The following is a 288,358-nucleotide window of genomic DNA, read 5'->3' as shown; positions in this document are numbered from 1 at the left end:
ATAGATATGGACGCATATCATTAAATTATTAAAAGTTGCAAGTATCTTGGATTCTCAAGCTATAATACTTAAACAAAGAAATAATACGAATGAACATTATCGTAGATTGTAAAGTCGTGCCTGATTTTTACTGAAATATGTGTGTTCAATTGGATGTTACATAAAAACTAGAACATCATTGAAATGTGCCTGATATTGCAGACGTCAGAATTCACGTTCACAAACATGGCGATCTTGGCGTCCTCTTACTACTGGAAAATCATGGAAATGTTGTGATTGCCATGTTCAGTTCAGTGACGTCTCCTAGCTGTGGAATGGATCGATTTTGGTGCAACAATTTGATAAAATATTACACTAATTTTAGCGTATCGGTATCGGTATACTATTTTGAAAAGACTTGCATGAAAAATAAAATCATAAAAGTTATGCTTGGCATCATATCTATGAATTGTCGTCATTAACCCCACGTAAAGGTTCATCATGACTAGCGACATTAACCCCAAGCACGGGTTACCGTCATTAACACCCATCAAAGGGTTTTCCTCACGGTTAGAGTATAGCTTCATCTATTCCTAGAGTAAATATGCTAAGAAAATATTGGTGGGAGAACACTGTTTGTCCTGTAACATACATCAAATTACAATACATATTTCTCCTTTCTCTTTATACAATAATTTGAATAAAAATAATGTGGTTAATGTTCTCCAAATAAATTTTGTTCATGCTGCATGCACTCTCCTCACTGTTTTCAGGGGAGCTATTCAGTCACTCTCCTACCTCTCGCGCAGCTGATTCCAGGACAGCGATTTCAGCTCTCCAGTCATATTAAAAGTACATGCCTAGTACTTTGGGGAGTCTTGTGAATATCTCTTTGGAAATGTTTCCTTTGAAGGCTAGTTGGTTTCCTATCAGATATCGCTCGCTGCGATCCGCGGCCGTGTATTTAAACAACGGCTTGCGTGAAAAAAAATGGTCGTTGACACTCGATCTAAAAATGTAATCACTTTGCTTAACGTTTGAGTGATTAGGGTCAAAGTCGAAATTTGTAGAAATTTTTAAACTCTTCTTCCAACAATAATTGGAAATGAATATTTCAGTGTAGAACCACTGAAGGAAACTACATCCTAAACTGGCAACATACACGAGTGAGATTACCATAGGCGCTGAAGTTCTTGACCTGGATTGAGAATCAAATGAGGATGATCATGATGACATGGAACTTGATGAGATATGAAATTTTGCTAGGTTTGTATCTCCCTGAAAGCATTGAGTGAAAATAAACGTGTAACTTATCTTGAACGATTGATGAACTGGGTGGTCGACTTGCTATACCTAATGTGGAACAGTTTATTGGGCTGGAAAGGGGCGTTCGTCACAGCAAAACAACCTCGCGCTTGGCAGTCAGTATGACCTGGCCCCTATACATTTAATATGGTCCCCTGTTTTAAAATTTAGTGAAATCCCAGTACTAGCTAGTATGTTGTAGTATGATATAATTCCGTTGCTGCGTTAAGGTAAACTCGATCAACTAAGGGACCAGGCTCAATCTATTGTCCATTTATTATCCGAATCACTTTGGGCCGGTTGATCATGTGTCATAGTTGTGACAAATGGCTGAGCTGATGAACATTGTTATGAGAATGGATTGGTGAGAAGCGAAGATAAATTACCATACTCTGACCAAATCTGACAGAACCAAATAATACATATAGCTGCAGGCAGCAATAACGGGGCCAGAGCAAGCTAAGAGTGTTAAGAAAGTCGGATGAGTCCAAGTGGTCAAAGGCAATCCTAGCATGTGACAGAATTAGATATGTATACAATTAATGGGGTACAGGATGTGTCACCATAAAGTCTCCTATCCAACCAAATATGAAGGGTACAGCAATTGTGGATACTGATTTATGGGCTAATTTGTGAAATCGAGGTCAAAGGTCTCCCTGACCACGTGACATTTTGTAAAAAAACTTTGCTCCTGTACTTATCCCTGTCCACCAAAAATTAGACCTCTAGCTCTATTGGCCCGTCTAAAATTAGAGTTTGTGCATAATTAGTGACGTACGGGATGATGAAGGAGCATCACCCAAATATGCGTGATGTCAATTTTAAGGTTTAAATCCAAGATGGCTGACAGGTCATGTGATCCATTGTTATTCCCATGTCATCAAACAATTACTGGTCATGCATTTTACCTATATGCCAAATTGTAAGCCATTTAATGAACATTTTCCAAAAGCTGAAAACGTAAAAGTAGGTCAAAGATCGTTCAAGGTCATCCAAAAGTTTTGGAAACGATATTGGTTCCATACTTACCACTGTCTAACAGGAATGAGACCTGGGACCCTATAGTTGCCTAGACATATTGATTTTGCATAGTTAAAGCCCCACTAGCTGTAACTCTGAAATTGGACGATCTCAAAATATCTTCCTATTCTCTCCTGGTTTTCTCTGAATTCTACCCTCTACAGGGATATGGGCTTTCGTTGCATTAGCAAACCATTCCTTTGGAAACATTTGACAAGTAAATTCAAATTTTAACGGTCATTTTGATATCCCTCCATTTTAAAAATTGGTAATATTAGAACATACAATGTCACAGTTGAAAACAGTCGTCCTTGTGCATTACATTTGGACTACTCTGTGCTGTTTTGGCGAAGATTTCAGTGCAGATATGCAGAGTATCAACAGTTTTTTTCTCCACATGAGGCTGCGATTTAATGAGAGGGCACACATTTAATCACAGTGTAATCTTAATCTTGTTCAAAATTGAACATACAGTCCCAGCGGATAGTAAATAATAACTGTATACACTCACCTAAATTAGAGCATTCTCACAAACTTATTTTAGTTTGAAAGTAAAATCATAAAACTTGCGAAAAGATACAGCTAGTGGGGCTTTAATGAGATATGAAAAATCATCAGTTTATTTGCTTGAAAATCTTCTTCTCAGAAACGACAGGATCAATGACCTTTAAATTTGGAATTTAGCATCTAGGGAGTATGGTCTAAAAGTGTCAACAGATTTTTTATTGGTTAACTTTAATTCAAATTAGGTGAAATATAAAATTTAAGACAAGGTGGTGGCCAGGTCACATTACCAATCGAAATGTAAAGGGTGCCACCAGTATTCAGTATGTTTAATAAGCCCTGCAAGTTTGAAAAGGCTGAGCATAACGGTTTAGGAGACATGCTTTGCAAGAAATTTACGGAAGAAGAAAATGAGGTTGAAGAAGAAGAAGTTGATCCAGAGTAAATGCAATAGGGACCAGCCCACATAGAGTTTGGGCCGCTAATTATTTAGCTCAGGATATGGTACCATAAATCCCCGATCCCACAAAATATGAAGGGTGCAGACTGGGTTATCAATGTACAAGCCCAATGTAAAATCAAGGGCAAAGTTCATCTTGGTCATGTAACCTTTTGTCAAAAAACTTTGCTCTCATACTTATCCCTGTCTACTAAAAATCAGATTCTAGCTCAGTTGGCTGGCTTACTGTTGGATTTGTGCATAATTTATGCAGTTTGAGGTGTAAGGGTCAAAGGTCAGAGGCAACTCCAAAATTTGGGTGTGAAATTTGGTCCCATACCTGTCATTCGTCACTAGATACTTGCTCTCTCAGACTCTAATATAGGCTAGGATGAGGTGTGGCCTTAGCTTAGCTGCAGAGCTATAGGGCAGATCAAAGGTCATACAAATTCTAGAAAAATGCTTTGAAACTCTTCTTAAAATCGACTTGGCCAATAACCTTGAAATTTGTAGCAACTTTGCCATATTGTCTACAAGAATCTGCACAGAACTTTGATTGATTAAGTTTTATCCAATGAGCTCAATTTCCAAAAGTTGCTGAAAAGGGCTATTAGATCAAAGGTTATTCAACGTCATCGAAAAGTTTTGGGAAAAAAGTTTGGTCCCATACTAACCACTTTCCGACAGGAAAGAGACCTGTAGCCCCTTATAGTTGCTGAGCTATATTGATTGCATAATTAATGAGATATGCAATGAGATATCAATTTAATCACTTAAAAATCTTCTCCTCAGAAATTATTGGGTCAGTGATCTTGAAATTTGGTAGGTAACGTCTAGGTACTATACTTTGGCCTAAAAAGCCTTTCAACAGAAGTTTAATGCAAATTAGGTGGAATACAAAATTTGAAGACAAGATGGCGGCCAAGTCACATGCAAAATCGAAATATAAAGGTTCGGATGCACCAGTACATAGTAGGCTCAATAAGCCCTACAAGTTTGAAAATGTTGCGCCACAGCGGTTTTGGAGATCTAGCTTTGGTAAGAATTTACGGAAGAATGGGAAGAAGTTGCAGAAAAAAAGATATAGAGTAGAAGCAAAAGGGCCCAAGCCCGTATTGGGCTGGGGCCCCCTATGATATGTACTTTCGTTCCCCTACAAGCTTGGACAGGCTTGTCAGTCGGTCAAATACCAAATTCAAAAACTAGTAAAAAACATTTCGAACGATCATGAAATGTTATGTTTGCAGTCACTACTTTTCATGTATTATGAAACCAGATTCATTAATGCACCGTGACCTCTCGGTATAAAGTCGGGTTCACGTGCAGAACAAGGAGAACAACAGGGCTGATTTTTTCGCTGCTAAAATTTAATTCGAAAATACGACTTTTTTCGTCGCTGGCTCGAAATATGGACAATTGAAAACCTGGCATAAGAGTATTAAATTAAATCGCAATATTTTCGTGTAAATGAAATAGTGCTGAGCAAGCAAGCAAGCAGACCAAACTCAAAAAGGCGTAAGGGCACATGAAAGCAAAGTTGTGTAGGAATGTTTACGGTGGGCACGCACGCTTATTCCAAGAACGACTTTCTCACGAATGACGTGATGTTGTAATTCCCGACGGAAACGTGATTTTGCAAATATGACAATATCACTAAGGACAGAGATCCGAGTGCCCAATCTTGAACAAGATCACACCATCGAATATCCCATTTTCGATTGTCCTCATTCAAGTTTTTACCGATAATTAGTTAAAAGTATTACGCCATTCACAGACTCCCGGCACATTCCTTGGATCGTATTTCGATGACTTTCTTATTCAATAAAGAATCACCGCACATTTTATTATTGTACATGTCGGCTAGCATAACCAAGTGGCTATTGCTGCCGATCTTAAGCCCGGCGAACAAGCTGCAGCTGTCAGCGTAGTCCACTGGTGCATGCTGCACAGAAGAAAACTTAAGGTATGGACATAGGACCCTCGATCTCAGGTGATGATGATGATGATGATGATGATGATGATGATGATGATTAAATATTTAAAAAATAAAAAAAAATAAAAATATATGTCGATTCAGTAAATTTGTTGTTATCGTTATTATTATTGTTGTTGTTGTTGATAGTATTTGCAGAAAAGAACGTAACAAAGTATGCGCTGCAAAATTCAATACAGCCTAACTATACACAAGGGATGTCTCTTCATTTTCACACACTTTTTTCCATTGGCAAAAATGCACCTAGCAAGCATCGAAATTGGTAAATTTCGACGTAGGGTCAAAGAGCATTAGTCCTTCTCAATCATACTCAAACATTTTACCTCTTACCAATGGTTTTACAGCGCATCTTGTCATCTCTTACATTCCAGATTTAAAAGACCCGCGTTAGATGAAGTCACGCGGGCGCATTTCAAGTCGAACCAATAGCAGAGCCTGTACTGAACGAATGGGCCCTGTGTGAAAACCCGGAAGTAACGTAAGTTAGTTTCTCACATCTTTTGAAAGACCTTTCTCTCGCTATGGGTGAACTTGAATTGTTAAACTTGCCAGAGTTTCGTATGCAGACGCACGCAGACAGTGTTTTCTTCATTTTTTAAATATTTAATCATCATCATCATCATCATCGGGGGGCCCTATGGTGTGAAAGCTTTTCACCACTCGATTTCATAAGTCAGCGAAATTCATAAATTCTACATAAACAATCAGTCGACTGGCCTCCTTTGCCTAAAACCATACATTTCCTTATGCTACTGGCGAGAAATAGACCTGAAATAGACTGGGTACACCATCCCAGCGCTGGCCATTTTGAATAAGCTTTATAAAATGTACGCGCGTGCGCATACAACCCTTTACAAACTAAATCGTACTTTCTTTCAGTTGCCCTTCTCTCACTGGGCGCGTACATTTCATGAAACTTATCGATTTCTGAGTTCTGCTCATACTCATTCCGTAAATTGCACTTACTTCGAATTCTCCAGTGTAATGCTATTAGAAATATTCGCTGGTCGTAGTACAGTGTGAATTTACTAAAGTGCACGCACTGCAATTAACTGACATGAAAATACGTAAATTTCATTCATTAGTGTGGTTCTTTGTATCATAGGCATCTGTGACAAGGTTTATCAACTTTGGTCGAGTTCTTCCACATGATATCCCTACTTAATGTCGAATCTCGATTTCTATGCAAATGGACAATATGATTGAAAGGAAACTGCTGAGTGATCTCGAAAATGACCATTGTTTGAGAGTCAATCCTGTAGCAAAATGCAATTACTTCAAGAAATAACGCGGGCCAACATTAAACAAGCAAGCAACATCCATAATCTAAGTAGCAGTTGCCATTATCATATACGATGCATGTACAACATTTGATTCTGAAAAGTGGTTCTTGAAGGTCTCGGCACGCTCTGACAGACACACGCACACAATACTATAGCTACCGTGTGTGAACAAAGAAACCGAAGAGGCGGTACAATAACCTAGTTCCGTTGTTGCAATTTTGACATTGATCCTTTCACACAGTTGAAGTTCGATGACACGTCTTACAGTGAATACACCTGATCATTTATATACCTTGTTTCTGAACTTCACGTCTCATAAATGTATTACCGTATTTTGTGCCTGGCAGCCAACAATGATGAAAAGAAAATCAACCGACCCACCTACACCGATTTTCTGATATTTTACCGCAAACACCTACTTCTTATTTTACCTTATCATCTTATTCTATATCCATGCAAGGCTGGCTAGAAGCACCAAATCAAAAATAATGAGAAGGCTACATTTTAATATCTCGGACCTGCCTCATCGTGCTGTATCTGTCAATATCATCATTGACGGTACAAGATCTAGATTTTCTACTTACCAGCGAAAGATCAGAAGCGTAAGACGAGCAAGGTCTGCGTCGGTCGGCCGTCAGCTGCACAATGAGGGATTAGCCTTCTTCAGCCGTTTTACCGCTAGTCTTCCACTCGTGTTATGCGGCCGACAACTTTATGAGTGACAAGACGTGACGATCCAACCTATTGGCAATGTGATGTCACAGTGATCTTTTTATATACAACAGCAGATTTGAAGAGAAACTTCAACAAAAGCAAAAGAAAACTTAACTCTGCCAATATTTGGTGGGACTATGTTTTGATATTCCTTCAATGATCTTGGTATATTCACACTAATACCGTTTCAACAACTAAGGCTGTGTTCAAAACACCTCGGAGGGGGGATTTGAGAAAATTTTCTTCGACTTCAGAAGGGCCCCCCATCGACCTTCAAATAGCATTATGCCTCTTACTCATAACTATTTTGAAGTCCCTTAAAAACATAAACTGTATCTTCAATCCTAGAGGTGGTGGCGGGCTGCATGTTTTCAGGTTTTTCCTAAAACGTGGATAAGTGTCACCTTTTATTGTCAACTCCAAACCGATGACTTAGTAACTAGTAAAAATGGAAAACTTTACACATTAAGAGCACGCAAAAACTCTATCCAAGCACAGTGACTGAGAGTTCAGAGTTCTCTAAAAATGGTGTCTGTGCAGCAAAGAGACACAAATAGGGGAGGGTGACAGGGAGACAGATACACGTTTCCTGAGTGGTGCAATTTTTAAAAATATGACATGCTTCTGAGCAATTTCATGCATTCGTTTACCTTTAAAACTAGGAAAGACAGCCTTTAAATTGTGATAATAATCATGGCCATACACAGAATAAAAAGCCCCTGTGACAGGCCCTGTACAGATTCTGACACAACCCTGTGGTACAGGTCTGTGTCAGCAAAGACGTCCATTGCTGTGACAGGGGACTGATGTGCAAATCTGTATCCAGGGCTGTGGGGACAGGACCGTGTAAAGTATTGTGGACACTGACCTGTGACACGGTCTGAAATTTCTGCCTGTCTCAGCACTGTATTTAAAGGTGTACACAGTAATGTGAATAAGACCTGTAACAGGGTCAATAATTTGTGCACACAATTATGCTTGTATTCATTTCTGTCAACAAAATTAGCCCATTTCCCTGAAAATATACACCCCGAAATCTGACAAATATTCATACCCGGTAACAGACCCTGTATATTCAACACTGACACACCACTATTTGTACACCAGCATTTCAGTCATGTGGTCACAGCACTGATACACTTAGAAATTACAACACTGTATACATTCCTATGATACCAGGCCTAATACTGACCTGTTCATACACACCTGATATCTGACTAATTTTAGTGTAATTTTTTAGGTACTGTAACAGAGGGTATTTCGTAGGGACTGTTACAGGTACTGATCAGACCCTGTTGGAGGCATGTACTGAATCTGCCTGTAGTTTTCTTGCTGTGTACACGATGGAAATGCAGATCATGATCATTAGGATATACTCAGTGAAAACAAGATTTTCAAAAAAAAAACGATTGACGGGATACATTTTTTTACCAGACCCCCCCCCCCCTCAAATCTATATCTCCCATCTCTGCAGGATTATTTGTGAATGCTGCCTAATGCTTGATGCGGGAACAAACAATAGCGGATGTGTATCTCCACGATAGGTTGGGAACCTTTTTCTAGGTCGCGTTCTGAGGACACACAACACGACAGCTCAAGGCCACCTCGAAGGCTTAAAAACACGGTCATTCTTTTGTGGAGTGACCGTATTCAAATTCAACACTGTTCATTTCACATCTCTTTTATCGGGTGTGTACCTTTCGAGGTCGCCCCTAAGCTTGCTTGCATAAAAGGCTACTTTCGCGGTGTAAACGATGACTTTACTAGCTGTCAGTTTCTTCGGGAAGTTCCGCTGGGGTTGAATGTGGCTGTGTGTGTATCTGTGTGTGTGCGTGGGGGGTGTTAACCCTGTTTTAGAGTTTAGTAAGTGTGGTCACCGTATTTTTCAATGCTAAACAGTAATCAGCATGTTTTTAAATTGATGTGGCTTTGTGTGTGTGCATGTGTGTGTGTGCGTGTGTGTTGGGGGGTTATTTGGTTTTAAATTTTGGCGAGTGTAATCACCGTATTTTTAATGCTAAACAGGGTTCAGAGCATTTTTGAATTAGAACACAGGTTCATAATTGCATAAAGCATTCATTTTCATTTTTCGGGCGCGTATCTTTAATATCTGAGATATAGATTTATCAAAGATATCTGGATGTTTGTAAATTCAAAAATCTTTGCAAATAGTACTTACCGTTATTTAGTCTGCAGTTTAAATCCAAAGCATGACAAAAACCTGATCTTTTACTGTTTTCTTTATGAGAAATCAGTGTAAAAAAGACCATACAAGCAATAATATTTCAAAATAAATTGATACAGTGACATACGTAATGATTAGTAACATTATAAGATATTTTTGTTCTCATTGATGCACCTGAAAGGCAAACGCCTCCCCCCCACCACACTCTGTCAGGTTTTATAATAAAGGGCGTGTTTTCATGAGTATAAAAATGATAGTTAACCAGCGGTGTTTGTCATAGTTGTATTTTTGTACTTTGTCATAGTTGTATTTTTGTACTTAGTGTCCCTCCCGAATTTGTTTGTGGCTCGATCTTAATCTCATTTTAATGAACCTTAAACGCCTACGAAGCGAGGAGAGCTAAACAAGCTTACTTTACTTTGCAAAAAAGGTAAAAGCCGATTAGTGGCATTTTCAATCATGGCTTTGAGTTAAGTAAAAGGAAATGTTCGTGGTTCCAGGCTTAAATGTTCATTTGCACCACGGTCCCTACACTATCAGACACAAAATCTTACCACTTTATTCTTTGATATTACCGGCACATTAGTACATTTGACAAACTTTGTCCGTCCTGGGCTAAGAAATTCTCATAGTTGTATTTTCTTCCTTATCGCTACAATTCATTAGCTTTATGGTGGATTCGCCCTAAGTAGTATAAGATAACTGTTGATGTATACTTTTTCTTAGTAACTTTTACGAGAAGCGCACAAAAGACTGAACTGACTGTACGATGAAGACGGAAGAGTTCAAATGAACTTCAAATGACCAAGGGAACCAATCCTAGGACTGCTTAATGAGTCACTGATCAGCCGTTGACCACAGACTTGAAGCATTAGCTGGAAAACTCGGCGCAGATTCAGTTGACTGAATATCATCAGCTCATGCTACATTCAAGATGTCACAACACGGGTCACAATCATAGCATTCAAAGACAATGATGGTATGCAGTGATAGCTCCAGGTACAACCACTTCATTGTTCGCCTATACCTATTTATTGCCTCTGTGGTGCGGTAAACAAGTTCATATATCTTCCGTGCAATGATTCCATACCTCAACTCGATACTGGTTCGTACCCATGCTCAAATACACCTGCTTCTGGAAATATATGTATCTCAGAGTTCATAACCTTAACACTTACCCGTAACGCAAGATGCATTGCACATTCAACAGGCAAAATTTAAGCCAGTACTTGAATAACGTGTATGAGCCGTAAATCGCCCTTAAAAGTAAGTGTACTAAAGTGAAACTGTATTTGCATTGTCACGATATATATGGTATATTTTGCTTCACATCGTCCGCTTTTAAGAGCTTTGTGTTCAGATATTTTTATTCTTATTGTCCACTATTTGTATACATACCGTAATTTTAAATCCTTTCTGTCGATTTTTATTTTTGTTGTGTTGCTATTATACTGTTTCTTTGCTTGTTAGTAATCTATTTATTTTCTCCGAGCTTGTTTGGGCCTTTGAGCCTATTGACCCGTCAAACAAATAATAAATAAATAAATAAATAAATAAATAAATAAATAAATAAATAAAAAATAAATAAAATAAATAAATAAATGAATTTACAAAAATCTGATAAAACGAAAGAGTTCATCAAAACTCGCTTGCAAACTAAGTTACTGACTCACTTCTTTGAGAGAGTTTATCTGTAACGTTTTTTGTCAAGCGCCGTTGAACACCCGCTGATGATACAAGGCTGTATGTTATCATATCCTTTATCCTGTGTTTTGTTATGGCAAATGCACAGAACCTGGATCTTCATCTTCAGAATTTGATTATGAATGTAACTCTGCATGTACTACAAGTGCCGTACCTGTGGTCAGCAAAGTTATGTGATTAACTCAATTGATCGTTCTATAAGAAAAGTTAACACGGAAATTTCTTTGTTGAATTCATTGAAACTATAATTTATCTTATTTTTGACTTCACAGGTGAAATTAGTCCGGCTACTTTGCTTTAACGTCCAGTATGACTGAGGACACAGTTGTTGCAAAAAGTTTAGCGAGAATGCTGTCTGCTCTCACAATCACAGACATATTGCCAACATTAAGAATTTGAATTAAGAATACTGATATTATGGGTTCATAAGTGTGATTTCAGGTTATACGCAAAACCATTTATGACTTTACGAAGGAATCGACAATAGTAATCGGAATCGCTGTTACTTGTTTTTTTCCTGCAATCGTATCAGAATCAGTGAATCATGGAAATTTTGCTGTGCAGTGAAGAATCTAGGGCATGACAGTAGTGAATAGCTAAGAGGCATTTTCAGCAAGCAAGCAAGCTGGTGTTTGTTTCTGTACTTTATTGTATCTGCAGTCAGTGTTTTTTTATCTTTCAAATCTTGCTTCTTATCGGTTACAGTTACTGAATTATCTACTTCAGTTGTGTTCTATATGACGTAGGGATTTGATCACTTTGAATGTACTTTTTGTCTCTGTATTTTTCACTTGAACCATCACTCCAGTTAGGCTCTTTGTCTAGCTTGAAACTTGATATTTCGGCCAGAAAGTAGGTCGATTTGTTATGCCAGAATAACTCCCACATTGTTGCCTTCTCTGTAAAAAACTAAATAGAGTCTTGTTTCCTCTAATTTCTTTTGGAAGAGCCAGTGATGGTCACATGCACAAATTTCAATCAGCGCAATTCACATCAATAAAATAGCGCCCTCGGCGCCATTACTCCTGTTGCTCATTCCTTTTGGCTGACCATGCTACATCGTTGCAAATTAAGACAAACTCAAAATATAACGTGCTTCCGATTACACGCTTTTCAAAATATAAGGTGTGATTGTTTTTAAATTTTGCCATATTTTCATTGTTTGTCACAGCATTAAATTTAGTTTTCATTCTTTTCAAATATCAGTGTTATGAATAATGGTATTAATCAATACTGTGGCTTGTCAGTCAAACTGATAGCAAATATTGCAAAATACATAAGGTCGTCTCAGGGCTTTAAATACGTTTCAGGACTTGAAATGCGTCTCAGTGGATTCCTTCACGTTTTGAAACTTAATAAGCAATTCTTGAACTTTTCGTAATCGTTCACAACCATTAAGAGCGAACATATTTTATTTTGAAATTCTTCAATCTTCAACAAACGTACCAAGCAACAATGATATTACTTTTCTGCACTTCAAACCATGGCCGAGCAATATTGCTAGCACATTCAACACGAAATGAAATGAAACAGTGGGTTTAACAGCAAGAAAAATCTGGCTGGTGTTCCACTAAACTTTGTTTGAAAGTCGTCTTATTATTAAGACAGCCAGCAGAGTCTTTCGTCTCAATTATGCAGACTGAAATCGAGTATTCATCGTGCACATTGCTTTCTGCCATGGTATGGTCATGGATGTTGCTTGAATGCAGCGTTAAACAATTAATAACGATTAAGATCTCGTTGGTGTTTTCGCAGATCTGTTTTCACTTCCGTGATTTTGCAAGGCCTCAAAAAGTTTTGGATCAGTGGGTAAAATTAGGGTAGGTGGGGTGGCAGGAACCATGCAATTTTTCCTTTGGAGCCACGCATTTCAATAGCCTAATTTTTTGTCCACTGGATGGTCTTCAAAGCTTGACCTTGTGCTTTGTAGCATTCACAAAACCTCCGGGGTCCAGCAAGTCGAGCGCCTACGGCAGGTCGTTTTGATTGCCAATCAATAAAAGCGTTAATGACTTACAGAAAGTAAAATGGTAACCTTTAATAAGGGACTGGTCAGTTTCTTCAGCCTGGGGGGGCGGTGGATTCATGGGGGGGGGGGTCACCCTGTTTTTGACTTTGGTGATGGGGGGTCACCATGTTTTTGAAATGCCCAATAGGGGGTTCAGTGTGTTTTTGAATTTTGACACAGGCTCATCATTGCCTAAAATGCTAGTGTCAGCCGCAAATTTCATCATTCAGTTGTTTTTTTCGGCGCGCCCTTTGGGCGCGTAACTTTAATAATCAGTCATATTCTTCAGCACGCCCAACTTTAACATATCAAGCATACATACATCAGAGATATCTATATGTTAATATTTTTCAGCGTGCTCTTCAAGCTCATTACTTTAATATATCAGACATTTTTCAGCATGCCCTTCTGGTGCATGGCTTTAATATACAAGGCATATATATCAGAGATATCAGGATATTTCATATTTTTCGGCACGCCCTTCGGGCTCCATACTTTAATAAATCAGGGATATCTTGATGTTTGCTAAGTGAAAGTGTACCATTATGAAATCTGCATTTCATATGAAAAGGATGACAAATTCCTGATACTTTTCTGTTCTCTCTATGAGAATTCAGTATGAGAAAGCAACATGCACAAATATTTCACTATATATATTTGATATGGTGACTTATTTTAGAGATAGAAAAATGACATGATATCTTTCCTTCTCACTGATGCAATTATTTTCCTTTGTTTCACAGGTTTTCTGTAGAAAGATGCTTTTTTATGAACAAAATAACAGTTAAAAAGGCAGTTTTGTCATTATTAGCTGTGCTTTTATGGTTTCAATGTTACAAGAAAAGGTCCTCTCAGACACTGTACACATCAGATTTGGCTAAAAAAGCTCTCTATGGCTCCTCAGGAGATTTAATTGGATGGTTGGCAAGTCTTAACACCCATCAAAGTTTTTGATTCACTGCTTTTTCCTCTTTGATATTAATGTTTGACATCCATTTCTTTACAACAGTTCAGGACATCTGGTTAAGCATAGAAAGTGTGAAATATATTCACAGCTCATTCAAAATACAGCTCATTCAAAATGTACTGTATTCAAACTTTAAGATTGACACTTTGAAATTCATATCTTACAACTGACATGTCAACAATTTCATTAAAACATAGAATGACTATTTAAAATATAAATATATATAAAATATAAAATATAATATATATATATATATATATATATATATATATATATATATATATATATATATATATATATATATATATATATATATATATATATATATATATATAAATTTATGTCCACCTTTTGTTTTACCTATGTCGCGCCCGGGGGGTCACCCTGTTTTCGAAATTTGGAATAGGGGGGGTCACCCTGTTTTCAAAATTTGGAATAGGGGGGTCAGCTACTTTTTGACGTCGGCAAAAAATAATCCACCCCCAGGCCGAAGAAACTGACCAGTCCCTAAGGTTACTACTGTGACTGTCATTTTTATGACCTTGACAGCGATTTCAAGGTTGTCACAATTTAGCGTTGACTATTGTATTAGTATAAAGAGAGCAAAAACTGAGCTGTATTTCTGCATATGTATTTTTTTCAAGGGTAACTTTATTCATCATGATTATTCAATTGATTGTTTTCACAATGCAAGTTTATTAAACCACGTCATATGCACGACTCTGATGTCTCTGCAAACTCGTGAAATACTGTACATGTATAGGTTTTTGTCAACATTCCTCATTCAATCAGACAAAGAAATAACAAAAGTAAAAAAAACATTCGTCTGCAAGAGCCATTGATACACTGTTCATAATATTCCGTTTATCGTACAATGAAAGATCTAAACTATACATTCTGTCCCCTATACTACATCTATTTATGTTTGTTCAGGTTGTCTGCCTGTGATATTCAATCACGCATGTCAACTGAAGCTTTGATAAATAGCACGTCGTCTTTCATGTACTTGTCTCGGCTGAACTCAAATACATCACGCAACTTGGCGAAGAGTGGTGACCCAAATGGAACATTCATGTCGTCTACGGGCTTACGGAATGCTGACGAGAGTTGGTGATCACTTGGACGAATGACGTCGTCAATGTGATGGCCATGGCCACTCTGGTCGAACAAGGTTAGCTTAACCTTTAGAGTAGCGAAAATATTAAAGATAAGGTTTAGTGTTGCATATCGTGTGATTATACATGGTTTACTCCAGACAATTCTTACAGTTGGCTCATTTTGCATTCATAATTTTTCTCATTTTTGACATTTTTTGTAAGCCCATTGGAGTGGAACTTATATACTTATTAATGCTTGAAAATCTTTCACATGATAACCTTGAAATTTAAATAAGGCGTTATGTCGTGTGAATCCCCTAGGTTAACTTTCTTCGGTCAATTAATAATTTCAAAGTCTGAACAATATACAGAACCTGCAGGCTTACCGTGTGATGAAATGGCCATCGCTGGAGGTTGTCGTATTCTCCCTTCATTACAACAAGGAAGAGAGATAGATGCGTTCCATGTCCAATGTTGAATCCATTCAAATATAACTTCAGGCACATCTTTGGACCATGTCTACCAGCGTAGAAAGGAGGAGAATACTTCTCAGCATCTCCACCACTGATGGCGTCCATCCTCAAGATTTCAAAGTTGTCAATTCGCCATATAAAGGTACCGTCGTAGGTCGTCTCCTTCATAGCTGTGAGGTTTGTCTCTGCGCGCTCGATTGATCTCTGTTGATCTTTCACCATTTTCAATATGGCTGTCTTCTGTTCTTCAAATTTTTCTTCCTGTTTTCTGGAATTTTCTTTCAGCTGTTCCATTTCATTGCTCATTTCATTGCATGTCACCTTGAAGGCTTGAAGCTGTTCATTTTGCTGACGTAACTTTTCATCTGTGGCTGCTGTCTTGTTGATGACGTCGTTAAGTTTTCTCTCCAAACCGGAATCAGTTGCACGTTTACCATGACGAGCTATTTCTTCCTCGAGGTTTAAGACTCTTGCTTCGAGATCTGCCATCTTGTCACTCAAGCCTTTGTTATCCTCCCAAGCTGGGAAGGACATCATCAATGTCTTCATTTCGCTGATTATTTCTTTTTCCTCCACAGCGATATGTTTTTCTACCTGCAGTGTTTGATAGAATCTAGATTTATGATACTATGCCGCAAAGAAAGCATCTCCGCGCCTTTATCCAAAACAAAACGTTAAGTTTGAGGCTCATGACGCTCTAAATATCTTTTTGTACACGTCACCATTTGATGATAGAAATTCTCAGGGGTAGGCATGAAATAAATGCTCTGTGTTTGTTAAGACAAATCGTAAGATGTACAGATCAGGAGCAATGAACCTTACAACTTGTAAGTCACAAACATTTCCATTAATGAGGCTGTTCGAGTTCACTCTAAAGCCATGATACAAAATAAGTGTAGTCGGCTTATATCTCTTTGACTGCTCTGAAGAAGACTGGGCCCACAATTGAACATTTTACACAATCCACATAATACTAGGGGGTCTATTTTCTTCATAATGCTCCGTAGAAACCCAAACGATTTTCACAAAAATTATTGGGCCTATTTGTTCTTCAGATAAGCCCGCCTCTTTCATGAACTGTAAGATATAGCTTTGTTGTGCAGGTCAAACTGTACATGTTAGTGAGGGCCTAGAGAGACAATGCGAATCAAACCAACCTTCAGCGTTCGCTTGGTCCCTTCGTTTAGATTGCGGACTTCCTTCACCAGATAACAAATATGGTTCTGGGAACGAAACAAATCAACTTTTAGTAAAAGTGCTGTCATGTGAAAACAAACAAAACAATGGGTGGGCAGGTCAGTGAACATTTTCATTTGCCGAATGGGAAAGCTGTATCATATCAGCTGCGTATCGATCTTCAGGTAAAGACTGTAAGGGGTAAACGTATAGAACAAGGAGAAACAGGAACGAATAGCTTCCACTTTATATTTATCAGGAAATATTTATAATGATTGGCCCCACATTGTGGCGGTTAATAACTTATTTCTCGAACATGTTTCAACACACAGCAAATGTCGACAGAAAGTTCGGTTGGTTGATGTCGTAGTAACGCAAGACATCGTGACAAAAAAGATCACATGATTCAATGTTACGTTTGAAGGGCTTGCAAATGTGACATTTCGCAAATTTTAGATTATTGACGGTGTTGCTTGTGTCAACTACAGTGTACTTGGAGATTCAGTTCTAAAGGATATTGACTTCACCGTAGAGGGCGCTCCACATCAGCCTGTACACAGCAAATAGGCCTGTGATTACATCATAATTATTCCAATTACCTCGTAATCCCTTCTTGTCAACTGCTTGTTGCATTCTTCACACTCGTACAAAGCCTCCATGCATTCTTGGTGTAGATGGTACACTAAATTGCAACGTTTAATCTTCTTTCTGCAGCCAGACATAAAACATTGGATTTCTTCGTTATCCTCAGCGGCTTGGCGTGGATCGTCGGTGACCTGTATATGAAATTTATGTTGATGATGATGATGATGATGATGATGACTGTTATGACGATGATCATCATCACTACCACCAACGCCATCATCCTCACCTTTCTGAACAAGTAGTGACGATAAGACTTCGACTGCTAAGAAGATAAAATGTCTTGATAACGTGTCAATCTACTTCGGAATAAGCTCATTTACCTGTGCATGGCTGCTGATTTCAGGTCTGGATTCATCTCGTTGATCTAAACTAGAGTCACAACACAAGGCACATGGTTCTGCTTTGCTCTGGAAACTGTTGGGACGATAACAACAATATACATCTGATAAGTTTTCCATGACCACATAACACCAAGATCAAAAACCAGAGGTTTCGTTCCAAACGCCTAACAAGTTGCTGAAACGCTTCTAGCAAATTCCCTGCTGCAGAGCCAAAGTTGATTTTGTTAAAACTCTTTGTTAAAACTTTTTCTTTCTTTTATATTACGTCAGAATTTTAAATCAATTACTATGTCACCATACCTTTCATATTCCATTTTACAATATGTTCTATATTTCACTCTTTTCCACATCACATGATCGGTTTCTTCACCTCCCATAATTATTGTTTCCTGTCAGTGTTTTCAGTAACGGGTTAGAATAGCATAGAGCAAAGACTAGAGAATTTCCCTAAGACCACTTATTTCATATCATTTAGCCCGACAACTATGACATATAAGTAAGTAAATAAACAAATACATAAACAAACAAACAAACAATTTAATAAACAGATAAATAATAATAATAATTATTGTTGTTGTTGTTATTATTGTTGTTGTTGTTGTTGTCAGTAGTGATTTCAATGTGAATTGTCGTTGTTTAATTATATAATTGTATATTATTTTTTGGGCAGTTCACCTTTCAAAGCAAGATTTGCACAGATAATGTATATCACACTCTGCTTTTCTCTTTGGGGTGTCGTCCGTGAACACAGTGGCGCAACGTCGACAACGCCATGTTGTCCTTGAAGGATTTACTTGTCCGCCTTCTCCTGACATATTTCTGCAGTTCCAAGGTCACCTAAAGCGGGAATAAAACATTAAAACAGTAAAACCTACGCACAATTTTTTAATGTTATACGACTTTATGTTTTCTTGTCTCACAATTTGTTAACTTCAAAAATGTCTTTTAAGACTGTTGTAACTTTTCCTTTAAGGTAGGCACAAATCGTCGGTCAGTGGCCTATTCTATGTGCAAATGTTAGCTTTGTTCTCTATGAGCATTGTCCGAATGTTGTACGACTTTATATTTTCTTATTCCAGTAGATGGACTTATTTTTCATCGGTCCAAAACGATTTCTTAGCTCCTTCCGTGACGATGAGACCGTCTGTGTTACAAAGTGTTGCAAGTTCAGAATTCTTCAGGTTGAGGTACAAGATGGTCAATACTTAAGGAATCACGACAGAGTAATACTACACGGTAACTCTGAAAAGCTGCTCACAATAATCATAAATGTCCCATGCATGTATTTGTAGCCCTGCAGGGACTTTGAAACACAGGTTAGATCTTCCTGTAGCATGATGCTTTATGACTTTGGGACTGAGTGTGATCTGATATGAATGTACCAGTAATGTTGTTAAATTGAGAGGATCAACATTTTCTATGTCTTGAAATATTATTCATTTACAAACTAAATAGACTTTTTGATGGCCAAAATGTTGTTTCTTTCATTAGTATTTCAGTGAGGAGACATAAATTTTATATACTGCTGACTGATACCACAGAGGGCAAGTCCGCCCTACAGACAACGTGCTTTTATAAATTAGGAATTAGTTTTATAGCATTTGCCATGCCAACCGACGTCTTGTTATATTTGTTTAATTATAGGATGAAGGAACTCACCAATTTTCCACTGGAAACAAAATAACTGAAACAGCAAACACAAAATGACTCCGTATTTGTCTCTTCAATATCCGACAATACATATTCGAACAATTTCGTAATTACAAGATTAGCGACAAAAATAGGACTCAGACAGAAACGACTGCGACATAACAGTCACCAACAAAGCGAACACCGGAAATACCGAGTAAAAAAAGTAAACGTACGTGTTTCAAGCGTTTTCGCACCTTCCCTCCAAAAGAATTAAATTGAGGGCGCTTTTTATTAAAGCCAGACTTTGCCCAGGTACCGGTGTCATTATTTACAGCCTTGGTGTGCGCATGTGCGGAATTGCAAATACTTGGAAATGCAGTTTCGTAGAATTAGATGATTTCAGCGAAGAACATGGTTAATTTACACGTCACTATTGTTTGGTTTTTGTGGCACCAATGAGATAACTTGGTTTTGTGAATATATTTAACCACGTGACCGACAGCGTAAGAAAACCTAAACGTCAGAGATGTTTAGAGTCACGCAGAGAGCTGAAGACCGGGGCTGCAGAAAAATTAGAAAGTAGGAAACATCTACTTTGACGAAAAAAAAGAGAAGAACATAACCAGTTAGATGTTAAATATTCTCTATCGGAGAAAAGTACAGAATGGACATCTTAAAACAAACGACAGGACATAGCTAAAGCCGCATATGCGCCTTCGAATGCCTGAAATGAATGGAATATTCCAAAACATTACAAACCATCTTCGCTTTCACTTTGATTTCCACGAAGCTTTGCGTTGTTTTGGCGTCCACTTAAGCTTTAGCCTGAACTATAGCATGTCGTCGTCGTTCTTCAGGAAGAATACTTGTTTTTAAAATGAACCGACTTCTCGTCATAAGGTTTTACCTATAATGATTATCTGGGCGTTCTACCGGCAGCATGTCTTAAGTATTGATTAGGACCACAGTATGGACATACGCTGTAGCAACATGTTTAAAACTCTTACGTACAAAATTGCAAGTCTTTTGCGAACGCTGTGTAGAGCGGGTTCGCTTACAGGTTTTCACTCAAGCTTCAGTGAATTCGCATATTGTAATAAGGTAAGTGAGATATTCAGAAATAATACACAATCTAGAGTCTCCATTTGAAGTAGATCAGTCTGGTATCAAGTGACGGATTAAAAATCCAGCGACTGGTTAGCTATTTCATCTCGCCTGTTCTTTGACGTGAAACACATACTATCACGTAAATAACCTTGACAGAACTGCATCAGATATATTTTCCTTGTCGATATCAATAAAATATCTTATTTCAGTGGAAATACTGGTGACGTTTTAGTCGTATTTTTACTTTCATTTTGACCTAGCAACCTAATGTACTTCATGCTACTACTATGTCTTCCACAATAAGCCAGGCCTCTTATGACAGAATTAGGAAAACTGTTGTTTGCCAGGTCGTCAATAGTCTTTATATTTCTCAAGGTTAAATCATACTAGTCTTTATCGTGTTAATACGTATACATTGTTTCAAAACAAATACTTGGGACAAAGAAGCTTGTTAAAAATATATAATCACATAAGAATGACCACGATCTATTATGGCGGGAGTGCATCGCCAACAATCCAGCAAAAACGGTGTTCTTTCGTTTATCTTGGAATGCTGCAAGGTATTCGATTCGGCCATCTACTTATTGTAGCAACTCCGATAGTATTTTGGCAAAGCTGAACGTGAAGTACACTATATGTATGTGTCACAGTCCCTCAATCAAAAAGGCAGGGACTCTCTGTGTGTATATCGGCAAAACTGTCTACCGATGTGTCGTCTTGTATGAACATTTGGCAGCTGGCTTTGCGAAACTGAAGCAAGACGATCGAAAGAATGAGATGTCTTTTTACACACAGTTTTGGAAAAGGTTTATTAAATAAGTGGTACTTTTAAATTTGTCTGGAAAAACACACCGCCCAGGAAATACACAGAGCCCGGCTTGTAAAATAACAATAACGCTGACTAAACGTCAATGTCAGGGTAGTGTACTGTAGCTCACTCGATCCAAATGGTTTGTCAATGAAGCCAATGGCAGCGAGTCTGGGACATAGCCAGTAAGATGGCGTGAGCTTAATGATCAGACTGGAAGGTGATATTGCATTAAAATCAATGAAATGTTTTTCTTTCACTTCTCAAAAGCCTTTATCAAAGCATGAATGTAAAAAATAGCCATCCGTGATCAAAGCACGACGGGTCAGGATTACGAAATCACAACAAAACACTCGACGACGTCGACTCGGACTTATGCTTCTCAAGCCTGCAAAACGAGCTTACACGATAGCATTCTACCTTCTCGCCTCAGTGGAGGGGGCCGTGACGATTCCTCCCCACGGCAATATTTCAAATTTAACTACCTTAGAGAGAGATATTCAGGCTATTACGCTACCATAACTTCCTCGAAGCATACGCGGGGAATCATTCATGGCACACTGTCGGCACATGCAATTCTACTTTCCGCCATTTCCTCTCGCGCCGAAAACCGGATCGTTCGCTTGGCCTTTCGGCATGACATGTTGTAGCCCAGTGATCACCAGACCATCGATGAAGACGGTGTCTTTATCATCTTAAGCAAGTCTAGTTTGAATTTGTAAAGTCGACATTCCCTTGAGAGTTCGTTTGTACGATTGCGAGCAAAGTGACATTCATGCTCATACATTTCCCTGTGCTCCGATTCGGACAGCATATGTTAATGGTGTCGGTACACCATTTTGGTTGTGTTTGTTGGCATTGCCGCAGAGAAAGCCTTCCTAGCTGTGTAGGGCAAGTGGCGAAAAAAACCACCGTCTTGCCTGTGGACGCCACTGTCTTGTCGATGATCGATAACATATTACGAAATAAATGTTATTATAGCCGTTTAAATGGTAAAATGGTATCGAAACGTCTTCAGTAAATTTTTAGTCGTGTTTTACGAAGGTGCAGACCAGCGGTGAACTAGTAAAACACTCGTTCCGTCAGACATGGTGGCGCTGGCCATTCCTTAATTCGTGACTTCACCGTCACCGTGCTTTGAGTATGTCGCCCATCGCACACAGACCCTTTCATCCACAGTCCCTCCACACACATCCTGTCAAGCATTAAATCTGTTAGCTCATGTTATCTATACTTACCAAGTGCTGCCGACGAAATACCTAATTCGACAACAAACCGTATACTTCTCTTGGAGAATGGAGACTCCAGCAACAATCGGCCTATCTAGCACTTGTAATTTTGTTCAGATTACAGTCCCTTCACCTTCACGGTGGTTAGATTTAGACTTTGTTGTTTTCGGATTCCAGGACACTGACAAGTTGTATTGTCAGTTGCATCATATCCATATTAATTGGCTGTTTTGAAAAAAAGTCGCCCTTGCTTTACATCAATTTGAATTTAATTTCCATCGTTTAGATTTTCCTAATGTGTAGTTAAGACTAACATTAAGCTTACTTTTGTTTTGAAATATAGGTTTCTTGATTCTTTCTAATCATAGAACAAATTTTTCTAATTGAAGAAAATTTGCAGACTTAAGAAAATTCACATCCGCTGATAAATTATTAGCAAACACGAATGTGAGCCACTATTCCTGAAATCAATATTGACAACACAGTTCTCTAGATATGCCAATGTCATTTGTGTCACCGCTGACTGATATTTTGAACGAACACTCGTTTCAGTTATTAACAGAGGTAGTACAGTCTTACAGAAACGCTGCGAAAACGTCGTTTTTATACTTTAAGTGTTGTTTGTCTTAAAGTAAATTTCCAGCTCTTACAATAATTTATGTCTTGAGCAAAATTTAGTCCATGAGTATTACATCATTTTCACGTGATAAGTGCAAACAGAATGAACTCACTGATAGAAACATGTTTGAAATCGATAAGACAATTTAGGAATTCTTTGTGTTTTGAATGCGTTTGTTGCTTTTTTACAAAGATACTGGCACGGTGCACTTCAAAATTCCATTTCTATTATGACATAGTAAAATTCTACTGATGAGGGTATTACTCTTAGAAAGGAAATCGACATTGAAAGAACATTGAATTCCCTTTCATTTTCAGTTATTATATAAAGGAATCTAGCAACTTTTTCATCATCATTATGTAATGTACATCCTTTCAGTTTGTAATCAATATCGAAATTCACTCACCAAACAATGGTTGCAATTCAATGACTTGATGTTTGCGTAATCTATGAAGGCGTGTACAAGATGGATAGTTCACACGCGGTTTTAAATTTGCAAATTCTGAAACACATGTTCAAGCCAATTGTAACTAATGAGTCGATACTCATTCTGTCAACAACATGAATTCCTCGTTGATCTGGTTCTAGGTACCTTTCCTTGAAGAATTTCTTTCGACGCTTGTTTGACGCTCCATCTCGTCCACACAGTTTGCCTATATTAGGGAGGGCGGGTATCATGCACCAAGGTGCAATCAAATACGCTCAAACAGGCAGAATGTTTTGTCCACAAATAGACTTGGAATTTAGTTATCTTGTCGTCAGTTAAAAATTACAGTCAATGGACAGTTATGAGATTGTTCACAAGCTATTGAAATGAAATTGCTCTAAGATCTATCAATGGTGAATTTTAAGCCACATTTTGCGACCTCTTGGGTCGACAAGATGACATTCAATGCCGAAAGTTGAATGAAAATGTTGATCTTACAAACAAGTAAATATAATTTGATATAATTGAATCGATGGCCTGCGATTAACCTGTTCAGATAGTTTGCCGATATGAACAGCGTGAACATTATAATTAGTTTTGGCCCCTTTTGCATTTCAATCGCTCGGTGTAAGGAGCATGTGTGCTCGTGCTACTATTTTATTGTTTATTGATTTATACCGTTTTAACTTTACTTACAAAGCGACTAATCGGATCCCCTCAGGTTTCACGTGTGACCCAAGCTTTTATTATATACTGATGGTTTTCTTTGTTACTTTGTCTGCTTTGAGATTTATGTGACTAGTTTGTGTCGCTTCAAGAAACCTCACGGATACAAATATTTACAACTCAGTGATGAAATCCAAGTCTCCATGCATACGCGCAATTGACAATCAAATACATATCTAAGTACTGCATAAATAGTTTAGGTTGCGATATTTATAGTTTTATGAAAAATCGTTCTGCCTAGGGGTGCAGAATGCAACCCACTCCTTGTTTATCACTGGGACGACTGTACGAACAGTGGTATTTTACCAGAAAAGAGGAACAATGTCAGTGAAAAGGCACGTCACAGGTGTGCATTTCAAAAATAAAATGGTCCTGTAAGTGAAAAAGGCTTGTGTTTTGAACTGACCTATGGAATCTCAATGTACAGGTGCATGAAAATGAGTACATAGAAACGCGTGCGATACGCGTTACCTGACAGCTCATCGATATCAAATTAACGATAAATCAGTTATGACGGAAGCTTGCTTTGTCCATAAGTACTTTCAAATAGTTCTAAAAGTGATGGGCTCCTTCTCATGACTGTCTGCGACTGGATATAATCGCTACTAGATTTTTGTCTATGTCTGAAGGAATATGAAATTAACATTTTTGCTCGCGCCAAAAGTTTACCAAACATGTTAGATGTGTGTACTGAATTGCATTATAAATCACTTACACGCAAGTTTAAAAGTTCAGTGAATAAGATCCTCAATCTAGACCCTCTAGCTCAATAAAAGCCAAAAAAAAAATGAACCAGCCATTTCTGCAAGATTGCAATTTGACGAACGACCACTAGGACGGAAAATGGCGGAAAACGTTCAATTTGATATACTCTTTATTGCAGAATGCTAGCATAACTTACAAAATCAAAATATTGACATATTTTATTATGTCATAATATCCGGGAGATCAAAACGCTGTCACGTCAACAATTCGTGCAACACATGTGTCTGAAACGATGTAGATAACGCGAACAATGACGCTAATCGATCTGAATGATCTGAACACAAGCATACGGTTTTCATTCCCAAATCTAGATGCTTTCTAGATACCCTGAAGGTAAACCAGCCATAAGGGGAATTTTTTAGCAAAACATGTTGATTCATCCGACCTTTCATTATAGTTAAGCTTATTGTGCAAAATTTACTTGCTGTAGTCTGCCATGGGACTTCAAATGCTCGACGTGGGTATTTTGTTAAATTGTTTGATTGTGTCTGAACTTATGCAGGCCCTGGGCGCGCGTCTGGAAGTATGGTCAAATTTAAGACCTCCAGACTCACCGCCATGAAGAGACATTTTCATGGAGATATGGTATAACTACAATGACTTTAAACCACCACTTTGTTCAAAAGTCTAAAACCCTCTCCTGCGCACTTGTAAAGCGTGGTAACTAAACATAGTGACTATGGTTTTCATCAGAGACTCTGGAGCGAGATTAATCTGATAATGTGAAGCTATTGTCGCAGTTATTTGTTGGTACATATAGATTATAAACTAGGATATCGGGTATTACTTTACAAGGTTATCATGGGCGATGCCTCTTCTAGCATATATCATTTTATGATTTTATGAGCACATTTGTTTATTCAGCTTCATTCGTCATAATGTCTTCAAATGACAATAGGGTTTTAGTAAAATGCCACCCAACCGCCCAATGCAAGGAGTACAAGCAATCTTGTGCAGTCATCTCAAACACTTTGGGAAAGCTCCGTGATCTCGATAGTCCAGGCCCGTTGACATGAAGTACGCGTTTATGTAAACATTAACTTTACATAACTTTGTTACATTGATAAGCAATCCTTCAGAGATGAACAAATCATTTCGCTGGACGAAGTTTCTCCGAACGATTATTTGCATACGATACTAGTAGTGTATCACGCGTTTACAGAAACCATGACTGAGAATGCCAGGCGGTCGTCGGCCCATTTTGCAGGCAGGCAGCAAGAGGCTACGTCTAAAAGAGTACAGAACGTGGGATATTTCAGACACTTTAGAGTGTACTGGTCATGACCTTGCTAAGGTACGGTCACCGAATAATCATTTCATATGTTTGGTATGGAGAAGAAGGATAGAAAACATATCGATGGAATTGGCAGGAATTTCCTGCACACAACAGCATGAAATCTAACTAAAATGCAATTGCAACATGCAAAGACTTAGTGCACAGCCAAGTATTCCAGGCAAAAATTGACTGGCAAGATTTCTATCGCTTGGCACGTTGATAGAATCATGGTGACTTTTCTTGTGCTGCCGTCATTGATGCAAATTGTAGCAATTGTACAATCTCACTTTACAGGTTTGACAAAAACATTGTGTAAGGTACAGTATTAGCTTTTGCGATAGGGAAGTAAAACACGCGTCTACCGTGTCCCTTTGACGTTGATATGCTTCCGTTTGTTACTTGACAATGATTAAGTGGCTAAGAACGCATGCGTATCTACAGTTACAGTGAGGTGATAAATGGAGTTGCTTCTACCCTGTAGTCTAAACCACAAATATCGCGTTGCTTTGTGGTCACCATTCCGTTTATTTTGAAACCAATAATGCGGCTGTTTTTTGCCCGCTTTGTGCTCAAAGAAAACCACCAATGAATAGTTCCCCGGCCCTTTCATTGTTTGCCTTCTTTGTGCTCCAAAACACCGCAAGTTAAGAAATACAATGTTTTGCCCATTAACAGATCCTACAATTTTACCGCCTACATACTCTGCTAGACCTCACCAAACTTTCTACCGATCAAAGGCTACTATTTCGTGGCCACTGGAATAACACTACCGGCTGTTCGATTAAGACAAAATACTTCAGAACACCTAGAACGTTTTGCTACCTGTCCCTACAAAATCAGCGAACGTAGCTCTGAAGAGCAAATGAGTGAAAAAAGAGGTTTCGTAAAAATATTTTTTCGGCAGCACTGTACGAGCATACAAAAACTGCTAACTTTGTTATTAGCGCTACATTACTGAACTCTACATCAGTTACATATCTGAACAAGATACTTCTGACAGTGAAAATCTCGCTGTTTGTCTCAATCAAGATATCGTCAGACAACCTTTGAGTTTGACATGAACAGCACATGCGGCATTGAGTAACGTTTCCGTCCGTAACACTAAGATATCCGTAAAACGTATTTGAGAAAATGCCTTCTTATGCGTCTTGTATGGAAAACTCACAGAAAACTTTGCCCAAGTAAACAGTTTTCGTTACTTTTTTATCGGACTTTTATGACTTTCACAGTGCCTTTGTCAAAAAGCAACGACAGACTACTTACTCAGTCACGCTTGTTTGTCAGTTTTCCATACAAGATGCATAGGAAGGCAATTTCGCAAATATCTTAGTGTTACGGATACCTTAGTGTTACCTACCGACTTTCTGACGTTAATACTTTTCCTTTCTTTGCAAATATCGACATTGATTTGTTGCTTTTTCGACTAAAACCAAATTCAAGTATTTTCCCAAATGAAAATTATTGTAGCGTTAAAAACGTTTGCGCGATACAGTGAAGTCTAAAGAGTACTCATATGAGGCAGACACAGTCACGCTTATTACCTACTTGAAACTTGAGAGTATGTATATGTTTCATTTCATCAATGAACTGGCTCTTTATCATGCCATAATGTATAGTTTGACAAAATACAGTGCACTTAAATGCCAAGATTGAAGTTTGTATGGCGTTGTCTCTTCAACACCTGACTTATTGAGGATATAAGGTCAAGCACTCTTTTAAACAGAGGAACAATATCAGCGACTGTGTGATTCGTAATCTAGCTTTTTCAGAAACCAGAATTGTGACTGGTTGACTGTGATGTATTCGCTAGGTGACTGGGTCGTTTACATTGTGAGTTCGAATCCGATTGAAAGTTTGTATATGTTTCATTTCATCAATGAACTGGCTCTTTATCATGCCATAATGTATAGTTTGACAAAATACAGTGCACTTAAATGCCAAGATTGAAGTTTGTATGGCGTTGTCTCTTCAACACCTGACTTATTGAGGATATAAGGTCAAGCACTCTTTTAAACAGAGGAACAATATCAGCGACTGTGTGATTCGTAATCTAGCTTTTTCAGAAACCAGAATTGTGACTGGTTGACTGTGATGTATTCGCTAGGTGACTGGGTCGTTTACATTGTGAGTTCGAATCCGATCGAAAGTTTATTTAATTATGACCGCAGAAGAATAGTACAAAAGCATTGACTTAACGGGCCTTTTCGTAATTTTGTAGGCAGGCAGCCTGAAGTCACGCGTCTTTAGGCAGTAAATAGTCTTCCAAACCCACATTGTTTGGTCTCTCTAAGAGTAACATGGATCTTTCAGACACTATATTGTTTGAGAGTTTACTTGCCGTTTGTATGACAGAAAGGTCGTCTATTAAGTATTAACTCTAGACATCAATATCGAAGAAAACAAGTTAGATCGTATTGACATTTCAACTGTAAGACGGGCCATTCAATTAACAGCACGTGGCCACTCTTTAATAAGGCCTGCCAATATTTTCAAATATCAAAAAACAAATAACAATGCGTGTCACTCTGAATGAAACCCAAACATTCCAAACGACGGAAATCCGTTCCGGACCAATGCACTTAATCTTACAGACCAAATGCTCACTGGTGGGCCAGCATGAGTCAAAATTACTTTCAGTGAACTAGTATCCACATCATCAGTTGAATCAGTAAGACTTGAACCTCAGTCGACTGCTCCTCAGCTATAAAGTCTGACACACGCACTGGTATTAATTGACGTGTCATGTCATCTGTAAGCGTTCCGGAAATGCTTTTCTATAAACAGTGTGATCAAAAAATACCGTTATTTCACGAATGATGTTTCCTACAGCTCGGCTTACTGGTGGTGATAAATTCACCTGTACGTCAATCGTGGCATGTGTTGAATCGATCGTACAACCAAAAGTCGTACAGATGAACAGTTATCAGACTAATATATGTATGAGAAACCGTGCACCTATCATTTTCAGTTTACTTTAATCTATATTTCAGGCTGTCCCCTGAGAAACGGGTGTGCATTTGGAATGCACATATTCCAAGTTATTAGGATGATGGGACCACTGTTTGCCATTTTAAAAAAAGTTGCCACATTGCATGTCGCCACTAGTGGAAACCATTGCCCCATTTATTCCATTTGACCTCCACGAAAGGCTTTTTTTCAGACCACTGATATTAAGGTTAATCACGGTTACGTATTGGTTTTGACGGTGAAAGTCCTTCTTTGGAGAGCGCACACTTTGAATTTAATTCATCGTGAAGGCTTTTGGTGGAGAATCCGCTGGTATATACCGTAGCATCTTAATTTTGACAAACTTATTTCTTATGAAATTTCTTATTTCTTATTTCTGTTCAGCCGAAGTGATGCTTGTTCTGAAATCCTACAGATACTGGACAACTAGTGCCACGCTCACCTCTTCCTGTCTAATGTCGATAAAAATCATACTCAGAAATTGAGCTTTGATCTATAGTCATTTATACATGTTAAATCTATTCGTCTTCATTGTAAATACTTTAATGTCCGGTTGGAGTGAAAATGCCGGTATATCACACGAGACAAGAGTTCATTGAACTTTGAATATTGTCTAATGCAGTAGGTGAATGAAAATCCACACACACCGAACCTCTGGCCTATACAGACGGGCGCAACGCAGATCAGCTCACTAATCTGTATTCCAAAATATTTCCACTACGGTAGATGCGGCGCCCGTTTCTGTAATTCTGTTATCATTGCACCCGTCCTCAACCAATGCCTGTTTATCATTCACGGTATCATGCACACTGTAGTATGTTGTTGATCTAAATATATATATTTGTCACTTCGTAGTATAGACAGGCTCGATTATGCATGAAATGACGTCACATTATATTTTATTACTCGGAATAGGTAGTAAGTCTTGTTTAAAAGAAATCAATAAAGTGTGCATCAGAAAATATAATAAATTACAGAGAGAAGTCCATTTATCTATAAATATGAATATCTCATCAGAAATTTAATGGGAATTCTAGGGTGAAGCAGAACGAGTGTCGAAGTTGTGCCGATCTCCCGGTTTCTTGTGTAATGGTATGCCCCACTTTTCAACGTCAATTTGTTGAGATTATTTAAGAAATAGTGACCATGCAAATTATTCCTATCAACATAAGCAAAACATATCACCCGAACTTTTTTCTTCAGTCTAGTGTTTATGATGATAACGAATCCTCGAAAATGAAACATGGGAAAGAATTGACAACTTGATGGCAAATTCTCCCCACCTCGTGGGGAGACAATCACGTGAATATCTCTATCCATCATGATGACGTCATCTGGTGAACGCAAGCCCTTAAATTCGCAAACAGGAAGTGCTGTAAACCCACAACTTGCCGCGCCGACGTGAAAATTCTGATACTGCAGCCAACAAAATCTCCTACCCTAATGTTCAAAGCGCTTAAGTTCGAAAACTAGTGGCATATTATAGAAATGACGAATATTATAAGGGTATAAGGGACTCAATCGCAAACGTCACAAATATATTGGTTTTTACGAATGTCTAGTTTTCTTGACTTATTTTTTTACAAAACGGAAGAAATGACAGGGAGGAATAGAATTTTGGATAATAAGTTCTTTTGGCGCTCTTTGTGCTTATTCCAATCATAAAATGTTCTCTTTGATGTCCTGTTAATTGGCAGCCATTCAAAATACTTAATATAACAAGACTTATTTAACAAAATCACTACTCAAATTTTCACAATTTTAGCAAGTCTCTTATCCTTGTCAAAAACATTTTTAATCCAAAACATAAATCTTTCACATGAATATAATTTTCTAAAAGGTCTGGTAGTGGAAATGTTGTAATACCCGACCAAATATTTAACGCATAAGATTTTATATACTATATAAAATCAAACAGAAGTCTCATTAGAGACCAAGAAAAAATGGTCTTAATTTTGATTGTGTGCCTGAAGTGGTTACTTTATGAAAAGGTAACAGAAATTATGACATTCGACACCATGAACCGCTCGACAATCATGATACATGCATTTAATTGCCGAAATAATTATGATGCAGATGTAATATCAGTTAAAATAGACTGTTTACTTGGTTTCCGGTCTAAACTCTTTTTTTACAAACGGTTATTGAAAGTATTATATGCTCAACATTTAAACAGATTTCGTTCCATATGGTAACTGATCACCTTTGATCGATGGCTGTGCTGTAGGCTATAACATGTACAATGTCAGGAGAATACCACAATGTGATATCTAATGGCAGATGACCACTCTGTTGGGATGACCGTTATGACAAGTTTGACAGAATTTCCATTCTCGCTGCATCGTTACCGTAAAAAAATATCTCCAGATTCAGCAGTATGCACAGGCAGACAATGCCCGGAAATTTCAAAGGTATAGGCTACCACAAACCACCTATATCCGGGAGATTTCATTGCTGCAATTTTTTTGGGCGGCCACAACACACTGGTGCAGTGACGCAGGATAAATGCTCATATTACACTCACAAGGAAAGCAATTTATGTATATGTAACCCTAACAGTTAAGAATTCGAAGATCTATTACACTGCTAAATACCCGTCAACATTATTTAGACATCATGCTGCTTATAGTTATCCCATAGATTGTGATTTAAGGTAAGATATCTATGAATATAATTAGATTATATCTCCGTGTTGACTAGCGCAATAAAATAAGTTTAATAGTGTCTCTTACAACTAGCGTTTACAAGTTTAAATAGAAACAGATTCGCGCGCACAGATTAAAGCTTTCGTAAACTCATAATTTGCTGTTGAGAAGTGTTGCATAAGAAACCACGCTACATGTGTGTATTTTTCCCGACGAAAGAATCTTTCGGAATCCGTCTACTTTTTGCTGTCTGTTTTCGTCCGACAGTCCACCCTAGAATGTGCATATCAGACAATAGCCCACCACTCGACTACGTGACAGTATTAATAATTTGTAACGGTTCAGACCGACTAGCAGGTCTGTACACAACTCCCTTGTTTCTGAGGTTTCAGAGTTTTCAGAGACGATCAGCGTATAGACAAGAAGAAGAAATTGGCATCCACGGGTAAAATATTTTCCTGAAATACTTTAAAGAAAGTCAACATAGGCGCAATACTTTATTTCATATTTTTCGTTGACGAGGGAATCTTGAACAATTTCGCTCAATCATTCGGCTTGATATTTGCTTTACTGGTAATACTTTTTTACTGTGTCGTCAACTAGATATTGATGTCTCTGGCTTCCCGTCACATGAGCGGTGGCCACGTAACGAAACATTATCATGACGTGAACAGGATATTGTCATTACAACGGCATTTGGAAATGACGTTATGTGCACGATTGAAGACATCCGAATATGATGCTGTATAATAATTGCGGCTTTGTCATGATCTTCGTAGAGGGAATAAAAAACTAATACTTTAAAGTACATTTTATCAAACAAGATTGGTAATGACAGGCGTTTTACAATTCAGGCACGTGGTCTGAAGGTAAATAAAACAAATATGAAAACATACCATACATTGAACTGCTTTAAGGTTCAAAGACAAGAAATTGACCCTTTTAAGCCAACAATTTTCTAGCAATTAATAAGCTCAGAATCCCCGTAGATTATATTTTCGGAAAGCTAAGATATAGGGGAACATTTTGTTACCATAGTGTCACCATTGTTTACATAACTATCATGTGACAGGTAATTTGCATAACCTTTCAAAAATCAGTTTTCCCTATGTTCTGTTTCAATGCTATGAGATATTTGGCTGAAATTTGTGTGAGTGCAAGCTGTTCTAAAGATCTTCCAAAGTGTCTCAGATTTTTTTAAACCTTCTTAAACAATTTTTATGCCAGAAAAACTTCCAGAGCGGTGAATTTAACCCTAGTTGATTTCTTTAAAATTGTGCTCAAATAAAAACTAAGCAAGATATAAAAAATCTGAGACATACTTTTAAAGAGCATTGTGACAGCTTGCATTCCAGCAAGTTTGAATAAGATATTTTGAAGTATTGAGACAAAACATAGGGAAAACCGATTTTTGAAAGGTTATGCAAATTACCTATCACGTGATAGTTATGTAAACGATGGTGACACTGTGATTACCAAAATCTTCCCCTATATCTAGGCTTTAAGAAAATGTATAATGTACGGGGGTTCTGAGCTCATTAACCACCAGCGAATTGTTAGAATACAGAAGTCCATTTCTTGTTTCGGAACCTTAACGTCGGTTCGCAGGTTCAGAGTTTCTGGTTTATTCTTTTTACGAGCACGAGTCACAAGTCATTAATGCTTTTGTTTATTTACGTCTACACATCTGCTGTGTTAAATACCATCGTTATGAGTTGACAGTGCAAAAATTTGATTTCGCCCCATTTTGGCCACCTGACTTGTTCGTGCACCATTCTCGCGAGCCAGAGCAATAATTTCCGCTCCGCTGACCTACGCAAAATTCAATTGAAAAATCTCTTGAGGGTAGCGCTGAGCTGTTGCCGTAAAGAGGAGCGTGGTTTACGACGATGTCGTGCACGTGTGTCCTACACTTTCTGTTAACTTTACTCTGATATCGCTTATGGGCCAGACTTTGCTCCAAATACATGCCGCTCTTATAGTAAATGCCACAACAGCTCATGTAAGCAGCGTTAGGTAGTCCAACCAGCGGTTCACTCATACTAAGTTTATTACCGGCAAATTTCTCATTTTCTTTGCGGCATCGTAGATATCTGATGATATGGAACTATGAGACTTGAAGCGTCAACAATTCAAATGTCAAAGAAATACATACTTTTGCTCCCTCATTTTCGTAACGTATCACTGTTCGTTTTTATCCATAAGTCCAATTAATGTTTAGCGGAATAAGCTCTGTCAGCCATCACGTCATTCATGAAATGTAATACTACTGAATGCAGCTTTCTGACATGACATAATGCATACACACCTCTTTAATGGAAGATTTATGGTTTGAAATTACGTATGGACTGATGACGAATGTGTAGACAACGGGGCTGCAGAGATTTTACAGGAAATACGGTATAGCGAGCACTTTCTAACTTCGTTGGTATGTTAGAGTACATAATCATATATGTTTTAAAAAAGGAAGGGTCGGTGAGGCAGTTATTGTTCGATGTAACCATACTTTAGTTTTAAAATGTGAAAACGTGCGGATATTAAGTGTAAGATCCGGTAGCTGGAGGCACGGTTTTCTACCGGAAAAAAAAGAAATCTCTCTGAAGTTTTCCCATTTTGTACAATATCAATCACACACAGAACTGAGGCCGGTAGTTTGAAATGGTAATTTTTAAGAAGCACGGTACAGGATTTTTTCTTTGCGATCCTTGGATTGCAATCACACCACTGGCAGTCGCTCTACTATACAGATATGCAAAACTTTGCCAAAACAGTGAAAATAACTGAAGGCGTTGCGACACGACCTCAGTACTGCCTCAAGCGAAGATTTTAGAACTTTGGCAAAAATCTCTCCTTCTCATTTCCATTTTGTCATCGGGAAAACTTATGCTGAGCTATTTTGACAAGTTGTAGTTCGGATGATCAGATGATGCTCCTGATGATTAAACAAATCTCACAGAGTGGCCGTATTTTATGCACCGGTAAATATTGAGTATGGCAAGACCGCGTGTGATATGAATGCTAACTTTATCACAGTTTTCTAGATTATACTTCGATCACGATAATTACAGATTTTTATCGTAAATCTTTCAACAGCTGAACAAATTCTATCAAAAAGGTGTAACGTCATGCTCCTATGAGTGAAGACATGAATGCTATATAATATTTACTGAACAGTGTTGTGGCTGATTCATGGTGTGCTTCATGGGAAAGGATGCATTCGCAGGACAAGCCATGCTCCAAAACGTGTCCCTGCATCGAATCAACAACCAAATGACTGCAACTCTTCATTAATGGCAAATTAAAAAACGTGTGCTAAGTGCAGTGGTAAATTAAAATCTGCCAATTGCCATGCAGAAGAATAAATCGTTATCCATACCTATATCGAAGACAAGCTTCATCAACAGATCACGTAATACGGCTATGTAGACCGACAGAGACTTGTCTGCAAGCTTTTCAAACTACAGACTGCTTTATTGTGATATTTCCGTTTCCAGGCATCCTCCACCCCTTGTGCAGTTATGTATGCGCATGCTCTGTTGAACAGATTCAAGGACACCATTACGATTATCGAGCTCTCCGTGGGTGTAGCTCAAAAGCTTCCCTGAAGAGCATCAAAAATAGCGTTCCTCACTTCCGCCATATAAATCGGTCGAAAAACTGCTGACTACTAGCACGAAAACTTTCACTACTAGCCCCACTTGACGATCCAGTGACAAGATGCGAGGTTAATACGTGCTAGAATAGGGCTAGAAAAGCTGCTTCATTTATTAAAAAGCATTTCTCCGTTGCAAAGACACTTTTTACAACCACAGCATATTTTAATGTTTCTTCTGCTGGTTGGGTGATGCATGTCGTACGCGTTATTCTGTCTCTGTGATATTTTCATGATGACGCACAAGTCCATTTGGCTAGAGATGTTTTGTCCCTCTCTTTCACTTCAGTTTTACATTGTAGTTTACCTGGTGAAGTAGACACATTTTACAATTAAGTAAAAACGTCTTTGCACCTGTACTTCTCTATTAACATGATAATGAGGAAAATATAATTTCAAGGGAGCTAGGCACCCAGTATTTGTAGCTGATCGTCAACCACCATTTTCTGGGACTGCTTTGCCCCTTGAGTCTCTTATCACTTTCATACGTCGGCCGTAAAATTCTCGATTTTTCTACGTAAAATTTTGTATTCTGGCACAATTTTTTTACCTTAGAGGAAAGTAATCGCTCTGTTCAAAGAGTCTTCAAATTCTGTAATCGCTGGTTCCGAAAATACCAAATAAATGTGTGAATGACGTACGGGGTAAGTGTCATTTTCAACTATGATGGATTTGCGTGCCCTCACCCTTCAATCTTGCATTGTTATCCTAATGTTAATTTTTCATTATTTAAATTGCCAAAATTTACTCTCTCTCTCTCTCTCTCTCTCTCTCTCTCTCTCTCTCTCTCTCTCTCTCTCTCTCTCTCTCTCTGGGTTGTATGTCGCCTTCAACTGTAGTTTGAGTCCTCTCTTGGCATAGTGTGGCTTCCAAAGCCGTTCAGTAGATATAGTTCATACAGGAAGTGTTTGGACGAGCTACAGCACGGCTGCATTGGCAATGTGTCGCTAAAGATATGATCAGGCAGCAATATCTTCACCAGGCTTTGTTTAAAACAGCTTTGCTTCCTTTCCCATTGTTTTAAGCGTTGAGAAAAGAAAAATTAAACGCTAAACTCAAGGATTCAAAGCAAGTGAAAGCAAGTAAGCTGCATTTCACTACAGCTGAGTGACAAACGCACATATGCAGCGGGTTTATACTTAGTAAACATATATCATTCACAGCTCTCCCTGTCCCCGTCTCTGTCTCTCTGTCTCTCTGTCTCTCTGTCTCTCTCGAGACAGAAAGAGAGAGAGACAGACTCAGAAACAGAGAGGATATATAATTTATACAGTACCTAGTATCCATCAAACAATGTTTATCGATTTATCAAAATTGGAACATCCCATTAGAAAAACAAGTAGCGCAAAAATGCCGGTAATAGACACGCCCTAAAAATGACGGGTTCTTATGGTAATCTTTATTGACCATTCGAACTTGTGTTTGAACGGGAGGACGTCAACTTGGCAACGAGTAAACCCGTGGTCCCTCAACCATCTCCTTACTACCGCTACTACATTAAGGGACGGGGTCGGCGAACATGCATGAGAACCAGTTTACGGGGGAGGGGGGGGGGATTGAAAACAATGTCTATCGCGGCCATTCTTTACCTAACGCAGTTACCAATCATATTATTGCAGGTCACGAGAAGATGAGACATGACTGCATAACCTATTTAATTGAGTGATTGCAAGCATAATTTTCCGGTGAAAGTACAGATTTGCTACCTCGATAAAGTTCTCAATACTAGTAAATCTCCAGATCGTTAAGTTGTGATCCATAATTATGGCAAAGAGTATTTTAGCGACACTGATCGGCCATGTTGAAGATGTAGTGCCTATTGAAGCTCAAGATAGATAGAGGCGATGTGGAAGCCGAATTCACTCAATTGATACTGACATTGAATTCCCGTAGACGCATGAATTCACTGAATAGTGTCGTATTCTGCTAGGCATATACACGGATTTATTTCCTGTGTTCCGATTGTTGGCCTGCATAGCACTAAAATGATTCTGCTTTCTTCAGGGCTACCAGTGTCTGCATCCGTCTCATATTTTTTCGCTAAAATGTGGGGGTTTTTTGTGAGTATGGTACATGAAAATGTCATTATATGATTAAAACACCATTTGCCCTCTTATTTCGCCTTCAGAATATGGCGATACGCATATTTTTACCATGCCAATGCGGATGTAAAATTAAACGCACTGTCAAAACTAAATATACTGACAGACGTTCCTTGATGCCGACAGTCATGATCCAATATTTTTGTGGTTAGTCCACTTATCATGCCGCAACGGATATTTAATTGTGCTTGCCGCTGGCCCATTTAGTAGGCGGACAGCGTGAAGCCTCGTCTTTCAAAGCGTATAGAACGAGGGATGTTTCAGACACTGACGTTGTCAGTACTAGTGTGAGCATGCGTAAGGTACAGGTCACGTGGTAGATGTCATGGCATCATCATATCGTATGTGTGGTATATCGAAGAAGGATGGTCGATGGACTTCAATTGTCGGGAAATTCTTACACATACATAAGTTTGAAATCACAAAGAGCTAGAAGAAAATGACAGTACTCAAAGCTTCAGAGCTCAGAAAAAATATTGCTTTCGCTAATTTTCGCTGGCAAGGTTTCCTTCGCTTGGCATATTGATGGTATCATAATGAATTTTCCGGTGGTACGTAGACACGTTTTGATATTATAGCGACTATACACCCTAACTTGACAGGTTCTATCCACTATGTGCGGTATATCGTATTATCATATGCCTATCATCAAGAACAACAAAGTTCTGCATGCGTGTGCTAAAAAGCCGTATGGAACGCCAGTTCTGTAACATGTACTGTCTCCAGCCATTCCCCTTTGACGTACAGTGCATCGAGTTTGCGACCTCCTCTCCGCCTTCACTTACGCTATAATCTGTTTCCCGCAAATGCCACTCTCCTTTGTGGGTATTGCTTCTTTCTATTGAAACCAACAATGCGACGGGTCTTTTCTGTCCTCTGTTTGCATTGACAGATCCTATATTTTACTGCCTGCGTAGCATGCTTCTTCGAAACTTTCCACTCAGCAAAAGGCTAAGATTTTTCTGGTTACTATAGTTGCTAACTGAATATTAAGTTATTTGCGTACTGAACATCTTATCCGTAACAAAGGTAAAAAAGATTACGATGTCTGGCGTCACGGTAAGGACCTCGCAGCTTGTCTCAACCTATCCATCGATAAATAACCGATGGGTTTTCAGTCAGATCTTTCTTTTCCATTTAACTCTACGTATGGCTCTGACTAATGTTCCCGTCCATGACAAAATCCAATTTCTTGTACACACAAGCACGTTTTACTTCCCACTTGAAGCAAAGTACATTTACATATATTATCAAACATATCTAAATATACAGATGTAGCTTGTTTTGCAGGGGAAAATTGTCAATAATTAGCCTGATAGATTCCGATATATTATGATTTGATAATGATTCGATAACATCAAGTTGCCTTAACAGTCAACAGTGTACCTGCTGTTTTTCACTGTATCACCTCTTTAAGGCAGTTTAAACAAATGCTTAAGAAACATCCTCCTATGTGAATTTTGTGTAGTTTATTGATAGTGCTGTTTTTATTATACATGTATCGTTTTTTGTTTGCCACCTGATTTTAATTGTTCCATCGTATTATGTATTTTGCCTTTTATTCCCTTTCACTTTTTGAGTGTTATGTATTATAATATATTATATTATTATATCATACAAGTATATTGATGGTGCAAATTCAGCGATCTGATTGGTCGAGACGCGAAAAGAACCGTGGTATATTAGCGATATACCACGGCTGGCATGCGCACTAGCTCTCAGCTTGAGGAAAAGTCCTTTTATGACGTTCCCCGCCAGAATTTCAATATACTGTTATGATATAATAGCAATAAATCACACCCAGCGACGGTATACCACTCGATTTTGACCAGTTCACTTCATATATGCACTCTCTATCGCTCGTGCATATATGTCGTGAACTGGTCAAAATCTCGTGGTATACCATCGCTGGGTGTGCTTTATTGCTTAATTTTACACTGGTCCTTCCTGGAAATCAGTACATTTTTGACTGAGGAAGCTAACCAGTATGAATCAATAAATAAATAAATAAATAAATACATAAATAATTAAATAAATAAATAAATAAATAAATAAATAAATAAATAAATAATTAAATAAATAAATAAATAAATAAATAAAAATATGGACTTTTTGAAAGGAAAACTGACTGGGATCCTGTACTAAATACAACACAATTGGAACTAATTTGGGATAAGTGGATGATGAAGTAATGTCGATTTAATCTTCAAATGTAACCTCATCTACTTTTCTTTTTCAGATACACACTTGTTTTGATAGGTATTTTGTAATATCGCAACGACATTGAGCTATACGGTACCCAACACTTTTGAGAAATTTGAAAAATATAAAAATCCAATTATCCAAAATTAGTTCCAATCGTGTTATACGTAATGTACTTTGTCATTACTCTTGCACGAAGACACTCTGTGAAAATCAACATCCTTTCTAATGTTACACGTTAATTGCAAATATCGATTTTTTTCTTCAAAATTGTCCGATTTAAAAACCCAATCAAAATGTAGCACATTGTAAAACGAAAACAGTTTGGCGCTAAAAAAGTTAAGATATCAGCATTTGTGCGATACGTTGACGTCTTAGGTGTATGCATTTGCGAAAGACACAGTTACGCTTATAGACCTAACTTCGGCGATCAGAGAATAAATACGTTTCGTATTGTCAGTAAACAGTGTCTGCATAATTTAATTATGTATAATTTGACAACACAATGAGCACTTAAATGCCAAGATAGAAATGTGTCTACCGCTCTCTCTTGAAACATGGTCACGCGCTCTTTCACATAGAGGAGATATTTCAGCTTTAACAACCATTTATAATCAGGCGCTTTCTGAAACCAGAATTATAAAGATTGTTGCGAAGAAGCACAGCACAAAAGTAAATGAGATAGCCTTTGGTCACATCTCTAAAAGACTGTGAAGGTTCTACGCCCCGTTTCCTCAAAAGCGTAACAGAGCTCTTTCAGACAATCTATTGTTTGGGAATGATGTACATATCGTTTATGTCAGAGAAAGGTCGTCTGCGAGGTATATCTCCCGATACGTAACAAATGATACGATCTAGATTGTATTTCTTTTTTGTGTGTCAACTATATAATAGGCTATTTAATTTAAAGCACGCGATCACTTTCTAATTCGGCCATTCAAACCTTAACGCCAAACAAAATTGACACTGTGGGTCACGCTGAATGGAACGCTAACATTTCAGCAGACGGAGAATCGTTCCGGACCGATACACTTACAGACCAAATAGTCACAGGTACAGGACCGATACACTTACAGACCAAATAGTCACTGGTACAGGACCGATACACTTACAGACCAAATAGTCACTGGTACAGGACGGCATGAGTCAGAATTGTATTCAGTGACCCAGTTTCATATCATCGGTTGAGTTAGAACGACCACTCGATAAGACCCTAAATTGAATGCCCCTCAGCTTTCAAGTCTTAACAGAGACGTAATGGTGTGAATTGATATATCATGTCACCAGGAAGCGTCTTGAAAACTGCTTCTCTACACAAATTATGATCAAATCAGACACGTGGTTTGTCGACGATTGAATCCGATGCAAAGACAGACTGATCGAATTAACAAGGGATTTCCTATATGCAAGGAAATGCTTTCATGAAATCACACGGAACCACGAGGTAAAGGACTATTTTGAAAGTCCCAGAGTTAAATATCATGTAAAACCGTTGAGAAAAACATACCCGTTGTTTCATGGCGGGGTTTCCAGCAGTTCTGCATACTGGTGATGAATTTAATTTGTCTCAACGACAACGATCTTGGTGTGCATTGAAGCGATTGTACAGATTAAATTTAAAGCTTTACAGGTGAATTAAAAAGTGCATGTAAATCGGAGATGTGAGCTGAAATAGTAAAATTTTGCATGCACCTACCATAAGCTGATCACTTTGATGTACTTCACACAGTTCCTATAGAAACGGTTGTGCATTGGGAGAGTACTTGTTTCTACGGATGTGGTTCGGCGGCAATTTTCAATTATACAGAAGAGCCTCGTGATTTCCCGCGTGCTGCTACTACTAATTATTTAGAAAACAAATAAGCCCCGGGCTGTGTTTGCTGCGCCCGCTTTGTTCTCCACCGCCAGTTCTTGTTTGACCCATTGTTAGACCATTTGATGCTATAAGCAAAAGGCTCAATTTTTTAGCGCGCTTGTAACTTCACCCAAACACAATAAAGAAACTTTTCAGAATTGATCTAAGAAATAAAAGACTATCAGTCAGATTTATCTGTTCTTCGGATCCCTTTGTAAAAGCTTGCAGATTCTTTGGTTGGTATCTGAGTACAGATTGTGTATATTCAGAAAATTGGCGTCTCTGTAGGTAAATAGGTGAACTCCTTCGGTATCATTGTTTCGCCGAAAGACTGTTTTAAGGGGTAAAGGTGAACGGCCCATTTTCGTAGTCAAAGTTTCATTAGCACACAGACATGCTGATTCTATTAACACTTTGGTCAGCGTCTCCTCCAACCATCTGTCCCGCCTCCCAAGATAATCCCTACTCATAAAATACCTCGCATTGTGATTTAATTACTTTTACCTCCAGCATAGATCGCTCAAATTCTACGGCCAGTGTTTCTAAAGACAGTGATATGACTTTTTAGGTTCGCATATTTTTTTGTAGAATTTATCTCAAAAGGAATTGATTTTCGTTATAAGAATTCCTGAGAAAAGGAAATACACCAAACGAACCATCAGAAGCAGTGCAAGAGGGACAAGGCATTGAGGATGACTCTCAATATAACTCATTAGCATGTTGGAAAATGCTAACCTTATGATCCGTTATGGAAAAAAAAACTTTCCTTCCAAACAAATCTGAAGCGAAGAATCACGCTGAGAAGCAATTCAATTGCCTCATATATTAAATAGACTTAGAAAACCAGAATTTCTATGTTCATCAAACCGTTATCCCATGATACATGGTAGACTTGGTTGAAGTCTGTGATTTGTGAATGTTTGAGTGGAGTGGACGCAATTTGTATTCTGCTTTCATGTGAAACACGCGCGTGAGTGGAGTGGACGCTCTGAGTGGGGTGAACGCTATACTGGGGAGTTTCACCCGGAATCCAGCAGAAACTAACTGACTACACTGCGCAGACTCAAAGGTAATGCATTCAATAGCTGGGAAAACCTCGCATGGGCTTCCAAATTCCGAATAGGTTTGTACGAAATAGGAGAGACACAAGAGAAACTATTGTAAATGATTTTTTTTTAATTCACCGACTTGAACCAAGTCTATATACATGGCTGTCTTGCCCTGTTTGTATAACACGTGACTATTCTCTGATAAACTGTCTCCGCTGGAAGCACTATAACACAATAGTGCCACAATAGTTGACAACCAATGGCAATGAACAGTGGGAAGTTTTGCGATATTTATACTCGCAAGTATAACTACTATATTAACTTTTTAACTTCCGCAACAAAACCAAAACAACCACGAAAAAAACATTAATTTTGCTGTCTATAGGAAGTATACTGACAGGAAAACCTCTGCTGGGGCCTTTTATAAGAAAAGCACGTTAAGCGCTTACCTGAGATTCAGGTCAAGTAATTTTCCATAATATAATGATTCTTCTATAGCATATTACATATTAATGTTTTACGTCTTTCAGTAAACTAAAGCGAATATGCTTACGCTATGACAATTGTCTTAACTTGTTTTGAATTTAATCTGACTAGCAAAAAACTGATATGCTGAAAAAGTTGACGTCTATGTACTTTGTTTTGCATTCAGTTGTTTGGGATCATTGACCGCTTAGTATATGTGTTTCACAATATCAGAGCTGACCACGATATTCTGAGGTGATTGCAAATGACAAAAAAGATCCGTTTCCGAAATTTCAGCCCCCACCTCCTACAGTCCATTATTGATTGATAAAGCTGTAGATCTCAAGTCCTTATCCGCCATCATGATCGTATATAAAAATGAAGTTAAAGAAACTACATGTAGTTCAAGTTCTTTTGTATTTGACCTATTGGGCCATAAAAAGCCTTGCATAGTTATAATTGTGAGCATATGGCAAAGACTGTATGTAAGAACAAACTTTTCCCCACATTTGGTGATAACATTGCCTCATTCAACTTAAAGGTCACACGGAGGCGATTAAATTGGTTTTTTTTTTATTTGAAAGAATACTGTTCAAAAATTATTCTATAGAAATATCATTTCGTAGACCAATGAAAATGTTGACTGATTATCTACTGCCTGCAATGTAGAGATTTTTTAGTTTTCAAATGTTTCCTGATCGCCTTGTTGATGCTCAATAAAACCGAGGGCTGCAACTTATAAAGTACTCACATTTTGTTTTATAAGTTAACTATGTCTCAAACCCAAAAAATTAGGTTCAATTACAAGGTCGTCAAATACACAGTGATCATGGAATGAAACCGTCAGCCTGTACCCAGTGGTCCTCATTGGCAAACCAATACGTCATGAAATTGTCAGGAGTACGACGAACTCTTTTTAACTCATTAGCACTGACTTAAAAAGCCGTTATACAACTCTATAAGCGATAACAGGGAGTGAATTGAATGTGTATCTTGATGTGACACGAATCTCATAGTACTACAGGGAATCAAGCTCCTTGCTACTCGGGAGAACCCGCTGTCCAATGCAAAATTATTGCAATATCACAAGCTATCTTCTAAACGTCATTCGGGAAGAATTCACCGTTTAGCAGTCCCTTTAAGTATGCCACTTTGCTAGACAAGACAAACGCAGTGTCGAGTCACACTCAGGACGTGTCATTAGCCAGTAGTATGAACACAGGATCAGAAGTGCCGATGGCCCGGGGCGTTGGCAGTCTGTGTTCGAAATATATGCCACTCGTAACATATCGCCATCTGTCAATGAAAACATTTACTTCGCTAACGTATCTGATGCAGTACACACCTGCGTCTTTTGTGGACTTTAGCCCTGTGGCATTGCAACGTAATGTAGACCGTGGGAAACGTCCTCCGTGTAAAGCGACAGACTTTTTTACTCTGATGCTTTACCTATTTTTCGCTTTTCCCTCCTGGTATTTGTTATTTTGTTTTGTTTGTTACCGTGGGGAAATGATCATCAGGTGTTCTCATCAGCTCTTTGAAAGGTCTATCTGAGTTGGATATCTCAGGCAGCTGGCAATTTAAACTAACCGTCAACTATACATCAACATTATTTGAGAACTCAGAATTGCATTCAATTTCTAACTGTTTCCAACGGCAGCCAAATCCCAAGCCTAAGGGACTGGTCAGTTTCTTCGGCCGGGGGGGGGGGGCGGTGGATTATTTTTTGCCGACGTCAAAAAGTGGCTGACCCCCCCCCTATTCCAAATTTTGAAAACAGGGTGACCCCCCTATTCCAAATTTCTAAAACAGGGTGACCCCCCGGGCGCGACAAAGGTAAAACAAAAGATGGACATAAATTATATATATATATATATATATATATAATATATATATATATATATATATATATATATATATATATATATATATATATATTATATTTTACATTTTACATATATTTATATTTTAAATAGTCATTCTATGTTTTAGTGAAATTGTTGACATGTCAGTTGTGTCAATCTTAAAGTTTAAATACAGTACATTTTGAATGAGCTGTATTTTGAATGAGCTGTGAATGTATTTCACACTTTCTCTGCTTAACCAGATGTCCTGAACTGTTGTACAGAAATGGATGTCAATCATTAATATCAAAGAGGAAAAAGCAGTGAATGAAAAACTTTGATGGGTGTTAAGACTTGCCAACCATCCAATTAAATCTACTGAGGAGCCATAGAGAGCTTTTTTAGCCAAATCTGATGTGTACAGTGTCTGAGAGGACCTTTTCTTGTGTAACATTGAAACCATAAAAGCACAGCTAATAATGACAAAAACTGCCTTTTTTAACTGTTATTTTGTTCATAAAAAAGCACCTTTCTACAGAAAACCTATGAAACAAAGGAAAATAATTGCATCAATGAGAAGGAAAGATATCTTGTCATTTTTCTATCTCTAAAATAAGTCACTGTATCAAATATATATTGTGAAATATTTGTGCATGTTGCTTTCTCATACTGAATTCTCACAGAGAGAACAAAAAGTATCAGGAATTTGTCATCCTTTTCATATGAAATGCAGATTTCATAATGGTACACTTTCACTTAGCAAACATCAAGATATCTCTGAAAGTATGGCGCCCGAAGGGCGCGCCAAAAAATATGAAACATCCTGATATCTCTGATATATATGCCTTGTATATTAAAGTCATGCACCTGAAGGGCATGCTGAAAGATGTATGATATATTAAAGTAATGAGCTTGAAGAGCACGCTGAAAAATATTGAACATACAGATATCTCTGATGTATGTATGCTTGATATGTTAAAGTTGGGCGTGCTGAAAAATATGACTGATTATTAAAGTTACGCGCCCGAAGGGCGCGCCGAAAAATACAACTGAATGATGAATTTTGTGGCTGACACTAGCATTTTAGGCAATGATGAGCCTGTGTCAAAATTCAAAAACACACTGACCCCCCCTATTGGGCATTTCAAAAACATGGTGACCCCCCCCCCCTATCACCAAAGTCAAAAACAGGGTGACCCCCATGAATCCACCGCTCCCCCCCAGGCTGAAGAAACTGACCAGTCCCTAAATCGTTATCATGATCCCGCCCTTTCTTCCGACAACACGACAAAGTCCTATTAAAAGACCAAGTACAAACCCATTCATTTGCTCCCACCATATCTACATGAAACGTCACTGTAGGATGTGTTCATACAGGATGATCATACTGTAGCTTTCGCGTTCGGAATGCATCGGATTTAATGCGTGTCCACAAACTTTTCCCCATATCCATGTAGAAAAAAACTGCGCAGTGCAAACTTAACACGGATTAACATTGCATCATATTGTGATGACCAAAGTTGGTCTTATATCTCTGAAAGGACCATTGTACAGTGTGCCTTACAAATTCAAATGCACATTGACAAATGCAGCAGTTACTGCTGTGATATACCTTCATCTCCATTGAGACGAATGTTGGATCTCAGAGGTTTTAGTAAACATGCTACACTGACATGTCACTTCTTGTCCCAGTAGCCAGTGGCCACACCTCCCTCCAAGCTTACAATAGAAAGTTGACTTTTATATACTATTAGCAATTAATTAAGCGGGTAGATAACCGAAGGCCTCTATTTGTATACTCCATTCCTGTACTTCAGAAAAGGTGGAACAAATAGACTGAGTGGGCGCGACATCCCCTGGAGCTCTTTTTGTTCACATCGTTATGTTGCAAGCGGCGAGAGCTGTGGTGGATTCGCGCATAATCGAGTCGTCCACGCTTGAAATGGCGTGCTGCTTCTTCGCGAAGCCGAAAGTCTCAACCGGCAAAAAAGGCTGTCAACACTCTATAACAAATCAGTCTGAATTACTTTACTCTTGTTTTACTCGATACACCGGTACCGTGATCTGTTCGTTGTCGTTTGGCCACACAACGCCTCTTTCTTTACACGATTTCGTGACAACAACTCTCTTTATTATAAAAAGTGTCCGAAACACAATTGGTATTGTGAGTCAGTTCAACAACCCACGGATGTTCTATAAGAAAGCCAATCTTATGAATAAATAGACAACTGACCGGACGTTCCTTAATAATGAAAGTCATGAATCGATATTTTGCATTATTATCACACTGAAACCGGAATACATGAGTTCTTGAAATAAATGTTTTCACATTTGTTGTTTCATCGAACTTATAATATTGATGCACAAATCACGTCACTATTTATATTCCTATTGTTCTCGATCTAACAATCGACCCCAGTCATTGTAAGAATTATTCATCGCTGAAGTTTCGTATGAGCACATTTAGATATCAACTACTTCGGGAGATCCCACCAGTAAATAAAAATATGATTTTACTTCCAAAGTATTGTATTATCTCTGTTCAGGACAGGTTCCAAAAAGAGAGAAACATGTTTCTTAAGAAACAGTATGTCATGACTTTTTTTGTAATTTTTCATAATAAACTTACTATAAATAGCAGAAATAATAATTATGATGTAATTTTGACTCTCTGGAATATTCTTGCAGTTTACTATATCCAGGTGCACACATTTTTCTCTGTTTGAAGTCCATATGTTGTCAGAAGAGATGCCAACGGTAGAAAGCTGAAGAAAGATAACTGTGGCCGGAAAAGTATGGGGTTTTGACAGTAAAAATGATGTAAGACGTATGGAAACGTGACATGAGATACACTTGGGTAGAATTTGACCCGTCCATGCTTTGAGGTAAAAGAAATTACATCATGACTGCAGGTACATGTACTTGTTGAGTAGAGACATAGATACTCGAGAAGTACGGTAGAGATTTTCTCAGGAAGTAAGGCTCGCTGGTTTGAGAAGCCCCTAATCAGGGTGTTAATAAGTCTGCATAATAGTATGCTAATGAACACTGACGACAAACATTGATCATGCCGACCAGAACACTTTGCACAAAAAATAAAATTTTTCAGATTGCTGCAAATAGGTTTTTGAAAGATTGAACTATTATCACGGCATTCATTTTTGTTGATACTAAAAAAAGTTGATAACTTATCTGTTATCAACAAAAAAGTATGGATATGAGAGAGAGAGAGAGAGAGAGAGAGAGAGAGAGAGAGAGAGAGAGAGAGAGAGAGAGAGAGAGAGAGAGAGAGAGAGAGAGAGAGAGAGATATTATATATAGACCGTTGCAAAAATTTAATGCTTGTAACTTAGGAGAATACTGGCGTCCAGGTGAGCTCGTGATAATCTTCTTCTCCATCGATAACACCGTTTTCGGAAAATGGACCTCAGAACGCGGAGTTGCTTGTTGGTCTGTACGGTACTCAACGTTCGTCTATAGTGTCATGCAGCTATAGGGAAAGTTGGAAGAAATTATAAAGGCGATGGATTTAAAAAATGACGAGGCAATATATAACTACGGGCCTAGCAATATCCAATAAATCATTGTCCTGTTGATATTTGCAAACTGAACAAAATGGAGAACATATTGAAGAGAACACATTTCCGACTACTTTGTAGTCTACATACGTCAAAAAAACGCCAATGTCTGACAATGTGTACGCATACATGTAATAAAGACGTTATTGCTAAGGCTACATTCACAAACACTTCTCGGGGAATCCAAAAAAAAAAAAAATTCTCCGATTTTTTAGTGCCCGAAACAAACTCAAAACGCGTTCAAATGCCCTTTCTGATTTGCTATATTTGGAAATCCCTCAAAATAAAACTGACCTGATTTGAAATGAACATATTTTTATGTGTGAGATAGTGTGAGTGTGTGTATAAGTGTGTGTGTGTGTGTGAGAGAGAGAGAGAGAGAGAGAGAGAGAGAGAGAGAGAGAGAGAGAGTGTGTGTGTGGTGTGTGTGTGTGTGTGTGTGTGTGTGTGTTGTGAGAGAGAGAGATAGAGAGGAGGGGGTGGGAGAGAGATTCTTTTCTACTAAAGAAGGAGGGCGCTGTTTTGACTATTTTCTCACTCAGAAAAATTAATCTTGTAAAATAGAAGAACAACAATCACAAAGAAAAGGTTCGAAAATAGGCATGACTTCCCTTACCTGTCAGGACAACTGAAAATTCTCTCGTCAGTTCTCATCTTGATTATGCAAATCTGATATTGTATGGAATGCCGCAGTACTTGTTCGATCGATTGCAGCGAGTACAGAATAATGCCGCACGACTAGTAAAAGGTTTGAGAGAAACTGACAGATATAAACGCAGTCTCTCATTGAGCTTCACTGGCTGCCTGTAAAGGCGAGAGTAATTTTGCTAGTTTTTAAGGCCTTGAATGGCAAAGCAACAGTATGTATATTCGGGATTTGTTCACACCTACCAGCAATGCACGTTACAATTTACGTAACAATGGTATTCACAATCTTCTTGTACCTCGTTCATTTAATACACTCAACGACAGAGCGCTCACTATCTGTGGGCCAAAACTATGAAACTCAATTCCCAGACAACTAAAGTTAACCACTGACATCGATCTTTTTAAGCGTGAACTAAAACACATTTGCTTAAACAGTACTATAAACTGTAGAGACCAAATGCAATGTGTTTTTTTTAACAAACAGCTCTAGCCCACCTTTTAACATTGTTTCCAGTTTTATTATTCGTTTTCAGCAGTGATTTTTAACTTGCAGACTTTTTATGGTTTATTATTAATGTGTGTAGCGCTTTTGAATATTTAGGAATAGAAAAGGCGCTCTAGAAAATAAATAAACTTAAACTTTAAAATAATTGACAGAGTTATTTAAAGGGACATTGGGTGTACCTTTTTCATAGCTTCGAGTCCCCGGTAAGTCCTAAAATCCCTTCAAATGCCTGCCAAAACTACCCTTCATATTTTCTAATCCCCCGTCAGTTCTTCCGCCCTCCTCTAAAGTCGTCTGTGAATCAGCCTAAATACATGGTTCGCGTCCCATCGTGTCCTGACGTAATTGTTCTCACGCGTCGATTAAATGGCCACCTCCTCAGTCTTTGTACCCCCGGGCAGTAATATGTGCATGTAATACATTTACTTCATTTTCGTAGTTGTCAAGTTTGCTGAAGTGGGCAGCTTTTCGGAAACGTTAGCTCAGAAATGAAAATCAAGTTGCGCAGCAATATCCCATCATACTATGCACATACATTGTACCCTGCATGGCAAGTGAATCCGCAAAATGTGGTCGAATTTGTATCCGACAAGGTTTATCTTCACAGTGTAGGCACTCTGGTGGTGTCTTCGCTTCTTATTAAAAACAATAACAATCGGCTTTAAATGTGCAAAATACCGAGCAACTCACTTGTAAATATAAAATTGAAATCTTTCTTCTGAAAAATTTCATTCTATACTACCTTTCTCTGACCTACCCTAATATGTTATATAAATATAACATTTTGGCCATGCATATACCTGATTCTAAAGCATGCAGAGGGTCATGAATCAATGGAACAACAATAGAATTATGTTAATCAGAAACATCGCCTTTTCAATTGAATATTGCCAACTTAAGCCTATTATACTGGATCTTGACGGTACTACCGCAAAAAAGACCGATTTGTTGCCTACGTACAAACGAAATGGAACATGATACATTGTGACTGTTCTGAAGCTGGTACCCTTGCACTTTCTCATGCTAAGGATATGTTACGGCGTTTAACCTAACAAAATTTGTAAATAGAACTGGATTAAATTTTTTTGGAACTCAACTGATTATCTAAGTACTGTAAATCCCCAAGGAACAACGACAGAAATAGATGATGTCGTAGCTTATCTCATTAGGAGATCCATAATGCGTCGAAGGTGGCCTACCTTGACCGACTGAGGGCGCCTTTCTTTTGCTTGGTCATGCATACCCCTTTGTGTCACAGGTTTTTTCTTCGTAATCCATCCCATGCGTCTTTAACATTTCTTCGTTTCTCTATCAGTTTAACCAATAACTAATCATCCCTCAATGTGTACACATTATTCTAGCAGGTTTTAAGTAATGCTTAAAATGGCACTGTTTGTCCGTTGGGGTATACTGAGTACGTTTTACTTTTCAGTCTACATATTTCATTTTTTTCCCTTTCAGTATGATTTCCATTGTGTAAATTTACTGCGGCTGGTTTGACTCTTGTACTTAGTATTATATTAAGTTTACATCGCACTGCCCACCATTTTTTATCATTAAAGAATATTGTTTTTAACTTTTCGCATTTTAGGCCATGGAGAAGACCTCAAGTGTGTCACGGTGCACCGATAAGTGTGTAAAACGAAGACTGCATCAGCCGTTGGGACTTGTTGTTTCTTCGAAATCGACGACTTTCTAGCATACATGCAAGAGGACATTGAGTGACACTGAAATCGTTCATGATTCATTTATCACATGTTCATCTAGATAAATTTGTATGTAGTTATAAGCTTGACGAATGTGTGTCCTGTGGACAGTAAATTTCGCTCTTTATTGTTGACTTTCTGTATCCCAAGCTGCAATCTCTACACAAGTCAGGTTGAAAATCCTTTGCGAAACACGCACAAATATACTTTTGATCTGTTAAGTTTGGTTGATTCAATAATATTAATGAATTCCTACATCGTATTTACCTGTCATATCTAAACCATCTTCTCTACATTGGTACAAATGGCTGCTCACCTATATCAGACAGGAGGGGCGATTTCAATTTTGAAATTCAAAACTATCTTTGCTTAATGAGTAATATTTCATAGGCGCCCAATTCATGCAGCTTATAATGTGTATATTTCTGACTTGGCGCTCTTATGCATATGACAGTTTTTAAGTATTTGATGCCGACCCAGCATCCATGGCCAGAAGTCGGGATTTTTTCATTTTAGACATTTTTACATTTTAGTAGTGCATGTTTGACATGTTAGGTCGGAACTAACGTGCCTAAAATGCCAAACGTGCAAACCTATCGTGTATCGTGCAGACCTAACGTTAAAGAACCTATGTCTAAGATGGTTAGCATTTTAGGGCGTACAAATAAGTCCTATTCTATCATGCCAATCGTGCAAACCTATCGTGTATCGTGCACGCCCAACATGTATGCACCTATCGTGTCTAAAGTGTCTAACGTGTATATCATGACTGTACGATGACATATGGTACCATTCGACTTATCTGGACATACACGTTAGACATTTTAGACACGTTAGGTCCGTAAACGTTGGGTCAGCACGTCACACGATAAGTTTGCACGATTGGCATGATAGATTTTGACTCGTGGACAACCTAAAATGACATACACGTTAGACATTTTAGACACGTTAGCTCCGTAACCTCAGGTCGGCACCTTATACGATATGTCTCAAGATTCACGTGATGGCCTAAAAACACGGTAAGGTCTAACTCTATCATGCCAATCGTGCAAACCTATCTTGTATCGTGCAGACCTAACGTGTACGGACCTAAAGTGTCTAAAATGTCTAACGTGCATGTCATTTTAGGTTCTCCACATGACTCCAATTTCTATCATGCCAATCATGCAAACCTATCTTGTATCGTGCAGACCTAACGTGTACGGACCTAAAGTGTCTAAAATGTCAAACGTGCATGTCATTTTAGGTTCTCAACATGGGTCAAAATCTATCATGCCAATCGTGCAAACTTATTGTGTAACGTGCCGACCTAACGTGTACGGACCTAACGTGTCTAAAATGTCTAACGTGTATATCATGACTGTACCATTCAACTTATCTGGAGCCCCTAAAATGACATACACGTTAGACATTTTAGACACGTTAGATCCGTACACGTTAGGTATGCACGATACACGATAGGTTTGCATGATTGCCATGATAGCTCTTGACTCATTTTGAGACCCTCATTGGACATACACGTTTGATATTGGCATTTTAGACACGTTAGCTCTGTCAACGTTAGGTCGGCACGTTATACGATATGTCTCATGATTGCCATGATACAATTCTACTTATCTTGAACCCTAAAATGACTTAAACTTTTGACGTCTATAGACACAATGTCCTTAAACGTGTATGTCATTTTAGGTTGTCAACATGAGTCAAAATCTAACATGCCAATCGTGCAAACCTATCGTGTATCGTGGAAACTTTTGACGTCTATAGACACAATGTCCTTAAACGTGTATGTCATTTTAGGTTGTCAACATGAGTCAAAATCTAACATGCCAATCGTGCAAACCTATCGTGTATCGTGGAAACCTAACGTGTACGGACCTAACGTGTCTAAAATGTCTAAAGTGTATATCATTTGCGGTTCTCCACACTAGTCTAACTCTCTTATGCCAATCGTGCAAACCTATCGTGTATCGTGCATACCTAACGTGTACGGACCTAACGTGTCTAAAATGTCTAACGTGTATGGACGGTCCAACTTAACTTTGTAAATTATGAATGTCTCAGGGACCTGATAATATTTTACCAGAGATGGAAATGATTATTTGACCAGTTTGATGTCAAATTGGGTCTAAAAGATAACATCAGAGAAAACCGTAGCTCGGTATTTAGGACCTAATCAAATCAAACAGAGATTTTTCAAGTAGCAAGGGTCACATATCCTGGCAAGACAGACGTATACTGAAAAAATCTTAAGGATCAAGATTATCTCATAACCCCGCTGCTCAGCTAATCTATATGGGGACCCAGTAAGAAGAAATGTTTTGGATAGGAAGATTAAATTCAGTATAATTCAGATGCAGCCGTTTGTTTAATTTGGTTACATTTTCAGCAGTCTTGTATTTACACTTCGATAATTCAAAATAAATGCAGATGAAAAAGAAAGCGTTTGTTTCGATTCATTCGTTTCAGTTTGGCACATGGCATGATTAGAAATACTCAAAGCGAGGCCCCTGTTGCCAATTGAAGGAAACTTGAAAAGTCACCACATGAGGGCGAACGATAAGGGCGACATCATAAGTTAGCGTCGGATAATTCAAAATCTTAGTTCTGTAAGTACGATGATTCAAAATCTTAGTTCTGTAAGTACACCCTCACAGAAACTTCACCAGTCCATATTAAATCTATTGCTAAGCTCTCCTATGTCACATGATATGAAGCAAATGACGGTATATTCCGGGGTTGAATCATTAGGCAAAAGGTTACACGCAGCAGCATTCAACATAAAGGCAACTCGGAAAAAAGTTCAGAGCAGGATTTGACTGGTTGGAGTAGTGTGAATGGAAAGAGCAAGATCAAGTGAAACAGGACTATGGGGAGTTTTGAGTGTTTGTGATGGAAGCGGGCCAGCGAAGTGCTTTTTGTTTGTTTGTGTTTTGAAGTGATGAGTGAAGCGAGTGAAACTATGGGTCGCGTAGGGACAATTTTCATATTGTAGCAAGGTGACCAATGCGGCAAGCTTAACTCTCCCCGAAGTAGTTTAACATCCTACAAAATACTTTAGAATGGTATGTTTATTAAAAAAACGCCTCCGGTTAAAATTGCTAAAATTCGGCCAACTATAGCTTCCCATGCACACATACACAAAGCATTCCCCTATCCTAATCAACTTGCCTTCACAATATCAACATACCGCTACCTCTTCTACGACTTAGCCATGTACGAGCGTCTAATGCCATCGACACGTTAGATATTGAAATTCAAGAATTCGTAGCACAGTCGATGTGGTATAGAGTTACTTTTAGCCTAAACTATCTTTCTAGGACTTCGAACAATGATTATCAACCACATTCCGAGGTAACATTAATTTCGTATATAATCTGTGATCATCAGCAAACAAATTTACTAATTGAATGAAAACATCATGAATGGTTGAGATTTTACATGCAACACGTTTGGAACTGATTTTGAAGAATAGGATGTTTTAATTGTTCAAATTATCAAAGACTCAAAGAGAGGCTTCCTGGCAGTACTTTACGAAATGACAGTCTCTTCACGATGACACTACAGTCAGACAGTAGAAGCGGTCACACTTCTACTCTCTATGGTAAAATACACAAAATTTTGCAGACAGCTTTTGTTTCGCCAAATCAGCAATGGTTGCTCCAGCCCAACCATTCCAAACATTGGGATTCCAAATATTTCTTAAACCCAATTATCCGAAGACAATTAAATATGTCAACGATTCTGTGGTTTCAATTGCAAACTAGAATCGAAACGAATAATAGAAAATCTCTTTCGGGTAAATCTAGGCAAAGGTACGATCTACATACCACAGGATGAAGTTGAGGAGTCGAGTCAGAATGCGAAGAGCTCCACCCAGAATCGGCGTCGGACCAAATGCACTATGTTCAAATATTAGCAGCACTGTAATGCTTACTTTTACTGTTTCAGGTTCTGATGCACATCGCACTCCAACTCGAAAATACAGTGAACATATACGTAAGTGTAGCATTTAACAAGAAATAGCTTGCCATCACTTTTGATGAAACGAGACAATTCTGATAAATCTCCAGTTCAATAATATGCAGTTCTTGTACGGTGCCAGAGATGATATCTTCATGATTGTTAGAATATTTATTGCACGAATTTGTCGGAGAGTATATTATTGAAATCTATGTACGAATATCTATCAAAATTACATTGACCTAGAAATTTTGAAAGGTCAAAGATACAACCACAGACGAAGACCTGACATTTGCCTACATTTGTTACAGTCCTCTCATCCAAACAAAAAGTTCATCAAAATTACCTGAGATAGACTTTGTCATGCAACAACAAACTTCAAAGAAAAAGTGTCTCGTTTTTACATTCAAAAACTACAATACTCACCTAAAAACGACCATACTTTGTCAACAAACACACATTGGAAATTGATCAAACTGAACAGCTGATCTATTACATTTCGTCTCGGTCTGATCCATTTCAGAACAAAGAGATCGAACAAACTCTAAGAAAACTAGCTTCAGCGATAAGATTCTTATTTCAATTATTTAAATCAAGCAGTAATAACGTAAATGAAACATAATAAATTACGGGATATCCTTGAGCAAACAAAATGAAATGAGGAGTACACGAATGGTCAATCCAAGAAAACACAGCATTAAAAAGGTTAATGATAATATAATAATTCTAGCCTCGTCCCAGAGAAACAACTATGTCATAGCAAACGGAACAACGGGAACACGCCCATTAAAGTCAAGAGACAGTTGAAGAAACCAATTTAAAATTACAAAATCAAATTCTAAAGATCTTTTGGTGTCTTAAAGGCCTATAACGATTCACGATTCAGTATCAAATCATCACAATTCCCGGCCGTGGTATCACCGATGAAAACAGACTTTCAATGCTATGACATCCTCGCCAACTTTATTATCTACTGAAGTAATTCGTTTGAAAATGACAATCAAAACTACCGATTCTTCAACATGACAAAGTAATTTAATATTTTCATTACAATGCTATTGCTTGTCTCTTACTTCAAGCTGACGAGGCCGCCTGGCCCTTCAAAGAACTGTTGTAGGCTTGACCAAACGTCGACGCTATTGTGAAATAGAAAGTTTTACATTACCAACCGTTAGAGGGCGACACTCGGTATGAAAACTTGGATTGGCGGCTAAATTGTGTTGTCTCATGAGCAACGCGTTCTGCGCTCGGCCGCTTTTCGATTGTCTTATGGGTCGGTAGTTTATAATTGTTTGGTAAGAGCCAGATAATATTGTCGCTTTGATGACGTACGAAAATACCCTGAAAGTAAAGTCTGAATAGGTCAGCATTTAAATAATAGTTCTTGCTGGCTCTACGGGAATTTAATCGATCTGTGTTCTTTGTTTTTTTTGCGCCAGAAATATCGACGTTTAGTGTGGAGGTGACCAAAAAGCATGACCTTTGTGTAAGTTTGGACTGTAATCCAAACATGGCTGTGCACGGGAAAGCAATGCATTTACTGTGTTCTTGTTCTTGCTTGTGTTTGTTGGTACACACTGGTACATGAAAACAATAGTTTTAAAACTCTTTTAATTGAATTTGAAATGTCGTTTTAGCAAAATTGCTAGAAAAAATAAACACATATGCAACAACAAAAAATTAAGATCTCTGAAGGCAATACGTACCAGAAACAGAAAAATTCAAAGTTTTTTCCAACCTTCTTGAGGAAAATTTAGACAATTTTCTTTCATAACAGCCATAATCAGGGATCGGGCAACCGTGCTAATTTGAAGGTTAGAGAGACACATTACGTCAAATCACAGATATTTGATATTTAAAATGGCCGCTATACCAACGTTTTCGATTTTCACAAATGTAAGACGATGGAAACTGCATTGACGTCATAGGCTTCGAAGAGAGTCAACACAACCAGCAGACCACTGAAGCAAAGTGTATTAAAATTTGAATCTAAATATATTTGCCTGTGGGATGTACTTAACCTTAGGTTTGTAAAAACAACAAAAAGCGTTGCCTCTGCGACAGCAAGTCTAGTTGATCGTTGATGAGCTCGTTTTTGTTTCAGATGCACTTCCACAACCCACTCCTTTTCATCTCTTCAACACACGCCAGAAAATTTACGACAACTCAGTTTAATTCATTTTAGTAACCTTTATTACTAATTAAACAAATAAAAACAAAATCCAAAACAGTTATGTCTATTATTAGAAAATATTGACACCAAAACGCATGTAAAAAAACTCTAAACCTTTGTTTATTCATTCACATACTAACAATTCCATATTGAACACGATTGGAACTAATTTGGGATAATTGGATGGTGAAGTGATGTCGGTTTAATATGCAAATGTAAGCTCATCTGCTTTTCTTTTTAAGTTATTTGTTTTTATGAGTAATTTGTAATATTGCAATATTCAGCTTTGGGCACCTAACACTCTTGAGAAATTTGAAAAATATGAAGATCCAATGATCCCAAATTAGTTCCAATCGTGTTATTATGTGAGTCTCTGAATAAAGCTGAATAAAAAAATTACGCTTGAAGCTATGATCTGCAAAAATCTCGGATTAAAAGCAGATTAAAACAAAGTCTGGAGACAAATTTGACTTTGGAGACGAATTTGTAAGAAGTGTTTTGAGTGAAGGGCGTCCAAGGTTCACCACTTGATGAACGGAATTCAAACGTTAAATCATACTTGTGTACCATCCTGATAAATCTGAATTTTTTTAATGTTCGGTTAAAGCTTTAAAGATCGTTTTCGCTTGACGCCAACAATCTTTGTTTCGGAATTGGTGACCTGTGCTCGCTTTGATTTGTTTTTCAAGGAAAGATTTGAATGTCATCATACAATGTATAACATTACAACATTTGCGATAGATGGATAATGCATCGATGCTAAAATAACAACACTAACATCAAAAGTCGTGAATTTTCGATCCAAATCTACAAAACTACTGACAAACTAAATTTCTTTTTGCACTAGATGGATTATATATCGATGCCAAAATACACTAACATCAAAAGTCGTTAATTTGTGATCCTAAAATACGAGTAAAACCACTGTCAAACTAATCTATCACAACCTACTTCAAATATATACCGGTTAAGAACTAAGAAGTAAGATAACAAATGTATTAATATCTGAAGTAAAATATAATAAATGACTGAATATAGTGGAATAATATGGATATGAATTATGTCACGTGGTACCATAGTGGCATCACATTATCCATTCCAAATGGTAATGACGGTTGAATAAGAAAATATGTGACAATACCACTATAGATACTTAGAGATTGTTACCCATTAGTGTCTGTTCCTGTGTCGTATCAGCATGAGTGTCATTTATGCTGCGTCAGACACGAGACGAAGTCGAGTATCTGACGCGGTACAAATGACACTAATGCTGATACTGAGCAAGGAACTGGCAATACCGAGTATTATATTATAGCTCTGTCAATACCAGTGAATTTTGTGACGTCATATCCATACATTATTACTGATAATGTATTCCATTATTCAGCATTGCGGCCCCACAGCGAGCAATTTTTTTTTTGAAAACGAAAAAAGGACTGCGCATTTAAAAGGAGGGAAAATATCGGATAAACCATGTAATACACAAAACTATAAATCTTGATAATCGTGCACAATATTGATAATAATGTCTTACTGTACGATTTATCACATTTTTTGAGTCCTCGCGCATGCACTTGTCGTCTGTCTGGCTGGCGCTCAGCATACGCTGGTTGTCCTAGACGACACTGGGTTTGACACATGGCATGTTATGTATGTCAGTGGCCATGTAAACGATGCAAGCGTGAAAGGCTACTCGAACCAGCCGTAAACGAGCCAACAACGGCAGCTTGCTGTCATCATGGATGTAAAAAACCGGAAGTGTCTACGGACATACTACGGAGCCATTCAAAGTCTCGGTCCAAGGTCAGCTACTACCAACAATCATGACGACCGTGGACTCTCCGTTGATCTAACATCTCGGCCACCTAATTCTGATGCATTGACTGTAATCGGAGACAACTTTCATTCATCGTTTTTTCTCCATGTCTGTGATTTTACCTGCCTTGTTCTCGATATCGCGACGGTACCGAAACCCTCCAGTATGTTTGTCAACTGTACCTTTCAAGCACCCGTTTACGTCAAGTTCTGTCGTTCGCCGAAATAAATAGCTCTTCTCAAGAAGCCATCGAAAATTAAATTTATAGACACAATTATTATTGGAATATAAACATTTGAATAACAATGTTGAACTCTGTTGATATCGTTAGCAATGAATGCTGTACTACTAGCGACATAATAATGATCGTATTGATCAGCTGATACCATGCAGCTCGCTGATGTCGATGCATGAACATTCCGTTTTCCTCCATCTCTGGCACCGTGTCGACTTTTTGAATGGCATGATATTTAAAGGTGATGTTTCAAGTTTGATATAGACGGTAGGGATGCAGTTACTTTTCATTCCTTCGAAAATACATCGTTTTTCAATTCAAAATGAACCGTGAAAGTGCTGGTCATTTTTTGTGCTGAACGTGCGTGTTCAGTGCAGTGCACTGTGCAGTGTGGAGTCAGAGGGCCGATCATGCTGGACGACGCTCACTGGCTTCAAACTCAGTTAAATTTCCTTTTTTATTCGTTTTCTACAACTACAAATTCACTGGCATTGCCAAAACTATAAAATAATAGCAATAATGCACCCCTCCCGGCCCATAATGGACTCAAGCAAACTTTGCACTTCATAATGTACTCGGCTTCGCCTCGTACATTATGTCGTGCAAAGTTTGCTTTCGTCCATTATGGGCCGGGAGGGGTGCATTATTGCTTAAATAACCGATTTATCATCTGCCCATGCCCAGAATTTTACAAATGATAGGAAAAAACCTACATTTTGGGGCTTTGCTTTCATTCAGCCATGCGCATATATATGAAAACATTCGTGTAAACATGCTCCATTCTTAAACTACGTTTTCGCAGAAGTCAATACCATACACAATAAAATTCTCCATATCATAATGAACACCATAAGAACAGATAACAGAATTTAAAAATAGTTGCACAGGAAGAACTTCTAAGGTGAGAGCTCTAATTAAAATCGTTACCATTCAAAACCCTTCATCTTATTTACATCTCTCCCGATTTCGATCGCGCCTGATCAGACGGTATAGAGCGGAGAGAGGCGGTCATTTGATTTGCTTACACTGAGAGTGGCCATGTCAACAGGTGTAGCGCGCGACATCGCTGTCACGTCACACGCCCACTACCTGTTTGGAAGTAGACCGTACCGTGCGAACAGTATACTATTTACTAGAGCTTGTCTACGAAATAACCTTGTTCTTCAAACGCCCTTCAAATTTTTATATCGGCCACATCGCATCATAGGCGGAGAGAGGCACCCATTTTGTTTGTTTACTTTGTTTACTGTCGAATTGCAAATGTAGTTTGGGAACACTTATCGTGCATATCTCGACTTTTACTGTCAAATATCACGGCTGATATTTTACGGTAAACGTAACCAGGATGGAGGGATATGGGCATGGGTATATGATAATACGTGACAGCAGTAACCGTATCAAAACTGTTTTTCTAAATGTTAAACTCTGATGAAAAAACTAAAGGGGCAATCGCTGTAACTTTTGATAAAATGTTCACAATATTTGTATTGTGAAACAAATATATTTTCTGACTATTTTGGCCAAAGCATTTCGAAATACAAAATATATGCCGATGCACACGCTTTGTTTACAGTCTACGATATCATCGTTTCAATAACTAAAAATCTAGTCACAACAACGAAGTTGAACATAACACCCTTTCAGGCTGTGTTCACAAGTTTAACACTGTCTAGGAATTCAGTTTGATTTTGTCAGTAGAAGAAAAAATTGTTCTTTATGAACAGAGCAAAAATAACTGCAAAAATATCAATAGTTACAGCCATTGCCCATTAAAAGAGTACAAGAAAAATTGAAAATTTCGTATTGCTACTATTAGAATATACTGATACAAAAATCACTCAATTCAAAGGAAAAACTACAGCTGTATTTCCGTTAAACAACTAATAATATATTTTATAAAAAACTTCATGCTCAATATATAAGAAAGAGTAGTTTTTAAAAGTTTCTTTGTAAATAAAATACATGGTACGTCATCATCAACTGTTTCTGTAAAATAAAATGGCTATCTCTACCTGTAGGACAACGACGAAGATGTACATGAGACACATGCAAAACGGGACAGAGAAATACTGACAAATTCGATACCGAGTATTCTTTTCTTCATATTCATTTACGTCTTTCACTAGGTCAAAACGCTTTATCCCCTTTAAAAGTATTTTCAGGGGACTTAAATTCGATTCTGAGAAGACGTCTTTTTCTTCTAATATTTCGAAAAGGTCTGTACCTGTTTTGATGCGTTCCTTCTCCCGTTTTGAAATCACTTTGAGTCCTACAGTAATAAAAATGATGACGTTCATTGTTAGAATCGACGGGTTGTAGAAGAGATTAAATTTATATTATACAAATCTTGTGTAAAGACAAAAATAATTCATTCTCGTAATTCTAGTCAAAAGCCTATCATTCCTCTCTTAGTCTGCTCCACAAAATAAGAGAACATGAACTGATAAGGTAAAATGTGGTCAACATTAAACGCCTCCCCACGGCGACTTTACACAGTAGAAACTTTTTTTTGTTACTCACTGTTTTATTTTGAGAATGAAATATGCATTTTGGCCATGTTGAGTTCAACATACTAACTTTTTGTTCATAGTTTTAGAATTAATGATAAAAGTCATGTTCTTCCTTATAAAAGTCGAAATGTATAGAGATCTCTCTCTTGGAAACTTCACTGATTTGCTAGGGTGAGAGAACCTTATACTCCAGGGATATTTGAAATGGAACATTACATGAAGAGGTCGATCTTGCACAGCGTAGATTATCATTCGAGTTTATCAAGCCTAATCCCGTGGTTCAAACCAGTATCATTAATTCTAATCTGGCTATGGGCGTTAGTGTTGACCATGTATTACCTTAGAAACTATAAAAAAACCTTTCATACCTTACAGGCATGCCTGGTGAGAATCATTTTACATGATGTGAAACACCGATTTACACAAAACATGACTTGAATTGTTTTTCAACTTTGTGGTCACTGCCAAGGCTTGAAAAATAGGTTTCGAACGTTGGAGTAAACTATTTGATAAACTGTTCCATAGAAGCTTTTTGATTTTGAAATAGGTTGTCTCTATAGTAGGTCAGAGAAATGTTGTCACGGGTGGACCATTTGATATTATTGGTCGGGGCCTGGAAGAGTGACTCTAAAGTATTATTTTTTCTCCCTGTTTCACCCGGAACTATTTTTTTCAACTATGTGAGTTCGGGCATGTTTTTATTTCCCCGCTCAGGGGAATATTTCTTCGCGCGCGCATACGCGCACTGAAATGCCAATATTATCGGTTTTTTTTGTTTCTATACTTTTCTTCACGTAACATTACAAAATTGAATATGGGACGAAAAGAAAATGTTGAACTTTACTTATTAAAATGGTGTTATTTGGTGGACATTTTAGTGCTTTAAACTCAGCTTTCACGAAGACTCAAAATATGTTCGACACAAATGATTTCCCAATGAATTGTCAATAGAGACAAGTCAATATCCCAATAGGAAAATTTTCTATTTTTCACTACTTAATACACAAAAATGCAGATCGATGCAAAGAAATCAAAATGCAGTTTCTGCATGTGTATGCTACAGACGTGCTTGGGATTTCTAAAGTTTCAAATGTTTATTTGATATATTGGTTCGAAGTCTGGGTATGCTAATACATTGTAGTTTTCATTTTGGAACGCAGCTACTATTTGGATACGAACAGGTATATCCTGAAACATGTTTTTAATAACGTAATAATCACAAAGTAAGAATATTAAGGCATTTAAGTAGGTCTATTTTACGGGAAAAACTCTGCACCCTAGTTGGACACTTTATGTACGACAAATACTTTTTGACAAGTCATGAAAAGCCTGGCACATCATTGTAAATAACAACAATATGGACACACGGGATATCTTGTGAAGTCTATGTGGAAAAGCTGCATTGATATGTTCAGAAGAAAGGATGAGAAACTGTATCAAAAGCATAATAGATGAATAATGCTACGTAGTTTCAAATTGAGACACTGGCCACATGTAAAACAACAGCAGAATGTGAATTAAAATATTAACCAAATTAAAAAATTGAATTAATTTCCAAGAAAGAGCGCACCGACATTAAAATACATTAGAAAATTGTACTCCCTAAGGGCTCATTGAAAATTAAAGAGGTTACGAATGGGGCGCCGGGGTTGCTCAAAATGAAAAGTAAAGACTTCAACTGTCCATGCATTAATTTTACTTCATATGTGTTGGCAATTTTTTTCATGTTTTTACCATTGTTGGCCTAATTTTTTTCCCAAAGGAATCTTATTTTCTGAATAATTTTAAAATCTCCAACCCCCTCCAAGGATATCAAATGGTCAACCTGTTATAGAGCAACCATCAGCAAAAAGTTGCCTCAATGTATTGAAATGAACTTATTATGCTATACTAAGGCCTGTATGGCCTTTTGGAGGTGCTGAAGCATCTTTAATTCTTTTAAATCTTGCAGTCACCGTGTGAGCTTTAAAATGCGCTTCCACAAAACAGTAGATTATAAAAAGAATTGTAAAAGTTTGAGAGTCCAAATATCTGTCCCCCCAGCGAAATATTCCCACAGACGCATGCTAGCTTAAATAAATGAGCACGAAAAATATCTAACAACGAAATGATGAGTTCACGAAATAACTCAGTCTTAAGCGAATCTCTTAATCATCATATGTTGAAGATCAACGGTAAAATAATTCAATAATTTATCAGAAAATTTAAATAGCGAAAGTTTAAACTTGAAAAAAAAAATTGATATAAACTAAAACGAGAAAAATGATTCGAACGTAGAATTATGAAACAACACTTGACGGTAGTTATTAATGAAAGAAAGCAATAAATAATTTCAGGATAAACACTAAATTGAAGTTGATATTTGCATAAGTATTTAGTAACTATCAATGGGGTTGCATTTACAAACACTCAGCAGAGGGGAATAGGGCGGCCTGGGAGAATCCAAAAGACTTCTCTGATTTTTTCAAATGTCCCCGTAAAAACTGACAATACATTCAAATGCCCCTTCTAAGTTGCTATAATTTTGAAATCCCCAGAATAAAATTGGCCTGATTTTGAAATTTACTGATTTTTTTAAGTGTGTGTGTGTGTGTGTGTGTGTGTGTGTGTGTGTGTGTGTGTGTGTGTGTGTCTGTCTGCCTGTTTACACGATAACTCAAAAACGCCTGAACAGATTGAAGTCAGATTTGGTACACGGGTACCATATGCTACTTGCAAGAACTGATTAGATTTTGGTTAGTGTGGCTTGCATATTAATGAACTTATGCAATATCATTTTTTCCATACAATGGTTTCCCTATGGAGACGGTAATGACAGTGTATCAAGAAATACTGCACAAAATTTCATGAAACTTTTCACAGATGACAATCTCAGAACATTATGATGATACTGTGAGTGTCATGTCAATTATCTGCTCATTTGCATATTTAATGAACTTTTGTTATTAGTGACATAACTCTGAAATTCTGAGAATACTGAGAAGCATTGGGTGTGTCAAGTTAATAATTAGCTCATTTACATATTAAATAAAATTTTGTAATTAGTGATTTAACTCTGAGAGTATTGTGCGAAAGTTGATGAAACCTGCTACATATAATGTTATAACAGATATCCGATTGTTCTTATTACACGGCTCACACGGATGTCGATTATATTGGTGTGAATTAGGTTTATTGTCAAGAATATTGAAAAACATAATACAATAAATCTTTGTCATAGCTAGTTACTCTGGCAGTAGACCGTACACACGGCTAGTCTTATCAGAAGTTTGTCTTCCACTCCGCGTCGTGTGCTCAATTGAACTGCTGTCAGAATATGCACTGTCTGTCTTTGTTCTTTGTTTTGGTTAGTGATTAATCTGAGGTCTGCAAATGTTGCGTAACATCTCCTTGTCACTTTATATGAGACAGGTCAAAGGTACAATTGTTTTACACAACTTCATAAGTCAAAAAGTATGCAGTAATTCATGTCATATTATATTATTTCATGCGTCCAGTAGTGTCTGATAAATATCAATACATGTCGAGTCATCAGCAGTCAATTTCAATGTTTGATTTTTAACACTGGGCAAACTGCTTGATATACAACAATATATACACATATACTGATTCTGTACATGTGTCATATACGTTCAGTATACAGTACGTATGCTAATAAAATGCAAAACTACAGTGTACACTTAGTGTGCAAAGATCTGCATTACGTATACTCATGATCTGCATAGAAATACGCTACGCACATCAACGTATTGGAATGTTCCATATACAAAGATATACGCTGCATATGCAATTAATATTGTGTTCCATATACATCAATATACGTAAATATGCTAAGCGCATATCAAGCATTTTGTCCAGTGTAAGTTTGTAATTTTGTCAAACTCAAAGTCATTCCTTCCATTCAGGGGTAACATTAGTAGGTCAAGTTGTTCTGTTGAGTAAATGCTAAAATTTTCTAGTCTGTGTACTGGATATCCAACATTCTGTGAAGCGTACTACTATTAATGAATCTGTTGTAAAACACGTGAGCACATTCAGTTCATATCTGGTAATCAGAGTGGGTAAGTCGCTAATATATATTTAATAATTCTCTGGCCAGAGCGAGATAATAATATCGGGTGTTGGACGACCGGAAAAAATTGATGAAAACACCCTGAAAGTAAAGTCTGAAAGGTCAGCATTTTGATGATGGTTTTGATACTGAAATATAATCAATCTATATTCGGCCTTTTCGTGCCTCATATCGATGTGGGGGTGGCCAAGAAGCGTTACCTTTGCGTATGTTGTGACAGTTTACACGAGTTCACTAACATTTGCCAGTCTTTCTCTAGCGAGTAAAAAGTGCCGGTCTTACACCGCTACACCCTGCTCTACAATTTTCACAAAATTAACTTCTAGATTCGGCTATTATTCGGCTGTTATCTACACTACAAGATTCCTGTCTCTTTGGCGAGTCAAAATGTGCCCGTCTACACCTCGCTACAGTTCGCTACACTTCCCTACGGCCGCTACAAAATTTTCACAAAAACTTAACTTCTGGATTCGGCTTCACTTCTCTACACGTTGTTAACTAAAACTCTTTCTCTGAGTGCCTGTCTTACACCTCGCTAAAAGCGCTACATTAGCTTTTCAAATTTTGCAGAGAAATTCAATTGTTTAATTTCCCTACTCTCCATCTAACATTCTACAACATTCTTGTCTTTCATAAACAAGTAATACGGTGGTTTCAATCGGGTTCAAACTCACAACGTACTGCATCCAGTCACCTGGCGAAGAAGGCGCAGACAGAACCGCTCCGCCAAATCCCAATCTCAAAAAGACTGGTTCAATAACCGAACTATGTTGTTACACATTTGTTTCCTGACTGCGACCCCTCCACACGCTGTAACACTATTCATACCATAGACAGTAGAGTTTCTCTACTGTCTATGTTCATACTTACACCGAGCTGCGCGTAAGTATACACATCGCTCCTTTCGCTACACTTTCTACTACAATTTTTCAGAGAATTTCAACCTTTTAGTTTCCCTAATCTCTGTTACACATTTAAATTACGCTACTTATGCTGAAGTCTTTCCCTTGAGAAAGCATATTCATTTAACTTGTCACTAGAATCCGTCAAACGGACGGATTCTAATAAGAGGATGAATAATATATTTTTCGCACAGGTTGCACATTGATATAAGTAAAACTTCCTTGCCAAGATTCGCTACACTCGCTCCAGTTCGATATGTAACGAGAAGACTGTCTATAAAAAGTTCGCATCTCAGGTTTTGTAGTGTATACCTCCCAGTATTTTTGAATCCAGCCTAATCATCTGTATTCTGTCATCGTGGAGTCTCATAATGACATCCATGCACTTTTAAAGATCGTATAACCATGATAATGAGAATTATGAAATGTTATCTAAAACCGTAGGATGAAAAGCATAACGAGAATGACATGTTGAATAAGCGTTCTGTATATGTTATTTATTATATCGAATAATGCCGAAAACCTACACCAAGATAGAGGTTTATATACCTAAGGAACAACAGTTGTTTTTTTCATTCAAAATCTTGAGCAATATAAATTTATGACGGACAATGCTATTGAATATACGGTGATTGTTCTTCAAGGAAGCGATGTCTATATACAAACCAATAAGTAGTTGAAGTTCTTGAATCATTTAAGGCTAATAACGCGACCTACCTTTGAAAAACCCGTCGACCCTAGACATTTTTTGCATTTTCAAAACAAATAGAGTAAATTCTTTAAATTTCACCGTATTTTATGGGTCTTGATCAACAAAAATAAAAATAATAAAATTCCTCTGGCCAACCTTCCCTAAATTTTGGAACAACGTTAGCCAGTACATATTTTGGCCTTATTAAAATCATTCGTACTTCGTGATTTTTATCGTATCATTAGAAGTGTAAACAAAGTAATAGTACAAGATAACATCTAATGTTACTTATATAAGCTCGTATACATCAGTACAAAAATAATAATGATAATCTGTACTTGAAGGAAAATGAACAAAGCGTAAGTACGGCCAGGACGATTCTCACATGTGGACTTGCTTTATCTCCGCTCTTTTTCGTAAACTTTGCTCACGTGACGTGTTAACACACATGAGCATATGTCGCAGCGATGTCTGTCTGTCTGTCTGCCTGTGCACTCGATATCTCAATAACGGCTTATCAGATCAGAATCAAATTTGGTACATAGATTCAGTTTGCAAATGGCAAGAACTGATTAGTTTTTGGTGGGTGTGGCTTGCTTACTTTTTGCTCATTTGCATAATTAATGATTTCAGAAAAAACGGCTATACATTGAGAACGACTGCACACAATTTGATGAGACTTGCTACAAATGTTGATCACACCAAGATATATCAGCAGTGGGAACCATTAAGGGGTGACATAAAGGTAGTTGCTAAGTTGCATATTTAATGAATTTCCCTAATTAGGGATATATATCTGAGTGGTGATACAATGACAGCAGTCAAAGAAATTTAATATTTTTATTTCAGCTAATTACATATTTGTATACTTCATTGCCTTTTAGAATTAATATGGTGAATATTGTTCATTATGTTCCTCATAAAAATTTCAATGAAGTTGCAACCATGAGGCAAAGGTTCAAATTCACACATAACTGCAATATATAATGAAACACGTTCAGTTCATATCTTGTATTAGTAACGCCTCTCCCTCTCTCTCTCTCTCTCTCTCTCTCTCTCTCTCTCTCTCTCTCTCTCTCTCTCTCTCTGTATATAGAGCGTACTAGTTATGAAATCATTCAACATTGACTGACATCTATCACACACGATCATTCAAAAGACCATGGTAAATACATTCACATGCGTAAACAGATGAACAAGTCCGACAGCATGCAATTACGTATAAGCGTATTTACAGTCATGTCCCTATTTTCTGTACATAGATTTGTTCCCGTTGTATGACTGGCCGGCTAACAAATGTATGACCCACTTCAATCTTAGATTCAGACACAAGACTGGCAAATGCACACAGACTGATTTTAGATTCATAGTCACAACTTACAAAATATATATGGACTTATATATATCGACTTATGCAGGCTGGGAAATGTCACTGGTAAAAATAGTCTGATGATTGCTTTAAGTAACACATATTATCATTTGTACTTGAGGTAATGTGTATATATATATATATATATAATATATATATATATATATATATATATATATATATATATATATCGAAGCATACAGATGCCCTCGTTTGAAATTACAGTGCTCGATGCTAAGCGGAGCGTTATAGACAATAACACAAATTACTTCTGTCTGAAGATTGCATGATTCATGAAACTAAAGTAACAGATTTCATTACTTTGTATTTGAAGTAATGTGTGTTATATATATAGATATATATATATATATATATATTAATATATATATATATATATATATATAATATATATATATATATGGAATAGGGCTGTTTTTATTGGAGCAGGTGGGTATGCATATTCAAATGAGTGTTTGCGACCAATGTCAGGTCAGTTATTAATGAAGAATTTGCTGCTGTGTCTGCATTTTGAGAGGAATTCTGTGCGCTTGTTGAGGTTGGCTTGCTGTCTGAATAGTACTTTGCCTGCATTGACAAGCAAATCGCTTTTCGTATATATATATATATATATATTATATATATATATATATATATATATATATATATATATATATATATATATATATATAATATATACACTCTTATATAAGCAGAACGTGTGAATTACTTATTTTACATTTGGCCCCTCTTAGGCATGACCCCATATATATATATATATATATATATATATATATATATATATATATATATATATATATATATATATATATATATATAATATATATACACTCTTATATAAGCATGAACGTGTGAATTACTTATTTTACATTTGGCCCCTCTTAGGCATGACCCCCTTCTATTCAGGAGAAAGTAGACTGTTACCTAGTAAAAACTTTAAATTTTTGATCTCATCCTCTGAAAGGTTGACATGAACGTCGTACAGCATCCAACGGCAGTGTGGTATAGTACTAGTTGTGGGTCTGTATATCAAGAAGGAAAAGAAAACATTAGTACGGTTATTATGTACCACACCAGCAATTAATGGCGCAGTTCCTAAATATGACGGTAAGCCAAACCAAATATTATACAACAACACCATTTTAAAGTGTGGTAACGTGATAATTTTAGTGTTGCATCATTTAAACAATCATAGAGGGCCAATCAGTTATGTCACGAATGTTAAATGGGATAGCCTTGTGTAGGCATTTCACGGAGATAGGATGACGCATATAACGTTGGTGATCGGGTTATTGCGCTGAAGATGATCACTAGAGCCTTTCAACTCGAATTGCGCCCCTCTGACAACTTTTAGATGCCAACACTTTTCTACCACCTGACATTTAAAATTGGCCAATGCTTGTCATCTCGGTATCAAATCCTGGTCAGTTACTCAAAATCTTGGAACATACCTATTTTTTCTGACTTTGACAACTTTAGATATTAACACCGTTGCTGAAAACATTTTAACTGTAGCTATGTGCGAGATTATCGTGTATTTTTTACTTCACTTTTCATCCTTTGCCCCAATTCATTGTCACGAAAGTGATTATCTGCTGGTTTTATCACTTTTGAATGTAAAGTCTGTATTCGGTGATAAAATGTTCGCCATCTGCTAGAGACGATATAACGATAACGTCAATTCAAAACATCGACAAAATATGGCAAATGTTTCATGATCATTGTAATTCACCTATACGACGCCGTAACATATGCAGAAATAGTTACATTTCTTTTCTTCACGATAGATATCTGTACCTTTTGTATTTCTCACTGAATTTGCCTTCAGTTTATAACCATTATTCATATTTGAAGTTTTTTGCAAAATTATTCGCAGGACGCGAAAAACTTCTCATGATCTCCATTTCATCGAAACCAGAATTGAGTAAAATTACATCTTCTGCTTTGTTTGCCTGTTTGCTCATGGTTTTTGGTCGTTCCAACTGGTACATTTATACTGAAGCGAAAGCGAAAGCCAAGGCTATATATGAATTCAACGATGTACAAATAAAACATAGCAAAACTTTCTGATAAATCTGAGAGTGAAAAATTGAACTTTGTCATTTGTGGAGGTTGTGTATTTTTCGATCATAGTATTTAGAACTCCGGCAATGCACCGTTTCAGAGTGATTTCAAAGCAGCTAGTGAACTAATAAGTGATTTTGAAGTTACATTTTTGTCAGTTGTACAAGTGTTAAAATAGATGCTATACATGAAGAATGTCTTTTCCCAGGTAAAATAGCTGACGTCGACGTCAGTTTCGTTTGTTTTGTTAATAAGATCTGTAGCTTGTGTTATTTTAGGTACAAAACTGAATTTCTATTTGCGTATCAAAATTGACGAAATAAATATCTATTGAGCTATGATTATTGTAGACTATAACATTTGCCAAAACTTCACATGAAGAGAAAATGGTTAGTCAATATTGCTCAAGATACGATACAAATTTATATTTTTGCTGAGCAGATTCCATGATATGTGGGAATACGAGAGAAAATATTAATACTTGGTAAAGGAAATAATACTCACTTTACATCATACCATTCGGTTGAAATTTTCTTACAAGAGTACGGTCACGAAATCGTGACCGTCTCAGGTCACTCACTTGATCGTCAACACTAGCAAACGTATCTGAAAAAAAGCGATACAAGTTTAGGCACAGTGAACTCAGGCTTCTGTGGGTTGTTGTCTTTTGTTGTATTGTTAGTGTATATACGAGTAAACACACTGCCATCTTTTTTATTTTGTCGTCTGTAAATATCCATCGGAAAACTTCACGCGTATGCTTATACCGTTTATGTTTCTACCTGATCGTATTGATGGAGATAGTTGTCGTCTTTCTTGACATGGAAAGGAATAAGAACATAAGCGTAAAGAAGTCCCCCCCCCCCTCTCTCTCTCTCTCTCTCTCTCTCTCTCTCTCTCTCTCTCTCTGTATTGCATTACAAGTGCGGCTCCTGTTATCTTCATATAATATACTCACTAGTAAGTCGATCGGTATGATAGTACGTAGCAATCGCGATGTTGGTCCAATGTTAAAGGAGGCTTCGAGTCTAAGCTTCGCACAAGAGTTTGCGTGCCAACCTTTATCGAAGATAGTGACAACCACGCTTTGCTGAACCTTTGGCGTACTGACCTTTGTGAAATCTAACGTTTCAAAGCTTCGGAAATGATTGTTTAGGCAAATATTGTTCCAAGCTTCGATAACTACAATTTTGCGACAGGATTGGTTAGCGACCTTGGACTATGTTATGGCGCTAGTAGATTCAAACAAGGTTTGTATTTCCATGGAGCTTCAGGTCGCCTGCACTTCGAGTCAATTGCGAATTTTGTTCAGTTTAATTGACTCAAGTCAATTTTGCTTCCGAGCCTAGTGAAATCAATGGTTTGAAAGTTATCACCAAATGCTTATAATAAATTAATAAATCAATAAAATATATACAAGTAATCAGGCTTGGAAGCAAACGAACGCGGTTGAACATGTGTATTCATATATTACGTCGACATCGCGACCCTTTCATCGATCATGGTCCTGTGCTTTCATATCGCTGCTGAAGAGTACGGTCCTGGTCGATGCATCATGACAGAACCACTACACGACAAGTTTCTTGTTTACGACGTTTACTATCGATGTAGTGAATTATATCGAGTGTAGCCAAAACAAGCGACAAAAATCCGAGAACACCATTGAAGTGAAAAATATACTACAGAGAAGGTGCGCACATTTTACGATTCGCCTTGTTCCGTGTAAGTTTCTGACACAAGCATATTAAAGACACCTTCAAGAAAGTCAACCTTTCGTGTAGGTCGTTGAAACAAGTATTATATATTTAGGCATGCCGGTGACGAAATACATGGACAGACGATGTAAATATCTTTGAAATGTTTTATTGTTCTGCAATAAACTGTGGATGTACACAGATATAACAATGAACGAGTACTTCAAGCTGTACTCACTTCAAGTTTTCCCTAATCCGCTCACAAATTCCTTTCTAGCAGATGATAAATTCGGCATATGGGACGTGTAAGGAATGACATGGATAATTCTTGAAGATGAACTGACCGGTACAACTAATGCTGTATCCACCTTGCATTGCATTCATGGTGTAGAGATGCCGTATGCAACTTCAGTGTGCGCGCTGAGCGAGGTCGATCTTGACCCGATATTCTGGTGGGCCTTATAGCACAAGACCACTAATTAATTTCCATAGGCCACCCCAGTAGCATGAGCTCAAATTTCCTTTCTTTAAAACATTCGACGGCACGAATCCTCTTAATAGGTTTATCAATGTCAGCTTGATCACTGGTGAATTTTTCATGTAGGCAAGTCCACGGAAATTTTGAGATAGCCATGAAAATAGCGCCCTCAGTGGTGACTCTGAAAAATTCAGGCTCATTGTAATTATTTCCTCGGACCTTATAACTCCCCATATAACTACAAAATGGTACAGTCATCATTTACAACATTAGCATTTTGATTCAAGCAGAAGAATATCTTTTACTCCGAATTAAAGTTCAAACCAAACAATCATGGATCCATGCAGGTATCAAAACTTCAAGGTCCGCACTATTTTTCTGCCTAGGGGAACAAACCCGGAAGTGAATTAGTGGTCTTGTGCCTTATAACTTTCGTGAAGGACCAAGTTTATTTTCACAGCACGAAAAATTATTCACATTACCCAGTCCAGCCTATATTTTACACCTAAAGTTGTATTTGACTCAAAAATAAACATCTTTCAAATTGTAAAAATTGGCTATAGGCTGCGTTTAGGCATGAGAGAATGCACACAAGAGCATTGGTGTGAATAGCGCCGGCGGTTTTATTTTAGGCGGAGTTCGAGTGCCTCTGTGCAAAGGTCATTTTCTGGTCGATAGACATTGTAGTTTTCCATCATCCCTTAACCAACCTTTCTGTAATTAGAGCGCTAAACAGTTTGAAAAATAATATTCTGCATTATATTCTGCATTTTCTCGCATTATTCTTAAGTAGTCATGAACTTTGCCCAATTAATAATCGTGAATTATCAATAAATTTACAGTTCAAAGTTTCAGAGAGCGAATCGTACGATTGTTTTTCAGGAGAAGAAAGTTGTGTTAAAGTTAGGATTGTTCTAGCATTCCTATCGTATCGACAACTATCATGATTATTACTAATAAGACATGTCTTACCTGTTAAGGGTGACCAGGTGCAACAAATGCGCGCCGGACGTATGCCGACGTTGCTATGACCAAGTAAACAAGAGCTATGACGTTTTCTACGTTTCTCTGATCCAATCAGATTGCCTCGGACGACACTATTATTGGGTAGGTGTTTCAGCAAGCGTGCTTGAATACGGTTACGATCATCCTTAAAACATAAATCCAAAAATTTCACTCCTGTGTCATAATCCTCAAAAAGTAATATTTCATGTCGTTGCAAGGGAAAAGCAAATGAGAGGAATATGTAGAATGTTCAGCCTAATTCAAAATGAACTTGATAGGACATCTAAAAAATAGGCATCGATAGCACAATGTTGAATGTGTATTTTAATGGAGTAAATTACGACAGAAATACGCCTGGCTATAAGAGATTGAACAGCCTCAAACTCTCGCCCTAGTGAGCTTTTTGAAAATTTAGCAACAGAGATTTATCAGTTTCTGCCGACGTTTCTATATTCGTGAAATTTGTCGGAAGAAATTAGAAGATCCATTGATTAGTTCCTTCCGGATTAATCTCGCCAAAAAAACGTTTTTCCCAAAGTGCCCATATTAATTTTTCTGTGAGAGCCTGGTGTCAGACAAGTTTTATGCGGCAATTTACACGCACTGTTGATGTTGTCTGTCTGTTTCCCCCTAGCTAATTCGGCATTTGATAACTACAGGAACTTTTCATGTGATAATTGGATTTCTTTATGGCAATATCAATAGACGAGTGTTTGTTAATCATTGAGGGAATAAAAATCGCTTGTTTATGTGTTATCGCTGAATACGACTGCTTGTCTTGCTCGCCAATGAAGATTAACATGGGAAAAACCGTCATTCGGGATGACCCTTTACTTTCATCTTAATATGTTTGTATGGTGTTCTATATGCAAGAGTAAATTAAGTCTGAACGGGTTTTCTTTTAAATGTATTTCACAATACATAAGTGTTACACCATATGGAGGCCATTGTATGTGCTTATTTTGAGAAAACTTCCAATACTTCCCTGATGACAAAAACAATGTGACATATGAATATTTATACATGGCACATTTGTCATCGTATAATTACAATTATAGAAAACATATCCTTGGCAGACTTCCCATTATTTAGTCAATAGCCAGGCAATTTTCAATACCAATTATAAATGTCTGACCGTGTGTGCAAGAGTAAAGTACAAACAAAAATCACAATATTATGTATATAGTAATTTAAGATATTGATTATTAAATAACTGACTAAATTAAATAACTTCAGTCCTTACTACTATTATATTTTTACATCTTTTCATGACCAAATTAAGCAGGAGTTAGGAATGATGAATTCACAGTTTCAGGAGAGTAGTAAAGTAAACGTGGTCAACTGGGATGAAGTAAGAATTTTACACCCATTTTATTCATTTATCTACATGAAGCGAAGGAAAAATTAACCATCCATGTAACTAAAGTATGACCCTGACCTATATACGATCACGCATGCGCAGCAGTGCATTGTCCTGAACTAAGCAGGGAAATTCCCTGCTGAGCATGTTTATACACGTTCCGAAGGTGTACGGGAAATTCCGTGTGAGTCATCACCATCAAACTAGCCTATATAAAGGACCCCGTTGTCGGTCCGGCCGGTCGCGGAGTCTAGCTGATGTTGAACACGAAGTTCCTATCGATGCGAACTAACTTTCATATCCATTCAATCCATAATATCGTAGATATCGCTCCAGCGGCGGACTAAATCCTTCTTGTTTTTGAATTTCTAGCGCCTGATGAAATATGTCCTGAATAAGTTCTGACCCCGGAGCCTCCTCGTTCCGAAGGGTTGCGCCTTTTTCTTGTATTTGTGTAAGCAGCTGTTTATATTGAACATAATAATGTTTATATTTCTCTCGTCTCTTTGCTACACCCGTTTTCCCTTGTATTACATCAATAACAACACCTGGTATAGGAGTTAAGGCTAACAGTACCGGAACTGTTGGAATTGCTGCTATTACAGCAGAGCTTACAAGAATTCCTTTAGTAATATTAAGAGCCATATCAATTCGACCCATTAATTTATAACTTCGTCGATATGCAGCACTTGTTCTTTCTATGTAATCAGCCAATTGTTCAACGCTTTCAACAACTGAGATGTGCATTTTTTACTGTATATGTAAGGGATTATAAAAATAATTGTAGTAATATAGAAAGACAATATGGCAGAAGGAGGAGAAAGATATACCACTCCAGGATTTCGATGATGCAAATGTAAATGACGATGATGATGCTACTGCTGAAACAACTTTTTCCTATGATGATGATACCTTTGCAGAAGCCGGTCCTTCCCAGGCTGGCTCACGCGATAGCCCGCAGGTGGATCCTTCGACTAGACATAGAGTAGAACTTACAAAGCAAGAGGCTGAACGACTCTTAAACAAATATAGGATTACTAATCCGGATGCACGAAACGAATTTATTTTAAATACTAATATTGAAGGTGGTGAACTGTATTATAAAGAAATCAGAGTTACAACAGATAAAAGAAGTAGATTTTTAGAGAAATCTACGTTAAAAAAGAGGGCAGGAGGACCTGAATTTATAAATAAAGTATACACATGGAGCGGAGTCGAATATCACTCTAGCGCAGAGCCCGAAAATGTGAGTCATACATCGCATTCTAAAGATGTGATAGCTGATAAAATCGGCTGAGAAGATGACGCCAGAAGACATGGGTATATACAAAGATAAACTGACAGAGTTACGGCAAGATGCTTCGGTAATGCAGATAAAATACAAGCTTTTGAAAAAAAATCGAACAATGGAACAATCTAAACCCAGAATATATAGCTATTAATGATGAATTAAGGATTGCGAATATGCGTCTTGGCGAGCTTAACAACGAAAAAGTTAAAATAAGGCTAGAGAAAAGAGAAGCTGAAAAACAGTTAAAGGATCCTGAAACGAGCACCCAAGGAAAAGAAAAAGCCAAGAAACTACTAGCTGAACTCATAACAAGAGAAGCTAAAGTTGACAATCGAATTGAATACGAACATGGTAAGATCAGTGAGGCACGTGAAAGTCTGGCTACGACTAGGTCTCTTCGTGATGTAATTTCTGATCCAGAATTATCACTGAGACTGAAGCTGACTGAGTTATTTAAACGAAATGGTATAACAATCGCTGCAATACTGACTGCCCTTGGAATGACAATATCAACAATTGCCCTGGCTGTAACTAAAGGAGGAGGAGGAGGAGGGGGAGCAGGAACTGGCGGGTCTGGTTCAGGTCCGCCCAAAGTATATACAAAGCGAAAGAAATTGTAAAGCAATTTGGCGAATGGTTAAAAACCTTGGCCGCAAAAAGTGCTGCTGCAATACCAGGTTTAATCGGTTCCCTCGTCAGTTTTCTATTAAAAACAGCAGATCGGTTGTGGATTTGTTGGAGAACAGCTATGGATATTTTTAACTGGTTTAACATTAGTCATTATAAATAAAATTATGTATTAATATATGACACTCCTCCTACAGCATCAACATGTTTGGTGAAAAGAATATTGCAAAGTTTCTTTCTAAAAATAAAGACCTGTTTGGTTTCTCTGTCGAATTGGAATGTGCAAACTTCGGCGGGTAATCGCCATATCCTTCGAGCAAATCCAGGTGTCCGACTCAAAGATGATAATCTTTATCATAACATATTAGCTTTCGTGAAGGAATGTCAAAAGACTAACTTCTTTAAGCGACTAGAATTCATAGCTGTATTCCAGGATACTGAGGATGACCAAGAGGCTCATCATCTCCAAGAATATTGGGTCCTTCGATTGATTCGCGACACAGGCAATCGATTTATCTTTCAGGCAGACGGAAATATTTACGTAAAGATGTGATTTGAATTTTTTTCGTCTAAGTCATTATATACACGAAGTGAAACTTAAGATGTGATTAATTTTCTTTTTAACTGTAATTTTCTTTTTTTCTTCTACTATATACATTACACGAAAATGGGGTACGATAGAACATTATCACCGACTTTCACCAACCGAATACCGAATGGAACGAAGTCAGAAAGAACTCATCATGTGATTGCTCATAATCCAAGTGAGGCAGATCCAGGCCAGACACTTATCATACGATGTCCGAAGTTAGAAAGCGGAATACTCTTAGTTCCAGATACTTTCGACCTGGTTTTTGATCTCGAAGTAATGGGAGGTGGAACTACCCGTGTAGTACAAAATGTTGCAAAAAATTTGGTGGAGAGTATGAAACTCACATTTGAGGGCCAGGCACTTTCCGATTTGAGTAAATATAACCTCATTGAATGCTATCGTGATCTCTTCAAACATAAAAAGGAGAGATCGAACATGACACTGTACGGAATTCAGAACGAAAATCTAAGAAAATTGAGAAGTGGCGCGGCCGATGCAGATGCCGCCGCGTCGTGGGCGATAATTTACTTTTTGACACATATAAAACAAAATATGCTATTCGTCTCACTCATCCCCTCATAACAGGCCATGGAGTTGCATATCCAAAAGCGTTAGGGAGTCATATTGAATGGGAAATTACGTTGGCACCCGCCCCCCAATTACTTGTCAGTAATAAACTGATTACAACCAATTATAAATTAAAAAACATTCAAATGGAATACGAGACAATTTCTGACCTCAATCTCGCGAGGTCAACTGCTGGTTATTACAACGGTGGAAAAGTTACCTTTACGAGCATATACATTATTTAGAAAAATCCCATTCAAAGAATCGGACACGGTTATCAATGAAAATATAATGTACCACGACGTAGCATTAGAGGTATCGCTATACTCTTCACTAAAAATCAGAATCAGTCAGAACTGAACAGTGAACTTTTCTTTAACCCATCCATTGAATCTGTGTCTGTAATGATTGAAGGCATTGCAAATAAAGTGTACGCTCAGAAGATGATACCAAGACAATTTTGGCGAGAGGTGCGACGGTATTTTGCTGAAGATAAAGATTGGTGTGAAATTGATATAGATGAGGTCGATTATTTGAAGAATAAATTTTGTCTGTTTATCGATCTGCGTAGCTTTAAAGATATTGAGTTTCATGGAAATGGTTTAAAAGTAATGAACACAAAGGACGGAATTCAACTTGAGATCCTGAAGAAAGATACCGCGTGTGGGTGGCGATGACACTCACAATGATAATATATTTGCCCACATTTATGTTATCAGTGATGCCCTGGTCTCTATTGAAAATAGTAGATTAAAGTCTTTACAATTTTAACCATGACCCGTCGTCCGTCCTATCGGCCATGTTTCTGCCACCATTCGCCCGTGTCTGGATTATATAACTGCACACGTTTGATATCATTTGGCGCCATCATGATTTTACTACGCTTTTCACTACGGATTTCTCCAGCCTTTTTCCGTACAAACTGTACAAACTGTGCCGGCTCCGGCTTCTTCCAGTTTCAAATAGATCTTTATAATCTTCAAAGTTCAAATGTTTTCTAACACAAACATCTTTCACCCCTTTATTTTTTTTCGTCTCCGAAGTTGGAGTTCGAAAAGCATACACTTTCGAGCGTATGCCGACAAAATCAAGAATAGGTTCACCATTCAACTCATCTTTAAATTTACCTATCACTTTTTTATTAATCTTCGGAAAGTTGGGGACGGAGCTCATCCCACTAGTATCATATATAGACTTCTCACCATTCTTTTCAACATCTTCCCGAACTATATCATTGAAAGTTACGTCCGGATCCGGGGAGGGTATTGGCACACTGTAAACAAAACTGTCAGTATCCATGTAGGCTAATCGTATTCCAGGGAACTGGGCCCGAAAGTAATTGTAATGCGTCTCATACATAAGCAGCTTAGAAAGTTCCAGTACTGCGGCGCCGATGAAAACTGGTTTTACATATCTATGCTCATCCGTTTTCAGTTCCAGTAGGGCACTGTCGCAGGAATCGCCATCCTCTTCGGAAGTTATGAAAGTTATATGTTTCATCTTTGGATTATACTTCTGAATCTTTTTACGTCCACTATCCGTGCCGTTCCAGTCCGAAACAAATTTAAAGTCTCTGTACTTTCGAACATCTTCTATTGTCTTACCGAACATTGCATTATTCATCAGCTTATAGAAATTCTTTTCGAAATCTGTCCCCCCCTTTGCCCTCATTTTAGTGTTAAAGTCAATATATTTCGCGAGACATGGAGCTTCATCGAAAGCAAGCACCCGATAAATCTTTTTCAGTCGCATTCCCATCCGAAGATAGAATTCAAGCAACTTGTAGTGTAAGACATAGGACTCTCTATCCATCACACTTGTAATCAGTCGACTGCCCTGCCTCGGAAATTCATAGTGATGTGGCGCTAATGGCAAATCGCTGTGTTCTTCATGTAATTCGGCTGGGTATTCTAAGTCTACTTCTAGAAAACTTGGTGGAAAGGTGGCGCCGGGTCCCCACCCTCCGGAACACGCTCCCCCCTCGGCTCCGCCTCGGCCCCCTTCTTCCCATTCCTCCCACTCTTCCATCGTCATCCAATGAAGTCCGCCCGTAGGCATTGCCTGACTCATTGCCCAGCCGTAGAGATTGTTTGCATCGAGATATTTTATTTCGGTCACCGGCTTCTCCGGATCGTAATTCCGCTGGCGGAGCCAGCGTAAGCCGGATGATTTGTCTGTAAATAATGAATATTACACTGGCTGATACCTCCTCGTATTCCCCGTTGTACGAAAGTCATCTGCTCAGCATCTTGAATGAGCCCAAACTTATTACCCGTGTAAAGTAACATAGCATCCCATGTCAAGCCAGGCGCTGACATGTAATGGGCCGGATCTAACTTATATGCTTCTAAACATGTGTCACGAAAATTTTCAAATATATTTGCAAGAAGTAGAACGTCAGTCTCGCAATAGAATTCCATATAATCACGAATCGTCTTACATCCAACTTCGTCCCATACTCTTAATGCATGTTCGTAATCAGACTCCGAAATCCCCTCTTCCGTCAATTCGCTATAAATTCCCCCTCTCCGGGAGCTGGTTCTCTCCCAGTCTGTCAACCGAGTCTAAATATTCGTAGGGGAAGAAACCTTTCGCCCTTTGAATGTTCGGATACGAAAGTGGCGCCGCCGTCCACCCGTGGGTCTCCGGCACAGTTTTGCCAACTTCGCCAATGACCCCATCATCAACTGAGCACTGTCCATAAACTTTATAGAAAAGAAACGTCTCTTTATCTCCCTCTTCCCATCGACAACAATTGAGCCACTAAAAATAAATGTTTTCGAGAGACCCATAATTCCACCATTACCCGTCTTAGCTATTAAATTTGGCTCTTGTCCGGAACCCCCTCCATCTATTTCATGTAACTTTTTCAAAATAAAAGAACCATCGTATCCCTTGAGGTTGTGAAAGTAGATAGGAATGGTTCTCGACGGGCGACATCCCTCGCAATAAAAAGTCGCCTCCTCCTTCACTACTCGGTATCCTGCCGGCTCTCCACATGCAATACAGACTGGATCACATCCGTCACGCTGGTAATTAGATCTATCTTTCATCGGTATTATTTTCCAATAATACGATTTCGAATAATACTCGGCCCGTTCTTTCATATCCTTCAGAAAGTCTGTAACACAGGAGAGACCTGTGAATGTTCTTTTACCATAAACAGTGGGTGGTCGCCCTTCGCCCCACCGTTCCACCATAACATACGAAAGACAAATTGGAATGTGTCGGCCGGTCCCCTTCTCAATAATTGCCTCAGTATCTGCATAGACGACGTAGGGGGCGGGGACCTTCTTCCGATGTCCTTCGAATTGACACACTTCCTTAGGAAAAACTGGCTGGGCGTCGTCTGTTCCACAGTACACCTGATGTATTTCTAATTCTTCTGTTGACTTAAAACCTCTTTTACAAACCATACAAATACACTTCTGTCTGCGCTCATTCTTTCGATTAGTACGAGAATTACGAAGGCGATTTAACGCAGTAATTGGTACATAGTGGCACCTTCGGGCTTCACCGATTATCAGTAAGATATTTGCTATTTGATCGCCTTCGGCTCCGCTACTATATAACACAGTTATGTCAGACGGGGGAGTGGGATCATTTTCGTAGATCTGAAATACTTGAAGTTTGACCCCTGGATTTTGCTGCTCGAAGCGCCTGAATACAGTCATATCGGCGGGCGTGGGCGTGGGTATTCCCTCCCAACAGTAGTCAGCCATAAATGGGGCGTACGTATTCCATTTTCTCCTTACCTGACCACATTTCTTTTCACGAAACTCGGGGTCGGCCAACTTTAAACTTGCTACGATGGCGTATTGAAAACAGTTCTCGCTGCCCGAAGGTAGCACCAGATCGCTCACACAATGCTTATTTTTTAACCATCTGGGAAGTTGGACTGCGCCAGCCCCAGCCCCGAGTAAAACTTCTACTAGAATTACTTCAAAATTAAGTATCTCCTCGAGAACGAGACCAGAACCCTCAACATTTTCAATTGTATCAAGCATACGATCGTAGCGATCTATTAATTGTTGCCCCACATCCGATCCCGATCCTCTTACATCTTTTGTGTATGTATCATTTAATTTAACATACAATGAACGCGATTGTGTATTACCAGTTTTCGGATCCGATAATTTGACTTCCATTTCGGTATAAACAGAGTACATCTTTCGTTCCGTTTCTTTGACCATACCTTCAATATCCACCAGCTCCCCGATATCCTCGACTCGCTTGACTTCAGGAAATTCTTTTCGTAAAACTGCTCCCTTGAATGCTTCATGTAATCGATGGGCCATAATAATCTTTATGATATATACTATCCTAAAATTTTTTAAAATGAAAAAATAATTATTTTATGATAGGTCATCAAAATCCACTATATATTTTTGTCAGCATTTATTTGTTATATATCTCACCTAATCTTTCTAAGTCGACTATTTCTTCCGCATCTTGAATTTCTGGTTTATTAGGTGCAGCACAAAATATTAATCTCTCAACAGTGAAAGAAAGGGCACCTTTATTTAAGCGCGGTTTAAATGCTAAGAATTCTATCTTACTACCTTTCCGGATATTACGAGGTACAATAGCAGGATTTTCTCGGACTGGCAATGGGCTCACTGCTTTAAAAGCACAGTCAATTTCTTGAACCATATCAATACATGTAGCGAAATCGTGAGCCCCTCCCCCTCTTTTAATCGAAATTTAAAATACGCCACGCCCTGTGTCTCGCTCCCTCGCTTCTGATACACTTTAGATGGATAGTAAAATCTGGTAGTATTCTTGGAGTGAGCAGCCAGGCTTGCAGCATAACTTTTAGCAGTGTTTGCATCGAAACTTTCACCTAAGGTACGGAATACTATCAGATCGGTAAACTTTTGAAGACTTTGTTGCCAACGGACACACATTTCATCACATGTAGCTGGATCTTTTGAACCGTACTTAGGTCCGATATTGAAAACCACTTCTAGCTCACTGTCTACGTATATGAAAGGATCTACATATTCACCAAATACTAATTTGCCTCCATCATCAATTTTGATGTTTTCTCCGGTTTCAAGTATTTTATTGCATCTGAAATAGAAAGGATTGTCATGTCTTATCGTATATATCTTAATAAAAAAAAATTTAAAAAAAAATTTCTATGATATAGTATCCCCAAAATGTCATACATATTCATAAATGGACCAACTGGAAGTGGTAAGAGTTACGATGCAGTAAATTTGTCATGCGTCTCACGTACCAGAATTTGACACTAGTTTTTCTAGCAACATTGCCGACTTTATAATGAGCGCCACGTTTCGATTGCCGATTTTCAGAATCAGTTTATAGAACATACTCTTAGTTTACAATGTCGGGCTGGGAAAGATCCTTCGGAACGCTACATTATTTGTGACTCTTCCATAATTCAACATCTAACTTTTTCTAGAATCCGGGGCGTGGCAGCGGAAGAAAAAAAGATTGTTTCTAGAGCATTTGACCATTTACATAGTTTCATTATCATATTCAAAGATATGCCTTGGGATTATTGCAGGCGGAATGTGTTGACTCGAGCCAGGTCGTACGAAATCACCGGCCGCCTTAGAAGAACTAGAAGAGATTCACAACAAGTTCAAACAGACTTTCTTAGAAATTTGCCACGACTACAGACTTCCATGTTTGGTAATTCGGAACGCTCTTACCCCCCTCGTTCTCAAGAATACTTAATCCAACAATTGATACCGAGACAGTCGGACCAGTAGAATATCCACGAGCTTTTGACTTTGGAATTGCATGGAGCGGCGGCAGCCAGGGATTTTTAATAGACGGTTTCAAGGAGGAGGAACTTGAAAAAGCGTACTTCCCACCTGGTCAAGAACAACTAGAACAACTCGAGTCTCACTAAAGAACCTACACAAACTTCTTAACGCTTGTGAATCTGTGTGTGCTTATAATGCTTCGTTTGACCTACGAGCACTTGACATTATGAAACCCTACGGTTCTGAAAGGGACTTTGAAGTTACTTGTCTATGGCTCATGTCAGTTGTGTACATTATACTTCAACCAGAACTTATTATAAAGCTGAAAAGGGGACTCGAAAGAACGGACTGTGGTAACATGAGAAGTCGTTTTGAAGATCTTGCAAACTTAATATGTTCAGGAACCGAGTTACCACCTCATCCACATACGGCCGAAAAAGATGCAGTAAGTGAACATTACTTACGACAGTACATGATAAATACTTGGCCAGGTGGGGGGTGGAAGTGGGGTGGTAAACTGACACTTTCGGCTTTCAAGAAATTAAGACTTTTTCCATGGTACTTATTGAATAACTTTCGTAAATACTTACGTTAGTACTTACGTAGTACTTGACAAGTACCATGGACAGGAACTTACGAAGTACTTACGTAGTACCAGCACAGGAACTTACGAAGTTCTAATAACATTTTCCTCCGGCTCCCAACTATTGAAACTTTCTGGATAACCTTTCCATTTTATCAGATAATATTTCTTTCCTCTAATTTTTTCGTCTTCAAATTCGTTCTACTCTGTACAGCTCGTCCGAAAGGGCGCTCTGAAGTTCATCAGAATAGAAAGTGCCGAGTATTTCCTCTCCATTCAGATCTTTTATTTTGTAAACTGGTGGCGTTCCTAGTCCAGCCGCATACACAACTTTTGAAACTACGAAAATCTCCTCTGTCCAATTTGGTAAATATCCTTTCTTAAAAGTGGTCTTGTATTTTGTAATTCGGACACGTTCTCCCGGCTTGAATTCAGGGTTGGCTCCCCCGGCTGCCAACTCAGGACCGAATAGTGTATAAAATGCCTGCCAATCGTTCTCCTCTGTTACGTCCCTGGGTTTCATTTTGATACTTCCGTGTACGGTGTTATTGTAATTCTCAAGAAGGTGGGGTAGAATAGAAAGCCATTCACGTGTCTGTCTGTATGTAAAGTATTTCCACATCATCGTCTTGAGGGTCCGATTAAAACGTTCAACGACGCTAGCTTTTTTGTCACTGTAGGTGTGAAACCAATGAATGCCTGACTCCTGGAGCCACCCCTGCATTTTTCGATTAGTAAATTCCGCCCCCCTCATCTGTCTGAAGTTTGTCGGGTCTTCTCCCAGATTTCTTAATCACATCTTGTAGTGCCTTCAGAGTGTCATCGGCCGTTTTTGACTGTATTGGCCTAGCCCAGGCATATTTACTGAGTACATCGATTACTGTTAGCATGTATCGAATGTTATGATTCTCTTTTGCGAATGGGGGAGGGAATTCCACGAGATCCGCTTGCCATTGAGAGTCTATCGATGTTACAAAAACGCGTCGGCCGCCCGTAGCATGAGAACGAGGTACCGGTTTATGTAGATTATAAGTTAGCTGAGTTTTTAACCAGTCCTTCACCTCTTTCTTAGTGACGTGGAGTCCGCTGGCCCGTGCTGCGTCATACAATTTTTGTACACCTCCAAAACCAGTTTTCGGGTTGTAATATAATTCTCTAAGAGTTCCTTCGGCTTCAGCTTCCATAATTGCTATATTATACGAAAAATTTTATGTCGTACGGTTGCCGTAAACGAAATACTAGTTTACTGAATGGCCTACTTTTCAATTGCTTGATTAGGCCCACGGCTTCCCGTTCTGACACCTCCATTCCATATTCTTTTATAATAGTTTTGTTGTCTATCTTGTTCGGTGTGTAAAATAGTACTAACATCTGTATGTTTTCCCTGAATGGTTTACTAATACTAGTATATTGTTGAGTTAGAACCCAGACAGATAATCCGTCGTGCCTTGCGCTGAAACCAAGTTGGACTAAAACGTTACTGCGCTTCTTCATATCTTTGGACGAGGCGCAGTCATCGAGGATTATTAAAGTGTTCGTTCCAGCCCATTCTTTATGCACGTAGGCTAGTGTATCATTCACAGCATCGAGTCCGACCGGAAATATAAACACGTTGTCATCGGTGAAAATGAATCTTCTATTATACGCTTTATTATTCATGAATGTTGGGCAAATGAATATCACATATTCGAATTTCCTTAAGTACGGACCGTGAGGAGGTCCAACATAAATTCTGTTTTGCCAGAATATGTCGGTCCAGTTATAATCATGTTGAATGGTGGGGTTACGTATATTGACATTTCCTCTGGATCTATATACTGTAAATTAATGAATCTCTTCTAGTTCTTTTAAGTTACTGGTTCGAGTTAGATGAAACCCAGTCACATCGACAGCATCTGAATGAACTATATAGTTAGTGACTTTATTCCAGTACCTACAATAGTAATGAATATTGCTAAAGATAACAAACCAATTTTACCATATTCGTGAATAGGGTCTGCGTCGAGTGTTGCAGATGCTGCCGTGTCTGGGGAGTGGGATCCCAGAGTCGTGTCATTGTGAGGTGGTGATCCTCCGGGCTCGTCCTGCCACTTCACAGGATCTCCCTCCTTCCATCTCGTGTACAGCACTTTCTCGAACTTCCGTGTTTATATCACCATTCACCCCGAAGGACATAGATTCTGTAGCGTATTGCAATTCATTATTATAACCCGAGATTGCCGGGCCCGAAAGAATGACCATTTCAGACGGTAAGAGAAGTAAATTTGGTGAGACTGCCATATCAAGTTTGACACCAGTATTCATTATTGTGTCTTGATATCGCCTATAACTAATTACTTTGTCGGTATTGCGAATTTCATCTTCGAGGAGAACACCGAATTCTTTTCGGACTTGCTGTGCACTGCCAGTATCACCCACTATGGTACTACGAATATTTGCTTGTGCGCCAAGTATGCAATATACGTAGGCTTCAAGGCTTTCATTGAGGCGGGCGAGACCGGCCTTTGTTAGTCCCGAGTCTCCCTTCAGAGGAATGAAACTATTGTATTGTCCCTCCGATCCATCATTTCGGAAGAAATAATAGTGTGGTCTGTCTTTGTCGGGCAGTACATGTTTTTTCTTTCCAAAAATGGTATGTGTATAGAAAACGCCTCCGTCGGCGGAGAGGAAAAAGTCATGACCGTTGTATATCGCTTTTGGCTGTCGAACGGGACCACGATTAGTGTAATATTCATAACCATAACCAAGACCTTTATTTTGACCTTTTCGATAACGAAAGTCGGACTTCGTTGGACTTATATTTCCAAATTCTGTACATAGAAGTTCATATTGGACGAGATTGTATGGATTGTCGCCCGCTTTGAAGGTGGGGGTATCGTCTGGAAGTGCAACGCCCATTTCATGAAGGATCCGACGTATTGTAAAGTATACATGAAACGACAGAATGATCGTATTTGCGGCGGAAATTTCTTATCGAAGAGATGGCGAATGATATACCACAACCAGTAGTGCTGCACCATACGGCGAAATTTAATTGCTGGTCCCAGTATTTCATGTTTGGACCGCTCAGCCAGACATTACTTTCTTTTGCTGTTCTATGAGTGATTACGTTATCTTTAAATATATCCCGTGGATGAAAAGTAAATTTATCTGTCGGCGTTACATATATTTCTAAGTCCATGAGAATAGGTTTTATTCCCCCGTCCGGTTTGGAAGGAATATCAGAATGCTGTACTGTCGGTACGCTCGTCTTATTCAATTGAAAAGCAACTGGGAATAGGTCTGTACTCATTATTCGTGTTTCTATATACAGATAGATTTAAATGGAGGAGAATTTTCTCGGAATCCCTGTCGGAACGATTTCTTTAGGGGTACTAACATTCCAGACTATGTTAATACTTTATTCGGATTCAGGTTTAAACGAATTTTTTATTTTTTACTAAGAATAGATAACATACTGCAAACAATGGAGAATTTAATAAAGTCATCGGCAGCGGCAAATATGGCAGCGCATTCCGAAGGGGCTTCGGCGCCTTCGGACAATAATCAATCCATAATAGAGACAAAACGTGAAAAAATACTCTGTGTCATCGCAAGTGGTCAAAGTAAGTTATTTTTTGGTAAGGAGTTACAGTTGCTGACGTAGAAAAATGGAAAGATGAAACGGTGGTTAAAGCCTTCAAAATGTACGAAGCGAATACAGTTCTCTTATAAGTGATACCATCACTCAAAGTTTCATAGATCTAGGAGCCCGTGCAATCAGTCAGGTAGTTCCAATCGATGATCGAGATAACTATGCCACTGATCTTAAAAGGATTTTATACTAAACAGTGAAATAAAACGATTATCAGGACGGATAGGGTACACGTGGGGGCCCCTGATTGCTCTAATTTCCACCGGTTTAATTACGGGTAAACATTTAAATTTTAAAAAAATCGGGTTTAATATAGTACCTGAAATAATGGATTCAACTTCGCCGACTCAGCAAACGACTCCGTCAGAAGCCCCGCCGACGACCCCCACACTGCAAACGGCTCCGCCGACTCCGACACAGCGCAACATAGAGAAAGTGACGTTACCGCCGAAGCATCCAGGGAGAGTTGCTGCGGGCAAGAAATTAGCGGAATGGAACAGGCAAAACAGGGAGAAGAAACTAAAAGCAATGGAGGGGGGGGGGGAGAGGGGGGAGCGATGCGGTAGCGACTGAGCAGACCTACCGCCTACAATGAAAGAACAGTGTGATAATAATTCACGCTGGTATAATAAATGTTATCTTGTTTAGGAATTGTGGAGTTTCATTGACTGCATTAGGGCTATATTGGGGGCGTGCTCGGCATTATTGTTCCGTCCGGCCTCCACAGAAAGCGAAAAAAACAGAGCACGTAGCAGCTCCATCCGGAACAGTTCCGACAGGGGAGGGGAGGGGGAGGGAGAGGTTCCCAGCTCCTCTACATTGTATGAGATGGATTAACTCCCCATATTTTTTATTTTTATTTTTTATTTTATATACTAGTCAGCAATCATGGATATTAAAACAGTTGTAAACACAATGTACGATGGTATTGTAATCGCAGGACTTGCGATGGGATATCTAATGATCTCCAGCAAATTTCTGAAAATAGAGGTTGGCGATCCAAGTCGTCCAAATTTGACTCGATTGGTAAAATTAGGGGTGCTACTGCTGCTGCGGTTGCGACCAAAGATCTCCTTGAACAGAAAAATATTATTCCTGCAGAACCTTATACTTCGTAATAATAATATTCATCGAACATTTATACTTAGTAATATATACATACAACGTACAACGATGATCATTTGGATTGAAAGCAAAACAGGTGAACCTGTTACTGTTAATTTTTACCCTTGTATTGACACGACACAGTTTACGAAGATAAGACTGCTAGAGTGCGGACTATATAATTCATGGCATAACATAACATCGACGAATAATGTAATAAAATATCAAGAAGGTGACCAACCGAAGAAGACTAAATCAATACGTCCAGGTAACTACAATATCGATACGTTAAACAAAGCAATCGGGTTGAAGCAAAAAATTAATTTTGAAAAACATCTGCCGACAAACCATGTTTATCTAACTTTGGCTAAAGATGTTAAAGTCTATTTCAATGCCACAGGTAGCTTCGCCAACGTAGTCGGTTTTTCAGATAAACCTGAGGACAACCCAGTTATAAAAAGTACTATTAGTCCGAAGAAAGTGGATTTCTTAACAGTCACTAAATACATAGTTCATTCAGATGTCGTTGATGTTACTGGAAATTATGTTTCATTTGGTTCGGGTGCCTCCGGAGGATACATACAGGGGAAAGTATCGAACTGTTTACAAATACTTCCCATCCGGGATACGAGAGAAATAAGTGAAAAGGTTACTTACGATTTTAAAAACGGAGCAATTTCTATGCCATTGAGAAAAGGGGGAGATTACATGAATTCAATGCGTATCTGGATAACAGATCAGGATGGGAACATGATCGATTTCAATAACTGGCCAATTAGCTTTTGTATTGAATTATTGTAGTCCCGAAGCGGGGCCGGTGTAACCCTATCGGAAGATAAACCATCCCACGACCAATCCTCCAGCAATATAGATCATCTCATATTTCTTTTGCTCAGGACTGGGTTGATAATAATCTGAGAATTGAACTTCTTTGCTGACGTAGAGTTGCTTTGCACCGCTTCTGCTTCTTTCAGGATTTCTGCATCTGTATCTCTTAATTCTGCCGCAGCATGCGCGTCCTTTGCTTGATTTTCTCTTTCCCAGTCAGCCTGTAGTAATCTTTTTTCTGACCAGACATTGCGATCATGTTCAAATTTTCTAATGCTTTATCATGTCGGACCTTCTCTTCAATAAGAGCATCACCATTACCGGAAAGCTTTTGTCCGATAATATTTCCTCCTGTGAATGCCGTTGCATTTAATACAGCACCGAGAACTGTCATTCCTATAGCTGAAGCCATGACTGTGTATTGTATATTACAAGGTATTATTTTAATTTTCACTGTATATAGGTCCCTACGGAGTATGTCTGATCCAAGTGGCTTCGGTCTAGGTACAATTCGTATGCAAAATCTTGAGCTTGAAGATCTGAGTGATGTTAAAGTTAACAATAATACTAAGATGGCTGCTAATCATAATAAGGATTACGTCCTTCGTTATAAAGACCGCGAAAAATATTTCGTTTTAGCCAATGCCGCGGCGCCACCCCACGAACATGCTGTAGAATTTTCCGAACTTAAAGACATGATGAAACTGTAATTGACGCCACAAAGGCTTCGAATGATTCTACTCCTTTTGCTCTGACATGGGATTCGGCTAGTCAGAAATTCATGCCTTATAATGTGCCGCGTAACATCTTAGATATATTGGGTAGTGAAATTGCAGGAGGTGTTGCTGAACCACCAGGAACTCCGAATGTGATTTATTTTGATAGCAATGTAAACAAATATAAATTGTTAGATTTTCGTAGTTGGCTTACTCCTACGAATCCATACATTGCACTTCTTGGTATACCGATTCACCTTAAAATTAGTTCTCTTAATACAATAATGAAGGCAGATAATACACTAAGAAGGTGGATAAACGAGGGGGAGAATTATTGCTCGTATACAGCTAGCGGAGTTCCAGTTAGATTATTTTGGGACACAACTTTAAAGAAACTGGGTCTTAAAAGTGTCGGTGATGAGGCAGCTGTTCTCACTTTACAGACTGTAAATCAACAGATGACTGATAATATGAAAATACTTCAACATGGTACAGTTCTCATTAGATGTGTAAAGTTAGCTACTGGAGATGAATTTGACGATTTGGTTGGATATTATGCTATGAAAACAGATAACAGAACAACTTGTGATATTATCATAAGTATTGATAAAGATCGGGAGGGGAAATGAGTATTGAATGTTTTGTTGGTGGGAATAGAATAGAGAACGACTTAGGAACTACATTTGTACGTAGAGATAAAGAGTGAACACTTTAGATATCAGTACCATTCATCTGAAACGTCTCATATTATTTGAAGTAATGGTCTTCCGTCACATTTTAAGTTCAGAGGAAATTACTAAAATTTTATCTATCGGTGAACAAGTTCGACCGATAGGAACTTCGTGTTCAACATCAGCTAGACTCCGCGACCGGCCGGACCGACAACGGGGTCCTTTATATAGGCTAGTTTGATGGTGATGACTCACACGGAATTTCCCGTACACCTTCGGAACGTGTATAAACATGCTCAGCAGGGAATTTCCCTGCTTAGTTCAGGACAATGCACTGCTGCGCATGCGTGAGTTCGTATATAGGTCAGGGTCATACTTTAGTTACATGGATGGTTAATTTTTCCTTCGCTTCATGTAGATAAATGAATAAAATGGGGTGTAAAATTCTTACTTCATCCCAGTTGACCACGTTTACTTTACTACTCAGGAGATGCCTTTCGGAATTCAGTTACACCTTATCTTATATCTTGCAAGTCAGCAAGACCGAAGTGCCAATATTAAAATAAAAGGACATTAATGTGTGTGTATATGAGAATTTGTCTTATGTGTCATTTTACTGAATCCGTATAAATGCAATCAAAGCTGGTATGAATCTCGATCATTGGCTGCAAATTGAATATTATAGATTTTGTATTACAAGATCCTTGACTCTAGAATGAATTCTATAATAGAAGCATCGCCCTCCAGGCTACTCATACTTTCCTTCAAACTATGTATTTCTATGAACCTAGTCTATATACTTTCAATACTATGATTTCATACTAATTTACAATGCATTTCATTTTACCTTCAAAACTCACTGTGTGAAACACACCTATTACATCTAAAACACGATTAGCTCGGGTATCACATTTTACATTTCAAAAACACATCTCGGAGTTTTACAGTGAACGAGCATGCAGCTAGTCTATCGAGCCTGATTACTTATCGGTTGATTGCCATATTGTGATGAAATGATCAATCGATCAATCAATTGACTAGTCATATTGATCAATCAATAGTTTAAAATCTTGTTGAAATGTATATGAAGTTGCTGTCTATGTTGATACATGTCATAGGCAAAGTTTGGCACGACATGAAAATAATCTCCGAGTAATCAAAGAATTAGTGAGACATCTTGCAGGGGAGACTCATAGAAATACACAATTTGATAAAACTTACATTGTCACATCTTTACAGCCTTTATGTACCTAAAAACTTAATTTTAACAGCGAATTATAGTAATATTAGTTGCTTCAGTTTGAAATGGATACGATTTCTTGAAAATATGGAGAAAATATATAGTGTGTGATTGTGTATGATTGAAATTGATTATTACTATTGAAGTAGTGTAGAATTTTCTGGTTTTACTTTCAGGAAGGGACGTATAGGGAAATGATCACCGAATACACAAATCTGCAAACAAGACCCAAAATCCCATGGGAGTGAAAGCTTCAACAGTAAATGGTCTGTAAATAATGATGTGTACGTATACCAGTGCTGTTAATCAAGGGACCAAGTGACAGGTCCAGGAAAGTCATGCAAGCTAAAGATGATGTCTTACAGAGCTGATTTAGGGCACTGACAAATAAATAGGATGTCAGGACAGCTGGTGTTTGGATTTCCCCATATATAATTTTAAAGACGAATAAAACGAGAGATTTGTGAAAAATGTCTATTAAGAGAAAATCCAAAATGTTTAATGTTTCTGATATCCTACATGAGAAATTTCAAATGATTGTTCCTGCGAGTAAAGTGATTATTTATGCATGGAACTAGGATACCAGTCTCCCTTGAGTGCCAATGTATTATCACATAATAGTTTAAACCTCCTTTGAAAAAGTCTGCAAACGTTTGTTATGCTATATATCTATAGCAACAATAGCTTGTTTGTCTGATACCGCAGAGAGATTGGCTGGCTTAAAGCTTGGTCGTCAACGAAGAAAATGTAGAGCTTCCAAATAGCCGCCATGGGAATCGACCCATTTTACCGTTTTGAAAGGCATTTTATACGCCGTTGGAAATCAAGTTTGCCAATATTATTGTCTACGTGTATTTTAACAACACATGAGTGTTGTATTATAGTAAAGCCATTTGTATGTGCTCTTTTGAATAATTTTCATTTCTTCTCCTTAGCCAAAGATAATGTGAAATTTCAATAGGTTCCCTCATATGCACAGGGAATATTTGTCATCTTAAACGATGTCAATTGAAGAGACTTCTATATGTGTATTCATAGAAGTTTGATAATTGGTGGTTACAAGTACATAAAATAATAAAATATGGTTGGGGCAAAAGTAGTAAAGTCCTCCAAGTAAATTTCATATACGCAATAACGCTATCATGTATAGTGAATCAACATTTTCGATAAATTTCTTGTGCACATATGTAATTATAACCAACCTATTATAATCATGTACATTTATATCACTTATCAAATGTCTATAAACGCACAGATATTGTTAGTTTTATATTGAAAAAAGTATTCATAATTTTCTCATAGACTACAGTGAACATTTTTAGTGAAATTCCAGAATCAAATTTCCTGTACACATATTTTGACACTATTTTCTAAAATGTAATATTTCATTTGAAAGAAGAGTATATGTAGAAAAAAATGACTATTTTTTTTTGTATTATCTATCCTCATTCTAAAATGGCACGGGTTGAAAGATTGACACTCAAAAAAGTGATTAAAATCATAATAAGCAAAATTAAAATATGACACAACCCCATGGCGAGAGAGTGCAAGCACGCCGTACCAGCGGTATTTGCACGAGTGTTTGCGGGGGATCCGGCGGTCGAAGGGACAGCCGGATTCAACGCAAACACGAGTGCAAATACCCCAGGTGCGGCAAGCTTGCTCGCTCGCCATGGGGTTCTGTTATTATTACATATGTTTCCCCCTGTTTATTTTATCGAGAAAACAAAGGAACTAAAAACACAAGCGAACACATTTTACATACAGTAGTTTACGCGACACACATTGAAAGACACGGATCACGCGCTGTTCTATTTATTTGCATGCAGGTATGGAATAATGTTTTTGGTATTTGCACTGCAGTGCAAATACCGGTAGTACGCGCGCGCTTCGATGCAAGTAACTGTGGTACATATGTAATAATGCCTCTTATTCAAAAAGGAAGAACTTTATTGCCAAACGAAATAGTCATTTTGTTATATAGCATTTAAAGAATATAATGTTAAATTTCAGAAAATTTGACCCAGCAGAGTGGAGTTAAATTCTTTGGAAATTTTGAAATTGAGAGAAAAAAAAGTAAGGAAATCGGATGTGAACCCAACAAAGAATTTAATGTTGGGTTAACAAATTTACTGAAATTGAATGCAAAATACTCTATGTAGGGTGCAGCTCCCCCATAAGCGATAAGTACACATTTCGGTATTTAAGGGAGTACTGAGAAATGGGAACCACAAACCAAGTCGGTACAGGACAACTCAGAAAATTGCAACTTTGACTTAGATTGACTCGGCCCGGCCTAAAATCAACTTGGCCCAAATTGCTTGATTTTGTTCGGGATGAAGTGTAGCACGGCGAGTTCGAGGGAGTGGGCATTCTGAAGGTCCAAACTCCTTGCTCTGGTCACCATTCCATTCCATTTACGTCCGTGAGCTTAAACCCCAACTCTCGCATCTGCACTGTGAAATACGACCGTTCAAAGATCGTAGAAACAAATAAACTGTGGTCACATTTTTAATTAACTTATTCAGGGGTTTCATTAAGTTTTGAAGTAGGGGGCAAGAACGGAAAAGTAGGCGGCTTGCAGCTGCCATGACCAAAAAGTGGTCGTCGTTGGGGGAGGGTCTGGGAGGGGTGTTCCCCTCCCGGCCGAAGGCCGGAAATCCTGAAAAATGAGCTAAAATTCACGTTTTACAGCTCGCAGTCACTTGAATTTCTAGTATTTTCAGGAGAATTGTCAGCAGTATTCCAGGGCAATTTGTGTTCATATCATAAAAGCCATTTTCCTGGGAGATTAGGCCTAAATATGACAATTCATAATTACAAATGATAAAATGTGGTAATGTTGACGATATTTTGAACAAAAAAAACTGAAGTCTTTAGAGGCGCTATGCTTTTAGGAGGTAAACTATAATAATTCACTATTATAAATGAAAAAAAATTGATATGTAGATGATATTATACTGTGTTACATCTAGACATGGCGATAGGGGATTCCCCATGTTGGCACCCCCAATTTATTTGTCAAGGGGGACCACTCCCCCCCCCCCCGATGAAATGGTGCCAGTCACACCTTAGAGGTATAACCAGGGGTTTCATTAAGAGTCGGCAGCCGGCGAAATTGACCGGTTACTCTCACGATTTCGCCGGCTACTTTTTCGGAAATTTGAACTCTTTCATAGCTAAAATATTGTTTACCTTCTGAAATGATACGCGCAGGTGTCACAAGCTGTGTAATCAAACTTTTCAACGTTAACGGCTTTTATGTGAAACAAAATTTAGAAGACGAGCGACTACTATGATCGCCTTGTACTATGATGGAGCACGGTCTTGCGTATACTGCCGCAATAAAAATCGGAATTGCAACGGACGATTCTATTGGCTACCTGAATTTGCTGATTCCTATGTGGTGACTTTTATATACGCCGATGAAAACGGGCATACTACACCTGGCGGCCGTCGTTAGCTCGACTCAAAATGGTCGATGAACAAATGAAGACGGAAGCGATCGCAAGGCCAGACTTCGCGGTACGATCCTTGGTTTTGAAGTGGACCAAGAAACAAGAGAAGGATAATTACGTGGATTTAAACTGTTTTCGAAGGCAATGACCTGATTTTTTCTCACGAAAAAACTTCCCGATCACAGTTCGAATTTTAATAAGCCGACGTGCGTTGCACTGCGGTGGTAACCGGAGAAGTCGGCCAGTTGCGAACTCGGCCAGCGCCGGTGCCGACCAACTCGGCCAGTGGGAGAAGCCGGCCAGGAGGAGTCGGCCACTCGCAACAAAGCAATATGATTGCATACGCATTCTCTTCACAGTTGAATATGCCAAACAATTTTAACTTTTTACTACCATAGTTTTTGTTATTTTGTCGGTTTAATACTACTACGAACATTCAGAAAACAACTCGAAGTCGAAGAGCTCCCACGTCCACCCTGCAAAACATGTACGGTCTGCCTCAGTGTTTCTGCAGATCGCGCGCGTACCGTATTAAAGTTCAGGCAAACATTATGCCATTTCTTCAGTAAAATTCATGGCTTGATGACTCTTAACTAATTTGCTTCACCATCTCCTATGACTTTTTAACGAACTTCAAGTGTAACTATGACGAAGGCTGCAAAACTCGCTACCACGATCGCGATACACCGCCATCTTTTACCCAATGGCAATGTGTGTTCATACGTGCGTTGAACTGTGATCTGTGAAGTTTGCAAACATTACGCTCATCTTAATATGAATGACATTTAGATCGCTTTCGCATATAACTTTTGTGAGACTTCAAAAAAAAGAAACACTATTATGGAGCATATATTCTAATTGGGTGCATACTGTACTGGCCGAGTTCGCCCACTGGCCGACTTCTCCAACTGGCCGAGTTCGTAACTGGCCGAGTTCTCCAACTGGCCGAGCTCGCAACTGGCCGACTTCTCTTGAATTCGCCTCACATTTTGATTTAAGCTGACGACCGTTTTTGAAGTGAATTTAGAGGTTTGATCGTATTTTAACCACTCTGGGCGACATTCTTATTGGCTTCGATAGACCGAAAAGCAGTACATATCATACGTCCAGCTGGTTATATACCTTCACATTTAAGCCTACCGCAGTGCTTCAAAAACGGTCGTCAGCTTAAATCAAAATGTGAGTTTCTGAACGTACAAATTTTCATATCCTATATCAAGGTTCTTTGCATACCCATTTAGTCAAATAACCTTTAGGGTCTTTGATTCTATTTGCAAAATATGGCAATGATTGTCAGTTTTTATCATTATTGTTATATAAATTATCCTTTTTACCTCCCCAGTGGTATAAAAGTTCTTCATCTGCAGATTTTCATACCAAACATCATGGTTCTTAATTTTAAGCATAACATTATACATTAATGAAAAGTTTCTCATTTACTGTGCTTAAAATGTGAGTGTTTCATCCGGATGGCATCAACAAGAGGGATTCCCCCTTTACCAGAAAATTTCGGGGGCATTTCACTAGTTCATGTGTTCTAGTTGTACCTCTAAGGTGTGACTGGCACCATTTCATCGGGGGGGGGGGGGAGTGGTCCCCCTTGACAAATAAATTGGGGGTGCCAACATGGGGAATCCCCTATCGCCATGTCTAGATGTAACACAGTATAATATCATCTACATAACAATTTATATCATTTATAATAGTGAATATTATAGTTTACCTCCTAAAAGCATAGCGCCTCTAAAGACTTCAGTTTTCTTTGTTCAAAATATCGTCAACATTACCACATTTTATCATTTGTAATTATGAATTGTCATATTTAGGCCTAATCTCCCAGGAAATGGCTTTTATGATATGAACACAAATTGCCCTGGAATACTGCTGACAATTCTCCTGAAAATACTAGAAATTCAAGTGACTGCGAGCTGTAAAACGTGAATTTTAGCTCATTTTTCAGGATTTCCGGCCTTCGGCCGGGAGGGGGAACACCCCCTCCCAGACCCTCCCCCAACGACGACCACTTTTTGGTCATGGCAGCTGCAAGCCGCCTACTTTTCCGTTCTTGCCCCTACTTCAAACTTAATGAAACCCCTGATAACTAGAACACATGAACTAGTGAAATGCCCCCGAAATTTTCTGGTAAAGGGGAAATCCCTCTTGTTGATGCCATCCTGGATGAAACACTCACATTTTAAGCACAGTAAATGAGAAACTTTTCATTAATGTATAATGTTATGCTTAAAATTAAGAACCATGATGTTTGGTATGAAAATCTGCAGATGAAGAACTTTTATACCACTGGGGAGGTAAAAAGGATAATTTATATAACAATAATGATAAAAACTGACAATCATTGCCATATTTTGCAAATAGAATCAAAGACCCTAAAGGTTATTTGACTAAATGGGTATGCAAAGAACCTTGATATAGGATATGAAAATTTGTACGTTCAGAAACTCACATTTTGATTTAAGCTGACGACCGTTTTTGAAGCACTGCGGTAGGCTTAAATGTGAAGGTATATAACCAGCTGGACGTATGATATGTACTGCTTTTCGGTCTATCGAAGCCAATAAGAATGTCGCCCAGAGTGGTTAAAATACGATCAAACCTCTAAATTCACTTCAAAAACGGTCGTCAGCTTAAATCAAAATGTGAGGCGAATTCAAGAGAAGTCGGCCAGTTGCGAGCTCGGCCAGTTTGAGAACTCGGCCAGCTACGAACTCGGCCAGTTGGAGAAGTCGGCCAGTTACGAACTCGGCCAGTACAGTATGCACCCTGAGAATATATGCTCCATAATAGTGTTTCTTTTTTTTTTGAAGTCTCACAAAAGTTATATGCGAAAGCGATCTAAATGTCATTCATATTAAGATGAGCGTAATGTTTGCAAACTTCACAGATCACAGTTCAACGCACGTATGAACACACATTGCCATTGGGTAAAAGATGGCGGTGTATCGCGATCGTGGTAGCGAGTTTTGCAGCCTTCGTCATAGTTACACTTGAAGTTCGTTAAAAAGTCATAGGAGATGGTGAAGCAAATTAGTTAAGAGTCATCAAGCCATGAATTTTACTGAAGAAATGGCATAATGTTTGCCTGAACTTTAATACGGTACGCGCGCGATCTGCAGAAACACTGAGGCAGACCGTACATGTTTTGCAGGGTGGACGTGGGAGCTCTTCGACTTCGAGTTGTTTTCTGAATGTTCGTAGTAGTATTAAACCGACAAAATAACAAAAACTATGGTAGTAAAAAGTTAAAATTGTTTGGCATATTCAACTGTGAAGAGAATGCGTATGCAATCATATTGCTTTGTTGCGAGTGGCCGACTTCTCCTGGCCGGCTTCTCCCACTGGCCGAGTTGGTCGGCACCGGCGCTGGCCGAGTTCGCAACTGGCCGACTTCTCCGGTTACCACCGCAGTGCAACGCACGTCGGCTTATTAAAATTCGAACTGTGATCGGGAAGTTTTTTCGTGAGAAAAAAATCAGGTCATTGCCTTCGAAAACAGTTTAAATCCACGTAATTATCCTTCTCTTGTTTCTTGGTCCACTTCAAACCAAGGATCGTACCGCGAAGTCTGGCCTTGCGATCGCTTCCGTCTTCATTTGTTCATCGACCATTTTGAGTCGAGCTAACGACGGCCGGCAGGTGTAGTATGCCCGTTTTCATCGGCGTATATAAAAGTCACCACATAGGAATCAGCAAATTCAGGTAGCCAATAGAATCGTCCGTTGCAATTCCGATTTTTATTGCGGCAGTATACGCAAGACCGTGCTCCATCATAGTACAAGGCGATCATAGTAGTCGCTCGTCTTCTAAATTTGTTTCACATAAAGCCGTTAACGTTGAAAAGTTTGATTACACAGCTTGTGACACCTGCGCGTATCATTTCAGAAGGTAAACAATATTTTAGCTATGAAAGAGTTCAAATTTCCGAAAAAGTAGCCGGCGAAATCGTGAGAGTAACGGTCAATTTCGCCGGCTGCCGACTCTTAATGAAACCCCTGAATTATATATTGGCCGCTTTATTGTTTTTCTGCCGTGTTCATTTGATCAAATTTGGGGCCGGGGCTAACAAAACTGATCTCGACAGATTACACTCACTTCATCATAGAGCAGCCCGTTTAATTATGACTGATTTTACTAGAAATGGTCATGATTTTGTTAAAGCTGGGCAGCAGCTATTGCTTCTTTGGGCTGGAATATGATTGGGTCGAGACGCCGAGGCTATGTGCATGACATGATGTTCAAGTGTCTAAAATCTAATCAAGGGGATATTGTTCCACCATATTTAGGAAACATATTCTATTGTTATAATTCAGTACATCATTATCAGACTATAAATTATCATAGATTTACGCTACCCTGTTTCAGAACAACTACAGCATGTATATTCCTTTATTTATCGTGCTATAAATGTTTCAACAGTCTACCTAATGTTTTTCACGGTATCACCTTTTTACGGCAATTTAAACAAATGCTTAAAGTACATGTATCGTTTTTTGTTTGCCATGTGATTTTAAATGTTGTATCTTACGCTTTTTTTTATATTCCCTTTAACCTTTTTAGCTTTATGTATTATGATATTTTATTTTATTTTTTACCTGCTCCTTGCTGGAAATCAGTACATTTTTGACTGAGGGGCTAACCAGTATAAATATGAATAAATACATACATAAATAAATAAATAATACAAATAAAGTATGTTCTCTGATGAAGTTAGCGAGCCTGCAATTTTTACATGGAGGGCAGGGGAGGCTAGTGGCATTTAAGCTACGTAAATGTAAAATCTGACTCTTTTTCTGGTACAATGCAGGATTCAACGACTGGATTTCATGTTTTCCTACGAGTGTTATTAGCTATACTTTTTAGCAGGACAGTTGCATGTTTCACATTGTCGTGACAGACAACATTGTATATCTTTCATGGAATACGAAGATTCAAAGTATATATCACTCTACTTCGTTGAGTTTAGTTCTTTCCAACAATATGTTATTTATGGTTAATTATTTTGCCCATTGACAATTTTGATGAGATGACTAAAAAGAAACAGTTTAGCGAGCATACGTAGACATGTAGATATGGTGACGTTCCTACCTATGCTTCTTCTTTGCTCTGTAATTGTTATCTGATAGTCGCCGCCTCACGTCAATATGAGCAATATTTGTTAGTCAAGAATAAGCCACCGTAGAGCAATAATTGGGTGGTACAACGCACCCGTTTTGTAAGAAAATCAAACTCTTAGGAGATAAAAAGCTCAGTATCTATCAAGTTTGACGAATGTGTGGATCAACATACAGTATACATCCAGTGAAGTGGTCTGTCAATGATGTGAGGAGTTACAAATGTACCTTAATAGGCAAAGCGAGATTTTAAGACCAAGTATGAACATGATTGGAACTAATTTGAGAGCATTGGATCTAATAATTGTTCACATATTGTTCACAATTTATTATTTTCTACACTCTTGATATGATTGATAGCGCCTTACGGCCCTTTGCAGATACAGTATTGAAAGTATATCGACTAGCTCGGTTCATGAAAAAAATGATTTGAAGGCCAGTATAAGTAGTCAGGGGGAGGTTCTTCTATTATGGAAATTATAAAGCCAAACGACTTGTTATAAAAAAACACTATTATTCAAATTTGCAGCCATGAGATTCATACAAGCTTTTATTGCATTTATATCGATTTACTAACATAAAGACGTAATTAAAATATTGGAGACAAAATTCTCATATACACATAATTGATGCCCTCTTATTTTCATATTGGTACTGCGGTCTTGTTGACACACAATATATTATTCATTGTCATACACATTACTTTTTCTAATCTTTCCTCATTTGTATATGTGTGTAATTGCATTCCAAAAGAATGTCTCCTAAAACTCTGTAATTCGTCGATCCTAACTCCTGCTGAATTTAGTCATGAAAAGATAATAATATTAATAGTAAGAACGGAAGTTATTAATGCTTGACAGAGGGGTTGTTAATCAATATCTCAAATTAATGTGTACATATTATGGCCCTGTGTGTGTATGTGTTTGCTTTACTCATGCAAACACTTCAGACATTTATTGCTGGTATTAAAGATTGCAACCCAAACATATTTAGATTAAACTAAAGGGTCAACCCCAATGACGGTTTTCCTATGCTATTCTTCATCGGCGACCGAGCCAGTCGTATTGCTAAGCGAAACAGACAAACAAGCGATTTTTACTTCCTTAATGATTAACAAAGACTCTTAACATTACACAAAGAACAAGCAAATATCACGTGAAAGGTTCCTGAAGTTACCAAACGAAATTGGCACGGGGACAATAAACAGACAACAGCAGCAGTGAATATAAATTACTACACAAAACTTGTCTGACATCTTAGTCACGCAGAAAAAGAAAATGTCCTACATGGAAAACTACAAATTGATATCCATTATTTTATACCTGCTGCAGACGTTTTTTCAGTTTTGCGAACTTTTGATTGTTGTTTTCTTACATAGCTGATATAAAATCTATCTATATATTAGGCTCTGGGATTTTGTTGCTTACTTTGACAAAAAAATAGCAGAGGAAAAGTATTTTAGTAGAAAAACTATACATGTCTGTACTAAGTCAATATTTTGGTTATTACTGTGAATGAAAATGGACAATGATGAACACAGAAGTGTACAGCAAGAAAACGTGTTTGCAGCAAACGTTGTTAGGTTTTTAATCTCATAGATCAGAGAAGAATGCCATTTTATCAGACCTTCACTGAAATGAACTTTATACACATTGAACCTCCGGGCACCTCACAGTTCACAATACCGTCTATTGTGTATTTTTTCAGTCCTAGTGTCCTAATGTCTCGCCATACTGAATCCATACATGGTAGTGCTATTCATACCAACTATCTCAAAAATGTTAATTGTCCTACACACCTGTCACACAAAGGGGCATTCAGTTAGGGGGCATTATTCCTGTGTCTCAGTTAGTGTCACCCTGCCTTTAAATATCATGCATCTTGCAATCATTGGAGAGAAGCCAGCGTAACTATATGTATGTGTGTAACCCCTGTTAAGGCTGCATTCACAAACAGCTGTCGTGGGGAATCCAAAAAGGTTCTCACATTTTTCAAATGCCCCTAAAAAACCTACAATCCCTTCAAATCTTCCCTTCTGACTTGCTATAATTTTGAAATCCCCCAAAAGGAATTGGACAGAAATTACGAGTAGGTCACAATTTCTTGCCCAAAGATTTTTTTTTTTTGGGGGGGGGGAGTCATGAAATTTCATGCATGCCTATTGGGAGGGCCACAATATTTTGTGCAATTATTAGAAGGAATATGTGGCCGATATAATCCAAAAGTATCAAGAACCCCACTAAAATACCCTTGATATTTTCAAGTCCTGGCCCCAAACAATCCCCGGCCCCCAATATGTTGTGATTGCAGTCTAAAGTGTTTTGGCTCTACATCATATCTGAAAATTGAGTAATAAGATATGTGATTGGTCTTTTGCAGGTTTCTGTTGTGAACTCCTAGGTAAGGTACATGTGTGTGCTTGTTGAGATGCTGGATTTGTGACTTCTTCATGGTGGAGTTTGGAATTGCGGAGGCACACCAAATATGATGTGAATTAATAAGAGCATTCCTTTCCGATTTGGACTGACAACTAACTTCAATCTCAATTTTAAAAGTATTTAATTTTAATTTTAAAAGTATTTCATTATGAAGTTCTTGATTTATACTTGTCACTTGATCAAAATTCTCCAATAGTTGCATTAGAAATTGGTATTTAAATACCTTAAAGGGAGGGTTGTCTCATCTGTGGCTTTGCGAATGGGACCCATACAGTGGGTTTGTTGCTATGTAAACATATCCCAAAATCCTTTGCACACATCAAAACTCTTAAAATAGCAGCTAGAACTGCTGACCATGTGAAATGAAGGAACAAAACTACCTTTATTTGGCAAAGTCTTTCAGTGATTGGAATTTTAACTTGCTCCACATTTGCACAGCTTTCATCGCCAATTTCAGTGAGAGGCAAAGTCGCACAGCTGCAGATGGCATAATTTCTTCTGAAAACGGAAGCGGTGAATAGGCCAAACCCGGAATTCGAATCGACCACGGTACAAACAAAGCCATGTGCGCAAACGCGCACACTGAGACGTACGTGTATTTCCATACGCGTTCAGTACACATGTGGGTTTGTTTGTACCGGCATCACGTGATTATTTGGGCGTTCTGAGTATGTAGAACGGCGTACGCATCGCGTCCTTTTTATTCCGGAGTAGAACCATTGAGGTAATTTTTAAAAGCTACATTAAGGATGTACGATCGGAAAAATATAAGCGTACTGCGCCGATTTTCCGCGCAGAAATGTATCCATAGTTACCACGCGCGCATAGTAACATTTCGAACGTTTTGGCGTTGTACAAAATGTCGTCTGCAGGTAAAGGAAAATCGCGCCGAGAAAATGTTCAGCGTGCCATCAAAACACGCTGGAAGGTACGAGAATTCAGCAAGGAGATAAAAAATGCAACATGACCGTAGCCTGTACAGCGTAAGTCAGAAGTGTGACGTCTGATTCGCTATACACGAGGAGGTCGTGGTATAAGTTATAATCCCATTGGATGACGTTAGTAGACCTACCGGAGAATGAAAGAATGGCCGTCGCATTGTCGATTTGAGTGTACTAGCCGAAAATTTTGACACTTGTGTCAGTTGCGGGCTTGCCTTTACGATTGTCATCGTGTATTGGGGAAACGCCAAGTTCACGGCTCGGCTCCTGGCTCCACGTAGTGTGTGACAACTTAGCCTGCAGCGAAGTCAACCTAATCCCAGGGAATCCCCACCGATAAGCGTCACGGCAATAAATATTACGTGATGTTTTTGTATGCTGTATTAATATATAGACTCTAAAAGTAGAAGAACCTAAAAGTCTTTGTTTTGTTTCTATCATTTCCCTCTCATTAAAGTTTACAGGTAGGCTTGAATCATGACCATGCCTGGACAAGGCCACTGCAGGTAGCCACTGCAGGTCAGCAGCATTGAAGAGCGCCCACGTGCGACGAACTCGGGAGAGCATGGTTTATCGCCAGAACCTGTAAATCCTAGTTAGATTTTGCAAAATTGTGAAAAATCCAGCTCGGTGACCTACTAAACAAAATGTGGTTTTGATAAATTCACAAAAAGAGCTATTATTTAGCAAAGTTTGAGAAATTGACATTAGTAGAAACTATAATAATTAATAAATTACCCTCTCCCACTCCTAAAATTTGGGGCTTATTTTGTTGCAATTTTGGTTAAAAATAAATATCATGACTTTTTAACTCAATTTCATGTCAGTAAAATCTTCAAAGTAGCTTAGGTTTATAATTTCTTTATTCTTTTACAGTGTAAACGTGGAAAATGCAATCATGATATAAATATGAAAATGATGACCTGTTTTATTGATTTTTAGTGATTTTGTAAAAAACAGTGAATTTTTAATGTCATTTTGTAAAAAAACAAGCACGGTGACCCCATCTTTTTTTCCCAGTTTTGGACTATTCACATATGTAGGTATTCAAAAATCCCCATTTGAAAAAATTGACATTACTTTTACTTTTTCCGATCGTACATCCTTAAGGTAAAGGGCGACGAATTCGGACGCGCACACGCTTAAGAACGTTTCTGCGCATCTGCGCACATTCAAGTCCAGCCTGCCGCAAAGGGGTTATTTTGTAGCGCATGTATTTACATCACCTGTCATTGTTGAAATTGCGCTTTTACCTAATTTTTTGACCCAGTGTCTTAGAAATACATGTGACCTATAGCCTTGTCATATTTTGACCTTCTAGGAAGCTGGTTTTTATTCAATTTGAGCGAAAAATAACATTTCTCTCCCATTTACATGGCGCATATTACCCATTCACCTGGAGATATTGTAAAAAGTAGCATGGTGACACCCTTTTATCAAAGTGTAAACTAAATGGTATTATGTCAGGATTTTTTTCGCCAAGTTTGGTCAAAATGACACCATTAAAAGCGACAGGAAGAAAGTTCGAAACTTATGTAGTGATATAATTTCGATATCGTCATTTTGTAATCTATACTTATGTTAAAATTTCTTTACAAACATCATGAAAACTATAAATTCGATAGATATGGATCTTAAGTCTTGGTATTTATTAAAATTAACTCATTTACTAAGCGTTTAATAATTGCTTTCTTTAGTTTAAGTGAATTATATCATTTTTATTTATTTCTAACGACGCTATTTGAACGTCCCGGCGTTTCCATGGAAACGAGCTTGGTGACCCCCATTTTTTATTTCATTTTTGCACTTGCAAAACTTCCAAGAATATCTGTGCAAAGTTTCAAGAAAATGACACCACAACCTAATTTTGACGTAATTCGTAGTACTTCACCTTAATGGGATAATATTTTGTAGCACTCATATTGATGAAATATGACGAATGTTTTGCATGTAGTTTCTACTGCACAGATCAATAGTAAAATGGTAGAGAATATAATTTTTACAAAGTGAAATACGTCCTTTCAGTGGTTGCTTGGGCGTACTTGTACAACAGTACAAAAACAACAAGACAACAACAGAAACAATTATGGTATGTAATTACACATTCTTTAATATTAAGACTTGGCCAAGTTCATTTTCTGTACATTTCATTAAAAACTAAACATTGCTTAAAAAGATTTGAGTATTTACAAGTGTTATGACATGATAAATGGTTCAGCTACCATCTATTACCACAGAGCTTAACAATTAAAACATTTAAAATGTATATATCATTAAAAATACACGTACTAAAACAGTTTATACCTAACATGGAAGTAAACAGCATTTTATTTTTGGAAAAGGGGAAGCCACACACAGACAGTGTGAATGTTGCAAATAACAGCATTTACAGAAACACCTGAAATTTGCCAGAATAATATCAAAGTTTATATTTTGCTGTAACAGGTTTTAATATTATGAAAACCTTTTATTTATTTATTTGTATTCTGACAGATTTGTTTAGCCATTCAAGATTCAATTTTCAATCTTTTTTTTTTTTTTTTGACAAACTTAGATCCTGAACAAATAGTTTTTATGGCCTTGATTGTTCCGTGAACTGTCAACCCATGGGACATGTTCACAGCCATTGTTTAATTACATAAACTACCATTGCTGTGTTGTCTATGACGTTTTGCTGAGCAGAGCACCTTTCCCATTTCATTGTACGAAGTTCAGGACAGACCACTGCATAGAATTTGTGAAATTTCTTAGTTGCTTTCAAGAATAAACTAGTACAGTAGTATCCCAAATAACTGATTAATTCTTTGATAACACATCACAAGTAATTTATGCAGGACAAGTTCATCATAAATCACAGTCTTCCCTTCATATTCCTAGCAACAGGAATCCTAAAATCTTTGCTGACACCTTTTATAAGAGATGCAACAACTGAAGACTAAAACTACTCTATCCTATCGGACATCTACTTTTCCATGATAAACATCATTAAATTAAAAGTTTCACTTAATGAATTAATGTTTTTAGCATTTTCTATTACAATCTTGCAAGCTGCATTGAATAAAGTTATTAAAAGATATCACAATATAAAAATAGGTACTACAATACTCTCTTGGTAAAGCTTAGTGATTTCCCATTTCTGTATTCCCACATTCAAAAATCCAGAAAAATACAGCACTGGATTTTCATTTTTTTTTAACTTCATTAAAAGTAAGGTCTTGAAACAAATAAAAGACAATGGATTAACTGTCTATTTTGAAAAAAAAAACAGAACAAAGAACAAAAAAACTGGCCATTTCCTTGTAAATACACTTCCTCATGGTGTCTCTCTAAGCCGTCATCATTAACATTCGTTTTGGTCACCATGTTGACTGACACATTTGTTATATGGAGAAATACCCCTTAACATCTAACCTAGTGTTGCATTTTCCTTTTATGCCAAAAATACATTCTAATGAAATATTCTGAGGAATAACATTCGGTGCTAATTTTGGAAAGAGTAAACATTCTACCTGCCATTCTAAAGTGCATCATAGAAATAGCAAATCCAATTCCCTCACTATTTACTTTTGGCACTGCGTGCTTATATTGAATGAATTTCAAAAATAGTTTCAGAAACAAGAAAAAACACAACTGAAAATAAATCTACCCTTTCCTTCTATGCTTGAAGTAGGCATTTCCACCAGAGAGAAAACTGAAATCAAAAGTATCAAATGGCAGTGTTATCAACAAATTAAATGATCAGAGAGTTTATACTGAAACACAGCCCCCACTTTCAAAAATGCAGCACAACCTAGAGTTCATGCTATTATCTACTTTTGTTTTTTTTAGTAACATGGCTGACTTCCCATCTGGTAATTTGCATCATTAGTTATCGTGTTGGGTTACTTACACAAACCTTTCAAGAATTAATTGACAAAACCTGACTGTATAACACTTGATTAACTGAATATTTGATGAAATGTTTCAATAGAGTACACAGGACTTCAATACCATAAACTGACAATTTAATGAAAGATATGCTCAAAATAACTGATGGTGAGACTTTCTTCCAAGCGCCCTCATACCTGAAATTTCTTTAATAGGGGTGTATATTGTTGGGACACATATAATGCACCCTTGAAGGGGCTTAAAATTAGGGTTAGGGGAAGTTTTAAGTTGGAACTTAGTTATGAATGTTGTACAGTCTAATTAAAAGGAGAAAGTTGAGGAGCTTTTCTTAGGAAATGATATCTTACCATTTGCTTGAATTTAAATGTCAATTCAACTTAAAAACATAACAGTTCACCTTCTCGCACATAGGAGTAATCAGAAATATAAACACAGGACTAACTCTCATATTAACTCTTTATGAAAGAAAGCTGAATTGCTGATACAGTGTATAAACCATATCTAGATGGGGGAATGAAATTAAGTTACTGGGTACAGAATTAGAGACAGCATCAACCAAGCTTTCCTGTCAGCAGAACAGGAACAGCACTTTTTGACTATGTTTTCTTAAAATGAATTCTTCATGATTTACGTTTGCTGCTCAACAATCATTTTCATGCCACATGTAGCTGTCAAATAATGTTTACTTCTTGGCTCATATCAGCTGGAAATTCAATGATAGAGAAATTACAAATTTTGGCCTTATTAAAAGTACAATGTCAACATTAAAAACTATGCTATCACGATTACTCCTATGGAGTCAAATTAAAAGATTTTGTGAAAATAAAAATGAGTTGTATCTGTTTTTCTCCAGAATCCATCATTTCCATTCATAACATTATCAGTACATGCTTCATAATTAATAAACATTAAGAGGTTTTCATAATGATCTTAAAGAATATTACACATACGTCTCACTAACATTTCACAGATGAACAAATCTCCTTTTCTGTTATGGACATTTGCCAGTAAGTAAACCAAAGTGAGTGATTTTGTCTTCTAAAAAGCTTCCCTTCACGTTGACACTTTTTTAGTAGGAATGTGCAAAAACATGTATTAATTTGATATCTAGCATTTGTCACAAACTAAGAATTATTTTTATCATATCTCATGATTACAAGATTGAGTCACTTGGGCATATTAGTGACCATACCAAATTGTTGATCACTGTTTGAAAATTATGCTTTCGCATTCTTAAAATAAGCTTCAAATATTAGAGACTTTCTCCGCACTTCATCTTAAAAATAACAATTTGATGAAAACAAATAAAGGCAAACACTAATGGCACTGCATGGAAGTTTTGAAATATGCTATCAGCAATAATGGCAATACATCAAAGGTTAAAATGGCACATCGAGGTCAGAGGTTATCTTCTATTCATGAAAGAGTCACTTTCCATGAATGGCAAGAGACAAACTAGACAGTTCAGATTTTTCAAATTAAGCAGAATAAGCCTTCCTTCCTGAACAGATACTTCAAACTAAGTGTAAGCAGATTTTCAGACCTGGAACTTCAAAAAAATTTTCTGGAAATGTAAAACTGCTTTCTCCAACTTGTGAAATACGGTCTAAAGGAAGTGTTTCTCACTCTCACTCTCATTCTTCAAATCGCATATAGAAAAAAAATACAGACATCTAAAACACCAGTTCGTTTACTAAAATATACTTGACTTCTTCAAATTGATAGACCCAGCCATGATTTCATCTGTTCACTCCATTTTTATGCACACCAGTTCAGCTTGCAGTCATACAGCGCAGAGCTGTTTGACCAATCCCATTCTTTCTGCAAGCTGGAGGTTAGCTTAAGGTGCTGTGTGGTTTACCCAGAACTGAGGTTATCAAAATCCTCAAAATTTGATGTATCTACAATCTGTGCTTGCCTAGGTATCCCAGAATCCTCAGAGTTTTCAGTGTTCTCATCGTCTGAGAAGCTTATATGAAGTCTGGTGTCCACTAACTTTGTCTTGGTGGGACTTTGCGATAGTGATAACGGCGTGCTCAAATTTGAACTGGCACCATTCAGGTCAATCAGATCAGCGCCCTCTACGCCTTCATCGGTTCTGCTTGTGATGGTGATTTCTTTGCTGCTTTTAATATTAAAATCATTTTCATCAAATGTGTACACAGTCTTTTCGGTCAGATTACGATTGATTTCTTCGCTGGGTGTACTGTCACTCATTGGTCCGTTACTATCTGACGAGGTCATCGTCATGGTAGCACCACTGTCTATAGTACTATCAGGGGAGCTCTCAACACTTGTTAAGTCTGTTCTTGTTTTAGTCAGACTGTCCCTCTTTTGAGGACTTCCAGTGCTATACAGGCTTAGATCAAGTTTATTTGATGTTGCATCCTGCATTCCGACAGGTAGTATTACTTGTAGATTGGGATTTCTGTCTGCTTCTGTCAGAATCTTACTTTGATTTGTTTCAATCTCACTGTCTCGACTCGACTGCTCAAAATTATAGATATTTAGCTGCTTCAAGTTTTCTGACAGCTCATCCTCTTCATCCGCTGTTACTTGCTCAAATTGTTTGTGTTTTCGCTGGTTGTACTGGGCGTCCCCTCAACATTGTAGTTCACCATAGTATTCTCTTGTGAAGTGCCAATGACTGTGTTCTCAAACATAGATACGCTTCTCAAAGGATCCCCGGGAACGTCTGCTCTATAGATGAGAAATCCGGCATGTAAGGTGGTTCCGGCATAGGTGTGGTTGGGTCCACCAGGACTGGGATATGCTGCTGCATGTGATATGGAGTGGAGCTCTCACCATTACCTTGTATTGACTGAAGTCGTGTCTCTACTTCCTGTAGCTGGTATATTAGCTGCTGCTGCGATTGGATGAGTTTGCGGTTTTGTAGATGCAGGTGATGAATTCGCGCCTGGAAATAGAAAAACATGACAGTTAGAGATCACCTCTGATGCCTTGCAAATGTTATGAGCTTCAATGTCTCCAAAGGTCATGTCTGTTTTCAGTTTGTCCAAACGCAATAGCATCTTGCTCTTGCTGACCTTATCGTGAAAAATAAAGCACAATGTGACGCCATGGTTCTACTCCAGAATAAAAGCGACATGTGGTCTTCTCCAGACTTACTACACTCAAAATCAAACCAATGTGTACAAACGCGCACAGAAAACCACACATGCACGCTTGTGCATTGTTTTCTTTGTACCGTGCCTGTTTTAACCGAAGAGCTAGCCAGTGAATCTAGATGACTGCATGCATTTGAATTCGGCTATTGATAATGATGGATAATAAAATATTTCTGTGTAAAAAATTCATGCATCAACACACAAACTTTTCAATTCATTGAGGATTTATGTTTTGTTTGTCTAGATATGAGCGAATATGGATTAGATGCATGTGTGAATTTATATCTCAGTCCATAGTGAGATTTTATGTTTAGAACATGTGGTTGTGTTTGATGTATGTCTTTAAGGGTATAACCTTGCCTTACAGAATGATACACAGGTTGCAATCACTGAGTTGGCAGATACCATATTTGCAGTATTTTAGTAAAGGTTGAGGAGGGTAAGTATATGAGAAGCCCAGTACCATTTCTGTTCTATTAGTGCAAGATGCGAGGTATAATGATATTCAAATATGCAGATTACATTAATGAGCACTGTTTCGGTATTAAAATTCTATGCTAATGACCCTTAATGAATGTGGAATATTCATGTGCCTCCATCTTGCATTGTATATTTCTGTTATCCCTTGATACCAGTGCAACCAATTAAAAGGATAAACGGTTATTTTAAAACGACTGGTGAACCCTGGTGAAATTTACACGTTTCCACTTTTAACAAAAACACAGATATGTATTTAACAATGTGTTGTTTTTCTGGCAGTGGAAAAAACCCAATCCATTTCATACCTGTGCTTCAATCCTAGCAGCTGTCTCTGCGGCAAGTTGATCTTTCAGCAAGTGGACCTGAGCCACTGCAACCTGCGTCTGTTGCTGCTGCTGCTGGAGCTGTTGTTGCAGCAATTGTTTCTGATGGTACATACTCAGAGAGCTGCCCTGCATTTCACCCTCAGCAGTCAGCAGTGGGGGTGAGGTCAAAGGTGAAGACAGCATTATACCTTCCAACTGACAATATAAAAAAAATTAGTTACTTGTAAGTGGATATCATGATACCTTCCCACTAAAAAGACAAACAAGTTTATAGTTACTTGTATGTGTATATTACGATCGGACATACCAGTAATACCACTCAGTTGCTCAAGTGAAATATCATTCACAATGGCTGCCAAAGCCAGCTTTTATACTCTACAAAACCCATCCCCATTTCATGGCAGTTTCAACCCTTTCACTGCTACGCTTTTGGTTTGGTCCAATTGTTTTCAATGATGAGGTTATGGTTGAAATACAGAACGGAAGGAAGAGTAATTCATATTTTATTGACATACTCGATGCATCACTTTTATTTGCTCTGGAGCATCGCAGAGATCGACAGTGTCTGATCAATGGAAATCAAATATCTATCTGTCACCTGGTAATCTCCATTAACACAATTGATAGATTCATTCCATCAACTTAAGAGCTGTTCATGGAAAGTGCGTTTTCCTAAATTTTGCCAGAGCAATTCATGATAGGAGTTAGAATATTGACACATTTAAATTTTAGAAACAAGTACAGCATATTATAACTTCATGGCACATATACACATCTTTTACATAATCTCTGAAAGGTGGAAATTATGTCAACTACACATGTAACAAACAAAAAGTCTTGAGATATTGTATTTCTAACCTGAGATGGTCTTGGTGTCTGTTTCAGAGCATCCAAGTCCGTTGCTCTTCCTGAAGAGAATCCACTCACACCTGGAGACATCATGGAGTGAGTTGCCATGTCATCCTCCGCATCGATGTCAGTCTCTTCTGGATGATCATCTGGAAGACCACCGTCTGCTGATCTTGATGCCGCTGAAAGGACAAGAAAGGGTAGACTGTTGAAAGTTTGCTCTGTATATAGAAGACTGCATTCTTTCACTTAAGTACATACAGCACAACATGGCTACAATCCAATACACGGAACACTTTGACCGCCGGTTAGACAATGAATGATATGCTGGTACTGAGGGCTACAACCAGTATGCTCTCTTATATCCAGGATTTCTAATCTCTCACAATTTAAAATTTTCTGAAACTTCCTTGAGTCAGCCCTGAACTTATACATGAATGTGTTATGATACTTTCTTTTTTTCTTTCTTTCTTTCTTTCCTGAGTCACAGAGAACATCCTAGAGTAAGAGAAACTTTACATTGGTCTGGACAACATACTTGCTACAACTAATATACTCATGATATCGATAGGGAAATGCATCTCAACAGAAGAGCAAAGTCTGCTTATATTTGTTTCTTAAGGAGTTAATGTCACTTTGTCCTTTAAGTCACAGCAAACTGGACAATCTTACTCTCTTAAATTGCAATGGATTTACACATCTACAGGAAGCAACACAACACCTTGTAACCATAATACCAGTACACTGTGGGGGTGCTATCATGTTATAACTACTTGGGAAACATCAAACACAAAAGTGGAAAAACTTAAGCGTGCCATGATTTAAGACATGAAATATAATGGTATCATCTATGAGTAGGAGTACTGAAACCATTGTAGGAGATGATGTAGAATAGGTAGTATACAGTGCAGCAAAGCAGAGACATGCGGTTTAGTGATGTGTTACAGAATGACATGTGACTACAAGTACATGTACTACTGTGGCTAGAATACTTACCCAGACATGAACAGATCACACGGGTACCAATAGGCTCTAGGTTAGTGAGTTAGTGAGATGGTTATGAGAAGTAGAAAATATTGGGAAAAAAGAAACCAAACCATTGAGTGAACAGAAGAGACACAATAATGTGAGTTGAAAGAATTAAACTTGAAAGAGACATTAATATGAAAATGAAAATTAAAGTTGGGATGTATGATTTTATGGAAAGCACTCATATTTTTGACATCATTTTGGTCACTGTGTGAAATCATCTGCAATTTGAACGTAATGTTTGTTTTTGCAGCAAAACTTACTCCTTTTGGTTGTACACCTCTGACACACATTACAGAATGGTGGGCAGCAGCGATGGAACTATGAAGGCATGCATGTAAATATTAACCCTTTGAGTGCTGTAATGTTTCCCAACAAAATTTTAATGCAACAGTTTACCAATTTTTATGAATTTTTCTGTAATTATTTTGATAATTTTGGACTGAACAGACATCACATTTCATTGGCTACAGGTTTTTATCAAAATTTTGGCAAAAATTTGAAAGATATAGTTTATAAAGGCGTTTATACAAGTTTATAAAGACTTTGGTTCTCAAATGGTTAAATTGCAAAAAATTACTTTTTCCAACAATACACATGCAGTACTAGCCACCAGTTATTTTCATGGTAACAACTTTTGAGTTAAGTTGAAACTGAAATTTTAATTTTACGACACCATTGAAGATATACGATGGTGAAATTTTGGCCATTTTGTGTTTAAAACATCAGAAAGCATATACAATGTGTTGACTTGCAGAAACAGTACAAAATCATTGAATGCCTATTGATGGAGAAGTTTCATTTAAATTTGGACATGCAACATTCCCCCGACATTAACATTTATCTGTAATTACATTTCAGAGAACAAAAACAAATTAAGGAGTGCTATATCTTCACAAAATATACAAATTGGCCACCAAAGACAAAAGGTGCCAGTGTGACAATGACAATGGAATTCGAGATTACAGTGGATTGATGATGCATAGTATTAAAATTACCTTTTGCTTTCACCTGATCTTGTTTCTCATCGCTTGCTTTGTCACTTTCACCGTCAGCTTCTCCATCAGCTGCAGCTGCCGCATGTTGCAGACTTAGTTTATGACACACCTCAAATGCCTGACCAATGGTACGTACAATACGCATGGCCTGACTCTGAAAAATTAAAAATAATGATAGAGAATAATTAAAGTCTTCATAGTTGATACCAGGTCATGGAATCAATATAAATGACTTAAATTAACCTTTGAGCATCTCCAATTGGAGAGGAAAGACACAGCAATGGCTGTCTGACAAATTCATAGAGCACTGAAGCTATGTACTGTACTTGACAACTTTATAGGTCAACTGTGCAGCTGGCTCCAAACAGACTTGGACTAGGCTATTACTGTGAAGAGGGGAGCATTGGTATTTATAAAAGTGCTGCAGTAAGCCATGTGTTAATACACATTCTGTAAAGATATTTCTAAAATATAACTCAAGAGGGAGATATTTGCAGCTGACAATTACAGTATTAAAATTTGTTTATAATATGCCTAATATTCTGTGAACTTGCAAATCAATTTTATCTTCCAGAAGTTCTAATTGATTTGCTGCATCTGCACTGACAATAAGCAGAACCACACTGAGATGGACTGGAGGCAAAATAATTGTTTGAGAGCTGAATAATCAAAACATATGCACTTGACAAACCATATCATTTGCATTGAAACACATCTGAATAAAGCCTATGAGAAAATATAAAATACCGTGAACAACTTACTTTTTTGTTGGACTTGAATACATTACATTTGAAAACATTGGTGGTGCCATCCCGGGCGATGAAGCTGAAAATTTTCAGATCTTGAGAATCATGTGACACATAGAAGACCCTGAAAGTTTAAATATAAAAAAATCTCTTATAAGATTTCACTGTTATTTTATTGCCCAAAATTTAAAAATCAACACAAAATAATACTAAAGGAATTTTCAACACATGTGAATAGCAATGTAGGGTTTCACAGTTTCTGAAACTAAGAGCCCATGCAACAAGTTGGTGATCGCCCTCTAGTGGCAGTGTATGAAATTCTAGACGTTATTAACTATATCTACCAGCATAAAAGTACAATTGTTTGTAATTTTGTGGTTCACGAACAGAATATGTGTATGGTTAAAAATGTAATTATTATTATATTTTTTCATAGAGGCACTTTAAAAGCATTACAAGTGGGCTTTCTAAGAAATATGTAACATACACAGGGCTCGAAATAATACCTGTCTGCCTGTCCCGAACAAGTGAAATTTGGCCTGGGACAAGTAGTTTTGAAAAGTACTAGTCCAAGTGGACAGGCAGATTTTTTCAGCCTGCTACCAGTATTTCAACCTATTGACTACAGCAAATATTCATAAGTTTAAATTTATGTACCTTTTAGAATTTTGAAAATCATTATTTGGATAATTACCTGTCCGACAAAAGTAAAACAAAGTTCGATAATATCTAATCACTGTTTACATGAGGCAGCCATGTTGATTTATCTAAGGTCACGTCTCAAATCTCTTAGATTGGGAGATTCTCAGCGCTATCTCGACACTGAGGGCACTGTTACGCCAGTTTGCATACGATACAGTCATGAGTTTGTTGAATTGAATTGAAATTAGTATAGTTTCTTAGAATAAATTATGCCATTTTGGACAGGTACTTTTCTCACTGGGACAGGTACTTTTTATTTTGACTTGTCCAGTGAACAGGTGGTTGAAAAAAAGTATTTCGAGCCCTGATACAGTACATATGTACCATGTAAGCATCGTGAAAACCAAAATATACCTGTAGATAGGGTGATGCATAATGAGCAGTTTGCTTTCATCCCATGTCCATTGTTTTTTCTGAAAAAAAAAAGATATAGATGAACAACAAAATTATTATCAAAGTAGTAATATTGGAAATGACGGCAGGCGGTATAATAACCATTTAAAGTGGGAAAACACTTCTTTATCCATCACTGTATTGCTGTAACATCATTGCATTGAATGGAGGTCCAGAGTATATTTCTGGTGACAATTTTGTCATATTTGTCTATGTATTTCAGACACCTTTCTGAAACAGCCTAGATGAAAGTGGTGGACGATGATATGAGATGTGACTAAAAGTCATAATGCAGCCACTTGACTGAGATCAAACTTTCTAAGATGTGACTGATGCAATCTTATCACACCAACTCATATCAGGCACAAACGAACATACCTTTTTCTTTTTCCGAACATTGACTTTGACACCATCAACTGAAACTGTTATGTTGACCTTCTTCTTCTTGATTGCTTTGGCTTTAAATTCATACTGCAAGAAATAAATAAATGGTATAAAAAACATGAATATCAAATATCTTATAAATTGCCATGTAATTCAAGATTTATGTCTAGTAATCCTAAACTTGCATCCATTCATCCCTAAATGTAACTTAAATAGCGCTGTTCACGGTTACAGGTTTGTTACTAAATATAGCTGTACGCGCGCGACATCGGACACGCAGCTTGAAATGCGGACAAATTTTATCAATGTTGCATGCGTGGCTGTTTTTGCACCTTGTACTCTGAGTCGTGAATATGTTTTTAGTATTCACTGTTACACTAGCAGTCGCCCACTGCGATGTATTTTTCGTCGTTCTTGCATGCGTAATTTTCAAAAGCGTAATCTAAAAATGCGGACAAATATTTATTTTTGCATATTAATGAGAGAACAGTGACGTAAACTGTGAACTGCCCTATAGTAGTGGTATTTCTGAAAATAACGTACCATATTACATTTGAATGTTATTTTTGTTTGTCCCACGTTGCCATATTTCAAACACCAGGTTACTGTAATGATGCAAAATTTTTAAAAGACATTTGCTGCAATTTTGCAAGAACTTTGACAGATATCAATATATATCTTGGAGGACTGCAAAGCTTCCAAAACTAGCGCTGTTCAAATAAAATAAAGGTATGGCCCCAATCGAAAGAAATTCAACAGTGAAATTACACTATTGAAAATATGTGATATCAGCATTTTTTCCTGGCGACATACACCACTATTGTAACTGGAATAGCAAACAGAATGGACAACCGTATTGATCAGCTTTCTATTTCTTTTTATTTTACAGTAAACATATTGAGTTAATGCTTTTGAAAATATGTGGTTTTACTTCAAACAAGAACAAACCACTTCTATTTTAAAATCAGATATTTATACAGTAAAGGTCATTGACCTCATCCATATTGAATGCTGTTCAAGCAAAATCCTTGTTTCAAGTAAACAGCCGCTTTTTTGTGAATATCATCAGCTGTGACAGACACAGCACATCAGATTTACATGTACCTAACATTATAGTTATTCAGATAAAAAAGAATGACAGGCAGCTATGCTGATGAAAGTTTTCCTGTATGGTTTCTGGGACATAAGCATAGAAAGTACTGGAAGTACCAATGTACGGTACAGTGGTAGAGTGCAAAATGTGAACTTCAATCATGTACATGTATATCCTACCTAGCATGTAAGCTGAGCAAACAATCAATATCAGACACTCTGATGTGTGTACGCAATAGCAGCAAACAATATAAGAGTCCTGAATTTTCAACCATAATCCCAGAGTGACAGTGAAATTGGCATTGTACTCTGAAACATGTACTGATACTGTATTTACTAAGTAATGTAGCACTGGTGAACCAAACCCCAAAAGATGCAAAGATGATGAGTATTGTTCCCCAGATACTCAAGTACAATGCTATGACAAATTCCAGCAAGCTCAAGTGGTATAGACAAACCAACATCGATGGTAATACCCCCTACTAATAGCTATGACGCAGCAAACATCACATTTTTTATCTTTACATGTGAGCAATACCAAACCATGGCAGTGCGGATGTAACTTAGATGATAGGCTGAACATCTTTTTTCTCTCCAAATAACCCTAAACTTGCACTTTTACTCTTGATCAGCCAAATTTAGTGTTCATCACTATGGGCTGAAAATGACTGAAGTCTAAAACATATCTCTTGTATTTTTTCCATTGTGTCTTGAACCAAATTATGATGATTTTTAAAACTTTGCATAAACTGACATAATCCTGATACCTGAATTTATTTTTCCTTTCTGGTTCAAATTTTCCTTCTTTCAAATTGAGGGCAACATTCAAAATTGTAAATAGGCTAATATGCAGACATCTGTGACAACAGCTGGCTATTTGAAAATGCATGTGAATATCTCCATCACTGTTGCCAAAGAACAACACATAACTGGTTTCTGCAAATTGATTGAGAGATTTGAATTGCAAAATTGCTCTATCAGAGCTACCAGTGTTTGAAACAGTTTGGCATTATATAAATTGCTGACATTACAAGGTATGTTATTTATTATGACATGAAATAAAATAAATTACCAAATATGGTAAAGCGTAAATTGAGGTCAGACAGAATTATGAACAAAAACCAAGTCTGGTATGTTTTTATGTGGACACAGCTGCAAATAGACTTATTGAGTAGACCACTGATTACAGCATAGATGATACGTGTTGTCTGGATTGCCATTCACACGTCAGAGAGAGCAAAAAGAATGCCTTCAACAGACAGAGCAGACAGCCTCCTATTCAAAGAATGAGAAAAGTTAAATATAGCTGACTCTGTATCGCAAGCTACATGTCCTTCCAAGTAAATGTCTGAAGTCTGTCCACATAAATGTACCTCGGATTTATGTCACTTAAAGGAGGGAGCTTGGTGACATTCGGTACATGTAATATAAGAATTAAAGTTTATGATTAGGGCCGGCATGAATAACGAGGGAATACAGTTTTTACCTATGAATATAAGAAAACTTTTTTAAAATAGCTATATTTTACCACACTTGGATTACTGTTGTCATTTATGGGGAGCATCACCGTTTATCAAACGGTTGCATAAGATTCAGAAACGTGCTATCAGAGTGATGTGTGATGCAAGGTATAATGCTTCGACCAAGCATTTTTTTAAAACAATGCATATAATGCCATTACCAGATAGAATAGTTTATAAGAATGTTTGTATGGTTTTTAAATGTTTAAATAATCTTGCACCGCAATATATGACAAGTCTTTTTACCGAAATTGATCATAAAAGAGTTACAAGATCCAAGATGCAAAAATTGTTAGTGGTTCCAACAAATAAGGATTTTTATCGAAAAGGTTTACTGTAAATAGTGCCAATCAGTGGAATAATGTCGATTTAAATATATGATCTAGTAACTCATTAAGCAGTTTTAAACTGCCTACCTTAAAGCCTATTGGGTATAATTTTTTGTGTTTGTAAGTTTTAGTTTTCTTGTTAAATTTGTTTTTGTTATCTAGTGTGATTGTGCATTTTTTTTCCTCCTGTGTGCAGGTGGTGACTCCTGGCCACTTTTTTCTGTGCATTGTATTGTTCTAGCTTTGTTAGTCATGTTTCATGTTGTTCTGCTTTGTATCAGTTTGTATGTTCATCTGAGGGCCCTGGGGAAGATAAGCATCTTTACTGAAGCTTACCAGGCTACCCTCGTTAAACAAGGTTTAATAAAATAAAATAAAATAAAATACACAGCAGGAATGGACATTTGTGGAGCACTGACAGGCTACATTTAATAGCCAATACAGACAGCCACACTGACCTTTGACCTTGAGACTGAAGAGGGTGGCATCATGGGAAAACTTTAACAGCTTCTGTTTTCAGTTTAAAAAGTAGTTTTACCGACTGCTTGATTCAATCAACCACAACCTTAAAGTACACTGCAATGAAAAGTACTCTTAGTGTAACCTCCAGTTTTTATGATTTAAATTTAGACAGCCGTACATGTTGAGAGTAGGTCATACAAATAAAATCTCTTAGACATCGTTTTCTTTGATTGGATAAATCCATCAAAAGTGACCCAAGCTGACCTCAATTCCACAAGCAATTTTGGCGCTCCTTAGAAAATGATTAAATGTCCCCTAGTAAAGCTTGAAGTAACTTGTATGCATTTTAAAGGACTTGCTAAAGATATTACCGCATGGAACAATCTGTCTTCTTGCAATGCCTGCATTTGTTCCTTGATAGACATTTGGATTAGATAATGCATGGTTTCACTGGATATTGATTGCCTATCACTGTCAGTGATCCACTGTGGAATTGTCTTTGAAGAGATGTTCAGTTGCGTGTCTTTCCTTAATATCGCAGCCTTTAAAACCTTCACCATACACCTTTCTTTTTTTCTACTTCACTTTCAGCGAGTCATATCACACATGTACATGTAGGTTTATTGCCTACAAACTTTTCTGGCGTTCATGTTTATCAGATGGACAAATCAAAGTGTTACGCAATATTAACTGTAAAATCTCAAATTCACTTCTGGTAGGGGATCATGTTTGAATGGGTTAAGGTCAGAGGTCAACAAAGATGTACTCTATGTGTTTTGTCATGGTTGAATATCATTACTTGTTAGGTATGGAGTGATCTTGATAAACATAAAAATTTTCATAAACATATCAAAATTCGGTGAAATTTACTGTCATTTCCATTCTTTGAATCATCTTTGAATTCCGTTCCAATCAACTGTGAGTACATGGACAGTTATTCAGTGACCGGTTCAAATCTACTGGTACATGTATTCAATTCAGAAAATTCACTTTCCTTCCTGTGGCTGATTTTCCAATGTTCAGCATAGGTTAGACTTTTCAAGAAGATTGACAACCTAATCTTTAATCCTGACAAAAATCCTGGCACGATAAAAATCTTAAGTCTTGCAAAGAGAAAAACTGCACTTACTGTACATGTTTATGAAAAAATACCCTGATTTACAATCTTGCATAATCTCATGACAAAAATGCTTATCTCTAAATTTTGAGCAGAGTATATGCTAATCAAAATTAAACCTTCTCATAAAAACAAAGGTAAACATACAATCAGCTGGCATTAGCAATGATTACAAAGCACTTTGGCCTTCATATTGCAAGTAGATTGATGTAAAAGCTCTTACATGTATCTTTATCTAGAACTCCTGTCTAGAGTAATGAATGACAGAACTGATCTGGATGACAAAAACAACAATTTTATGACTTTTTCCTAATGGATAGCATGATCATGTCCCAGATACACGCTGATGGCATTTTTAGATTCTGAGGGTTTAAATGTCGATTCATGATAGATTGTAATTACAATCTTCTGTGCAAGAGTCAAACAAATGAAGATTGACAAAAGTTTGCTTTGAGGAAATAAAATAACTACAACATACAGTATACATTCTGTACAAGTACATGATGCATACAGGAATTATGTACTGGTACACTGTATGCAGCCAACAACAGCCCTGTGACAAAGTTGGATTTGAGATGACACAGGAGTACCAGTAACCATATTCTAATAAGGAACACAGTTGCACATGTACCTGTAGCAATCAAATTACAAATACTTCGTTTTTGAAATTTTCCCTGACATCATTCAAGGATGATACATGTAGGATCTTGTCACTTTGATGCTCATCAACTTTTATGAAATGCATCATGCTTTGGAACGAAGTTCTAGATGTGCCTGTGTGGCCTTAACATTTCAAAAAGCGATTGTATCGATTCAGAAACAGGCTGCACAGTCAGTAAAACATCGCAACTATTAAAACTGTCTGTGCAGCTATAGGCTATGAAGTTTTACAGCATGGTCACGACATGCTGTCGCAAAAAAGAGGAAGGGGCTTGAGAAATGTGTGCTGGGTCATGTCAGGGTTTACAGAAAGTCACATGACCTTTGACATCCTTTTTCTCCTTACAATTCTAGCCGGCTATGAATCCCCATTAAACTTGGTAATATACCATACTGACCTACTTTCAAAGTTCCCTCCCTTGACCTTAAAACCACAAAATTCTATACACACTATAGAAGAGTACATTTCTTGTGAAGGCTTTGCCATAAAGAAGCAGGCAAGGCTAATGCTCTTGTAATCCATACAATAAAAATAATCTTCTTCTGACCAAAGTACATGGTAAAACCTAGTCCTTCATAATACCTCTTTTAATTACTACATTGTTTTTCAATTAAGATCCACTTTTTTCGAAAGTTACAAGTTAGTGAGTATTTTCACAATCTACCAGAATCATTTCTCTGTTCAGTATACCAGTACCTGTATTTTGCCGTTCCTACAAGAGTTTTTCGAAAGATTCCATATGAGTAGAAACTTTACATTATTTTTGTGCAAAATTTTTGATTTCTCCCTTGACTTGGAAGCCATGTTGCTGAGGTTGAAAAACAAACACTTGGTGGATTTGAAGATTGGCCAAGAACATCCACAAAGAAGAATTTGGGTCTCTTTCTAGAAAAGTACAGAACCACACAGCCTCTGATACAATTCACTCTCAGTCAGTCAAAACACCACAATACAAGACCCAATCATCATCCAAAATTCAGCCTACAGATTGAAGCACATTCTTCTTTGGCATCATCAAAATTTATAAAACATTTCTGACTCTACATTTTACATAAGCTATACGATATGAATGTGAAATTCCTCTTCCAATGGCATGGCATGTGTTTTGGGATAGGATACAGATAATAACACAATATTACCTTGTAAATTAGTTGCTCTGAGTCTGATTGGATTTGAATGAGGACATCGTCAAGTTAATAGAAAACTCATTTTGTCGTCAGATTACGACTGCTGTATTTGATTTGGACTTTGCAGACTGCATTACTAGGGTTTCTGCGATCAGGAGATGATAGACAGCTCATCACAATGCTATTTTTGAACACACAGCTCACTGCATAGATGTTCATGACCTCAATGGGTGTATGTCTCCAAACTATTTTTTTTTTTGCATCGTGAAATTAACAACACAAAATTAAAGGCCACTGAACTGCATTCACTGAAGTGTACGGCATAAATATTGGTATATGTACATGTAAGTCTAACAATGAATACGTACATGTTATAACTACTTTCGCAATATACAAACTTTGGACGTGACAGAAAAATTCCTTCAAGAAGTGATTTTTACGCTTATTCTGCACTTTTACATCAAGGTTTCACTCCCATGAGACGACACTTTGACAGTTCGGTATCCACAGTATATATTTTATAAAAGTAACATCTGTGCTGCAGTGAAAGATTGATGAATAATTTTATTTTCTTATAGTCAAGACATTTTCTGTATTATAAGAATCCTAAGTGCATGTCAGTGTTTCTCAAACATCAAAGACCATGAGAGTGCAGACTACATGGTAGGATAATCTCAGTGTTAAGATAGTAACTGTAGCAAAAGCATTCACTGTCCTGAAATTGGGTTTCTTTCAAAGTTCGGAAGCCATACAACGCACAAAGCAATCCAACTTGTCCTTTGGGATGATTTCCTTGCAACATGATCTCATCACAGGGACGCACGGATACTAGCATTATAAGCAATTTCAGTGACAGGTGCAGGTTAGAGGAGGGCCAATAAATCATACGGGGACACAAATGTCAAGTGTAACTGGTGAACTGAAGCCATCAATACACAGTTGTTGGTTAACATCAGTATCACCTTACCAGATACCATTGGATGAGTACTGGTGTACCAACCACTGCAAGAATTGTCCATGCAACGGTGGAAATTAAAAGTTCTGCTTTCTAAATTAATTGCCATAGTTTTTGTAGACAAGGGTATCAAAGAGGTACATACATGTAGGGTAAAACATGTGTCAGTCCTCTAGTTGGATGCGCACTTCAACATGAATATATCGGTACATGTTGTCTCAACAGACTAAAAGTTTGACAACATGTACATGTACTGTAGGATAAAACTCTGATGGTTTCATTTACCTGTAGGCCAGGTCTTTGAACTGATTTCCTCTCATATGGAAATGTTTTCCTTTCACTGAGTGCTTGTTGTGGTGTCTCTGAGTACAAGCATTCTTTGACATTTGACGGTTGAAAGCCAAGATCAACACATCCCTCCATGGTTGAATTCAAATTCTGTCTGCACCATCTGTACCACTGAATTCATGATTACAGAGCTCCCAACATGAACAACAGAGAACCAAGCCTTGTCAAAACAATTCTGAAGTGTGCCACCCACTATCACAAAATTAAGAACAGTAAACTGAACTACATCCTTGAAATAATATATAAATTTTCTTTTTCTTTGTCTATCAACAGTGCCATAGGGAAGCCATTTACATACTGGTGAAAACAAGGTTACTATTAAAGCGACATTTTACAAAAGGATTGGTGCATGCATCATAAGAAATATACTTTTGATTACTGTGCCATTTGGCTTTATATTCAAAAATCATTTCTCTGTAAAGCAATTTTTGGGCTGAGACTATATCTGCATGCCTGAACTGCGAATGATCACACGATTCACAATGTCATTTCTGCCTGTTGGCAGAGCCACGGTCCCTCCACAAACTTTGTGGAGGGACCGTGGCAGCTAGAGCTCAGTTGTGGTGAGAGAACTTTTTGATTTGGACTTCTAAAGACTCATTCACAGTTATAATCTGTTACCTACATTTATGTGCCCTCAACGGTCGGGCAGTGTCAGCCCTGACATGTTGTGAAAATCCTTGCTGTCTACATGTACGTCACAAGCTCTCTGAGCTGCTACACCAGCTCATACTGGTATACCGGTATATTGTCCAGGGCAGAGGGACACCGTGCTAGCAAGCAAGGGGTTATGAGAGAGTCTAATTTTGACTACTATTTTTTTTTTCACTAGTGATGATAATGGGAATATATGGAGAACACTACCGGTACTGCCTGGTTAATTTATGGCGAAATTACAGTATCTCTAAAAGAGACTCTAGTTTATATATTGATGCTCTGCTAGAGCAAAGCCTGTACTGCTACAATACACCATTTTGTTGCCTGTTGATAATATTTCAGTTGCAGCTATAATATGAACTTATGAACCTGTTTCAGCATCAATGATCCACTTACTGAGAAACAGGGGTTCAATTATTCTCACTTTGATCAGGAGCATCTATGAAATACCATCATGACAAGTAGTCTTGCCAAACAGCAAATTGCAAACAGCCTGCTGAGGTATTAAAAAAATTATCAGCTGAGAAAATGTCTCAGAGTCAGAGCAGAGAAAAAGACACATTATTATTGAGTCACTCACTAGCTTAGAAGCTATTGAATTTGACATAAAGAACCATGGTACACTTTCAAGTAATTACTCTTCACAGAGTAATGTATCTAACAATATTGAGTTTTCAGCTTTTGGATGAAATTGCTTACAAAGCACTTTACTATGATGTGTTCTGCAAGCAATCTGTCATGATATGTATGTTTAGTCTGGAGGTTTGGACATATGAAAACCTAGGGCTATTTTGAACAGAGACATATACATGTATATTACAGAAGTGTCATGCTTGAGCGTCTTTGTCTGTACACTGTACAGGTACAGTAGTAAGTAAACTGAACAGAATTCCATGTTTGACACTGTTTCAGGTGATGTATTGTGAATGTTATGAAACTAGCCTTTTTTTTCAATTTTCACTTTCATTTTGTTATTTTCGTTACATCAGATAAAGAGGGCAACTTCCTCAACAGTTAACAATACAACAGTCCAAAGCTAAACTAGAAGCACTGAAGTGGTCTTAAAATTCAGACCAGCGGAACTAAAGAATTGAGACAAAATCGTGAAGGTTAAAAATCTTTCTTGTTGAATGTTAATGCATAGAGGTGGACAGCATGTTCATTACATTGAGTTCTCCACACATACAGAGGATTCAATGCATGCTTTTGTGAGAAAGCTGATGAAACACAAACACCACTGGATGACCAAAAAGTGAGAGAGCTGTGTCACCTTGGATACCTTTCACAATAATGTGAAGAAGGTTGACTCAGTGTGAAACAGCACCACACATTTGTCACGTCAGGACAAACTAGACACCAACCACTGCCTAGATGCATTAACCTAAATGGTCAATTACTTCTGAAAGAAAGATAGAACAACATAAGTCTTGCTAGTCTTCTATGCAGTACACAGAATCTGTTTTATGGGGTTTATATAGATAGCTATGGGTCACAAGCATAGAAATGGAAGGCTGCTTTGCCTTTATACACTAATTAACCCCTCTAAAAGCATACCACCATTGGAAGGCATCAATGCAGAACATCCTTTCACACCACTTCAATTTACAATATCTGCGTTCAGAGTGCCAAAGGGGTCAGTAACCGCAATGCACTTTGTATGTTCAAGAACAGTAAGTCTGCCACGTTTCTTTCTATCACTTGTTTTACTCATGAAGACAAAGTTAAGGTAACTATAAGATAGCATGGCAAACTGGTTTGAAAAATCAATTTGAAGAATACAGTACATTTTGCAGTATTCCTTGCATACTTCTTGTTTCACAAGCTCTTCTAAAATATAGTTGTATTTCAGTGCACTTTAAAATTTGAACTTCTTCTGTAATAACATGACTTCAAAAGTTACACATACACTATACATGTATGTAATGTATTGTACATGTACCCGTATGGCAAGCAAGTTCACATTTGCACTGATGACTGTTAACCCATAGGGTGATACCAGTACATGGAAACATTGTTCAAATATGTGAAGGCTATGAATGAACACAGATGTATTCGTCTCAAGAGGAAAATTCAGCATTCCAGGAGATGACAGCTGTTGGCTCTTATATTTTGTACCGGTATGCACACAGCAATTGTTCATTTGTGACAATATGGAAGGGCGTCATATATAACCTGTATATCGTTTTAATGAATAACACAGCCTTTCAAACTACAATGGCTTTTGCAGTAAGCTAAAATCAACCAAATCCTTAGCAAAGAAATACTGTACCCATTATCCATTTCACAAGAACATTTTCTTTCTTCTTCGATGTAATGTAAAAATTAGTTTTTAGCTGCCTGAAGGAAATTCCATCACATAAACTAAACTCAACTTTTGGGCTAGACATGTTGCCAACACTGCAAGGAAGCTCAATACATATAAAGTGATATGATAGTAAAACTAAAGCACATGTATGGTAGACTGTATACCGTAGTACAGTGGTTGGAAAATTTTATCTTCTCATGAACTTGAAGATACATGTACAAGACACTGGTTAAAGGTAGCACACAGGTTTTTGTGCAAAGTCTGATACAGTAACATAACCCTCCGTCGGATAATGCAGTAACGTCTCATCAATTACAGAATGACAATGAAATGTAGGTCTGGAGAGAGTCTTAAAGCAAAATGTAAATCACAAAGTAATTCAACTCTAGCTAGAGTCAATGCAATTTAAACGACTCTGCTTCGATTACAGAGTCCAATCCTTGCTATAAGTGTCTAATATCTCCCAGTAGGCCATGATTATGCGGATAATGTGCGGTCTATTACATGGATCGGTGTTGAGATGGCAACCATAGAGAGAACAGTAGCGGTTTTACATGCTAACAAGCAAGGACTTTAAGTTGTGACATTGTGTACTGCTGCCTTTTTCAGTTTTGCAATCCAATTTGATGTGTATTATCAGGGCATTCCAAAGCTCTTGAATGTCTCAATCCCTCATTTGAAAATCCTCCCCACTTCATTTGCATGCTTTGGAAAGCATCTCAGAGATCCCCTGGGGATTGTACAAAAATTACACAGAGGGAAAAGCATTATGGTAATATTGCAATGCTATGCCCTGCAGGGACTCAAGTACCATGCACTTCACCTGAATCACATAGTGACTTGTCGTCAGAAATACAGGAAGAGATAAATGAAAACCATCAGTCAAACCCTCGTCATCTCCTCATCAGTGACTTATTACCTGACCAATTTCTCTTCACCCACATTCTCATTTTTCAACCAAACCGTTGGACGTTATCAGGTTTGTTTTGCATCAGCGAAGAATTTAATCATATAAATCCTGAGATTTCCATCAATAATATGCATACATGTATAATTTATATATTACATCAGTTTTGGAGTGTTCCTAAACTACATGTAATTTGCAGCTTGAACATAAACAAATAATATGGCTACCTCTCTGCCCGTGATGTGATGTTGCTGACATACTAGTAAGGAACAAGGATATTTTGGGTAGCCAAATAAGGGAATAATAAATTGAATCTTGCGATGCTATCATATGGTACATATAGTTCCTTTGAAGTTCTTGTAATCTTTGTACAAGCCCAAGCAAACATTTTATGGTTCACACAGCACTACCTACCAGTACAGTACATGTACTTGCAAATAGGGAGTGAGAGCAGGATGACAGTGTGACATGCATTTACGTGGCAACTCTCAGAGTAAACAGTGAAAATTGCTGCTAATCTCTGCTCTGTACAACAATCCGGTGATTGAAACAGGGAGGCTTTTGAAGCAGGGGAGAGTTTTTGAGGGAAAATGTTTATTAGGCTTTTAAATCCTTACCTTTTGTTATGGCTTTCATGGAGGAATTGTCACGTGATGTGGTTTCTTCAGTAGAAACGTCATATATTCTATTAATTCATAACACAAGTTTACAGAATTTTTTCCATATTTATGCATGGGGCAGACTATTTGTAGAATCTGACAAAGTTTAGGATTTTTCTCATACTGTAATTTGTAAAAGTTTGGACATGAGCATATGATAACTTGGTTAATTAAGCAATAAAGCACCCCAAGCGACAGTATACTACGGGATTTGACCAGTTCATAAGTGAAAGCAAGTGTATATGTATAAAGTGAACTGGTCACATTAATCGAGTGGTATACCATCACTGGGTGTGCTTTATTGCTCTTATGTCATAACAGTATATTGAAATTCTGGAATGGGACGTCAAAAAAAGTTTTTTTGCTCTCTTGCCAAGAGTTTGCACATGTGCCAACCGTTGTATATCGCGAATAAACCATAGTTCTTTTCATTTCTCGACCAATCAGATCACTGCATTTGTGCAATCAATATACTGTATGATATAATACCCAATATCGTAATTTCCTTTTGTCATATCAATGTTCTTGTCATTTCTGCCATGTCACACACGCAACTTCAGCTTGTATCTGATGCAGCATAAGTTACACTTATGCTGATATGACGACACACGAACGGGCAATATTGGGTAATAACCTCTACATGTAAAGTGTTATGGTTGATACACCATACGCTGTATATCACACAGTCACATGACAATAATAAAGATTGGTAGAACTATCTGCATTCACTTATATGATGACAAAATGAATATAAAGCATTTTACACTTGGCTGGACGGAACACAAAATTATCTGTGAAATATACTGTGGCATGTTAACATCTGCAAATAAGAACTCTAACGAGCTAAAGGATCCCGATCCTTTCACGTAGAACATGGTTTCACATACTTACGGTATACAGGTACCCTATACACTGTACAGTACTTTGTTATGTGTAATACCATCAATATAAAGTATTTCAATGAAACTGTCTGCAGCAACTGATTTCAATGTGGGAGAATGTTAAGCTCACAAGAAACCATCTCCAGACAACCATTACAGATTTCCCTGACAGGTATGTAATTCAATTGTGTTTTATCAGCAGCAGTTCTTAGGTAAGTCCATCTACTTTGCAGTAGACGCATGGCCGCATAATTGCCCTCCTCATTACGGTCACTGCCCAGAAGCTGAAATCTACACTTCCTTTACCACAAGATTACCCGGTATTACTTTTGCCAAACTAGACTATTGGAACTCAACTATTAGGCCAATCTCCAGAAGACAAAAAAGGCAAAAATGGGAAATGAGAAATTTCATGCTTTATTGGATATCCCTCAAGCGAGATAAAAAGAGTCCCGACATGCCTTCACTTGCAATTAGTTAAAATGGAAATTCTGAAGATCTCATATGACATATGACTAGCACAGAGAAGAGAGCTACAAGCAAGAAAGTGGTTTAAACTCTTCTCCGTTAAGAAATGGACTATTGTACCAATTTTCTGATCTGTAATACTGTATAGTATTTAATTTCCACTTGATAGATATTTTCTCTATTGAATTCTTGAACATGAAATACTTTGCTTTTAGTTTCAGCTTATAGGAACATTCCCCTGAACACTGAAACAGTTATGGGATTATGGCAATGCAAGTTAATTATGATCATTTTATCCTAGCATTGCTGCAGCTTTGATGTTTGGCACACAGTGTGCTTCATAAGTGCTTACGCCATCACCAGGGCTTCTCTCCGTGAGTAGGTATATACCAGGTACCAGTATGTCTGTCTGTCTGTCTGTCTGTCTGTCTGTAAGTCTATATGTACGTACGTACGTACCAGCACTTTGCCCTCTATAAAAAATGACTTCTGGAACTTTGTGTCAATTCAGGGAATTATAGAAATTTCTTCACATCAGCCGTATATCTTAACATGTACACCAAAAAATCTGCTTGCATCACAACCATTTTGCGTGCGTTGTGGCACATCATCATCTACGAACAACCTCAAAGTTTAAAATTTAAAGTTAAAACACTTTTAAGAATTCATACAAAAGCAAAAACTGTTTGTGATAGGCATAGGATTACCGGTACTGTATACTGGTGTACTGGTATGAATTGCAAAGACAGATTCCCAACTTAGCAGGTATATCATCACTGCTTCATCTAAGTTTACCCTGCATGGCTACAACCACAATGTGAAAATACAATTAATTGGAAGCCAGAAACACAGCAGAGAGAGATGTCACTCACAGTTCACTAATTATTTGTGGTATTTTGAAAGACAGATGACAATTATGCAGACTCCAACTGAGAATTTCACGTCAGTGGCATGCTGTGATTCCATCATTACATGTAAAAGTCTTTAATCATTATCTGCCATATTTCAGCATACAGGGTAAGGAGGCAAAGTAAGGGTGGATATCACAGGAAGCTGCAACCAATGTGTGAATATTCACCTGCTGAATATTAATACCATCCCAAATGTTTGTTTCTAAAAAATATCATCTCTTGTATCTTCCAATATCTACCGGTACATTGCAGGGTAATTTCTCTGGGGAACTTCATCAACATTCAAAGAAAGCGAAAAGCATGGATCTTGCGGAAGCCTCAAAATTTTCATAAATCAATGCCATGGTACCAGTGGTCAATTCCATTTTTAGCAAGTTTCATACAACCAGCACAAAGGTCACATGGGCTAAGGTCAAAGTCAAATTAGGTCACTGTCTGGTTTGAGGTAACATATATTTTCAATGATGTAGTTTCCTAAGCACAAGAATGAGAGTGCTACAGATCTCCTATCGGACACCCAAGAAGATGTACCCTACTTCTCCAGTAAATAAACCACCTCTGCAGTGACATGGTCATAATTTTTGTCTCACTGATGAGATCACAGAAGTTATTGTACTCTATAAAGTAAATGTATACATATGAACACAACACACTTTTAATCACAGTACAAGCTATTACTGTAAATTGCCTCTGTTGAGGGGATTGATTTTTGGAAGAATTAAATATTTTCCAACCTTATTTTAATCTACAATGAGAAAGCTAAAGTACAATCATTTGAATGTGAAATAACAATTTTATGTAGATCAACATCACAAACTTCCTCCATTAAACTTTCCTGTATGAAATTCTAACAGGAAAGAGCAGTCATTTTGAATTGTAAACCACTATATTGGGTAGTTTGGTTCCCTAAGAGATATCTTATTCAACAGTTTACACAGAGTCAGAGCCCAATATTTCATGGTTTAAAATTTTCATAATTCTTTAAATGTCTGTCTACAAAAACAAATTTATGAATGACAAAATGCTATTTGCAGTTCATAAACATTCAGGAAAACTCAAAAGACTGCCACTTGGAAATTTTACAGATGATTAACTTTGTACTATTCTTAAAATGTTAACGTTCTCATACACTTTCTCACTTGACTGCACAAAGAGAAGGACATTTTAAGCTATTGTACCTTTATACAAGAAGTGTGTGTGGATTGAGGGATTATTGTCTTTCATGTACATCTACCTGAGAGCACAAATCCATTGTTTCGGAGACCAAAGCCAATTTGTTTCATTCAGAAGGTCATATGGCAAATTACTCTCAGGGGAGTTTCCAATGATGGCTCTCTGTGCAGAGTACAGTAAAGGGAAACAAACTCACATTGTAAACAGTGTAATTAGCACAAGGTATTTATTTGTCAATCAATCTGCATATTTTGCGGAAATTCAATTAGGTTTACTCTGTCAGGTTTATTCAAATGTAGGTTTACCCAACACTTGAATGATTAATTACCTCAACAAATGTAAGATTATTTAAACAAACTGTGTTTTGTCCTGTATTGTAACTTTTTTGAATACTATGAACAAACCAAGAAGTTCAAAATTATATTAATTTTATGACAAAATCAAAAACTTCCCAGTGAACATATATCATAAGATAGTATAAACTTTCATTTCAAATATTAGCCAAATGTTTAAATATGTAGTTTTGTAGATTTCTGTTACTTTACATATTGGATCCTCAAGGTTTATAACATCTCTCCTGCAGAATCTCTGTAACTTTCAAATATTTACCAGGCTACCCCAGTAGAAAAATGAACTGTAGTTTTTATTCTTTTAGGTAAGACAGAGAATTTTAAAAAAAATTGTTTTGCATCAATATGGGATGTGGTATACCAGTATGCATTATGAACAAAACTATGCATTATGAACAAAACTATTTTGGCAAAAAGGGCATTTTCAATCTGACAACTGGTATATGTACTTGGTATATGCCATATTGGCTAATGACTGTACTACACGTACATACACGTACATATAGTTTGAGTCTGGCTTGTGAAGTGTACACCAGATCTGTCAAGATGGTTCACACAGAGATTAATCAGCATGTACTTTTCCTCAGTGTATCAGGGTCCAGTCTCACATTACAGCAAGATACATGTACCTGCCAAAGCCGCACTGTGATTATTCACAGGAGGTTTGAAAATAAAAGTTCAAGGATCACATTAATAAACCAAGTAAACATTCTGTTAGTCGATTTCATTTGTCAATTTTGTTCAATATCTCTCTCTGGCATGCAGTGTACCTGGTGCTTGAAAAAAAGAGGTCTCTTTAATACATGTACGGGGTGGGTGGGGGGGGGGGGGGGTTACTTGTTAATTGTGATTGTATTGTGGGCAACGTACTTGACAGTAAAATCCATCAACCTTGATTCTGATAAATCAGTTGTTCATAAAAAGTTGCATGTCTCATGGCGGCTTCAGTAGGGAAATCTCTTCTGCACTGACCAACTCACTTTTAACAATAATTCCCTCTTTTGTAATGGTTTTTAAGTATTTAATCTATTGACTTTCTATTGATTTTGTTTGACATTTTGGAAGACCATGCCATTTGTGATGTAAATGCCTTGGATCATAAAATTCCCAATCACTGTACGGTACAAAAGCATCCGTATGCTGCAGGATTGATCGCAAATCATGGCTATACCCAAAGAGTGACGTAGAAGTTAATCTGAGAATAGTGCATGCATGCTAGCACAGTTAATTGGTTTGTTTCAGAGCAGTTCTCAGCGTTTGCATACATGGATGATGTATACACGTACGTATGCATAGACCATATAGGCCTAAAAACTTATACTGTTCAGAACATGGCAACATCTGGGGGTATTTTTTTGTAAAGGAAGCCAATCCCTGTTTATCTGAGATATTATGGGTGAGATTCATACCACTGAGGTCACACAGCAAGACACCTAGGGTGCAAGACCTGAAAAACAATTTAGAACGAACACAACCATTTAAAATTTAAAACGGAAATCAATATGTCTCAGCAAGATTCACCGACATGGATTTTTTGAGTCACTGTGTCAAACCTTCTTGTGGACAGTTGCAGATCATCCTATTGGCTGTGGAAAGCCGAATGCTCTGTGTGACCAAGTCTTGTGCAGAAGATATTTCATTCACCTGGTAATTGTTAGGCTAGAGTTGTACATGTGAGACTTCTGTCTTTCTAACCTCTAACTGAATGTAAACATGTAAGGTGAAAAAAGTGTGAAAGTTGCATTACTTGTGGCAGAATGGAGTTTTGAAAGCACTGCCTCCATAATCCATTGCTATAAATGTTATTTGCATGTGAGAGCTACATGTACATGTTACTTTCATGAGCATAGGGAATTACGATGCTCACACGAGGATTAGGTACTGCTATGGCATAGTGCTTGAGATGTTGGAAGCCCAATAATGTAAACAGATTCACTATTACTGTATGTATCATGGCAAGCAATGGTTCATACGATATTTGACCGAGGCTGCGGACAGAAAAACAGAATTAAAGGCAGTACACTTTACACATGTACAAGTTTGTGTGTATACATTTGTGAATCGCAGGGAAATGGTTCAATTAAATACCGGTATAAACTTGTTTCAAAGGCTTTTCATTTTTTTTTGAAGTTCATGTCACTTAGTTTGTGGTTAATCCAACTATTATCCAATGGAGATGTGTAGTGTGTGTTTGGCTAGACAGGGTGAATAGGGGTCATGTTGACTTTCACACTTGAAATGGATCATAATGCTTATTATCGCTAGGTTCTATTCCGGCATGTCATAATATTTCTCCATCCTGACAACATGCGGTTGCACTACTTCATACACTGAAAAGGAGACACTGCCGGCAACCAGCTGTTGAAATTGTTTACTGAGCTTTTTTAAATGGGTCATTGATAAGGTACTACGACTTATGAGTACACGCAGAGCTGTCAAGGCTGTAGGTTCTTCTCACCACAACTACATGAATCTCTGCAGATCTATATTTTACCCAGTGCCATGCCATTCAAAACATTGTATTTTAAAGAGCTCACTTCAGGTTTTTCTCAGTCACAAACACTGTACTGGGATCCAAGCCAAGATACACTGTGTGGTGATTCAGAAGGGATTTTGACCCCTGGGAGACGCAACTAATAATTTTCATCATGAGAGGCGGATACCTTCATATTCTACATACAGTAGGTGGTCAGCAGAAGAACTGTGAGCAGTGTACTCTTACATCTAGCCATGGACAGGCTGTGCTTGTTTGTTTACTGGTAAACTTTTTATAAAAGACTTAGTATAGTTAGAACTTTGATGATAATATTAATTAAGGACGTACCATTTTGTTGGGATGTCCACCGTCTTGTCAGTACTCAATGACTTTACACTCATTGACTGTACAGTATACGGTATATGACTTGACAGCAGAGGTGAATTTGACATGAATATATCAAAAACCAGATATGAAGAACATTTAGTTGTATCACACAACAAAAATTTTGAGAAGATATCAATTAAAATTTAGCATCATCCCCACTAGATGCACAGACAAAAAGTTTGGATGGAACAGTGAAAATGCGCTTTGCTTTAGAGCTTTTTTCTTTCCTGTTGTATTGAATATCCTATCATAGTACAATGTAGATTATCAACCAATCAGAATCACATTTCCAGGTATGTAATTTGCATAAAGGTTTCATTAAACTACCATGACAACCATCAATCAGGTTAGCAGTATGAAGAATAGAAAAATACACTTTGATAAGTGCACCAGGAAAAATTAAATAGATGTAGTTATATCGGCTGATGAACTTGAGAGTGAAATCGCTCAGTCATCCAGAAAGATATCTAGCTGTATGTAGAATTTAGAACAGCCTTAACAACCATGTGGTCAGGAATGTTTTATAAATACTCTAGCAATGCTGGAACTCACATGTTAACACAGCTTAAGCAATTAACAAATCCCTCATGGTGACTTCCTATTTAAATGAACTCCATTTACATTGAATATGTAATTAGCACATACTTTATACAGTGTTTCTAAAATATTCCTTCACAGACACACTGTTGTACTAGTACTGTTACACTCCATCACTCTTCTTAAACTTTTCATGAAATGTTTTCAGTGTTTTCATCCGCTATGGCTCATGAATATGATGACAAGATTTGCAGTTATAATTGCTGCAAGACTTAAATTGACTGAAGAGACAAAATTGGTGTAAAATTCCCAAATTCATCAGAAAATCAATATCGACTCTTAATTCATCATGCAAAATATTTGTGTACGTGTCCCACATTGTTGGAGAACGTTTAAAGTAAATCAGATAAAATGTTGATGATATATCTACATGATATAATCTACCTGAAAATGCCATGTGTTCCAACACTGGCATTAACTTTCATCTTCTCAGAGTTCTATGGCATTATTCTGAAACGTGTACAGTTTTGTGTACATGTCTGGGTGTTTGTCTGTCAAAAGGTGCACCATGCATGGTCTGTCTCACTGCAGCTAATTTTCTAAATTCTATATCTGAATTAAAACATTGCATAGTGTTTAATGACTAGCATGTCATATTGGCAGTCGTCCTTTTTTGGCACTGTTTTTGGCATTTTCATCACCAGTAGGATCAAATTTTTTGTAGTTCTTTCACCGACACATAGCACACAACGATGACGCACTTTGAGAATATTATCCCCAGCTGCTTCAATCACAGAATATCTGGCACATATGGTTTTTTTTTCCTTCCGAGGCTAAACTCTTTACCAGTTGGGCTGCTGGTGCCAGACTCCTGAATCACTGACCCCTTGGAACACAGTTTACTCTATCTGCGTATTGAAGACTCCACGCAGATCCATAAAAAAACAATAAACCAATCAATTTCTGATGGTGTAATCGGCTAAGAGAGCAATGAAGTTACCATTAATTGATTGATTGGTTTTAGTTATTTATACATGACGTGATTTACACAGCCATATTGAATTGTCAGTCATTAAAGTGGATTTTTATCTTCCTTCCAGGCATTCTGTACATTCCTAACCTTTTCACCTCATTTTATGATTGCACAGGTCCCACCATGCTATTGACGGCAATAGATGCGATACAAGCCTAGTTTTGACAGGGTGAATCATATGATGGCATGGCTAAATTGTGTGTGTTAGTGAAAAATTACGCCATCCCATTTAATATTGACTGGCAACAGTATGTACAGTGCTTTATAGAACTTCACACACGTGATGGCCATGAATTGTATTATATTTTGAGGTAGGTTGTTCCAAAGGTTATACACATACATCCTTTCATGAGTACTCAAATAGAGTGTCAGTCTACATCATTCTTACATGCAAATGTCATCACTCCACTATGATGCATAAAAATAAAGTGGTAACTCATCCAGCTGTTACCATACAGAGGACATTGGTTTAGGACAACTATGGTCTACATGTACCTCTACATAAATCTCAAACTGGACTCGTTCTAATTTTCAAAACCATTACTAGTAATTTGACCACTTTTGTTTCCCCATTGTCAATCCCATTTTCTGGACACCACCCAGATTTTCACTCTACAACTACCTATACCTGTATTATCAACTGGAGTAAAACCAATGACATTGAAAATTTGAGATGAAATTACTGCCGGTCTTGTTAACAATATGTACATTCATATTTCAATAGCTGTTGATATTCGTTTGCATACACACTATACCAGTAGTCTAATTTTATCATTCAAAATTATTGGCAAGGTCACTTCACAAATAAAACACCAGCATTTGCTTCGGAGGTCACGTTTTGATAAACTTCCATGTAGTGTTGCTTCCTTCCTAACTTCTAAGAGTTATACAACGGTCTCTGTGGATACAGTATAGTAAAGTTGATCATTTGATCTTTGGAGGAGGTACGATTTACTTTGAAGATTGAAGTGAACAAGATTCACTGTGAACATTTGTAGAAGCACATCAGCTGGACGGACAATTATGAGATGATATCAAGAGGGTAAAAAAACACATAATGATATGATGTTCAAAAAAATCTGTCAATTTTCAAGGAACACAATAAGATTCTCAGAAGATGTTGGATGATGAAAATTTTATACTGCCCCCTCAATGTCAAATGGTCCATCCCTTAACAAAATGAAACATTCCGAGGACTCTTGGTTGTCATGGAAACAGACAAAACTCATTATTACAATAACTAGACACAGAGAATAGAAACAGACAGAGTTGAGTACATCTAGTTACTGATGCACCAAGGGGAGTCTGCGTTCAATTTACACATCCACACTGAATGCCATCTTTTGTAAAACAGGAATGGTGGGCATAACCTGCCTGACTGCACAACAAAGGGTTTCATTATCACTAATATACAGACTCTGCACAAGTGTAGAATTTAGGCCCGGACCGCATTGTGTGCATGTAATGAAGATTTCACACTTCCTCAGAGTCCAAGGAGATTTATACAACTAGAAATAGCCAGAAAGCAACTAGGGATCTGCCATATTTTGTGTGTGCATAATGATGGCTAACCATCAGTTTACACCACAAGTTCCTACACATATGCGTACATGCTAAAAATTCGTGTGAAAACAGCTACATGTATGACATATGAATATATTTATGTCATCATACCTTCTTTTTATTCATAATACTAGCGATACTTTTTGCTTCATGTTAGCAATCAGCAAGCATTTATACTATATTTTACCAATATCCCAGCACAATGTGTGTTGCTTATCAGACAACTTTTGATTGTATTTCTTGCACCAAAACAGTAGAAAGATATCAAATAACAAGAAGAGATTTGGTTTGGAAAATTTAAAAGAAGCTGTCACGCTGCTGTGGTTCTCTTCATCTATTCACGCTGACTTACGCCCTTTCTTTCTTACTCAGCCAAGAAATGCCTGCCATTGTCACCTTTGGATTAAAGGGTTCACCCAAGGGACACCGAATTCCAGTTAACTTGTCTGGAAATGACAACAAACAAATCTATACTGATATGTAAGTCAGTACAGCAAAACTGACAAACATGAGCAACATGTGCATGTATGGTCTAAGGCATCCTGATGATTAGGGGTTAGGTTGTATTTTCTTCTCACATATGATTAAACGCCCGGTGAGAGTAACATTTGATTTTTGACCACATTTCCATCATATTGTCCTTCTATCAAACATGCAAACATTTTTTTTTGTTTCTTCTCTCACAAACATGACATGCCAATTATTCAGATTGCAGATGCACCTGCACAAATGTTATTTCACATTGTTGTTGTTGACTAAAGTTGCTTGTTGATAAACAAATTTAAGTGCCATTTTCCATCAATAACAGCAACTTATTCATTGTGTACATACTGTAATTGTCTGTTGAAAAGTTTTGTGTTTGGTCCCATGAACACTAATGTGAGAGTGGATCATTCATTATGTTTTGTAAAAAACAAAAAATACTGGAAAATATCTGACATTATACAATGTATACAGTCACTGGGACATAGTTTAAATCATGATAAGATTTGTTTTTTTCCTTCATTTGCGGTGTTGTTTATTTTATGCTGTTCATATATAGCAACTGGTCTCTTGCCAAATGTCTACTCTTAATTGCCATAAATACTTCAAATGCACAATTTATGGTATTGCCATGGGGTCAACAAATTATTCTAGTGCTCTATCTTCATGCATCTGAAAACTGTCCAAAGAGCAAACAGATTGAGTCTCATAGAAACAAAGCTGGTGACATAATACCTTTGAACTGACATTCAACTGGCAAAGCCCTACATGTTGTACGCAGCAAGATGAGCTATCACAAAGGAAAACAACAATCTCCCAGAGTTTATTAATAGGTTAATTGAGTGCAAGAAATAAAACATTCGGCCTTGGAACCACTCACTGTGACATTGAGAGAATATGGAAAAAACAGACTGAGACTGGAACTGAGAGGCAGGGGGAAATAAACTCTATGAACAATGGAAAGGAAGAATGAAAGGAAGGAAACCCTGTTTGTTTTCCCGACCTTCTTGAAATTCCGTGTAACCTTCACTGGAAAGGTTAACCATTCCAATACATCATTCCTATGGTTTTAATCATACCACATTTTGAATAGTGCAATCTAGCTGGAGTTATGCATCTATCTACAGCTTATGCATCTATCCACTGTAATAAACTTTACTTTTTTTTACAACTCTTCTTATAGGGGCCATGGATAATTAAAACATGCACACATAAATGCAATTTCTGTGTGTGGGAGGGGGTTTGGCTGTATTTCTATTGCCGTCCGCAAAAATCGCACTAGTACAATGTACATGTTTTTATCTCGCAACTTCTTGCCACACGTTTTTATGTATGTCAAGATATTGCTATACCGGTATTGTTTTGTGTGTTACCGCATTGTTACAATTTGTTGCAATTTCATAGCGACATTATTACCGATCATACGGTAGGTATGCTGATACAGAATGAGGCTTGGTTGGATTTTGCACTTCCAACCTCTCGTTTAGGGAGAGGGAGGGGGTTGAGGCCAAACGGAATTATTTGCATACACCGTGCGCATGATTTAATTCTCCACAGCCCCTGACTGTTGTTGCTTCTTGTTTATTTTTGTTGTTGACCTTCATAATTATCAATATTTATGTTTTCATTAAGTAGTGTATTGCTACTATCACTAATTTTCTTGTACAGATACAACTTACTGTGAACATTTCAAAATTTTACATTGTGGCATGAACTTTACAATACCTTGTACTATTCATGTTCACTCATTTATGTAATTTATTTGTTTGTTATAGTTTATGAGGGAGGCATTCTAGGTACCACTGTAATAGAAACATTACACTCTTGGAAAAATAGCTGAATTTTCGTTTTTCTTAATGTACATTCAATCCATCTTTAATGATTATTTTTTATGTACACTATTGTTTGTATCTCTATGCCAAACAGTAACTATGTTCTTTGTAAACTGCAAGTACTGGAGAAACCATACAGCTTCTCAGTAAATCTGTTCCCTGTCAAAGAAGTTGACAGTAATGCTACTCAGACAATATTTATGAATATTTGAATGATTAGAGTTTGTTTTATATCTGAGATCAGTGATCCACTCCATCAGTTGTTACCTAGTAACCATCTATTCAGCATCGGCAAGCATTTTCAAATCTTGAATTCTACCATGATAAATGACTGTTTTTTTGTGACTCAGATACTACCTGATATTGTAAGCTATCTTCTTCGCTGTCAGTGTATAAAGCTTTTTTTCCAAATGAGGCATACATGTTTTTGTAAGTCACAAAAGAGATTTCAAGAGAATTAAATTATGTTTGAAATTAGTTAAAATACTGCAAGGTTTCACTACAGTACATTTCTAGGTTTGCAAGTTAACTTGACATTTAAGTTTGCATGTTTTTATTGTATTTTTGTCTTCATTATTCTGTGAAAGCTATTATTTCATATTATTTCATATTCTCATACCAAGATTCTGTACTTCTATATTTTACTTAGTATGAAACAGTTTGACATTTTTCATGTTTCTTATAATGAAAAGCAGAAATAAATTTTTTGGAAAAAAACAGCTTCAGCAGATTCTTTGTACATAGTCATGTATGTCTAGATATGCTATGTCAAAGGAAGATAAGCCTGAAATCCTGGAGGTATTTACTTTGTTTCATTGCAAACGAAATTCATGCACAGCCTGACATTCGTGACAAATAATTTTCAAAAGATTCCAAGTCTCCCAGGATATCCAACGGACCTTCATTTTTGAGGATATCCAACGGACCTTCATTATTGACGTTGTACAAAGTTTTTGACACAGAATTAGAATTCAATACAACACTGGCAGCTGAATCCATATGTCTAAACTGATGTAGCTGAAACATGTAATGCTGGAAAAGATCAATACACATTTTAAACACTTTGAGCCTAAATTAGCCATTAAAAGAAAGAAAAATGCTTGCTCCGTAAATTCCAACGAATAACTTGTAAAGTCAAATAGAGAAATAAAATATTTATCCTGTTTCAAATTACTTGTTATAGGCGAAATTTAATCAAGAATATGTATTGAAAATCCGACTTGTAAAATGCCAGCCACTTAGAATAGAATTTTAGCTGGAAAGCATATTTGACAAAGGGTTTTATATTTTGTCTGTACTTACATCATAGGGGGTCCAATCTCCGATGATGACGATGATGATGATTAAATATTTAAAATGAAGATAAATAAACATATATTTGGACTCAGTAAATTTGTTGTTATTGTTGTTGTTATTGTTGTTGTCGTTGTTGATACTATTTGCAGAAAAGAACAAAGTATGCGCTGCAAATTTCAACACAGCCTAACTATACATGTGCGTCGCAAATTCAATACAGCCTAACTATACATGTGCGTTGCAAATTCAATACAGCCTAACTATACATGTGCGTTGCTGCCTAACTATACATGTGCGTTGCAAATTCAATACAGCCTAACATTACCCAGGGGTGTCACTTCATTGCCACACACTTTTTTTCGATCGCCAAAATGCACCTAGCATGCATCGAATCGGTAAATTCGACGTAGGGTCAAAGCACATTAGTCCTTCTCAATAATACTCCAACATTTTTACCTCTTACCGATGAAAAGTCGAGAAATCAGCAAGTTTTTCAGCGTATCTGGACGTCTCTTACATTTCAGATTTAAAAGGCGCGGCAGTGTATTGAGTCACGTGGGCGCTTTTCAAATCGAACCAATAGCAGAGCTGAATGGACCAGCGTGAAAACCCGGAGGCAACGTAAGTTTCTCACATCTTTGGAAAGAACGATCTCTTGCTGCGGGTGAACTGGAACTGTTAAAGTTACCAGAATTTCGTATGCAGACGCACGCAGACAGTGTCACCCATAGTCTTCCAAAGACGTGAGAAACTTACGTTACTGCCGGGTTTTCACGCTGGGCCCATTCGTTCAGTACGGGCTCTGACCCTACATCGAATTTTACCGCTCTCGATGCTTGCTGGGTGCATTTTGGCGAGCTCTGCTATTGGTTCGATTTGAAAAGCGCCCACGTGACTCAATACACTGCCTCGCCTTTTAAATCTGAAATGTAAGAGACGTCCAGATACGCTGAAAAACTTGCTGATTTCTCGACTTTTCATCGGTAAGAGGTAAAAATGTTGGAGTATTATTGAGAAGGACTAATGTGCTTTGACCCTACGTCGAATTTTACCGATTTCGATGCATGCTAGGTGCATTTTTGGCGATCGAAAAAAAGTGTGTGGCAATGAAGTGACACCCCTTGGGTAATGTTAGGCTGTATTGAATTTGCAACGCACATGTATAGTTAGGCAGCAACGCACATGTATAGTTAGGCTGTATTGAATTTGCAACGCACATGTATAGTTAGGCTGTAGGCCTATTGAATTTGCAACGCACATGTATAGTTAGGCTGTATTGAATTTGCGACGCACATGTATAGTTAGGCTGTGTTGAAATTTGCAGCGCATACTTTGTTCTTTTCTGCAAATAGTATCAACAACGACAACAACAATAACAACAACAATAACAACAAATTTACTGAGTCCAAATATATGTTTATTTATCTTCATTTTTAAATATTTAATCATCATCATCGTCATCATCGGAGATTGGATCCCTTGTCTGTACTTACATGTACTATCATATGCAAATGATGGCTTGGCTTCCCAAAGAGCTCTTTAACTTTGTATCATTTGTAAATAGACCTTTGTAAATTTAGATTTGGGCGGAAGTTTGTGGCTGCTTTCGGCACCTTTCAGGCAATTGTATTGTTTGCATATCTGACTGTTCAAAGGTCTCTGATAGTACTTATGCAGACTTCAATGATTTCAGACTTTGCTTATGGGATTTAATGATAAGATAACTTCAAGAGGAATAAAATACAGCTTCACATTGTCACTGGTAGGATCGGATGTATGATACAAATACATAGATGTATTTTCAATTGCAATTCTAAGTCACAAACATTCGGTAAAGCTTTCTGTTGTACATTGTACTTTGAAACTTCAAGAAGGAAGTGGAATTGTACCAGACAGCTAAACATTATTTGAACTTACAATCCTGACAGTCTGATAATATCATCATCAAGTTCACATAAATCATTAGGAATCTGTATTTTTCCAAACCATTTTTTACGATACATGTAGCTCTGTCAAATACTTGAAGATATTCATCCTAAAGAGCATTCAACAAGAACAGTTTTCAGTTCTCGTCCAAAGGCTGAGAGAAAATTGTGAAGTGCACTTCTTCTGAAAATGCTGGTGTAGAATAACCCATGATCATTCTCCAGGGCAAATCACTTGCATTTTGATGGGTAATCATATTACCTGACTCAGCAAAGATTAATGTGTTCCTTCAAATCAAATCACAGGTTTTAGTGTTTTCCTGTGAGTGAAAGACTTTAGCTTTTGCTCAAACTTTCCAACCATTCGCTTACCAAATCAAGAATAAAAGTCAGTGGGGTAACAGTGCAAAGTTTGTTACCTGCGAAAGAAATTACCAATCATTTACCGATATTTGAAATTTAAAATGGCAGCCATCCCTGTTAACTCTATGAGCAATATTAACACTTTCTGATTTTACAAAAACTATCAAAGACAGTGAAGATTTTTCTAACTCCAAGAGGTTTAAAATGAGCCCATATAAGTGATAGATCAGAAACAATTAAAATTTTAAGAGTCCAAATATCTGTCCCTGAGGTGCATTCTACCTTAGATGAATGATAGACTCAAACATAGAATCTTCAATTTGCAATTGTAATTTTCATATAGACATTGCATAGACATAGACATTGCATTCTCAAATAATTATATAACTGTCAACCTTTATACCCATGGATGCAGTTCCATCCATGCAACTACTAATTGTTAGAATGGACCAACGTGTGGTGGTGAAAGGGTTACTGTTAAATACTCATCTACAATTTACTGAATACCAACAATTGTATTTTGAAAATGTCTCTGGACTCTTGTCTCTGAGATCTACCTCACTGCAATCATAACCAATATTTGCTCACACAACACAATTACCACTGGCAATGAATCTACTTAGCAACAATCAGGAAATAATTCACAGCATTAATCTCACACATCATCAACTTCAAGATTAATCAAAGTCTACATAATCTCTGTGTTTCCCATGAGGCACTGGGAACTGAAAGACATACATACGTACTTTGATGAATATTATAAATGTGATTTGGCAATTTCTTTTCCTTCACATCCTGTAAAATAAAAGATCCAACTGACACAGGAGCAGAAACACTAGAAATAAAATTGTAAACACATTGTCTTTGTCCTAAGATACAGGAAAAACAAAAGTATTCACTGAATATACTCCCCTTTGTTTGCTATTTTGGATAATTTAAATATCCATGCAACTCTCTTTTTTGGATATTTTGTCCATGAATTAAGAAGTATACATCATAATTTAACTGGATTATCTCAAGGTAAATTTGTCAATTTCTTGTTATCTCTGAGATATTAACAGGTAATCAATTTAAAAAGTTACACAAAATAGGTACAATAGAAAGCATTTTGTAAAACCAAATATTTCTTGAAGCTGACACGCATGAAGAATGTACTGTATTTGACAATAGAGAAAAGTATTGCTCCTTGGCCTGTGTTTGTAAGAGAGAACACATGTATGAAGGCAGCAGGTGGATATCTAATTTCATTTCATATGAGCCACTAAGTTTACCAAATATTTTTTTTATTCTGCTGAATGTCTATGTAACTGCATGTACCTAATAGTATGCAAGATGAAACAGAAGTACTCAATAATTTTGACTCCGACCAAGAAAACGTTTGAAAAGGTAACGGTGGCAATCCAACGGAACGGTTCTTTCATCCTTGCGATACATTCACTGATACAACAATGTTCACAGCAAATATTAAAATACATGTCCTATACCGGCATGTGTACTATTGCATGTTCCACCCCGTGAAACAGACAAAAGTCTACCTTCATCAATGAAATGTACAGTTTATGCTTTGTTGACCATGTTGCCATTTCAATTAACACATTGTACTTTCTATCAATTCACTATGGTTTGAAAGAATGCGGTCAATAAAATTAAACATGGTGCCCTCCAAAATACTGAGATGGTGCCCTCCAAAATACTGAGACTTTTTATGTCATTTTTCAGCTTTGATGTCAATACAATGCACATCTTGTAAGTGAAAGACTGTAGTGTCACATACTGGAAATGGAATTGATGCACCCACACTGTATATCAATCAGTGCATGTCTGTTTCAAACTCAGATTTTAAAGCACAGATATAGACACAGTATGACTACAGATGGACTTTCTGAACATGTACAACTAAGAAACAGTCACAATTTGACTCTGTTTGTTTTGGTTGGAACTCCATACTTCGTTGGATGTGATTAATTTGACAACAATTTTGAATGGACCTGCACTGTTCTAAATTTGTATGCTCATAGATTAACTATTCACTGGTTATTTACACAGAGGCTGTTTGACCCTATTGTTTGTCCCTCAAATCGGTGTCCATGACCAACGCTTTGGTGTTTATATTGTAGCAATGCCTGATAAATTGACAGTTTGACCCAGACCTGCTTTATCCCGTGATTCCGGTGTCCCTGTCAGCTCCGGGTCTTATCCGGCGATTCAGCATAGTTCCGGAGTAAAACAATGTGATGACATGGCCAGAAATCCAAAACTACTGGGAAACTAAAAGATAGAGTTACACTGCAATTCATGTACATGTAATACAAACTAGGCTCTCTTTGCTAGTTCAAACCCTACTCTCCTCCACTCAAAACCTTCATTTACCCTGCCAGCATGCATAAACTCTTGAACTCACTTGAATTGCATCCTTTTGTATCAATATCATCAAATCAAAAAAACATTCATTATTTTGAACAGAGTTTAAAGTTTGTTGAAATGAAAGTCTCCATATTGTGCCAAGAATGTCTAAAAACTGTCCAAATTCAGACTACACTAATTGTATTTTAATACGAGCGTTGAAAGAGATGACAAAATCATGCAGACCCTTTGAATCTGAAAGTTTATCAGAATGCAGGATGGTGTCAGTAAATTCCATGTATCGGGAGAGACTCTCAAACTTTTACAATTCTCTTCTGATGTACCACATGTGGGGGTTCATTTTAAAGCTCTTGGTGAAAGAAAACTTTTTACCGGCTTAGTTTTTCGAAATTCGAAAATTTGTATTTTTCTCCATAGAGTTAACACAGGGATGGCGGCCATTTTGAATTTCTAATAACGGTAAATCTTGGATAATTTGTTTCTCTAGTACCAAAATTTGCACGGTGACCCCCTATCTTTATTCTTGATTTGGAAAGAGAATGATTGAAAGATTCCTTGAGGAAAGTTAGAGCAAAAGTTTAAGTCTTTCACTTTCGAGGTGCATACTACCTTAAAGCAAAATTGCAATAAGGAAAAAAAGAATGCCTATAAATAAGATTCTTGAATGCACAATTTGATATTGTTTCTAAAAAGACAACATCTTTCATTTCTATGGTATGGTACATGTGGTTCATGTTTCATAAATGAATGCCCTGGGCTCTCATAGATTTATGAATAATATGTACACACAAAATATCAGATCTCCATAAGGGTGAGTGTATTAAACCATGTTTAGGAAATTTCCAAACTGCTTTCTCTTCAGCTCAATTATCAAAAGTACACAGAATTATGTTTTCATGATATCATGACTTTAAGGCAAATCAACAAACACTCTTGTTCGCATATGAAATTTTGAGACTATTATTCAAAAGAAGCAATTTTTTTGTACAAAGATCTCTGATGCATATCAAGTGCCGTGGGAAGAACGCACAACTGTTTTTTGCCATCTGTCATATTTGACTACAGCCAGACAAGTAAAGCCAAACTGTGCGTAAAGGTGAAAGGTCAAACATATGCCACATTCTTGAACACAAAATATCTTTGCACAGATGTCAATCTCTCATCCAGCTATGTCTATGAATTTATCACTTTTGAAGACACTGTAACATGATCAAAAGTAAATATTGATTCTTATGTGTTGATAAAAGAATTTTCAAAAGTCGGTAATCCTTCGTCATCATGGTCTCTATGTCTTGAAAAATTCCCACTGAGACAAAAAGAAATTTAGCTACATAAAAATTGAAATGTAGGTATAAAATTTAAATGTATATATTCATAGTGAAGATACTCTCCGAAGACATAAAAGTCACACTGGATGTTTTTAAATCACATTTGAAAATATATTATTCTAAAGTATAATACTATCATTATGAAAATCCCTGAATAAACAATGGTATGATAGCACAAAAATTTATGGTACAATTCACTATGTGTACGCATTATCAAGGATGTGATTTTTCCAACTGTGGTTGTTATCAAAACACACCGACACCCTCATTGATCGGTTGTTTATCATACATACTCAATGTGCAGTAAGGACGGACTGTAGTTCCGAGGGATCATTGTAATGGTGAAATCTCTTTGTACTTAAGGTTCAGGGCTTGGCATCAAAAGATAACATACGGGCACATCCTTTTATGCTCTTTTCAAGGCACTCTTTTATCCTGAATTGTACAACATCCAAAATCCTCTGACCCTGAAGAGCATTGACGGACATGCACAGTCTTTTCTGACATTTTACACCATGGTATGGGTGTTTACACCCAGAGCTGCACGGGCAAATGTGCCACCCAGGTACAAACTACAGGCACACATCAAATTCTAACACTACAGCTAAACCATAAACATACCAGTAAAAGAATACCAGGGTTCTTTTGTATGTCAATACAAAGCAAGAATCGGTCTCACTGGAATGTATCATCCCTAGAGAAACATTACACGAAATTTCACAAATTGGACGTATTCATAGAGATGGATTCACACTACAATTTTCGCCGAGTACAATTGTAAAGAAAGACAAAATGTGCTTCATTTACATAATGTTATCATCAAATATTATAATATTATATACGGGTAATTGAAATTTTCATTAACAATTAAGAAAAGTCTTTTTGTGACTTTACTGGTATATTTCCCAGTCCTAGGAATAATATGGTAAACGATCACCAGTCAATGAAAGACAAAATCTATTATTTGCAATGAACCGTACACAATCAGGGTGACTTCACTTACTGGGAAGTGCCATCTTCGACAAAAAGACAAAACTGGAGTTTCATGCTGCAGGCCTTAATTAACTGAAATGTCTGTTACAAGTAATTGTCATTTTTCTGAGCAACAGCTCTGTAAGGTATCATTGCAGATACGTTCATTCGCAGTTTCAAATATGGTTATCACTGAATCATGCCTGTTTCACTTCTGTATGTTTTATTTGACCCTTATCCTGCTAAATTCATATTTCACCATCAGGTCAAGTTGGTTCAAACCAAACTGAGTAAGGCATAACATGTTCAGTACATTGCATTATGACAAAAGACTTTAACATTTGACAGCCCCTGAAAACACACTGTAAACATGATTTTTACTAACAAACCTGCTATATCATACATCATGTATGATACATGTTGGTGAAAATACATGTACATGTTTTGGCTCAATACAGTTTCATCAACTCAGCAGATGGGGAATTGATAAGCCTTGCGGTAGGATAAAGGGATAAACTCAGCTCATATTTCAAATACCTCAAAGTCCTCTTATTACTGACTTTGTATTGGAATAAACAAGATGATTCGCTGTACATTTTTGCTCAAACCGTTGCATGATAAAGATTTTTCCAATTTATTGTTTTAATGTACAGGGTGTAAAATACTCAGCTACATGTATACATATCACACTGCTTTACGGACAAACATGGCACATGCATTTTGACAGAACTTTCTATGCTAGTCTTTATGACTAAATTTTACTTTCAGGACAGGATAACCACTTTCTCCGTCATTTTATGCAGTGATTCCATTGAATAGGAAAATACTTCTTTCAAAGTATTTTTCTTTTCAGTGCCTTTGTCGTCAACATTTTTCATACTCATTAGAAAAGAATCTCTACTAGTAAAGTTGTTCATAGTCTGACTGCAGAATTTTTTAGATTTTCTATGAAATCTGTCTAGGTAGAAGGAAAATCTGATCTAAAGAAGTTGATAAATGGTAAGAAAATGTTTTCTCATAGAGTAATGTCTTTAACAAATGAATGTTTTGAAAAATATCTAAAATCAATATACATGTAGTATGATGTATTCAGATACTATATTCATCAAATCTGCAACCCAATATCATATTTCTGTTTCAGACATTCATTTTCCTGAGTAGCAGCTCCAATTAGCATAATAGTACAGCAGCCTTCATCAACAAGTAAAACCCCATCATGTACATGCACATGTAATCCTATCGAAAGGTGGATATGGCAGAGTTGAGTGCTTTGCCTCTATGCAGGGCATGCCGGCAACAAGTTGCCAGGACAACCAATATGTCCATCAACAAAAGAAAGTCTAACACTTTCATTGCATGTACCAGTGTTTTATGCAAATGTTCCTTTGGGAAACATTGTTTTTAAAACTTGATTGGTGCTGTTTGTTCAAACTACTCCAAAGTACAATGTCGCAAACAGGTAAAATCTGAAAGCTTAATGAACAGTGTAGTGGCTTCCTTTGGGTAGCAATAGGAATATAATTCATGGATGTGACCTGTTCATTGAAATATCCCCTTCCTGATAACACTGGTTCTTACATTTAATCTCATGTGAAGTTTATCACATTCTTCTTGTTGAATGTAGGTTAAAATGTATATACTGTATGTACCTTGCGAACTTTGACCTGATCAACTTTGCCCTTCGATCTGACTATAGGCAGTTTGTGTCTTATATAAAGCACATGCATTTGGAGAATTTTGTTCTTCTCTGAATCACTCTTACATGTAACTTTGCTTTGATCTCAATTTTATAAAATCAGAGTAGCTAGATCTGCATAAAGAGGAACATAGAGGAAGAGAGACCTGAAAAAATTGAGCAGTGTGTGATATCTGGTACACTATGAATAATCCTCTTGCCATGGTACAGACAAAATATGAAAGTGAAACAGTGCTTACATTAAATCATATCTTTGCCTTTTGTTATAGACAAAAACACATTCAGAACAGATTCAGGAACTCTAAAGTAAAAAAATCCTTTTCTGATTTAGAATTTATTTTGACTCACTAGGATGCTTATAAACAAATTAAGTTTTCAACTTCTTCCTTTTTAAGTTCAAATCAAAAAACATTTTTTTTTATAGAAATGACACTGAGAATGGCAGGCACTTTGAATTTCATGCACCAGACAATTTGACTCAGTCTGTACAGTAATACCTGCTTTTCACTCTTGTAAGTTACACAAGAAAATGGTTTTGAGGTTTTTGGCAAAGTATGAGACCAATGAAAAGCTTTCACATTTCTATTAATTATGCTGTGTTGTGTACTACTGAAGTTTGTCATCTATAAAACAGAAAAATGGGACATTACTACTCCAAATTTACAAATGCAGGACGCAAGATTTGTAGTTGCTTCAAAAAAATTCACAGCCACTTCCCGCAGGCCAAAGTCAATCATCCAGCCTGTACACTCTTTCATCGATATCTTGACATGGTCACTGCACCTTCTTAAACTTACCATACCTGTGAAGTGGGTCAAGAAATATCATTCACCCTTCTTGAATGTAGCACATACTTTTACAAGATTGACTGATAAATCTAGCAACACATTTTGCACCATTGGTTTGCAGGTTTACTTTGCAGCATACTCTAAATGCCAGGAGCATTTGGATCATTTTCCAATATAGACAGATACATTGCATACATATCTTAAATAATTAAAGTAGAACAGTTGGTTTTTGTACAGCTACTCAGTAACTCTGTGTTTCACAATGAATTTACTTTCAAGAACAGGTAAATAGTGGTATGTGAGCACACATTCACTATGCCATCCTGAAATTACATGTACATTTGAAGTAACTGATCTATACATTATGGCTAGTCTATAGCTGTCAGTTATGTATGAACTGTTTAGATAAATGAATCAGTCCTATATCAACAAAAGTACAAGGTGAACTTATTTTGACTCAAAGAGAACATTTTTTGGTCAGTGGCAAGGTAGTTTGGCTGAAACAGTACACTGATCACTGCATGAACAAATTCAACACTCTTGAAACCACAAGTAAATGTAGGATAGTTTATGAAACACTGCTAGTACACAATGTCACATGTACAAGGGGAGTAGTGAAAAACTTTTCCATTAACAAACACCTTTACTTGTATATAAGAATCTTGCAATGCTTTGATTAAATCTTGAAATGGTTCAATCAAATCTTGCAGTGAATTTTAATGTTTAAATGTGATCCTTTTTCCAGATATCTTAAAGAAATCACGTGTTACAGTGAAAGTCGTCACTACTACTGTACATGTGTGGAAACTCTCATGACATATACTTTGAAATTCATAAAAATAAACCCACTAGACAGAAGCACACTTGCAGGTAGAGGGCCTGACGACATGTAGTTCCTGTAATCCCAAATAAAATGCAAAATAGAAATTGTAGACGACAAGTTCACACACTTCTGTCGTGGGTTTTCAAATGATTACCCAAACAGTACCAGTATGAACACCATTGCTTGTCTGTCTTCATTTGCATAATGCTTGCCAATCTTCATTTGCATATTAAATTACATTAAACTGTACAGTCAGAATTTGTCACAGATTTTCCTTGTATTAAGCAGACTATTAACCTTCACATTAACTAATTACTAAGATTTATGGCAGCATCAATCAGAAATTTACTTTTATTCACTGAAAGATTTCCACTAATGAAGAAGATGGGCATAGCATGTTAATATCAGAGGGTAAATTGCCAAAGTCAATACCACCAATGAATTGCGTATATCACATTAGAAACTCAATTAACTATGACTACATCTTGGATACAGAGAACCATGATGTGTCCAAAGCCCTCAGGGCTGAAATATTTCATGCACACTAGAATTCCTGGTTTTGCCATCTTTGCTGCAAGCTGTCACAACAGCTTTACAGACAGATGATTCTGACGTGCATGTACCAAATCATACTGGACTGAAGCTACTTAGGTGACTGTATCAAATTTTCTCTTTTCAGGCTGGATGCCAATACACATCAATATTGCGCTTGATGTGGCCGAATTAAATTACATGAAATGCACATCAAAAATGACATTTTAACCTGTGTTAAGCTTCTACAACAAGAGCATATATGATGATTAAAATTACTAATATTGCAAAACTATGATGACATAGTGATTTGTGTTTAGGTAACCAAGTCCACAATTCACAGTTCTTTCCCTGGTAAGACTTCAATTCAAGAAAAATTATCAATTTTATCCATTTTAAAAGACAACTCTGACACTGATAGTACTACCAACTACAGAAATAGCATTCAGCATGGTGCAAATATGGAAAATAAACTGTAGTAAAACTATGCTCAAATCTGACTCAGAAGTTATGACCAATTTCATATTTTACAATCCATTTTGTGATTCTTTGGTCTAAAGTGAAGCAATTTGCCCAAGCAAACTTGTAAAAAATTGATGATTTTTCTGTCTCATTTTCTCAAAGAATTGTCTGGATTTAATCATCTCGATGAGAAATATGTAAATGAGTCAGACGACAATGTGGAACAGGAAGTAGTGCTAAATCAAATACTCAGAACTTAGTCAATCTCATCAGCGTGAATATTATTGGAACATCGCAATATTAATCAAGCATCCATTGTCATTCAGGAACTTAATTTCTGCAGATAAAATCAGGTTAAGTTTGGCCGATAGGGCTTTCTCTATTGTGGCATTACTCTTCATGGCATCTCTCTTTGTGTAGCCAAGGCAGAAAATTTTCTATACAGAAAGGATAAAATAAGTATTTCATCCCATAAGGGAAATCTGGGAAACCTGGAATTCTTTAAATAAAACTAATTTACCTGGTCCACACAAATGATAAATTACTAAACACACACACAAAAACACTTGTATATTTTTGAAAACAAAACATGCTATTTTAGATATCAAAATTCAGCTACAGATGCTTCAAAGCTACGCAGTTCTCAAGCAACTTTAACTCAATACTGAAAATATTTCATAGGGGATTCCGTGTCAAATTCGTTCCTGGAGGGAATACAAGATTGCTGTGAGTAAATCTGACAAAATCAGTCATTATGATTGACTTTCTCCCTCAAAATTAGATTATGATCTAATCCCATTAGATCCTTGCTTCTGGCTGGCCATTTTGAATTTGATATCTCTGGGGGAAGCAATCCCATTACAAATCCAATCTGATTAAAGCTATAAATGCAGGAGAGTAAATAAATTTTATCAACATCCTGATCTATTTAAAATCAGAGCAGTAAAATTTCCCATAACTTTGTTCAATCAAATCAGAACCAATCTTTGAGTCAGTTTGACCTACTTTTCTCTATGGAATCTATTTACATAATTATTTGTCTCTGTTCCTTTTAAGAAAGGTGCACAGAAAACAATTTTTCTACGTTCTTTGAAAAGAAATATCAAAGGTGATCATGAAATATGGGATTTTCATAAAATTTTCTTTTCCATAAATGACATATGACTTTTTAGCAATATCATGGTAGTTTTGCAGGGTAAATTAGAATCAAAATCACTATTCATCAGTAATACATTTTTACAATGTAGGAAAAGTCACATCAAATTTGTAGCACCTATTTATGACACAGCTAGGACTAACTTTCTGCATCAAACACCACTTTGATTGCACACGACAGCTGAAAATTTCAAAACTGGTGCACTGAACAGGTTTAAACGGAACTGGTGTCATAAATAGCCTGGTGAAAAATGTAGAGAATTCAGCTACCATGTTTTATCTTTTCTTCCAATTCCATATGCATCTCTCAAGGCTGGCTTGGTTATTTTGGGAACTTTCTGAACAGCTGACAGATAAACATGATAAAACATTGTTCAAATGTACACTCCAGTGATGCTTCTTGTCTTTGTTGTGAGTGAATTTGACAAGCAACCAAGCCATGCATCACAGATCACGTGATTGCGTAGTATAGACTGTCTGGACTGGGACCATGATAGAACAGCTGTTGACAACAGAAATTTATTCCACCTCACATTTTTCCTGGATTGCTTAAAATAAAGTCAAACATTGACAATATTTCATGCTTCAAAATACACTGTTGGAATAATTAGAGAAGTAAATGAATACAGACATTTAGGGTTTTAAATTTATTCAACAATCACAACATACCATGTAACATGATGTAGGAAGATAAATCTCTTTGTATTATCTGAGTAAAACAAGAAAAAAGTAAATTAATGCTTTTGGCAGTCCCATGAAAAATTAATACTTTGTCATACTGGGTTTTGGAGATACTATATGCAGATGTTAATTACAACCTTGGATGAATATAACGTTTCAGTTTTGAATGACATTAGCATTCAATTTGTTTTCAATTTAAATACAAAATCGACCACACTAGACCAGAGAAGGTACAAGTGAGAAGATGTTTGAAAAAAGCAACTAGACAAACCATGTATGTTGATAGGGCTGTGAATTGAAAATAATCCTAAAATATTAACAGAGAGACAAAATCAATACAATGGCCATATTTATTTCAATGAAGTACCACAGTAGCACTGTCAAACAGCTACAACCCACACGTGGAAGAGAACCCAATAGTATCCGATGCTAATTAAATTTTCATTAAAAATGACTGAGCTTTGTTCATCATCACTTCATGGTAAAATTTGTCATTTGTCAAACTGATGTGTCAATCCTGTGTAACCATATACACCAAGCTGCATGTATATTAATACTGTATATGTCCAGTCTCAGTGACAAGCCACTGAATTTCCCTTTGGAAATATCATTGGTATAATTTACATAACATTATCTGTCCCAACAACTTTCTCTATCAAAGAATCAGAACCGAAATATTTGAATGACGTGGCTGTTTCTGCATCGAAGGAAAAAAGCTGAAACTTTTGATAATATTTTCATTCCTCTGTTCATCTAGAAAACAAGAAAATTTGCTTGATCAAACCCTGATGGTATTTTGAAATCAAAAGCATTGCCGGTGCAAACACAATGTACATGTTGTATTGTGCACAAAATACAATATACCGGTACTGTTGACAGACATATTATAGTCCCGCCAATTACAGTCCTGGACGTACCTGTACAGGCTGTATGGACATGTTTGAATACAAGGCATTTCAACATGAATTTGGGAGTAGGTAGTATCAAACAACTACTTTTCAAACAGAACAAAAATAAAACAATTTGGTAAAAGCACCAAATGCACAGCTAATGGACCTTTGAATATAAATACAGTATTGAATCAATGTCATCATTATCATACCAGTCTGGTATAAGCTATTGTTTTAACATAAAACATGATTCATTTATACGTCTACCAAACAAGTTTGTAAGAGGAGTCAATACACAGCCCTTGAATACAGACAGACTGTCCAGACAGGTGACTTCATACACCCCCTGATATTACTCATTCATTGATTCACATCAGAAAAATTGAAACTGAGACCCAGGAATGGCTACTGGTGTTCAATTTAGATTGGTATCACTGGCTGATATCAGTATGGAGGCGTCAGACCATAGTGGAAACCACAACACCCATGGTGGAGATAGCCACAGAATTTCAACAAGGCAAGATTTACACCCACAGTGGAGATAGCCACAAAATTGTAACAAAGCAAGATTTGGAGGACCATGAAAAAACCTAGAACATTGACCAGGAATTCAACAAAGTCTTTACAGATATCAAATCACACTGGCATTCACGTTGACATGAATTCTCAAAGAAGTAGAAAAATCATCAAAATTTTTGAGACTGAATCTTGGCCCTGAATGATACCACCATAAGCTGGCAATACAATTCTGTACTCAGAAGTTTCCCACATGATTCTGACCTATTTTCTTTGTTATCTCCAAAATGAGTAAAATTCACATGATTACATGCTAGCATGCAGATATTTTTTGCATGGGTATAGTTGAATAACTGTATTTATCAAAATACCAGTAGTATAAATATTGACATATTGCTGTATTGTTAATAACTCCTACATGAAATGTTAAATATTTCCTTAATGATTGGGATCAGTGACAGTCAAAAGATATTTTAGTCTGAGAAATACATCAAACATCATGTTGATTTGAACTCTGAGAAAGGAAAGTCAACAGAGAGCAATGCATGGTTGTATGTCGCAACCTACCGTACTGTAGGTCAACTACACATTAACTTATACCAAGGTGAATTCAAGAACACAATTTTATTGCTGAGGATAATCTAGAAGTGAATGATTCACAACCGAAGAAGAAAAGAACTGGAAGGGAAAGTTCACAAAGACGATTAATCAAACATCTGTTTGCATACATAAGTGCCGGAAAAGTGTTCACCGCTTCTGGCATACGGGCAGTTCATAATGGCAGGTTCTTCCTGAGGGCATGGGGAATGACAAAAGAACGGAAAAATGGAAGTCAAATGGACAGGCTTACTCCAATCGTGCCCAGACTGGCATCATATCCTGACTGAAAGGAGGTACTGGGGTCAACAGTGTGATCACAAACTAGACAATTGACCTAAACCTTCTCTTTTCATTGCAAACAGGCTAATATCTGCAAACAGAATGTCAAAGACATATTGATTCATTTAATCTGTCAGAATGTGACCATTATCCTGGGAAATTGATTGAAATTGATAGACAATTAAGGAGGACAAAAAGGAAAAGATACAATAGGGTATATGGGTCACATTCTGGCAATGCAAATAATTTTTTTTTTCATTTTGAAATTTATATTCAGAGAGCACACAAGTTTCAAGATATGAAATTGATTTTTTTTGTTTGAGGCCATCTGTTTTCACACCAAGCAGTGCGTAGTCAATGTGATTTCTTTGTCTAGTTCAAACATGAATGGCAGTACTGAGACTGAAAATTTCCCTTTGCTGGAAATACAGAGATGCCCTAATTTCTGCTATGCCATTAAGGTGGTTGGAAAGGCTATTTTTGCACCAATTCTTTTCTCAGAGTTAATGTCAAGTTTCAAGTGTTAGAATCAAGATATTTAGTTCAAATTTTCAGGATAACTCCCTTAGTTAATATTTTCTCCAAAGAATATAGAAATTGTATATTTGCAGCCATGATTTTGAAATATGACACCAGTAAATATTAAAATTTAATTTTTCATATATTTTTTACACATTTGAATTTAATAATAATTGGATAGTATTAATATTACCAAATTAGTTATAAATATGTTGACACTATTTATTGTAAGATTTGTACGGCAGGATTTGTAAATAAAATTTGATTTTATGATTTTACATGGGTTTATATACCAAAAAATTATTAAAAATTCTTTCAAATTTCAAAATGTGATTTTTCAAAAAGTACTTCAAATACAGGAAAATTGTGCCGTACAAATCTTATCTGTAACCTTGTTAATAGGCTGTTAAAATTCCATGTCCATATCTCATTTCAAAGTTGGATTAATTTGGAATACAATTATGTAGGAAAAACTGTTATTCTGTCAAAAATGTTGAAAACAAGCCATATTTGCACCCATCTTTTGAAGTCATAGAGCAGTTTTTTGGGTTAATCTCACTTTTGACACCTCTTTGACACTCAAAGAATCTAAAAATGCATTTACAATAGCAGTCACTCACTCTGAATGCCAGCACGACCTTGTCAAACTTTCCTGAAAAACAGCAAATAATGACTTTCCCTTTTCAAACATTTTATTAAAAGCTAGGGGACCTCTACCATAGTTAATACACTAAGGACTCCCCAACTTCTTCTTATTTGGTCAGTTTTTCAGAAGTTTTAACAGGCTTTAACTCTGCAATGCCTTTGTGCCCAAATGTCTAGTTTTTTTTATTCCACAGAGAATGTTGACTACTTTTATATTTTAATAGTTTTGTTGAAATTTATAACTGACGCTCTAGCCTTTCCAACCACCTTAACTGGATCCAACTTGCATGTACACTAGAGTTGAAGGTCACGTGAGGCGACAACCCTACCAAGCATACAACAAAAATACATATAAACTAAAATAGAACAGAACACAGATATGGAAGAGTAATTCACATTCAAGAAAATCACTACATTAATGATCTTTGGAAAAGATTAAAGATACAAAGAGCAGATGGATGAAACATCTGAAAATGTAAATATACTAAAAAATATCAGACATTTAAAATATGCCAAAATATGTAACAGTCTACTTTTATAATAATGTACGGTCAATAAAACAACGTACGATAACTTCTTCAAGTTCTTGTCCATCAATTCAACTATTTCACATGATGAAGTTGTTTTGCCGTTTTACAATAACAATAAACACACGTACATGTACTTGTTTGCATAATAGTTTGGTTATAACTGTACTTTCCTGAGCATAGAACAATTATTCCTACACTAAATTACAATGTTAAAGAAGCCACTTTTTTGTAAATTGAAAACGATGGTACAGGCCAAGGTTTACATCTATCTGATGGGAAAACAGTAGCTACCAAGGAAATAATCCATTGCCACAAACTGTTGGCAGCACAAATATGAGATTGAAAGAGCAATCAAATTAACTTTTCTTTTAAATTTTAAATGTCTGTTTTATTTACTGTTCATTTTTACTCTTCCGTTTACACCTGCTGTACAATAAAGCTTTATGCTAGCTTTCACTACTCCGACATAACCACTATTTACTTTCACTACTTTGCGTGTAACCATTATTTACAAATGGAGTCTGTTATCAGTGGCCATGGAATCAGCGCATGGAAAACTTGTTGTGACTTGGACACATGAAGCTTTGGCCAAAGCAAATCAAAAGATATTGTTAACGTGATGAGAAAATTGTTCTGCCTTAGCAGGAGCACAAAAAGGTCCTGCCAAAAGTATGTAGCCGGAAATATTTGAGACAGTTACCAGGACAACAACTACAGCCACAGAGGGATAATGAGTACCATGGCTGTCACCACTCTGTCAATGCATGACTTACATCAACACATTTTGATCATAGTTCCTAGTGCTAAATGGAGTGAAACGAGAGAAAAGTGAGTCTTGAGAATTCCATTACCTTCTAGAATAACAATGTTACAAAACTTGACATTGCTTTACTTCTATATTTGCTAAAGAGTGCTGTCACAAAATGAAACTAGTTTCTAGTTTTTGTTTCAAACTCAAAACTAAGTATTTTGAGTTCAAGCGGAGAGGTAGAAATAAGAACTGATCAACATTCTAAACACTGGGTTACATGACTCAAGTTGACAGTTTGGTCTTGCCAGGACACCTCAGATTTACAACAGACTTTGAAAACATTACAATTCAGTAACAGAAATGATATATTCATCTGAAAAAATAAGAGAAAAGACTTTGGAGTAGATTCACTAATTTGATTCATTTTGCATTCCAAAATAGATAAATTACTGTAGCTTTGAGAAGCTTAGTGTGCTGTAAGAAACACACTGACATCAAAATTACCAATTTAATAAAAAAATATGTAATTAAACAATGTTGGCATATTTGGCTAAGAAAACCATTAGATGGCATTTCTTCAGGCTCACAATATCCTCATAAGAGAGAACACATTATGCCACAACACTGTGAATGCAACTTGTGAGCATTTTACTATCCATAGTCAAAACAGTTTGACCCAATTTTCAAGGGGCTACGGCGCTGCAGAAAGGTTCTTTTCACAGCTTTGGCTACAATTCTCTTTTAATACTGTTCCCTCAAAGTGTTCAGAGTCACAGTTCCATGCACACACATGCATGTAGCTGGATGTACAATTGTCTTCAAACGTAAATTATTTGTGTGATAAATTTTCCTGGTATACAGAGGTGTTGATCTATGTGTGAGACCAACCTAAAACATATAAATTTTCAACATAATAAACGATAAAATATGTATTGGGGTAAATACAGCATGACAGTAGCTTCTAATAAAACACAGAATGACCCTCATCCATGTCAATATCAAATAAAGAAAAAAAGTGGGTCAAACTCAGCAGTACAACTGGAATACAGTTAGTACAACTTGATTACATTTAACAGGAATACAGTTAAATGTAAAGGAACAATCAATGCTCTAATGAAACTCTTGAATTTTGCAACAATGTGTCAAAAATTTTAAATGCTCTGATATTGACATGACTGAAATGACACCAAAATTGTTCTGCCAAATTCAATTGACCAGAGTTTGAGTGTAAACCCTTTGAGCCATGCAAAGACAAATTTCACCTAAGTCAAGCTACAAGCAAGAAGAATACACCGGATTACGTGTCCTCTCGGTGAGTTCTACATGTCACTCTGTTTGGTGAGGACAATTGTGTACTAGAAAGTTGAAGGCCTTCTATTATGCAAAGCCACCTTTGATGTAATTTATGCTGTGTACAACACTGGTCAATTGAGTAGCTAACTACCTTGAGGTTAGGATTAAAGCAACTCGGGCAAAAGAAATCAAGAATCTACTCCAACAGTTACAATCCCTTGATGCACTGTCTAGTTCCACTGACAGTGTTGTCAATTTGCAACCTTACACTCTTACCACATCAGAGATTCCTGTAAAGTTTGGTAATTTGGGGGGAGGGAGGGGGGAGATGTTCATTTGGTGGTTCAAAGATGTTGCAAGCACTCGACCCCTATACTAGACTGGTTCAGTACTTGCACACTTTTGTATTTGCAAATCAACTGAATCAAAACCCTTTATATGAACACATGCAACACATATACAAATTTCAATTTAGGTACATCTTTTCACAGCAACCAGGCCATCAGGTAACTTGGTTTGAAACGGTTCATTACATGCACATAAACTGTTCAATTTTTCATGAGTATTTTCCAGTTCAATGCACACATCTTTTGTGAAAGCAACTATTATTTGAATTTTTCAACAAAAAATTAAGGTATTAATGTCATTGACTGTTAACATGGTGTATGAAATAACAGGTTATAGAGCAAAATAGACATTTTGGTTTTTAAAAAACCATCAAAACATATGCAAATTTATCTTCAACTTTCATATGAGCAGGCTTGTAATTATAGGGCAAGAAGAGATTTGATTGATTAACATAGATGTGATGATCAGTGTGAGGTACATTGGTATTATACCAAACAAAAAGCTATATATTGGTTGTTGGTATTGATAGCAAGCAACAGGCCAAACCTTGTTTGGGAATCTCCCTCATGTGTAAAGGCGCTCTATAATTTCAGAATATATATTTGGATTCTGGAAGGCAGCACACCTGAAAATCTGAGGGAAATGCCATGGATCCTGCAGAAAGCACTTTAAACATTTTATTTAAGACAATACATGTAGCTGTCTTACAATACAATGACAATCATTACCAAACCATATTTCACAAAGCATTGTAAAAATTACGCAGCATCAAATTACAGTATTCCAGCCCATAGTAATTTTTTGGCCAGACATAGCAGATGGCAGCGATACAAATTATTAAAATTTTAATCATTTTTGTGATATTGAATGCATACATAAATTAAAAGCAGTTTAAATGATGCACATATAATTTGTAATTAACCGATAACAGACTCAAAAAAAGATGAATTATAAATGAGGTAATAATATTGATGTTCATAGTGGTATATTATTTTTCTCTTTAATTTATCTGCCTTCCAACCGAAAAAAGCCGACCTTTGTTCACCGGTACAATGTGCAAAATGTCATACTTGTACATGATATTCTGAGATACTTTTACCACTACACTGTTTGCAAGGTTTCCAGAAGTAGTTAAAGATCTGCCGAGCAGTATGCTCAGAAGAGATCATATCCAGTGAAAGTGGCCTAGTATCAGATAGGAAAACTCCAATTCACATGCAAAACCAGTAATGTTCAATACATTTAAACCTTCAAAATTGTACGCCTATATTTAGACTCACAGGAGGCGGGCATTGCTAGCCAACGCTTTACTGTTGAGCTTATCCAGGTCATCATACTGTGTTTCTAATGATGCCAATTTGAGAAAATGGTCTCCTGACAACCATCGCTATGGTATTTCTGACATTTCACAAATACTGAACTTTGGACGCCTGACTGAAGGCAAGATGTCTAGGAACTGTTGCATTTAAGCACACTCCACAGAGAATTTGATCCAGGAGTACCCTTTCATGGTAGTTCTTGCTAATTGACTTCAGAGGGGGGCCAACACTGTTAAAGTGACTACCAAAGCTACATTTGTCTCCATTGATGTGGGAGTAGTATCCATGAATGGGTTTCAATATGCATGCTAACACCAAGCCACATGAATTGACTCCATTCCTTTTGACCACTGCATTCACACAGGATAACCCTTTGTGAGTTTGATTGCTAGAAACTAATCAACACAGTATGTGCAACTCCAAAGAAACAAAAACAGTGTATTTCCTGTGCGTTCATTAGCTGATCTCACAATATCAATAGCATATTACCCATTTCTAATACCATTGAATTTCCCCAAGATAAATGCATCCTTCATTAAATGTAATTTCTGTGATCTACGTAGAGCATTCTACGCTTGCAATTTGATACACTAGTGCACTCTACACTAACGTTATACCACTTTCCATCATAAACATGTCTATCTCCCTACTCTGCAGTTACTGAAAAGTCTGCCCTTGGCTATTTTTCTCTTTCAGTGATTTTATCAAAACAACTTAACTTCGATATTTTCAGATTGAATTCACTTAGAGTGTGCTGTCGTTTTTTTTTCTTATTTTGTAGCTTGTCATGAGAACGTCTCCTTTCCAACCATGGGTTTTTGCTTTACCTTTGTAGGAACCAGCACTACTCAAGGCAACCTCTGCCAAAAAAAGGGCAAGTTTATCAATAGATAATTCTAGCCGTTTACAACATAAGTTTCTGAAACATTCAACAATCTACCCATGACCTTGTCTTTGCACATTCGCGACCTTATTCCTTGAAGAGGAATATTTTCATGAAACTTAATCCTTTCCAAGAACCACAACGCTACAGATGTCAAGAGTTTAATTCGAACAATATTGCATACATTAAATTTGTAGACATACGAGAAACATCAGCACTACAAAAAAATTTGGAAGGCGTGCACTTGCTAAGCCTAGTTTTACCGTATGATTTTTTCATCTAGTTCCATTTCATTGCTAATAAATGTGAATGGAACCATGTGATGTTTTCACGAGGAAACTGTACCTCTTACAGTAGTGGTGGTACACGTGCTTATGCTGTACAGCCTGGTTGGTTTCACCTACCCCGATGAAACCACACGGATCCCTCACTCCACCAAACTGTGGATCTCGGGATCACATAACGAGTAAGGCATGCGTGGCATAGTTCACAAAAAATCACATTCTTTGCAGCGCCAGTCTGTTTGATTCTTTTTTCTTATTGCAATGCTAAAAATGTTAAAACGATTATTATAATACTATGACAACAATAATCTTGACCCATTCTGTTAATTCCGCCCAACAATTCGTCAACTACGACAACCTGCATAGCTGCAAGGCTGCATAAACACTGCAGGTATTGTCGCCGCTAACGATAATCGTACTTACCCGAATCCGTCGCATTGCAGCAACGATTTCAACCCTGCTACTGGGTCTGGGCACATCCAAAGTGCCAATGTACTGCAAGAAAACGGAGAGCAGGACAGTTGGAAAACTATATCGCTTGACAAGTTTACAAGAGGAGATTCGCGTGATTGGGGCCCAGACACTTCGCACCAAAACCACCTCGCCCCACACAACTTCGTTCCAAAACCATTTCGCACCAAAACCACCTCGTCCCAAGTATTACCTCGTCCAACGCCACTTCGCCCCAAGTACCACCTCGTACTGAAATTACTTCACTTAAGTATAGTTCCGTCAACTCGTCCTAAAACATCGATGCCACGATGTATCATAACGATGTTTTTACCTGCAACTTGGCTACCACGAACCATTTATTCTTCCATGAAACCATACGGTATATTAGAAAAAAGAAACACGCAAACTACTAAATGGTACATTTCAGGTGCCGTGCGTGGTATTGCACGATGCGATGTCATTTTCTCGAAATATGTACAATTTCAAGATTTCAGTCCTGGGATGGTAGAAAGGTGATTAAAACTTCACAGGCAGTGGTTGGTTATTTTCAGCTTTTAACGGTTAGCGATAAATTGAGGAGTGAAGTGGCAATGTTTTTGGGGCGCAATGGTTTTGGGCGACGTGATTTTTGGGGCGAAGAGGTTTTGGTACGAGGTTGTTTTGGTGCGAAGTGGTTTTGGTGCGAAATGGTATGGGACGAGATGGTATGGTGCGAAGTGGTTTTGGTGCGAAGTGTCTGGGAACCGCGTGATTCACCAACGTACTTAGAAACCGCAAGGGCTTCTTTTCAACAACTTGGGACTCTGCACCCCAACAACGGAACAATGTACACCGTGTTGGTCAATATTTCAGCAATATAACATCACAATTCTTTACCTGGTAAACAGATATGATCAATGCGATTACGTAGAGAATAATCTAACTTCATAGATCAACGTTACAACGGACGAGTAAACGTTAATCGCCGCTAGAACATAATCGTAAAGTTTTTACTAACCTTAGCTTGGAAGATCACTCCATGTTGAAAGGCTTCCTCGTTATGCAGTGGTATACGGGAGTCGTAAGTGTCTTCCACGAGATTATATCTGTTCTTCTTCGAAGGCATAGTGAACAAACCTTGTTCAAACAGCCGTGAACGTGATTTTTTCTGTTGCCCTCGCTGAAGCTAAATCAATGAGAGGCGAATACGGCTCAACGCCCTCGTCGCCAAAATGTGTGGGGCTTCGCGTAACAAGTTCTGTGCCCGTTTCAAATCAGTGGCACAATACTGCATGCAACAAGCGCAGCCAGCGCCGGTCACAACGAAAACTACGATCGAACCAAAGATTGTGCAAACTTTTTCAAACTCACAGGTGCAACTTCTCATGTAAATCAAGAATTAACGGTCTGATACGTTTGCAGGGCTTCTGTGCACATGTATCCTTCCTGTCGTTAACGATCGCCGGTATGGACAGCATGTAAATCCACTATGAAATCACCAACTTCTTTGAATATTTCAACATGATAACTTCCGCCCGCCTTGGTGTCACATCACGTGACATTGATGCCATAGATTATAATTTGCATTTATTTAAATATATTAAATTTGTGGAGGAAACTCTTAACAATCTATCATGCTTCCGGTTCGTGCGAAATTTGCGGAGTCTGCAAGTTTCTGTCACTTTAAAACATACTACGCCATATAGGAAAGTTTTTGAAATGTACGCCTGGAACGGCATTGCATTGTAGGTGAGTTTGGAGGGAGTTTTCACGGTATGTTCTCCAAAGTTCCTGTTAAAGTACTTTGATATATCCCCTGCACGTATTTTGAGGGCGCTCTACTTTGCCAAATATCACACATGTGCACTGCACAAGTGACTGATACTACAGCATGGCGGGATGTTTGGGCTAGAAGGGTAGGAACATCGTTGTTCAAACTCGTTGATTTCCCTTTTCGTATACCATATACACGTTCATGGAGGTTGTACAGTACGTAATATCAAAGCGAAAAGCACACTGCAGCCGCAGCACTATTTAACTCTGTACACATCGCATTCACTAGTCACCGTTTTGCAGAATCAAGGTCCCTCCACTGCCCGGCCCTAGCAGCTCCAGCGACCCTTGTACCCATTGACCAATTTAGATAAACAACAAATGACCTGCTTTACGATACTGAATCTCACATACGTTATATTACCCCCAAAACAAACATTACACGCGTGTATCTATTGGTACCTCCATGATCTACATTGCTAGAGACACAGTGGATAGAAAATCGGGATAGAAAGACTGGTAGAGATTTTCCGAAGTTTAATGCAGTTTCAAAGTTTGAAAGTACAAATTATGATATAAAATTCTCTAACTGCAGTGTATAAATCTCGGATGGGGGTATTATTAGTCCGCTATTACCTCAATCATGGATGTCTATTTTTTACATCCATGCCTCAATGAATGTATCATCCTGGAGGTATCATGTAATTTGTCTGTTGTCTTCAGTTGGGGACTGAGGGGCAAACAAATTAACCATTGCAACATCATAAACGTACACCGGCAGCTGTGTTGTGGTGTCCATTGGATACAACACTAAAGAGAGAATAGCTTTGTGATGACATAGCTCAGCATGGCACATTGGCAGGGCTGTAAATGTACATTGCTAGTAGCATGCAGCCCTACCATGCAGAGCTGGTGATGATGATACAACACAATGCATGTATGAAACTCATACTTACTAGGGAATGCTCCCTTGCATATTTGGCATATGATCTTGCTTGCACTGTTGTCCTTCGCATTGTCAACTTGGTTTCCTCATGGAGGTAGCTACCTCCATGGTTTCCTGGTGGCACTATTGGCCCCAGGGAAAACAACTTACACAATCTTTAGCCACTTGTCAGCAATAAGATTTTTCTAACGTGAAGTCAATGTTAATCAAGTCATTCAAAGGTTTAGGAAGCTCACAAGAATAAGGGCACTCAGGTAGCTCAATAGAGAGTGGAGAGGAAGACTATCTATTGTAGATCTGATACATTGAACAATGCAGAGCCCTGAAAAATATCTGACATGTAATGTCACTCTGTGGTCAAAAGATTCTTAAGCTGTAATAATGTGAAAGGGTGTTGAAAGTAACAAAAGAAGCCTTTACTTGCTAGTATTAGATAGAACACGTCATAGTGAAAGGGAATGTTTTTTGTGAATAGAGTGATCAAATCAAATATAACATGGGGAAAATGTGGCAAACACCTAGTTACAGGATGAGGTACCCATAACCCAGTGTTCATTCTAGGATGTAAAAACAAGGGGCCACTGTGAGCCCCTACTCCAGTCCAAAGGGGACCATTTTAGAAAATTGGGGGCCATCATCATCACACATGTAAAACCCTTGAATTTTTTGCAGAAAATACAATAGTATATCAAGTCAAGAAAAGGAGAATACTAGAGATCGGGCCCCTGTAACCAATGCAGCCTGTTGCAAAGTTGTCTCTCGTATGTATACCACAGGCCCAACAATGGCAACAGCAAACTACCAGTTTGGTTTGATTCAATTGTTTACATAACTTATGTGATGAATTATTGATATTTCGGAATTGAACAACTGTACAAATTGCTTTAAGGACTGTGATTTTGACTGTGAAAACGATCATGATCAAAGCTTAGCCCACCGGTATGTCTCCGATTGTGGCCCCCGATTTGCACATATCAACAATTACCATTACTCATACACTCATACAGCACGAGAAAGTAACCTGTACGACCTAAAGTGATCGATGCATCAACTTTTAAACATAACTTGTATATATTAGCAAATTTACAATCATTGGTTCTGACCAAAGGGTTTTACACAGCGGTGTTGTTCTATGCAGAGAACTGGCTACTCTGGAAAACAAGATATGTCCGACCTAAAATGTTGCTCTTCAAAATTATCAGATCATCTGGCCCAGCATGGATGTTTTCCTTGCAGTGTTCAACGTTTCGTTTGTATGGGCGATAGACGTTGCAAACGCTTCAATTTAAGGGACTGCCCGATCAACTTTTTCTAAAACAGGAGTTCATCAACTATCATAGCTGTAGTTAAAAATCCAAATGGCGACCAACTTTTCACCATTACGCGTACGCAGTGGCTAGTGCGGTTGTTTACATTCATCTGCCATGCCACATGCAAACGGCTCCAATACACCGTTGCCCCTACATCTGTCCTTTCTACCCAGCTTCCTATGTACCGCCGTATATGCTGTACTGAGTATTTAATTACAAAGGTTGATGGGTAACTGAATCGTTTTACATGTCACACTATGACTGAGGTGATGACCTTCGGGGAGCCCGTCTTCACAACGTGAATGTATGAACGACGTGAACTCTACCGGATCGACCCATTCATATAATAATCGCAATCATACCAATCCATAATCCAATAACACTAGGTCAAAATTTGTAAGACAATAGTTGTAAACATAGACACAAAACAGCACAGAACAGACAGTAAATAGACGGTACAAACAAAGTCAAATTCATGAAAGAAAGATATATGGACCTCTGGCCAAAAGACCAAGAAGTGATGTCAGGTGTTTCGAAAATAGTTAGTGGCGCATCAAAGGTTAAAATGGGGGCCATTTGAGATTTTATTGCGCGAATTGCGCAGTGGCGCATCCTAGAATTAACTCTGATAACCCACTGCCTAATGGAGCAATTAGAAGTAAAGTGCCTTGCTAAGGGGCACACCACTGTGCTGGAGTCTCAAACTTGCCATTCTACAACAGTGAGCCTGTTACTTTCAGTCTGGACCTACATGTACTGGGTCTCACACTCACTAGCCTCAGATAGTGAATCTGGTACATGTACTCTTACCATTGCCCTGCGGTGTCTCCTGCAAAAAAAATTGTATACATTGTTTGAATCATTGATCTTTCCTCATTGGTAACGCTGACACTTAAACAGTCTGCAGCCACCTTCATCATATCCAGATAGGAGCACAACTCTTTTGAATTTTTCAGTAAAGTGCTGACTAATAATATAAAATAATCAAATACTTTTTACCCCATGTATAAGTAATCTTTTGATTCTTTCTGAAACAATAATGATATCAGATGTTTACATGAACATCCTCTTTTTACATTAGTTCACAGTTGGTCTCAAATCTTTGCGTTTGTTCAACTTGATCCCTTATCCTCTGTGAAACACTGTCCATGTGAGCTGGTTGCGGAATAACATCAAATAACAATGGCCAAGCAGAAGGGGCTCCTGGGAGTTCAGAAATCTCAAATGTTTTTCTCCATTGGTGGAGAAGATTGGCCTTCAGAAGATGACAGTGATTCAGACTATGAAAAGGCTGCAGCATCTGTGTCTAAAAATGGACATGGACTGGCAAGGTTTGTAGAGTCAATCTGTTGGCTGAAGAGAATATCTACAGATAATCGTTGATGGTATTTCAGCCATGAATCACAAATATGATTATAAAAGTCACAAAGGTACATGTAGTATGCCATTAGCATATAGTCAATTCATTTATAAAATCTGTCATAAACATTTTCTTATTTCTTCTTATTCTGTGTATTCTGTCCCTGTCTCACTCATTTCAGTGATTCAAAGAAGAAAAAACAACCAAAGAATTCAACCAAAAGGAAAAGAAAGGAAAAAGCAGCAGTTGGAAGTGGAAATCAGGGCCTTTCCAAAACCAAGAAAAGAAGGATACAGGACAAAGACGATAGAAATTCTGGCACCGGTGCTTCCACCTCTAAGCAAGCAGAGGCTGAGACAAACTCTGAAAAATCAATTCAAGTATTACCTTCTGAAATTGTTGTACACATCCTGAAATATGTTGTAGAAGATGGAGGTGCAATACCAACTCTGTGCAGGTAGGCCTCACCTCATCATTGTTGACCATTTTTACTTCCCTATGGCAATGAATATATTTGTTTTAATAGTGACTGTTTCTGTTGATAGGAAATGGGTAAACAATTATGAGAAACACCCAGCTACTGTATTCCAAAGTCATACAGTAGCTGCTGCTTGAAGCTTGAGTCTGGATTACTTAGAGGAAGATTATGTGAATGCAACAAAAGGCAGTTCATCTTTATGTTTCTCTGCATATGCACAGTAAATGTGAAAGGGATGATAACATGGTATTTTACTAGACACAGTGTGTGTTCATATCATCCATGGTCAATTTTATACAAATACGCAATTCTTGTTCAATTTTGGAATGACTGTTGCCTGTTTATGATTTATAGTTTGGTTAAGTAGTTGTGAAGTGAGTTTTTTTGGTGGTATGTTTAATTCTGTCACATCATCCAGACAGTGTTTTGAATAAAAGTATTAACAAAGTGTTTCTAAAGACAGCTTCTGGCTACATGTATGCCAAGTTGATATTATATGTAGCCTTGGGTGTGGAAAGTAAAATAAACAGCAGCTTCAGTGAAGAATCCACAATCCTGACAGAATCTGTGTTGATTCAGCACTCATATTTGTTTGCAGTGTGTAATGTTTATATTTATGCCATTCAGTGTCTGACAAATTGCCTTGTATATATTTATTGTCCATTATGAATCCTGCTATAGTGTGCAGTTTTTTTGTAATAGCATTGTCATTGCCTGACAGACACTGGTAAAAGAAGAACATTATGACTAAGAACAAACACATTTCCATTAAACAAGTTATAGCTACAATGTATGTACCAGTAAATGTAGAGTGAAACATTTCTTAAAATATTGAAAGAGAGGGCGTTTGTCAGTTACTCTGCAGGTACAATGTGGCAGTTCCTGATCAGGAGTTACAGAGGCTTCTTTCATACTAGTCATTTTCCATGGATTTAGGAAAGCACTTTGGAAAATTTGTAAATCAAAATTATGTGAACTTTTTTGGAAACTGGTGTAAGAGTAAAAAAGAGAAGGGAACAGATAAAAGTCAAATGACAAAATCACTAGAACTTTTAGTGTTGTCTACAAAATTGGAAGCATTGAATAAAAAAATAGAGCTTTTTCCTTTGACAAAAGCTTTGTGCAGAGTTATACAATCAGTGACGAACAGAGTTAGCGGTATACCGTAGGTGTATAGGATTTGAAATTTTCATGTACTGGACACTAATTCGGAATAAGCACTACAAGCATCCGTCATTTATTGTCAGGCTTGCAAGACTTTGTCGCTCATGGCGTGAAGCATGTACTCACCCCTCACTTTGGAAGACTGTTGACCTCTCCTATGGTTGGGCAACCAATAAAGTAGACACCTTGAGATGGCTCTCGGCAAACAGATTTACACAAGTGCAAGTGGTCAACCTTAGTTCATGGACAAGGCTTGCCAACAGCACAGTGCAGGTTTGTAAATTTTTTAAGTCATGTTTAGGATACACAGACATTTTATTTACAACATGTCTGGATGACGTGTAAACATTTGTACACACCCTTGAAAATTATTCAACAACTTGATAAACTCACATTTAGCTGCTCCTCTCTGACAAGTAAATCAAGAGAGAGTATTTATCACTCTACAAGGTGATCGGGTCAGAGAGGTTAATTAGGATAAAATTGTCACGCAGTATGTCCCTTTCATTTATCTGCTGATCAAACAGTGAATTGTATGGCATGAATATCTTTATTTTTTAAATAGAATTTCACCAGGAACCTTACATTTTCACTCTTTATTGTATCCTTGTCTCATGGTGTATGTTTCAGGTACTTGCAGAAAACTGTCCGACTTTAGAAACAGTCAGCTTGTTTCGATGTGTCAAGCTGACTTCAGAAGCTGTCAAGGCGTTGGTTGATAAGTGTCCCCAGCTGTCAAGTCTGGATTTATCATACACCATGGTTTGTATTCCTGCTAAATATTGAATAGTCTCAGTAGGAAGTACATGTACATGTAATAGATGTGCATCGTACTGCTCATATGATGTGACAAGTATCCATTGGTCTTACATTTCCAAGGGACCATGTTATTCAATTAAAGGGTGCTCAAAACATTATCACACACACTTATTTACAAGAAATTACTTTAAGGTATTCAGTTTGTATTTCTAGAACTTACATAAAGTTTTCCTAAATTACCATGTATTTGTTTTCCAAGGAAATTTTATTCAGGTTTTACCGCTAGACCAGTGACCGTCATGTAACCTCAACAGAAATGAGTCAGCTATGAAATCATGTACCGGTTACAGTAAAACCTGTCTATTAAAGGAATGGAAAAAGTGTCCTTAATAAAGAGGTGTCCAGATTAGAGAGGTGTCCGTAAGTACAGGTTTCTCTGTATATGATTAATGACATGTCTAATTCCTTTTCTGAACAGAATGACATGGTTTCTCCGAGCACTCTAAAGTACATAGCAGAGAAGTGTGGGGGCCGTCTTAAGCATTTAACCATCTCAGGGAACACAGTAGTAGGATTTCTGCAATCGCTAAAACACCTCATGGTAAGTATGCTTTTCACCTCAACAGAGCTAACAAATATAGATCAAACTATTGTTTGGTATTGCCAAGCCTTACAGAAAAAAGAACAATATGAAATGTCAATGTGATATGTAAAATGAATTATTCACAAATGAAAAGCATGTGTGTGTGACCTTTGAACCTTAGAACTCAACATTGAAAACCAACTACACGAGTAGCACAGAAGTTACAACAATATAAACTTTGGTGTATTTACCAAGTATGAAAGATTCTGTTGCAGATTTGAGAAAGGAGAACGTTCACAAAGTCTTGACCCGCTCACAATATCCAGTTACCTTACACATACACAGACATGTAGTGATAAAAACACCAGCCTGATACATGAACAAAATCAAAGCACAGATATTTTACCAACAAGTTGCTGTTTCTCCCTTTTGTTTCAGGACAACTGTCCAAATCTCAGGGGACTTGACTTTTCAGGATGCAAGTTCACCACAGATTCTATTAGGTTCAACATAGAGGACTGCCAAGATGCATGGCCACATTTACAAATCCTTAGAATGGCATGCTGTAAAATATATGCTTCAGATGTGTCAGCAGTGAGGAAGGTAAGAACACACAGGATGTTGTCCAAGAGGTGGTTGTTACTCTATACATGTATAAATTTGTCTTGCAAGAGTGAAAACAAGTCAATGGGACACCATTGCTCATAACATCTGATGTCCCCCTGATATGATTATATCTCTACACCACAGGGAACACAGGTAACATGGTTTGAGAACCTCTGTAAAATTTACTTTTGTACCACCCTTAAGGTAATATACACCTCGAAAGTGAAAGACTTAAACTTTTGCTCAAACTTTCCTCAGTGAAACTTTAAACCATTCTCTTACAGAAGCTAGAATAAAAATAGGGTCACCGTGCAAACTTTGGTACTAGAGAGACAAATAACTTGCGATTTCTCGATATTTGAAATTCAAAATGGCCGCCACCCCTGTGTTAACTCTATAGGAAAAAATAAAATTTTCGATTTTGGAAAAACTAAGACAGTGAAAACTTTTCTTTCACCAAGAGCTTCAAAATGAGCCCCCATAAGTGGTAGGTCAGAAGAAAATTGATAAAATTTGAAGGCCCGAATATCTGTCTATGAGGTGCGTTCTACCTTAACAAGAACATTACATCAATCACCAGTAACAAAGGGAGGAAACTCTCTTACAGCCTTGTTGGGCTACACAGTGCAGCCTCTGTATAGACCTTTTTCCCGGTTATCCCACAATGCATGGCTGTGGCTGTATCAAACATCGTGTCAACACTCAAAACAACTAAAACATATTGATTTTGTGTTGTACAACAGTTTGTTATACGAGAATGGCACAAATTTGCAATGCCAAAAATTGTCTCGTGTATTTTCTATTCATCGTCAATGAAAATGTAGGTCAAGGTGTAATCTGCCATAGAGTTCTATGAGAAAGGTACACTGGGTGTACCCTACGACTAAAAAGTTATATGCGTAAGATACGCTTTGTATACCCTGGCGCGCACTGCATCATGGAACTGGTAAAAGAACTATTGTGTAGGTTGGCAACTCTTACAACCCTCTTGGTGTACACAGTGTGGTCTCTGTAGTGTGTTGGTTGGCTCAGCTTCTAGTTTCACCATGTTTGCCACAGGACGGTATAGCTTAGCCAGACAGTTGAGAGTGCATCCATGTAGGGCAGAGATTACTGTAGCTTCATAGGGAACCAGAAGCTGTGAGTCTACCCACACGTTGGGAGTTGAAGACTGGAAGGTCAGGAACATGAGGGGGCTCCCTGGGAGCACCCTCAAGCGATGGATCTCCAGTCTACAGGAATTATTGTGGATAAAGTGAGGGCAGGTGTACCACACTTTAGCTAGAGGCAAGGAGGCATCCCTGGAAAGGCGATTCAGTTCATATCCAAAGTGTGTGTCCACAAATGTTGACTTGTGCTGTTTTGGACAAGACTGAATATCACTGGAGCCAAACAACAGTATAGTTGTTTATGTTGGTTTTTTCAATTTTACACATAATTCATAGCACATGTATATACCGGTACATGCGTTCAACATAAAAAATGATCAAAGACACTATTACCAAGAGTGCCAAGTTGTTTATTGTTGATTTGTGATTCTAGAACACAACCAAATGTGTTTATCCTGCAAAAAGCTTTCACGTTTGTGTCGATACAGTTGAGATTGACCAACTGATATCTCCATTCACACATGTAGATAAACAGTATGCACTTACACTATGTTTTTTCTGCCTTTCCAGGCAACCTCTCCAGGCTTTCCAGAACTGCAGGAGTTTAGTGCAGCAGCTGAACCCCACGAAATCAATGGACTCTTTGTCAGCGGGGCTGGAATTACTAATGACTTTCTGCAAAGAGTATTGAAGACTTCATATGATTTGAAAGTTTTAGATATAAGAAACTGTGCAAGAATAGAACCAGCATCACTCCTTCCTCAGGTAAAATCTTTTTTCTTCAAATTCTCTTTAGAGATAAGATGCACATACGAGAAGGATATCGGCCAAAACAAAAATATTGTTAAACAGTCGGAAAGACATCAAACTTTGTCACCAAGGATGCATGGATCTGGTAAAACTCAGGGTAAACAAAAGACCATTACTTAACAAATGCTTTAAGTACCATACAGTGCCTCTAAATTAATAAGCAAATCTAGAGATTGCTCAGATGTATGACTGTGTAACCCTTTAAAATTAAATCAGAAATGACAAATAGAGATGTATTGGAATAAGTTAGGACAATAAAGCCAGTCATAGGTACACAGGGCTTGACAATTTTTTTTTCAGTTCACTTGTCTGTCGGACAAGTGGATTTTCAATTTCACCTGTCCTCACAAAAATTTTACTTGTCCTCCAGTTGAAATAATCAGGACCAAAATACTTGCGACGAATTCCGTAGCGGCTTTCAGGGCTTTCTTATTTTGGTAATTTTCGCCGATGTTGACGCCGATTTTTCTCAAAAGTTCACATTGAAGTAGCCCTGCGTACAGTCTGTGTGTTCCCGGCGTTATACAGCCTCCACCACAAGAGGCCGTATAACGCCGGGAACACAAGACCTGTACGCAGGGCTAACATTGAAGGTACATATCATACATCGGCTTTCCGTATTTGGCAAGCATAAATGCCGTCGTAAAAAGATTGGTCAGTTTCTGTCGCTGGTCGTCGTCATTCGGTTTACGCATTGCGAGTGCATGCGATCGGGTGTTGGCAAGTGAAACCGTATCGGGCTCAGCGGGACCCACAAAATTTCCACAATCATTGTCCCCGTCACAATCTCATCTGTGATGCGCCAAACAGTCCAAATGCGGTTGACTAAACTCATGAGACCTTATCGATTCAACGCAAAACATGTCGCATCCGTCAAGAAAAGCATTTTGCTTGGTTTGGCAATGGTGGGGCATTTGAGACACGACGTACTGAACATTTTGGAACCATCAAGGCCACTGTGCTTTCCATTTCGGGAGATAACATCTACGGCGTTTTTCCTCATCATAACGCTTATGTTTAGATCTTTTGTCAGAAACATTGTTCTAATCATCACATCAAGTCGTCGATTAAGAAGATCTAACTCACACTGGCCTTTGTGGCGCCGTCGTAAATCATCACAACGTCGTTTCTCAGAGTTACACAATGCCCATCGTTGTAAACTACGCGCCTCTTTACGGCAACAGCTTTGCTTGATTTTTGCGTATAGGTCTGCAGAGCGGAAATTACGCTCTGGCTCGCGAAAATGCACAATGTCTTGTATGCGTTAGTGGAAATATTACCGTAAAATACTCATATTTACAGTGATCACTCCACAAACTATCTGCCAACAATGTTCGTCTACCTCGAGAGGCATAAATGATTTAAAAGTACAGCATGGTCGATCGCCGATAAGCAATATGTTTGGGTTTTGCAATTTTTACCTAATTTGTTGGGGCGGAGCAGTCAGCATACAACAAACAAACAAACATGAGAAATGCTGTTTAGGCCAAATTTTAAGCGACTTTTAATTGGACGATGAAACAATTTCATGTCGATCATAGAAAAATTGCAACATTGTGTGAGTCGGCAAGTGAATCTCAGAAGAACGTCACAATTGTATCTAAAAAAAGTCAGTGATTGACATTTATTTTGTGTGAACGGAATGCAAATCGGGCGACACGTGCACAAACCACAACTTAGGTTCGCGTTGATTGCGCCAGACAACTTGTCCGGCGGGCGACCAGATTTTTTTTGACTTGCTCGAACGTAAATTTCACTTGTCCCGGGCGTCGGGCGATAGGCATTGTCAAGCCCTGGGTACATGTATACATTTACAGTGATTACATGGACCTGACTTCATGCAAATTGATTATTTTCAATGGGGCCATTAGCCGCAACTTCTGATTATGTTTTCACTATTTTTGTTTATATTGTCAACTACCTTTTCTTGCTACCCTGAAAAGTATGTTGAGATACGCTGTATCCAGCTTAACCACTAAGTCTGTACATGTGTAAATTTTATTATTACGGTTGACAAAAGACTTCTTGTCAGGAGTAGAATTCAAATGTCAACGAGAACTCACAATTGACATACAAAAAAATAGAAAAGTCATCAAAAGTTACAGCTACTGTCCTTTTAATCGCACTTAAGTAAATTATGTGTGGTTTTCTTTTCATGCCTACCAAGGATATTCCACCAACCAGGTTAGAACACTTGTACATATCTCAGTGTTCTATCACTAAGACAGATTACGTAGGACACACCAATTACTTTGGACAGATGATGAAAAAGGTAAGCTTACATGGCAAATGTCAATTAAGTCTGAGAGGTATGAAATTTCTTATTTTAATGCAAGTCTATGCAAGGTTAGTACGTAGCATTTCCCTCATATGAATAATTGTTTGGGAGATAGTATTGATGTTATTTTATGTTCAACAATGAAGTTAACATCATGCAGCTGTGCAGATCATCCCAGTGTCATCACAACATATGTTGATGCGTCTAAAGAGTTGACTTAAATATACCATGAAGTTTACAAATTAATATAAATAAAAGTGTGATGTGCTCTTCAGCACAGAATATCCCTGCACAAGGTAATGTTCTCAGAAAGAAAGAAATTCTGCATGCACATGCATATTATATTAGCATTAATTGCGATACCAAATCCATACATTCAAAGATTGTGTAGTTTGATATACTGTATACCCCCTAAGGACAATATCTGTAGTTCACATTTTAATTTTACACGTTCCATAACAGTGGCGCCACAGTTTGCGTGACCTGGACCTGGCATGGAACACCTATCCCAGTGTAGATGACCTGGAGAAAGCTATGAAAAAATTATCTGCTCATCCAGACCAATCAGAGCTCAAGACACTTGACCTTCGTGGAACTGCCATTGAGGTTGGGGCAGTGAAGTAAGTGTCCTGAGATTTTCATTCACGAACCATGTGATTTTGAATCAGGCATACGACAAGCCAGTAGTTAAAAATTGTAGAAATTCTTTCAGTATCTAAAGACAATGGCTTATTATTATTATTATTAGACTTTATTTAAACTCAATAAACTGTTGAGCCTGAGGCTCTTCTCACACAGAGTGGAGTAAAACAAAATTTACAATATTTACATTACAAAATAAAAATAAATAATCCCATGTTTTCTGATATCACAACCTGTCTCCTGTTCTGTTTCATTATTTGCAAATCAGCAACACTTCAAAATAAACTTGTGTCTGCAGTGCAGAATTCGACAATACAAGTCACCATCAAGGGTTGTATGCATATATTATTCTAGAAATCTAGCCTATGTGATAAGTTTGGTTTTACAGTATTTTTTTCTGAATCTATGACAGGTCACTGTTGACTGGATGTCCACAATTGGAGCAGCTTAATTTAGCATCATGCCGAGGGCTTCCAAGGGGAATTAAGCGTCTTCATGAAGGGAAAAGTTTATTACAGCTGAGGAAAGACATCAAGAAAATGTAACTGCAGGGTTTTCCCTTAGAGGATCTTGATTCATTCCCAATATTTACAGAAGTTTTACTCATTTAAAATCTGGTTCAATTTTATTACTAGAATACATTTTTTCAAGATGCAAAACTTACGAGAGAGTGATCATGATTATGTAGATTGATATGTGTAAGATAAATGAGAAGAGAAAAAACACACAAACGTATCATGATGTTGCATTTCAACTCCATACTGATAGCAGCTTCATTTCACTGTACTGTTACCTTTATCTAGAGTTAACCAACTCTTGACAGTGAGTTTGTTGGGCTTTTTGCCTTCATTTTTACACCACATCAATCTCACCAATGAACTCAATCAAAGCAACGATGTCTATGTGACGTATACCATGTGGTTTTACAGCATATTTAAACTGCACACGATTTTAGAAGTTTGTAGAAAAATATTACTGCATGTATTTTTTGATATCTGTGTTTCTGTCTTTCAAATTACTTATTGTTCCACTGGCTGTTTTAGTCACTCTGTCTCTTTTGTCCTTCTGTTCTCAACCTGCATGTTGTTAAGTAATGTCTGTAAAACTTTTCATATTAGAAATAAAACTTTTTTAGCATTACTACATTTGATATTTTTATTAAAGTTTGGTGTCTTTTCCAGATAACAATGCTATATGTAGTTTTTAAATGTCAGTTGAATACATTTTTGTGTTGAAAAGTGATGCTACTGACCAAATAAATGTCCTTTAAATACATTTTTATAACACATTTGTGATTGATTTCGTTTATTCAACCTCAGACAACCACCACTCACTTGTGGTAGTCTGAAATTTAACCTTTATCTTGCCAGGCCTATAATTTCAGCATGTGCCAAGTCAGTAAAAAGTGGCATTGAAATATTGACAATATTTCATCAGAGGAAATTCATACTTCTAAGTAGAGTTTTACTTGAACTTTTCCATTTCATTGAAATCAACAAAATTTACAAATTGTAGAGTTTGAGATGTATAGAAGCAAAATATTTTTGCAGGTGCTGTCACGGTGTAGTCCTATGACCATACTCTAAAGATGAAATTCATGTACGTAATCATCTTTATTACCCCAATTATAACAAATATTTACAGTTCAGAAATAAATATATCTGTGCTGTATTGAAGGGTAAACAGAAAATAGCAAATGCTAGCCGAGTCCATTCCAAAAAGTACAAAATACTCAAATAATTGTAGGGCAGTGTAACAAGAAAGTAACTGGACTGACAAGTTAGAACATAAAGAATATAACTTGAAAACTATTCTTCTGGGAGATGAGTTATAAGGGAGTGCCTAAAGGAACTGTGGTTGGTTTTGACTGTGGCTTATTGAAGTAAAGTATTCCAGTATACAACCCGAGTAAGATATTGAAAATCTATTGAAATTTATGTTCCCAAGAGTGATTGCTAATTTTGCAAGTTAATCGATAGATGGAGATGTCATTGAAAATGGTAGTAGAAAAGTCAACCTGGTTGACAAGCGCAGTCGCTACATTTTCAGAACATCCAAGATTGGAATACAGAAGTAATGTTGTCAGTTGTCTGTACCCTCAGTATCTACTTTATGGCAGGTACACTATTTATTTTGAATATAATGTCAGTTCAGATATTCCGTTTCGACCTTTTTACCGGGAGAACTTTTATCATAAGTTATTACAAGTGACCGCGTTTGTAAACCACGGTCGCGCACTCCAACAGAACAAGATTCGACTGTGTTATTCAAATTAACTCTGTATATCCGATTTGATTGGTGAAAGTTGGTCAGATGACCTTCCGGACAACCGTAGCTATGGAGTTGACCCCGCCCAGCGTCTTAGCAACAACACAAACCGCCGACACGCTAGGGCAGTGTGTTCTATCCCATGTAAATACACGGGCTGTTTGACTCACTCGAAGACCCATCAACCGGTAATTTTACGCTAAATTTCGGATAATCTGTAACTCAGGATTATGGCGACGGACACACTGAATCCGCTCGGAACACAGCGGGATACGATGTACGACAATCCTCTGCTAACGAAGGTAAAGTGGCTCACTTCCGTACGTTTAATGTACAGCTGATTTGCACTGTATGTCGCTAATGCACAACGCATTGACGATAACACTGCGGTGCTTGTACTTCATTTGTCAACCGTAATAATACAGGACATGACCAGACGTCTCATGACCACAACCACTTTTATCGTGTTCCAAATGTTTTCATCTTTACATGTACATCACAGTACTGTAATGTCAAAAATGCATCGGGAGAATTTATTGACTCCATACCCAGCAAAAACAGTCGGTCAGTCATTATCTGTCGCACGTTCAGGGAATGAATAAACAGTACATGGCCCCGTCGTTATGTCTGCTGCGCAACGGAGATGTGTAGAAGCATATAAAATATTCAACTTAGTTTTTAATGTTAAGGCTACAGCAGACAATGTCGGAATTCAGGATGGTGTTTATCATACCTTTTACGGTAACTTTAAAAAGGCCGGCCGTCAGACGTCAAATTTAGTTCGCACATTTGCACACAAGGTTTCCCTGTAGATACACCGTGACCTAGCCGCTGTGCTTTTCGTCACAACCGCTCTGTGGCGGAATTCGTCAATGGACTGAAGAGGTGTATTTATTCCAGCAGATAAGCGCAAGGGAACAACAAAATCTCTAGGGCGATGCTGGCAACGGGTATCGGTTGTGTTCATAGTACTGTCTCAAGATCATAGCCTCATACTCGCCAACGACGGTAGACTGAAGCTTTGTCTGCCATGCCAGTCAGTGTGTATAACGGCATAAACATTTGTTTATGAGATCATCAACTTCAAGGCTAATTACGGTGAACAGCTATCCTGATAATACAGAGAGAAATTTGTTATTACCTGTAACTCAATGTAAAGTCGAAGAATACGTAAGGTTACTAATGTGACTCAAACAAAGGCAATGAATAAAATATATCCAAGTAAACTTTTAATCTGTTGCCAACACACATTGCCTGCACAAAGCGATGTAAAGCTGGATTTGATTTGCATGTACCATCCTGGAATCCAGTCAATGTATTCAAAGAGTGGGCAAGTTTTATACCACCTGTTTGATTGTCAATGTGGTTGTCATGTCAGTAATAATGACGTAGTGATAGTAATCATATTTCTTGTATAATGCATAAATGACAAAATTCTCAATTCCCTTTACGTGATAAATATAGATAAAAATAATGTAATAAAATCAGCCAGTAAATGTCAAATTTGTAATGGCTAAAAACAATAATGATGATGATTATTGACAGCCTTTGAACGAAAGACCTTCAGCGTGTTGTTTGAAAAGGTGCAGTGAAAATAGAAGAATTCAGAGAATTCCACAGTCTGGGAAACTAGAGTTTATGCTCAAGGGGCAAACCTTTTCAATACTATAACTAGTATAAAAGAATGAAGAATGTATATATAAATCCTGTTCAAATTATCTTTTACAGCCCCAGCTTGGTGTTGCATTGAAGCGAGGGTTTACTTTACCATCGGCTCAGTTTACATATGGCAGGCCCAACGCAAGCAAGGATGGAGGGGCAGCCGAGGCTGTATCCGGATGGACGGGTTTGTCGTCGTTGCCAATCCTGCGCAAGGAAAAGAAACAAGACAGGGATTTCATTGCACTCAACAAAGCGGCTGTCAACGCCGGCCTTGTAAGTGCCCCTGAACAGTACCAGTACAGAGCAACACATGATGTCAGGCGCAGGGTTTCAGAAGAAGAGAAAAATAAGGTCAGAACTAGGAGAATACCAGCATCAATGACCTTTGGAGTGTCAACAAGGTAAATTTAACAAGCCATCTTTCATTAAAGTACTTCTCCAACATTAACACAGCATTCTATTTGGCCTCATTTATCAAATTATGCTTGTTATTGTTGTTAATCACTATGGGAGAAGGGCCTGTGCCTATGGTTTATCAAAGACAAATTCCTCTTGTATATTAAGAAAATGACATGTCTGTTCTGTGGCATGATGTCTACATGAGGGTTTGCATGACATATTTGGGCATAATACTGTACATACATGTGAATACACACAGTAATATCGTGACTCTTGCCTTTAGAATGAGAACTCAGTTTTGAAAATAAAATTTTATCAAAGCAGGAAACAGAGGTGAAAAAATTCTTCCAGTGCCAGCAATACAATACTGTAGCAAGTTATGACATTTACCTATAGTTGCGTACACTATTGTTTTCAAATGATCAGACAGAAAATTTCAATGAGATATATAGCACCATAATCTTGGATAAATCTCTCTTGTTTTTATTGCCAGAGATGATAGAAAAAGGTGCATGAGAAATGGTAAAAATTATCCAGATATGAATTTTTGATTTAAAAGAATGCAATTTCAATGCTCTGTTCTGTTCCTCTTTGATGGATTACTACTGTGTGGTTTTATTTACTTTGAGTGTAACCTTTGACCTATTTTCCATCAGGCCATCAACACCAGTCTTTGACTTGATTGAAAACAAATACCAAGACCGCTGGCTACAAGAAAGAAGGAAAACAGAACTTGCCAAGAGGGAAAAGATACAACAAAAGGTGGGCATGTACATGTTTTTCACTAATTTTAATATGGTTGCTATGCTCGTCTAAGTGCCTAGCAATTATTGAAGACTGTTTACTGCCCGATCGTCTTCATTGCCTAAAATATCAACGTAGCCAGAGTCACAGGCAAGTGCTGTAGAATAGGTACAAATTATGATCATTACCCATTGGTGAGGTATGAATTGAGGCTCTAGAGCTAGTGCCTAGGGCGATGTTTGTGTGTCATGACACGATGGAACCGCAGATACGCGTAGCTTATAGGCACACGGTGCTGTCTGCAATTAAATAGAATGAAACACAGAAAGAAATACATATACGACAGTAAGTTCAGTGTTTGCAGTCACCTGGCTATTTTCTCTGTATGGAAAAAATTTTAAACAAGAGAACATTCCTTTTGCAGACACACTTGACAATACAAAACATTGTATGTTTCCTGGATGTATCTGGATTGGTTCATTAATTATTACAGGAGAATTAAATATCTTAATGCATTCACTCCATTTTCTGCCAAATGGGAAAACTCTTTCTAATCATTGATGCTTTAAATGACATTTTTATAGAAACACTTCAGTGATCACCTGCCATTAAAAACTCAGTCAAGCGAAATGGTTTTTGAAATGTGGAATTATTTCTGGGTACTTGGCACTGTTATCAGTTAAATGAAAACATTGAAATGCTGTATCAGCTGTCTTTTTCCAGTGTTCAGGTGTTGTAGAACTAAGATTTAATCCAAAAAAATATTGTATCCCTGTGTGATAAAATACAATATCACAGACTTTCGCCCTTCCATCCTATTTTCTTATGTAAACGTCCAATTTCAGTGCAGCAGACAATTAGGTTGGGCCAAACCATAATGATGGTAATTGGGTTCACTTGTATAGGGGAGTGGATGTAATGATAATGTCTACAACAGTAGCATTTGAGTAGGCCATATGACCCACTTACCTGCACAGTCACAGTAGAGCTGCAGTTAAATGTTTTCCTTCCTCTAATCTTACAGACGCTGACAAACAAAGGGATTTACGAAACAAGAACTTCTTTGCTGAGGAAATACGCTCCACCAATTGACCCACCACCCCTTTGGCAACTGCCCAGATTTCACAGAGGGAAATCTGCCTCAGCTCACTTGGAAACTTACAGATCTCCCAGCACTAAAGACGTCGCCTTCAAACACCACGCAACAGATTCCACATCAAGACGGGGTGTATTTGGTCATGGAATTTACGAACCTGCAAGCTCTTAAGCTAAAAGTTGATCGATACACACGGGAAATAAACATTCTTATGTTTGAGATACCTAGAGTTGGTTTATATGCAGCAAGGTTTCACAAAACGTGACAAACTTAAACATTTTCCCCTGTTGCCATATACACATTTGTATTTATTCTTCAAATGCAGTGAATGTTGATATTAAAGAAAAGCTACAATGGATGCTGTAGATCTCATGTACTGTTCTTGAGGATGAGTCAGCATTTATTTTCAAAGGCGTGAGTGCAGCTAAAGCAAAGTCACAGCCAATACTGTACAATTTTTCCCAACATGTTGGACTTGCCCTCAATGTAAAGACGCCACATCATGGTGACAACCATACGTTTTGGTGTAAAGGTGACACCCAATAAAACACACCAAATAAATTTTAACAGCCAATCAAATTGAAATCCAAAACTGTACATCATGATTTGCCTGAACCAAAAATCTTGAAATCTGTTGCAAAGTTTGCACATGGCAGTACAGCTTTAAAGCATGAGAATGTCAACATAAAATTCTAAAAGTCAAAAGCAATAAAAAATATAGAAACTCGCAAAAGCAGTAAAAAGCATAATTATATTGATAAACAAATCTCAAAACATCACAACATCTGTGTATGGTATGATATGCAAACTCAACTTGGTCACTTAAATGTTACTATGAAGAGAGTGTCATATGTATGCAATATTTATGCATCATATATATTGGAGGCAACATCACATATTTGACTATTCTGCAGTATTGCACATTTACTTCCCACCACAACTACCATCTCAATTAAGAACTTATTTGTATGCACATGTAAATTATGAGGCAAAATATTTTTTACTTATAATGCACATAGAAATACTATAAAGAATATATAATTATGAAAACGTGAAGTTTGATAGAAAAAAATAAGTGATAAAATTGAAAAAAAATGAATAAAAATGTAAACTCAGAATAGAATAACTCAGCAATGTGATGCATTTGAGGCGTCTCAGAGATAGGCAGTTGACTCAACTTCACTCATTCTGAAGGTTTTACTGTATAAGAAGTATCATGTGGATTACAGAGGATGAAGATTTTTTTTTACCATGGCACTCCTACTTTATATCAGTATTTCAAAATTCCGTCCTTTTGTATAGATTGCTGTTTGACACGGTGTGCTTTTGCTGAATTTCACAATTTTTTGTCACTGTCAATTATTCCAGATATCGCTTGGATGGCAAGCTACAGACCAGTGTTAAATCAGTTTCTTATTGGGCTAATAACTGTAACTATGGGCAATTTTTTCCAGTATTTTGGAACAGTATTTAGTTGATTGTTACAGCATGTATGTGTCAAGTAATATTGCTCACAATTCAATGTGTTCCAGATTTACGGGTTTATACTCATTACAAACTACAGAAAACTTAGTCTAAAGCTCCCAGTTCTGTAAACCCGTAAAATATCACAAGAACATGGAGATCACAATATTTAGTAGAATGCAAAAAGATGCCATCTTTTATACCTTTTTAAAGAAATATGCTTTTCTGTGTGAGTCATGAAAATATCATATAATTTGTATTCCCAGTTCCATACACATACCACTGTGTTGGTTGTAGATCATCGACAGTGTGACTGGATCACAAAGGATACAACTCTTGACACAGACAAATTTAATAGAAGAGCCAAATCAAGGTTAAAGTGACATTACCAAGATTTGCTCTATAACCCAACTTTACAAGCAAAAAAAATAGTATACAACTGATTTGGTGGAAATCCTCATCATGTGGTTACACAACCCTTCACATTGATACATTTCTGTTGTCACTTTCAATGAAACTTTGAACACTTTTCAGACACCTTTGCTGTTATATTTTACACGCATTATTTCTCAGCTTTTCACTCGCACTTTGGTTCAAGTGATCATATATATCAAGACCTTAGTCACGGTGGCAAGTCATCACAGCCAAACAAGAAAGTTCAGCAGATAGAGAAAACAACACTTTGAGTGTAGGATCGATAAATATCAATATTCTTGCTCAGGTAAAACATATGCATATCAAATAGATAGTAAAATACCAAGCACTATGCTTGTTTTACATGTTTTAGCTTAGCATTTGAATTATGATGAGTAATATGCAATAAACCCCATCATAGCCGTTGCAGTGACGTCTTTGAACAAATTTTATCTGATGACCAAAAGCTGGCAGTGAATGTCAAATTCATGATAACCCATGTCCAGTAGTCAGAATGTTATCAACATGTCTGTTTTTGCCAGAATTGAAACTGTGCTGTGCACAATCCTTCTTCACCAAACATGATGGATTTGATATTTGCATTTGGAAAGTATGAACAAAAGTTGAAAGATTGTAAATATTATTATTTTGTGGCTTTTAAGTGTGAATTTTAATAAATATCTGAAATATGAACAGTTGCATTTGTGTGTTTATGTTAAAAAGTGGAGGTTTTTTGTCGGTGACTCCATAATTGCATGTAACTATGTGTAAAGTGACATAAATGTTATTTCCTCATGGATTTCAAACAAAGAGATGATTATATGTAACATAAATGTCATTTCATAGTGAATTTCAAACAAAGAGGTGAATTATATGTGACATAAATGTCATTTCATAGTGAATTTCAAACAAAGAGATGAATTGTATGTGACACAAATATCATTTCCCAGTGAATATTAAACAAAGAGGTGGATTATATGTAACATAATATCATTTCATAGTGAATTTCAAACAAAGAGGTGAATAATATGTGACATAAATGTCATTTAATAGCGAATATAAAACAAAGACTGAGGTGAATTATGTTATTTTCCAAATTCTTGCAATCGTAGCTGTGGGTTCATAGCTGTGATGTTCGTAGACGGGATTCCTGCCTCTTACAGTCTGATTTTGACTTTTACGATTTTTAAAAGGGGTTTAAAGTCGTAAAACACCACAGCTGTGGTCCTACAGCTATTGCACTCGTTGCAGCAATATTCGGTTAGTTATCAATGGTCATTTTAAAACAGGCTCTAGGAAATTCAGGTGTGCCCAAAATGTCTTGAAGCAGTTGGTCGACACGACTTTAGATTTAGTGCGACAACATCGCTGTCCATAGAGTACCTGTGTGCTACCTCCGCGGCCCACACAAAACCTTCACAAGAGCATTGACAAACATTGTACCCCACAAGAGACGTGTAAACCATACATCGGGAACAAAGCTCCAACAATACTTGTTGTTGTTTATGTGATAAACATACATGCTTTGTAGTGCATTGTGTTCAAAGTAAATAAATATGCAATAATACCTACATTTGAGTGATTGAGTGCCTTTATTGCTTTTGACTTGTAGTACTGATCCAGTATATTAAAATGATGCCAGAGAGAGAGAGAGAGAGAGAGAGAGAGAGAGAGAGAGAGAGAGAGATGGTTGTTGTTGTTGTTGTTGTTGTAAACTGTGATTCTTTAGTTAAAACGCCCCAGGTTTGAAATGAGAGTTTTAGACAGACAGGTAGACTGCTGTATTTTTTTAATACTGGGGGCGCTGTACTCTTGATATGAACCAACTTCTGTTTTGGGAAGTTGACCTGTCTAATACAACTTTGTCGAAGCGGAAGCTTTTGTCCATCACAGAGTTTCTATGACATTGTTTATGCCGAAGTCGGAGGATTAAAAATGTAAAATATTCTTTATGATCATATACACAGATACACTTCCTTGTCACTTCTGTGCAGCTTGGTAGCCTTTTTTGTTAGACCTTGTCCCAATTCTGCACCACCTTCTCTCTCTCTCTCTCTCTCTCTCTCTCTCTCTCTCTCTCTCTCTCTCTCTCTCTCTCTGAGGTCAAGCGACTGCGGTTGTACCGCAAGCTAATGTTTCCTTGTACAAAACCATAATGTATAAAATTATTTTTCCTTCCAAATATATCACTGGTTTAAAAACGGTATCAAAATGTTTAATCACTCCAAACCTCCAAGAATTTAACACACCCAGTATAATTAGTATGTTCGAATTGAACCGTAACGTCCAAAGTTGGGGATTTCCATTGAAAATGTTTAACGAAAACTTTGTGAATCATGCGTATAGGATTAGAAATAAACTAAACACGTTATCAGTAATGAAGCAAAATTCCTTATCTATTATATTTCTGATTTTTAATATTTTATCAAGCTAATTTACTAGCATCTAGAAAAGCAAATCTTTCAGCCCGATTCTTAGATATCTAAACTGGCTTGCTGGATGGCACAATGAGTTTGCAGTCACTACGACTCTCTATTATCGGGAACCATGGGAAAATTTGTTGATCAAACAACACAGGTGAACATGATAATTAACAGATAAGGATACATTTCAGACTATGAGTATTTGTGCAAAGAAGCTGTGCAGAAATGTATGATATATGGTAAATCGTTAATGTTAGGGCAAAGGCTATCAAATCGATCATTAACCTGCCACCCTTTGGTCAACAGAGGTCATATATATTGGCATCGCAATGTGAGGCGATCGCGTATCGAACCCACATGTATGCATGATATGATTTTCGTTGGTGCATGTAAACATCATCGAATTTATATAAGACTTATAATATAAGGTTAAAGTAGAAACCAGACGGACGGACGGACAGCGATGTCCTGCTTGCAATGAGAAATACACAGTTTTGTCTTTATCGACTCTATCAGATGTGTACCTAATCGTCTTTATGAGAGAGAGAGAGAGAGAGAGAGAGAGAGAGAGAGAGAGAGAGAGAGAGAGAGAGAGAGAGAGTTCAAAGTGGTCGTATAATCCTTCGAATATTAAGCTTACTCCAAATTAAAAATATGTGTTCAATGCCAAGAATATGATATGTGCGTGTTTAACCTCCCGATTCGGCGATATTTACTTCCCTCATTTAATTCTTTACGTCAATGTTTTCCTCGATGAAGACGATAGGATGATCGATAGCAATCTTTCAGACAGTAATGAATTAAAGAAGAAAGAAAGTGGAAAAAAATAACAAAACAATATTATAGCGGGAACAAAACACTCAGTACAGCATGCAGAATGTACGTTTGGAGATTCAAATGGGAAATACAATTCTTCTAAGAGAAGCACATTTCACAGTCACAAGTCAAACCATTAATCAGGAATGAGGTTCTATTTGTATTGCTAAATTAACGTTAAGTTTCTCTGAAATAATTATACGATGTTGTTTTCCTAAAGTTATGACAGAAAACAGAAAAGCATGAATGATTTCTTTAATAAACATTTTCACAAAAAGGGTAACTCTGTGACGTATTCGGAAAATTTCATATGAAGATTTAAAGTCACTCAATTGATGATTTGTGTCGATTGCAATATGCATATCAGGGAAGGAAGCAAGTGGCGATCTGAATAATGCTTCAAAAATATAATTCAATAAATGCTGCTAAAACTTGAGAAAGAGGAAGCTAATCTTTAAATATCCACAATAAGAGGACATCCTGTTTTGTAAAACGGCCCGGGGGTAGCTTTTGACGATGTTGAGTGTTGGGAGAAATACCAATCACAAATAGAAATACGACAGATTAGTAACATTTTGAGGGAGGAAATGATCTTTCTTGTGTGTTATGCTACAGTCAAGGAAAAGAGTCGTGTAGTTCCTGTTAACCCGATACGCCCTAATTTTTACCCATTGACGCTAATTTTCTAGCGACATACGTAAACGCGGAATGAAAATATTAAATAAGAAAAATTTGTGAAATCAGTCGCAAAATACAAATCATCGTAAACTTCTGTAATGTCAGGCAACATGGCAGAAAGCGATGTCCATTAAAAGTAAAGTCAATTTCATTCAGCTAATGCAATCATAGAGACGAAAACGGCAGTTTTCCGGCGGTATCGATAATATGCAGACTTTAATTCGAACAAATTTTGAGATTAAGGTCATTCCGGTTTTTCATAGTGTAGATTTACAACCCCGAAGTTAGATTGTGTTCAATGTGCTGGCAATGTGACTGGAAGTGCTGCAGACCGCTATTGCTTATTGTTGAGACTATTGTGAAAACTTCAAGAATAACACGATTGGAACTAATTTGGGATAAATTGGATGGTGAAGTAATGTCTGTTTAATCTGCAAATGTAAGCTCATCTGCTTTTCTTTTTAAGTTATAGACTAGCTTTTATGAGTAATTTGTAATATTGAAACATTCAGCTATAGGGCACCTGACACTTTTGAGAAATTTGAAAAATATGGAGATCCAATTATCCCACATTAGTTCCAATCGTGTTGAATTGTTATAGCTTAATTGAAGACGTTGTGAAGGAAATTACCAAGAAAACCATAAACGAATCTCATGTTCTTTGACGATCTAATGCCATTATGCAATAGTAACTTTATAAGGACAATCCTTCTTTTAGTTCCGTCAGCACAAACTCTAATAATATAGTCGTTGTTTTTTGTGTAACAGCACAAATAATCCAAAAACTTTGAAAGGACGAATTTTCAAATTCCAATTCCAGTAACAGTATTCATGCTCATATGGCTGCACAGGCTCTGTTGATAATTGTAAGCAGAAATACTAACTTTGGGGTTGAATTATTTCAACACCCTTTACAAGTTTTCTTCGATGTTAACAGTAATCTTACCAAATACAATCATTTACAAGAGTCTCCCTGCCTCTGCTCATCCCTCAGTATAAACATTGTCCTGCTAATAGGGCTTCATCCTTTCACAAAACATTGCTTCATCATTCTGATGACTTTGAAATACTGCATGCCCAGTGAAGATTTCTGCCGAATTCATGGTTGTCAAAAGGCCGCAGTTTCACATATTCGATCGACGCAGCCATACTATTTTTGATTATTGTAATTCAGTATTTGAGCTAAACTGGGGCAGGTCTATGAAAATACTATAAAGAGGCACACAGAGTATTCAAAAATCTTCTAAAAAAACGGATACACAAGAAGCGGTTTGTGTTCGGCCGAATAATTCTTTCTTTCTTATTTAAATATATATGATCAAACTGGCATGAGTGAATCATGGTATATCAACTAAAACGTGGGATGTGGTCAGTGATAAACAGTTTAATTTCCTGTAGAAGAATTGTGGTGGGCCAGTTAAGTTTTTATGGCCTTCATATCGGTATATTCACTTGTTTTCCGTTGTGATCTGACAACGATATCCGATCTATCACAAAGGAACTATTCACCGCTTGTGTACAAAATAAAAAATCCGGACCTATCAACCCTATATATTTTTGGAAAAGCGTTATTTTTATTGACGTACGGATGAACGAAACCTCAACCATTGCCTTTCTGAGATCTCCTAACCAGCCGTAAAAAGAAATTTGCCATTTTTTCATCCAGTAATGTATGAGAGGTTCTCGCGAAATAGGCAAAGGTCTCGTGATCTGGTACTTAATCAAACATTCGATCGCTCAGGTATGATTGACCCTATACAAAAATACCTTTGTCATGTGATATGAACTGCCATAGGTCAACGATCAGAGAATCATATACCGTCTGAGTGAGTGCGGGGCTTTTACAATTACTTGTCGTGGGTCTTCCTCCAAGTTTCACCCCCTCGGAGAGTCACTTGGTTTTTCAGTGTCAATGTGCATTCCAGCACGTACAATGTCATCATCAATGATTCAACCAACGGTCATGGGCAAAACCCTGTACGCGCTCAATAAATATAAAGTGGACGAACTCAGTGGCGTTGTTCACCCTGTTCACCGAATAACGCTGCAGTTGGATAACAGAGGGCTTATGTCAGAGTGCCAGTTGTAACGCCGATTCAAGTACTCAAAGTCAGCTGTAATTGCAAGCCGTTCCGTTAGATTCTGGTCAATTTATTTCGGGTGAGTAGAAATTAAGACTTTTAAAATGGTACATATACTTTCGAATAAACCTTGGAATTGGAACACCACCAGAAATTCCAAAATGTTACCGATGTTGGTCATATTACGATAAAATTCGACGAAGTAGCAGAAAGGTTACAGTGCACGACAAAGTCCAACCTGACACCGGTACAGTCACATTCCCCACATAACTGTCAATATAACTTACTTAGTAACCAGGCCAGGCGCCGTCCGTTGTTCCCTGTAAGTTCTACACAGAAGCTTTAATCACAGTTCCCGAGGGTTCGCACAACAGTATTCAGTGACATAACTCACTATGGCGACTTCAAATTGTGTTCGGTCGGATGTTTTTCGACAGAAACACAGTCTGTGGTAATCAGTTTTGTGAATATTGTGCTATGTTAGTCTAATTACTCGTTTATCCCTTTTAATGAGAAGCAAAAATATAACAGTAGCTGTTTTATGGACGTCGATCCTTTTGTGTGTAAACACTTCATTCGTTGTAATAAATTATATAGTTTACAAGGCTTAACTTCTGTCAAATTTGCAGAAGTGTTGTTAAGGGGAACAAAACTGTTCTGACTACCGATCGCACCGGTTTGCATTGTTTCATTGATAAATGGCCTTTTCACGAACATTCGTCACACTATGGTCCCACTGCAAGCGTGACCACATACACTGAACAAAAATAATTAGTATAAGTCATATTAAGAAGTATATACGTTGTGATTTGATTCGAACACAATATAATGACAATTGTAGCGCGTAGACGGTCAAAGTTGATAAGAAATGCACGCACGCTTAAGTGATCAAATATATTTTGATGACACCATGGTAATGACACTGAAGTGTTAGCCATCAGGTCACGTTACCGAACTCAGATGATTTTTTCCTTGAACTGATGATATGTACATTGCAAGGTAAGTTTCGGTTTCGCACTGGGAAGTTTTTTGAGGACTGTTGTTAGGGAAAAGTGGAAATAGTAGATTGACCCTGGTTAGACAAGCAATCGATGTTGTGGAGACAGTGGTACAAAAGACTCGCAAGCTTAGTGTTACATTTTTAGGATTGTATGAAATCAGACAGATCAAAGGTTGGCAAATTGTGCGGTACAAAGAACAAAGGGTAAAGAGACCAACATTGATAGATCCAGCTGAAACAGTTCCGCGCACGCTCCATTCAGTTAGTTAGTTACGTGGTGAAAAAAAATCAGTCACGAGTGACACTAGTTTTTGACCCATCCTTGGATTTTGCGCCAGCCAACCACTTACCTATGCTCATGGCGTACAGACTGGTTAAAATGACATCCTCACTTCCAATACACTGGACAAAAGTTACGAGAAACAAGTCGCATAGTTAACCTTTTTAATTAATTTGAATAAAAAGGAATAATAAAATTGTAACACAGAAACAATTGTGCTGTGTTTTGTACCATGTTAATTTTGCAGGAATCAGACACAGAGGGAATGGTACCCGCCTCAACCATGCCTACAATAAGTTGTCATCAGACCTACATCTATTTGTCAGTTAAAGCTGATAAGAAATGCACGCACAATTATTAGTGAGTGATTGCAAACAATTTAATGACACCACGGTAATGACATTGAAGTGTGGGGGATCAGGTCAAGGACTACACAGGGCCCAGGCTTTCCCCGAACTCTTGACGCGTAAACTGTGAGTTTCGGTTTCACACTGAGATTGTTTTGATCGACTGTTGACGCAGAAAATATAGAATAATATATGACACTAAATTTTCTACTCAGTTAACTATTGTTTGGACAGAGGAAAACTGTCTCTCCAACCCGGTGTTAGTTTCAGGTATGTAGGACATGTGACAGATCAAAGAATAGTTACGGTGTAAGGAACGTAAGGTAAAATGCCAACATTGACAAGCGACAGATGTGATCTGGCAGAAACATTTCAGCATTCGCTCTGCGGGCCGTTTAGTGAGCCTCGTGGAGCAGAAATTCCATCACGAGTGTTACTCTTGTGTTCGTGACTCGCCCTTGGATTTTCTACTTGTCAATCGCTCATTGGTATGGTAACGGAATCTGAAATAAAATGAAGTAGTTAAAGATATTTAGAATGACACGCATTCGTTGTGTATCGTCCCGCAAACAGAAAGAAATGCATTAAATAACAGTTTAATACCGGACCAGTGTTCATAATAGTTTGTAGAGCGTTTCTCGTATTAAATCATGATGAAACTACACAAGAGCTTCTATAAGCAATCGTGCAGTGTCCAACGTCTGTGAATAGCAGCTGTGTCGTATTTTAAGTATATATCGAAAGACACCACAATTTGTGATATAGTGTATCAAAACAAATTTAATTGTACACAAACGATAACGGCACCATTTGCTATCCGGTGCTGTTGACGCCGTAAGTAAACAAGTTATTCATTTTATTGACCTGGTGATATCCACAGTGAATAATAATCTATTCAGGCATTATTTTACAATTGATCAACTTTTCCAATTAATTATCATGATGAAAAGCGACCATTGATGATATAGATCATACAGAAGAGGGAGTTGATTCAGTTCTTAGTCGATGATGATGATGATGATGATGATGATGATGATGATGATGATGATGATGATGATGATGATGATGATGGTGATGATGATGATGGTGATGATGATGATGATAATGATGGTGGTGGTGATGGTGGTGGTTGTGGTAAGGGACCGTTCAGTTTTTACGGCCGGGGGGGGGGGGCGGCAAAATCCAGGGGGGGGGGTGTCATCGTAATTTTGGAATCCGCAAAGGGGGGGGGGTCATCGCTTTTTCACTGGTAGGAAAGGGGGGTCACCACATTTTCAAAAACATAATACCAACAATAAAGTTCACTTTATGCCATGGCCATGATCGACCCTCTTTACCGGCGGGCCGCCTTCTGCGGCCCACTACAATAAAAATAAATTATGTATTCCCCATGACCCTCTTAACGGGGAGACGCCTTTGGCGGCCCACTCCAATTAGGTTTACTTCATGTAATGGCCATGATCGACCCTCTTTACCGGCGGGCCGCCTTCGACGGCCCACTACAATAAATATACATTTATGTATTACCCATGACCTCTTAACGGGCAGACGCCTTTGGCGGCCCACTCCAATTAGGTTTACTTCATGCAATGGCCATGATCGACCCTCTTTACCGGCGGGCCGCCTTCGACGGCCCACTACAATAATATACATTTATGTATTACCCATGACCCTCTTAACGGGCAGACGCCTTTGCGGCCCACTCCAATTAGGTTTACTTCATGTAATGGCCATGATTGACCCTCTTTACCGGCGGGCCGCTTGCGGCGGCCCACTACAATAAATTGACTTTATGTAATACCCCACGGCAATCTTACCGTAAAATTCCCAATTGAAGCCGCGGCTTGTATTAGAAACATTTTTTAGGGACCCCTGGGATCACGCACTGAATAATGGTAATGGCCGTAAAAACTGAACGCTCCCTAACGACGCACGACGATGAAGACGGAACATTCATGATCAGAGTAAAGTATAGACACATACTGTGTAAATTTGACATATTAAACATCACCATGACGACAAGTATCAGTGTTATCAATCCAGACACAAACAGCAACTGTGTCGAATTTGAGTTCTCATTTTTTTCATCGGCAGCTGAAAGTCAATGAAAACATGCATATATACACAGATATCTTTATAAAAAGAGGTAAAAATATGCACCATTGTTAATTTTCTGTCTCAGAAACATTTTAAGACCAATAATAAATCTACGGATGAATCGAGTCTCTATCATACTGGAGTTGTCTTTGCATCTGATTACGAAAAAAGAAAATCCAAAACGACGACATTAGCAAGCATGGACGGTCTTTTTCGCAAACAATTATCATGTGGGCATTGACCTTGCACTTTTCTGTAAAGGTTATTTATATGGTCATAAACTTGTACATAATTTAGCACTATATACCGAGGAAAATTTCACCTATGTTTGAAATCAAATGAGCATTTGAGTGTTCAAGATTGTCTAAGGTAATGATCCATTAATTATAGAACGATACAACGTATGCAAAACAAACAACGATATCTCTTTTTGTCAACTTGACAATCTTTCAAAGCTTTTGCTGCATGCTGACACGAGCATAATACATCACTAATTACTAAGTTTATCATAAGATACAGGAATACAGGTTAAACGTTTAAGAATAGATGGTCAATGAGAAAGTTATTTTCTATAGCTCAACCTTTCTGGAATGTCTTGACAACAAAGGCTGGGTAGTTGACCATCTTCTCAAGTGCAGTAGATTTTAGAATGTTTAACGCGAACCCAAAGAGTTCAAAATTTTAAGCAACGGTTGCTCTGGGAAATATGCGATCAAACAAAACATACCATTGTTAAATTTTGCATGATGTATACATACGTTAACCGTGGAACCACAAAACATTTGTTGGCGATGATTATAAAGCGTACAGAACAGAAAGGGAAGGAAAAACTTACAATGCACTGTGAGGTCGACGATACCCTTGACTCGCTTCGGTTCATGAAGACTTTTGATACTAGTCAAAATCACTCGGCAACGATAGGCATCGCCATCAAGAAATGTCACGTTTTTGATCGTTAGTGTGGGGATGTCAGTGATGATGTACTTGTTTCTCTCTCGATATTTTTCTGACCCGTGTAAGAATTTTTTTGCGATAAATGCTCCATTCTTTTCTGTCCATCTAACCCATTCCAACGTGACGTCTGACCGAATGGATTCAATTGGACATGATATATTCACATCTTGGCCAACATAGGCATACTCTATCCTCGCCTGTGCCTCCGTAAAGAAGCCATTCACGAGTAACACTGAAAATAATGTACATTATTCATTGATGTTAAATATTCAATAGTTTCTGGCAGTCGTTAGGAGTATTGCTATTCACTTTGATACTTTAAGAAACCAAACAAATTCGCTCCGAATATCTAGCTATCTGTGCCATAAAGCCAGAGCATTGAAGGGGTTCGACGCACTGCTGAAGCTTACATTTCCATTTTAGGAGAACTTCAAGAGAGTTATTAAAACTACAGCCGAATCCACCACAATACAAAAGATATTATACCTGGGAGAGTTATTCAAAGGACCTTAAAACGTTATTAGTACGTGTACTTTTGCATAGACTTCCGAATATTTGGGAATTGGTCAATTTGAAACAAAGGTACAACATTTCCGATAAGGACCGCCTGCATTTCTGAAGAGTTACAACAAACCTTGGAAAATGTCGACAGAGATCAGCAAATGTTTGTAATCTATATTAGGTTCTCATGACATATGTTGTAACTATATACTTTTGCGTCCCAAGTTTTAAAAAAGAAAAATTTTCATCGTACTTTATTTTTTAGTGTAACACGTGGACACTGATACGAAAATCCTTCAGTTTTTAGAAAAGAACTAGTTAAGATGTATGAAAAAACTGCCAGTATATATAGCTTTTGTCGGATTTATGCTGGAAGTGAAACAATCATGAAATAACAATTGCGCAGGGATTTCTTAAATGTCCAAGATAGCCATTGGATAAAATCCTAATCAGAGTGTAAACATGTGGAATACGTGAATAATAGCAAAATAATTAATTGTTCTGTACGCAGATTTTGCGTATTTGTGGAGACACAATTTACCACCTCCTCCCCCGTGAAACTAACCATGGAAAATATTTCGTGGAGAAGGAGTAGCTCTGGAATAGGTATGATTGCACACGACATCATGCCAAACGCAAAACCGACATATCTGGGTTCTTCGGTTCGCCGACCTGGACTGGAGACTGTTATCGTCTCTGGTCTCGGTTGCGGTTGTGACACTCGCGTTTCGTTTTATCTTTAAACTACCGTTCTGTGATAACTTTTTGACTCTTTTTTGTTTAAACATGAAATGATATAAATTTTGAGGAACACAAAAATTCATCAGACAAAAACCGTCTTGACGTCATTAATTCTCTGTTGGGTGCGTTTACCTGTAAATGTGTTTCAGGAACAAAACAATTACAATATTATAGAATAATTTTATCTTGGCGAAAAATGGAATTCATCCTGAAATTAAATTATTCGTCAATCGGTACATGGCCCATAAAGAAGCCATCCTTAAGGCTGGGTATCTGAGCAATTGCTTCGAAAATTCATAAATTTTGAGTACCTCACCCCCATCCGATTTTGGTGTTAGTTTAGTGTATGATAATTCTCACAAACGAGTATATCCATGTCCTGTCATGACCTGTCTTCTAATCACTCAATTCACCTTATCATCGAATCTTTGTACCTGTCAGTTTTTGAAAGTACAAAGGACGATTGCATCATCTTCGGAGGGGTGTGATCGCGATAACAACAATGGCTGTTGTGTCTTTGTAGGTACGACTGTTAATGATTCATTTAACGTCTTTTACAAATATAAGCTCGTCAAAACCCAAGGCTCGTTTTCTTAATTCCGGCTACTGTGAATGAGAAATGAACATAGATTTGGCAACTATCAGTGCATCAAAAGGAATGAGCGCTCATTTGTGATCAGACGGCTACTAGTCGTCTGAGATTTGTTTTTAAGCGTGGTTCTGATCTTGATAATGCCTCTAACAATGACAAAGTCAACGAAAAGACATATTTTCAACAAAAAATCGTCGTATAGATTGACTAGTGTAAGTAGCTCGAAACCTGTAAACGTCTTACCTGTAAGGGTCAGAATTGTGACAAACCACCAGTCCATTTCTAAAACGTAGTCATCAATCGCGGCGCCCGACGTCAGAAAAGCTTCGAGAAAGTCTAGTACACTTTAACAATCGTGTAGATGTAATCATGTCTATGTCTCGACAACAATAGGTGATGTTAAGGTATCTATCAACTTTGCAATGTGTGACTGAAGGACGACCGTTGGGGACCACACAGGCAAACCCTATTGTTGCATCATCTAAGTATTCTGAGAAAAAGGTAAATCACCTCCCGGGAAGAACCATTCTATTTTGTAGGGGTTGAAGGGAACAAACTCTCCATACATGGAAGCAAATTGGGTTTTTGCCGTCCGTTTTCGTTTTATCCGTTTTCGACAGTAATTTCATTCTATTCGACGCATTTGACTACCTCTAATTTCGATCTCCTTGCATTGAAGCGCATGCTCACTTGATTTTTCCCATTAATTCATATTGGCTTTGTTTTTTTGCGACATATGCAATGAAATTTCAGTTTTTCTCACGCACTTGCTGCGTTACAAAATTCTGATTACCACTTAGATTTCTCCGAAATACTTACTTCCGTGCAAACGATTGTTCCATTTTACTTGTATGGGCATGTCAAGTTCCATATCTGCCATACCAATGCCATTTGATAGGCGTACAGAGAGACTGTCACGAGATTTAAGGTAAAAAGGGTGCGCCAATCTATCGTATCTTATATCGGTTGCGTTGATACGCTATTATCTCGTGTTTGCATTGACTGGATTTTTTCACAAATCGACTTTTCCAGGTTCTGTTGTGATGAAAATATTAATTTTCCACCTGACCATCAAATAAATATATTCTGATGTCCACAATTTAGCCACAGTGATTCTTCCGTGACAATTTGGTGAGTTTTTTCCAGATTGAATGTACACATTCCGATTGAAATATGAAATACTGCAGCGTATTTTGGACCTACTCACAAAAAGTTACATACACATTCAAATATACAACGGGGCTTTGTTATGTATGACTGCTTGATCGCAATCTGACTACCAAATGTAAATTGAAAGAATAATGATTTTGACTAAACTGCAGTAAGTATGCCCTCGTATGTATGTTCCATGCCGTGTGTCTTTTGTGCAAAAACACTTTCTTTGGTTGGTTGGTTGGTTGGTTGGTTGGTTGGTTGGTTGGTTAGTTAGTTGGTTGGTTGGGTGGGTAGGTTGGTAGTTAGGTAGGTATAGAATCCCTGACATTTCGCAGCCAAATAATATATGTATTTCGCATAGACATATCGACTTATAGGTTTATTGCTAAAATGTTATTTTCCTTTCTATCAAGTACGTCAAAACGACACGCTTTTACAAACTTACCTTATGCCGTTCTGTTTTCGTCGTACACAATGTGGCCATTCAATTATTTAATTCATTCCATTTTAACTTGATGAAAACGTATATTATTTGGTCCAGACAAGTAATTTAACATAAGTTATAGAATGTATTTCGCGCACTAGATATTGCTTATCGTGTTAGATTTGGCGGGGATTTGGCCGATTGGTGTTGTGGGCTAAATTCGTTTCTAGGTGATTTGGCGACATTGTGGCAAGATGTAAGCATACAACAATTGTCGAATATGTCAAACCGTGAAGACTTTGAAAAATTATATTACTACAGAGCCTTGTTGGTGGCGGCATCTGCATCCGTTTGGTCGTCATTTGCACTTGGTTTTACTTAAAATTATTTTCAAGTGTCGACCATATAAAACTTAATAGCGTGGAAAGGAAAGGAAGGAAGGAAGGAAAGTAGGTAGGTAGCTGGTTAGCTAGCTAGCTAGCTAGCTAGGCAGGCAGGCAGGCAGGCAGGCAGGCAGGCAGGTAGGTAGGTAGGTAGGTAGATAGATAGGTTGGTAGGTAGGTTGGTAAGTAGGTAGGTATTACCATTGATATCTATTGTTTCGTTGCATTAATGAATGACAATTCAGTTCATGAAATCATACCTTAGTAAGGTACAGAAATAGAGTTTACTATTGTACAGACATTTTAAGTCATGTCAAATATTGACCACATCTCGCCATAATCGTTATTTTATACTCGAGTTTATGCTTGATACGGAATACGACATCCCACACAGTTTGTCGGATCTTGACAACTAAAAGCAGGATTATTATGACGAAAGAAGGAGAAACAAACCAAAAAAAATACGTCTAGAACGAAACGTCTTTTAAAAAGAAGCAGAATATCTGTTTGACAATTGAATTAAATTATTCCAAATGAAGTGAAGTAAATTTCATCGCCACAAGTAAAGACACTGATTATATGTGATATCCTATAGGTATTTATAACATATTGTTCCTGACGGAAGTATTTCTACTGTGTCATTCTTTGTTAGATACGACAAACAATACATCAATATATACGCGCATATAGCATCAGATTTCGTTAAAGACAAAACATTATAATAAGAGGAACTATTTCTTTAATAAATGTTTTCACAGGAAAAGGAAGTCTAGACGTCTGTGGAAAATTTTATTTAAGAAATGAAGTCACTGTGATTTTTTAACCGGTACCTTATATCGATTTCAATACCATGCACATTCAGGGGAAGAAATTAGTGGCTTGCTGAATAATGCTACAAAACTTTACAATTTAAGATTGTTAACAAAACTTGTTAACAGGGAAGTGATCTGTAAATACCTATATCAAGAGGACATCCTGTCTTTGAGACACGGGGTAATTTTTGGAGATTCTGAACAGATATAGAAACAGACACATTTGTATATTTTGAAAGAGGACATTATGTTTTCAGTGGAATGTTGTGCGGAGCACAGGTGCTTGCCTCACACTTCGATCCCGGGCATTCCATCGACTATCCAAGCAACGCTGTTAGCAACTGTCATGCTAAGGATGAATGAAGTCATAACCCTTGCCTTGCTGAGATCGGAGATCTTTTACGTCTTCTGTCACAGCTTGTCGCAAAAAGAAATATATAATATGTTACTTTATGGAGTAATGTTTGACAGCTACTTGAGAATAAACACAAGGTCACGTTATCCGGTGCTGCATCGATTGTGACCATACGAAACAATACTTTGTCAAGTGATTTGATGAGGTCAGCGACATCGGAGCCAGTAGCCATCTGAGTATCACCGTTATTTTTTGTGGTTCTTCCTCTAAGTTCCCCCTTTACTCGGATAGCCCCTTGATTTTTCCGCTGTTGATAAACGTGCATTCCAGCACGTGCAATGTCATCATCAATGATTCCGCCAACGCCATGGGCAACTCCCTGCTCATCCTCACTACACATTCGACGAATTCAGTTGCGTTGTTTCCCAACTCTCGCTGCAATTTGATAAAGGTGTGTCTCGGCGCTAGTTTGTAGTGGTGACACATGGCACTGAGTCAAGATTGCAAGCTGTCTCGTTCTATGCAGGTCAATTCCGGTTAGTTGAATTATTAGATTTTAAACCCGTACTATGAGCGAAACAACTGGGAACCAGGTAGTTAATTAGTATCAAAATGGCACTTTGGTCACATTACGATTAAAATCAATGAAGTAAGGGAAATGCCGCAGTTCACAACATGGATGCACAGTCCAGTCTGACATAGGGAGTGATTTACCATGTAAATATCAATACATCTGATCCAGTGACCAGCAGATATTTGTGTTGTTAAGTTCTCGCAATAATTGACTAACAGATTACACCAGTAAGTTTCACTGTTGTCTATTTATCTCGTGTCGTGTTTCGTGTCGTGATGCTTTTTATCAGAAACAAATTATGTTGTAACTATTCATGGCAAAAGGCGTGCTATGTTCGTCTAACTACTTTTGAATTCCTATTTTAAATACGATGGAAAGAAATTTACAGTAGCAGTTTTATAAAGCTCGTCTCCTGGATGCATTTTGTAAATTATTTTTAATGGTACTTTACAAGGTTTAACCTCTGTCTAATCTACAAATGTGTTGTTTAGGGGAACAAAACTGTTCTAACTACCGTTTATATCAGCCAGCATTGTTTCGCGGTCACTTGACATACAGACTGGTTAATAAATGACCTTCGATCACGGATTTACCACAACCCGTCCTTCTACAAGCGTGACCTCACTGAACAAGAATAATTGGTAGTAAGCCATATTGAGAACTATAAGATTTCATTTGAATAAAATTAATAACATATAGCACTTAAAATCATCAATTGCACTGTGCGTACTTGGTTTAATGACTACAAACCATGTCAATTGAAGAATCCGAAAGCTAAGAAACAGTCTCTATAGTGAGTTTTCATCACGCCACATGGCTATATATTTGTAAGTCAAACGATTGGAACTAATTTGGGATAATTTGATTTTCATATTTTTCAAGTTTGTAAGTCAAAGTTGATAAGAAATGCGCGCACACATAAGTGATCAACAATCATTTTAATGACAACCATGGTAATGACACTGAAGTGTTGTGTTACACATAATGTCAAGGTACTGAACAAAGGCTTTGACTTTCCGCGAACTCGTGACGGGTATAGCCTTTTGAGTTTCGGTCTCGTAGACGTTTAACGAAGACTGTTGATAGAGAAAAGCTAGAATAGTACAATAACAGACGCCATCTACGCGTAAGCTTTACGAGAACAGAGGTACAAATACTCCCAAGATTAGTGTTACATGTTCTAGTATGTAGGAAATTTGAGAGGTCGAAGGTTGACAGTTTGTTTCGTACAAGGATTGTACGGCGAAATATCAGTATTGACTAGATGATATGGTAGAAACAGCACCACGAGCCATGTGCTCTGCTATTCACATATAGTACATAAATTCCATTACGTTTGTTACTATCCACTTCGTGACTCGCACTTTGATTTGGTTCCTGTCAATAGCACATCGATGATGGGTTCTGAAATAGAATAACGTTGTTGAAATTTAATGGACACATTTAAATACCACGTATTCGCGGATTCACGTCCCGCAAACAGAAATTACTTAAACAGAGAAATAGTTGCATATAAGGTCAGTGTTACATTAATTGGAAGAACAGGGACTGTTTATCGTAATATAAAATTGTGTAATATACATGACATGATAAAATGACAGAACATCGACCTCGAACATTCTTGCAACTTCCTACAACTGTGAATATTGGCAATGTTGTATGTCAAGTTCCAAAAAACTTGAAATATTAGATTTTTAAAACAACTTCATGTTGCCCAAGTACAATAATCTTAAACAGTGAAAACTGCATACGTACTATAGTCATTTGCTATCCCGTTGTTTACGCTGCCAGTGGACCTGTTATTCTTGGTATTGTCCTTGCGAAATATTAAAAAAGGAGAATGATGAATTTGTGCTTTTCAAATTGTTAAAATCATCATATCGAATACATGCCGTTTATGACATCGAAAATTCTTATCACGACACAGTTTATTATGGATTTGTTTTTATGATGATGATGATGGTGATGACGACGATGACGAAAATGAGCACGTTCATGATCAAGATAACATAAAAAGACGTACATTTTGAAATACACTACTAGTTTTCATAAAGATCACCACGACGACTATTAACAGTGTAATCGTTCCGACCACCGGCAATAGTGTTATGTTTGGCGAATCTGACTTTCTGCTCAGTTCATCGGCCACTGAAAGTCAGAGGAAAAATAAAAGTAGTAACACTGTTCAGCAATAAATCAATCAATAAAATGTCATGCATACATAGAATGGATTGATAGATCCATACCTCAATCCATCCATCCATCCATCCATGCTAAAATGGACTAAATATCATCTCTAATTTGCATCTAGTATAAATAAATTGTTTTGATGCAGAAATACTTATTGAGACAAGAAAAAAGAAACATTACTGATATTTTAGAGTTTAACATCGTGTGAAAGTATAGAAATACTACAGGAATATTACTAAATGTGTTTCTCGTTTTCAATTTCTTTATTTCTTCAACTTTTTTTTATTTTCTTGCGTTATGCTATCATCTCCAATGTAGCACCTTGACTTGAGAAATTCAAATGTTTATAATTTTACGATTACTTGTAGTAATATCCCAATTTAAAAAAAATGAATAAGGATACACGGAGTTACCTCCATACCGACACATATAATGCGGGCCGTCTATGCAAACTGACAAATTTTAAAATAGGATGGGTAGTAAAAGTACAGAACTGAGAAGGGCATTTTAACTCACCGTGAACTTTAAGGTCCACTATACCCTTCACTATGATCATTGCCGGTACTGGATATCGTAACTCGGCAGTGATAGATATTCTCATCAGAAAGAGTCAAGTTTTTGATCGTGAGTGAGGGAATGTGATTGATTATGTACTTGTCAGGCTCTCTGTATTTTTCTAATCTATGCAAGAATTTCAGTGCAATGAACGCTCCGCTATTCTCTGTCCATCTAACCCATTCCAACGTGACGTCTGACCGAACAGATTCAATCGGACACTGGATATTCACATCTTGGCCAACATAGGCATGTACTGTCGTTGTCTTTACCTCCGTAACAAAGCAATTTACGAGCTCGAGTGATACTGAAAAATAAGTATTTCATTTCTGTAAAGCAGCTAAAAGCTATCTACATATTTAATATAAAGTTTAAAGTTGTTAACCGAATGAATATTTACCTCATTAAGTTGAACTCTAACAAATTTGCTCAGATTATCAGTAATGTGGCATAAAACCTAAGCGAAGAAAAGGGTCGATATGCAGTTGACATTTCAATTTTAGGAGTTTTTAGGAGGCTTTATGACTCTATGGCCGAATACCACAACACCACTCTAGATATTGAGCCTGACAATGGTCTATTTAAGATAGTATTTACTCTAAATATCTCTCAAAACATGTACCGGTATTATGATTTGTATAGACCACTAGAAATTTAAAAATGTTGATCAAAGTGGAACAATGGTATGACATTTCAGATGCATAATAGACATACATTTCTCAAGAGGCTACGACCAAAAAAATCATCTATTGTTTGTAATTTTCCGGAGATTTTTTCCAAAGTTTCATTTACATCTAATCTTGTATCCTTAAGTTTCGAAACGAATAACAGTAACGCTGGTTTACAGCTATCGATACATCCAAAAGCACGAATAGTAAGTACGCATATTCAAAGCACGGTCGTCAAGATAAAACCATGCAACAATTATGACCTTAATTGTGTTGTCTTAACGGAAACAACTCTTGACTAGAATACACACAATACATTATCCTGATTGACTCGGTTCGCAGAGGAACTTTGAAAATGTTCTCGTCTTCAATTTTAACGACGGCTTTTATATATCCACACAACTCTTTTCAATTCTCCTTAAAACCATCGTATCGTAAAAACCAATAAATCTGAATTCAGGTAAAACACGCCTCCGGGATAGATATTAGGACGCTCAAATTTTTACAATGCTTCCTGATCAGCCAGTTGTGGGGGTTCATTTTAAATTTTCAGAGCCTTAGTTTTTCGAAGATCGGAAATTTTATTTCTCTTCATTTTGAATTTTCAAACGTCGGTATATATTAGGCACTTTGTATCTCTAATACCAAACTCGACACCTGACCCCTGATTTTTATTCTTTTTTTTCCAAGAGATTGATTGAAAATTTCATTGAAGAAAGTTTCTGAAAAAAATGAGTTGTACACTTTTGCTACACCTACTACCTTAATGTAAATGCATCATCCGAAAAATATCGCCTTGACGTCACTCATTCACTGTGGACTGGATTTACGTGCAAATATGTAAAGGAATGAATACCGTTACAAAGTACTATTCTAACTTGACAAACAATGGAACATCGCATTAGGTTTGAAAACAATACGTACCATGGTCCCTAGTGTCTGCGGTATGTCTCATAAAACAACAATGAATGTAATGACCCTTACTCCCCTAACCCATCCACTCATAGTGAATTCTGCGTATCTGTCACTAGTACAGAGGGCTATTGCGTCACCCTATAAAGTGGCGTGATCGACACAATAAAAAACAATGGCATTTGTGTCCCCCTGAAATGCTTGAGTAGCAATTTACCAAAACCCCTCTTCCTTTGAATAAAGGGACCCATTGCTATCTTTCATAATGTCGGCTGCTGTGAGTGATAAATGAATTTGATCTTATTAATTACGGCATATCGGAAAGTGTTATCATTTTTGTGTCATATGCATCCAGCAAGGGGAAAGTCAGCGAAGATAATTTTTTTCAACAAAGAATCAAAACCGACAAATTTGCACGTATATGTAGCATAAAAAAATTCTTACCTGTAATGATGAGGATTATGGTCCTCCAATCCATTTCTGTCAACAATATCATCATTTCTCACCTCCTTGAACTAGATAAGTTTCGAGAAAGAGCTATTTACTTATAACATCTTGCCGATGTGACCATGTCTGCATTAAATACTATACTGGATTGTGCAGGGATCTGCTAACTGTGTGAAGGTCGGACGTTTGGTACCAAATGGGCAAATCCCATTGTTGCATCATCCAAGTATACTATGCAAGAGGTAAATCACCGCCTGGAGGGAACCATTGTATTTTGCAGGGGTTGAAGGGAACAAATTATCGAGTCACAGAAGCAAACTGAAGTTTTGCAGTCTGTTTTCCCTTATCCCTTTTCGACTACAATTTCATTTGATTCGAGTATTCCACTATCCTTACTATTTATTCTGCGCACATGTAAATATAATTTCTTCCTTTATTCCATTGGCTTTATGTTTCCACAATATTCACAATATTTAATTTTCCTCAGGCACTTGTTGAACACAATAGGGAAGCTTTCAACCTGAATATCTCTATAGCGTTAACTCCTCTACATCGCGATATCTCTGCTACATCGCACTCACAGAATAGTTTTTTTTCACAGACTTGAACCAAGTCCGACTAGATCTGACTTTGAAGGATAGAGTCGCCTAGCAATGCTTCTCATGGACGACTCGACTATATCGTCGAAATGTAAGATTCTAACACATGAACAATTTAACTCCCATAAACACTTTTAAAAAACTTCTCGCGTCATCTCGTCATCCATAATTTTGTGAAGGGGCTGCTAAGCGACAAGTGCATCCACCCTCACATAAGCACGATTGGTCAATACAAATACTGAACTCTTCGCATTGATTTCAACAGAAGCTGCCGAAGTACAAAGGTGATTGTGTGCGGTCTTTCGATTTCTTCTTCCGCCTAATTTCTTTGTTGTTGGTTCTTAGAAAAACTTACATTTTGACTTCAGGAGAGGTGTATTGTTAGCATCAAGCGGTAGGTGGTGTACGCCATATAAACAGGATGTCATTCCGACAGTAAGCAGTTAAATATGCCCACTCTTTTTCCTGTTTGGCTAAAATGGAGTGGGTGTTCAAACAAAACATCTTTGCACGTCTTTGCGATGTAAAGTCCCTTATATTATATTTTCCAGTTACTCTAAACACGTGAAGTTGCCCTAGGCATGATAGACTGAAACAATAATTCCACATTATATAAATTTTAGTTAAATGTACATGCCATCGAAAGTACCATATAACGACATACCAATTTGCTGCTCGTGTTATGTTGTTGAATCCGTAAGTGAAGTAAGTAGTTTGAGTCTATATCTACATAAATATGATTGGAGGTGAACTCGACTGAATAATTAAAGTCATAAAATAACAGCGGTGCAAGTTTGCAGATTATTGAACGATTTTACGAGTGAAAAATTCCATCTTAACATCAAAGCACACCTCCTGCGATCTGACAGCCACTGGAAGATGTAAGGACTTGAAAGGAACAAACACTGTCTCGAGTTGGAGTCATGCCGTACTCGATAAAACATGGATACTGACTACGGTTACTGCGCTTTCATGCATACCAACTCCAAAGACGTCCGATATGCATGGCAGTTTACAGACTGGGACTCTCTCTATCGGTCGGCCAATCCTCCAATCCGATGTCAGTCAGCAATGAGATATGCCAGAAACTATTTTATTTTCACTCAGTATATGGACAGTGGCTACATTCTCGTGTGTTTTGTTTTGCTATGCGATCCCATGAGGTCCACAGAGGGCTACATGTCTGCAGACATTGATCGCATATCCCACATTAGCTTTAGGTCATGGCACAAGGGTGATATTGTGTCAAGAAATCAATGTGAATTAAAATTTAGTTTGATCTGCTATTAAATTTGATAGCCTTTTCAGTTTCTAGGGGTGATCGGGTGGTAAATTGTTGTTGAATGTATCGAACGCTAGTCACCACCCTGACTTCTTCGAAAGATTGACTCACTTGATAGAATTGTTTCATTTATTTGTTTACGCAGGGTGTGCCCAAACGCGGGGTGCGCCAAATCCATTGTGTATGATATCAAAAAACTCGGGTTGCGCTGATACCCCATTGTTTTGTCATTCATTGAATAGTCTTTTCCAGGTAATGTATTCTATAGAAAAACTCACCTGTGCTGATAAAAGCAATCAATTCATACTTAATAAATTATCTTCTAGTGCCCGCAGTTTGGCCGCGGTGCGTTTTCAGCGATACTGAGATGTTTACCATCCGATCCCAGATACCCATTCCACTTACTGAGTACTGAAATTTACGTTGGCGTCTACTCGTTAAAGGTGTATTTGAATTCATCAAGTCCTAATTGTTACGAACGACTATTTCGTAGCGATCTGTTTATCAAATATTCATTCGTAGTGTAAATATTCAAACTGCATTGCAATATATGGCCTGACATATGGCCCTGAAGAAGTAAATGAGATGTTAGCAGCAAGGTGAATGACAAGGCTTGTATTTTTGTGCAAGGAAAAACTCTTTGAGGTATTTAGGTAGGTATTTAAGCAGAAATTTATTTATTTATTTATTTTATTCTATTTGACCAGGCGCAACAAGCTTGCGCCCAATTACAGTTCTAGCAAAAATAATAAAAAATATACAGTACAAAACATAAACAAGGAAACAAATAAATAACAAACAAGTGACAAAAAGAGGAACAAAAGTTGCAAAATTAAGACGAATAAATCAAGTTAAATAAAAATCTGCGGAATTTACCGTAGCTACAATTAAAAATATCAAAAGTCTGATTCGGTAAAATTGTATTTAAAAATTTCATTGATCGTTGTAGCAATACACACGAGTGCACATTATTCTTAGATACTGTTGGTTTAAAAAGCTGTACAGAGCGTAAAGAACGGGAATGTACATTAAAACATATTCTCTAAAAATTTCAGGACAATTGTAGAAAGAAAACATACACTTAGGTTTATTTATTTATTTATTTATTTATTTATTTATTTATTTATTTGTTTGTTGTTTGTTTATTTTGTTTATTTATTTATTTTGGTAGGTAGGCAGGTAGGCAGTTAGGTAGGTAGGTAATTAGAAGGCAGGTGGGTTGGTAGATAGCTGGCGAAGGAAGTTTAATATTTTTAATTCATTGCTGTTAACAATAAATAACTATTGAATTCATGGTATCGCATCATTTGTGGTGTAAAAATATAGTTTACTGTAACATTGAATTTAACTTGAACACTTTTGTAAATATGCAATGAAAATATCAATTATATATCGCAATCTTGGAAAAGTCATGGACTTTGACGTTTAAAGTCTTGTCAAATATTGACTACATCTTGCCACTATTACTATTTTTTTCATTGGAGATTGAATGTATACTGTGTGAAATGAGTGATCGCACAGTTTGTCGGATATAAATAAAAGCAAATATCAATGAAAATATCGCAAAAGGCAGTATGTCACTATTTTGATATGATGTTACTTGATAAAGCTTAAGCAGGCGAGAAAGAAAACGTGATGGTACTCGTTACGTAAATTTTTGATATTTCAAATTGTCAGCTCTCTTGAAACAACGTTGAAATTCACGACCTATCATTTGCTGATCGAGATTGACTAAGTTCAGTGATATTCCTTGCATGAGTTTTCGTTTGTTGATATTTCTCTAGGATCAAGGATAAATATTCATTTTTTTGCACTTAGTTTTATCCACTGAGAGTTTGTTGAGATCAGGTTTTCTGAAGCAGTTGTTGATCTTTCTGCCAAAGTCTTTCACCGGCTGACAGTTCACTTGGTTTGAGATTTCATATAATGTTGACCTTTCCAAAGTGTCATTCATTGAAAGTTCTTCTGGATCAAGGATGACGTATACACAGTCTTCTGCCTCGGATTTTCGCTTGTCAAAATCTCTAGAAGATCGGGTCCATTGAAATTTAATGATCCTACCCCTACAGCCTTTCACCAGCTCAAAATTCTCCCAGGCAGAGGTTAGCTCACCGAGGAGGGTATTCATTTACAAAATTAAATGGTATCCCTGCGGTGCATGCTACAGTCTTTCACTGGCTGAGAATTCTCCTGCATCGAGGTTGACATACAAATGGTCTTCGAAATGTTCCATCATTAGATGTTCCTTACAGAGTTATAAGAGACAATAAGAATGTGCAGATATGACAGACCATAAATATGGTAGGTGCAAGATTTGCCCTCTGTGACGTATCTAGTACGGGATAAAAATTCTCAGGGATAAAATCATCTCGGTAACTTGTAACATATCCGAGATAATTATGAAAACAAACACCAGATCAGATAAAACTTTCAAAAATTCGTCATAAACTTTTACATTAATTATTTTTAGTTTTACATATGACCTATGAACAAAGATTCAGCTGGGTTTATTTATTATAGCAACGACAACGGTTGTTTTTGCTGTCAGTCTTGTTGTCATCATCGTCACTGTGTCATCTTCTGTCGATCTGATCCTCAGGTAATAATACAGTCATATTTCTTCAGTGACGGTGATTTTCAAGTTCAATTACATTTGAAAGCAATCGAGAAATAAGAAACGTTCTGTAGAATATTATGTTTTGACTTGCATCTATACTGTATGTCGGCAACATTGTATTGTCATTTTGAAAGTAGCGTTCAAAGATATCGTTATTTTAGAAACCTACCTGTTCTGAATGATCGATGATGTCACGTAATCTTACACAAAGGTCTGAAAACGACGGCCTGTCGTCGGCATTCTTGTTCCAACAATCTATCATTATCTTGTATCTGACGAAATCAACCATATATTAGAAACCACGAATAAATTTTAATATGTTCTTAGGTGTTAACACGTGGAATGCCTTTTTCATCAAATTACCTCCCGTATAGACGAGCCCAAAAGTCGTTTACCATTTTCCAAGCGTTCGCTACTGCCACTCGCTCTGCACGCGGGTTTCACTCTCACACTTCAATCAGGGCGACAGTCTACTGGAGTGTACTCCAATTTACTCTTTTGTGATATTTATAAGCCCATAGACTGAAAGAAAATTTACCTCCGTCCCATGCAGATAACCGGCTTCCAGCAAATTGTAATAGAAAGAATAACACATGTAATGTATTTTCTACAGCTGCTTTTTGGTAGCCATAAACTTAGCTTAAGCCTTCTACACTCTGTATATGCAATTTATTGTAGATTAATTGCAGATCAAACATTCGTTATCAGCACTACCAGTGGGAGTCTATCATATGCAAAATGACTTCAAAAAACTTTTGAACACAGAGACGTAGAACAGAGTCACTTCAAATTTTAAATCAACTGATGAATATTCAACGCACATATCTTCACTGCAGTGTCCAGGTCTTGGTATTCTGTAGCCCCTTCTGAGTTTCTCTATCACGTCCTTTGCCATCAAAGCTCCATAAGGGGTAGAACCTGTAAATTTAGATCGACAATTCTTAGTATTCATTAATATGTTCTACTGCATATATTATGTTTAAATGTATAAAACTGCACACGTTGAACATTCATCAATTTAATGAGTCATTTACTTCAGATGTCTTCCAGATTCCAATGATTACGCTGATCCTGAAAATACGCCTTTCCAACAAAAAGCGCTTTGCCATTTCAACTAGGGCCGAATATGCACACATTGCAGTTCAAAAGCTGAAAATATTGCCATCAAAAAGTATTTCTTTTAAAATTTATACTGAAAACATAAGAGGGCATCACATTGCACATTAGATAATCCAGGTCTTCTATTTCAGATAGAAAACCTGTTACATAAATAAATGTCTACAAAGAACCATTTTTCTGCCAGCTCCTTCAGAAACCTTACCGAGTGTTACGATTTCCCAGAGTACAACTCCATAAGACCACACGTCACTCTTGGTTGTGTACACGGAGTCAATGAGCGATTCTAATGCCATCCATCGGACTGGTAATCGACTCTGAAATCATTTATACGATGGTTTACTGATTTCATCGTACGAACATTTGACATGTGATTTGAAAAGTATTAGAACTGTTTTCACTTCAGGTCTAACTTTTCTTTCTAAGTAATCTACGAAACAGAAGTTAAGCTTTCTTCTTATACCTACTACAATGTAGAGGTAGCTAGCGATCATTCGTTCATTAAGTAAAAAGTTATGACTCTTTTCAAGACTGTCATGCCTTATCAACATAATTAAACTGTGATTATAGCGATATGCTTAACATAGAAGGAAGTATATCAGATTTCGTTCAAAAGTATGTGCAGTGCTTTTCTACTTTCTGACCCATAATATCGTTCTTCAAAGGATAATATGTATTTCCTCATAATCTTTTATAAATCTAACGCATCATTTGTATACATGAGTGTCATCGTCTTTTAAATTTTCAAAAACGTATAAAATCTTCAAAAAAAGAAAACACTGATCAAATCACTATCGGTAATACATGCAAACGTTTACAATTTTATGTCTTTTGTAGTAAATTCGTCATACACGATAAGCATGAGGACGTGAAATTTCATAATATTTTTGAAAAAATGCGATAGAAACTATCCCTGGACAGTACAACCTGAAGACGAGACAAGTTTACCGACTTTACATGGAAGAATGATTTGCCCAAAAGTTCTGCACCTAACATGTGATAACTCAATACTGTTTTGATCACTCGGTGTGCATACTTGTTAATCCCATGCCTCAACAATCTTGGTTCAAAGGTCACGCGTAGGGTTAAAGTTTCTGCTATCTAAAATTTTTCTTGCGTTGCGAACACTATACCTGTGATTTTCTCTCGTAGACGTGTACGCCACTGACGTCACGAGCCAAGCCAAAGTCGGAAATCTTACATGTTTTACCTTCGCCGAGCAGCACATTCCTTGTCGCCAAGTCACGGTGGATGCACTGGAAATAGCGAGAGAAATGGTTCATGATCAACCAGCAAAAAAGCCTATAAATTGAAGATCTCCAGTATCCTTTGCATGTATAGTTTCCACTGTTTTGAAGTTTTAAGCTATTCACTTTAAAATGTAAAACAATTAGCATATCATGTTAATGGTATTTAGGCTTACTATACGTTCGGTAAACTGGACTACAAACGTTCATATTTATACTGCATCGGCATTAAAAGTTATTTTCAAGGTTACTGACTGAAGTTCTTCGAGACAAGCTCCTAATGTAATCATAAAGCATGGTGTATAATGCAGATTATTTGTCTATATGACGGGAAAGGATCGGGTGCACACACACGGTTTTTCGGAATTTCTTGTGGAGCCGACACAACTTCTCTGCTGAAGAGTTTTGGTCGTAAACAATTGTGGGTTAATAACCATCACATTGGTTCAAAGATCACCAATTATAACCAGTGTCCAATTCAGTTTGGGGTGATAAAACTATTTTATCCATACGCACTACCAGTATATGTGCACTTGCTAAGTATCGATTGCCCATCTCGTCTAAATGCAGCAACAAAGAATATTTTCTTATAAACGGTGTCTAAAAGGGTCGGTAATAACAAAGAAACGCCCAAAACTCATTAGTTTACTTTTTAAGGCAAAAGTTTGTCGAAGTATGGTTGGTCATATGTAAGAGCTTTTCACGTGTGAAATGTCCGTCATGTCCTGTAGCACCTTAATTTTGGGAAAAACCACGACAGAATTACCTGAATGGATGAAAGAAATGCCATTCCTTTCGCAATCTGCCACGCTAATTTCAGAAGGTCTGATGGTGTAATATCTCGACTTCTTGGATGTAAATTTTGATAGATACATTCTGAACGACTTTTTCGAAGGTTACTCTGCAGACTGCCATACCGCACATACTCCAGTATGATATAAATTGGATCTAAATTATGAAAACCAGTTAAATCTGATTGATAATACATGTGGATCATTGAACGACAAGTATCAGCATTGTGTTGGAATTTGAGGTAGATCACATTTTATATTGTATGTTTTGTCTTGTTATGCTGTATACATTAATCATTAATCTTTTTTATCATACCTTTTAAGGAGTCACAAGATACTACCTTGACAACATAGGCTTTGCTTAAAGAAAAACATACATAGATATAGTAATGCTGAATGTTTGTATTTCGTTCTTATCGCCCAGGTATGCCAAAACTAGGTAAGCATGTACCCTAATTTATTTGAATTAATATAAATACATAAAATCGTATATGGCAAGAATAATCGGTCCTTCACTTTCAATATTTCCTTAATATGATGTCAACTCTTGGCCGAAAAGCAGCAATAACATATGGCTATATGCAACTGGGAAAATACAATAACAGCATGTTATCAACAAGCACAAACCGTGTAACTAAGTAAGGCAGTACGCCGATATGTCACCGATTATGTGTTACAAACAGGAACTTGACATTCATTACATGAATTCATTGCAAAGTTACCTTCTTTGGTACAGCATCCCAGAAGTGAAACAACATTCGGATGGTAGACAGTAAATGACTTCATGATGGCCAACTCTGTTAGGAAATTTATTTTGTCTTCTGACGCTGCATTTTCTGTGAAAAATGAAATATCTTGCTAAGAATTGCATTGGAACATTTCAAACTTTTGTACAAAAATGTGAAAATTGTTTTCAATAAAGAATAGAGTAAAAAGAGAAACGGATATTTCTTCTATTAATTTGCAGTGTATTCATTAGTTGAAAGCACAAGATAGCTGTCTTTAGACTTTTTAGCCGACTTGAGATAACCGGTTGCCCTTCGTTTACGATTAAAATCACTTCATTTTCGCATGTACGTAAGGAAGTTTTCAGTTATTTGGAGGGATGGGCCGGGGAGTTTGATACCTAAAATTTTATAAACCTGTCCTTTTGGAGGGTCATGTTTTACAAAGTTAGTTTTCTGGAGGGTCACATTTTACATTTGCCAGTTGAACGCAAAATACCTAAATTTAGAAGAGTTGTCAAAATAATCCAGTAACGAAAATTGAAATAACTGTCCCAGAGTGCATACGCACATCACATCCTTCAGGCTCAATACCTAAATGTGTTCACTACAATTGCACAGACGTCACTGGCACGACGCATTGTGTGGTGTATATTTGTCTGTCTATCTATCTAGTAATACATACGGTGCATTTGACTAACTCACACAAACACACACAGACACACACACACAGACACACACACACACACACACACACACACACACACACACACACACACACACACACACACACACACAAAACTGAACTTAATAAAGGCTATAAGCAACCGAGGACAGGTGCCATGTATATGTATTTCAAATATATTTATACACTTCAAATTTTGCATGAGAGAAGGAAGACGTGCAAAAAATTGATTAAACTTGAACCGAAAATGTATTTTCTCCCATGAAAAAATAGCTAAATTTGTGCATTTTATGTTTTACAAGTAATACGGACGTATTTGTCTGGAGCAGGTTGGATAGAAGCGCTTTGTGTTTATGAAATGTCAATTACAATATGATATAGATGCCAGTTCATGGGGTCTAATAAGATTTTTCCAATGACAAACTGACTATATCTGTGCATTTACATATGCTTGATTATGAATGTACTTGGCAAGTTTATGGTTGTTCAGGTGCATTTATTGAAATTTCACAGAAAATATGAATTCACTGTATTTTGGAATCTACGGGGAAATTTACAGCGTTTTATCCAATACGAAACAAGCTATATCTTTCCATTTATATGTTTATGAATTTATTGCATTGTGGTTTACTAGAACTGGTTGTTAAAGGTGCATTTGCTGTTAGTAAATATTATACTTTCACCCAAAAATGTAAGTTCGATATATATAGGAGTCTATTCGAAATCCTATCAGCAATGTTTTGAAATACAAAACTAGCTATATTCTGAGCATTATGCTTTATTATTTTCATAAATGTACTTGACTAGAGTATTGTGGTTTAAATGTATTTGTGAACAGCAAATGCATGTTGGAATTTCATCTAAAAATATCAATTTACTTTACATGGGCTTTTAGAAGGAAATTTAAGCGCAATTTGTTATTCAATACAAAACTATAATAGCTTTAACTTTTATATGTTGACAGATTATATGAATGTACTTTAATAGAGAATTTGGTTGGAAGTACACGTGCGTTCGACAAATGTGATATTGGCATTTTACCCGAATAACACTAACTTAGTTTAGATGGGTGTATATCGGGAAAAGCTCTTGACAATTTTCAATTTTACCAAAACAAACCTAGCTAAATATGTGCATTTATGTCCGCTTTATTACGTATATGAATTCAATGGTGTACGATGGTTGGAGATGCATCTGTGTCCAACAAACGTGATCTCGGAATTTCACCAAAATGTCAGTACGCTTTACATTGGATTCTTAAAGGACAGGGACTTGATCCCCTGGATCAAGTTTGTTCTAGTCTGTCAGAGGATTATGGAGTGTCATAGCCTTTGTTTTCCTTCGAAATTGTAATCTGATAAGTAGATTTCCCTGCGAGACAATATGACGCCAGCACAGGCCTTTAACAAACAGTGTTCCCTTCTAGCTATATCTGTGCATTTATAAGAGTGTTTGACAATAGCCTTGTTCACGGTTACAGGTTTGTTACTAAATATAGCTGTACGCGCGCGACATCGGACACGCAGCTTGAAATGCGGACAAATTTCATCAATGTTGCATGCGTGGCTGTTTTTGCAGCTTGTACTCTGAGTCGTGAATATGTTTTTTAGTATTCACTGTTACACTAGCAGTCGCCCACTGAGATGTATTTTCGGCGTTCTTGCATGCGTAATTTTCAAAAGCGTAATCTAAAAATGCGGACAAATATTTATTTTTGCATATTAATGAGAGAACAGTGACGTAAACTGTGAACGGCCCTATTGATACCAATGTGCTTGACCGAGTCGGCAGATTCGAAGTGCACATTTTACTAACAAATGCGATATTGAAACTGCATCCAAAACTATCCATTTACTCACTACACATGGGAGTGCCAATCAACCCACATACACATACATAAACTGGTTGTATGTGCTCCATATAGTTCTAATTAGATGAGTATCGTTTCGGAGCTAGTAAGACCTATTGTGTTGTAATTTGAAAAACAAGGTCAAATTCCAAAGCATAACCGAGTGAGAGGGTCACAAATGATGGGTGTGAACAGGTGGTAAGTGTGGGAGTCTAATCTGGTAAGTCATATACACATTCCCATGATTCAAATTTTAAAAAGGAAAGGGGTTACGTCTTTTTAAGTAGATTACCCTGCTTCCGCATCCCATTCCCTCATAATAAATCAAAGCTCCCTTAATCAATCAAATGGTGACAGTGGCAAGTGAGCAAATAAAATACATAAAATGAAATAACCCAACAATATGTAAAATGTGTTATAATTGCTTGGAGTATGAATCTCACCTCTGAGGCATTTGACTGCAACTTGAATATTACCACGTGGGTCATCACTGCATCTAACATCCGCCATCTTGACTTCTCCAAATTCTCCTCTTCCAAGGATTCTATTTTCATGCAAAAAGAGATTGCCTCGCGGAAACTCCCAACCATCAGAACCGGAAAATATATTGTAGTACAAAGGGTGTTTAGAGCTCGCCTCACCACCATTGACGTCACTGTCCATGTCTATCCTTACATCACATTTGCCTCCAGGGTCAAACGTTGGTCTTGAGTTAAGTGATACTTGTTCTTCCTATTTTGTTAAAGATGAAACCGTAACGTTGTGAATAAATGGCAACAGTTTAGTTCTACAATTGTTTTGAAATTATAAACTTTCCTTCCCTAGACTTCAGACGGCATAACAGATGTCAATTTCTGTGAGCTCATGATGTGTTGCATATTTTATATTTCCTTTACATGTAAAGGGAAGCGGTACATATAAAGAATTTTTTTCTCATGGCGAAAAAAGTAAGTTCAGATTATTAATTGCGACACGTCGTTTGTCAAAAACTTAATTTTACTGATGTTATACTGTCTCAAAAGAATGCTTTTTGTCATACTTAACGTTATATATTCTTTAAAAACATGTCTTTATCGAGAAATCGTCCATGTTATGTTAGAAAAAAAAAGGTCATACCATTGCCTCCCCGACTCTCTGTATCTTCATTTGCTGAAAAATAGCATATAAGTGTCGTCATTTGTAGGTTTCGTTTAATTTAATTATATGATAAATAGGATACTTAGTCAAATGTTATCGTTAATATGACTTTTATGATATACCAACTTGGCATTAGGCCAGTAGGAACATCCATAAAATAAAATCTGTGGTTCCTTTTCATCAAACATTAAACATCACAATGTTTTAAAGATAGGTTTCATTGAGTTCAAACCACTTTTGAAACCAAAAATAAAGATATGTTCTCTGACGTCACCTTTGAATTGAATCGTCTGTGATCATAGATTGTATCTATTGGAAAACCACCATAAGTTTTTTTTCAGTCTGCCGCTCAGTTCTGTCGACGTTTACTTTCATCATCTTAATGATTCCTTACCTTTGATCTTCCTCTCTTTCTACGTAAACGTATTAAGATGATAACAATAAGGAAAAAGGCAGTGGCTAAAAGGGCGAGAACTACCCATGTCACGGCTTGAACAGTGTTAACACCACGGTCACTGTTTCTATAATTAGGTGAAACTGAAAAAAAGCGTATCAATACGTGTGTCATATCTGTAATGAAAACATCAAATATTTTATCTTCTCTGAAAGCGGGTAAGTATCCTTCCGGTAATGCCAAACATGTAACATCGTCAAAAAATATCCCTTAATATAGGCCTACTGGTTTCGGAAACACATCTTTTTTTCTTCGTCTTTCACAAATTGACGACACCGTAAGTTTTAATCATCGCCTACTACAATAAAGATAGAAGTAGGGTTACACCATGCAACTTTTATCACATGAAGGCATTTACTTTTCCGATGTCATGTTTCAATTTCATGATAGTCGCCATTGTGCACAATAATAGAACATCTTTAACCAGTAGTGAGTTAAGGTAGTATGTTCCTCGAAGGTTTGCTCGAGCTTTCCTAAATAAAACTTTTAACCATTATCTTACCATATCATTAATAATATCGGGGATCGTCGTGCAAAATTTGGAACTAGCGAAACAAATTCCCCAACATTTTGCAATATTTAAGATTCAAAATGACCGCCATCCCTGTGTAAACTCGTGGGGATTCAATTTTGGATTTTCGAAAAACTATGACTCTTCTTTCTCCGGAGTTTTAAAATGAGCACCGACAAGTAGTAAATCAGAAAAGAATTATAAAAATTTGAGAGTCCTCGAGGACTCGAGGCACGTTTTACCTTAAGAGCAACCATTGCAGAGTTCAGCTATATATCAAATATATATATATATATATATATATATATATTATATATATATATATATATATATTATATATATATATATATATATAGCAAATGGCAAAATTTCAGAGGTTTCTATTCTTGTGACAATCAGTTGCAGTAGCTCGCTCAATAATCAGCCCCGTTCAACCAAATTCAATTTTGATCTCCGATAGTCTTCTAGAATATTACTTTACGAAAAACAGGAATATTTATTTGTTATTGAAATAAATGATGACCTGATGATTTTTGATTCAGTCAAAATCGTAATCACTATCTGACATGATACCAACGATTTTAATTACACTACCTGACTGCTGCGACGTAATGAGTTGAGATACTGCTGTCTCACTTGTGTGCCTTTTTGATATTACCTCATTGTCTTGAGTAGAATCTTCATTTTGAGATCCGTATTTCATTAAGGTACCGGCAGATTCTGGATTGTAATGAGTCGAAACGTTATGACTTGTTAATGAGGACAATAAACCATTCTTACGAGTATCTGTGAGAACATATACTGATCACTTCTCGTACAGAAAATATAGGACAATAAATACAATAATTTATATGTAGCGGGATGTATTTGATTGCTGAAGTGTAGCTCACTGTTCTAATGTCCCGGATGAGGATAATGAAAGCATTCTAAAGACAGGCACAAACAAGAACCGTCAACTATCTGCATACAACTATGTAAGTGTGCACGGAAAAAAGTTTCAGTCAATCACACGTTTGGAGGATACCACAAAAGGCAATTGAATTCAACGAAGGTCTCATAATAGTCATCACGAGGCTCCCACTAGGAAATTTAGCAAAATTGTGTGGTTTGATAATGGTATTATCTTGAAATAACGTGACTACAGAGACCGACTACGTCACGAACACCATAATTTGGAGTGAAAAACACTCTTCGCAATTTTTTGTTTCTTCTCCTTTTCCAACATTAAAGTTGATGAATATTCAGCAGGTCATGTTTCGAGCATCAGTGAATTCGGTTAAAAATTCCACACTTCGCAATATGGTTATGGACAAGCGTGATGATATTTATTAGTCAAAATCTTTATCTAGAAAAGTTGTATTTAGTAGACTATGTGGAGTTGCTTAAAGGTGTATGGAACAAGGCATGGCAATGCTTGGCATAGTATTAAAATATTGATTGTGCTAATTTTTGCAACATTTCTACAGATAGCGTGGTAAAACTCAAACTCACCGTAAACTCCTAGGCTGACCTTTTCTGTTACCTGATTGTTATCTTCATTATTGACGAAAATCCTGCATCGGTAAACACCACTATCAGAAGCAGCAATATTCACGATAGTGAGGCTTGGAGAATTGTTAATCTTAAATTTGTTTCCGTCTAGAAACTTTTCAGCACCATTGACATTTTGTGCAATAAGTTTACCGTCTTCCCTTTCCCATCTGACTCCGAAGACGCTATTGGCTGCCGGTTTGTGGTCACAGGGTAACTCTACAGTTTTCCCAATCGTTGCATTAACAGTATGGCGAGAAGGTTCGTCATAGACTTCAGAATTTCCATCTATTACGTGTTAATATGTAAAAGGAATTGTAAAGTGATATTGTTAGTCTGATATCAATAAGCGTTTATGGTGTTGCTTAAATGTGTACGGAACAAGTCATTGTATGATGTTTAATTAAACACGCCATATATTGTTTCTGATTTGACTATCCTGCACTTTCCAACGCCCCTTCTCTATTTAATGCCATGTATGCAACAACTTTTACTGGTGTGCATATAGACTGCAATTTCATAAGGAAAAGTTAATCCTTTCCTAAAATTTCAAGCTAAGAATCTATCCTGGGAAGGTGGGTGAGGGTGGTATCAATGTACGATTAATAACTCATGTTTCTTAGTAGCGAAAAGAACATGAAGGGTTGGTAATGTGACTAATCAAATATGTCTCATATCCTATAACTCAATCATGCTGCCATGTTGGGTGCTCAAAACTTACCTGTTTTTTCCAAAACCGCAAGAGAGAATGAAACATTTTGTGATTGTTTGATGAAATCGTTGTCAGCGTGACATGTGTATTTGCCATCGTGAATATATTCGGCGTTCTTTATAGTCAATTGACTTGTGAGATTGAATGAATCACCACTGCTTGAAGATGTGTAATCTATCGTGTAAGAGTCACCTGCAGAAATCAGGCTGGAATTTAGGTGCCACCGCATGTTCACTTTAGACCCGCTAAGAATAACTTCGCAAAATACGGTAACGTTTTCTGATTGTGATACATTGACAGTATTCGTACTGGTGTTGACATATTCCGACGTTGGTAGGCGCAGGTACATTGAAAATTGCGCTAATAAGAGAACAAAGAAACACCATTAAAGTATGTAGTTGTCTGGCAAAATGAGTAGACATGCAGACCACAATCACCTTTGATGCAGGATATTATGGGTATGAAAATTAGAATGGAAAAAGTGGCAACAGGGTATAGTAAAGGACAGATGAAATAACAGAAGAAAAAGAAAGCCCGTTTGACAAGTTTGTTTATCCGTAGTAATAAATATCCTCCGTAAAAATTTGATTCAAACTACTTCGCTGTATTTATGACTTTGATCTCGCCATTAAATTTAATCTCTAGCATATGTTAATGCACCCCTGTGACATATATTCAGACCCTCAAGGTCTGCAATACTCATCTCATCTACTACAGCTTCAATTGACTCATTTTGAAATTCAGAGAGTAAAACAAGTGTTCAATGTCTGTTGCTTTTTCTTTCTCTAAAAAAATAAATCAAATTTTCCTGCAACATGATTATGACAGGGAAAACGTACATTTTAATTTTCTAGAACCAAAAGTTTTCGGTAACTCTTGAACTCTTTTTTTCTACTTCTAAGGGAAATAGTTGAAAGTTTTCTAAAGATAAGAAAAGTTTTAGCAGAAGTTTCAGCCGTTCGGTTAGAGGCGCTTACTGCCTCAAAGGATCCGGCAATAAATTCTCTAACAATAAATACTAAAGATAGCGCAATAAAACCTTAACCTACCGTACACTTTTAGGTGGACCTTTATTTCTTCCTGATTGTTACCGCTCTTGACGAAAATCCTGCATTGGTAAACACCATGATCAGCCTCAGTAACATTCATGATCATAAGGTGTGGAAAAATTTTCATTTGAAATTTGCTTTTGTTCAGATGCTTTTCAGCACCATTGACATTTTGTGCAATAAACCCACCGTCTTCCTTCTCCCACCTGACTCCGCTGACGTCATTGTCTGCCTTTTGTGGTCACAGGTTAACTCTACAGTTTCCCCAATCGTGCATTAACAGTATGGTGAGATTGTTCGTCAGAGACTTCAGAATTTCCATCTATTACGTCTGTACATGAAAATAAAATAATAAATGTCATTGTTAATATGATATTAATAGGCGTTGGGTTATTATGTATATCTGGAAATCGTCGTTGTATGGAAACTATCACTTTGCAAGGACATCCTTACCGGCCAAAGGCGTTTTCAATCCATCCAAATGCATGGGAAATGTCTTGGCTGGCCAAAAGTCTTTCTAAAGTGATTGCTGTGTGCATAATATTTGCTATCGACCGACAAAATGTACTAAATTTTTCCATCCTTTCTCGATATTGTGCAGTTATTGTTCCTTATTCCTTACCCTACTAATCGTAAACTACGTTTACACTTGATAAAGTTTGCAAGTGACCCATATGTATAAATATTCAGAAATGCCTGAAGATTCAGAGATGTCAGCCTATCTTTCTTGGTGGCTACCTCATGTATATCATGCACAGTTTTTCATTTGACTAATACATCACTCGCTATCTATTAGGAGTTGATGAAGTTCAATGCAAACAATAAATGACATTTACAAGATCATATGTTCTATTTCAAGGATTTGTCATTGTTTCGTGACTGAAATGGTATTTTGAGTTGTATGTCACGTATCTTTCTGAAAAGCCGTAACATTTCCTTTCATCATTTTGTTTATTTAAATATATATTTATCTTTTGTTCAATAGTCAAATAGTATCGTAACACCTTTTGTTCTACCTGACATCTCAGCCATATCTGTTATGTAAGTGTTATTTTTGACAACAGCATTGTCATCCACAGTACAATGCACTTGCCATAGCAATATCACATTTGATTTTATATACTAATGCTTTGTGATTAACATACTTAAGGTGTAAGAAGTAAAACACTTCAATCTCAGAAGAAATGCTGTGGACAAAGGCTATCGTTATTGTCCATTTGATCTTGAAAGAACTTTTAACAAACGACATCACGACAATATTCATGCATATATATCTGTGGTCGGTTTCCTAATGACCTTTAAGTTCCTTCAACAGGAAGCTTCTCTTACATATTTTGTAATTTCCACTCCAAGTACCCGTCGTGCGTTTATATTCTTTGGAAACCTTTAGTCACGTCCTTCAAAATTTGAATACAACAGATTGTAGTATTGCATCAGCCACCATATCAAACAATGAACACTTAGTTCAAATACCGCTGTTACTCGCATTGTCCATTTGATATTGAAGTCCAGTGTTCACTACTCGGTACATTGATATTTATAAATTGGATGCCGCAAGTAATAGCCCGACAAAGATTATCACTATATTGAAACAAGCGTAGACTTAAGTACTATTCTTTGTGATCAAGTATGAAAGACATCAATATGTCATGTAAAACATCCGTGATTATCTCCTGGTGGTCTGACCGCGAAGCTTTGCACTCAATTTCAATCAAAGGGACAGGTACCCCTTGCAGGCTCATCAATTTTCAGATACTGCCATGATTTCAAATGAGACAGGCATATAATCTGACCTACCAAACAACCAGATCATTTAAAGTATCTCTAGCATTTATTTTAAAGGATATTATTTTGATCTCACTGTATAATATACGAAAATCATGTCGAAATACCAAGTTTTCAGTATGTCAACACATGCATATTTGTTGTGTTCCACGTCGTTGTTTGAAACTGCATTTTGCCCAGCCTAGAATTCGTCAATCGCATATTGTACAGGTGCATCAGTGTTTGTTGGAGAGGCTGATACTTAGTATTTCAATACACATTTTGGAGAAAAATAAGAAAGTCCATTTGCTTGAGTAAACAAACCTAATGGACAGTGATGGCAGAAATTTACATCGATTGTCGCTGAAAGAAAGCAAACACAAGCGCAACACTTCTTCGAAGACTTGTTGCAAGGGACAAAGTTCTCAAAGCCCACGCACTGATCGCTATCACTGTAAATGTTCCGTGAATATACATACCTGATAGAACAATAACCACAGCAAAACACCAACGCAGTTGACTTACACCACACATCATGAAAGGTTACGTAAAGTAAAGTTACAGTAGTATTCACGCATATGAATGTTGATATTGCATCAGAAAGAAAGACACATCTTCATATAAGAGCTATGGAGTCCCTAAAATCACGTGGTCTTCAATCGGATTGCATCATGTTCTTTAGATCGGGAAATCACCGACAGATGCTATGCTGACTTTGCAGAACACACTATAATATTTGCATAAATAGAACAAGATTTAGACATATGGACAAGTTATTTCACCGACTTTCTACAGTCAATCAACTTGTGACATGTAGATATACTGGTCATTTTCAGGCCCAAAAAAGTGAGTTTCCTAGAACAATGTTCCTGAAGGCATTCTCGAAATAAATTATGGCTTGAAGTCCATGCAAATGATATGTAAGGTAAATGTAAATCCCCTAATAACAGCATCGCTAAGAAGTGTATCCGCGTTACAGTTGAACTGCCGCAGAACTGACATCGTCTTCAACTATAGACACACGAAATAAAGCGCCTGTACGGTTCGACCACTTCAGATCCGCCTTATCAATCGCTGTACTCAGAATCAATAAAAATATTTACGATCAACAGAATAGCAGTATATCGAAAGACGTAGGTAGTCGCAGTGTAGGGAACCTAATGTTATATAAACAAGACCTTTATTCCTTATTACAGTTAGTAGCTGCCTCGTGTATTCAAAGTTATTCTATATCATCGTGATCTTATCTTTATAAAGTTTTTTGTCCAATACATTCAGATTGCCCTTAGGGTCAAAAGGACAAAAATAAACAAAACCAGCCTCTTGCGTGCTGCTAGGTATGTTCTATGTTTGTAGTTTCTAGGAATGTTTCGAAAATGATCAAGACGTTCATAATATGGTAAGTTTGTTCATCATTTCAAGTTTGTCAACAATTGGTGAAGTGACAATTGAGTTTACGAACGACTGAATCAGAGAATCAATGATATCGTTCTGGAAATAAATACGCACTGCGTTCAACTCGTAAGTACAACGGCAGCTTAATGGCGTGCTGATTTGATCATTAGGAGTACCCGACTAACCCGAGTTGGTTATCAGAGGATTAATCTCTATGTCAACATATGCTAAGGGAGCGTTCAGTTTTTACGGCCTGGGGGGGGGGGGGCGGCAAAATCTTGTCGCCGGTGGTCAAAAAATATAGACCCCCCCTGCTTTTTGTGAAAAAAAGATGACCCCCCCTTTGTCAGACGAAAAAAATTGATGACCCCCCCCCCCCGAAAAATAACCAAAACCCATATGTCAAATTTACCCGCATGGTTTGGATTTGAACTCCGGTACGCGGCGCACTTTATTCGTGTAGCAGAGATGCCAGTGCACAAACTTCTCAGCCACATCCATTGAAACGTCTGTTAATTAGGACGACTGTAAGGCAATTTTTAACTTCATTTCCATAGACAACTCATGTATATGGACATTGTATAATGTATTGTAAGGCAGCCCTCCGGTTAAGAGGGTCATGGGCCATTACGTAAAGTCAACTTTATTCTAGAGGGCCACCAAAGGTGGCACGCCAGTAAAGAGAGTCGATCATTGCTATTGCATAAAGTAGACTTTACTGGACAGGGCCGCTGAAGGCGCGCGGCCATTACCATTATTCAGTGCGTGATCCCAGGGGTCCCTCAAAAATGTTTCTAATACATGCCGCGGCTTAAATTGGGAATTTTACGGTAAGATTGCCGTGGGGTATTACATAAAGTCAATTTATTGTAGTGGGCCGCCGCAAGCGGCCCGCCGGTAAGAGGGTCAATCATGGCCATGGCATAAAGTGAACCTAATTGGAATGGGCCGCCAAAGGCGTCTGCCCGTTCAGAGGGTCGTGGGTAATACATAATGTATATTTATTGTAGTGGGCCGCCGAAGGCGGCCCGCTGGTAAAGAGGGTCGATCATGGCCATGGCATAAAGTGAACTTTATTGTTGGTATTATGTTTTTGAAAATGTGGTGACCCCCCTTTCCTACCAGTGAAAAAGCGATGACCCCCCTTTGCGGATTCCAAAATTACAATGATCCCCCCTGGATTTTGCCGCCCCCCCGGCCGTAAAAACTGAACGGTCCCTAACAGATTATCTTTTAGTGTAAACAAAACATTAGCACTGCCTAGCGTGGCCCACTGTCCGGCACTCAGGATTTCCGACCAGCGTTAAAGGCATTGCTCGCGATCCCTGGGATCACCTTTGTTCTAGTCTGTAAGAGGATTATAGAGGTGTGATAGCCTTTTGTTTTCCATTGAAATTGTAATCTGGTGGGTAAATTTTCTGATGAGACAATCTGGTGCCAACGCATGCCTTTAAAAGTGCCGTCCAGCACTTGCTGTTACTTTGAGGTCATCATTTAGTTCATAAAATTGCATGAAGAGTTTACAAAAACGATGGTACTATAGAATCCCTTTCAATACAATGCTGTTTAAACAATACCAGCAGTTAATTAACTTACGCTGATTTTGCATACGAAAAGCTATCTAAGCTGGTTGAGCGTACGTTCACAAACATCATTGCCCTTTGAACTACAGTTTTCCTGTCACACAATATCTCTGTACGATCGAAAGGAGACAAATTAAAGATGTTTTGCTTTGAATGAATGTTCATAACCCTATAAAAGAAAGTCCGGTAGCGAAAATCAGCACAACAAAACAGGATTTTTACTAAAACGTACTCTTTCAATTTCAGTTCAGACTCAATGAGTGGCATTGCGGAAAGGTGCATGCAATGCAATGAAAGTCACGAGCAAACTTTGGTGTCAACGGATCCAGTCTTTGAATTATCAATGAACACTCACTTATTTTTCTGGTCAAAAAGCCAAAGGCTACTTATCTATCGCAACAAGCCTCTCTGTTTGCAGCGTGTTCATTTTTAGCCGGATGCCGGCCAAATTGACCGGCTACTTCCGTATTTTGGCCGGCTACTTTTCAGCAATGTTTCGCTCTCTAGCCCCGAAATTCTGGTTTTGATAATAATATTTTGATATTTTTGTTGTCTTGCAAGCAGCGTGCGAAATTAACACTGGTCCGCTGGTCCGAGACCAACAGAATCCCCGACGGACCAGCAGTTTTTCCAGACCACTGGTCCTTCGGACCAGCGCAAAATTCACATAATAATTTTGAAAACCGAATTTGTTTGGCTATATATCCAACTACTTGTTGGTCCGATCCAGCTCCGCTTGCATGAGTTGTTTTTCCTAGTTTTGCTACTGCAGTACATAACGAATTACCAACTCTTCGGACAGAGAACGACAGCCGCTATAGCTAAAACGTTTAATAACGCACGCAATTGGCCGATTTCGCATGCAGGCTATTATTTGGACCAATCACAATTTTTGATACTAACAAAGTTTGTTAGAAGGTCATAGGTCTTGCAAGTCTGCTGTCACACGTGCGCGACCTGACTATGCTGTTCTAATTGCTCTACCAATATGTGGTGTGAGCCAATAGAGAAAAGAGAATACAAAACAAACGACAAGGAGGAGCAACAGGCAATAGACATCAAATCAGGTCCAATAATCGTTATCATTCAAGATAACTATGAAATTTACCAGGTCCAAGGAACATATCGAAAATGACAAAGGCAATGGGGTCATCTTTAACCACGAAATAGTGGTGGTACCAGGTGTCCGGAATTGGTAAGCGTACTCTGCCAGCTAGCCGCATCCGTCAAGATTGACCCGAAGCGACAAATCCAAGGGAATACGATGCCAAAGAAAAAAAAATGTGCTGTTCAGATAACCCGACCTACCCTATTTTGTTCCTGCCGACCCTTAACTTTTTAGAACTACGTAAACACGGAAAAAAAAACAAACAAAGAAAAAACCCGCAAAATCGAGTGTTCGTTACCTGGCGTTTGAGTTTTGCTTGAACGAGGATGTCTCTTATGTTTTTATTCCTTTTATATGTCTTATACGTTTTCCTGGAAATGTTGTAGCCAGTGTTTGATCGCCCCGAACCCTGAAAAAGTGAATATTTGAAAATAAAAATATTTTGGAAAAAAAATCCCTGTCGACCTACTTACCCTTTTTTTTAAAAGCCACGATATCGGAGGAGCAGCACAATTTATTATCGATTTTTTTTTGCTTAATCCAGAAAGAAAAAACCGCGATCTTTTCGGCATGCATGGCAGAATGAGTACCGCGACTGGTTGTTTCCTGATAAGTCGAAGATATATGTACTGCATGCCATGCCGACGAGCATACGGTGATCTTCATGCCCATAAGGTAGTGGCATATCTTGTAAATCTGCTTTCTCAACTTATTCTAAGGTCCGTTTGTGGTTGGTACTGACAACTGTAGACTCTCGAATTTAGTCTCACTCGTACAGTTAGTCAGAGGTTCATAAAATCGCAGTGGAACACGCTAAGAACCGCTATATAATACTGAGACTTGTTCGCATGTAGTAGAGATATGAGATGAATACTGAAAGACTTTTCCAATGTTTATTTGAAATGAAAACCGAAACTATTTCCCATGTTAATTGAAAATGAGGAGAACTTTTTCACATTAATTGGAATGGAAACTGAAAGACTTTTTCCCCATGTTAATTTTGGAATGAACTATAAAACCTTTTTCAATAGAGATCTGGTTCTTGGTGATACCTACCTCTAGTCATGGCATATATTATTGAGCAAAATATATATTTGTTCATTTATTTGTATCAATATTATTTAACAACACCAGAGTAGGAGAGACTGATAATGTACCATGTTATCAGCTCTTTTCAATTGAAAGTAGACATTTTTGAAGGGCTTTTTGTCTGTTTTCTGTCGGACCAACATACGTCAAGAAGGACAAGTAGATTCCCTTTGCTATTGGTCCTTCGGACCAGCATGCATTTTAAGTTAATTTCACACACTGCTTGCAAGCCTGAGATAACATTTCAGAAGTGCCGATGTGGCTATACGTAGTCTAGCAATTTACGCGGTGAACTTGTTGCTATCTAGTATCAGCCTGTAGGTGTACCGCGATCTGCGAACGTGTACTGTACTGGGAATCGCTCTCGAGGTCAACCTTGCTTTCCCGACTACAGCCCAAATTATTCCGACGTTCACATTGGGTGCAGTATACCATTGGACTGTCGTTACGCCCATGAATAGCCGACCATTTCCGAATGAAGCCGACGTTGTTTCTCTCAAACGCGAAAGAGAAGAAAGTCAAACGCGGAAGAGAAAGTCGACGCTTGAGAGCTTTGGTTTTCTGACACGTTACAGACACGTTACACGTTACGTTGTTTGCATGTGTATGAAAAAGCTGGACACGTGGAAAGAACGTTCCATGCTGTTCTGATCACATTTGCATATATGATCAATGCGCGTTACTGAAGTGAAGCGACCGAAAATAGGAAACTTGAATGAAAATGAACGAAGAACTGTATTTGTTTCACCATATTTCTAAAACTTAGTTTAGAGCCTAAATTAAAGAAGAAACTAGATTACTTGCATTGAAAAGTGGGTAGTTCTTTTTCCTGTCAACATAGTTCCATGTGTAAGCATATGTGTGTGCCCGTGGTATTGAGTGAGTCGTTACAGCCCTGAAGTTCCTATCATAGCACCAACTGGATAAGATAAACGCAACAATGGTACATTAATGGTATACAGTCGCCTGTAATATAAATATGCCCATATATGGTCAAAGGGGAGTTCCTTGGTATTCAAAATGCCCATATGAGGGTGCTGTTTTTAAAATGCATAATGTATTGCAAGTCATATTAAAACTCTAACAGTATTTATATTTTGATTTATTTTGGTTTCTGAGAACTTTGCAGATAACTGCCATGAGTTATCAGTTTTTTCAATAATTAAATTTTAATTCAAAAGTGAGATATAGTATCAAATTACCAATAAGCTGCATATCACAAACTTACACGCATGATATATAACATATAGTGCCAATATGCTACTTGGAGGTTATTTAAGCAATAAAGCACACCCAGCGACGGTATACCACGTGATTTTGACCAGTTCACGACATATATGAACGAGCTATAGCGAGTGCATATATGAAGTGAACTGGTCAAAATCGAGTGGTGTACCGTTGCTGGGTGTGATTTATTGCTATTATATCATAACAGTATATTGAAATTCTGGCGTGGAACGTCAAAAACGGATTTTTGCTCAAGCTGAGAGCTCGCGCGTATGCCAGCCGTGGTATATCGCCAATATACCACGGTTCTTTTCGCGTCTCGACCAATCAGATCGCTGTATTTGCGCCATCAATATACTGGTATGATATAATACCCAATATCGCCTGTTCCTGTGTCGTATCAGCATGAGTGTCATAGCGTTGTTCACGGTTACAGGTTTGTTACTAAATATAGCTGTATGCACGTGACATCGGACACGATGGCCAAAATAATACGAGAACTTTAACACGAAAACCATGGCAAAAAAACATTACAAGACTCAACATGTTATTATCGTATTTGGCAACAAGAAATGCCCATGTTCCTCGAAGCCCTTCAAGTTTTTACGTCGGCGACATCGCTTCGCAGGCGGGGGCGGCAGCCATTTTGTTTGTTTACGTTGTTTACCAACTAACTGCTAATTTAGTTCGGGGAAACTCCGAAACCGATTACGTTTATCTTGCATATCTTGACGTTTACCGTGAAATACCACGGCTGATATTTTACGGTGAACGTCACTAGGATGAAGCAATATGGGCATGGGTATATGATGAAGGATGATACTGTAACTGGCAAAGTGTAAAACAGAAAAATATCAGAACGAATGTTTGGTTCGTTTCTTCGTATGTAAAATAATGCTATTGCGGTTTAAGCATATCTTCAATTGATCTTGCAAGAACATGAATTTAAATGTACAGCATGAATTGCAAATGTTCTAAGCGTGGAGAACAACAAAAAATTAGAACACATGAAGTACTCTGCTCTTTTTGCACTCTAGATTATGATCTAATCAAGTTGAAAAGATAGCTTTTATTATCTCCAGTCCTATATTAAGTATCTCTCCAGTATTTGTATATTTTCTCCTTAATATCACTTCATTAACAAGCCAATATGCATGCATAAAAACTCACCGTGGAAAAATACTCTTTCACATTCCATGGAATCTACTGACTGGAATTCCTTATTTCTGATAATTGTTTCGATCTTCCCACAAACACATTGCCACAATGCAAAGTCCTCCGAAAGTTTATAAATTTCACCGTAATAGATGAAATCACCTTGATCTTTTAGTGGGATTGCGTATTGAAGTATTTTCCAAATGAGTGCAGAAATAAATGGTTGATGGTGAATGAATGGTCTGTGGGCGTTCATTTTCATTTACATGCATTAAAAATTTCAAACTTCTGAACTAATATCTTGAATTATATAAATTTCCTTTTCTTGAAGTAATCTATAATATGTTTGTGATTGATAGGTACAGACCTTAACGCATTTCTGCTCTTTAACACCGAAAGTAATTTCTATTACATAACACAAATTACCACCAAGCCAACAATTGGTCTATTGATTCTTTACCCAAGAACGACACTTTAGAAGAATCTTTCTCTCGCCTGGTGGGGTCCTCAATATGCACTATAAAATCAGGTGACCTCCTCCACGTATTGCTCAGCCGACCAATCCCCGAATGGAGATGACAGCCTATGATTGTGTTTTTGCGGAAAGTGAAGGAGTAAACCCTGTTTCAGTCCCCAGGAGTAAGTGCCTTTGGTGCGGGTATTACTTGACTTCGGGTGACTTCCGAATTCTTTCTATCAATATTCAAGGAACATTCTTCATCTTTTGATGGCTTCATAAGGCCAAAATCTGAGTTAAAATGAAAATTACTCAGTGCTACATCATTCTCACGGTTTATTATCAAGTACCAATGTCTGCCAAGTAGAAAATCTACCAAGCCGAAGATACCATTTTTAGCTGCGTTCACCAATACCTCTGGAGGGGTGGAAGAATCTCAATTATTTTCTCGGATTCTTAAAGTACTCCTCTAGCAGCCTCAAAACATTTTCAGGAACACCTTAGTACTCATGATAATTTGGAAGTCCCATCCCAATGGAAAATATATCTCAATTACCCAGTGGCACTTTCTTTTGGAAAGTCAACCCTAGTCACTAAAGTGAAAATGGAAACAAAAGCGTACATGACCATTTCATGTGATGATGATACTGGGCATACGTATGTCACTTAGCCACTGATGCTATCGTAACTACGACCTAGTTTGACCTGGTGAAGCAAATCGTAATATAGGGATAAATTTAATGTGAATACGCAATAATAATAATAATAATACGCATGGCCTATAATGAGTCAGAAAATGAGATATTAGCTGCAAGACGGATTCAAAGGCTTGCATTTTTGCGCAAATAAAACGTTTTCTGAAGTATTAGAGTAGATAATTTAGGTAGGTATCTAGGTAAAGACAACTAAATGTTTTATGTTGCTGTGTTAAGAAATAACAATGGAATTCAAGGAATCGTATCATTTGTTGCGTGAATATATAGTTTATTTTGGCATAGATATGACCTGAGCATCTCTGTAAATATACAATAGAAGTATAAATTATACACCACAATCTTGAAAAAGTCATAGACTCTACCATTAGGCTTATAAGTATTGTTAAATATTGACTATGTCTTGTCGCTGGTGATATTTTAACATTTGAGTTTATGCACTGCGTGGAGTGAGGGATCGCACAGTTTGTCAGACTCGATAAAAGCAAATGTTGCATATGGCACTACTTTGACGCGATGTTACTTCGATTGATGTGATTCACTACGTAAATTGTTTGATAGTTTTTAGTTGGTTGACAGTTCTCTTGAACAGACGTCACAATTCACGACCCATCATTTATTGAGGTTGACTTTCAATAATATTCCATTCGTAAGTTTTAATTTCTTGACAAATTGTTTTGATCAAGCTGGCACAGTACACTATTGCTTCTCTAAATTGTTCTTCGTTTCATCCGCTGAGAGCTCGCAAAGAGCGCTTTTTTCGTACAAAGTTTGATGATCTTTCTGCCAGTCTTTCAGCGACTGAAACTTCATTGGGATCGAGGTTGAAAGAAATTTGCTGGTCACCCTTCCACGGTTTCATTTCTTGAAAGTTCTTCTGTATTGAGGATGACGTATAACTGTTATTCTGCAAACAGCCTTTTGTTCGTTAAATTCTCGCAAAGATTGGGTCAATTTAAGATCAATGATTCTCCTTCTACAATCTTTTATCGGCTTAAACTCTCCCAGGCCGCCGAGGTTTACATATAATGGTATTCCTTCCTCGGTTTCGTCCGATAAAAATTCTCTTGGATTGAGGATGACGTACTCATGGTATTCTGACTACGGCTTTTCATCAGTTCAAAGCTCAACAAGGTGGACATTAATTTAAAATTAATGGTCTTCCTGCATGCTACAGTCTTTCACTGGCTGAAAGTTGACTTGCATCGAGGTTGACATACAAATGGTCTTCAAAATGCTCCATCTTAAGATGTTCCTTATAAAGTTATAAGAAATCATGAAAATGTATAGATATGACAGACAATAACTATGGTAGGTGCAAGATTTGTAACTTCTTTGGTATATCAAGTATTCGATAAAGTTCTCAGGGATAAAATCAATATCTATATCTATAAATGCAGGTGCATCAGTTGTGGTGTCAACCGATATTCCATTCGCTATGTCACTCATTAATCGGAATCGCTCAATTAGAACCTTCCGCGGCTATATATGAACCATTTCCTAGATCGAATGCGGACATAAAATTCCATTACATTTATGCTTGTGTAGACGGCATCGAGATGCCGTAGCAGTCCCGACAGTTAGGTCGAACAGTTAATACTCTGTCTACATCTTACAGCTAATCCGTCATAATTATGCATAATCCCTTCCTGGGCACTCCTCAAGTTTATTTAGTCATCGGTCACTGTGTACATTGTGCTCTGAGAGGAAACATCGCTCCCAAAAATCGTCCTTTTTAGCCTTATTTCAACCGCTGACACTGATTTCAATAGTGAAAATACTGTTTGGGCTAACAAGTTGATAGCACTATCTTGTTTTGGTGTTTTATTTGTCGAGTAAATTGTTTATGGCTATTCATAAAGGAAAAACCGAAGTAATTTACTAAATCGTCCTTTTCTCAGTTCGGCATCTGGTCACTTTGCTGCACGCTAAAAAGAGTTTAACTCCAGAACGCTTGAACGGAAGTCCACCAGATTTTCACAGATGTTTCTCGAATAGGTTGTCTCCAAAACTTTGTCTCAGTTTTTTTATGTAGGCCTTTAGAGTCGAGTTATCACTGTTTAATTAGACGGCATTGTGAGACTAATCGGTTTATACACTTTGATTCAACACTGAAAAAACTGGAGGCTTTTTTCAAAAATCTGAGACACGGTTATGTAGCCAGTATTCTGAAGTGCAATTACTCGTTGACACCTAGACAATGGCCCCCTTCCACTCTGACTTAAACTTTTTACGTCAGTTTACCCAATTTCTTTTCACTTTCACATAAATCTTCATTAAAATTCATCGCCCGTTAATTTTCATGATTAAACAAAAAAATTCATAGAAATAGCTTTCAGGTGATATATAATACTTGGGTAGAAATACACAACTTTATGGCAAAATTTACATTCGAAAAGAGGTCGTCGCAAAGGCCGAAAGCTACCTTAAAACATATCTCAGGGCATTGTGGAAACAATAAATAGATCTTGAAAACAATAAAACCATTTATCATGAACTTTGACAGTAATTTTTTTTTTTTCATTTTACGGCGGCCACGTTAACAAAGGTTCGGCTGATTTTGTAGTTGTTGTTGGTTTTTGTTGTCCTTCTTGTCGTTGATATTGTCATTATTTCATCTTCTATGTATCTGATTCTCGAGTAACAGTGTGGTCATGTTTTTTCGGTGGCCGGATTTCAAATTTATTTACATTTGTACTCCATCGAGAAATAAGAAATAATCTGCAGAATTATGTTATATTGTATTGCCATTTGAAAGAAGCGTTCAAAGTTACCGTTATTTTTGAAACCTACCTGTTCTGAATGATCGATGATGTCACGTAATCTTACACAAAGGTCGGAAAACGACGGCCTGTCGCCGGGATTCTTGTTCCAACAATCTATCATTATCTTATTTCTGACGAAAAAAGAACATATTTTAAAAACTGCATGAATTTTAATCTGCTCTCTTGAGTGTTGACGTATAATGCCTATTTTTCATCAAATTACCACGCGTATGGACTTGCCCACAAGTCGTTTTAGCATTTCCCGGGCGTTCGCTACTACGACTCATTAAGTGGATATCACGGTCACACCACGATCAGCGCGACGTTCTGCTGAAGTTAATGTCGAATTACTCTGTTGTTATATTTATAAGCCCATAGGCTAGGGGCAAGTCTGCCCCCGCACCAACGCTGATAGACGACTTGCAGCAAATTCTCATGGGAAGAATAACACGTGTCCTTAAATAGCTTTTTGCTAGTCATACGTTAACTGTAATATATGCAGCCTTCCATATTCTGTGTATTTGCAGAAAGTACATTCAAAGCACTTGTGATCAGCAGTAGAAGTGGAAGGCTATCATATTCAAAGATTTTAAAGTTTAATCGGACTGATCGTAACACATATCTGTGGAACAAAGACACTTCAAACTTTGAATCAACTGATGAATATTCAACTCACATATCTTCACTGCAGTGTCCAGGTCTTGGCATTCTGTAGCCCCTTCTGAGTTTCTGTATCACTTCCTTTGAACTAAAAGCTCCATACGGGGTAGAACCTGTAAATTTACATCGATTGTTCTTAGTGTTCATCAATATGTTCTAAATGTATATATTATCTTTCAATTGTATAAAACTATAAACATGGAGGTTAAGTAGGTAAAGTCGTATCCTAGTTTCTCATAGTTGTGCTTATCCTGAAATTATGCCTTTCTTAAATATGCTTTGCCTTTTCAACGAAGGCCGTACGAATTGAAGCTCAAAAAAACCTGGCAATCGAAAATTATAACTTTCGAAACTTGTATTGTACAGATAACGAGGGCATCACGTTGCACTGACGCCCCTGAGACTTAGATGACCCTGGTCTCCTTTGTCTCCTTTTTTCTATTAACAAGATGTTAAATAAATGTCTGGAAAGCGCCACTTCTCTGCCAGCTCCTTTCGAAAACCTTACCGAGTGTTACAATTTCCCACAGTGCAACTCCAAAGGACCATACATCACTCTTGGTAGTGTACACGTAGTCAATGAGGGATTCTATCGCCATCCATCGAACTGGTAATCTACCCTGCAATGAATTATACAATACAGCAGGAAAAGTACTGAATATGTAATTTGAAAATTATCTGAGTATGGTTTTCATTTTTATGGTCTGAGAAGATACAAAAGAAAAGTTTATGAGCTCACTTCCTGTAACAACCAAGCAATTTTACTCGATTATTAGGTAAAGAGAGTAAATGACAATTGCAAAGCAGCAAAGTATAATACCATTTTTTTAAATATGCCATGGTTACAGTCGTATGCTTGATAGAGATGTACACAAAATCCAGTTAGAGGTAGTTTTTTCTATATTTTACCTCATTTATTTTTCTTTTCAAAATATACATACTTTCTCTCAAATCGTAGAAGAAATGAAAAAAATAAGATGCATTATTTACGGACATTGTATTTTACAAGCCGATTACAAAGTGTACGTTATGTAGCGTATACGCATTCGTTACGCTCATTTGAAATTTCAGCTACTTCAAAATCAACAAAATCATATCATTTGACTGTTCAAATTCCTCTATTACACTCGATTTGCCTTAAAAGAGATACATGTGGTCATCAATTCCCATAAACTTTTTCAAAAGCACACAAAAGAAGCTTCACACGACCAAAGTATAATGTGTCTCACAACATTAAAATGAGAGGGGTCAACTTTATTGTAAGAGTTCCATTCAAAACATGTTTACAACCTTTGTCGACCCTTCAAAATTAAAAGAACTTTTCCATTTCAATACTGTTGGTGTTACTTTATGTCTGCACTCATTGATACTATCTATGAGTCACAAACCCAGAGGTCACATTTTGGACTACAAGTAATAGATTTAGATTTTCTCGGATGTAATCACTATACCTGGGATTTTCCCTTGTATACGTGTACCCCGCTGACGTCACGGGCAAAACCAAAGTCGGAAATCTTGCATGTTTTATCTTCCCCAAGAAGCACATTCCTCGTTGCTAAGTCACGGTGAATACACTGAAGTGAGAAACAGAAGAACAATCTAAGTTCGCGCTCTGCAACGAAAGCTATACGTCGAGAGTTCCATAATCTTTTGTGTTTGTAGTAGTCAATGTTTTGACATTTTAAGTTATTCATTTAACATTTTCACTATTAACATGACAATTTTTATAATAGTAATTAAGTCTTTGTTGCCTAAATTTAACGATAAACTCGGTTTACTTTAGGCTTCTCTATGAATACTTCACTTGTTTTTAATGTTAATGACAGAAGTTTGTTGTGGCCATAAGCACCTCATGTAACCACAATGCATGCTGTACAAAGCAGACGATTCGGATCTTGGTCGGGAAAGAATAAAGTCCTAATGCATGATGTGTTTAACTTATTGACTTAGTAGCCGACTTCTCTCTGTTTGTGTTTGCTGATAAGATTTCGGGTTATGAAGTGTGACATTTGGTTCAAAGATCGCCAGCCGAACAATGTGCAGCTTTGTTGATAAACCTATTTTGTTTACGAGCGCTGCCATTTTAATACTTGTCAAGTTTCTATAGCCTATCATGTCGGAATGCACCACAGTGAAATATTTATTCTGTGACTGTAGCTCTTTTAGGAGTCACAATAGCGGATACCCTTTAGCGATTTTATGTGTCTATGTTGGATTTACCTTTCCAGGGGACGGCCGGTCTTAGAAATAAAATTCAACGTATCGTATAGGTTGTTCGTAAAAGCCTTTGAAACTTGATACGTGCTTCTGACAAATTGAATGTAGAATTTTCTAATTTAATGGAAACAAATAACAACAGTTACCTGTATAGATGAAAGAAATGCCATTCCTTTCGCAATCTGCCATGCTAATTTCAGAAGGTCTGATGATGTGAGATCTTCTCTTGGATGTAAATTTTGGTAGATACATTCTGAGCGAGTTTTTCGAAGGTTACTCTGCAGGCTGCCGTATGGTACAAACTCAAGTATGATATAAATCGGATCTGGTAAAAATTGAATATCAATAAACGATATAATGGGATATTAGAGGGCAAATAGCAAAGAACTCTTTGTTTATCAATTTTTTCATCGTCTGCAGAAACAACTTTGTCTTTCTGTGTTCTATGGATTATTTCTCGTTGAGTCACTGATAAAAACTACAGTTACAACAGATAAAATTCGTCAAAATTTGTCCACAAGCAAACGAGGAAGCGATAAATCGTCTCATATGTGATGAAAGCTGTCAAGCACCAACCAAGTTACCTTCTTTTGTACAGCACCCTACAAGTTTAACAACATTTGGATGCCGGTCAGGAAGTGACTTCATGATGGCCAGCTCTGTCAGGAAATTTGCTCTGTCTTCGAACGGGGCATTTTCTACGAAAAAAGAAATAACTTGAACGGCTGATTATCAGTAAAACTTAATAATTAATGAAAGAGTTAATTGCAAATCATTTATCAACTAAATAGTATATCGACAGCTATACGGAATAGTGAACAATTAATTCACAAATGCACAAAAAGCGACACCGTACAAAAATAGATCTTTTATATTAATAACCAATTATTGCAGATATTGGTGCAAGTTTATACCTACATAACATATACATAGTCCTCAATAAAGCATTTATGTATCTATACGAATATAAAAGGCTAATGTTCTGAAACATGGTTGAATATTTTTTCTCTGAACTGTTTTTGTTTCATCATAATCTCTCTAATAATACGTTATAACTTTTCAATCCTTTGGCGTCGTTTATGTCTGGTTACTCGATATACAAAACCTCGCCCGTCTTACGTGTATATATAAGCATTCACATTTAAACATTTGAAAATGTACAATTTTATGGGGAAAAAGCTGTGTCGAGATGGAGTTTCCTTTGCGACTCAAACTTTCGGCGCATTTGTTCGACGTGCAAGGTCAACATCTTTGTATCTTTTGCCAGTCTACCATGAAAATCAATTACATGTTACAACTTTTCTTCCTCTGTTGAAAATCAGATGTACAGTCGGTAACGTTTTACTCTTTAGTTTGTTTTATGCAGTTCTCGGTACCTGACAATCGTTTCACAACACAATGATCAGCTGACAAGAACAGCTAAGAATTAAAACGAAAGGTGGAAGCTTCGTTACATCTGATTTTAATCAGATTGTTCATAATTTTCAACACTATAGGATGTAATATACATTTAACATGAGACTAAATTTGCGTGATTAAAATTGAGAAAATGCATTTTCATTGCTTTCCGTGATATAAAATTATTCGCTTGTCACAATATTTATGGTTTTTAACTTCAAAGTGAATATTTGTGAATATTTGAAAGGGTCGCAAAGCTAAGAAATGTTCTTAAAAAGTTTTACTATGCTGATTTTGTGCATTTTTTTAGGCTAATGGGCGGTCGACAAAATAAAGCGATAAATAAACTACAGCTTACGTCACGAGGAATCGGTAGCGCCATAAAAATACAAGTCGTCTCAAACGGTCAAGTACAGGGAGAAAATATTTTAGATTATTATTTTGTGTTTCAAATGTACTCCAATGAAGTAAAGCAAGTCAAAACGATGCCATAGACCGTTAACAGAAAGTCAAACTAATAGGTAGATATTCAAACGCGATAGGAGAAACCCAGAACAGTTAACGTTCTATTTCTTGTGTTATCATAATGTATTATTTCTCACCTCTAAGACATTTGACTGCGACTCGAACAGATTCATCCCATTTACCGTTGAATCTGGCATATGCCATCTTGACCTCACAAAATTCACCTCTTCCGAGGATATAATTGTCTTGCAAGGAAAGACTGTCTCTCGGCAACTCCCGGTCATCAGTACAGGAAAATTCATTATAGTTCATATAGTACTGAGAGCTCTTTTCGCCTTTAATGCTTATCATTGTATTATCAGACTCTTCTCTAGGACCAACTGATATTAGTGATCTCGAAACTTGCTCTTCCTGTTTGTAAAAGATGAAACGATCGTTGTAAACACATGTCAAAATTTTGTCCTACGGTTTGTTCGGGAATTATAAAATACGCATCCTTTTGAATTTGAAATGACATGACTGATGCCTAATTTTAATAAGTTCGCACTATTCTGAATTCCTGAATGCAATTAAGTGGAAATTACATCCGCGCCAAAAATTATCAATTCTTTGCCAATGACCTCGAGAAATATGGAACTTCAGGAACTGAAGCTACACGCCCGTCAAAATTACATCGTGCTACTGTTTCGATGTCCCACAGAATTCTTTTTTGTCAAAGATATCAATATAGATCCTGTTCTTTAAAGGAAACAAATAATGTCTGAAGCATTGTCAAGAAAGTGTTTGACGTATCGTTTCGAAGAAGGTAAAATTTTTACCGCTTCTGTCTCGCTATTTTCTGTTTTGTCTTTCTGAAAATAAGAACATATGTGACGTCACTTGTAGCTATTTATTAATCTATTGTACATTCTGTTTAAATGCTTTCCGATAATATGGCCCTGTTTAATGTATCACATGATGCATTCAACGTCCATGAAGCACTATTGAAAGCACGACGTGTGAACGACTTGGTTTATGTACGCGATAGTCACTTTAAATGCAGTTTTGACCCATATATGATCAAGCAGTTGATACATTTATTAGAATGCTGAAAAGAACGCCACGAAATTTATATTTCAAGAATCACTTTAAGTACTCTGAAGGAAATTGGATTGAATTAAATTCTTGAAAATATCAAGTTAGGGATTTCATTTTCAGTCACTCGATCTGCTTATCAGGACCGAAGACAATCACAGAAAATACATACTGACGAGAAAAATCATTGCAACTATTCCGAGAAAACTATAATAATCATCATAAAATATGGATAAGATTACTTTTCGCGTACACGTTACGCAAAAAATAGTACTTGCATACCAACTAAGAAACAAATAAATATTTTCTAGAGTAGTTTCAAGCAAATTGAAGCATTTCATAACCAAACCCGGAGACAAAATGGAATATTTCGTCTTTGAAATTTGATCGCAACATCATCATATAACAGAGATACCAGAACGAAAATGTTCCGTTCAATTTTAGTCCATGATCAGTTCGAGTATCCTAAACATGTCCTCACCTTTAGCTTTCTTCTCTTTCTCTGTATCGCGGCAATAATGGTAAAGGAAATGATGAATAATGCAAGAATCACACATATCGCGATGAGATAAATTTTAACGCCTTTTGTTCTGTTCCTTTGATATGGAACTGTAAAATGAAAATGGCTATACGTTATCATTTCTGATATGTGATGTGTGAAGATCTCCTTCTTTCACTGTGCGCTCAGGGCAATTGAGCATTCTCGCGTTGCAAATTAAGCGATACCTGAAAAGGCTAAACAACTTTCACGTGCACAAAATATATTCAATTGTAAACATTTAAACTAAGTTGCTAAAACGGGTTTTGTAAATGACGCCTTCAAATCTTTAATGTTGTTTGTACGAGTATACCGGTGGATGCATAATTGAACTTGACAGTGGAGAGGAAAATACGATTGTGTTATACAAATTTCATGATCGGAGAATAAGAATGTTTTAAGTTTAAAAAGTTAATGTTTCAAATTAAAAAAATGCTGCTACTGTGCACGAGAATACTTTGAAAACAACCATATAATGTTGATTATTGTCAAAAACAATATTGAGGCAAGTCCTTGTACATTATTAGCAGCAAAACTGCACAATTTTTAGAACTTTCCTTTTTTGGTAACCTCACATTTAGAGCAGTTTTAATACGACATAAGCCTTTTGAGAACAAAATTTGATCTCCATGAGGTAGTTGAAAGTTTAATTTAATGTAAAGTTTCTACAGAATTGTTTTATTACGTGAGAATACTTCATTTTAATTAGGAAAGGTCTCAATATCCTTTCAAGTAAATTAAAAATATAATTTTCATCCACCTGATGACTGTGCGACTACTGGTGTAGATATGCTTGTTGTTTCTGGCGCAGATATGGCTGATGTTCCGAAGTTACCCTCTGTATATTCTGAAATAGGAGATTCAAAATGGGGCAGTTGATATGTAAATAATTAAGCTTGCTTCTCGCCAACATTTAATACGAAGTCATGAGTAATAAAGAGAAAATAAAGGTACACTGAAGGAATAGATAATGCCGTACAAAAAAACGATTATAGATTATCCTAATTTTTATATGATGGTGTACCTAACCACTGCTTCAGAATACAGATAAACAAAACATCCCAAAGCCGTATGTCGGGAAAGGTATTCGTAAGGTTTTATCAGTAAGTAATTAACCCTATCCGTAATATATGACTCAGGTACCTCACTGACTCTAAAAACATTGCTGCCTAGATATTATGTGCTTTTCCCCCAAAAATAATGAACTATAATTTAAATTTTTACCTTGTACTTCCCTTCTGGTTGACGCTGTTGTCTCGGGTAGTGTTATACTCTGTGTTTTCACGGCAACTTCCAGAAATTGTGTAGTCATGGTAACTTCTATAAATTGTATCAAAAAGGTTACAAAGTGACGTAACAAAGGGCAAGCAAATTTAAATTTGCGATGCCCTGCGTAGATATGTCATCATGGATTACAATAGTATCATATGGATATCGCCAGTATAAACCGGTTTACGGTCCTTGCAAAAGTGAATGCAAACAACGTGGATTATTTCAATAACTCTCCGACGGTTTCTATTACCCAAACGATAGTAGGTACCATTTTAGGTCGTTTTCCATTCTGTAGATATCTGCACAATGCACATTACACCAGTTCACCGCACCTGATACTGATGTATACTCAGTTCATACGTCGTTCTAATATAATGAGCTAAATGGGTTTCATTGCGAATATTCAAAATTAGTGTCATATCCCATGACTGATATAAAAATTGATGTAAAGTCTTTCCTTTTTTCTCTGACACTGCTACTAGTATTCCAAATCTTACCTGTTTCTTGTAATACCATAAGCTCGAACGTAATGTTTTGTGAATATTCGATGAAATCACTGTCGGCGTGACATGTATACTGCCCAGTGTGATTGCGTTCTGCTTCTTGGATTGTCAGTTCACTTTTAAGGCTAAATAAATCTCCGCTTGTTGTGGGTATGTCCTTCATCATGTAAGAAACATCATCATTAGAAATCAGGATGGCATTGTGATACCATTTGATGTTCACCTTTGATCTGCTTAGAATTACTTCGCACGATGCGGTGAAATTTTCTGATTGCGACAAAATCGAAATATTGGTACTAGTGTTGACATACTCCGACGATGGTAGTTGCAGATTCACTGAAAAAGGCTCTGGTGCGATAAAAATAAACGTCGATTAAATTTGCGGTTGTGACGGAAAGTTATTAAGTTAAAGGGAAGAGTCAGACAGAGAAAGATAGACAAATGTTTGTATAGGCTTAGATACAGACATAGACCGACAAAGATCTATATCTATGTCCGAGCAAGTAGACGTTATTTCTCAGTGATAATAAAAAGTTTTCCAATTTCGTTCCACATTATTTTGCATATAACAGTAGAATTCGTTAAATCTGTGATCCGAGATCGCATATGTCAGTAATTATTTGATTCTTTCATGGTATGTCAACATGTACAAATGACAAAGTGGTACAAGAAAGTTTGAACTCACCGTAGACTGTCAGTTTCACATGTGTTGTACCTTGCCTTTTTATACCTGATGGGTATCTGATAAAAACTCTACATTTGAATGTGGCACTATCAGTAAGAGTGACATCATGGATGGTAAGGTACTGAATATCATCAATGTTAAATTTTTTATCGTCCACGTACTTCCCTTTATGACGGACAAATCTTTGTGCGATAAACCGGCCATTTCTAGTAGTTCCTGGAGATGGGTGTGTCAATTTTGTCCACCTGACTTCTTCGATATTGGTTGTATCGGTGTCACCTGTATTACAGAAGAGTTTCACAGTCTTCCCAACTGTCGTATTAACTGTATTCTGTGATAAGTTCATCCCTGCTGATGACCCTGGATATGGACGAGGGATGATTAAAGTAAATATTTAAATCTGACTGGGAATGATTGTGTTTAGGATTAGCGATTGTATTTTACAGTAAGATTTTGTCTGCCAACTTGACCAGTCTCGCGTATATTTATTTCAAATTCGACCAGATGAAACGTAAAATATTGCATATACTCAATAGAAAGCAGTTCTATTGTTGTTTTATTGACGTATTGTTTGACATTTTCGGAAACGCTCGAGGGTTCAGAGATGCAAGACTACCTTTACCGATGTTTCTGTTATTTCTCACGTACATCTGTTGTTTTTACATGGCATCACTCTGTCTCTGAATCGGAGAAACGTTTGAAATTTATTTTTATCGCATTTGAAATAGCTAAGAGCCTAGTTTATAGTGTCAAGAGACACTATAAACAGGAGTATAAGACTCTCGGGATGTTCCCCTTCAAGTATCGTTCCCGATCATCAGAAAGTAAAATATTTCAAGTTTTATGACTCTTTCATGCCTATATCATAATCTTCCAAATTGGCGCGAAGAAACTAATATTTCACAATCACAATACATTAGCATCCTTGGACGTCATTGATCAAGCTGAAACTCCTCTTTGTTTGGATCGTAACAATACTGGCGCCACGAAATACCAGCATGGTATCGATAACATGGGCTTACTCGTTTACACATTTTAAAATTCTCCAAGAGTAACTTATCCCTCATGGTATTCAGCGTACTACCGCCATGTTCTATCGTATTTCAACCAATCGTAATACTGAGCTGTTATCGCCGTTTTTATTTATTCATGGGCGTGGATTTGAAACAATTGAAGACTGAAGAATTGTAGCATGGCACGTACGGGCAAGTGATAATTTGTATTTTTATATCTTTTATATCTTTTCTTACGTCGGTAGAAATCAAAGTACTGTATGCCATTGTCTTATTGTATTAATTATGGCGTCGGTCTCCTACATAGCCAAGATACTATATAAATGGACACACACACATACACACACGGCACTAACAGAGGAGACACACCAACTCAGGCAGAGACACTCACAGGTAGACTCATGTATCAGCGGCTGGGCAGTGAGGCCTAGCCACGGTTCTGTGTTCAATAAATAAGTTTCATGTTCTACATCATCACTTCTTTTATATGATATGTCACCTGTAATAACGACGACAAACGGAATCAGTTTCCTACCATCCTCATGACTCGCAGACTTACAACAATTGAATGATAACAAACAATAGCGGAGCAAAATCAAATTTGTTATCTGCGTTGGGACATAGTACTCATGACAGTAATTTGATTATTCCGAATCGAAGATCGTTAGCACTAGCCAGAGGGAAGACAACAAAGGATGATCTACCCTTGACATCATGTGTAATTAATGTTATCACATCGAACAAAAAATTCTATGTCCGAGCCTATGCGTGGGATTGGTAATTACAGCATGGTAGTCACAGGCAGCGCTCCATTTTCCAATCACCATGCATACGCCTAAAATTGCTTTCAAATAATTTAGAAGACTAGACACAACATTGTCCATATCTTGTCGTGTATGTTTACACTTTAATTTATAATATCGTCCAATTCAACTGCAGTTACGTGTCGTACGCCCGGAGATCTACGCGAGCTTTTTAACGGAACAAGTGCACGATATTTTTTATCGCCCAGAAAAGAAGCGCACTGAACTCAGGTACCTTCGCAGCGGTCAAGATCACCTCAACAAGCCGGCAAGCATCGACGATGCTATTTAACTTTTTCAATAGGAAATGTGATTTAAGTCCAAGCCAATCACTATAATCGGACGATACGCCAAATAAATATCATTGTCGTGCGTATGTAGTGGTTTCTGAACTGCTTTGAGGTTCATTCAACTACGGTCACCGCATTGGCCTTGATTGAACCAGGAAAGCACTTGTACGGATTCGAGGAATTACAATACCAGTCAGACATTATCTGGAAATCTCTATTCACGCCCAAAACATTGAACACATTGTTAAAATTCCAATGATCGATTGCGTTGTCCACTATACACCAACAAGTGCAATGTTCGCTTCCTTTGCACATTTTCGTTCAATAGAATAAATGGCATGTGTTCAAAATCAAGATTATAATATCACAGATATCATAATTACCTAATAATCATACACTGACTTAACATACTTTTTTTTAACAAAGAAAGAATTACACATCTATCTTTCAAGATAAAAGGTCACATATTTTCCAAAACTGCATCAAACTTTGAATGCAAATCCACACAACGTGTAAAAAATTACGCGGAGATTGTCCCTCAGAGTTCTGAGCTTGAAACTTATTATACTATGTCCTCACGAAGAATAAGCGGTGGTGAGTTACAGATTCATTAATATTCAGTGATTTTCGTGATTGTTAAGTTTACAGAAATCATCGAAAGATTCAAACAACGAGGTATTTTAACGAAGTTAGTATACGCAACCCGTTCTTACTTGGTGAAAAGTTTTAAATACATTGCCGATGTACAATAATCTCGACTGCAACGTACAGTGCATTATTATTATACATACCTGAAATCACAAACACTACAACCAAACACCAACGCAGTCGACTTCCACCATTCATCTTGACATAACTCAGTCTAGTATTTGTGTAGAGATTTCAGTGTAGAAATTTTAGTAAAGTTACAGGAGCTTGCATATCGTGTCATGCTGAGAGGTACACCTATGAGAAACAGAGTCCTTCCCCACCTTATAAAAACATCTCATGGGCTTAAAGGTATACTGTCACCTGTTCAAATTTTGCCACAGTTACCATGGAAAGAGAAAATCTAACCAATCACAGATTTTAAGCGGGTGGCCGCTTTTTAAAAACAGCGCCCTCACATGGGCATTTTGAATACCAAGGAAGGCCCCTTTGACCATATATGGGCATATTTAGATTACAGGTGACTGTATACCTTTAAGGTTACATCACTTGCTTAAGTCATCATAATGGGAGATCCCCTACTGTAATGACGTCTACTTCTATAGATAAACCTGTGCGGGTATCGACACGACAGTATAGCTATGTGGACAACTTTACTTCTTTCACCGACGTTATAGTTGTCAATTTCCTACGGACATCATATGATAATGTAATGATCACGATTGGAACTACTTTAGGATAGGGGCCTAATGGGATCTTCATATTTTTCAAATTTCTCAAAAGTGTTAGGTGCTTTATAGCTATATGTTGAAATATTACAAATTACTCATAAAAACGAGTGTACGACCTAAACAGAAAAAGTAGATGAGGTTACATTTGCAGATTAAACATACATTACTTCACCATACTTCACCATAACGGTAATTTATTTGGTAAAAATAAAGACATCTTCGAGTAGAAAGGATTTCTGTGGGCGCCCCTAATCATACAATATATTGCTTACTCTAATAACACCCCCGTTTAATCTTGATTAGTGAGGAAATACAATCTGTGGCTAATATTCTTCACTCTTAACCTCTTCTTGTCCGTAGAATTTCTTTAAATCTATATTGCCCTCACCCCTTTACCCCCCCCCCGTATCCAAGAAGCCTAGCTTGTACATATTTTACCACAGTCTGAGAACCAAATATATAGCTCTAATGGAACTAATTGTAAACCTTGCCCTAGGTGCGGAGTGCAGATCATTATAGCAAAGTATCATACTTTGCTATTTATAGATACTTTTTCGAAGAAGTAATCTTTAATTAATTAATTTTATCTGTTGTGATTCAAACGCCAAGGAATCGAGTTAAACTGAGATTTACTGTTGGAATTACGAAATGTTCACATGACACAAATCGTTCATCATATTGATGTGACACGGAGCATACGATTCCATTAAATGGGCATAAGACCTGTTTTAAAATCATAAACAATGGTACATGTTTGGGATTTACAAAGTTTATAAACATTAAGAATGGCAATGTTAATGGAGTAGTGTGAGTGTAAGGGCTAGAAAAAGTCATTTATGAGTCTCTTTTGTAGTTAAAATTCTATCTGAGCAGGTTGTACAATCATTTCTCAAATTTCGAAACTGTACATAATATGAGGAAGAATACTAGGTAATAATTTATGAAACTATTTTTAAAAAATCACAAGTTACAATGAATATTCGTTAGAATGTCAATATGTACAAGTGGACCAAAATGACGAGTGCAAGGTATATCTTTCATCTGTAGATGCTTATCATGTTATCAAGGCTGAACGCCGTGTTTTGGTCAAGCATTCAATGTACGGATCTGAGGGCGCTTTCTCCCATAGTTTTACACAGGCACGAGAATGTAGGTATATGATAATAACCCACTAACCCCCAATGGAGCAATGAGGAGTAAAGTGTCTTGCTCAAGGGCACAACACTGTGCTGGAGTCTCGAACTCACCGTCCTCCGACAGTGAGTCCGTTACTCTGGACCTACAGGGTCTTGAACTGGGTCTCGAACTCACCATCCTCTGACAGTGAGTCCGTTACCCTAACCACTTGGCCACGGTGCCTCCTATTTGGTTTTAGTACATTACATAGCGATATAGTTTATACCATAGCATGCCCTAACAAATGTAATCTGGAAGTAAGCTGTCTTGTAGCGTGATACCTGTAGAAGGCGTCTACTGTATCATAATATCGTCGTCATGCTTATTTCCTCACAGTAACTCGTCAGTTCCTCAGTAACTCGTCAACACAATCAATATCTTCCTCGAGCCGTTTGCTTGTGGATGCTGAAAAGCAATTAAATTTCATACCGATTATTAGACACATTTGTAATTGTTACCTGCACACTATCCTTTGGACGTTAAAATGGAACAGGCACACCACAAACTTTCCAGAATGAAGAAAACTACTATTACTGTAGTTAAAGTCAAGGTCATACCGTACGCTATCTCTAGGCTTGTTCAGCAGCTTATGTAATCAAAACTACCGAGGGCATTCTTCGACCGTGAATTATAGCACATCCTAATATTTGTATGCGTAAAGGACGATGATCACCTTATCACTAGTATAGAATAGAGGTTTAAAAATCTTATATTACATAAAACACAGGTTTTGATCATGGTATTCAGCAAATGGTCATATATGAGTCTCTGGTGCATTCGTAGTTGTACTCAAGGTATTGTATTGTCGAGTGAAGCCGAATATACAAATTTATCAAAAACACTGTGGCTTTGTGTAGAATTTTACCATTGATACGGAAATGTATAGGGATATGCGTACAGTAGCTGAAAGCAGGCTTCTTTCCTAAGTTACATTTGTTCTGCAGTTTAAGATGATGAAAATATTAGGAAACTGCGTCGTCGCAAGGAAACGTAGATATTTACCCAGCGATAAACAACGGCACCAACAGTAAAAAGCGAAAAAGGAATATCGGAATTGTAATCATAATTTTTAGTGATGACGATACGATTATTAGAGGCGTGACGGGGACGATGATGATCATGATTATAATGTTGGTGGTTGTGGATGATAGATGACGGAACAAATAAAGGAAAAAATAATACAGAATTCAAGATAAAAATAAAAAGATATTCAAACATACACTTCCTTTTCTTCCGTCTTCGCCACATAGGCGTTACCACGAAGACCAGGATCGAAATAATTATAACTGTAATGGCTACTGTCACGATTTCTGTTGTTGACGATTTTAAGATTTCATCCATTTCATATGTATCTAAAAGTCAACCAAGAAAACAAATCAGTGTTATTGTTAACTTTTTATTTATTTGTTGCCTTTGTTTGCACGGTCAAGTTGCTTTAATCGGCTGTAATATTGTCCTTTCCCCGCGAAAGTATTTATACTTTCGTGACAAAAAAAACTGTAACACGACGAAAATATCCATTGCGTTTCATTTCTTTTGACTTTATCGCTGAAAGATTATACAACAATTCTATTTTATTTTTTTATTTTTTTATTAATTAACAATGCAGCATGTTCAACATCAAACACTTCCTGTCATCGGTGTCGGGGGTTGATACCAACATTCAAGATCATTTTTTCCGCAGAAATGTTCAATATCTCATAGCAATTAGATTTTGTACCGCATAAAATTCGTGGTTCTTGCATTGGATTTTCAACAATATGTCATCAGAATTAGCTAATTGAGTTAATTGAAAGTACATCATGCCGCGGACTGTTGAGTTTTCGAAATCATTTTACTGAAAAGGATTACTGAGAAAGATTAAAACTCAAAGGAGAACAAAGATATTTGAACTTACCACGAACTTTGAGCATAACGCTGCCTTGAAATTGTTCTCCTTCATTTGTTACCACTATGCAACGAAAAACAGTTTCATCAGCAAGACACACTTTTGATAGTCAGTGAAAAAACGTCCTTGATAATGTACTTCTCTGGTTTGATATATTTCTTGGATCCACACATTGCTATTTGTGCGATAAATGGTCCATTGGATTTTTCCCATCTGACAAAGCCCACTTTAACGTCTTGTGGAAGAAGGGAATCAAGGGGACATGTGATATTTACATCCTCGCCCAGGTCAACGGGTAGTGTCTCTTTGATTTCCTTGGAAATAGCGTTATTCACAGGAAGTCCTGAAAACGAAATAAATCACGATGATGGTGGTGATGATGGTGATTGTCATTATCCTTATCGTTATTAAAAGTACATGTATTGTAGAAGAAGTAGAAGAAGAGGAAGAAGAAAAGATTTCTCATATGAATGTTCAATACTAAAATCAATCACCTGTACTGAAAAGTACATATTAAAACACAGGGTCTATGATTTAACCAATTCAAAAGCACGAACAATTCATCGAGTCGTTTTTGTAGCTTACCATTTATGGAATATAGTATATTTATACAGACCACAAGATATGTACAGTGTAAGTAAGGCGATACCAAAGTTAAAGATTCACGTCCGAATTTAAATAGGATGATAAAATGCAATAATTTTGGGTCGCACCTACAAAATGTTTTCCCCAAAAATGTGAGTGAATTGTAGAAACTAGAGTGATTTAATTACAGACGAAAAATACAATTGTTCCAAAGTACAAAATATTAAATAATGAAAGCAAACGTGCAGTAATTTTAATCTTCCCTGTGCCTTATCCAAAATGGAATACACAATAAATTATCTATTAACTATAATGATTAATATTACATAAAGGGACTATTTCTGCATATCAGAACACAGTAGTCGCCATCTTAAGGAAATGCCATTAATGCTGCGTCATCTATCAGTGGCTAACTGTCTACACTAATTTGTTTATCCCACTGCAATGATGTACATGCACGTCCGCTTTCGAAACGTTTCAGGTATTTCAACTGCTTTAATGCGATTTTTGGTTTCGATTAGAAGTCACTGAGCTCAATTCCTTTGAAAATGCATTGCATCATTTCACCTACAGTGTCCATGCCTGTTTTTATCTGACGCAAATGCCTATTTACGCTTCAAGGCCTTCGACACGACATAGTGGAAGAATGTATTTACTTGCCTAACATTCTTTCGATTGATCTCTGGGATACACGACAAAAGTTCTTGTTACCTCTTGAAACCTTGAGCTTAAGTTCATAATAACCTACATCCATTCCTCGGCTCAGTTTTGTTTACGTGATTTCTAAATCTGTTCGGATATCATTTTATGACAACAAAGGGTTATTTCATCATCCTGCCATGTGGCGTGATTTAAACAATACACAACAATGGCATTTGTACCTCGTAAAGTACCCTGTTGTTAATGATCTACAGACAGTTATCAAATACCCAATCTAAACACCAAGGTATACCAACGTAGTATTGTGAGTTTTGAAGCCAAATACTAGTAGACTTAATATTTATAAAAGTAAGTTACGTAGACAACAGCGAAAACTCTAAAAAAAGATGAATATAGGTCTTCTCTTCAGGAATTCGACATGATCACTAAGTTTACTTTACAATACGTATCAGATTCAAAGCAAAACTTCTGTCAAAAGAATAAACAAGCACACGAGGTTTATGAAGCTTGGAAAATTTATGTCTTACCTGTACACATGAGAAATATCGCCAAAAACAAACGCATTCTGTCGCTTTCCGAAAATAACAAGTCCCGCGAAAATGGGAATAAAATGTTGTTCAGATGCGACCATGAGCCTTACTTGAATTGTACTTTGTGGTACTATAGGTGAAGTATAGGTGAAGGCTGGCCGAACCTTTGGCTCAAACTGTGCCGACCGTACTGTTGCATCATCAACATGCACTATTAAAAATCAATAACCTTCTATAGAGGGTACCATGAATTGTTTATGAAGGTCATTGAATTGATTAAAAGGTAATCTAAGGACTGTTTATAATTATTGCAAATTTTATCCATTATTATCCATTGTGCCCGTCTATTTAAACAGTTATGATCATTTTCTTACTTATTTCTTATTTTGTCTAGTTGTTTTACCCATTGGCTAAATGTCGAAAAGGTGTTGACGCATTTTTCCAAAAATAAGATTATCTTGCCTGTGTCAGGAAAGAGGGATAATGTTTAGAAACGTGAAAGACTGGTTTTTTTTAATTTTGGGGTTTTTCGAATGTCTCTGAAGAGAGTACAGAGCAACGCGACAATTTTTCAGGGGGTCACCAACGAAGAACTGGACCAAGGACACCTAAAGGTTGCATCGTTCTTAAACAAAATAGATCTGGCAGGTTTATCTCGTCTGTGCATGGTCATGTTGTTAACTTGAAGAATTGGTCGATTAAGGCCATGGATGCCGTTCGAAGACAAACATTTGCGTCGGGCATGATTTTTATCTCTTAAACTTTGTTTTCACTGTCTTAGTTTTTCGAAAGTCGGAAATTTTATTTTTCCCTAGAGTTAATTAACACTGGGACGGTGGCCATTTTGAATATCAAATATCGGGAAATCTTGGTAAATTGTCTCACTGGTACCAAAGTTTGCATGGTGACCCCTGATTTTATTCTTGCTTTGGTAAGAGAATGGTTGAAAGTTTAATTGAGGAAAGTTTGAGCAAAAGTTTCACTTTCACTTTCGAGGCGCGATTACCTTAACATTAAACCGAAATTCCAAACAATAACGTTTAAGGCGATACCGAAGGATTCAAATTGCTGAGCAACGGTTGCTAAGGTTCATTTCCAAAATCAATCAAAATGCAAAGTTTTCATGGTTTTCTTTGCATAATAAAGATTTACAGAACCATACGATTCCAAAAGACGCAGGTTTGTCGCGCGATTGGTCAGTGACGTCACACATATACAAATTTTCACAGCTCTATTTAATAAACGTTTCAGCTCCTACAAATGTGCACCAAATTTTCCAAAATTTCAGAATGTAACACATGAGTACCTGTTTAGAGCCCCTAGCATGGATTAAGTTATCTGTTCATGTACAAACGGTTTTTGAACAGGAAAATATCTACTGTGTCATTTTCTGAAATTTTGAAGGGTTTTACTGCGATATCTCATAAACGGTCGGGAATTTTATAGAAACACATGCTCATATATATTCTCATGTATGACTCCAATAATCCTACCAAAAGTCAGCTAAAGCGGTTTACAATTGAGAGAGTTGAAAGATTTTGAGCATTTTCAAAATACCAGGAGTCCAAAATCCATAGAAACAACGGAACGGTATGATTTTGCACGTGCAAAAGTGCGTGTTTGGCACGTTGCCAGCGATAGCAACCAACGCGCGCTTTGAATCCTTCGGTATCACCTTAACATTACTGTTTTTTATTCCAACAGAGGGCGCAAGAAAAGAATATTTAATTCACTACTCCTAATGGATGTAATCTGCTTTTGATACAACACTTCTTTGTGAATCTAAGGGAAGCCCATCTCTAGGGACAATGATAAACTGACGAACGATCAAGTGTACGGTGCTCCGCAGTCCAATCAACTGAGGATGTCAAAGTGCCTAATGGTATTGGTTTGTTTCAGCGCACACTTCTTTTGTTTAGTAGAGTCACACTTGAAATGCAGACAATCAAGCGGTATGTGTGAACACATTAAAGTACGCACTTTCCTTTTCATAAGTTAGTCACGTAATCTTTCTCCCGGTATTCTATTATTAAAGCCCTTTCATAATACTAATGTAACATTTTGTATTGCTATTCGAAAGAGTCCCTTGTGTCGACAGGATTTAACAGGTTTTTGCGAAAACCTCAGTCGAGTTTTATTTCCTTGGCCTTTTTTGCCCCTGAATTTTGTAAAATATATGAAAAATAAACAGATGATATAAGAAATCACGATACACTCTCCATTTTTCGATAAGCTTTATAGCTCACATTATGATTTAAGACCGGAAACTGTCCGACTACTTGTCCTTTTGATACTTTAAGGTTCTATCCTAAATCAGTGGTGCGAAGGCTACTGCATATTAAACTTTCATCAGTGCTTTAAACAGTTGAACAATAAAGTCATTAGATGTTTGTTCGATGTTAGTATGAAGTGAAAATGATAGCTTTAGTTGCAAATATACAATTGTTGTAGAAGACATGTAGAAAAGTAAGTAGTAGAATTTGGAAATTGTTGAATACAAAATCGTGCACACTCTGTAAAATTATTGTGAAAAAATGTAAACATTGTTATCTTCTTGGAAAAGAAATGAGCTTAGTTTCTTATTCTACATATACCGAACGTCAAGCGCCCTATAGGATTCAATGGTACCTTGTTGATGATGTAGAGGGCTGCATTGTCTTCTTTGACTAAAAGTGAACAGGAACTGTATTCACCTCGACGATTTTGGGATGAAAAATTGATCAAATTACATTCTACATAGGAAATCCTGTTTTTGGAAAAATATGTATTGAAAAATTCAATAAACCCCATCGCAGCGACTGAAATACATCAATGATGAAAATCATTTTATTTTTAACTTTTAGAAACGTAGGCCACGAAATGGAATATGTACCCTTGAGGCAAGAGACCATTTGCCCTCCTGTAGTAGGGCAAAAGGTCACCAGCCCTCGGGCACATAGTCCCTGTTTGGGCTATAATATATAACTGTACATTGTATAATGTAATTTTCAGCCATTCAAAACACGAACTGTCTCTTTCACCTCATACCGACGTATGATACTTGCATTATTGCTATCTTCTCGTACAAGAAATTGGCCGAGCAACGGAAGTGTTTCACCTCACATCTTGTTGTTGTAACATTTTCAGTCCTTCATTACACGGAAAATACCATGTTTGTTTCACCCGATACCGATGTATGTATCGAACAGACTGACACATTGGTCCTTCAAAGTGGCGTTGGTGTATTGGACGACAATGCAGACAAATTGTGCGTCAACATCACTGAACATGGTGAGCAACTTTGTTCGCGTCTCGACAGTGAAATACTTAAGCTTTAGTTCAATTTTTCCAAAATGAAACTTTCAACCAAACCAAGAAGAAAATCAATGGTCAGCTCGCAAACTTTAGTGCTTGAGACATAAATTACGTAACATTTTAAGATATTTGCAATTCCAAATGACCGCCATCCGTTTTATTGGGAATAATAAGATTTTTTGATAAACTAAGATGGTGAAAATTTCCCTAACTGCAAGAGCACTGAGCTCCCACAAGTGAAAGGTAAAACACGTATTGTAAAAATTTGAAAGTCCTAATCTCTTTCCTTTAGGCGCATTCTACCTTAAGAAACTAAGAAACTATGTCACTTTTGATTAATATATTAAAGCTGATTTAGCGGATATGCATAAAACATTTTGATTCGAGCGGGCATTTGGGTTTTTTTATGTTCGTGCATTTCCCAGAGAAAAGCATCTGTGGCTTTCTGTAGCGAAACTTCCATTGCAGTTGTAAAAGTGACGAAAGATTATTGATTTGATTCGTTCGTACGACACTACTTGAGATACAATCTTCCAGTATAGTGCATTCAAATTACATGCAGTGAACAAGGTTTTGCATACAGTCAGCGGTATAGGTTGGCAAACTGAGATCTGATAACATAATTTTCTTACTGTTATACTATTCCTACACACGAGCGTCAATAAGACGTCCTTGACAATGACCACTATGATAAGGAAATATCACGTGAAAAATGCACCGAACGATTGTGTATGTTGATGATGCCATTTTCTTGCAATGGTAAGAGAAAAAACGAATTCAAGGCATATGCAGATAATTTTTCGCACAAGCCATTTGTAACATAGGGAGTCGTTAGGATTACCAATGGAGTTTTCCCTTGCTAAAGGCCCTGGCCGGGGAAAAGCCCTTAGTTCGCATCCGAAAGTTTGTGTCTGTTAGCTCCTTAGTCATACAATAGCTACATTTCTTCGAAAAATTAATGTCACGCAAAATCATGAGATCTTCGAAAAGTAACATTTAGATTTTTCGCAGCTCAGGAGACAGAGGTCATTGAATGTGTGTCTGATCGACATCGTGACGTTGGATATAGTAGGAGTGAATTGAAGCATTTCAATGGTGCTTGGGTGCTTAAAATTTTATCACCTTACCCGAAAATTAACCAATCTACGTACAGCTGGTGGTTTAAGACGAGAACGCCAAGAAAAATTGCAGAAACTACTGTATTCATTTACGGTAAGTTGGCATTACTGACATCTATTATATTCATTAAGAATTGTTGTCGTCACTGCGTCGATAGAGTTCACTGTAATGCTGAATCATTACAGGTGTAAGCCTTTAAAATTAAGGTAGAAATCTCTTCGTGGACAGATATTTTGACCCTCAAATTTTTACAATACTTTTCTAACGGGGTTATTTTTTCTAACGGGGCTCGTCGTCTAATTTTAAAAAAATCACTTTTTGCCTCAGAATTATATCAGGAATGACGGCCGTTTTGATTTTCGAAATGCTGGTGTATTTAGAGCAATTTGTTCCTCCGGTATCAACATTTGCACTGTGATCCCTGAGTTTTACAGTCGCTTTTAAAGGGGAATGGTTGAAAAGTTTTCTTAAGGAAAGTTTGCGCAGAAGTTAAAGTCTTTCACTTTCGAGGCGCAAACCACCTTGATGCCAACGCCTCCTATTACATGAATACCTGGAATTAGTAAGCAACTACTCAAGGAAGTAAGAAAGATTGGTCAATCGGGAAATGCAACCTCCGTACAGAGATTGTAGCGGCGTGGATAATTATATCCTAGCTAGGGAGTCTCAGCAGTAGCAACACTGGTGGTGGGGGCGCGCGGTCAACGACTCGGAGCCCCTCTAGCTTGGTTCAAATTATCCAATCCTCACTGCTGCCCCAACGCGCTTCAGTCTCAGTGTGGAGATGGGGGGCATTGTTGACCTCTTAAAGACCCATTATTTATTTGATGTGATTACTTCCACTTATATTGACACTCGAATAGACATACATATAGTACTAATTTTAAAGTCGTGCCTTATTTTTTCTTGTGTCATCACAGATGGCTCTACTTTTCCATGGTATGTTGAGACGCAGAGTGGTAGGCGGCTGTCCGTTGGCTGCCATATGAGTGAACGTAATGCCATAGATGTCGGGTTAACAGACAACCGAGGGAATCTGGTTTTCGACCTGGTGAACGTCGATGGAGAGGCATACAGTTGCAATAAACATGTTAAAAATGATATTGACGTATCTATTCACAATAATATATTCGTAATGGACATTGAAAACGTCAGTTGTGAAAATGAAGGTTTCTATGAATTAACTACAACAACTGAAATCAGCTTTAATGTAAGGAACATGTATTTACATGTCAAAGGTACGTGAAGAGTTATTGTTTCATTCATTCATTCATTCACCGTTTATTCGTTCATTCGTTTATTGATTCGTGAACACGATCGGAAATAATATGGGATAATTTGATTTTCGCATTTTCAAATTTCTCAAAAGTGTTAGGTGCCGTATAGCTGAATGTTGCAATATTGTAAATTACTCACAAAAACAAGTGTGTAATGTAAAAGAAAGCAGATGAGATTACCTTTGTAGATTAAATCGACATTATTTCGCCATCCAATTATCCCAAATTAGTTCCAATCGTGTTCGTGACTATCTATCTACAATCACCCTCTAAAAATACAGTTCGATAAGCGATTCCGAGACAAGTTATTGCAAGTCAATCCTACATGGTTATATGTCAACGCCATTAATTCATTCATTCATTCATTCATTCATTCATTCATTCATTCATTCATTCATTCATTCATTCATTAATTAATTAATTAATTAATTAATTAATTAATTAATTAATTAATTAATTAATACGGGCCATTGTTGATCACGTTTTCTTTCGCATGCTATTGTTGACTTAGTCTGTATCTGTTGATATCTAAGAAGAAAATGTCTTTCATCTAAAAAAATAAAGAGATACTGCAGGTTTATAAGTGTTAATGTTGAGACATTTACGGCTGGTACAGATGCAGAAAACAACATTGCATTCGCATAACTATTATAATAAAAAACATTTCTTATTCAAATGCTAACCAAGAGACTTGTCATCAGCGAACTTTCTTACAAACGGACGTTTCAACGAGTACATGTTTTCCATAGTCTACGATACTTCAATACCATAACTACACAGAATTTGTACGCCTTTCGCTAAAAACTCTTGAACTTACTAATTTCAGTTAGAACTCTCCATCACAATGTGCAAACAAGTGTCTTATTAGCGTATAGTGAGTGATATTGAGCAAGGAAAGGTGTTAATCATTGTCCAACTTCCTGTGATAGTCACATCCATGAGTTCACTTCTGTACTGCGGAACTTCACTAAATGGGGCCTTCATCGAAAGGGAAAACCGTCAAATCAATGGAGCTTTAAGACTTTAATAAGGTACTATCAGAACCTTTCCTGCATCTTGTTACAGAAAACATCACTGTTAATATTTTTCCCGTAAAATTGCCGAAGAGTTATGATGATTTTGCTGTTCTTCGCTGTGCGGCGTCTACAGGCCATCACTCTGAACCGAGAAGGATAAGATGGTTTCATGATACGAATGAAATTCTGGTAAGCAGAGCAACAGAGTATCAATGAATTTTTACAATTTTTCAAGAGAAGAAAGGAAGGTGTGGAAGTGTATGGTAAACAGAAAGCAAAACAACCCATGTCGATCTCCACTAGAATATGGCCAGGGCAAAATCCTAAACTGATAACAGTCACGCGGGCTGATCTTTTCCGAATTATTACCAGCACCCGAAGGTTGTGTATAAACGAAAAAGTGTTATTTTCAGATGTGTATATCGACATTATATCGAAGAAATCAATGTGATAACACATACAAATCTAAAATAACTAATACAGGGTAAAGATATCGTTCAACAATTACAACTAGCATTTTCTTGTTATATCACCTTATTCTTGCCACAATCTCTCTAATTAATTTTAGATGAACTACAGCAAAATTGAATTAAATATCACAAACTTTCAGTTTGATGACGTTGGTACATACAGTTGTCAAATTCAAACTTCGTGTAGGACTTACTCAAGTCAGAAGATCGGCGTGTATCTGGAATCAAATATCTCTCATCTCACAGGTATCGTTATCTTTATTTCAAAATTAAAATATATGAATAAAGTTAGTAAGCGCTTGGTATTGTATAGAATCCTAAAAGTACCAGATCATATCTTTGATTAATTTAAGGCTGAAAATACTAAATGCAAATATCTACGATTTTATTTGTTTACTTGTTATCATAAGGGTACACTGTTAAAGTTTACGTGATATGAGTTAAAAAGTGTTCCTGCGACAAATTCTGTACGAAATCATGCATCGCCTCGGCGACTACCCAAGGCAAACCTCTTGATCAGGTCAGGTTCAATAATTTCAGTTTTTGCTCCATTGCCTCATTGCAAGGAATTAAAATGTATGTGAGGTTTTAGAAGGTTAACTATTATCTGTTATAACTATTTATTTTCATGATAACCTAAAATGCCATATATTAAGTTTACATTGTGTTTCGAGTATGTCATTAAACGCCAAACAGTTCTAAATCGAGTAATGTCTAGTGTCTAGTTGTCTTAGCCCAGTGTTTAGGAAGGTAGAATTGCCACTTAACCCATACATGTAGACTATTACAATTAGGTAAGCAGTTTCGGGGATCCCCTTAAGAGTAAAGATTCCTCTAAATTAAGAGGTCTACTTTGGGATTGTAGTCATAGTTAATAGTTTACAGGGGCAAGTTATACACTCTAAGTTCATAGTAATGATTTCCTACAATCCATCAAAAAGAGTAATTTGACATGAGATGTGAATGTAGTGTGTGATAAGTCCATACACACTATTGTCAAACGGGTATCTTGGTAACTTAACAGAGCTCGTGTAGAAATACACATAGCTTGGGTAATAACGATAATAATAATCAACGATAATAACGAGTTATTACCTGATATCGCCTATTCCTATGTCATATCAGCATGGCAAACTCTAAATGTAGTTCAGGAACACTCCAAAACTGATGACGTTTATCCTCCATACTCTCGATGTTTACCCTAAAATATCATGCTGATATTATACGGTAAATGACGCCAGAGTGGAGCGAATGGACATCGGTATATGATAAAATAATATGCATAAACTATTATATTACAGCTTTTTCAATACCTGTGAATTTTGTGACGTCATCAAAAGATTATTACTGATAATGTATCCGATTATAATTGTGACCCAGAGGTTTTCTACAGCTACAAAGTCCCTTGGATTGACAAAACTAAAATAATAGCAATAATGTATACCTCTTCCCGGACCCCATGATGGCCTGAAGCAAACTTTGTTCCTCACTTGCACTTGGCTTCATCGCTTACGTCATGTCGTGCAAAGTCTCCTTTTTTCCATTATAGTCTTGGACGGGGTACATAATAATGACCGAAAATATATTTTACAGTGCAAATATGGTGACGCTGGAAAACTTGTCTTGTCTTTGTCCTATTGTCTCATTACAGACGTAGTGTGCACTGAAATGAACACCTGGAAATACATTGCATTCGCGAGCTTGTCAATAACAGCTGTACTAAGTATACTGGTAATCCTTATTGCATATTGTTTCAGAACAAAAAGACGATCCGGTGAGTTGGAATGTTTATTTGTGCGCGTGTAGCTATTCAGTTTACAGAATAGAAAGACAGACAGACAAACTTTTACTTGAAATCTCTGTTTAAAGCTATGGATATTGTATCTCGTCCGAATGCAGATCTGTGATTGCAAATTCCAAAACATGAAAAAGGGGGTTTCCATCTCTAGAAAAATATAATTATGAAAGGACATGGGATATCTCAGCATCAACATACATACGCGTCTGAAAACACTTAAGTAATATTCATCAATAAAAACGGGACTCTTTTTTCAACTTATTTCTGGAACAAGACAGAGCCATGGACGTTGCCCACTTGGTTCAGATATTAGGCAAAGAAATTGTAAAATTTAAGGGCGACTCATGATTGAAAAAAGCACCGCGCTGAAATATTAGAAATATTTTTGGTATCGAAATATATTCTCAAAGGTTTTTGACTGTATCAGGTTCTCTCTTCTAAATATGGCTACAAGTTATGAAAATACTGAAAATTGTATTTGTTTTTTCCAGAACAATCTGCAAACGTATAGGTACATCTGTCAACGGATCGTATTTTTTATGACTGGAAACTCTATCCTCGAATGCGAAGAGCTCGTAATATCAGAGTTCTGATTTAATGAAGGACGCCGGGAAGTTTATTGCTTAATTTATTTATTTATTAAATTATAAATGTATTAATTTATTTATTTATTGATCAATTTATTACCAATTCATTATTTATTACTCATTATATGAGTGTACAGTTACTGTATACTGTAAGCTTATTTTCATCAGTACTACATTGAAAATCTTGTGAAAATACAAATGAAAAAGCAAGATATGAGAGAACGAGAATGTTAGTTTATGTCTGTAACATCCATACAGTACGTATAAGGTACGGATAGTTTAAGTCATTTATTTCCTTCAAGGACACAATTTTCGAACTCGACGTTGAGTAGAGTTGACCTGACGTAATTTCTTGCACATATTGAAAAATTCCGTATAATGTTTTATTTTGTATTGTAACATTTACAAGACATAAAGGTTATCACATAGTCTAGGCTGTTACTATTCGATAGAAGAATTACGGAATCAGATAAATTTTTATATTTTTTACTGAACCCTTTTGAATATACTTTTGTATGTTTGAAAAGATACCCAGAAGGAGAATTATGTGTATCTCTTCTTGTCGTCGAGAGTGACTCATTAACGAAACGCATTATTCAGATGCAATCGCACGGCATTCTAGTCCGATCGTTTCCATCCATTAGATTATTTACAAAGAGACTTTTTACTATCAATCTTCAGTCGATGCTCCGCTCCTTGAACAATATCTGTGATATTGTATGTTTCAAAGCGTTACGTTGGTGAAGCACATATTCCGTTTTCCTGATTATACAAAATCTTAAAGTGGCATGTACAGTTTGATATCAGCATGTGATTTGCACTTAAGAGTATCGTAGTTCATATCAGTAAAGCTATGATTGAATTCAATATGGTAAATCTAAGTTTATTTCATTCTGCACGGGCGAGGGCGCTCTCTACGCTCCCCAATCTTGGAGGAGGGGAAGCTAACAAAATACACTTCGCTGGCCCGCTCCCATCAAAAAAAGTCAAAACTTTCCATAGTCCTGTTTCACTTGATCTTTCTCTTTCCAATGACACTACTCCAACCAGCCAAATTCCACTCTGAACTTTTTCTGAGTTGCCTCTTTGTTGAATGCCCTTGGATGTAACCTTCCACAACATGAAACAAGACGAGGCGCTACGTATGGCACATAAGAGCTTTAATAGATCCAATACGGACCGGTGAAATTTCGGTTGAGATTTAGAAATCCGATGCTGAACCTATGATGTCACCCTTATCGCTCGCCCTCATGTGGTGACTTTTCAATTTTCCTTCAGGTTGACAATACCGACCTCGCTGTGAGTATTTCTAATCATGCCGAACGCCAAACAAAAATGACTGAATCTGAACAAACGCTTTTCTTTTCATCTCCATTTATTTTGAATTATCGAAGTGTAAAACTGCACTAAATATTATAAAATTAAACAAATGAATTCATCTGAAAAGTATCGAATCCACTCTTCCTATAGACAGAATTTTTTTTTGGGGGGGGGGGGGGGTTGGTCTCTACATAGCTCAATTGAGCAGCAGGGCCATAAGATAATCTTGATCCTTAACATTTTTCGGTATTCGTCCGTTTTAACAGGATATGTTATGTTTAACTTTAAAAATCTTTATGTTTGATTTAATTAGTCATAATTATCGCGAAAATCAAGATACCCGGTTTAATATCTCTGATGTGAGCATTGTGGGCCAAATGTGACATCAAACTGGTCCAATAATCCTTTCCATCGCAGGCAAAATATTATCAGGTCAATTTTGCAACGTTAAATGTCGCTCAAAGTTCTATGCATGTATGCTAGAATGTCATTTATTTCGGAGGGACAAAAAGTCCATTTGTCAACGTCTGATGCAATTTTCATTTACGCACGTACCGGCCAGTGCACACACTTGAGGTCTTCTTCGTGGTCTAAAATACAAAATGTGAAAAAGATAATATTGATTAATGAGACGAATGGAGAACAGTGAAAAAAATCAATAAAAATATCAAGTACAACCAGAGTTAAACCAGTCGCAATGAAATTAGACACAGGAAGGTAAACAACGGGACTAGAATGAGATGAAAGAGTGTCCAAATTGACGTCAAGTAAAGAATGAAATATGTAGAATGACAAATAAAACTTACACAATATACCGCAATGGACAAACATAGTTCAGAACACAGCGCTATTTTAAGCATTGCGTAAAAAGTTTTTAACCTGTTAGAATAATGTGTACACATTACGAAAATGATGAGTAGTTATTGCTTTAAACTGATAAGGAAACAAAGAAATACCAGAGACGTATTTGATGGATTGTAAAGAAAAAAACATGTGAAACAAATGAGTATGCATGAAAAAAGCATAAAAAAGACGCCCGAAATCGGTCCAGGTAGGCCACCGCTCCAAACATCATGGGTCTCCTAATGAGATAAGCGGCGAATCCACAAAAAGGGCCTTATTTTAGGAGTTTAATGTACCCACCTTACATACGGCCACATCATACGTCATTTGAAAGCTTATTATCTCTACTTCAAGAAAATTGACGATGTGGAGCTGCCAAGTAGGGCCATAACCTCCTAATTTGCATAATTAACAAGGATACCAAATTTGCATAAATGCGATGTAATATTTGAAATTTATTGTTAACTTCTCTACCGATACGTTTAAACTATCGAGTGATATATCAAATGAAAGGTATTTCCATGTAGAATACAAAATGGATATTCGAAGAGATATTGAAATTTATTATACTGAAATATTTTCATGTTTATATGGAAAACAATATTTTCCCCTTTGAATAAAAATATTTTAAAAATTTGAACACATACAGCCACAACACACAGCCACATCATACGTCATTTGAAAGCTTATTATCTCTACTTCACGAAAATTGACAATTTGGAGCTACCAAATCGGGCCATAACCCCCTAATTTGCATAATAAACACGCATACCCAATTTGCATAAATGCGATATAGTATTATAAATTTATAGTTAACTTTCTAAACATACGTTTAAACTATCGGGTGATATATCAAATGAAAGGTAGTTACATGTAGAATACAAAATGAATATTCAAAGAGATATTGAAATTGATTTCACTGAAATATTTTCATATTTATATGGAAAAAATATTTTCCCCTTTAGAATAACAATATTTTAAAAATGTTAACTCATAGAGTCCTATCATACAGCCACATCATACGTCATTTGAAAGCTTATTATATCTATTGAAGAAAATTGACAATGTTTAGCTATCAAGGAAGGCCGTACCCCTTTATGTCCATAAATTACACTCGTAAGCAATTTGCAGAAATGAGATATGAAATTAGAAAATTCATTGTTAACTATTCTAAACACACTTTTACACTATCGAGTGATATATGGTCTGTGGTAATGGTATTTGCATGTAAAACACAAAATTGATATCAAAAGTGATATTTAAATTAATTTACGGAAATATTTTCATATTTCTGTCGAAATAAATATTTCCTCTTTTTAATAATGGTATTTTAAAAAATTAACTAAAGTATCAATGCAACAAAAAGATCCACACGAACGACACTATTGTAGTTGTTGAAATGTAGCTCTGTAGCTGAAACAATGTGTCAGAGTAAGCTGCAGTCAAAGTAATGGCATGATTCATGATCCAAATCATTCATGTCATTTCCAGTAAATCTAGTAATTGTAGGAATTCATCATCCTCTTCTTCACCAGCATTGTCATGAGTAAAAGGGTTGCCACAGTTATCGCTGCCTTGGCAGGAACAAAGGTCTGTGCAGGGAAGATTAATTTGACAGCAGACACAATTGGTGACATGTAATAAGAGAAAGCAGCTCCATACATCGTTCATATCTTAGTTGTTTGAATTTTGTGTATGATATTGTGTATATTGTAAGTGTATATTATGTTATGTTTGGCCGTTTTATGTATAGTCTTGATTTGCCATGGCGAGACGTAACCCTAATCTACGTGTTCTGCCCTATGGGGTAGCAAGACTTATGTGACCATGCGATATCCTTTGATGCTACCTTTCGAGAATAGAGTTGTCTTCATCAGTCCTTCATTTTTGGTGAAACATGTGCACTGATTGAATGATTGTAGGTGTTACCAATCGAGTTGTTCCACTGAAGTTCAGTTTGTTCAAGTACGGAAGCTAGAATGTCTACTGTTCGTTCAGGCTGTATTTGTGTACGCTCATTTGAATCGGAGATCGGACTGTTGTAGGTTTTGTGAAGTTTGGCATCATCGTAACGCTTATATTTCCGTTTCTTATGTATGTGATTAGGCTACGCTCACAAATAACGGTGAGAGGCAGAGGAATTCGGGTTGGATTCGAAAATTTTGGGAGATTGTAGAGGGGTACTTGGAGATTTTGATATGCATATAGGGACCTGAAAATGTTTTGGTTCCCTTTTACTTTTTACGATTCCAAGGTTTTGAAATTAATTTAATGAAAATTTAATAACATTTAAATGTCATCCGATTGTCCAAAGTTAGTAATAATTAAACAAGATTTAGAATCATTGGTCGCATTTCATTACTTTTATCTCGAAAACATCTTGTATTCTCTATTGCCTTGTTGTTGCATGATTGTTCTAATGTATCGTAATGTTTCGCGTTTAACAAGGCCCTTGAATGTTGCCGTTTGGTTTCGTGAACCGCAATGTATCTGTTGGTTTTGTGTGTGTTTTGCAGTCGAGAATGTTCTCTTTGTTCCACCGATGACCTTTATAGATAATGAGGTCTAATGATATGATTTCTTGAGAAGAGCTTTCGAAATTTGAAAGTATGATGCATTTGTTCATGTTTGATATGAATTCATTAAGCTCGTGTTGAGTTCCAATGAGAATCATACATCGTTTCTGAATCTCAGTCAGAGTGATATTTGTTCAGTGTGTTGCTGAATTATTCTCATTTTGTCTTGTGAAATGTAATGTTGGGAATTTCTGGTAAAACTGGAGATCTCGTACCGCAACCAAATACATGACGGTAAAATTCACTGTTGACTTGAAAGTGTTGTTTTTCAAGATTATTTTCAGCATAGCTATCATGTATTTTGTTGTTGGTTGTTTGATTATGCAATCATTTGATGATCTTTCCTTATTTAATGCTCTGTCGACTGATTCCATTGCTTCATTCTGCTGTGTATTAGTGTACATTGAAACAATCTCTAGTGTTACCAATGTCGCATTGAAAGGTTGGACTGCATCATCCACTTATAATTGGCGGCCCACGAACTTTCCTGGTGGGCGTCATTTTGTTCACTTGTATTTTTAGCATAAGGTACCAACTTGTAAGTGGTGCTAGTATTTTACTGTAAAGTGGATTAATCGCCATGGCTAATTAACAATTTATATAAAACAGCCAAACATAATATACACTGACGATATACACAATATCATACACAAAATGCAAACAACGAAGATATGAACGGTGTGTTGAATTGCTTTTCCTTCATTATATAACAATAAATATGATAAATGAAATATGGTGCCTTCCGTCTACATATTTCACATAACTGAACTGAAAATACAGATGTAACACAGATGTAGTAACCAATGATGTCTCCATCAAACAAGATTTCTAGAGAAATTGAAACAAAAATGACATCAATAATACAAAAGGGTCATTCAACACACAGCTATTTATAACAAGATTGGAACTAATTTGGGATAATTGGATGATGAAGTAATGTCGGTTTAATTTGCAAATTTAAGCTCTTCTGCTTTTCTTTTTACTTGTTTTTAAGAGTAACTTGTTATATTTCAACACTCAACTATAGAGCACAAAACACGCTTTAGAAAATTTGCAAAATATGAAGACCCAATTATTCCAAATTAGTTCCAATTGGTTTTATGTATTCTTGTTGTTCAGCTATATGGGAATTAGGCAGGAAAATGTTCCAGTTTGCGTATCCTTAATAAACAAAAAATCAATTGCAAAACAAATTCAGATATTTATCCCCATAAATTTAGCATTATTCGTTATTAGTACACAATATTTTGAATATTAAAAACTAGTCAAGATGTTTACGATTTAATTGAAAATCTTCAATAAGAATATTTTGAATACACGTTTGGAGTTCATGATTCTATTCTACATGCAAATACCTATCATTTGATATATCACTTGATTGTTGAAAAGTAAGTTTAGAGTACTTTACAACTGATTTTAGTAATTTTATATTGTATTCATGCAAATTAGGTACCCGTGTGCATTATGCAAATTAAATCATTACAGCCCTATTTGTCAGCTGCATATCGTCATTTTTCATGAGGCAGAGATAATAGGCTTTCAAATAACGTTTGATGTGGTTGTGTGATGCGGTTCTATGTGTTAAAATTATTAAAATATCGTTATTAAAAAGGGGAAAGTATATTGTTCTACATTAGTACGAAAAAAATTTAGTAAAATCATTTTAATATCTCTTTGGATATCCATTTTGTATTCTCCGTGCAAATACCTTTCATTTGATATATCACTCGATAGTTTAAAGTATGTTTATAGTAGTAAATAAATTTCTAATTTTATATCGCATCTATGCAAATAGGGTACCATGTAAATTATGCAAATTAAGGGCCACGTCCGTACTTGACAGCTCCATATTGTCAATTTTCTTGAAGTAGAGATAGTAAACTTTCAAATAACGTATGATGATGCTGTAAGATTTGGCTTTTTGTATTAAATTTTTTTAAATAATGTTATTGAAAAGGGGAAATATTTTTTCAATATAAATATGACAGTATTTCAGTAAAATGAATTTAAATATCTTTTTGGATGTCTTTTAGTATTCTACATGCAAATACCTTTCATTTGATATATAACTCGATAGTTTAAAAGTATTTTTCGAGTAGTGAATAATAAATATCTAATATTAATCGCATTTATGCAAATTGTGTACCCGTGGGACTTATGCAAATTAGGGGCTACGGCCGTACTTGACAGCTAAATGTTGTCTATTTTCTTCAAGTAGAGATAGTAAACTTTCAAATGATGTATAATGTGGCTGTATGATGTGGCTGTATGTGTTCAAATTTTTAAAATATTGTTATTCAAAAGGGTAAAATATTTTTCAGTGTTAATATGAAAATATTCAGTAAAACCATTTTAAATATCTCTTTGGATATCAATTTGTATTCTACATGCAAATACCTTTCATTTGATATATCACTCAATAGTTTAAAAGTATGTTTAGAGTAGTTAACAATGAATTTCCTAACTTTATATCTCATTTATGCAAATTGGGTACCCATGTGAATTATGCAAATTAGAGGGTTATGGCCCTATTTGGCAGCTCCACATCGTCAATTTTCTTGAAGTAGAGATAATAAGCTTTCAAATGACGTATGATGTGGCCGTATGTAAGGTGGGTACATTAAGTGTGAAAAATAGGTGAGCCTGCCGCTCGCCTAATGAGATAAGCTACGATATTACCTATTTCTGTCGTTGCTGCCTAAGGGATTTAAAGTACTTATATGATAAGTTGAGTTCCTAAACTTTTTAATCTGATCTTTCTATCAACAAATTTTGTAAGGTTCAACAAATTCCAAATTTGCTTAAAAGGACAGGTCATCTTTCCGGTGATTGTGAATCCGCCTTTGCAGCGGTAGTTCCTCGAGATCTTGTAGAATATGCTTCGAGTTGAAGGTGATGTTTCTGATTAACGTCATGTTTTGATTTTGCCCCATTGATTCATGCTCTACTTGCGCTTTGAAGTAAAAGGGTTCGCGTATGGCCAAAATTTTGCATTTCTTTAGACATGCACGTCGCTTGTCTTTCTCGTCAGCAGTTACTAGCTGGCCAGCACGTTCAATAGCCTACCTCTGACGCGATAGTCCGCTGAAGTATATTCCTTCAGTTTACTCGATTTAAAATGTATATGCCCACAGATTTTGAGCAAGTCTACATTTATGCAATATATTTGGGTAGTAGGTCAGAGAAAGGTAATTCAGAATGGATTTTTTTAATCTGGAAGAAATGTTTCAATTTTACATACGGAAGTGAGTTGTCCGGCCGGTATTTTGCATATTTACAGCCGATTAATGTTGTTTTCAATCAAGAGCGAAGACATTTCTCGAGTGCCTATACTGTGATGATCCATGCAAAATTGCCTCCTCGTGTAAGTAAAGGCACATTGTGTGATGGGAAAGAGCTAAGCATTACGTGACCTTGATTTTAATTTCTGATTAGACATTACCAAAAATATATCTGCAAACTTGACAACAACGAAAACGAAGTCAATTTTATTACATGTAAATATTATTGCTGCAGAGTATGAGGATTGCAGAGCTGGGCATCTCTTTACTTGGGGGAAATTCTGAAAGGGTCGATATCCAAGAGTGGTCACGCCATACTCAAGCGATAAATTATGCTTACGACTGGAAAACACTTTCTTTGTACGCTTCATCGAGTTATGATCTTTAGATGGAGAGCAATAGGAAAGTTTATAGGGACGTGACTTGTATTGTATTAAATTTGAAACAACAGATGAAACAACAAAAGTGAAAACATTTATTTTAAGTGCTGATGTATTCCATTTACAGTGTGATAGATAGATTTATTCGAAAATATCGAATCATACCTTTCAGCATCAGGAAACGTCTGCTCAGTAAGACTGTTGATACAGAAGGTTAGCTTTAAGGTACGTAGAATGCGCCTCGGGGACAGATATTTGGACTCTCAAACTTTTACAATTCTTTTCCGATCTACCACTAGTGGGGATTCATTTTAAAGCTTTTGGAGAAAGAAAAACTTTTACCGGCTTAGTTTTTCGAAAATCGAAAATTATACTTTTCCCCCATAGAGTTAACAGAGGGATGGTGGCTACTTTGGATTTAAAATATCGGTAAATCTTAGGTAATTTGTTTCTTTAAATTAGTACCAACATATGCGGGATGACCCCCGATTTTTGTTCTTGATTATGAAAGAGAACGACTGAAAGATTTATTAAAGTTTGAGCAAAGGTTTAAGTATTTCACTTTTGAGGTGCATACTATCTTAAATGGATCGGCCGAGGGTTTTCAATCTACTCACGATATCATCATATGTGTTTCAGACACTTTTTATGATTTTTAAAAAGATTAAATTTTGGTAGCACGAAATTGACTAAAGACAGGGGTGTTGTGTGCCCCGAAAGACAATTAACAGATAACGTTGTATCGAGTAAAACTAATGTAAAATAATACAGACGGCTTTGTTGAAGACTCTGGACAGTCGCTTGTGCTGGTTGAGACTTTCGACTTCTCGCTTTCAATGGATGTAGAAGGTCGATTAAAACAAAGCAGGTGATGTCAACAGCCCTCCCGGGTTATTTGTTCCTTCTTTTCTAAATAGGGGAACAGGGTGTACGAAAAGAGAGTTATAACCTTTCGAAAATGAAGATTTTTGAAATCGGACGCTGAGAGTTTCAACCTTTCCCGTCTACTACCTTATGAGCTGTTAACGAGTTATTCAGTGAGGGGGATAAGCTCCCGAGTTGGTGATCGGCAGAACAAATTAATGAAGGGGATTAGGGAGGGCAATTAACAGATATGGACTATTTTCTTTTAAATACTAAACGCAGATAGCTAGGGTAAAGTAACAGTGTTATGTATGTCATTTTCCCACACACATCATGACCTGAGTTTAATTAGTCTAAAACATTCTCAAGGTCACTGTCCTTCACGACCTCACAACCTTGAATTCAATTAGTCATGTTTGGAATGTTCTGGAAATTTAATCAGTTGTGTAAGAGAGATAATTTTAGAAGAGTAATTAGCATGTCAATAAAAGTTCTAGATTGTTCTTATACTCTCTTATATAACCACATGAGTATGAATAGGGACCGGCACAGCTTGCAGTCAGACATTTTGGATAGTGTCTCTTGCATATTACTTGAAGTCTTTGGAAACTCCAGCAGTATTAATTTCAAGACTTCTTAAGACCTTCACTGCTACGCTGTATTTATACTGTGGACTTTGTGCAACTTCAAGCCTGCAAGCCAAAGAACTGTTCATTCATCCGACTGACTGTTACAACTCTGAGACTGGAGCTTTGCCGTCCAAGCTGAGATAAGTAGCCTGTACACTTTTACAGTTTGTATTCTATCCCTTGACTAAGCGATTAGTTTAATTCATTTTTTGTAATAAATTTCGATTTATAACTGCTGAGTTCTCCTTTTGTTCGTTTTCTTTCACGTAAGGGAGTCGTCATTATTTACGGCCTGGGGGGTCGGAGGAATTGCTTTCGAAACTCCAAAATTTCGAGTAACCCCCCCTGCCAACCATGACGTGTTTGAGTAACCCCTCCTCTCTGCTACAGATAATTTGAGTGACCCCCCTCCCCCCAAAAAAAAAATTGGGAAAGTTAAATATCTATACAGTAAAATGGATTGCTGCTGCGACAGGCCCTGTACAGACCCTGATTGAACCCTGTGGTATAGGTCTTTGTCGGAAAAGGAGGTTCCAATTGCTGTGGCAGGGGCTGATGTACAGGTCTGTATCCAGTGTTCTGGTGACATGCAGTTATTCTGTAGGATTTTTTTTCAAGAGGGGGAAGATGTGGTGCGAAAGCACCACAAGAAACCGCATAAGCGGTCGCGGGGGGAGGTCAGGAGGGCCATTGGAGCTTTTGAAAAATAGAGGTTAAAATGGTGTTATTTTGTGGCACTTGGGGAGTATTTTTTTCGTATAAAAAACTCAAAGGAAAATGAATCTGAGACAGTATTCCAAAACTTATATTTCAGTTCACTGATTTCAACTATATTTTTTGAAACCGAAAATATAGCGACAGACATACATTTATTCACATTTATATTTATTATTATTTTCCTGCAATAAAAGATGGGTTTGTTGTCAAGGCATTCAACTGGTTTTAAACTTTATAGCATCAGAATAAGCTTGCTTTACACATTTTCCCCTATCGGTAACCTATACAATGTAGAATATAGAAAGCAGACGTTTCTCATGAATGATCAGGCAAGTATATCAATCTTTAATCAGGAAATACTGAAAAATGTACTCAGTACTAGCCTCTAACATAAGGCTTGCCACGTACAATAGCTGATCATTCTCGTCTGAAGATCACAATAACATGAAACACATAGTGTAATGAGATTTTAGTTTCTACTTGAAACCACCTGTATTATGATTTATATATATATATATATATATATATATATATATATATATATATATATATATATATATATATATATATATATATATATATATATATGTGTGTGTGTTTTGTGTGTACACAAATACCGGGTATGAATATACATATCTTTACTATTATTGTTGTATTAATTCATAACTTCACTAAATGCTTCAATACATGTCAACAAAATTGAGTAGCCCCCCTTTCTTGTTCTCCACTTTTAAGCAACCCCCCTTGTAGCTTTCGATTTTTTGAGTGACCCCCCTCAGATTCCTCCGACCCCCCCCCCAGGCCATAAATAATGACGGCTCCCTAACAATAGGCACACACTACGCGCAGCTATGGCTTGTATAATGAAAAAAGTTTAATACATGACATTTATTCATCATATTCATAACTTCCAGACTAATATTGCTTGCCTTACTCTGTGAGTTGATGATGTTGCCTCCAGCGGTACTGGTGTAAGCTAAGGGGAGAACCATTCGATTTCTGGGGGGTATGGAGGATTTTGAGAAAAAAAAATTGTCACCAGGTGAGATAGAAGAAAAAAAAATTGATCCTGTCTTAGCCTGAGCAAAAAGAATTGTCATAACAGACAGAAGTGAAAAAAAATTGTCACAATGCACCAACAATTAGCAAAATTTGGAAATCTTATTCTCATGTATTCTTTGCCGGCGCACCGCCATAGGCGGCGCAAATGTTTTTTAACACAAGCAATTCTTATGTTTTTTTTCTCAGCACTTATGATATAAGCATGCACTACATAGGTCTACTTTACACCTCAGTACACTCAATGTTTTCATTTCCTTTTCCAACCCAAGAAATCATATTTCAGGATTTCTGTTGCAATATCTCAATGGCATAGGCACTATCTGAAGGGGACTATTTGACTTCTGTAAATTGTGAAAATTTAAAACACAAGACAGGAGTCAATAAACTAGTGTTAAAACCATTATTCTCTCAATATAAATATGTTAGAAAGATGTACAAGTTGACAATGAAAAATTGAGGAACAACAAATATGATGAAATACAATGTGTGAGCCTTGTTTCTCTGACCACAAAAGATAACATCTTCCCTGAGAACTTACATCGATGCTTGGTCATGTAAGTTATAATATGACACCACACACCGGATCACTCGCTATAGAGTCCGTCAATAGTGGCAAACTCTCTCAATAACTGATCTGGCTTCTCCTCTTTGAGGACGAAGATGACTTAATAATCACACAACCAAGCGGAGGGGATACAAAACAAGAAAGCGACTGATGAAGGAACCCCATTTTTTGGTTCTTAAACACCGTTAAGACGAATCACTGAATCAACAAACCGGTTTACCGGGGACTGAGATCACATGACCAGGGTCAAAGCACTATCGATTCACCGGTGTCTCGCCATGTATTCGTAGGAATGTGACGGGGGAGGGGGTCACTAAAAAATTGAAAACTTCAGGGGGGGCCTTACTCAAAATGTGGAGAGGAAGAAGGGGGGCGGGGTTACTCAATTTTTTGTGCAAAATAAATTGAAACACATCTCAGATTGCACCATTGCACACATCCGTTGCTCAACATTTTCAATGCTAGAGGGGGGCACCCCTTGGGTCTTCTAACAGTTTTACTGGTAAAAGACATATTGAAAATACCTCTCGGATTACACTACACTGCACCGTGGTGCACATCAATTTCTCAAAATTTTCACAGGATCTAGGACAAAACTGAACTGTTGTCAATTCATCCTTTATTATCACACGAACATATGTTTTAACTTACCTCAGTTCAATGACCATTTTGACAGTTAAACATACCATATATTCAGGCTTTTCATTAGAAGCTGTCAGCTCGAAAAATGACAAAAGAAGGTTGCAGATATTCCGTTCCTGTATATTCATTTGTCTTCAGTCTCTGGCAAAAAATTGTTTTTTCACAAATTGTATTGTCATTGTTTGGTTGTTGAATATTGTGACTCAAACACTGATCATGCAAAAAATGTAAACAATATCACACTGAGTGTTCAATGTCATTTTCATACAGTTTTACCGAGTGCAAAATAAACTGAAAATCCTCTCAGATTGCACCATAAAATACAATAATTTCTCAAAATTTCCAATACGAGAGGGGGAACCTCCACTCGTGCTCTCCCCCTTGGGGTATTCTAACAGTTTCACTTAGTAAAAAACATCTAAAAAACCTCTCAGATTGCACCAGACTGCACCATTGCGCACATCAATATCTTAAAAATTTCCATGCAAAATAGGGGAAAGCCCCTGTGACTTCCCCCTAAGCCTCTCGCGTGTTCTTCCCCTGTACTTTCAAATTCTGCCTGGTCAGAAATCCTAGTGAAAACCGTACCCTGTCTTAATACCCATCCAAATTAAACAATATACTATATGGTTAGATACTGCGTGAGCTTGTATATCTTTATTTTATTGTGACTTTGAATTTCATTTTGAGCGGTTCACTTTTTTTGAACCATCATGAGATAACTGATGATAGTCTAGCAGGGTACATCAGGATTTGAAAGGTCTTCACTGTCGCTGTATTTTGTAAATTGTATAATTACATGTATTGGTATTTAACTTTTCTAAGTGGGGGATCAGTCAAAATTTCAAAATTAGAGAGGGAGGTTACTCAAATTCATCTTGGTTGGCGAGGGGGTAACTCGAGTTTCAGGCCGTAAATAATGACGGCTTCCTTATATACAACGCATTACAAACTTGATGACCAATAAAAAAATCATGGCTATTCCATTTGAAAAAAGAATGATGCAGGTCTGACAGTAGAAAAAAAATTGCTGTCACTCTGACAGGAAAAAAAATTGATACCACACCCACTTCCTCCCTCCCCCCCCCCCGAAATCAAATGTTCTCTCCTTAATGCGCATGCGTCAACTGTAGAGGTGCTCCAGCGGACACAGTAGTGTCGACAGCCAGCCCCACCGAACAAGGTTCCAGCTGAGTGAGCGGAGAGGTAAGTCCAGTTAGGGATGGACCATTAGATCTTGGGAGGGGGGGTGGTCACAATGAAATTGTGAAAATTTTTTTTTTACAATTGTAAATTTATGAAATTTTTTTTTCCAATTGAGATTAGCTGTGCAATTTTTTTTTCAGAGTAAATTTCAGATTTATAATTTTTTTTTAGTTCGTCGCTGTCTGAAGATAAAGAGGGCAAAGATGTGGTGCCAAGCACCACAAGCGGCCACGCAAGCGGTCACGGGGGGGGGGGAGGTCAGGAGAGGGGTGTCCCCCTGCTGCTGTTGGAGCTTTTGAAAAATAGAGATTACAATGGTGTTATTTGGTGGCACTTGGGGAGTATTTTTGAAGGGGGAGGTCAGGAGGGGGTGTCCCCCTCCTGCCGTTGGAGCTTTTGAAAAATAGAGATTTAAATGGTGTTATTTGATGGCACTTGGGGAGTATTTTTGCGGGGGGTGGTCAGGAGGGGGTGTCCCCCTCCTGCTGTTGGAGCTTTTGAAAAATAGAGATAAAAATGGTGTTATTTGGTGGCACTTTGGGAGCATTTTTTTCGGATTACACATCTTCCTCTGAAACATGGTCTTCTTGCTCCTCAGTAGCTTCCTATAGTTTTGAAAATTGACTATTTTGGTTTCCTGGCTTCCCTTTCTACTGCGTGGTGAAATGGCTACATGCACCCCACCAAACATCATGCATATCTCATGATTCACAATTGATTTTGACAAGCTGAGAAGCTAAAATAAGCTAAATAATATAGTTAAATTTGCATATTTGTGTTTTAGAGCAATTTGTGCCCTTTTTTGATCAAAACATCTGTTTCTCTGTAGCAGCATGTCCAAATTGATTGGATGTGTATAGATGTGTTGAAATTTCAATATTTGTCTTTTTAGGGCAATTTATGCCATTCATGGTCAAAAAAATCTGTATTCTCTGAAAGGGCTTGTCCAATTTCTTTGAAATTTGCTACACAAAACGATTATTCATTCAGATTTATTCAGTATTTGCTATCGAGAAACTTTCAAAGTTCAACCCCTTTTGTGTGTTTTTGTGTTGGATTTGTTGGATAGATGGCATTCTACGTAGTGTATTGTTGAATGTTAAAACATGTGTTGCTGTTGTTTTTGAGGCTGTTTTTGAGAAAAAGAATTGAAAATACCTTTTTAAAAGCAAAATAATACATAATGACTTGATATCATTATTGACGTGTTTCTACTTGTTCACCCATTCTTGCAGTCATCATTGCAATAAAATGCTGTGAAAAAAATGAAACTGATGTGGCCTGCATCTGTTTACCTTGATCTTAAAAGGCAAATACAACTTTCTGTCTTGACAACCATACCATAGTTTCAATGTTTACCTAGTGTACCTGCTTGGTTTGTACGCAGGAAACAAGTAGAAAACAGGTTCTATAATTTCATAATTTCAAGTGATCAGAATACAAAAGTCCTGAAAAGATGAGATAATCACAACTTCCAGTATAAGGGATACAGTCACTCTAAATGTATAAATTAAAATTAAAAATGTGCCGGGAGGATGTACTAAAAAATACAGAAAGTTGCTTTCTGTCGGTAAAATCTAAAAAAAATTCAAAATTTTAAAGACTTTTGCAGATTTTTTTTTACGCCTTTGTCTTCTTATTTATTTTTTTTTTTTGCAGACTAGTTTGAAGATTTTTTTTTTCCTAACTTTCTGCTCTGAAAATTTTTTTTTTCTGTTTTTGACCACCCCCCCCCTCCCAAGATCTAATGGTCCGTCCCTTACGGACATGGTTTATGGCTGTATGCTGCTCGACCCTGTTCCAAGAGTATCCTCCTAAATTCTGTTGTTACATGTTGCTGCTGTAGCCTGGTCAGACTGTCTCTGCAGAAAGATAGTTATTGATTGAATAGTTCCCGATCCCGGGAGGTACCGTTTACTTAGCATTCCAGACATTCCTTTGCTTGGCATGCATAAGCTCAAAATAGACGAACAATGCAACAGAATATCCACGTAGAGCATTTTAAGTCATATAATAGACTAAAACAACTACATTTTTGCACAATAACTTTAACGAAAGGTCGGGTGAATCCCAGTGTGAATCAAGGAGCATGTTTTGTCGAAAATTCTTACAGCTGGTTTACCGTTAGCATGCCCAGAAAGCATGTAGATTAGGGAATGAAAACCATATGCTTGTGTTCAGATCATTCAGGTTGATTAGGGTCATTGTCCTCGAGTACGTTATTAAGGCGCGGGATGGGCTTCCCCAGGGGTCTGTATAGGGATTCCCCGAGCCAGTCCCAAAGTACGAAAAGAAAAATGCCAAAATCCAGCCGCTAAACATGTTATTTTTTTATAATCGCTGATTTGCACATTACATTGACATGTTTGTCAATTTCATGCTTACAATTCTTTATCCCAGAAAGCAAGTGCAGGCACAGTTTGCCCTTATTACGCTCGTTTTGGAGGTCGTCCGTGAAGGGTCAGCTGATATTTTGTGGCGAGTCATTAATACGAGGGCGAAATTTCTTACAGTATAGGTCGCACTAGTGATGGAAAATGGGGTCAACGCGGACAATGTGGTTGTTTACAGGATATAGGGAGTCTACCGGCTGGATTCTGTGCTCGAACTGACAATACCATTTTCGAACCAAAAATACCGTTATTTAGTCAAATTAATAATTATTTCGGGGATTTCATCAACACTATTTTGCGGAGTCGTTTTTTATAAAATACATGTACAAAGTTTGACTAATAGGGAAGGATGTGTCGATTATTAGCCGATAAAACCGAAACGCACTCGTCGATAGAGGGCGAGTTCGTGTTGTCTGTATCATTGCAGACACATGTGTTGCACGAGTGTGGACAGCGCTTTGGCGTCACGAATATTATGACATTAAAATATGTCAATATTTTGATTTTTATAGGTTATTCTACCATTCTTCGATAAATAACATATCAAACTGAGCGTTTTCCATTATTTTCCATCGTAGCTCTCGTTCATCAAAAACATCATCTTTTAAAACTGGCTGGTTCAAATTTTGGGGGCTTTTATAATTATATCGAGCTGGTGGGTCTAAATTGACGATCTCATACACAAAATTTTTCAATGTTCATGAAAGTGGTTTAAACTGTAATTAAATGCATGCATCTAACATGTTTGGTAAACGTTTGGGGCGAGCAAAAGATATATAAGGCTTTGCAATGAAAGATTTCAAATATATCAAAATCGTTTCTTGAACAGCGGCGTCCCAGCTCTACAACATCGGAGGTTTCCCATCATATCCACATCGAATCACCAGACCACTTTGTTGACTTGAAAAATGTAGAAATTTTTGATAGGGATCCCCGATCTTCGAAAAGGGTGTCAAGGAGGTGATACATATCCGTGTTAACCAGCCATCCCTTAGTGGAGACAGTGGAAGGTATAAATTACCAAATGTCTATGATCCGATTTTACGCTCCCATATATGCATATGTATATATGCAAATGGGAGGTACTCGTATAAGGTGGCAAAATGGCGTCTGTGTGTATGTATGTAAGTATGTATGTATGTCTGTTAGTCCGTCCACATCAAAAACTCCTAAACCGTAGCACCTACTGTCTTAGTATTTGGTGTACAGGTGCACCTAGGGGTGGAGATGTGAATTTGTTCAAATGAACATGTCAGTGCCAAAAATATGCAAATAAGGGGGAAAAAAGGAAAAATCCTGCAAATGGCTAAAACTCAGTAAGCATTGGTCAGATTTGGTTGAAACTTGGTATGCAGATTTCTTTAGGTATTCTTAATTATGTGTGCAAAAATTGGGATGAAATTTGCATGTTTGTATTTTTAGGGTATTTTTTCCATTTTTAGTCAAAAAATCTTGTTCTCTGAAATCGCTCCTCTGATTGCTATGAAACTTAATATTCATGTTCCTCAGAATGACCTCAGTCATGCTTGTACAAATTTTATTGATATTGTCATATTTGTAATTTTGGGACAATTTTCCCAATTTTTGATAAAAAAATGTTTAATCCAAAAACTATTGATTTGATAGCTTTGATATTTGGTATACAGTTATCTAAGATTAATCTCAATATAATGTATTGAAGGTATGTTGAAACTGGCAATTTTTTTTTATTTTGGGGGCAATTTTTGCCCTTTTTTGGTCAAAAAATTTTTCTCCTAAAACTTCTGATCTGGTAGCTTTGATATCTAGCGTACAGGTTCCTAGGGTTTATGTTAATTAGGTATATTTAAAATTAGGATGAAATCTGCAATTTTGTATTTTGGGGGCAATTTTTCTCATTTTTGGTCAAAAAATTTGTTTCTCAAAATTTACCAGTCTGATTGCTTTGATATTTAGTAAACCGGTTCTTAGGGTTTTTGTTAATAAGATATATTGAAATTAAGTTGAAATCCGGAATTTTGAATTTTATGGGCAACTTTGCGAATCTTTCAGTTTTACTGGGATATCTTTCATTTTGTATTTTTAAGATTTTTTGGGGGTAATTTTATATCTACTGGAACTAAGAGTGTATAATGTGGTGATTTAGTAAGCATTTGATATGGTAAACTGTATTTGGTGTTGAAATGCGGTAAAAAAGTCCTGGCAGATTTTGAAAAAATTCCAAACAAATGCCAATAAAAAAATCAGCCAGAGAAGGTTTGACAAAAAGAAAAGGTGGGAGAGTGGGGAAAAAAGAATGTACAATGGATCGGATGAAAAAGATAATGTACCTCATCGATCTTCCAGACAATATCCCTTATCAAATGGTCCACCCAGATGTATTTTTGTGCACAATTAACCATGCAGTGTATTTTAGTTTAAGATGTCAAGTTAGGTAAGGATTTGAAAGGAATAGTCAAGTTCACCACAGTTTAAGTTTATCTCTTGTGTCATCATCCTTGTGTAATTGGTTAAGTTTTTAAGTTGTTCCAGATGTGGATGCACCAGCTGTTCTGGAAGAAAACAATGTTTACTTTTCCCAGTAGGGTTTCTGAGTTGATGATTGTATGTTGAAATTTCTCCATGTATCTGGTGTATGGGCAAAGTGTAAACATTGGTTGCATGTTATGTATTTCAGTCTATGTCAAATATTGTAAATGAAAAATCAAGAACAGTTTACTGTGTGCTTGTAAAAGCTAACATATTTGTCAATACATAAACTGCCTTGCAGATTAATTGTCTTAAAGATTATCACAGTTGTTGACTTGTTTTGATAACTATATGGGAGCGAACAGTGATGTTGTCACTATTTTTATGTCACGTGTCTGAAAGGTCACGACATTGAGATCGGGTTATTCTGCTGACGAAGGTTGTAGTGCTGCGACCGAAAATTTCAGTGACTGAAAATTTAGCGCGTTGAGATCAAAAGTTCAATTGACGGTAATAAACAATGATCACTACACACATACAAGCTGTGTTGACAAAAAGAATACTCGAAATTTCCGGATGACATGATTAGGGTCAGACACGGTAGTTCATATACAAAAGCAGAAAACCAGTCTGATGAAAAACTTGCCGCAAGTTACAGCTTATGCCCATCTTGTACCTCAACACGTGGAATTCTGAACTTGCAACATTTATAACACAAGCGATCTCATCGTCACGGAAGTAGCTAGGAAATCGTTTTGGGCCGATGAAAAATAAGTCCACGAACCGGAAGAAGAAAACATAAAGTCGTACATCATTCGGACAACGCTCATAGAGGACAAAGCTTACATTTGCACGTAGAATAAGCCACTGACCGACGACTTGTGCCCACTAATTTGACTGTCCGTACAAGTGCAATATTTAAAACTGTCGTAAAAGATATCTATGACGTTAAAGAATTGTGCAACTTTGGTGAAATATACGATATTTTAAAAATTTGTTGGTAAGTTTTAATATAGGTTTATTATTTTCCACGAATATCTTTTTATTCCACTTTAGTTGACCTTGAAACTGCAGAAATATGCCAGGTGAAGATAAACCAGTTGATCCTCCAAGGCCAACAGTCATACAGGTCGACAGCCCTCGCCAAGCCGCTGAGGATGAGGAAGAAATCCAATGTTTTAAGTCTTGCTGCAGAAAGAGGATAAAACGTTGCACTTTGATTTACCATCTACATCAAGAATGCATGGACGCTTTGTACAAATGTGAAGAATGCAACAAGAAGTTGCTAAGAAGGGAGTATGAGGTAATTGGGATAATTATGAGGCAATCACAGTCCTTTTTCACAGGATTTTTGCTGTGCACACACTGATATGAAGCGCCCTCTACGGTGAAGTCAATATTCAAAAGAATTAAATCCCCAACACTATAGGAAGAAATTGCGAGAAAGTGACGCTTTCTCGCAATTTGTGAGAATCTCTTGTCAATTCTCACAGCCACCGGTGAGAAATCAAAAGTTCTCACAGAGGTAGTGAGAAATGTACTCCTCTGTGAGATAATAGATTCTCACCGGTGAGAATGGAAATTCTCAGCAAGCACTGTGAGAATGGTAATTTTTGGGGTGAGAATCAACCAGACTCACCATTCATTGGTGAGAATCAACCAGACTTGTTGTTCACTGGTGTGAATCAATCTGGTTAATTCTCACAAGTGAACAATGAGTCTGATTGATTCTCACCAGTGAATGATGAGTCTGGTTGATTCTCACTTTAAAAATTATCATTCTCACAGTGCTTTGTGAGAATTTCCATTCTCACCGGTGAGAATCTACTGAGGAGTGCATTTCTCACTGCTCAACGGTGAGAATTCAACAATTCTCACTGGTAGGAGTGCATTTCTCACTGCTCAACGGTGAGAATTCAACAATTCTCACTGGTAGCAGTGAGAATGACAAGAGATTCTCACCAATTGCGAGAAAGCGTCACTTTCTCGCTCCAGTCTCGCAATTTTTTCCTATAGTGCAAGTACACTGTAGTTGACACAGCGCGGTAAACCTTCAACTGGATTAGGTCGGACCGTTCCAGGCCTATCTTCATGCAAATGTTATGATTTATGCAATTAAAGCCCCCACTCAATTATCAGATTTATCTAATATAGATATTATTTACTTGATAAAATATTCAATGGAAAACAAAAGAATGACAAACTGTTAATGGGCTGTTGACACATTCGCTAATGCGAGAACCTGGGATTGAGAAGGGTGCCTTTAATTAAGATGACCCAGGCCTATCCCACAATTATTCAGTTTATGAAGATGACCCCGGCCTATCCAAATACATATACATGCTATAATGATGAGGCAGACTTATCCACAATACAAATACAAACTATTGAAGATGACCCAGGCCTACCTACGTTACAAGTACACGTATAAACTATTGAAGATGACCCAGGCCTATCCACAATACAAATACATGTACACGCCATTGAGGATGACCCAGGCCTATCCACAATACATGTATAAACTATTGAAGATGACCCAGGCCTGTCCATAAACAAATATGTGTACACGCTATGGAGATGACCCAGGTCTATCCTAATACAAATATATGCACAGTATTGAAGATGACCCAGCCCTCTCCTCAATACAAATACATGCATGCATGTACAAACTTTGGAAGATTTTTCCGGCCTATCCAGAATGCAAATATACGAGGCGCCAAATGTAAAACAAAATAATTTACACAATCACGCTTATTCCAGAGATTTAACAGATGGAAAATGTATATAGAGAGGAATTTTAAATACATACATACATACATATTACATACATACATACATACATACATACATACATACATACATACATACATACATACATACATACATACATACATACATACATACATACATACATACATACATACATACATACATACATACATACATACATACATACATACATACATACATACACACATACATATATATGTATGCATGCATACATATACATACACATAATCATACGCCCACACACATCGTGTATTCTTTCAGATATGTAGAATACATACATACATACATACATATATACATATACATAAATATACATACATACATACATACATACATACATACATACATACATACATACATACATACATACATACATACATACATAGAGCGTGCGTGCGTGCGTGTGCGCATATGTGTATGTATATGAATATATATATATATATATATATATATATATATATATATATATATTTATATATACATGTTTGTATGTATGTATGTATGTATTCAAAATTCCTCTCTATATACTTTTCCATCTGTTCTATCTCTGAAATAATGCGTGAATGTGCAATTTGGCGCCTTGTATACATACGTACATCAGAGCCTCCACTTTGATAAAGGTCGAAAATTTACATTGAGCCTCGCTTTGGAGACATACAGCTGAAAACATTTACATTCAACCTCGTTTTGATGCAGCTGCGAAATTTTATATATTGCAATACAGCTTTTTAAAAAACAATAAAATGCCTTGAGCATGAACAGGAACATGTTAGAAACTTGAAATGAACTTTTAACCAAACAAAATATTGGGATGCTGTAGCTGTAACAGTCATACTTTGAAGAGTACCACAAGACTGTATTGCCAACTCGCATACATTTTGTTAAACCTGTCTACTTGTAAGTCGTCTACGGATCTTATTTTTAACATAACCTGGCTACGGGGTTATCATTAGAAAGATAATTTATTCTTCTTTGATATGACATGTTGTAAAATATAGTACCTTCTTTAGTGTTCATGAATTTTACCCCTCATAAGTTTATATCGCCAATTAGTACCGCTAATCTCAAATTCTACCAAACTTTTACCTATAAATATTACAAAAGGCAATGCTTTGTGTAACATTTATTTTATTTGCTATTTGAAAATAGACTTTTAACA

General features: G+C 37.2%; 12 protein-coding genes and 2 long non-coding RNA genes across 20 annotated transcripts in view; 5 read left to right on the top strand and 9 right to left on the bottom strand.

The window, feature by feature from the left end:
- LOC139152694 (putative inactive phenolphthiocerol synthesis polyketide synthase type I Pks15) overlaps positions 1-7,215 on the bottom strand; it is a 21,286-nt gene extending 14,071 nt beyond the window's left edge. The window contains exon 1 of one of the 2 annotated variants that reach the window (XM_070725982.1): positions 7,108-7,215. The gene's annotated coding sequence lies outside the window, so the exon portion shown is untranslated. The remainder of the gene's footprint in view (positions 1-7,107) is intronic. The other variant, XM_070725981.1, reaches the window with a different exon arrangement.
- A 7,711-nt stretch (positions 7,216-14,926) lies between these two features.
- On the bottom strand, positions 14,927-35,529 carry LOC139152692 (TNF receptor-associated factor 3-like). Of its 2 annotated transcripts, none has more exons than XM_070725978.1 (7): positions 35,411-35,529; positions 18,509-18,670; positions 17,813-17,906; positions 17,447-17,623; positions 16,829-16,894; positions 15,585-16,265; positions 14,927-15,283 (listed from the first exon to the last, which is right to left on the bottom strand). In XM_070725978.1, exons 2-7 carry the CDS (start codon positions 18,646-18,648, stop codon positions 15,053-15,055), a joined length of 1,389 nt encoding a protein of 462 aa, XP_070582079.1. In that variant the 5' UTR covers positions 18,649-18,670; positions 35,411-35,529; the 3' UTR covers positions 14,927-15,052. The 2 variants fall into 2 exon arrangements, with proteins under 2 accessions (XP_070582079.1, XP_070582080.1); XM_070725979.1 differs by lacking the exon at positions 35,411-35,529 and adding an exon at positions 22,619-22,680.
- Positions 20,261-54,082, top strand: LOC139152693 (uncharacterized). Its single transcript, XR_011556686.1, has 3 exons — positions 20,261-20,566; positions 51,526-52,240; positions 53,572-54,082. It is a non-coding gene; the product is annotated as an uncharacterized lncRNA (long non-coding RNA).
- A 5,114-nt stretch (positions 54,083-59,196) lies between these two features.
- On the bottom strand, positions 59,197-74,656 carry LOC139152690 (uncharacterized). Its single transcript, XR_011556684.1, has 4 exons — positions 74,598-74,656; positions 71,958-72,059; positions 70,314-70,411; positions 59,197-62,096 (listed from the first exon to the last, which is right to left on the bottom strand). It is a non-coding gene; the product is annotated as an uncharacterized lncRNA (long non-coding RNA).
- Positions 74,657-107,631: 32,975 nt separating this feature from the next.
- LOC139152689 (carboxyl-terminal PDZ ligand of neuronal nitric oxide synthase protein-like) lies at positions 107,632-167,921 on the bottom strand. The gene is made up of 9 exons (XM_070725976.1): positions 167,395-167,921; positions 166,368-166,439; positions 118,465-118,557; positions 118,048-118,106; positions 117,007-117,115; positions 116,246-116,399; positions 114,228-114,400; positions 113,349-113,564; positions 107,632-112,352 (listed from the first exon to the last, which is right to left on the bottom strand). Exons 1-9 carry the CDS (start codon positions 167,500-167,502, stop codon positions 112,110-112,112), a joined length of 1,227 nt encoding a protein of 408 aa, XP_070582077.1. The 5' UTR covers positions 167,503-167,921; the 3' UTR covers positions 107,632-112,109.
- Positions 167,922-167,989: 68 nt separating this feature from the next.
- LOC139152688 (F-box/LRR-repeat protein 6-like) lies at positions 167,990-181,334 on the top strand. Of its 3 annotated transcripts, none has more exons than XM_070725973.1 (11): positions 167,990-168,125; positions 171,487-171,736; positions 171,947-172,222; positions 173,491-173,680; positions 174,038-174,169; positions 174,645-174,767; positions 175,188-175,352; positions 177,035-177,229; positions 179,442-179,546; positions 180,015-180,172; positions 180,607-181,334. In XM_070725973.1, the coding sequence occupies exons 2-11, from the start codon at positions 171,588-171,590 to the stop codon at positions 180,737-180,739; spliced, it is 1,626 nt and encodes a 541-aa protein (XP_070582074.1). In that variant the 5' UTR covers positions 167,990-168,125; positions 171,487-171,587; the 3' UTR covers positions 180,740-181,334. The 3 variants fall into 3 exon arrangements, with proteins under 3 accessions (XP_070582074.1, XP_070582076.1, XP_070582075.1); XM_070725975.1 differs by having other exon boundaries at positions 168,024-168,149; XM_070725974.1 differs by lacking the exon at positions 167,990-168,125 and adding an exon at positions 168,214-168,292.
- Positions 181,335-182,553: 1,219 nt separating this feature from the next.
- LOC139152686 (cilia- and flagella-associated protein 77-like) lies at positions 182,554-188,934 on the top strand. The gene is made up of 4 exons (XM_070725972.1): positions 182,554-182,764; positions 184,191-184,525; positions 185,180-185,285; positions 186,292-188,934. Exons 1-4 carry the CDS (start codon positions 182,693-182,695, stop codon positions 186,532-186,534), a joined length of 756 nt encoding a protein of 251 aa, XP_070582073.1. The 5' UTR covers positions 182,554-182,692; the 3' UTR covers positions 186,535-188,934.
- Positions 188,935-193,981: 5,047 nt separating this feature from the next.
- Positions 193,982-265,502, top strand: LOC139152682 (uncharacterized). The gene is made up of 9 exons (XM_070725968.1): positions 193,982-194,318; positions 257,627-257,874; positions 259,049-259,192; positions 260,228-260,428; positions 261,256-261,573; positions 262,678-262,817; positions 263,197-263,344; positions 264,750-264,872; positions 265,388-265,502. The coding sequence occupies exons 2-9, from the start codon at positions 257,787-257,789 to the stop codon at positions 265,405-265,407; spliced, it is 1,182 nt and encodes a 393-aa protein (XP_070582069.1). The 5' UTR covers positions 193,982-194,318; positions 257,627-257,786; the 3' UTR covers positions 265,408-265,502.
- Positions 195,670-201,194, bottom strand: LOC139152684 (uncharacterized). The gene is made up of 4 exons (XM_070725970.1): positions 200,995-201,194; positions 198,799-199,149; positions 197,850-197,960; positions 195,670-196,369 (listed from the first exon to the last, which is right to left on the bottom strand). The coding sequence occupies exons 1-4, from the start codon at positions 201,029-201,031 to the stop codon at positions 196,341-196,343; spliced, it is 528 nt and encodes a 175-aa protein (XP_070582071.1). The 5' UTR covers positions 201,032-201,194; the 3' UTR covers positions 195,670-196,340.
- Positions 205,374-209,434, bottom strand: LOC139152685 (uncharacterized). Of its 2 annotated transcripts, XR_011556682.1 has the most exons (5): positions 209,224-209,434; positions 207,161-207,506; positions 206,478-206,602; positions 206,210-206,270; positions 205,374-205,858 (listed from the first exon to the last, which is right to left on the bottom strand). XR_011556682.1 is itself a non-coding variant. In XM_070725971.1 (4 exons), the coding sequence occupies exons 1-4, from the start codon at positions 209,276-209,278 to the stop codon at positions 205,797-205,799; spliced, it is 303 nt and encodes a 100-aa protein (XP_070582072.1). In that variant the 5' UTR covers positions 209,279-209,432; the 3' UTR covers positions 205,374-205,796. The 2 variants fall into 2 exon arrangements, 1 of the variants encoding a protein (XP_070582072.1); XM_070725971.1 differs by lacking the exon at positions 207,161-207,506 and having other exon boundaries at positions 209,224-209,432.
- On the bottom strand, positions 213,813-221,199 carry LOC139152683 (tyrosine kinase receptor Cad96Ca-like). The gene is made up of 7 exons (XM_070725969.1): positions 220,581-221,199; positions 217,601-217,714; positions 216,854-217,035; positions 215,974-216,096; positions 215,046-215,157; positions 214,546-214,642; positions 213,813-213,996 (listed from the first exon to the last, which is right to left on the bottom strand). Exons 1-7 carry the CDS (start codon positions 220,798-220,800, stop codon positions 213,882-213,884), a joined length of 963 nt encoding a protein of 320 aa, XP_070582070.1. The 5' UTR covers positions 220,801-221,199; the 3' UTR covers positions 213,813-213,881.
- On the bottom strand, positions 221,248-225,858 carry LOC139114918 (neural cell adhesion molecule 1-like). Its single transcript, XM_070676842.1, has 6 exons — positions 225,531-225,858; positions 224,491-224,841; positions 223,731-224,057; positions 222,834-222,959; positions 221,669-221,811; positions 221,248-221,286 (listed from the first exon to the last, which is right to left on the bottom strand). Exons 1-6 carry the CDS (start codon positions 225,655-225,657, stop codon positions 221,248-221,250), a joined length of 1,113 nt encoding a protein of 370 aa, XP_070532943.1. The 5' UTR covers positions 225,658-225,858.
- On the bottom strand, positions 236,272-254,641 carry LOC139152681 (fibroblast growth factor receptor 1-like). The gene is made up of 17 exons (XM_070725967.1): positions 254,157-254,641; positions 253,480-253,611; positions 250,496-252,664; positions 247,599-247,958; positions 246,908-247,261; positions 246,363-246,458; positions 245,899-245,985; positions 245,082-245,209; positions 244,345-244,377; positions 243,664-243,937; positions 242,248-242,361; positions 241,810-241,988; positions 240,898-241,020; positions 239,955-240,066; positions 239,463-239,559; positions 238,815-238,917; positions 236,272-237,276 (listed from the first exon to the last, which is right to left on the bottom strand). The coding sequence occupies exons 3-17, from the start codon at positions 250,548-250,550 to the stop codon at positions 237,193-237,195; spliced, it is 2,199 nt and encodes a 732-aa protein (XP_070582068.1). The 5' UTR covers positions 250,551-252,664; positions 253,480-253,611; positions 254,157-254,641; the 3' UTR covers positions 236,272-237,192.
- Positions 265,503-279,469: 13,967 nt separating the features above from the next.
- The window catches only part of LOC139152677 (TNF receptor-associated factor 3-like), a 13,674-nt gene continuing 4,785 nt past the window's right edge, over positions 279,470-288,358 (top strand). The window contains exons 1-2 of one of the 2 annotated variants that reach the window (XM_070725961.1): positions 279,470-279,568; positions 285,466-285,712. In XM_070725961.1, the coding sequence (XP_070582062.1) occupies positions 285,488-285,712 (225 nt within the window). In that variant the 5' untranslated portion in view covers positions 279,470-279,568; positions 285,466-285,487. Of the gene's footprint in view, positions 279,569-282,790; positions 282,972-285,465; positions 285,713-288,358 lie in introns of those variants that run through there. The other variant, XM_070725962.1, reaches the window with a different exon arrangement.

The sequence above is a fragment of the Ptychodera flava genome, chromosome 16 (assembly GCF_041260155.1).
Source record: "Ptychodera flava strain L36383 chromosome 16, AS_Pfla_20210202, whole genome shotgun sequence".
NCBI lineage: Eukaryota > Metazoa > Hemichordata > Enteropneusta > Ptychoderidae > Ptychodera > Ptychodera flava.
The sequence above is the reverse complement of the archived record's forward strand: the minus strand, read 5'-3'. Positions and strand labels throughout refer to the sequence as shown.

Bases quoted from the DNA above. Each gene is read 5' to 3' on its own strand.
- LOC139114918 (XM_070676842.1), bottom strand. From the start codon at position 225,657: ATGAAAATTTTTCCACACCTTATGATCATGAATGTTACTGAGGCTGAT. The intron at 221,812-222,833 runs GTAGTGTAATTA...GCTTTTTTTCAG, and splicing joins CATTACGTCGCAGCAGTCAG to TTTCACCTAATTATAGAAAC. The intron at 221,287-221,668 runs GTAAGGAATCAT...GCTATTTTTCAG, and splicing joins GAAAGAGAGGAAGATCAAAG to CAAATGAAGATACAGAGAGT.
- LOC139152683 (XM_070725969.1), bottom strand. From the start codon at position 220,800: ATGGACAGTGACGTCAATGGTGGTGAGGCGAGCTCTAAACACCCTTTG. The intron at 217,715-220,580 runs GTGAGATTCATA...CATTTTTCACAG, and splicing joins TGCAGTCAAATGCCTCAGAG to AAAATGCAGCGTCAGAAGAC. The intron at 213,997-214,545 runs GTGCGTTGAATA...TGATTTCGTCAG, and splicing joins GGACACTGCAGTGAAGATAT to ATACAAGATAATGATAGATT.
- LOC139152692 (XM_070725978.1), bottom strand. From the start codon at position 18,648: ATGTCAGGAGAAGGCGGACAAGTAAATCCTTCAAGGACAACATGGCGT. The intron at 17,907-18,508 runs GTGAACTGCCCA...TCGTCCCAACAG, and splicing joins TGCAAATCTTGCTTTGAAAG to TTTCCAGAGCAAAGCAGAAC. The intron at 16,266-16,828 runs GTTGGTTTGATT...CAAACACTGCAG, and splicing joins GGACCAAGCGAACGCTGAAG to GTAGAAAAACATATCGCTGT.
- LOC139152689 (XM_070725976.1), bottom strand. From the start codon at position 167,502: ATGCCTTCGAAGAAGAACAGATATAATCTCGTGGAAGACACTTACGAC. The intron at 166,440-167,394 runs GTTAGTAAAAAC...GTTTTCTTGCAG, and splicing joins GAGTGATCTTCCAAGCTAAG to TACATTGGCACTTTGGATGT. The intron at 116,400-117,006 runs GTAAGTTGTTCA...TTAATTTTTCAG, and splicing joins TATTCAAGTCCAACAAAAAA to AGTCAGGCCATGCGTATTGT.
- LOC139152686 (XM_070725972.1), top strand. From the start codon at position 182,693: ATGGCGACGGACACACTGAATCCGCTCGGAACACAGCGGGATACGATG. The intron at 182,765-184,190 runs GTAAAGTGGCTC...TATCTTTTACAG, and splicing joins ACAATCCTCTGCTAACGAAG to CCCCAGCTTGGTGTTGCATT. The intron at 185,286-186,291 runs GTGGGCATGTAC...CTAATCTTACAG, and splicing joins GGGAAAAGATACAACAAAAG to ACGCTGACAAACAAAGGGAT.
- LOC139152685 (XM_070725971.1), bottom strand. From the start codon at position 209,278: ATGATGATATTGTTGACAGAAATGGATTGGAGGACCATAATCCTCATC. The intron at 206,271-206,477 runs GTACGTCTTTTT...ATATTTCGCAAG, and splicing joins CTAGTAGTGTATTTCAAAAT to GACAATACCAAGAATAACAG. The intron at 205,859-206,209 runs GTACGTATGCAG...ATTCTATTTCAG, and splicing joins CGGGATAGCAAATGACTATA to AACCCATCATCGATGTGCTA.
- LOC139152684 (XM_070725970.1), bottom strand. From the start codon at position 201,031: ATGGACTGGTGGTTTGTCACAATTCTGACCCTTACAG. The intron at 197,961-198,798 runs GTAAGTTTTTCC...ATTGACTTTCAG, and splicing joins CGTCGACCTCACAGTGCATT to CTGCCGATGAAAAAAATGAG. The intron at 196,370-197,849 runs GTATGTGTCTAT...ATTTTATTTCAG, and splicing joins TAATATGTCAAATTTACACA to ATTCCGTTACCATACCAATG.
- LOC139152682 (XM_070725968.1), top strand. From the start codon at position 257,787: ATGTCAAAGTGCCTAATGGTATTGGTTTGTTTCAGCGCACACTTCTTT. The intron at 260,429-261,255 runs GTAAGTTGGCAT...GTGTCATCACAG, and splicing joins AACTACTGTATTCATTTACG to ATGGCTCTACTTTTCCATGG. The intron at 263,345-264,749 runs GTATCGTTATCT...GTCTCATTACAG, and splicing joins AAATATCTCTCATCTCACAG to ACGTAGTGTGCACTGAAATG.
- LOC139152688 (XM_070725973.1), top strand. From the start codon at position 171,588: ATGGCCAAGCAGAAGGGGCTCCTGGGAGTTCAGAAATCTCAAATGTTT. The intron at 172,223-173,490 runs GTAGGCCTCACC...ATTTATTGTCAG, and splicing joins GCAATACCAACTCTGTGCAG to GCTTGCAAGACTTTGTCGCT. The intron at 175,353-177,034 runs GTAAGAACACAC...CTGCCTTTCCAG, and splicing joins ATGTGTCAGCAGTGAGGAAG to GCAACCTCTCCAGGCTTTCC.
- LOC139152681 (XM_070725967.1), bottom strand. From the start codon at position 250,550: ATGAATGGTGGAAGTCGACTGCGTTGGTGTTTGGTTGTAGTGTTTGTG. The intron at 246,459-246,907 runs GTAAGATTTGGA...TACAATTTATAG, and splicing joins TATGGTATTACAAGAAACAG to AAGTTACCATGACTACACAA. The intron at 241,989-242,247 runs GTAACTTGGTTG...AATTTTTACCAG, and splicing joins AGGGTGCTGTACAAAAGAAG to ATCCGATTTATATCATACTT.